This window comes from Phocoena sinus, chromosome 9, assembly GCF_008692025.1.
Source record: "Phocoena sinus isolate mPhoSin1 chromosome 9, mPhoSin1.pri, whole genome shotgun sequence".
Taxonomy (NCBI): Eukaryota; Metazoa; Chordata; class Mammalia; order Artiodactyla; family Phocoenidae; genus Phocoena; species Phocoena sinus.
In genome coordinates, this window is record NC_045771.1 from 41,959,233 (window position 1) to 42,247,590 (window position 288,358).

The following is a 288,358-nucleotide window of genomic DNA, read 5'->3' on the forward strand; positions in this document are numbered from 1 at the left end:
AAGGTCTTTAAGAGCATTCCTTTTTATTTTACTTTTTATTTTTAGGAAGTTTTCCAACCTTATTGAGGTAAAACTGAAGTACAGTAAACTGCACATATTTAAAGAGTCCCATTCTATCAGTTTTGACATATACGCACACATAAAACCATGACTCCTCAAGCATTTTCATCACCCCTTAAAGTTTCTTTGTGCCCTTCGTAATCCATTCCTCCCTCCATCCCATCCCCAAGAAACTGCTGATCTTCTTTCTCTCTACATAGATTAGCTTGTATGTCCTAGAGTTTTGTATAACTGGAATCATCCAATATGTTACTTTCTCCCCCCAGCTTTTTTCATTCGGTATAATGATTTTGAGATTCCTCAGTATTGTGTGCATTAAGAGTTTACATGTCTTTACGGCTGAGTAGTTTTCCATTGTACGGATATACCGCAATTTATCCATTCGTCTATTGATGGATTTAGGTTGTTTCTGGTTTTGGCTTTAACAAATAAAGCTCCTCTTAAAATTCATGTGTAAGACTTGGAGTTTCATGCTTTCATTTCTCTTTGGTAAATATCTAGGAATGGAGTGGTTGGGTTGTATGGTACATGTATGCTTAACCTTTTAAACTGCCAAACTGATTTCCAAAACGGTCGTACCTTCCCACACTCCCACCAGCAACGTGTGAGGGTGTCAACTACTCCACATCATCACCAGCATTTGGTATGGTCAGTCGTTTTAAATCCAGCCATCCTGTTGTGGGTTCGTTTGTTGTTTGCTTTAATACACAGAAGTTTAGCTACCTCTTGGCTTCATTTCTAAAAGGAGGAACGTATACTTAGGTTTATAGGGAATAAAACAGATTATACCTGTTGTGCCAGTGAAGTTAATAGTACCCCTCTTACCCTCCAAAGTGTCCTGGTTTGGATAATAAAATATGTGGTTTCTCTACTTCTAGCCCAACTAGCAATGTCCCCAGGCTGTCCATTCCCAGTCATAAAGGAATTGTGCTCAACAAAGACTTTTTCCTCTAAAAGGAATTTTCCTGCTTTTCTTAAAACATTTTTTCCTCATCACAGAAGGATTACAGGAGGGAAGGAGTGATGTAATGTAGTCACTCAAATATGTTGAAAACATATCCACAGGAAAACCTGAACACAGATGTTTACAGCAGCTTTACTCTTAATTGCCAAAACTTGGACGCAACCAAAATGTCCTTTGGTTGTGTCCTTAGGTGAATAAACAAACTGTGGTACATCCATACAATGCAATTTTATTCAGCAGTAAAAAGAAATGAGGTTTTGAGCCACTGAAAAACATGGAAAAATCTTAAATGCATAATGCTAAGTTAAAGAAATCAATCTGAAAAGTTTGCATGTTGTATGAGTCCAGTCATACGACATTCTGGAAAAGGCAAAACGATAGAGGCCATAAAATGATCAGTGATTGCCAGTGGTTGGGACTCGGGAGGGATGAACAGGAGGAGAGAGAGAATTTTTAGGGTAATGAGACTAGTATGCATGATTCTCTAATGGTAGATACATGATATTAGGCGTCTGTCAAGACCCGTGGAACTACAGAACACACAGAGCAAACCCTATGTAAACTATGGACTTTAATTTTAGTGCATCCACACTGGTGCATCAGTTTTAACAAGAGCACCACATTATTGCACCATGTTAATAATAGGGGAAACCGGATGAGGGAGGGTATATGAGGACTCTGTACTTCCTGTTCATTTTCTATGTAAACTTAAAACTGCTCTAAAAAAAATCAGTGTAGTATTAAAGAAAAGTTCCAGAAGACTTTGTAGAAATTGACATGCTGATTCTAAAATTTATGTAGAAATACAAAGAACCTAGATTTGTCAAGACATTCGTAAGTCAGAGTTGCAGACCTTAACACTCCCTGATTCCCAGCTTTCCTGTAAAGCTACAGTAACCAGGACAGTGTGGTGTTGATGTAAGGACAGCTGAGCACACGAATGGAAGAGGATAGAGAGTTCTGAAATAGACCCCCAGTGCAGTCAGTGTACCCGCATGGGGAAGGGAACATCTTTTCAACCGTCGGTGCTGGAGCAACTGGATATCGCATGGAAAAAAAGAAACTTGACCCCCTACTTCATACCACACACAAACAAGGAATTCAAGGTGCACGACAGATCTTAATGTAAAAGCTAAAACTAGAAAGCTTCTAGAAGACAACATAGCAGAAAAATATGTTCTACTTAGGGGGAGGCAAAGTTTTTAAGACTGGACAAAAAGCACTAAATATGAAAGAAACAAGCAGTAAATTGTATTCCATCAATATTAAAAACTTCTCATTAAGAAGCATGCTTAGGAAAATAAAAAACAAGCTTTAGACTGCAGGAAAATACTTTATATTTATATATGTTATATATAATATATATATACATGCATGCATGCCTGTATGCATATACAGATGCATGTGTGTATGTACACACACATGTACACATGTGTACAAACATACAATATGGCAAAGGACTCAGTCCATATATAGCAAGCTCCCACAAAATGGTGATAAAATGACAAAGAGCACAAGAAACCTATTGTTGGAAGGGACCGTCCTCATGGTTGGCTTTGACTTTTTTCTCAGCTGTGTCCAGGCCGCGCTTGCCCACTGTCACCCACCCTGCTCATCCATCACTGAGGTGGCTGTTGGCCCCTTCCTTAGTCACAGTAACTGTTGGTGGGGGAGTCACATGTGTTTACAGAAGTCCACTGACACCCCTAAACTTAGGGGACCCAGCTGAGCTTTCAAGGGACCCTGTGGCCTGGGGCAAGTCATTGCTGTCCACCTTCCTGTCTGAAAATGAGGCGGTCAGGTCACTAATATTTACTGGTCCTTTCTTCTCTGACCCCTCAGTAACCCCATGACTGGGGACCCCACTGTCTTGTACAGTGACAGGATGGAGGTGGGGTTGTCTTCCCATCAATTACTTCCACGCCAGGGCTCTGCATCCTGCTCGCTCCAATGGCTTGCTTAATTCAATTCCCAGAATAAACCTTTGCCTAGATTCTGAATAACAAAAATAGCTACCCTAATGAAACGTTCTTTGCTGACCTTATCTCAACTCTGAATAGCATGTGTGATTAGTCACACTTTATGGATTGGAAAAATGAGGCTCAGAGAAGTTAAGCCACTTGCCCATGGTCACACAGCAGAGCCAGCCTCCAAACCCAGCTTTTTCTGATCCCAGGAGCTTTCTACACTCCCCATGGAGAGGACAGTGCTTCTAAAGGGTTATATTCCTTTAACGAAGAGGCCGCCTTAGCAGGGAGCCTACAGAGGCAAATGAGCCTAAGAGTTCCTGAAGTCTCTAATCCCTTGATACGTGGGAAGGGAGCATGAAGCAAGTGGGGCGGAGAAGAGAGGAATTCCTACCTGCTCAGTAGACTTCGCTGAAGCTTGAAGCAACTCTAAGTACAGTTCTTCTGAAACTACTAATAATTAGAGTAGCTAACATTTACTGATCACGTACAATGTTCAAGTGGTACAGTAATCCTATGGAATACACATTATTTTGCAGAATTCTCACACCCTCAGGAGGTAGCTACTATTGTTACCCTCACTTTACAAATGAGGTAACCGAGGCATGGAGTGGTTAAATCCTTGCCCACAGCAGCCCCCTAGTAAGTGAAGAGTGGACGTGTCCCAGAATCCCATTCCAGAATCCCAGAACTCGGTTTGGTCCCTGTTTGGCACCATCACCATTTGATTTATGTTTTTATTTTCTGTGCTCTGCTTCCTATCCTGTTAGACTTTTGTTCATAAGGGTGGGGAGCTAAACCCTTGTTATTCACATCTGTACCCCTGGCTCCTGAACACACAGTACATGCTCCAGAACTCATTTTTGAAAAACTGAATGAGAAGCGTTGCATTGCTTGCTCTTAGAGTCTGGGCTTATCTCTTGTAATAGGAAAAGGAAGAGGCTAATTTATGGGAAGTCAGGGGCAGGATTTTCATGGGTGGCTGAGGTGTCTTCAGAACTTTGGTGGATGGATTTGAATGAGTTTTGTGGAGGTGAGAGGAAGCTTCAGTTCATTCTCCTTTTGTCTGTCCCAGCCCCACCCCAGTTCTTTTTCCAGGTTCCTTTTCTTTATTCTTTTTGGATGTAACAGTTCTGAGTTTTCACATATATATAGTTTCATGCCATCACCACAACAGGATACAGAACAGTCCATCACACACAAAACTCCCTGTGTTCCTCATTTGCAATCACACCCTAATCTCTGGCAACCACGGATTTATTCCCCATCACCATCATTTTTTTCCCCAGAACATCCTTGCCTTGTTCCCAGTCTCAGGGGGAAAGCATTCCCTCAGTAGTTATTTTAGAGCATATCTAATGGTAAAGGATTCTCTCAGTTTTCCTTCACTGAGAATATTTTTATTCCATCTTCATTCCTGAAAAAATGTTTTTACCAGATAAAGAATTCTGGTTGACAGTTTTTCTGCCAGCATTTTTAAAATGTTATTCCATTTCCTTCTCACCTCCATTGTTTTATATGAGAAATTCACAGTGATTCCAATCAGCATTTCTCTATAGAGCATAATAAAGCACCATTTTCTCTGGCTGCTTTTAAGATTTTTTTCTTTGTCTTAGTTTTTAGCCGTTTGATTATGATGTGTCTGGACATGGATTCCTTTGGGTTTATATTATTTGAGGTTCACTGAGCTTTTTTTTTTTTTTTTAATAAAGAATGGAGACTTTTTAAAAATTTATTTATTTATTTATTTTTGCTGTGTTGGGTCTTCGTTTCTGTGGGAGGGCTTTCTCTAATTGTGGCAAGCGGGGGGCCACTCTTCATTGCGATGCGCGGGCCTCTCACTATTGCGGCCTCTCTTGTTGCGGAGCACAGGCTCCAGACACGCAGGCTCAGTAGTTGTGGCTCATGGGCCCAGTTGCTCTGCGGCATGTGGGATCTTCCCAGACCAGGGCTCGAACCCATGTCCCCTGCATTAGCTGGAAGATTCTCAACCACTGCGCCACCAGGGAAGCCCCTACTGAGCTTTTTGAATCTGTAAGTTTATGTCTTTCACCAAATGTGAGAAGTTTTTACCCATTATTTCTTCAAATAAAATGTTTGCACCATGCTCTTTTCCCTCTCCTTCTGAGACTCTGATAATATGAATGTTAGACTTTTGGGTATTGTTCCTCATGTCCCCAAGGCTCTGTTCATTGTTTTTTTTTCAATTTTTTTTCTCTTTGTTCAGATTGGATAATCCCCATTGATCTGTCTTCAAGTTCACTGACTCCTCTCTATTTTGCTATTGATTCTATCGTGAATGTTTTATGTCAGTTATTGTATTTTTCAGTTCCCCCAAATTTCTATTTAGTTCTTCATTCAATCTCTTTGCTTAAATTTTTTATCTTTCCATTCATTTCAAGAGAATTCACTCTTACTTCTTGGAGCATAATTATAATCGCTGCTTTAGCATCTTTATCTAGTAATTTCAATGTTTGTGTCATCTCTTGATTGCCCTTTCCCTTATAAGTTGATATTTTTCTGGTTCTTCATATGCTGCGTAGTTTCGACTATATCCTAGACATTTGAATATTATATTCTGAGACTCTATGTTTTATTTAAGTCCTAAAGAGAATGTTGAATTCTGTTTTGTTTTATTTTAGCAGGTAATTGATACGGTTATGATCCAGCCTCATGTCCTGACCCACCTTCTGTGGACTGTGGTTTCAACTTCAGTTCAGTTTTCAACGACTTTGCAGTGCTACTTGGATCTGTTCTTTATGTGCTACCCAGTGGCCATTTGGGAGTCTGGGTGATTCTCTAATCCACAGTTCAGTTCTCATAACTCACAGAGCTTAGAAATAAGCCCAGGAGCTCACATGGGACTTCTCTCTTAAGCTCTCTCTTTTCTGAGATCATTCTGACATTTTCAGTTCCCATGTGGCCCTCTGGTCTATAAGCTGGGGATTTAGCTTCCCGGCTCAGCTGTGCACTTCCCCTGAGTGTGTCTGAGTATGGGCCAAGCAGTGGAAGGACAGGGAGAAAAAAAAGCAGTGGGATTTTGTCCTACCTTCTTGGGACCATAGCTTCTCTAGTCAGAGGGAAGGTTTTCTTCTCTCAAAGTTTTAGGTACCTGCTTGGCTGCCGCCCCCATTGCAATCACTGCTGCTGCCATGGGATTAGCTGGGGGTCAGTGTGGGAGGATGGGAAAAAAAAAACCAACCAGGGGCTTTCCTCACTTTCTCTGACACTTAGGAGCCCCTTTTCTCATTCCTGAGACCAGACAGCAAGGGTTCCTTTTGCAGCCTTTTCTGTTTGCATCTGGTGCTCATGTCCAGTTGTCAGACTGCCTGTGAATCTAGGCCAGATGATCCCAGGGGGGTAAAAATGGGAGACTCGCAGTGGGTTTGGTGGTACTTCAAATTCTGTTCTCCTTCCCTAATCCACCTCCTCCTGTTTACTTTTCATTGTCCTCCAATAGCTGCTCCACGCCTTCTGTCTGACATTTATTGTCACATCCAGTGGGAGAGGCATGCTGAAGTGTGCTTACTGCATCTTGCCCAGAACAAGAACCCAAATATACATTTTGTGTCCAATGCTATAAACAGTAGGGAAACCTTGTCTTCAACAACGGGCACAATGTCCAACACTGACTCCCAGGACTGCCTTCATACAGCCCCCAACAGCTGTGTTCTTCCCGCTGGACTGGGCTTCTGGCCACATCAGGTTTTGGCTGGGGCAGCTGCTGTCCTAATAGAGCACTCCTGAGGCTGGGCTACTTGAAGCAACCCCATCTCCTCAGGGCAGCCTCCTTTCTTCAGCTTCCTAGCTTCCCTCAAACAGTTCAGGTGCTAAGTAAGGTGGCCCGCCTCAGAGCTTCCTGAGCCATGACAGAAACATCAGGAAGGAAGTGACAACTGGAATGCCTGGCTGAGACATTTGGCCATGACTTAATACGTAACAAGAAGATGCTGAAAATTCTCAAGGAACAACATCATGTAATCAACATCATGAAAATAATAACAGCTAACATTATTAAGCCCTTACTATGTGCCATACCCTATGCTATATTTTATATACATTATTGCATATATATTACTACATTTAATCCTCCCAGCAGGTTATGGGATAGATACTATTTCTTCTCAACTGCAGGTGAGGAAATCACTTCCACCTGGAAGGGACACATGTTACCAACATCAGGGGGCAGGGAAGAATATCCCGCCCCTATTTGGGGAAGAACTGGATAACTGGATTGGGATTGCTTGTGACGAGCCCTAAATATGACCCCAGACACCTATAAGCTGGTGACCATGGCATTAATTTCCTCTTCTGTAAAATGGGGATAACAATGGTGCCTGCTCTGCCATTCAGCTAATCTACAAGATGATGGATGCAGCATGCTTTGCCTGGTGGCTAGCACATAAGAGGCAGTCAGTAAATAACCACTTTTATTTGTTTCTCCTAGATGTGTGGGCCTAGCTGTACCAGCACATGGAGCTCTCCTCGAATCTCCAAGGACAGGCAGGCCCCTGGGGCCAGACTCCACTTTTAGTGATAATTGGAGGCTTGTTATCACCCAAGAGCTGACTTGACAGCTATTTAACACTTCAACAAGAAAAAACTAAGCGACTGTGTCTTAGTGGCAGTCAGATAGCCAACAGGTTAAAATTAGTTGGCATGGGGACTTCCCAGGTGGCGCAGTGGTTAAGAACCCGCCTGCCAATGCCAGGGACATGGGTTCGAGCCCTGGTTCGGGAAGATCCCTCATGCCATGGAACGACTAAGCCCGTGCACCACAACTACTGAGCCTGTGCTCTAGAACCCGCAAGCCACAACTACTGAGCCCGCGTGCCGCAACTACTGAAGCCTGTGTGCCTAGAGCCCACTGTCCGCGACAAGGAGAAGCCACTGCAATGAGAAGCCCGTGCACTGCAATGAAGAGTAGCCCCCGCTGGCCACAACTAGAGAAAGCCCCCACACAGCAACGAAGACCCAATGCAGCCAAAAATAAATAAATAAATTTATAAAAATAAATAAATTTATAAAAACAAATTTATATAAATCAATCAATAAATAAAATTATCTGGCATGACCCAGTACTTTACCTGCAGTCAAGTTTTGAAAGACCTCATCTATTTAAACAACTCCTTTAAAATGTTTTTCTCTCAATTTCTATGAAGAGGCACACACACACAGAGGTAATATGTGTTTGCTGCTAGGATTTTCACTTAATGAGAGGTCACACTTCAAAGTAGCTTCCACACATTTGGTCAACAGTTCAGGAACAACCTGGGCAGTGGGGAGGAGTACTGTTCCCACTTAAGAGGTGGGAGCAGGTGACTGGGTCAGTAATATTCCACTGGCTTCCATGAGGATCCTAACAGAGAAAGGGGTGGGAGGGAAGGAAGAGGAGAAGCTGGGAGGAAACAGCGGGGCACTTGCCTTTCAGGGACCTGGCGACTGTCAGCTGATTGCCTTGGACTTGTCCACGTCCAGTGTTTTGTTAGACCTCATGATGAAACCTGGGACGAATGGGTCTAGAAATGGACCAAAGTGAAAGGAATACCACAGCCAGGCTGAGGGAGCCATGGAATCAGGAAGGGCTGTGACATCAGATGAGTCTGTTCTTAATAGTTTTTATTGCTCTCAGCAAGTTGTTTAATCTGTCTGAGCTTTGAGTTCTTAATCTACAAAGCGAGGATAGACATACCATCTTTTATGACTGGGGGAAGATTACATGAGATAGTGTGTGTGGCAGAGCCATGGGACTTGGTGCACAGAGGGCTCAATAGTGCTACTTTCCTTTTACAACACAGATGCCAGATAGGACCTGTCTGCCCTCCAGATCTAGAGATGATCTCACACCCCCACCCATCCAATGCCAATGGAGGATTTCCGGTAAAGCCCCAGGCATCAGATTTCTTGTTTCTACTCCATTATACTTGCCTCCATTAGGTTTTTAATCTAATCCAGGTGTGCAACTCAACTTCAGACACACACACACACACACACACACACACACACACACACACACTAACATAGTCACACACACACACTTTTACATACTCACACACTTCCTCACTCTCACATTCACACCATTCTCTCAAGGCCATGTGTGTGGTCCAGCTTTACTGAAACTTTGGGGATGTGGAGATTGTAAAAACACAATGGTACAGATAACCTGGTTGTTGGGTTTTTTGAGTCTTTCTGACATTTCCACCTCCTCTTTCTCTCCCTCCTCCTTTCTGGCCCCCGCCAGTGTCCTGGTTCCTAACCTAAAGTACTGCAGCTACCACTTCATAGTATTCTTCCAACTCGAGCCCACAGGCTCTCATCTTCCACTTCCAAAGGCTTATCGAGTTATTTTCCTAAACACGCGTGATTCCTCCCCTGAGGCCTTTGGGATCAGCCGGTAAAATACAATATATCTGTTTTGCCCTATGACCTTCTTTCCCACACCAGTGCTCAATGGCCAGAGGCGCTGGTGGTAGTGGGATTCATTCTCTATTCACCTCCTGGGGAGCAGGGCCTATGTTTGTCTCCATTACCGCTCTCTTCCCAGGGCCCTGCCCTGCACCGGCACAAAATATGCCCTGGATAAACACAACCGAATTGGCTGATGGCATAAATCAGTTTAGGAAGCAAATTAGATAACCAGTCTTTCTAGAACAGTGGCATCTCTATCACCACCACCATCAGAGGTTATTGGAAGTTACCACCCAGTTGGGTCACACGGAACTGATCTGGGTTGTAATCCTAGTTAACTCATTGCCTGACGTTTGACCTTGGGCAAGTCACTTCACCAATCTGGGCCTCAGTCTCATGACCTTTAAAATGGGAGTGATGGTACCTACACCCGGAGCCAAATGTACTGTGATGAGAACAAAGCGAAATAGCTAGGTAGCCCGCACTTCTAGGTAAGTATCTGCTTTTGTATTGGTATCTGCTTTTGGCATCAGTAAATTTGTGTTCATTTTCTGAAAAGGCTCCCCAAATTGTATACTCTCTGGGCTCCACAAAACCTGGCTCCCGGTCAGGAAGAGATAATGAGATGTCATAACTGCGTGGCCTGGAGCGCCCCAGGGGTGGAACCCTGTGAGGAGCGGGCTGACAGGAGGTCTGAACACGTCTTCCTGGCACCCCTTCCCCATTCCCTGGCCCTGCAAACCCAGGCAAACTTCCAAAGGGCCAGTCGCTCAGGCCTCTAGGCCCATGTCCAGGTTCTCATAGGTAGTGGCTGACACCCCCTTTTCTGGGGGTGTCAAAAACAGGACCTGTTGACTCACACAGGTGCAGGTTGCAGCCTCTCACTAGACACAGAAGCTCTGCTCAGCTTGACCCCCTGCCAGCTCCCCTCTGGATGCCATGATGGTGTCCAACATCCAACGGGAGGAAGTGTTGCAGCCCGACTCCCCTCCCCTCAACAGAGGCCTGCTGTAGCCGCTGGAGACACAACCAGTGTGATATACTCCTGCGTTCTATTTCCCGGACCTCAGGTACACAGAACTGGATTAGGGATTAATCACCCTCCTTTGTTCATGCCACTCTGTTGCTGTTGGTCCACGTCTGGCCTCCTGTTACTTCCTTAGGCTTTTTGTTTTATTCTTTAATGCAATAAGGACTGAAAAACCATCACTCAGAACAAAAGCTAGGACCAGGACAGAAACCTACAGCTAGCTCCACAGTCACTCCATAACCTGTATTTTCAAACTTTTGGCTTTTAATCCAGAAAGATTACAGCCCAGCCAGTCAGCCCCCAGCTGCTGTGTGCTGCCAGCTCCTGCTTCATTCCTTCTTGGCTGCACATCTCTGGGAAGCACAAATCAATCATTTGAGCAGCTTGATAGCACATTCGGAAAGAGTTTGGGTCACGGAGCCAGAGAAAATTCATGATTAAAATGAGGCTTTTGAATTTACGTTCATTTTTTTTCATTCAACTGACATCCTTTGCTCTCTTCCTATCTTCTAGGCCTTGCAGATTCATCAGGATGTCCTTGAGGTTCTGCGGGAAACTGCCCATAGTCTCCTGATGAGCAGGTGGGCACTCAGAGCAGGGCAGGAGCTGCAGCGCGGGAGCCTGGGAACCTGGGCTGGGCCAGGGGCTGAGGTGGGAGGTGGTCAGGCGTGAGCCCAGGTGTGCAAACGTGCTAAGTCACATCTCAAACCAGAGGAGGAAGAGAACAAGCAGGCAGACCCTTCAGCCAGCTCATCAATGTGAAGGGAGCAGACAGGAGGCACAGAGTGGGGACAAGCGTTGTCAGCCTGGAGGGGGACTCAAAGCAGAGCGTGAGGATGGGGCTGGGGGAGCTGAACCGTGTGAGGAGGGGGCCTGGCCTGAGTGCTTCTCAGTAGAGCCTCTGGTCCCTCAGCCACGATGGGACATCTTCGCCTCTCCCCACACTCTCTGGCTTCTCAGTACAGGCAGCTCTTTAAATCACCTGGGGAGCTTTTAAAAAGTACCAGTACCTGTGCCCCGCTCTCCCATTCAGAGTCATGTGGTGCGGGGGCCTGGCGTGGGCAGGCTTGTTCTGAGACTCAGCAGTGCAGAGACTGTCGCAAGAGGGGCGTTGGGCTCCCTCGGTTTGCCCGCGGCAGGTCACAATATAATCAGGCGAAATTTGGATGTGGGAATTTCCCAGGTTCCTCCAATCCTGGGGTCAAGGTTAAACTTGACGGAGGTACCATGGAAGGCCCAGCCCCTACCCCCCCATCTCCTGGTTCCTGCCCTCAGTTATCTGATGGGTCTGGGGGTTGCAGGGTGAAGCAGGGAACAGTGGGAAAGGAGTTAGGCACAGAGGGCAGAAGTTTGCGTTAGAAGGCCACAGGTTCCAAAGTCTCTCTCTTGAAGGGCCTCACTTCTTGGTCTCCCAGTTTGAGGGCTGGCCATTGGCTCATAGGTGGCCAGGTGAGGGCCAGAGAGCTGTTTCCCCCGGGGCCTGGCTCTGTCTGCTGGCCCGGGAAGACCGGTGGGTATCTCTGTTCTTTCTGCTAACCATAATTCCCCCAGATATGGCTGGGGCATCAGGGAGAGAGTGGAAGTAGCAGCAGAGAAACAGCAATTTCTGTAAAAAGGAGTATTTTGGGTTGAAAGGCAGTGAAAACCAGTATATGTGGCGAGTAAACCAATCATATCATAGCTGTGTCTGAAACCCTATCGAGGTTTTCCTGGGGCCTGCATGACAGTCTCACTGGGTTAGGGGCCTGTGAGTGGAATACAAGGCCTGGATAGAGCTGTAGGGCTTCGGACAATGCCCTCCAACACCAACAGACAAATCTGAGCTGAGACTGGCCATAAAGCAGCTAAGGAAGGATGTTACGATGAATAAGGAGGCCATGGTGGCTAGAATAGTGGGCTTTGGGGTCGGGGAGGGAGGGTAGAGGATGTCTTTGCTGAGGGATAGTTACCACCACCAGACGGGGTCATGATGTGGGAAGCGGCAAGCCGGTGAGAAAACCTTGGGTAATTGTGTCCGATGCTCGTTGACTGGCTCAGGTGGTCGGGGCAGGTGGTGGGGCTGTGTCAGAGGTTGCCTCACGGGGGCTGCAGGAGGCCCCGGGGTTCACATTCCGTGCTTTCAGCAGGCCCTGGCTGACCGCGGGATGTCCTGGTAGTGGGGCCGTGATGGCTCCAGGACCCCCGCCTAGACACTCAACTGCTTATCCAGAGCTGCAACTCCTCGGCATCCAGGTCCTTCCGTGCTGTCAGGCCACGGGGACTGGATGCCCACGTAGTCCCCGTGCAGCCTGGCTCTGCTGGGGTCCAGGGGAGAGGGTGGAATATTTCCCGGGGGCGCTTCCTCTCCCAGGTGCTCCGGTTTGCAAAGATACGTTTTGGAAGGTGGTCAGGTTAAGGCCCTTAGAGAATGTGGCCTGTCCAACTTGTGGGTGCTGAGCCTCCGGTCAAATCAGGTACCTTGGGGTCACCATCACGGGCTGCCAGCCAGGAGCAAGCTTATGGGAGAGCAACTCCTGCCCTTAAATGGCAGGCGCGGCCCACTTTCCAGCGAGCACAGAATTCCTGGGCCTTGTTCCGTCCAGCCTGGGCCCCCACTGGATGTCAGACACAGTTAACAGTCCTGAGGAGAAGACTCCTGGCTTCACCAAAGGCAGATAGCCCCCGCCACTCTCCTGCCTCCTGGCAGCACCCATCTTCCTCCACGGGACAGGAGCCTTGCCTGGCCTGCCTGAGCAGACCCAGCCCAGCCCTGCACCACACCCCTCATACAACCTCCCCCATGAGGAGGGACTCCGCAGACCTCGAACCAGGTGTGGTATGGGCTTAGACCTCAGGGGGTGGATTTTTCTAATCCTTCCCCCTTCCTCTCCACCCTAATTCCTTTAGAATAAATCCAAATGGGAAGAAAGGCTTCCCGTAAGTAGATCTTACCTACTTGAAAACCCCTCAGATTTCTTCTATTTTGGAAAACATTGCTTTCCCTTCCTTCGGTACTGCCTGAATTAAAAACCTTCTCTTGATAACAAAGGGCTCTCAGGGTAACCAGATACCTAAGGTAGATTTCCTGTCCAGGAAGTAGATCAGTCTGGTTCATTTCACTGAAACTTTATAAAGTCTCTCTGTGTGGTCCACTTGGGTCCAGGCATGGAACAGTGAAAACAGTGACACCCCACCTTGCTGCAACCAGGGCAGGCTTGATGTCCAAATACAGGCAGCAGCACAAAATGGATGATCTCTTCTCCAAAGGACCTTTTCCAGGTTGTACTCAGCCTGGAAGTTTTTACCGACACAAATCTAAAGCCGGGAAAATTCTTCCCAGAGACACAGCACAACTCAGACAGATGAGGAGGTCAGGGTGGGTGAGCCTCTCAGAGCATGAAGCCGTCTCAGGGTTCTGGGCAGCCAACCTCTCAGAACTCACATCTCAGCATTCACTGCTACACGGACGTGTACAGTAGCATGTAGCAACCAGGAGAGCTAGGGCTCCTGAACTCGGGGCCCGTAAGGCATGGACTTTGGGCAATTATAACCAGAGAGAAAGAGCCCCCTGTCCTATTAGACTTGAAGCCCTGTGGAAAAGGGTGAGCCATCCAGGGAAGACTAGAGGGTGACAAGGAAACGTGTGGGCACAGCTGATCAATAGAGAATGAAAGAAGAAGCTGTCAGCGGAAAGGGACTGAAACATTTCCCACAGCCACATTGGGCTAAGGTTTCACCAGCCATTAGTACAATGAGCTTAGAAGTAACTATGGGAGAAACTATATTTATTTGTCCTTGGTGCATTCATGCTGAAGGTAATGATTTGATAATTTATTCTGTAGCATGAGATTGGCCACAGGACTGTAATTTAATCAGGGCTATTCTGCATAGAGATTTGCTTACTTTTAAAGCCCATTCCTCTCCTGGGCAGGGAAGTCTCTGGGCCTGTGATGGGTAGATGGGAAGTTGGGTCATCTGTGGATGACATGAGAATGCAAGCAACATGACATCGAGTGCCTACCTGGTGGCTTTACCTGGGTATTGCTGCCAGGTGCTCTGGACATACCACTGTCACTACTGCAGCTTCCAGGTGGCCATGTGTGAAAGGGAGAAGTGGATTTTGAGCTATGAATCATTTTCCAGGTTAAATTTGGGCTGCCAGTAATTTCATTTCGGGGAACATTTGCCCACGGACGGTGGCTTACTGCAAGGGGGTGGGGGAAATCCACGCTCCACCTGTAGAGGAATATCTTGCAGACGGCTGACAGTCTGCATATGGGAAGGTTTATGGCACCTGCACACCTGAATGCCCATTTGTATATGCATTCAAGAAAAGGATAGTAATAGATGCTCAATTAAATTCCAGAGGTATTAAAAAGAGCATGAGGCTACTGTTGAGTAGGAAATGTCAAGCAAACAAGCCTTATTGGTGCAGAACAGCAGCAGTAAGAACCACAGAAAGGTGGGTGGTGGGGGCTCAGATTGTGGTGAAAGAAGTGGAAAGAATATTTTTGGTTACAGCTGCATTTTCATGGGAAGGGTTTATAAAATGTGACATGGAAAAGTGAAGAGATTATGACTGAAAAGCAAGCTGGTTGACATAACAGGAAAGTGGAGAATGTCATAAAAGAATTTTTGAATTAGCGTCTTATTAGTTTCCTATTGCTGCTACAATAAATCACATATAAATTTGCGTTGTTTTAGGCCAACAACACAAATTTATTCCCTCACAGTTTTGGAAGTCAGAAGTCTGAAATGGTTCTTAAAATCAAGGTGTCAGTGGGGCTGCACTCTTTCTGGAGGCTCTAGAAAGAATTTGCTTCCTTACTTTTCCGGTTTCTATAAATGAGCTTGTGGTCCCTTCCTCCATCTTCAAAGCCAGCAGGGTAGCATATTCGAGTCCCTCTCTCTCTCCCCCACCCTCCTCCTCACCTCTGCCTCCATTGTCACATCTCTGCCCCCTTATAAGGATTCTTGTGATTACAACAGGCAGGCCCACCCAGATGATTCTAGATAAACTTTCCACCTCAAGATGCTTATCTCACTCTAAGTATCTGCAAAGTCCCTTTTGCCATGTAAGGTAATATATTCACAGGTTCAGGGAACCAGGATGTGAACATCTGTGGGTAAGGGCATTATTGTTTACCACGATGTTATAAATTGTGAGTCTTTTCAAAAAACTCATTGTGGCATAATTTTAGATTTACAGAAAACTTGTCAAGGCAGTACAGAATTGTGAGTCTTTTTTACAACATTTTTTCATCTCTGTTCAGGTTGTACAAATGTTTTTACGTTAAAAATTATTTGAAAACAAGTGAGCCATCTGTGAAAGTGCTTGGCATTCTTGGGAATAAAAGTCCTGTTTAGTGCAAGGCATTTGTGATACCTGGTCTCCTTCAAAGGAATACCCTGTAGGGTTTCTTGATGGGAGCTGCCAGCCTTTTCCATCCCTGGGAACTTCCTGGGGCTGATTCCTCAGAGGGCAGGACCCAGACCTCATGACCATTATTGCCCCATGCAGACAGGTGAAGTTAATACGACTTCTCTCTACCTGTTGAGAAGCACATTCCTCCCAGAAAGTCCTTCTCTGTATCACCTCCTTCCTGCTTCTCTCAGTTGTTGCCTTGGGCACTTTCTAGGCATTTGCCATCTGTAACTGGCTGGGCAGGTGGCACCTGGGAACCTTTGCCATGTAGCTTGCCTGAGTCATCTGTGCCTCTGTGGTGAGCCAGCCATCCTCGGGGATGCTGCCTGGGAATCTTAGGGAACATTAAGCTTCCTTTACTAGCTCCTGCCTAAGAATATTCCTCTGCCTTCTGCTAAAGGTACTGACTCTAGAATCAGAACTAACTCTGTTGGTGATTTGAGGTTACTAACTGGCATGATGGCTTCCAAAACCCAGATCCATGATGGCTTCCAAAACCCAGATTACGTTTTTACAAACGTAAAAACATTTGTACAACCTGAACAGAGATGAAAAAATGTTGTAAAAAAGACTCACAATTCTGTACTGCCTTGACAAGTTTTCTGTAAATCTGCATCAGAGTCACCTGTTGTGCTTTGTAGGAAATACACCACAAAATGAATCTGGAAAGTCTTGTACACAAGAAAGCAAGGAATTACTCAAAAAGTGATGAGGACATGTTAAAAGGATACAGGGGCCAGATGAAAGGCTAAATCTGGGACATTTTGGCATCAAAATAAATAGTGACAATAATGGATTATAAGCCATTGAATAAAAAAACACATAACTATAACTAGTCCATACTCATATCACTAAACAAATAAGTAAATAAATGAGTGTTCATGCTTTTAAAAAAATCCCGTGCCCGAGATTCTCTCCCTGAAATGCTGCCTCAATTAGGTCTGGAGCGGGGCCCAGGCATTTCTGGTTCTTTAAAAGACTGTAGGGGATGGTGATGTGCAGTCAAGGTTGAGAAATACTGGTTTAGCCTCTCCCGGTAGAGCACAGAGCCATAGAAGTTATAGAAGGAAGAGCTGAAGAATTTGCTGTCTCGTCCATTTACTCATCATGTATTGAAACCTACTATGTGTCAGGTAATGTACAGACTGGGATATAAGAGGCTAAAAACATTTCCTGTCCCCCTGGAGCAGGTCAAGGTGCTACTTAGCCCTGCGAACAGTCTCCCTTTGGGGTGGGCTCAGGTCTGGAAGCCTGGAAGAATGAAGAGGACTTTGCTGGTGGACCAGGGAGAGAAGGGCATTCTAGACCGAGGGAAAAGCAAAGGTGTGGAGGAGGGAGGGCGGGGCACGAGGTACTTATTTGATCTGCACCGGTGGGTGCGCTGCAGGGTTGCAACAGAGGAGGGATGAGCAGCGATAAGGGCCACCGTCCGTGCCAGCACCGAGAACCAGACACTGGTTCTGGCGTGTTTCATCCACTGAGCCCTGTGACCTTCGCTGCAGCCACACCCTACAGAGAAGGAGACAGCAGAGCCAGGTAGAGGGACATTCCAAAGGTCACGCTGCCGGTACCCCCGAGCACACATGTTTAACTCTTCTGCTGGCCTTGAGGTACTTTTCAACTGACCAGCAGCCTTGGTCTCCTCTGGGAGCTTGGTAGACGTGCAGGCTCTCAGGGAATCTGCATTCTAACTTGCTTCCCAGGACTTTCGTAGGCACCTTGAAGTCTGAGAAGTGCCAGTCTAGGTAGGTCTCTGACGGCTTAGGACGAATGGATTGAGGTGGGGACTGGCGGGCAGTGGTGTGGGGCGTTAGCAAGACCAAGCAGAGGTCTGACATGGTGGTCTCATGAGAGGGAATGGTGTGCTCAAGTGGTCTTCTCCCCCATGTGGGCTTTCTCCCTAGTACGTCTTGACTGTAAGCTCCTCCGGAATGGTCCACAGGGTTCCCCGCTGGGGGCCCAGCAGACCTAGCACAGCAATGTCTACCCATCAGCGGTCAGTAGGTATGGGCTGACTCAGTGCTCTGTGGACAGATCTTTAACTCCAGACCCAGAGTCATGAGATTGCCCACAGCCTCACATGCTTCCTGCAGTCCCACCGTCCTCCATCTGGACACTAATCTTACATCCACAGGGATCTCTTCCCTCCCCCAGGCCAGTCCAGCTACTGCCTTGGCCCAGACTCTTCCTGTTGACTCAGTCACTCCAGTGGCAGGTGGGACCCATGTAGGCGGTGCTGTGACAGGTGGGAGGTGAGTGTGGGAGCCCAGACTGTGGCCAGGACACCCATTCCCTGCCGACGGCTGGAACATCACTCACGGTCAGAATAAAGAAAATCCCATGACCACTGTTGCTGTGTTCATTTTAACAACAACAAAAAAAAAACATATCCCAAGGAAGCAGTAACTACCACAGAACTGTGGATTTTCTGTTCTGGGGAGTTTAGTCCAACTGAGAAGGCTACAATATGACTTTATGTCAAGTGAACAGATGTCATTTCTCTGAACTTCCATGATCACTGGCAAATTACACACTGTTAAGAACTCAGTCTCAAACCCCAAGTGACCTTCGGGTCTGGGCTTCCATTCCTGGTCATGGTGTTGCTGGTGTTTTGCCCTCCGTTTGCCCAGATGGATGCCACTATGCATTTCTTTTCCCTAATTAGGATTTTGACTGCGGATCTGAGGGCAAACTAGAAATGCATTTCCGTTAAAGGCATTTCTATTGCCATGGGGAACTGCTACCAAGTCATTCTGATATTCCCACGGCTCAGTCATAATTAATATTAATAATAATTACTAACACGTATTGATATTCCCTCCTTAAGAATTTCCACTGTCATTAAGTTGCTCCAAAATTCCCTGAGGAAAGAGAGAGAACTGGCTCTTTTCCCCCAGCCCTCTTTTGAGTGTCTTTCTCTCTCTGAGAGCAGGGACTGTGTTTTTCATCTCAGAATCCCACTGGCCAGCACAGACCAGGTGAAGTTCGTGCAATGAATGAACATTCTGGCCAGTTTCAACCCCAGGAATCCTGCATCTAGGACAACTGAGAGTGTGCAGCTGGTGGAGTGCTCAGGGGTGGTGTGGCCACGAGCCCAGCCACGCACTCCTATGATCACGTGAATAAAGAGCCAGTAGAAGAGAGGGAAATAAAGTGATAAGACAACATTACAAAGCTCTCCGGGAATTAGAAGATGGATGCAGTAATCCTGTGGAATAATGCATGGCCAGGTCTCCCGGTAAGCCCCAGCCCCACCAAATCACTGAAAAGATGAGCATTTCCAATCAGGAGAGTCGGGGGGGGGGGGGCATTACGGTGACAAAGGAAGGACAGGAATAAGGGATTGGGCAGCCACTCTAGGTGGCATCTAGACTAATGGTGCCACCCTGCATTGGTTCCTTGTTGCTATGACCAGGGAGAAATTGGCGAGTCTGGGGAGGAAGTTGCATGCCTGGAGAGCTGTGATGGGGCGATGTGTCTAGCCATGCCCTGGCCTGACTCATTCGTACCACGTGGGGCCAGACAGACAAACCCTTGAAGCCCCGCCCAGCCTCAGCAGCTGGTGCTACCTCCCCCTCCACGGCCACGTGGGCCCTGCAGGGCCACACTTCTCTATCCCACCCTCTTCCATCTGCCTGTTGAGTCCACTCTCAATCATCCAAGTCTATAAGCAGAATCCATCTTCAGTCTCCAGCACCCCTTTCCTTCTAATTGGCTGCCATGGAATTCCACCACTTTGTAGCCCAGAGAAGCCACTCCTGACCTCTCTGGGGCCCCTTTCCCTCATCTGTAAAGTGGGGTAAGTGTTAAATGGGGTGAAACATTGAAGGCACGTTGCTTAGTGCCTCACAGAGGTTAAATAGCCAAGCCTGGAGCCCTGTTGTCGTCCTTCATACCCCAGCCACTCAGCATAGCTTCGCGGAAGGACAAGAAGGGCAGCGGGACCTTCCTGCCATCATGAAGAGCCTGGCTCAGGAACACAGGGCCGGCGAAGCCAGAAGGATGAGTGGAGGGAACCGACGTCTGGACTTTTCCTGGGTTAGGGTGCCCTTTGCCTTTGGAAAAAACTGGTTTGGGGAGGATCCTCCAAAAAGCAGCCTCGAAAACAAGAATGGGTTGGGGCGGCCAGGAGCAAAGGCTGGCTGGCTGAGGTCCCTTCCACGGAGGAGTGGAAACAGGCTTCCCTAGGTTTGGGGGGAGCAGTCAGCCAGCCCCTCCCTGTCCCACCACAGATGGTGAAAGTCAATGCCCCTCTGTGTTCTTTGAGATCTCGTGACAAAAGTTAAAACAAACTGTGACATACAAAAACTTACTGCTGGCAGTATTATTAGTGAAGAATTAAATTATTAGCTCAAGCATTAAAATGCTGGGTCTGGTACACAGACTACATATTCCAGCACCTCCTACAGATATTGAAATCCTTCCTTGTGTCATAAAACTCGATCATGAAAAGAAAGGCTCATGTGTTCCAAGGGAACAAACAGGCCTTAGGGGCAGCATCAGTGATCCACCAGCACCATCCTACACGGGACAGGGTTCGGCTTCCCGACCCACTGCAGGGTGGGGGGCTTTGCTCCCCTCGGAAGGACGAGAGAAGCTGTTCCGGCCTCAGCCTCGCCAGGCGGGGTGGCGAGGCCCCCAGGTTTCCTGTGAGCTGTGTTTGAGGCCCCACACAGGGTTCAGAGGAACCTAGGCTGCTGCCTTGAAACCCATCCCAGACACTGTTTTGTTTCACATTGTTTCACGATGATCTTGAGATGCTCTTCAGGGTTTGAGGTCCTCTCTGGGCGTTGGCAAGGCTGGAGGGGTGTGGGGTGAGGTGGGTTCCAAAGAAGCGGCTCCCAGCGATCAGGTCCCTGTCCCTGGAAACGCAGGCCTGTGCCCTGCAGACCGCTGGGTGCCGGAGAAGACCTTCGGCTGACGGAACTTCCGTCGTGGCTGGTGCCGCAGTGCTCTAACGACAGGGACGAAGGGGCCTTACTGCAGCCTCCGCGTCCAGATTTCAGAAAGGAGTCTAGGTCACAGCTACATTCATGTCACCAGACAAAAGAAGGTGGGGGCAAGGAAGGGAGTTGTGTTTATGGAGCAATTGATGGAGTAGACACTTCACGGAGCATTTTAAGGACTTCACTCTTCACGAGGACACCTAGAGGTAGGGCTTATCGTGTCCATTTCAGAGATAAGGAAACTGAGCCTCACTTTGGTGAAGTAGACCTGCCCAGTGTCTCAGGGCTTGATCTGCCAGACCCTGAAACCCCTACCCTTTACACAGTCCCAGTGGCTCCTGTAATGACGGTCCCCATCAGGGGACCCCTGCAGGGGTCGACTAACAATCCACCATCACCTGGTGGGTGCTGTGGTTTACTACTCTTTCAATCCTGCAAACTTAACGTCTAGTCCTGTAGTGGGTTGAATTGTATCCCCTCCAAAAGCTATGTCCAAATCTTAACCCCTGGTACCTGTGAAAATGATTTTATCTGGAACTAGAGTCTCTGCGGAGGTGCTTAAATGAAGGGTCTCAAGATGAGATCATTCTGGATTAAGGGTGGGCCCTAAATCCAGTGACTGGTGTCCTTATAAGAGAAAAGAAGGGGAGATTTGACACAGAGAGGCCACATGAAGATGGAGACCAATTAGAATGATGTGACTACAAGCCAAGGGATGGCGAGGGCTGCCAGCAGCCACTGGAAGGTGAAGGAGGGCATGGAATAGACTCTCCCTTAGAACCTCCAAAAGGAACCAACCCTGCCTGCACCTTGATTTCAGACTTCTAGCCTCCAGAACTATGAGAGAATCAATTTCCGTTGTTTTAAGCCACCCAGGTTGTGGTAATTTATTATGGCAGCCCCCAGTCACTGACACAGGCCTGATCTCCATAGCAAGAGTAGTACAAGCTGCTTCTTACTCAGTGTGTGTTACGTGTGCTCCAGGCACTGGGCTGAACGTGCACTAGCTTCATGGAGCTTCTTGCTCATTCTTCGAGGTGGGATCCACGGTGATTATGCCCATTATCCAGGTGAAGAAACTCGTAAGTCATCAGGTCCAAGCTGAGCTGGTGCCTGGTGGGGCGGACGCTGCGACAAGCAGTTAAACCTAACACCCCAAAACCCACAGCCCCGGACAGTGACTCTGGTGGGGGGAATGCCCACCCAGGAACATGGAAGGCGTGGAGGCTCAGCCCTGGTCTGGAGGTCTGCCCAGCTTCACAGCGGCCTCAGAGCTGCACAAGACCAACTACTCCGAGAGCAACCAGGGTTTACCCCTTTGCTCTCCCCCGACTTAGTAGACCAGAGAGGTGAGGACTTTCCCTAAGGACACACAGCTCTCCGTGGCAGTCAGTGAGAGAGCTCAGCAAGTCTGGCTCCCTGGTCTTTGTGTCCTGGAAATGCCCAGGGACTGGGGCTTTCCTCCTCAGACACAGCTGAAAGAATTCCAGACCCAGGAGCTTCCCTGGAGTGTACCTGCTCCCCACTCTTCCCCACCAGACTCATCTGGAGAAACTTTAGAGGAGCAGAAGCGCCCTTAAATACCACCTACAGGTCCACCATGCCTTACAGTGACTCCCAAATCCCCAGCGCTTGGCATACCTAATCTGGTAGCAAAAACCTGACCTAAATTCCTGTGCGGTGCTTTATAATCTTTATGCATCCCACCGCTGTGAATATTTCACTGCAGAAATATTAATGTGATTCAGGGTGTGGCCCCAGACCCTACCCGGTCTGATGTAAGACATGGTATATATACTATAATTCCTTGATAAAATCTGAAAAATCCTGCATATTCATTTCTGATTTTAAAACACATCACCTCCACCTGGGAAGGATTAGATGTGTGGGGGACAGGCGACAACCCCGTCTCACTTCCAGGTGTGTGGAAAGACGTTTAATTCTCAAAAAAAAAAAAGTTTAATTTGAATTTAAGGTAGCATTGAGGTAGAAAAATGGGATTTTTCAAGTCAGAAGGACCTGGGTGCAAATCCAAGTTTCAAAGGTTCATGGCTCTGTTGCACCTAAGCCGTGACATCTGTAAGATACCTGTAAAACGGGAGCAACCACAGCTACTGTGCGGGACTGTGTGGATGTGAATGTTCAATGACCATTTGTGAGAAGCACAGTAACTCCACGAACAGAACCCCTCACCCCTACCCACACTCCTAATGAAATTTCTTCCCCAACACCAGCCAGACTGCAAATTCTCAGAAAGAAAATAACATTCTTTCCAATTCTTAGCAACAGATATTTGGTACCTGGAATGGAGATTATTCTGGTGGTGTCACAATCATGTCTTGCCTTTGCCAAGTGCCTCCCAGTGAATCATCCCAGGACTTTGAAGACTCTGCCAAACTCACCCAGCACATCTGCGGACAAAGACGGGGACAGAGACCAAGGGCAGTGAAGGCCACACCAAGGCTCACACCTGACAGCTCCCATTAGCTACTAAAGGAGGGATCCACTTTTAAATGTCCTAGTGAGTCCCCAGGGGCCTCTGGAGGAAATGTCTTCCTCCACAGGACATCAGGCAGGAACTGTGAAATTAGAAGACCCTGGGGGGCTTCCCCGGTGGTGCAGTGGTTAAGAATCCACCTGCCAATGCAAGGGACACGGGTTCGAGCCCGGGGCCAGGAAGATCCCACATGCTGCAGAGCAACAAAGCCCATGCGCCACCACTACTGAGCCTGCACTCTAGAGCCCGTGAGCCATAACTACTGAGCCCAAGTGCCACAACTACTGAAGCCCATGCACCTAGAGCCTGTGCTCCACAACAAGAGAAGCCACCGCAATGAGAAGCCTGCGCACCACAACAAAGAGTAGCCCCTGCTCGCCACAACTAGAGAAAGCCCGCACGCAGCAACGAAGACCCAATGCAGCCAAAAATAAATAAAAATAATAAAATAAATAAATAAATAAATAAAAAGACCCTGGGGATTCGCAGGGTGAGATTTCACGGGAGACATGCTCCTGACTCAGAGAGGGGGCCTAGGAAATAATGCTGCAGAGAGAAAAAGCAATTTTTTCTCTTATCCAGCTGGTCTACTTCTATTCTATTTGAAATAAATAAATAGGGTTTTTCCTTGAGTCATATCATTGTCATTAAACTGATGGCCTCATCTAGCTAATCAATAAGAAGACTTTGGGGTCTTTAATTGTTCAGGGGCTGGTGGAGGCTCAGGGGATTAGAGACCCCCAGCCCAAGCCCCTGCTGCCAGCCCCTCTCCCAGTGACCCCCAGACTTCATACTTCTTGTGGGATTTGTGAACCTGACCTTGAGGACGTTTGGTCTGGGAGAGGGGAGGTTATATTTGTATTTTATCCTGAGGGAGATCTGCTGCCTACAAGTCTCCAAGTCATTTTCAGACCAGGACAAACTATTCTTCTCTCCCCGGTTTCAAAAGGGGGAGGCGAAGCTTCCTGAAACTTGTCTAACCTCAAGAGGCGACGCTGAAGCCAAGTTACAGGTAGGTCAGGTTCAGACAATGATGGAAGGAGAAAGAACATTCAGCAGTGCTGGTTCCCTACCTTTCGTTGTGCCCTTCACACCTGAGGGTACCAGGTGCTCTCATTCAAGGCTGCTGCCCTGCAAGTGTGGGTCAGAACCCCCTGGGGGGTCAGGAGGATGAGAGGGAGACGGCTGAGCACTTTGAGGGAAAACCTGCTTGTAAGGACTTTGAGCTGATCTGCTGTCCTCCTGAGAAGGGTCAAGCGCTGGACCCAAGCATTCATTCATTCTTTCACTCCCTCATTCATTCAGCACCTTCTAGGCCCACAGCACAGACCTGGGTTTTTGTACTTTCATGGTTTTGCACGTGCTGCAGCAACAGGATCAGGATCAGGTTGGGTGGGATGGGGATGGGGGTGGGGGATTTTTTCTGAATTGGAGCCCCTGCTGGCTTCCTTCCCCTTCCCTATCTTGCTTCCCTCCCCGCCTTCCCTTCCCCCCACTGGCACTCCCTTAGCAAATCAGGGTCTGCTTCGGGGCAGGGGGAGGCTTTCTGTGCCTCAGCTTCCTTCATTTGTAACGTAGAGACTAGAAGAGTATCTGTTTTTTTGTTTTGTTTGTTTTTATAAATTTATTTATGTATTTATCTTTGGCTGCGTTGGGTCTTCGTGGCTGCCCACAGGCTTTCTCTAGTTGCGGCGAGCGGTGGCTACTCTTTGTTGAGGCGCACGGGCTTCTCATTGCGGTGGCTTCTCTTGCTGTGGATCTCGGGCTCTAGGCATACAGGCTTCAGTAGTTGTGGCATGCGGGCTCAGTAGTTGTGGTGCATGGGCTTAGTCACTCTGCGGCATGTGGGATCTTCCCAAACCAGGGCTCAAACCCATGTCCCCCGCATTGGCAGGTGGATTCTTAACCACTGCGCCACCAGGGAGGTCCGAGTATCTGTTTTTATTGTAAGGATTCCACCAAGTAATCCTAGTAAAACCCAACACAGAGGCTGGCACTTAGCAAGCACTTTGGTGACAGAACTCTCACATTGTAGCTAGCACACTGGGCCTCCCAACACAATGGCTCCATTTTCCATTCTGCACCCTTGTAGCTTGATGTAGCCATATGACTAGGTTCTGGTCAACTGGATTTGAGCAGAAGGGATGAGTGCAACTTGCAGGGAATGTCCCTTAAAAGTAAAGGGAGTGCTCCACTCCAGCTGGCTGGAATGTGGGTTGTGATAATGGGAGATGGTGCAGCCGGCCTGGACCATGAGGTAGAAGCTGAATGCCGAGCTTGGTGGAGCAAAGGGGCCTTGGGTCTAGACACTACTGAATCACCCTATGGGCCTGAGACCACCTGAACAGATGGTTATGTAAGTGAGAAACTTCTAACTTATTTAAGACAATGGATTGGGGTGGGGATCTCTTTATAATGGTAGCCAAACCTGCACCTTAAATTCTACAGTCTCCAAGTGGCATGATTACCTTAGGAGAGAACTCTGAAATGTCCCAGAAACAGCCACCTCCAGCACCGACAAGAAGAGAATCCTGCTTAAGTGTGTGCGGGATTTCTTTCCCTTCCCTCATTTGTTGATCTGTCTCTCTTTGTGCATGAAAATGGGATAAGAATAAGAAGGTATATTATAGAAAGGAGAGGAAACCAAGAAATGACAACTCTAAAGAGAAGGTATTACTACTTGAGCCTGGTGGAAATAATGTGAAAGCAGACAGGGATGAATAAGTAGACATGCCCCAGATCCAAACTCTTTACAAGTCTTCATTTTAGAATGCTCCTATGCTGCCCTTTTGCTCACTTCCAAAACTCATCAACAGAAATAGATTGAATCAGCCACATTCCTCTCACAGTGCCTGTCTCTGATGCAATGGCCCCCGGAGACACTGTTACTGATGCTGCAACACTTTGTCATTTTGCACAAAAGTCATATAGTGATTGCTGCAATTTTTTCCAAAGGTGAAAATAGACTCAAGAGATTAGTTTATTTAATCAGTGAATCAACATAAGTACTTGGTGCCTCCTTTGTGGTGTTTACTTGGTCACTGCTACTGTCCAGGGGCAAGTTCATGTCTTTGGAGAGAGGCATAGCATGTGGACACTCTCCTTATTTATAAGGGCCTGGGACAAAAGCAAGAAGGCATTAAGAAAAGGAGGAAAGGTGGCTTTGTGGCCTGGTCGCATGCTCTAGGGCCAAGTTTCTCACTGCTGACATGTTGGTCTGGATAATTCTTATGTGGGAGGCTGTCCTGTGCATTGAAGGATGGTATGCAGCATCCTGGCCTCTACCCACTAGGTGCCAGTAGCACCACCACCTCCCCAGCTGTGAAACTAACAATGTCTCCAGTCATTACCTAATGTCCACTAGGGGTGGGTGGGAGGGGGTGTGCGTGCAAAATCACGCCTCGTTAAGAACTACTCCTCTAAGGTCTGCCTCTAGGGAGGGAAGCAGTGGAAGCAGCACCTGCAGACAGTAGCATCAGGGAACGCACATCTTGTCTGGGGCCCCACTGACAGAGCAAAGCTTAAAGGGTAAAAAACATGTTTGTTCTCTAATAGAAACCCAAAGAATGTAGCATCACCAAGAGACTTTGAGTGTTGCAAGCAAGGGCAGTGGACATGCTGAGAAAGGAGAAGAGCAGAGGAAGAAGAAAAGAGCAGAGGCCCAGCAGTACCTGATTTAAGTCATCAGTGGCTGTCTCATTCCTTTTCGCCAGTAAGTGGACTATAGATGGGCATATGATCCCGAGAAAGATTTTCTTCCCAGGTAACAGAGAGGAAGCTGGGGAGAAGGATCCATTTCTGCCCTCCTCTTCCCTTCCTATCCTATGCCAAGATGGAATGTTTGGAGCTGCCAGCAGCCATTTTGCAACCATGAGGCAACAACCAAAGGTCAAAATCTACGTGAACGCAGACATGTGGAAAAAGTCTGCGTTCTTGATAACATGGCTGAGGCAATGAACCAACTTCAGGACCATCTACCTTTAGTCTTTCTGTTAAGTAAATAGTGTATGTTCCTATGACTTAAGCCAGGGTTAGCTGGGTTTTCTGTCATTTACATTGCTAATCAATGGAAACGTTTTCAATGGCAACTAATAGAATACCTAACTAAAAGAAACTTATAAACGGAGGGGGAATTTTCTCAGCTAATAAAAAGTGCTGAAGTAGGTGAGTCCAAGGTTTGTTTCAAGGCTGTTTAGTGTCAGAGCTCTGAGTTGACTTATACGTGATACTCTTGGGCTTTCCCTCATGGTCACAATATTGCTGCCACAGCTCCAAATGTCATGTCCACACTCAAACTGTGTTTAAGACAAGAAAGAAAGAGGCAAGTTTTCCTTGCCTATCCTTCTCTTTTTACCAGGAGAAAAACAATTTCCCCTCAAGCTCCTAGGAAACTATCCCACAGTCTCATTGATCAAAACTGGACCACATACCGTAAAAGCAGAATTACCATATGATCCAGCAATCCCACTCCCAGGCATATATCCAGACAAAACTGTAATTCAAAAAGATACATGCACCCCTATGTTCATAGCAGCACTATTCACAATAGCCAAGACATGGAAACAACCTAAATGTCCACTGACAGATGAACGGGTAAAGAAGGTGTGGTACATACATACAATGGAATATTACTCAGCCATAAAAAGGAAGGAAATAATGCCATTTGCCACAACATGGATGCAACTAGAGATTACCACACCAAATGAAGTCAGAAAGACAAAGACAAATACCATATGATATCACTTATATGTAGAATCTAAAATATGACACAAATGAACTTATCTATGAAATAGAAACAGAATCAGGGACATAGAGAATAGACTGGTGGTTGCTAAGGGGGAGGGTGGTGGGAGAAGGTTGGATTGGGAGTTTGGGATTAGCAGATGCAAACTGGTACACATAGAATGGATAAACAACAGGTCCTATTATAGTACAGGGAACTCTATTCAATATCCTGTGATAAAACATAATGGAAAAGAATATGACAAAGAATGCATATACATGTATAACAGAGTCACTTTGCTGTACAACAGTTAACAGAACATTGTAATTCAACTACACTTCAATAAAAAATAAATTAAAAAAAAAAACTGGACCACATACCAAGACAGTTTGAGAGAGTGAGTATTTGGCATTTTAAGTCTCTGTCATGGGAGGTGAGTTCTTCCAGAAAGGGCTTTTCTAGAGGATTGTTGGGTTAGCGGACAACAGTTTTTTGCACAAAATAATTGTTCATGCCATATACCCTATTATCAGAAAATCAGTATTTCCCTATTGAGGCCTCTCTTACCCCTCCACCCCTAACTGTCCTTGTGTCACGCAGAGTGGGTTGGCCCAGCTTCCCGCACCCACAGGAGAACAAACCAGAGCCGATCTGTTCAGTTCTGGTGGCAGTTCTCCCTGACACACGATGTTGTGCTGAAGACGGTTTCCCTGACAACGACACTGCCCAGCCCCTGCCGAGAAGACACTCTGCTGGCCGGGAAGCCCAACCGGGATGCTATGGTTCTTCTAGGGAAGACAAGCCCGCCCCTGAGCACAGAGCCAACAAAGGATGCTCTAGTCCTGCTCCTAAAATGTTGCTCCAAGTGCTTCATCTCTTCCCAGGGCTCACACTGGTTCCAAGTGGTTGGAACCCACGGCCACTGGTCCCCTTCCTCTGGGTGAGCTCTACTTTCTCCCCAGATAGCCTGCCTGCTACAGGAGGCCATGGACCATGACTTCGGGGGCCCCCAAACACCCTTTCTGGAGGACACTCTCATGTCCCTAAGACCACTCCCAGCATTCACAGCCCTGGGACATGGCCCATACCTACCGTGCTGAAGTAAAGGAAACAATAAGACAAGTTCAGTCTCCAGCAGGGCCTCCCCTCTGATATAACCTCCTGTTACATATATACATATGGGCCCAGGATTTAATCCTGCTGGGAGGTGTGCCCCCTGCCGAGGCACCTGCTACATCAGGTCACAGCCCCTGATGGATTTCCTGTAGGTCTGTCCTGCCTCCTCCTGTGCAGTTCTCTTTTCTGCCCTGCCCTGGAGTCCAGTGCAGCCTTCCCCTCCATTCAAGACTGGCCCTTATGAAAAACGTGGCCTCCAGTGAGCTCTCACCCCCCTGCTGGGACAATTGGAAGCTTATGTTTGTTTTTGGAAACTGTTGCCTGATAGCTCTTTCACTGACGATAGGGAGCAATTTGACATCATGCATAATCCTGGATTACTGACTTGCTTACTATTTCAGGATGTCTATTAGTTATTTGCATTTATAGAAACATGAGTCATCAAAAATGAAAGCTTTAATTGCTTTGGGTTTCCTTTTTTAAAAAAAATTTTATGGTTGAGAACTTTTGTCTTAGCTGAGCTGCCTTCCAAATGTTGGGACCAGAATTACTCAAAAGAATCAGGAGATTTGGAGATATAGTTTGAAGACAGATGGATAGCAAGACAAAGAGGTGTTTGGGTCATGAATATGATTCCTCAGCTCAGCAGGGAGGCTCTGGAATAAAGAAAGGATCCAACGTATCACTTTCTCTCTCAGCAAGGACAACTGTTTACTGGGAAACAAAGGTTGACTCTATAATTGCAGAATTTCAGGCATGAGGACAGCCCAACACTAGAGATCATGAAAGATGACACTCGGATAGCCTAGTCTGTGCACTGGTGTCTGTGGCAGTGGCACTTTGGGTTCCTTGGCATTAATTAGGCATTTCAGATGTGTTTAAGCCACAGGCATCAAACATACAGGACACGAAGTAGCTGGAATAGTACCTGGCCAGCTTAGCCCCACCACTGAGGAGCACCTGGGGAGCTAACCTCTGTAGTTCGGCTTCTCCTGCCAACAGATCTGGGGCCCTCATGGCTGCTGCTGAGGAATAAACGTTCGGTCTTTGATGTTCTGCACCACTGTCACAGAAGCTCCTCTTTATGTTAGATTTTGCCTGTATTTGACTTGGTGATTTCAAACAAATGTTTGACTTCAGTCTCTTGGTTCAGTCTCCCTGGGGATGTATTGTTATGTGAAATTGGAGAGTGTGAGGATTTGCAAAGTGGAGCCTTCAGTTTTCCTTTTCTAAAGCACCCCCCACCACAGGGGTGGGAGGATGGGCTGCCGATGTTCAGAGAAAAAGAGGTCCATTCTGCCCTAGTGGAAAGTTCTGGAAATTGGCCTCAAAGGGTAAATGACATAGAAAGCAAAGGTGTGTGAGGCAGAAGGCATGCGTTTGTGTATGTGACAGACAGACGTGTGAAACATGACCTTCTATCCCAAATATCAGAATAACTTTCCGAGGGAAATCATTAAATCTCGAAGCTAATTGCTAACTAGACAAAGTACAGCATTTCCTAAAGCCTACTTGAATTATGGCTGTGATATAATACATTATTAGATGAAAATAACTGTTTTATGTCACTTCAGTTTAAACCCTTTCACCATGGAAATTACTTAATTGAAAAGTGTATGTTTCCACAAGCTTTAAATGACACATTAAACAATATGGACTTAATTGATATTTACAGGACATTTCATCCAAAAACAACAGAATACACTTTCTTCTCAAGTGCTCATAGAACATTCTCCAGGATAGATCATATCTTGGGTCACAAATCAAGCCTTGGTAAATTTAAGAAAATTGAAATCGTATCAAGTATCTTTTCCGACCATAGTGCTATGAGACTAGATATCAATTACAGGAAAGAAACTGTAAAAAATACAAACACATGGAGGTTAAACAATACACTACCAAATAACCAAGAGATCACTGAAGAAATCAAAGAGGAAATCAAAAAATACCTAGAAACAAATGACAATGAAAACACGACAACCCAAAACCTATGGGATGCAGCAAAAGCAGTTCTAAGAGGGAAGTTTATAGTGATACAATCTTATCTTAAGAAACAAGAAAACTCTCAAATAAACAACCTAACCTTACACCTAAAGCAATTAGAGAAAGAAGAACAAAAAAAGCCCCAAAGTTGGCAGAAGGAAAGAAATCATAAAGATCAGATCAGAAATAAATGAAAAAGAAATGAAGGACACAATAGGAAAGATTAATAAAACTAAAAGCTGGTTCTTTGAGAAGATAAACAAAATTGATAAACCATTAGCCAGACTCATCAAGAAAAAAAGGGAGAAGACTCAAATCAACAAGATTAGAAATAAAAAAGGAGAAGTAATAACTGACACTGCAGAAATACAAAGGATCATGAGAGATTACTACAAGCAACGATATGCCAATAAAATGACAACCTGGAAGAAATGGACAAATTCTTAGGAAAGCAAAACCTTCCGAGACTGAACCAGGAAGAAACAGAAAATATAAACAGACCAATCACAAGCACTGAAATTGAGGCTGTGATTAAACATCTTCCAACAAACAAAGGCCCAGGACCAGATGGCTTCACAGGAGAATCCTATCGAACATTTAAAGAAAAGCTAACACCTATCCTTCTCAAACTCTTCCAAAATATAGCAGAGGGAGGAACACCCCCAAATTCACTATATGAGGCCAACATCACCCTGATACCAAAACCAGACAAAGACGTCACAAAGAAAGAAAACTGTAGACCAATATCACTGATGAACACAGATGCAAAAATCCTCAACAAAATACTAGCAAACAGAATCCAACAGCACATTAAAAGGATCATATGCCATGATCAAGTGGGGTTTATCCCAGGAATGCAAGGATTCTTCAGTATATGCAGATCAATCAATGTGATACACCATATTAACAAACTGAAGGATAAAAACCATATGATCATCTCAATAGATGCAGAAAAGCCTTTTGACAAAATTCAACACCCATCTATGATAAAAACTCTCCAGAAGGCAGGCATAGAGGGAACTTCCTCAAAATAATATAGGCCATGTATGACAAACCCACAGCCAACATCGTTCTCAATGTTGAAAAATTGAAACCATTTTCACTAAGACCAGGAAAAAGACAAGGTTGCCCACTCTCACCACTATTATTCCACATAATTTTAGAAGTTTTAACCACAGCAAACAGAGAAGAAAAAGAAATAAAAGGAATACAAATTGGAAAAGAAGAAGTAAAACTGTCACAGTTTGCAGATGACATATACTATACATAGAAAATCCTAAGGATGCTACCAGAAAACTACTAGAGCTAATCAATGAATTTGGTAAATTTGCAGGATACAAAATTAATGAACAGAAATCTCTTGCATTCCTATACACTAATGATGAAAAATCTGAAAGAGAAATTAAGGAAACACTGACATTTACCATTGCAACATAAAGAATAAAATAGGAATAAACCTACCTAAGGAGACAAAAGACCTGTATGCAGAAAACTATAAGACATTGATGAAAGAAATGAAAGATGATACAAACAGATGGAGAGATATACCATGTTCTTGGATTGGAAGAATCAACATTGTGAAAATGACTCTACTACCCAAAGCAATCTACAGATTCAGTGCAATCCCTATCAAACTACCAATGGCATTTTTCACAGAACTAGAACAAAAAATTTCACAATTTGTATGGAAACACAAAAGACACCGAATAGCCAAAGCAATCTTGAGAAAGAAAAATGGAGCTGGAGGAATCAGGTTCCGACTTCAGACTATACTACAAAGCTACAGTAATCAAGAGAGTATGGTACTGGCACAAAAACAGAAATGTAGATCAATGGAACAGGATAGAAAGCCCAGACATAAACCCATGCACATATGGTCACCTTATCTTTGATAAAGGAGGCAAGAATATACAATGGAGAAAAGACAGCCTCTTCAATAAGTGGTGCTGTGAAAACTGGACAGCTACATGTAAAAGAATGAAATTAGAACACCCCCTAACACCATACACAAAAATAAACTCAAAATGGATTAAAGACCTAAATGTAAGGCCAGATACTATCAAACTCTTAGAGAAAAACATAGGTAGAACACTCTATGACATAAATCACAGCAAGATCCTTTTTGAACCACCTCCTAGAGAAATGGAAATAAAAACAAAAATAAACAAGTGGGACCTAATGAAACTTCAAAGCTTTTGCACAGCAAAGGATACCATAAACAAGACAAAACGACAACATGGGAGAAAATATTTGTAAGTGAAGCAACTGACAAAGGATTAATCTCCAAAATTTACAAGCAGGTCATGCAGCTCAATATCAAAAAAACAAACAACCCAATCCAAAAATGGGCAGAAGACCTACATAGACATTTCTCCAAAGAAGATATACAGATTGCCAACAAACACATGAAAGAATGCTCAACATCACTAATCATTAGAGAAATGCAAATCAAAACTACAATGAAGTATCACCTCACACCAGTCAGAATGGCCATCATCAAAAAATCTACAAACAGTAAATGCTGGAGAGGGTGTGGAGAAAAGGGAAGCCTCTTGCACTGCTGGTGGGAATGTAAATTGATAGAGCCACTATGGAGTACAGTATGGAGGTTCCTTAAAAAACTACAAATATAACTACCATATGACCCAGCAATCCCACTACTGAGCATATACCCTGAGAAAACCATAATTCAACAAGAGTCATGTACCACAATGTTCATTGCAGCTCTATTTACAATAGCCAGGACATGGAAGCAACCTAAGTATCTGTTGACAGATGAATGGATAAAGAAGATGTGGCACATATATACAATGGAGTATTACTCAGCCATAAACAGAAACGAAATTGAGTTTTTTGTAGTGAGGTGGATGGACCTAGAGTCTGTCATACAGAGTGAAGTAAGTCAGAAAGAGAAAAACCAACACCGTATGCTAACATATATATATGGAATATAAAAAAAAACAAAAATGGTTCTGATGAACCTAGGGGCAGGACAGGAATAAAGATGCAGACATAGAGAATGGACTTGAGGACATGGGGAGGGGGAAGGGTAAACTGGGATGAAGTGAGAGAGTAGCATTGACATATATACACTACCAAATGTAAAATAGATAGCTAGTGGGAAGTAGCTGCATAGCACAGGGAGATCAGCTCAGTGCTTTGTGACCACCTAGAGGGGCGGGATAGGGAGGGTGGGAGGGTGACACAAGAGGGAGGGGATACGGGGATATATGTATATGTATAGCTGGTTCACTTTGTTATAAAGCAGAAACTAACACACCATTGCAAAGCAATTATACTCCAATAAAGATGTTAAAAAAAAGTGAATGTTTCTTTTTAACCTCTAAATTATGCAAAGCTTTATCAAACCAAATTTACAGCAATACGATACTTTTAACTGTGTAATATATGACTTGCCCTGGGTTGTCACAGATTTATGACACCAACCATGCAGTGCTGTGAAAGTTTATGTGAAGATGGTACAGTATACTTAGAATAAGTGAGCCAGATATTTTGTCTCAAGGATTAATTTCTTTCTAAGTTCTACCAGATTTGCATGAATATGCTTAAATTAAACTCTTTTTCTGTGATGTTAGTTTTCAGTATTTCATAAAGTTCAAAAATATAGGCCAGAGCTTCGCTGGTGGCACAGTGGTTGAGAAACTGCCTGCCAACGCAGGGGACACGGGTTTGAGCCCTGGTCTGGGAAGATCCCACATGCCACGGAGCAACTGGGCCCGTGAGCCACAACTACTGAGCCTGCGCATCTGGAGCCTGTGCTCCGCAACAAGTGAGGCCGCGATAGTGAGAGGCCCGCGCACCGCAATGAAGAGTGGCCCCCGCTCGCCGCAACTAGAGAAAGCCCTCATGCAGAAACGAAGACCCAACGCAGCCAAATAAATAAATTAATTAAATTTATTTTAAAAAATATATAGGCCATACCTATTACAACCTATTTTAGCATGTGACCGTAAGATATACTGTTATTTAATAATTTCTTGAATATATTTTCATAATATAGTACAATATTTTAAAAAGAGGGAAAAGCACACCTTTAGAACATTAGTGTTTTACTTCTTGGTTAGTTCAAACTATTTCATCAGCTGAATTTCTTGAGATATGTATAGCAAGTTTACCCTTTAGATGGGCTATGGTCAGGATCTTGCTGGACCTGTGGTGAAATGAACATTCCAAAGTAATTCATTATGAAACGGAAGAAAGCAAGTATATAGAAAATACATTTTAGATTTTTAAAGAACGGAATTGTGTTATTTTTAGGCAGTATACCATTATACTGCATTTCACTATTATGCAGATGAGGCTCTGAAACATTATTATTACTGTTGTTGTTTTTTTTACCAAGCATTGCCAGAGATGGTCTTTCTGCCATAAAATGGCGATTTACAGCTGCTAGCTATTCCTTCCTCCTGAAATACCCCATGAGGATGAACTGCATGCTGCTATCACTCACTGCAATACTGTGTGCAGCAAATAAAGGCACGCGCTCTGCCTTACACACCTACTGGGCTCCCATTCTTATGACGGCACAGGAGAGTCATCAGGAAAAATGAAGGAACACAAAGACAGCGCTTGCAAAACAGAGCCAAGACAGCTGCCCTCTTATGTGCATTAAGGGCTGCTGTGAAAGCAGCTGTGAACGGCTAGGTGGGCGTGGCCCACCAGCAGTGAGGAGACCTGTCCCACCCATGACAACTCAGGCCATTAATGCAAACAGACAAACACACTACTTTAGCAGAAAATGTAAAGCTCTCAAATCCAGGATAATAAAGTAAAAAATAACAATAACAACAACAAAACTGGCCATAGCAGCAGGTTTCAACAGATCCGCAAAACCAAAGGCCATTGATATGTCCAACATCCTCTGTCCACTTTTTTCTTAATGCTCGCTGTTCATGAGCTTGGATTGACAAGAGGACAAATGGAACCTTATCTATCTCTTCTAGTGAGTTTTCAGCCCTCACAGGATTCCCAGGACAACACCTCCAGTGCTTGAAATGAGAGCAAGCAGTTTGGAAGAGTGACTCCATCTCTATTAGTATTTGGAAACACTATAACAAAGATTAACATTAAAAATGAAGTAATACACACTCACACCCAAATTCATACAGAGAAGACAAAACTGAACTAGAACAGGTAGTCAGTCTATAAGTACTTGTTAGCAGACTGCCAAAAATAAATCACAAAGAAGAAAAAATTTTTTTACTGCTTGAGTTGGGGAAGTTTCCTTATCGTTTTCAATGTACAGATTCATGAAAAAGGTCATATTTCTGTCATGTGACTGAACCTCACGTGAGACGTCTCAGGAGTTCTTTTCTTCCATATCCGCGTTTGTACTATCAGGTTGTTTACTTGGAAGATGATGAAATTTCACAGGAACATGCAGAGATTCACTCAGAGGAACATTTATAGTGTCTCTGCAGTACAAACAGGAAGATAACTTCAGTATCTGCCAAAAACCGAAAACAAAAACAAGGCAGCTTGCCTTCCACAAAAGTCTCTTGGACACTGTGTCTCCGTGGCTTCCAAAGAAGAAAGCCCAAAAGGCAAAAACAAATGGTTTCTCCAAAGGAGCTGAAGAATGTTTGGTTACATTGAGAGAGGACAGAGGAAGTCCATGCTGAGAAGCCCACCCATGTCATGCCAATGTGTGGGAGAACCACACTCCAAGGGCCCTTCGCAGCCAGACTTAGCTGACGTGAGGCTCCAGCAAGCTGAAACACCCCTTAAAACTGCTGGCTGGGCTTCCCTGATGGCGCAGTGGTTGAGAGTCCGCCTGCCGATGCAGGGGACACGGGTTTGTGCCCTGGTCCGGGATGATCCCACATGCGGCGGAGCGGCTGGGCCCGTGAGCCATGGCCGCTGAGCCTACGCGTCCGGAGCCTGCGCGTTCGGAGCCTGTGCTCCGCAACGGGAGGGGCCACAGCAGTGAGAGGCCCGCGTACTGCAAAAAAAAAAAAAAAAAAAAAAAAACTGCTGGCTTTCGTGTGGCAGAAGAATCAGGGCCCAGCTCAGTGGCTGCATTCAAGGCCACGGCCGTATAAACCTGTTCCCCAGGCCAAGTGCATCAGGGCCGTCCACGCCCACCTCTGCTCCCATCCATTTCCATCTGGATCCTGGGTGCATTAGTCTGCTGGGGCTGCTATAACCAAGGACTGCAGACTGGGTGGTTTACATAACACATTTATTGTGCCACAGTTCTGGAAGCTAGAAGTCTGAGATCAAGGTGCTGACAGGGTTGGTTTCTTCTGAGGCCTCTCCCCTTGGCTTGGAGAGGGCTGTTTTCTCCCTGTGTCTTCACGTGGTCTTGTGTGTGTCTGTGTCCTAATTCCTTATAAGGACACAGGTCACCTTGGATTAGAGCTATCCCAGTAGCCTCATTTTAACTTAATTATTCCTTTAAAGGCCGTGTCTCCAATTACAGTCATTTCTGAGGTACTGGGAGATAGGACTTCAACATATGAATTTTGGGAGGGGGACACAACTCAGCCCATAACTTTGGGGTAATAGACTTTAACATCTCTTCCACCTGTCCTTTTCTTTAACAATCTTTTTTTTAAGTGAAAATAATTTTTCACTTTTATGTAACCTCTATTGACTTTTTACTCTGCAAGATGAAAATGGAATTCTCTTATACTCTCTTCACACACTTTTACCCTCCCCCAATCTCCCGATAAATTATAGTACATTTTTAAAAATTAGTATTCGGCATTTCTACTATATGATTGCCAGTATCCTTCACAACTGAGACTAGTAGAACAATATGGTCATTTCTTCTCTTGTTCTTAAAACAAATTTCCTAGAGTTAATAAATGCTTCTTCTTCTTTTTGCAATTTTAGGGGTTTTCCCTGGAGCCCGCTACCTCCTGTTCCCATCCACACTTGTGGCTCTCACACCTGCTACACAGTACTCTCCCTGGGGACTCCTCTTACCCGCTGCCCTGTGTTAGCCTCTATTTCCTGGAGCCGATGTCTTAACTCTTTCTTGGTTTCCTCCCTCGGCCCTTTGTTAGCATTCCCTCAGCAACACTGGTGTTTGAATTTCTCTTCTCTGTTGAAGCAATTTCCTCTCACCCAAACGACTACCCCTCATCTTCCAAAACTTGGATGATCTTATTTTTCTGCTATTCCCCTACTCTTTCATTCTTTTTTTTTTTTTTTCGGTACGCAGGCCTCTCACTGTTGTGGCCTCTCCCGTTGCGGAGCACAGGCTCCAGACGCGCAGGCTCAGCGGCCATGGCTCACGGGCCCAGCCGCTCCACGGCATGTGGGATCTTCCCGGAACGGGGCACGAACCCATGTCCCCTGCATCAGCAGGCGGACTCTCAACCACTGCGCCACCAGGGAAGCCCATACCCTTCCATTCTTTTTGCTCTTTGGGTTTACCCTTTAAAAATTCTTTACTGTCATTTAAAAGGTTTCCAAGAAAGAAGAGATAAATATATACGTTTGATTTGCCTTGGTTAACTCACACCCTACCTCCTTAACTCTCAAATTTGAGACTTGGTTCATAATTCAGTTCCTTTAGGAGATTTTCCCATTCACCTAACCAGTCTGTTTCCTCTGCATCTCTTTGTGATCTGCGTGTTCAATCTGCTGGTGAGTTTCCCTGGCTCTGCACAATGCATATGTGCCTACAAAGCTACTTAGACTTCCATTTCTTTTTTTCTTTTAAGTAAACGTTTGATTTTAGAGAATTTTTAGATTTACAGAAAAATTGCAAAGGTAGTACAGGGAGTTCCTATATACCCCATACCCAGTTTCCTTTAACTAACATCTAACATCTTATAGAATGGTACATTTGTTACAATTAATGATCATTACACTGTTAGTAACCAAAGTCCATACTTTGATCCTATTTCCTTAGTTTTACCAAATATCCCATCCCAGATATAATGTTACATTTAGTTGTCACGTCTTCTTAGGCTCCTCTTAGCTGTGACAGTTGACCCCCACTTTTTAAAGAAAAATTGATTGATTGATTGATTGATTGATTGCTGTGTTGGGTCTCCGTTGCTGCACGTGGGCTTTCTTTAGTTGAGGTGAGTGGAGGCTACTCTTTCATTGCGGTGCACAGCCTTCCCATTGCAGTGGCCTCTCATTGCGGAGCACGGGCTCTAGGCACATGGGCTTCAGCAATTGTGGCATACAAGCTCAGTAGTTGTGGCTCACGGGCTCTAGAGCACAGGCTCAACAGTTGTGGCGCACGGGCCTAGTTGCTCCACGGCATGTGGAATCCTCCCAGGCCAGGGCTTGAACCCCTGTCCACTGCATTGGCAGGTGGATTCTTAACCACTGTGCCACCAGGGAAGCCCCAAACCCCACTTTTTACGAAGTAAATCCAGATACTTTTGGCAATAGAAACGTGCATTTTATAGGTATGTTGACATGTTTCATTGTTAGAAAGTTCAGAGCCAGAGGCAGAAATAGTGCTAAAGGGAAGGGGTATCTTCAAATATGTACTCAATAGTCCCAGGAGCAAAAGGAGGGGAGAATAGGATTTATATTCAGATTAGATAAGGAGAGAAGGGAGCCCCTCACTGGGTAGAAGGACCCTTGCTGGCCAACTTGAAGAGGTTCCCTCTGGCCAAAGATAAGCAATTTGAGCTTCAGCAAGAATAATAATTCCAATAGACTGAAACTCATCTAACATACTTTAATATGTGAGTTCATAATATTTTTCAAAGTATGTGGTCACCTGGAGAGTATGACAGAGAAGTAATTCATTATCTTTAAAAGTGCTAAATAAAGGAAAGAATGAAACATTTCTCTTGCCTTCCCTGTATGAAGGGTACCACCAGGTAACCAAATTGTAGATGAGGGAAAGCATCTCTTCCTACAGTAGTTCAAGAAAAAAATAAATAAGAAATTTTAAAATTAGACTGTCACCATTTTTTCAGTCCCTAATGAATTAATGGATCCAGATACTGAACATGAACATCAACAGTGGCCAATAGCATGAAGGGAGGGAGGGAGGGAGGGGGAGAGAGAAAGACAGAGAAGGAGAAGGAGGAGGAGGAGACAAGGGGGGAGGGAGAGGGGGAAAGGGAGGAGGGCAGAGGAAGGAAGAGAAAACCAGACATTATGTGCTTTCTGATGGAAGAACACAACACCACCTATAGTCTTGCCAAATGGATTGGAAATGAGACTGATGAAATAAACCTCTGATTTCAGCTGCCAACTTTCAGGAAATACCGAGCACAGAGGAACATGTGGAACTGAACCCTGAGTATGCAGTCAACAAAATCCAGACGGTGAGAAACTCTGCAGATTATGTGCCCCTCGACCTTAGAGGAATGAGACTATGAACCTGATGGGACTTAAAAGACGTAACCAATATTTTCAACAAATGGCAAGATGAAACTATAGAGACTAGGAATGCACGATCAGGCAAGAAAACTATAAAGAAATACCAGGAGGGCTTCCCTGGTGGCGCAGTGGTTGGGAGTCCGCCTGCCGATGCAGGAGACACGGGTTCGTGCCCCGGTCCGAGAGGATCCAGCATGCCGTGGAGCAGCTGGGCCTGTGGGCCATGGCCGCTGAGCCTGCGCATCCAGAAACTGTGCTCCACAACGGCAGAGGCTGCAGCAGTGAGAGGTCCGCATATGGCAAAAAAAAAAAAACAAAAGAAACACCAGGAAATGATAACTTTAAAAGTCAGGAGAGTGGTTACTTTTAAGGGACGGGAAGGAGTTGAGAGGATGTGGAGAGACTTCTGGGGGGACTGGCAAAGCTCTATTTCATGACGTGAGCAGTGATTAAGAAATGCTCACCTAGGCGGGCTCATGCCAAGGAGTACCTCCCAGAACTTCTGCTGCCAGTGTCTTTGTCCCCACAGTGAGCCACAGCCACCCCCCACCTCTGCAGGAGACCTTCCAACGCTAGCAGCTTTACTACTTTTCTTCTTCTGTGTCCGATACTGTATATTAAATCTATCAAATAACTTATTGAGCAGAAGCAAGAAGAACTACAATCCTGCAGCCTGTGGAACAAAAACCACATTCACAGAAAGATAGACAGGATGAAAAGGCAGAGGGCTATGTACCAGATGAAGTAACAAGATAAAACCATAGAAAAACAACTAAATGAAGTGGAGACAGGCAACCTTCCAGAAAAAGAATTCAGAATAATGATAGTGAAGATGATCCAGGACCTTGGAAAAATAATGGAGGCAGAGACCGAGAAGATGCAAGAAATGTTTAACAAAGACCTAGAAGAATTAAAGAACAAACAAACAGAGATGAACAATACAATAACTGAAATGAAAACTACACGAGAAGCAAAAAATAGCAGAATAACTGAGGCAGAAGAACAGATAAGTGACCTGGAAGACAGAATGGTGGAATTCACTGCTGCAGACAGAATAAAGAAAAAAGAATGAAAAGAAATGAAAACAGCCTAAGAGACCTCTGGGACAACATTAAACACAACAACATTCGCACTATAGGGGTCCCAGAAGGAGAAGAGAGAGAGAAAGGACTAGAGGAAATGTTTGAGGAGATTATAGTCTAAAACTTCCCTAACATGAGAAAGGAAATAGAAACCCAAGTCCAGGAAGCGCAGAGAGTCCCATACAGGATAAACCCAAGGAGAAACACGCTGAGACACATAATAATCAAACTGGCAAAAAATTAAAGACAAAAAAAATTATTAAAAGCAGCTAGGGGGCTTCCCTGGTGGCGCAGTGGTTGAGAGTCCTCCTGCCGATGCAGGGGACACGGGATCATGCCCCGGTCCGGGAAGACCCCACATGCCAAGGAGCAGCTGGGGCTATGAGCCATGGCCGCTAAGCCTGCACGTCCAGAACCTGTGCTCCGCAACGGGAAAGGCCACAGCAGTGAGAGGCCCGTGCAGCGCAAAAAAAAAAAAAGAAAGAAAGAAATAAAAGCAGCTAGGGAAAAACAACAAATAACATACAAGGGAACTCCCGTAAGGTTAACAGCTCATTTCTCAGCAGAAACTCTACAAGCCAGAAGGGAGTGGCATGATATACTTAAAGTGATGAAAGGGAAGAAACTACAACCAAGATTACTCTACCCAGCAAGGATCTCATTCAGATTCCATGGAGAAATCAAAAGCTTTACAGACAAGCAAAAGCTAAGAGAATTCAGCACCACCAAACCAGCTCTACAACAAATGCTAAAGGAAATTCTCTAAGTGGGAAACACAAGAGAAGAAAAGTACTTACAAAAAACACCCAAAACAATTAAGAAAATGGAAATAGGGACATACATATCGATAATTACCTTAAATGTGAATGGATTAAATGCTCCAACCAAAAGACACAGGCTCGTTGAATGGATACAACAACAAGACCCATATATATGCTGTCTACAAGAGACCCACTTCAGACCTAGGGACACATTCAGACTGAAAGTGAGGGGATGAAAAAAGATCTTCCATGTAAATGGAAATCAAAAGAAAGTTGGCATAGCAATACTCATATCAGATAAAATAGACTTTAAAATAAAGAATGTTACAAGAGACAAGGAAGGACACTACATAATGATCAAGGGATCAATCCAAGAAGAGGACCACCTGGAAGAAATGGACAAATTCTTAGAAATGCACAATCTTCTGAGACTGAACCAGGAAGAAATAGAAAATATGAACAGACCCATCACAAGCACTGAAATTGAAACTGTGATTAAAAATCTTCCAATAAACTCAGGACCAGATGGCTTCACAGGTGAATTCTACCAAACATTTAGAGAAGAGCTAACACCTAGCCTTCTCAAACTCTTCCAAAATATAACAGACGGAGGAACACTACCAAACTCATTCTACGAGGCCACCATCACCCTGATACCAAAACCAGACAAAAGTGTCACAAAGAAAGAAAACTACAGGCCAATATCACTGATGAACATAGATGCAAAAATCCTCAACAAAATACTAGCAAACAGAATCCAACAACACATTAAAAGGATCATAAACCATGATCAAGTGGCGTTTATCCCAGGAATGCAAGGATTCTTCAATATACGCAAACCAATCAATGGGATACACCATATTAACAAACCGAAGGAGAAAAACCATACGATCATCTCAATAGATGCAGAGAAATCTTTCGACAAAATTCAACACCAGTTTATGACAAAAACCCTCCAGAAAGTAGGCGTAGAGAGAACTTTCCTCAACATAATAAAGGCCATATATGACAAACCCACAGCCAACATCGTCCTCAATGGTGAAAAACTGAAACCATTTCCACTAAGACCAGGAAAAAGACAAGGTTGCCCACCCTCACCACTATTATTCAATATAGTTTTGGAATTTTTAGCCACAGCAATTAGAGAAGAAAAAGAAATAAAAGGAATCCAAGTCGGAAAAGAAGAAGTAAAGCTGTCACTGTTTGCAGATGACATAATACTGTGCACAGAGAATCCTAAAGATGCTACCAGAAAACTACTCAAGCTAATCAATGAATTTGGTAAAGTAGCAGGATACAAAATTAATGCACAGAAACCTTTTGCATTCCTATACACTAATGATGAAAAATCTGAAAGAGAAATTAAGGAAACACTGACATTTACCATTGCAACATAAAGAATAAAATATCTAGGAATAAACCTACCTAAGGAGACAAAAGACCTGTATGCAGAAAATTATAAGACACTGATGAAAGAAATTAAAGATGATACAAACAGATGGAGAGACGTACCATGTCTCTGGATTGGAAGAATCAACATTGTGAAAATGACTCTGCTATCCAAAGCATCCTACAGATTCAATGCAATCCCTATCAAACTATGAATGGCATTTTTCACAGAACTAGAACAAAAATTTCACAATTTGTATGGAAACACAAAAGACCCTGAATACCCAAAGCAATCTTGAGAAAGAAAAACGGAGCTGGAAGAATCAGGCTCCTGGACTTCTGACTATACTACAAAGTGACAGTAATCAAGAGAGTATGGTACTGGCACAAAAACAGAAATGTAGATCAATGGAACAGGATAGAAGGCCCAGACATAAACCCATGCACATATGGTCACCTTACCTTTGATAAAGGAGGCAAGAATATACAATGGAGCAAAGACAGCCTCTTCAATAAGTGGTGCTGGGAAAACTGGACAGCTACATGTAAAGAATGAAATTAGAACACTCTCGAACACCATACACAAAAATAAACTCCAAATGGATTAAAGACCTAAATGTAAGGCCAGACACTATCAAACTCTTAGAGGAAAACATAGGCAGAACACTCTATGACATAAATCACAGCAAGATCCTTTTTGACCCATCTCCTAGAGAAATGGAAATAAAAACAAAAATAAACAAATGGGACCTAAAGAAACTTAAAAGCTTTTGCACAGCAAAGGAAACCATAAACAAGACAAAAAGACAACCCTCAGAATGGGAGAAAATATTTGCAAATGAAGCAACTGACAAAGGATCAGTCCCCAATATTTACAAGCAGGTCATGCAACTCAATATTAAAAAAACAAACAACCCAATCCAAAAATGGGTAGAAGAGCTAAAACTTCTCCAAAGAAGATATACAGTGTGCCAACAAATATGAAAGGATGCTCAACATCACTAATCATTAGAGAAATGCAAATCACAACTACAATGAGGTATCACCTCACACCAGTCAGAATGGCCATCATCAAAAAATCTACAAACAATAAATTCTGGAGAGGGTGTGGAGACAAGGGAACCCTCTTGCACTGTTGGTGGGAATGTAAATTGATATAGCCACTATGCAGAGGAGTATGGAGGTTCCTTAAAAAACTAAAAATAGAACTACCATATGACCTAGCAATCCCACTACTAGGCATATACCCTGCGAAAACCATAATTCAAAAAGACACATGTACCCCAATGTTCATTGCAGCTGTATTTACTATCTAGGGCATGAAAGCAACCTAAGTGTCCATTGACAGATGAATGGATAAAGAAACTGTGGCACATATGTACATTGGAATATTACTCAGCCATAAAAAGAAACAAAATTGAGTTATTTGTAGTGAGGTGCATGGACCTAGAGTCTGTCATACAGAGTGAAGTAAGTCAGAAAGAGAAAAACAAATACCGTATGCTAACACATATATATGGATTCTAAGAAAAAAAAAGTGGTCATGAAGAACCTAGGGACAAGACTGGAACAAAGACACAGACGTCCTAGAGAATGGACTTGAGGATACGGGGAGGGGGAAGGGTAAGCTGGGACAAAGTGAGAGACTGGCATGGACATATATACACTACCAAACGTAAAACAGATACTGGTAAACAGCCACATAGCAAAGGGAGATCAGCTCGGTGCTTTGTGACCACCTAGATGGGTGGGATAGGGAGGGTGGGAGGGAGGGAGATGCAAGACAGAAGAGATATGGGGACATATGTATATGTAAAACTGATTTACTTTGTTATAAAGCAGAAACTAACACAAGATGCTGTAAAAAAAAAAAAAAAAAAAAAAGACAATATGGTACTGGCACAAAAACAGAAACATAGATCAATGGAACAAGATAGAAAGCCCAGAGATAAACCCATGCACCTATGGTAAACTAATCTATGACAAAGGAGGCAAGGATATACAATGGAGAAAAGACAGCCTCTTCAATAAGTGGTGCTGGTAAAGCTGGACAGCTACATGTAAAAGAATGAAATTAGAACACTCCCTAACACCATACACAAAAATAAACTCAAAATGGATTCAAGACCTAAATGTAAGACTGGACACTATAAAACTCTTAGAGGAAAACATAGGAAGAACACTCTTCGACATAAATCACAGCAAGATCGTTTTTGATCCACCTCCTAGAGTAATAGAAATAAAAACAAAAATAAACAAATGGGACCTAATGAAACTTCAAAGCTTTTGCACAGCAAAGGAAACCATAAACAAGACGAAAAGACAACCTTCAGAATGGAAGAAAATATTTGCAAACGAATCAACGAACAAAGGATTAATCTCCAAAATATATAAACAACTCATGCAGCTCAATATTAAAAAAACAAATAACACAATCCAAAAATGGGCAGAAGACCTAAACAGACATTTCTCCAAAGAAGACATACAGATGGCCGAGAAAAACATGAAAAGCTGCTCAACATCACTAATAATTAGAGAAATGCAAATCAAAACCACAATGAGGTATCACGTCACACCAGTTAGAATGGGCATCATTAGAAAATCTACAAACAACAAATGCTGGAGAGGGTGCAGAGAAAAGGGAATCCTCTTGCACTGTTGTTGGGAATGTAAATTGATACAGTCACTATGGAGAACAGTATGGAGGTTTCTTTAAAACTAAAAATAGAATTACCATATGATCCAGCCATCCCACTACTGGGCATATACCCAGAGAAAACCATAATTCAAAAAGACACATGCACCCCAATGTTCATTGCAGCACTAATTACAATAGCCAGGTCATGGAAGCAAACTAAATGCTTCCATGATGAATGGAATAACAAGATGTGATACATATATACAATGGAATATTACTCAGCCATAAAAAGGAATGAAATTGGGTCATTTGTAGAGATGTGGATGGATCTAGAGACTGTCATACAGAGTGAAGTAAGTCAGAAAGAGAAAAACAAATATCGTATATTAATGCATATATGTGGAACCTGGTAAAATGGTACAGATGAACCGGTTTGCAGGGCAGCAATTGAGACACAGATGTAGAGAACAAACATATGGACACCAAGCAGGGAATGCCGTGGCGGTGGGGTGGGGTGGGGTGGGGGTGGGGTGGGGTGGGGGTGGGGTGGGGGTGGGGGTAGTGGTGGGATGAATTGGGAGGTTGGGATTGACATGTATACACTGATGTGTATAAAATTGATGACTAATAAGAACCTGCTGTATAAAAAAAATGCTCACCTTATAACTTATGATGTTATACCTTTATTTTATGTGGTTTTCCATTTTTGTTTTATATATATATATATATTTATATATATTCTTTTTTTGGGGGCTGCATTGGGTCTTCCTCACTGCGTGTGGCCTTTCTCTAGTTGTGGCGAGCAGGGGTTACTCTTCGTTGTGGTGCACTGGCTTCTCATTGCAGTGGCGTCTCTTGTTGCAGAGCACCAGCTCTAGGAGAGCAGGCTTCAGTAGCTGCAGCACGTGGGCTTAGTAGTTGTGGCTCACTGGCCCTAGAGCACGCAGGCTTCAGTACTTGTGGTGCACGGGCTCAGTAGTTCTGGCTCGCAGGCTTAGTTGCTCTGAGGTATGTGGTATCCTCCCAGCTCAAGGATCAAACCCATGTCCTCTGCATTGGCAGGCGGATTCTTACCTGCTGCACCACCAGGGAAGTCCCATTGTTTTATAATTTTTTAAAAGAAGGGGAGAGGGGAAAGGGAGAGAGAGAGAGAATTGTATGGCCTTCCCCCCTCCCAGAATTTCCATTCATTGCAAGGATGGTCTCAGGCATTTGGAGGTCCTGAACACTATCTGGAGTCTTCTGAGAATAGTTCAGTATTTGCAGGATATTTTTAACATGGAGTACATTGTATTGCATTCCTTATATTAAAAAGTGGTGACTCCAAGTATGGTGAGTTACGAAGGAAATGGCAACCAAGGTCTCTACTCTGCCTCTTATGGACAGCATTGCCTGGTGGCCATGTGAAGAATGCAAGTTCTGAGAAGTCACACTTTTTTTCTTAGTCCCCTTTGTCTTCCTCACACCCAGATCACAAGAGCTGTTTGCTAACTGAATAAACGACAAAATGTCAGAGCTAGGAAGGACCTCAGAATTTACCCAACCCAGTTGTTATTAAAATGTGCCCCCCATCCCACCCCCGAGACCCCCCTGCATCAGCACCTCTGGGGGCTCATTTAGAATGCAGACCCAGGCCCACTCCAGACTTGCTGAAGGAGAGCTGGGCTCCACTTGACCCAAGCTCCCTAGCGACTCTGACACTTAGTGAGATGGGACACTGATGGGTCTAATCCAGCCCTTGTTTATCAGGGGAGAAAACAGAATCTCAGAGACGAGGAGTAGCTTGCCGGTAAATTGGCACCAAACCAGGGCTAGAACCCTCTTCTGCCCTCATCTCAGGTCGTTCACTCGTTCCCTCCCTCCCTCAAACGTATAAGGCCCAGGAGGTACAATTTTGAGTGAAACAGACCTAGTCCCCTGCCTTTATGGTGCTTACCACCTAACAGGTGAAACCAACATTAATTTTCAAACTTCACACGATATGTAATTACAGACCATGATGTGTTCAGAGAGAAAAGAGCAGAGGCACGTCTCCCTGTCCAGGTGGCCAGGGCTGACTCCAGGAGGTGATGACACTGAGATGTGAGGGGGAAGCAGAGGGGATGGGAAGCCATCCAAGCAGAGGGAAAAGTTCTGAGGTCAGAGGGAACTAGGCTCAGTGGAGGAACTCAGAGAAACCCAGGGTAGCCAGAGGATACTTCGGGCTCAAGACTGAAAGAACGAGGGGTGGCATTCCTGGAATTCCCCAAGCACTCCTGGAATCGCCCAGTCTGAATCTTGGATAGCAGGGCTGTGCGACCGAATCATCTTGGGAACTTAAGAAAATATTTGTCCCTGCCCCAAACTGTGATTTACCAGGACTGGGGTAAATCCCAGGAATCTGTAATTTTTTTTTAAAGTGCCTCCATTTATTCTGATATGCAACCAGGTTTGGGAACTTCTGGCCTAGGAGATTTGAAGAAAATGGAAACAATTGAGGTTAAGTGACACACTGGCTTTGAATTCCTTCTTAGACCCTCAGTGTGCTCATTTGTGTGGTGGGAAGTGCTTGCTTCATGGGTCTGGAGCAGGGTTACAGCAGATAATATTGCAAAGAACCAAGCTTGGGCCTTGGTACCTCGGTACATGGTCAATATAAAGTGACTATAATTAAATCCAGGCCTCTGGTTTCTTAGAAGAAGGATTATTTTTATCACTCTGCAAAATGCTGGATTGTTTTTGGGAAACTCTGCATTGCACACCCCCCTAAACCCAGAACAATTCCTGTCCCTTCCAGACTCCAGCCACCCCCACCCCCTGACTGAGAGCAGGAGATTTAGAGTCAAGGCTCTTCTAAGTCTGTACCTCACCCCCCAGCCCCAGTAATGCTCTATTCCTAGCTGGCCATATGGGTGAATAATCTTTTCCCTAAAAATAGACAGTGGGCACAGGCTCTGTCCAGATTGGATTTCACCTCTTGTTTTTAAGGCTGTCAGTCTGGCAACCAGCACCGAGCTGAATTATCTTCCTGAAAATCTGAAATGATGAGAGGAAGATCTCATTGAATTCTTGGCATTGGAACAGTCATATAGCAAAATCTCCAGATCCGAAAAATTGAGCAAGAGATTTATTTGAACCACAACTATTTATTCTTGCGAAATCAGCATAGACTCTTCTTGCTCTTGGACTGTTGAGCGGGGAGGCGACACCAAGACCATCTAGCACAATGAGGAGAAATGGGGGCCCAGAGTTTGCTTCCAGATTTTGTCGAAGTTACTTTCAGGTCTAATGTCTAGTACCTTCGTTCTTCAAGGAGAGAACAAAATGGAGTATAAATGAAAAGGGAGACAGGGAGGATAGGATGATGGGAAGAGGGAGCGAAAAGCCGAAAGGTAATGTCTAAGTTTGAGGTTTGCTCGTCACCTCTCTCTCTGGGCCACTGCTCCAGATTCTGACTGTCTAGGCATCTGTTGATGATGGAGGCTCTTCTCTGCTGGGCCCATCTTCCAGGTCAGCCCCATCCCTAAGGATATTCCTAAGTAAAGGAAGAGGTCCTTTTCTTTATTCCCTCAAACACAATTTTTACAAGATATTTGTGTTCAGCAAACTTTACTGAAGATTTAGAGTGACAAAAGAGGATTAGAAGGCAGGACAGGAAAACTTTAAAACTTGACTGTCAGAGTCCACCCAGTGTCCCTAGAGACCATCAGCCATATCTAACCAAAAGGGCGCCCCCTACTGGCTATCTCTCTTCTTGGTCTTATCCTGCCACCATATTGCATTGTTTCTACCATCCTCCCTCCACCCCCCCAGAAGCATGATCGCCTCAAATGCTAATGGTTTCCACGTTTAACCTCAGGAAGATGCTACCGATAATTAAAGTTTTTCCACCAATCCCATATGCTTGGGTTGAAGACTTGCTTCTCTTTCTGCCCTTTGGAAACCACCTGTGGATGCCCTTTATTTCTGGGCCCACAGAACTCAGGATAGTCATACCTGACCTGCAAAGATATGGGCCTCCTTCCCTAGTCACATTCACCTCTGCCCCAGGCCTGGGAATCAAGCAAGTCTGACTTTCTGTGGAACTGGAAACTCAACAGGAAGACTCCTTATCCTCGAACAGCTCCCTCCAAGTACCTCCATGTATTAGAAATGCCTCTAGGTATTAGAACCTAGTGTCAAACGTGAATCTCTCTTTTCAGCTGACTGTGTCCTACGTGCTGGAAGGATTTTGGGGAAATGGTAATGATCAAAGGAGAAGGCTAATTGTGTCCCTAATTGTGACTTTTTCCTTGCTTGCCACTCAAGTACCATCCCTAATTTGAAATGCATCGCCTCATTTGAAGCAGTGAAGCCAGCACAGGGATTCAGGTATGAAATACTGGGTTGGCCCAAAAGTTCATTCGGTGTTCGATAACGTTCTTGGTAAAAATGAAAAATGTGTCTTTACTTAAAACTGAACGAACTTTTTGGCCAACCCAACAGAATTAGAAAAAAGCAAGCACTAAAAATGCTCATCAATATTTCTGTCAAATAAATGTAATACTTTACAAACATATACACACACAACCGATCTAGGATTCTAAATTCTCATTGACTGACCTCAGTGACTAGGACCAGGTTGTGGTTACCTGGAAATGAAATTGGAGGGTGAGCCTTGAGTTGGTGTTGTGGGAGACACAGCCCATGAAAGGTTAATAGGGTCTTGGAAGCCCTCGGAAGGAGGTTGGTCTCTATACCTCATTGAATAATGACTCCAGCCCTAATTCAAACACAAACAGTATGTTCTACATGTCTCTGGGGTGAACTCAAAGTTTGCTTTAAATGTATCTGAAAATGGGAGTGTTGACTTGAAGCAGATGGGGCTCTGATTAGCCAAGGGCCATGGGGTAGTAGTGGATGATAATCTTATAGTCCCTACAACTGGCTCCAGGAAGCCAGGCCTGTCTAACCATCTCTCTGCAGCTCAGACTCTTGAGCGGGTCTTCACATGTAATCAGAGGTGCTAATGGGAGGGCAGATGTGGCCCATGGATAATTGCAATCCAGACTCTAGCAAGGCCTCCCTGTCCCTCCAGCTCAGGGTCTGTCCTGCTTCTGTTTTGCTTACATCGTCCAGTGCAAGCCTTAGCCCCTTCACCAATTTCTACCCTGTAAAATTGAAAACCCACTTGCACCAAGCGTGCCCTGAAGTTAGCCCCTTGAGTGAATATTAAAGTGTGTGGGGCAGGAATCGACTCCCATGCCCACTCCTTCCCTCACCGTCCTCCCCTCCCCTCTCAGGAGGGACTTAGACCCCTTCTGGTCCCTTTTACTTCAGCAACAATCTTCAGTGCTTGGCCATGTCCTTGGGGCCTTACTCTCCCTACTAAGAGGCAGAGCAAACAATTTCTTTCCAAATGTATAGTATTTTCTCCGAGAGGAATAGAATTTCTCCAACTCATTACATAACCATGACTGGGAGATTTGACAAGGGCAAAGGTTTTTGGAAGCCCAGAGATTTGACTGATTTTATACAAAAACTGGGGGAGTGAGAAAAAGTTCATCTACCAAGAGAGCACAAAACTCAAGTTTGGGCCACTGTTGATTTAAAACTGCTGATCGGAAGCTGAACTCTGCTCGATATTATGTAACAACCTAAATGGGAAAAGAATTTGAAAAAGAGTAGATACGTGGATGTGTATAACTGAATCATTTTGCTGTATACCTGAAACTAACGCAACACTGTTAATCAACTATACTCCAATATAAAGTAAAAAGCTGAAAAAAAGAAAAAAAAGGAAGCTTGTGCTGATATGTTTCTGTGTATCACACCCTTCCGCAGACTGCATTTTACTCAAGTTTCTTTGCAGTCTGGGGTAAAGGCCTGATTTCTTAACGTGAAATCCAGGGATGCCAGAATATTCTCATTTGAACGCAGAGGTCACCTAACTGCTTCCTGTTTTGCCTTCATCTTTGACAAGCTAGATTCTGCCGAGGAATCAGCTCTCGTGTTAAAAATGCTTCCAGACTGCCATTTTTTATCCTCTTTTAAATTCAGAGTTTTAAAGTGCTCCCTGTCAGTGATGGGACTGAGGCCACACAGGAAGTAGTCTGTCACTTCCGATTCCCAGTGCCGTCGGTGGCACCAACAGTCAGCAGTTGCTCAGGATTACCTCCTCCCTCTCCTTTGCCTGCTCCTAGCTCTCCGTGCCCTTCTCCGTCATCTTTGCCTTTCAAACCAATTAAAAGCAAGGGGAACATTTTTACCACAACAAAAACAAAGTTCACTTCTAACACTCACACTATTTCAAGGGTTTAGAGATTACTCATAAAGTGGAAAATGGGTTTGACACAGGAATTGAGAAGAATGCTGAAGCATTTTTAACAAAATATGGGACAACAGGTTTGTTGTTGTAGAAGCTTTCTTTCTCAAAGGGATCATTATAATAATAGCTAATGTTTAAGTGATTATAATGTTTACATGAATTATTTCATATAATCCTGAGGTAGGATTGTAATTATTCCCACTGTACAGATGAGGAAACTGAGGCTTAGAGAGAATAGGTGACTTGCTTTAAGGTTGCTCACCCAGGACACTTTCAGGGTCAGAAGTCCCACCCCGGTCATCCAACAAGCGCCCTTGGCCACAGAGCTTCACTGCCATTGGATGTCGGTGTCCAAGGCACTGGACTTCTTGTAAAGAAAGTGTAGAAGGAACTCCTTTTTCAGAGGTGATAGTCTCTAGATTTAAATTACTTTCTTGAAAGTAGTAGAGTTTTCCTTCTCCATCTTCTGCCAACACTGTTCTCTGCAGATTTAGCGGCTGCTTCCCCCGTTGAATGTTTAACATCACATTCTCCATCCAGTAGCCAGAATGCCCTATTCCCTACAAGTTCTTCTCCTGTAGCTGCTGTTCCCTCTGCCAGGAACGCTCTTCCCCCAGTGGTTGGCACAGTTGGCTCCTTCCCTTGTCGACTCAAATATCCCCTCTGCACAGAGACGTTTGCCTTCAATCTCCCAAACAACGATCATATTTCCCTGTTTCTTTCATGAGAAATGACCTTGCTCATGTGTTTCTCATTCACTGTTAGTCTCCCTCCACAGGAAGGCAGAGCAGGGACCAGGTCATCTTGCCTCCACTGTCTCCTCCCAGGGCTGCACACAGTGGATACTTAATAAATATTTGTTGAATGAACAAGTGAATGAATGAATGAGTGAATACATAAATTCTAATTGGTAGCCAAACCGAAAGCTCTAGGAACATGGTATAGTGACTTTTCAAAAGGGAACACCCCTCCTTCACCTGAGCATGTTAGGAACATGCTAGGAGCATGGAGCATGTTAGGAACACGCTCAGAGCTTCAGAGATAAATGTACGTATTGGTCCCATGAATGGGAAATGACTTTCATGATGAGAGTGTAACTTTACATTGAAAAACTAATCCTCGTGTTTTTCTTAGGAATTTCAGAACACAGACCTTGTCTTTTGCTAAATAGAGCTGCCAGCGTTTCTTAAGAGATCCTATAAGATGGGAGAAGGTACGAGAAAGGCGAATACATTGTTATACACAGGCGCACGGCATGATCGGATCTGGGTTTTAGGAAGCTCACCTTGGTGGGGGTGGGGGTGAGAAATTGAATAGGGGCAACGAGAGACCAGGAGAGGGGACAGGTGGCAGGTGATGGGGGTCTGAAGAAAGGCGCCACAGGGAGCTGAAGAGCAGCCGGAGACACCGAGGGAGGCAGCAGCAGAGCCTGGAGACAGACAGGACCTGGGGTTGGGGTGCGCTCCGGTTTCAGTCCTGGGCAACTGGGGCCATGGAGGGCTGGGAGGAAGGTATTTAATTCACATATCCTGTAGACTTTCCTTTGAAGTGTCTCACACTTCCTTCTTTCTCGTTCTGGAGGCAACCCGCCCCCCGGCCCATTCTGAGATGCTGCCTCAGCCCTTGACACAGGTCCACCTGCTCAGACATACTTGCACCAGGCCATTTCCAGCCCCAAAGTCAACGAAATTCTCACTTTTCTCCATATGGGTCAGCCTCTCTGGTGCTTTGGGGTCCTCCTGGAACTGACCCTCCTGCAGCCCCCATTGATTTCCTCGTACTGCTCCCCCAGGGCCTCTGCTCCACTCAAGCTGGTTTCCTCAGTCTTGGGGTGAGCTAAGTCCAGCCCAGTCTCTGTGCCTTTGCTCCTGCCCCCTGTCACCTAGCACAGCCTTTCCTTCCATCTCCCATCTCAGTTCTTCAAGGCCCCCGTCAAGTCCTGCTTCCACGAAGTTGCCTGCATCTCTCCCCTTATCTCAGCGGCTGACCTCAGCCCATGCCCCACAGAACAAGTAATCCGACAGGGACTCCCTCCCTCATTTCCTGTCTCCAGATAAACCCAGATGTACCCTAACTGCATCTAAATCCATCATCTCTGCCTTCCTTCCTCTGGCCACCTGTACTCCATCAACTCTGGAGCCCGTCACCTCTCACTATCTCAGGACCTCTCTCCCTTCCTCCTTGCTACTGGTCCATTCCCAGGCACATTCGACAAACCAGTATCTCTAGTGTTTGGATAAACTTTTCCTTGCCCCTCCCATTCCCCTCTAACTGTTCCCACAAATTCTCAGCTCCCCCTCACAGCATAACTTCTAAGAGGAGTTGACTAAGTCTCCACCTCTTCCCTTGCATTCTCTCCTCAACCCACTCCAGTTGGTCTTCCAGCCCCACATGTCCCTGAAGCATCTTTTTTTTTTTTGTGGTACGCGGACCTCTCACTGTTATGGCCTCTCCCGTTGCAGAGCACAGGCTCCAGACGCACAGGCTCAGCGGCCATGGCTCACGGGCCCAGTCACTCCGCGGCATGTGGGATCTTCCCGGACCGGGGCACTAACCTGTGTCCCCTGCATCGGCAGGTGGACTCCCAACAACTGCATCACCAGGGAAGCCCCCTGAAGCGGCTTTTGTCAAGATCATCAATGACCTCTAGCTTGACAAATCTATCAGTTATTTTTTGGTTCTCATCTTATGCAACCTCTTATCAATATTCCACACTACTCTTTCCTTCTTGAAACATTCCTATACCACTGTTCTGGTTTCCATCTTACTTCACTGAACTCTTTCTCTGTCCCATTTGCTGCATTATTTTTTATTTGAACTCCTAGAAGTTTATCTCCCCTTGAGAGATCAGTTCTAGGCCTAATCTACATACTTTCTTTGGATAATCTCATTCAGTTCACAACTTTAAATACTCTTGACTTGGCAGCAACTCTCACATTTGCATCTGCAGCTCATCTACTTTCTCCAATTCCAAATTCATGTCTGTCTGCCCACTTTTCCACTTTGATATCCAGTAGGCATGCCAAATTTGACAAGTCAAAACTGAACTACTGATTCTCCCATCCTCCCTAAAAATGCTTCTCCTCCAGCCTATCCCATCTTGGCAAGTACCACCATCATCCACCCACTAACTTTCCCTCTCCCCTCACACCCAATCATTTAAGGATTCCTGCTGACTCAGTCTCGAGATATTTTTTCCATCTCCACTGCTAGCACCCTAACCTGGGTCCTCACCATCACTAGCCTGGATTCCTGCAAAAGCCCTAACTGTCCTCCCAGCTTCTAGCCCCACACAGTCCATTTTCTACAGATCTTCCAGAATCATATGTACAAAAACCAAAACTGATGCCACTCCTTGGATTTAAACCACCCAAGATTTCCCATTGTACAAGGAAATTTTGTATCCTGGCCACACACCCTACATGATAGGGCCTCTGTTGATGTCCTATTATTGCGACCTTTCCTCTCTCTACTCCAGCCATGCTTGCCCTTCATCTTATTCTTCCAGTGCATCAAACTTGGTCCTGGCTCAGGGCCTTTGAATTTGCTTGTCCTTCTGCCTGGAACACTCTTCCTCTACATATGCCCACGGTCTGACCTTTCTTGTCTCTCAGGCCCCAGCTTACATGTATGTTTCCCAGAGAGATTTTCCCTGATCATCCATCTAAAGGACCACCTGGCCACTAAGCACCCGATTTTACTTTCATTAAAGGACTTGTCACTTGTGATACTTTATTGTTGGTTTGTTTTTGTCTAGCCTACTCCACTAGAATAAACATACTGAGAGGCAAGCCCTCAGTAGGTTTGAGGGGTTCACAGTCTGCTGTTCTAAACGAGGAGGCTGTCCTCACTCATCTCAAGAATGCGCCCATCAACATGACCAACAGTACGACCTCAGCCAAAATGCATGTGGCCTGAGTTAATAGCTATGAGTTCAAGATGGTGAATAATGGGTTTTGATAATAGATATACGAATGGCCTAACTTCCAGATTAAGCTTTTCTATAGAATGGGTAAGAGGCAGACAGATCTGGGTTTTTATTTCATCAGCTGTGTGACATTTATTAAATCACTTACCTTATAGAGCCTCAGTTTATTAACCTGTAAAATGGGGTTGCTGATATTAACTGTCTATTGGATTGTGAATATTGAGACAATGCTTGTATTTCTCTTAACACAGTAAATCCTGGGGAAACCGTTAGCAGTTAATAATATTAGTTTTTATTTTTTGTTTGCTTTAAATAGTTAATAATATTATTATTTTATTCCTCCAAATGGAGATGAGCCATCTCTCAAATCACTGGAGTCAAGATGGAGCTTTTTAAGAAATAATGTTAGGACAACTGGGTAGCCATGTACAAAAAATAATATTAGTACGATATCTTACACCACACACAAGAATAAACTCCAAATGGTTGAAAGATCTTAACATAAAAAATGAAACCATACAATTACTAGAAGAAAACAGGGTAAATTTCTCTATAATCTTGGCACAGAATAAAAGTTATCTATGATTTAAAATCCAGAGGCAAGAAAAGATTGATAGATTTGATGACATAAAAACAAAAAAAATTTGCATGGCAAAATACCTTGTAAACAAAGTGGAAAGACAGCTAACAAACTGGGAGAAAATATTAGTGACATATAGCACAGACAAGGGATTACTATCCTTAATACGTAAATAACTCAAAAAAATTGAGGGACCAAAAACCAGAAAACTGGGAAAGGACATAAACAGACAATTCACACAAAAAGATATAAATGTGGTCCTCAAATGAAAAAAAACAACTAACCTCATTCAAAATTAGAAAAATGTAAATTAAAACACAGATACCATTTCTCACTTACCAGACTAACAGAAATTGAAAGGCATGATAATACATTCTCTAGGCAAGACTGTGGGTAAGCATGTATGGTGGGAATGCTAATTGACATGACCCCATGGAGGAATATTGGGCAATAACTAACAGAACTACATGTGTAATTACCCTTTGACCCACTCCTGGAAATCTACCATGAAGATATACCTCCAACATCATGAAAATACATATGAACAAGGTTACTCAAAATAGTATTATTTGTAATTGTAAAACATTGGAAACAACCTAAATGCCTATGTATAGGAGAGTGGTTGAATAAACTGTGGTACATCCACACAATGGAGTGCTATGCAGCTATGAAAAATGAGGCAGAAAAATCTCTACAAAATGATTTGGAGTGATTCCTAAGACATACAGTTAAGGAAAAAAGCAAAGTGCCATAGAATATGTCTAGCATGAGACAGAAGTGGATAGAACAAAATACACATGTATCTGCTCATTGGTGCAAAAGAAATATAGGAAGGATAAACCAGAAAGTAAAGAGATTGGTTACCTACAGGGCATGGATGGAAACTGGGGTGAAAGGAGGAAGGAAACGGGATGGGTGAGAAGGGATGAGGAAGAAGCATCACTTCTCTCAATATACTTTTTGTAGAACTTTGACTCTTAGAATCACGGAATGCTTCAAGTACCCCTCTCCTCCTCCACTTAAATCCAACCAGAATATGGGATTAACCCAAAAAGGAATACAAATAGCAACAAACAAACCTAACAACATTTCAGGTGAATATTATAATCACACTGAAGGCCATGGGGAAGGAAGGACCTTAACACGACTTCAGAAAACAGTATCCTGATGAATATGGTAGTAAGACTGAAGACAAATAGAACCTTATATAAATGCCATAGCCTGGTTCGTAAAAGTGTGTCTCACAGTGCCATGGGTTGGCAATTCTGAAACTACTTTATGTGTATACTCGGATTGAACAAATATATAACTCTATTGTGAATAATGAGAGCCATATTTCTCACTATCAGAGAAAAATATTACAAATAATGAAAGGGGAAGAGCTATAATGAAGCTGGTCATGTTAAATTAGAATTGGATTAGATTAGAATTAGATTTCAGTATGAAATCATGCTTTAAAATAAATCGGCTTTACTGAAGTGTGATTAACATACAATAACCTGTACATATTTAAAGTGTGCAACTTGGTAAATTTTGACATGTATACATCCATGAAACCATCACCACAGCAAGACAGTGACTATATCTATTACTTCCTCCAAATTTCTTCATACCCTTTTGTAATCCCTCCTGACCACTCTTCCCTACCTGTACTGCACCCCCATTCATAGGCAACCACTGATCTGTTTTCTGTCACTATAGATTTGTTTTCCTAGAACTCCATATAAATAAAATCATATTCCATCTGGTTTCTTTCACTCAGCATAATTATAACAGGTATCAAATCGTTTCTTCCTTTTTATTGCTGAGTAGTGTTCCAGTCTCCCATGCAAAAGGCAATCATTTGTAGCATTTCCCCCCTTCTCCTTTTTTAAACCTACAAGCTCTCACTCTATGTCCCCACTCTGGCCAACGCTCTCTCATAACTCAGAAATGGAAACAGTTCACAAATCTTACCTTCAGAACTTGCAACTTTTAACTTTCCTTCAACATTTGATGAGCAGCCTGGCAAGAGGAGGTAAACGGATGTCAAAAGGTCTCTTGACCTCCTGAAGCATGGGTGTTCTGGTAAATGTTCAACAATCAGCTATCAAAAAAAAAAAAAAAAAAGCCCTGATTTGTAGCATTTGCCATTTTCCATGGTATAAATACTCCTACTATGCAGATGTGAAGCTAAGACAGTGCCACTGAATGGGGTTCTGGGAAGGGATGCGTGGCACTGGCTGTGCAGGGAAGCCAGCTCCAGCACACCGCTGCCCTGAGGTCTGCTAGGATCCCTTCCATCCTCTAGAGAAGGTCAGGATTCCTGCTGATGCCAGTACTGCATGTGGAGGGGCCTGAATCTCCCATTCTCAGGGCCACCTTAGGCTCTAGGGTTCTGATTCCACACAGGCTGAACCTGCTCCTCACCACACGGAAGCAGACAAGGAAACACCCATTTCTGCAGTTTCTGCAAAGAAACCCCACTCATAAAAACAATTCTCTATCAAGGTTTCAAGCAGGTATGGGGAGCACATGGGCATTTGCAGCTGGAGATTTTCCCTGGGCACTTGGAATCACTTAGCCCCAGGCTCTGTCGGCATCTTGCTGACCCTCTTTCTGTCCTTCTCTCCTCTCTGCCCCCTGCCTCCTACCCCACAGAAGGCAGCTGAGCCTCTGCTTTGTGTCCTAGCTGAGGCTCCTGCCCTTCTGGCCTTACTTCCCACCCAAAGTGTTTATAAAGGTATCTAAGCAAATAAAGACATTTCCTCTCTAAAAAAAAAATGTTGGTGTCTGCTATAAAAATAAGTTTAATTCTATGAGCCCACATTTTTTGCCCTCTCTGAACCTCTGTGCTCTGATCTGCAAAATGGGTACAATAATATCTACTTATAGGGTTACAGTAAATTAGAAATGAGATTATATGTATAAAGTATAGCTCCACCCCTGCAAATAGCTGGCCTCCAATAATTCTAGTCCCCTTTGACTTCCCTTCCCTTGACTTAGAGGGTTGAAGGTAACCTCCTTTTGTCCAAAGATAGATGATGGGGAAGCTGGCCTGGGCAGCCTTTCTGCTACCTGCAGGAAGCATTTCGGAGACTATAGGAAGGCCTGCTGGAGCTGGAAAGCTTTTCCTTCCCTGAAGCCTGAGAGCAAAGTCAGGAGAAGAGATCAGGGCAGCTTTGTCTCTCTAAGCTTATGTGCAGTAAGAGGGCCTCAGACCCACAATACATGACAAAACGTTATTACTCATTCACTCCACAGCATTTGTGATCCCTTGCATTATCAAAGGCATGGGGAGAGTTGCTATTATGCAGAGTCTCTCTTTTTTTTTTTTTAAGGCACATTCTGGGCTCTACTAGCTCTCACCGAGACAGCCCACCATACCACCTCCTAAAGGGGTCAGTGAGGCACAGACTCAGGTTCAAATCCCAGCCTCACCGCTTAGCAGCTGTGTTGTCAGTTCAACTTTCCGAACATCATTTCCTCACCTTCAACGCCCCTCCCACTTTCTGCAATGCTGCACGACCATTAAAAGCCACATTGCACCTTTCTCTACCATCTAATTTGTGAATCTTCTAGAAGTTCCTTTTAGATCCTCCCTGGATAATCCGGCCTGCTTTTTAAATTCATCTGAAGCACAGAGGCCAATGCATGGCATCCAGGGAGCTGAGCAAGAAGCAAGGGAGAGTGAACAGAACACTGTTCTATCAGGAACAGAAGCCCCAGTGCCTTCAGAAGGATGGGCCAGCATGTGGGGCCAGTGCTGGATGTGTCATATCAGACCCTCCTGCAGCGCTGAGCAACCCTCCGTGGGTAGGGACTGTGTATTCCAGAGGCTCAGCTGAGTCCAATGCTGGGGGTAAGGGGGGCTGACACTGGGAATCCCAGCACCACTGGCCTGGCCTTTGCTGCTTAACAGACAAAGTAGGCTGTCAGACCCAGCTCCATTTCTCAATACTAAGCAAACCACTCAGAGATAGATGGGTTAGCTGGCCAGATCCAGCTTTCAGGCCACCGGTTTTCAGCATAAACAAAACTGTTCCTCAGCACAAATCATTAAGGAACTGATAACAATCTGTTGCCAAGGTAGCTATTCTTCCAAGATGCTCAAACAGAGAAATTACTCTGATTACTCAGATAGTCAATAGTGATGTAATTTTGAACCCAGTCGTTATCTGGCATCAAGTCAAAAAAGCCCAGCCAAAAGCCCATGCACATTTTTTTTCTTTGCTTGCAATTTTCCTAAGAGCCCAGGCATGGGAACCTTGTCCACACACCCCAGCCCTTACAGCCAGAGGCAGCAGCAGTATTTGTCATCATGCCTGGGAAAGAGAAGAGGTCCTTTGTGGAACAACTCGAGAAGGCTCCCATGCCAGTCTCCTCTTCCAGCTCTTGTCAATGCTCCCTGCAGAGGGGAGCCCAGAGAACAGCCTGTCAGCTCTTTTCAGGGCTGAGAAAGTCAGGCTTTCTGTCGCCTTGGCTGGGCTGAGGGACTTGGATCACTGGTCGGCAGCCCAGGATTTACACAGAGAGGAGCAAAGAGGGATGGGAAACATCAGACCTTTCACTGATGGAGAATCAGGGACCCGGAGCTGGAAGAAACCTTCCAATCACCCCACTCCCTTGACTGATGAGAAATGGAGCCCAGGGAGAGTCACACAGCTCAGCGCTGGGGGCTCCCGCCCGCCCAGAGCCAGGAGGTCTCAGTGAATCAGGCATCTAGCCCGGCGTCTCCCTTCGCCGGACAATCCACCGCATCAGCCTGGCCTCGGTCGCCCGACGCCTCAGAGCCACACCGTGATGCTCCCGACTCCGCTGTCCCCCAGTAAGAGTGTATTCATACCCAAACTCCCTTCCCACCTCCATCCAGCCGTCCAAGCAGTCCGTCTCCAACACGGTCGCCAGCCAGTCCTTTCTAGCTCGTGTCAGTAGGGATGCAGATTCCCAAAAGAGCAACTCCAAACTCTTCAGAATATCATTTCAGACGCTGTGATCATGGAAAGAGTAAAGCCGGACAAGGGCTCGAAAGCCACTTCCACCACATTCTTACATTTCATATTGGTCAAGTTATCTATTCTTCTGAGCCTCAGTGAGCTCATCAGTAAAATGGAGATGGTAAGATATACCAAGGAAGGTTTTAAGAACTAAAGGAGAGCCTATGGAGTGCTCGCAGCCTTGTGACTCTGCCTGGTGACGGACAGCTGCTTCTCTTTGGAATCTTCCATCTTACCAGGCAGGCCCAGATCTCAGTGGGTCCCTGCAGGACCCTTCACTTTGGCCATTACTGTCTGCTCTCTTTGGTGATCTTGCTGTAACTGTTTTTCAGTCCAAGTAAATGCAGTTCCTGAAATGCTTCCTGCACACCTACTGTGTGCAGGCCCGCGTTGAGCGCTGGGGGTGCAGCAACCACTCGGCTGCAATTCCTATCCCATGGATGCTCACGGCCCAATGGGAGGGCAGAGCAGCAACTCCACAGGGCAGAGGGGGTCATAGGTGACGTACAAATATGACCTGGAGAAGTCAGAGGAGGGGTTGGGCGCTTCATGGTTTGAGTGTTATCTAAATGCCTCTCCTGTTTCAGAAGGAACCTGGTTCCCCTTCCCATGCCAGAGATCCAGGCACCTGGGCTGGGAGCAAGGATTGCTCTGTCTGGCCCCCCAGCATGGAGCCCAGGCTTGACAGTATCTGAGGGGAAGCCTGAATAGAGAACCAAAGGACCGTCAGCCATGGGCCATGCTCCCCAAACCTGCCAAGAGTCTGAGGCAGGGATTCACTTGCTTTATTGGGGGGATGCTTTCAAGACAAGGGGAGAGAGGGAGAGAGGGAGGGTAAGGCAGGTGATATAGTCTCAGCTGGCATCTGGCTTCAGCCTTCCCAGAGGGTGCTTTGGAGTAAGAATTGCAGCACAGAGCTGATTTCACCATGAGACAGAGGCCACACTTCTGTACCCTGTCACTGTCAGGCATTAGACGGGCTTGTGGGGGAGGCAGGTTGGTGGACACCCCTGGGTGAGGTGGCTTCTGCCGGGCTGTGGACAACTCTGGAGGGAAGGGGGGCAGATCTGAGCCCTCAGCAGCCCACAGCTGGAGGATGGGTGCCCTGGCCACTGCCCTGTCCAACTGGAGGTTTTAGAACAGCAAAAGAAAAGAGACCCTGAAATGCTAGTGTGTGTGTGTGTGTGTGTGTGTGTGTGTGTGTGAGAGAGAGAGTGAGAGAGAGAGAGAGAGAGAGAGAAAGAGAGCCAGAGAGAAGACAGTAATTCTAACAGCTAACGTTTACTGAGCTCTCAACTGTATAGTTGTGCCAAGCCTTTTATAAATATACATTTTATAACTACAACCTCATTTAATCCTCTCAAAAACCTTATTAAAGTATACATTTTGTATATAAGGAAACTGAGGCTCAGAGAGGTTAAGTCAGTTGTCTAAGGGCACACAGATAGAAAGGCCAGGGCTGGGAGTTGAACTCAGATCTGGATTACTCTACAAATCAAGCTCTCAACCCCTGCCACGCTGCCTACTAAGGCTGCCAGGCCTATTTGGACAGGCAGCTTTCAAGAGGGGTCTTGGGTGGTAACACAGATGAACAGAGGCCTCAAGCAACCTTTCCAGTTCCAAAGCTGGAGTCACACTGACTCTCCTTGCTCTCTCTTTCCTCCCAGCCATCCATGGCCAAGTCTTGTCTCATGGACCCCTTCAGCCTCCCCGTCATCCGTCCCTTCTCTCTGCCCCTGGTCCACAGCAGCTCAGGCCCCGTTCCCCTCCTAGCCAGAGCTGGACTGGCCTCTCCTACTGGGTCTCTCCTCCCGGCTCATCTCTCTCCCTTCCAGCCATGTGCACAGCCTCACCAAACTCATCTCGAAAACCCAGCTCCAATCATGTCAATTCCTTGATAAGGCCTTTCACTAACCCCCATCGCCTGTTGCAGTAAGCACACTCACCTCAGCCTGGCATTCAAGGCCTCCAAGACGTGGCCCCAAATGTAAGCCCAACCTCAACTCTGCTGCGGGCAAATAGATGATTTCCCCCATCCCTGCAGGCTCCTGTCACTGTGGGCTGCTCTCGCTCTACTCTCACTGTGATGTGGCCGCTCCCAGGACATTCGCCTGATGAAATCTGACCATTTTAGAATTAAATGAGACTTTAGAAATTAAGACAAAAGTCTAATTTTCCAGGTGAGAAAAAATGAGACTCAAAAATATATATCGATACATGACGACAGCTATTACCATGAAGGTGCACCACGTGTACTCAGGTAGCATGTACGTGTGCACACATACACACGCTCACACACACAGTGTTTGCATGTGTGTGTTCTTGCATCCAGTTCTTGCATGCATTTCACTCTGGACCCTTGCCGCTGGGGCTGGCTGTCCCCCAGCTGGTTTAATGAAGAGCACATGGTCTTCCTGGTGAGAGGAGAGACTAAGATATGGAAGAGAAATCTCAGGAATGGAGATTGGATCACAATCATGGTCCCAGCCCTGACTGTGTATTAGAATCATCTGAGAAGCTTTTAAGATTCTCAGTGCCCAAGCTGCAACCCAGACCAATTGTACCAGAAGCCTGGGAGTGGGATCCAGACATCAGTTTTTTGTTTGTTTGTGTTTTACAAGAAAAGAGTGTCCACTGCTGTGTAGTACAGAGAACTCCACTTCGCTGTACAGTAGAAACCAGCACAACATTGTGAAACAACTGTACCCCAATTAAAAAGAAAATGGTGGAAAAAAAGTATCCAGAAACAAAAACTTCAACTTGAACAAGAAACAAGAGAACCACCAAACTCTGCATCCTGTTCTAGAAACTCAACCAACATTTTGTTTGCAAATCATTTGTTGATCATCTACTATGTGCCTCGGATACCCAGGCCTTGCGACTGGAAGCTGGTGCCTGAGGACATGGAAATGAAAGGACACAGACTCTGACCTGAAGGAATGCCAGTCCATGGGGCAGGTGCTCACATCAAGCAGCCAGCAAGTCCCACACCAGAGGCACGCCTAGGGAATCTGGGAAAAGAGGAAGTAATGAATACTCTTTCAGGAAAAGACTGCACAGAAGGAGTTGACTCAACCTAAGTCTTAAAAGATGAAGCTGGAGAGAAGGTTCCCAGGCCAAGGACCAGCATAACAAAGGCCCATGGATGTGTGTTTTGCACCCTCACTGCAGGAGCAGTCAGTGCTCCAAGGTGGCTCTGCTGAAGGTTTTGACTTTTTTCCACCCAAGCACCCCCACTGTGCCTTTTTAAGGACTCCTGCTTCCATTGGCTTTCTAAGGCAAACCCTGCTTATCTCCTTTCCGATTTGTATAGACTCTATTGCACTCTTAGCCTGTAATCTCACCTACAGCTTAACAGCTACAGGCATACCTCAGGGATATTGTGGGTTCGTTCCAGACCACTGCAATAAGAATACCGCCATAAAGCAAGTCACGTGAATTTTTTCTTTCTTAGTGCATACAAAAGTTACGTTTACACTAGAGTCAATTAAGTGTGAAATAGCACTGTGTCTTCACAAAAATACATACCTTAATTTAAAATACTTTATTGCTAAAAAAAATACTTCATTGCTAAAAAGTGCCATCATCTGAGCTTTCAGTGAGTCATAATCTTTTTGCTATAGTAACAAAGATCACTGATCACAGAACACAATGAAGAAGTTTGAAATATTGTGAGAATTACCAAAATGTGACACAGACATGAAATGAACAAATGCTGTTGGAAAAATGGCGCTGATAATCTTGCTCAATGCAGGGTTGCCACAAACTTTTAATTTGTAAAATCACAGTATCTGCAAAGCATGATATAGTGAAACAAATCAAACAAGGTATGCCTCTACTATAAAACTCTGTGTTTTCAAACAACAATCATTTTATCACAGCTTAAGATTGTGTTTGCATCTGAACCCCGTTCAGCTGGTGGGTCTTCTGCTCCATGTGGTGTACACTTAAGTCACCCAGGGGTTCATAGCTGGCAGATAGGCCGGTGTGGAGGGTCCAAGACAACTTCATCCACAGATATGGCACTGTGGTAGAGCTGGCTGGAAGCTGGAGGGCCTAGATGTAGGCTTTCTAGCATGGCAATCCCAGAGTAGTCTGTCTTCCTACATGACTCAGGGCGCCCAGAAAGAGTCCCAAGACTGAGGAGATAGAAGCTGCCAGTGTCCAAGCCCAGGTGTTACTCGCACCAAATCAGTCACAGAGGCTGCTCAGTGTCAAGAAAGATCTTATCTCTCTGGGAAAGGAATGTCCAGGAATGCATGGATATCTTTAGTCTGCCCCAGCCTTACCCCCATTTCCAGATTAAGCTCCCCAATTTAACAGTCCTCGGTTACCCCAAAAACAGTTACAGTCGTTTCCCTCTGCCAACAGGATAAATTCCAAATTGCTTATGCTGGATCCATGGGCCTTCAACATTTGACACAAAACATCTTTCCAATGTTGGGAGACACTTCGCCAAGGGTCTCTGGCACTCCTGCACATCTTGCTAAGGCCTTGGTCTCTCTTTAACTGGTCCCAGGCTGTTTCTCCTGCTTGCGTTTGCAGCAAGCACCCTTGAGGGATGAGATACTGTCCCTCTCTCAAAGAGCAGGCTGCTGTAAGGTGGTGGGCTCTCAAGGCCCAGGATCCCTTTCCTGTGTGTCGCCCACCTGTATGGCCCCTGTGGGCCTTGGGGTTCAGAACCGATGTGACTGTGCCAACACTCTGGATCTTGCTATTGCTACAAGTAATAGAGTCCTTGGTCCCCAACTCAGGACTTGTGTGTCTTCTGTCAGCATCCACACACTGGGGCAGGCTAACTCATCTGTTTGCAAGCAGGGAAAATCTCAACCCCTTCCCAGCCCTTGGCATCCAGCACGCCACCACCACTTCCAGCTACCGCAGCCTACTTACTGCACCCACAAACACGTAGAAAATTCCTACCTTAGACTTCTACTGCCACCCAGAATATCCATAGGTCTCTCCTCTGTCTCCTTTCTTTCCACTGGCAAAGCCAAGTTGCACCTCATTACTTTTCACTCATGTCAGGTGTCTTCACAGCACTCCCTGCCTCCAGCCTCTGGTTGGTGGTTCCCACAGCAAAGTCTGCGAAGCCCTTTGTGATCAACCCTTTCAGCTGTTAGGGCCCCGTCTCTGAGCACTCTTCACTGCAGCAAAACCAAACTTCTCTCTTTCCAGAGCACTTTCATGCTGTTCCTCTTGCCTGGAATTATCCTTCACTGTCTGTCTGACTCATTCTTCAAGGTCCAGTTCCAGAGACACTTCCCCCAGAAAGCGTCCCCTGTTGCCTAGCTAGCTCAGTGGGGGGTCCCTCCCCCTCCCCCACCTGCTCCCCCTGCACAGCACACACGGCAGCATTAACTAGTACCATAAGCGTTGGCTGAGTCTGCTCTTCCAGTATCGTGAGCTCCTTGGAGGCAAGAAACCAATCTTGCTCATCCCCATATCAGTGCTTAGCTGGGGTGATGCTCAGAAATATTTCTTTAAAAAAGAATGAATGGGGCTTCCCTGGTGGCGCAGTGGTTGAGAGTCCGCCTGCCGATGCAGGGGACACAGGTTCGTGCCCCAGTCCGGGAAGATCCCACATATCGCGGAGCAGCTGGGCCCGTGAGCCATGGCCGCTGAGCCTGTGCGTCCGGAGCCTGTGCTCTGCAATGGGAGAGGCCACAACAGTGAGAGGCCCGCGTACTACAAAAAAAAAAAAAAAAAATTCCCAGAGGACTGGTTTTCTTTATGACAGCATATATGGGGATGTCCCAGCGTTTCTCACATGTACACCTTGAAGGTCAAGATCATATCTCCTTGTTCAGATCAATCTTAGATCACTTTGGAGTTTTTCTAGCTTTCAATTTTGTAGGTACATTATTTAAACCCCTTAAAAACCTAACCCAAGGATAGCAAGAAGAGCTATGGAGTATGTTAAATTTTATTCGGATCAATGGACAGATTTCCAACCGGCTCTGAGCACATGCTAATTTGCATTTCTATTTCTAATATAATAACCAAATCAATCTCCTAGGAGAAGGGTACTTTTTCTCACCTCTGTCTATTCACCACCTCTGAGCAGGGGTGAATTTAGTCAAGATTCAACAAATATTTATTGAGCATCTAATAACATTCCCATCCGCAGGCACCTGGCCAGTGTCCCAGGCAGTGCATTGGCAGGGAATGGAGCTCTGCTTTTATTTATAGGTTGGCGAGGGAGTGGAGTCCCCACTGCAGCACTGACATGCAAGTTTCCTAGCAGTTAATCAGAAAATTCTGAGAATCCAAAAAGATCGTGAGCAAACATATGGATTGATGGCCTTTGACAGCTATACTTCAAATGTGGTTTGTCCCACTCTTTCTCCACTCTTCACAGCACATTTCTCCCAGAAGCAGTCTGGAACGTTCAGCAGCTCAGTTCAGAGAAGGGCTATCCACAGGCAGCACTGGAGGGTGGGAAGAGTGTAAACGGTCACTGGGCAGAGCTGTGACCCAAGCAACAAGGCAGAGGAAGAGTCCTGTGAGGAGAGAGTGGGGCTTTCTTGTCAAGTCACTTTGAATCTCTTTCCAATTCTAGTTTAGTTTCTTGAGAAAGATAGACGTCTCTGCTATTTTCTCACACCCAGTGTATAAGATGGAAAATAGCAATATACCAAAGTTAGAGTCCAGTCAAGTTCACCCTGATCACTGGGAGGCTCTGCGGCCTGAGACCCAAGATCTGGATGTAGCTGGTAAAATCTGGAGAAAGTGATGTTTCAGTTAAGAGCGGTAGTGTGGTTCAGGGTTAAAAATGTGGTCTTTCAAGTCAGAGAAGGACTCTAGTTCTACTTCTGCCACCTACCAATAGGGTGATCATGGGTGTGCAAGTTATAGTTCCTCTTTGAGCTAATTTTTCTCATCTGTAATCAGAAACGATAAAACTACCTCTCAGAGTCATTATGCTTGCACCATGTGATAAATTCTACCCCTCCTGAAATTCCTGCTCTTCTTGACATAGCCCTCAAACATTAATGTGACCTTCCCTGATACACCCCCCAACCCCAAGAGGAGGTGTGCAGGCCTCTGACCTGCCTTCCTTTCAGGCTCCTTTATCAAACAAGACAAGTACCTGATTCCTTTCATCGCTGTATGATGGGCGGTATTGTGACCAAACCATGATCGTTTTGCCTGACGTGCAGCAAGCCGAGATACTGAGACGCTAAGGTTTGCAGCAAAGAGAGGGTTTACGCTGAAGCCATGGGGTATTTATGAGATAAAGAATAAAGCAGCAGGGCGGTCTGAGGCGTGGAGAGCGTGGGGAGAATAGTGAACGGTGATTGAAAAAAGGTGCGGTAATTGTCATTCTGTCCAGGTGTAACTAAGCTACAGGTTTCTGCACGTTCAAAATGGAGGCGCTTAGCACGATCTGAGGGTGGAGTTTTGGGCCCTCTGACGCCAAAAGGTCACTGAGCTGACGCTCACGCATGCCCAGTTGGAGGGTTGGTGGTCTTAACCGGTCTTAACCAGCTCAGCTCGAACTAGATACAGCTGACTCCACATTCCTGGAAAACAGCCCAGGCAAATATCTTATTAGCCTACGTGCTACTTGGAGGACATGCAAGTCTTTTGTAGCAACAATTAAAACAACCTTGATTAGTGAAGGCAGGTTACAGGTGAAATGGATTTAACTAATGATTACCCAGGGTTTCAGTATGTTTTCTCTCTCCTCCCACCCCTAACCAGCTAAAGATAATTTTGTCTTTTCCTACTCAGATTTTCCCTCTTCCCTACTCCATAAAGAGTTTAGACCCCACTCACCACAACTAGAGAAAGCCTGTTCGCAACAACGAAGACCCAAAGCAGCCAAAAATAAACTAAATAAAATTAAAAAAAAGAGGTTAGTCTTTACTAACCAAGTTATAAAATGTTTGTGTTAACCCTGGAAACAGGGGTAGAGAGAAACAGGCCCTGAACTGTAGGAGGAAACTAGGCATCAGAAAGAGCTCAAAGGGAATTTGACAAGTTAGATGCTCTGGAGCATCTATTATCTGATAGGAAATAGACAAAAGAGATTTTGGAAGGGTTTGAGGAGTTATGAATTTGTTCCCCATTAATGTTCCTTAATTCCAGAGGTGGTCAGGGAGAAGCCTGGACAGGGTTCTGTGTGAGAGTCAGCTTCCCCCCGCTCTCCTGTCCCAGAGCTCCTGCCTTCTCAGCGAGGGTCCTGCACTTACCACATTTATGTGGCAGAAGAGGGAGATTTATTTTGGATATCAAAACAAACGGTGATCCCAGAAGGTTGCTGAACTTGGGGATAACTGGGAGCCCTAACTGTCTCCAGCAGTTTGTGCTCTGATATTCTCTCTTCCCTTAATATCTTCCCCTTTCCTCGTTTCCATTTTTTACATCTTGTGTCTTTATTTTCAAGGAAATGATATATTTCTTCTCAGCACAAACTTGGTCTCTGCTTTTTATGTTTATCTTTCTTTTTCTGTTGTCTCTCAAGATGAACAAAGTAGCTGCCACCCAGTCCATCATTTCCCCAGAGGGAAGTGTCCTGGCCTGGACACTAATGCCAACCATGAAACAAACACTGAGGGAGCACCTACTTGGGGCATCCCCAGGCCAGGCAGTGGGCATGAAGTAGTTGAAGATACACTTCAAGAGTCTATCTAATAAATCATAGTTTTAACCTCCTCTTCGATCCAAAAGTTTTAGGTGAGGGGTGTGTGTGTGTGTGTGTGTGTGTGTGTGTGTGTGTGTGTATTTCATAGGACAAAATAAGGAAGTGAAAAGACACCTCTGTGGTCTTCTTCAAAGTCCATAACCCAAATCTAATCATGAGAAAAACATCAGACAAACCCAAATTGAGGGATATCCTACAAAATACCTGACCAATACTCTTCAGAAGTACCAAGGTCATGAAAAGCAAGGACAGACTGGTAAAATCCTAAAAAAAAAAAAAAATCTGTAGTTTAGTTATTAGGATCACACCAGTGTGAATTTCTTATTTTTGACAAATATACCATGGTTATACAAGATGTTAACATGACGGTAAGCTGGATGAAGGGTATATGGGAACTCTCTGTACTATCTCTGCCACTTTTCTGTAAATTTAAAATTATGACAAAATTTAAAAAAATTAATAAGAGAATGCATAAAAATGAATCAGTAGTTAAGCAAATATTCAAGCTGGTATAATCCTATTTGGAGTTTTTTCCCCCTAATAATCAGTAAAACAGATTAAAAAAAAGACTAGACACATCCATAGCAAAATGTTAATAGATGTTAGTGCAAGATAGTGATAATTTTACTTCTGTTTCCTGCATTACTCAATTTCCTTCCATGAATATATTTATTATTAACTTTGTAATAATTGTTTTAAAAATAAAACATTATTTTACAAGTCATGTGGAGGAAAAGTGACCTACACTCTGTCTGTGGACCCGAGAAGGCCCAGAAGCCAGAAGATGCACGCATTATAATTCTGTCTGGAGCTGAGGAGAAATGAGACGAAGCCCTGGAGAGAAGGGAGGGAGCTTTCCAGGAAAGTGGAGCATTGGAATGCAAAGCTTGTTCAGGCTCTGACACGTTCAGGGGGACACAAAGGCCTTCAGCACTTTTGGCAGTAAGTGCTCTCCCTGCATGAGCAAGAAAAGCATCTCGGCGGAGTCAGTCACCTCTCTCTGGGTCCTCCCCGCCGACAGTCAGGATGCAGGAAATGTTTTCCAGGTTTGAGTGGCCTGTTGCCAATCACTGAAAGGGAAATAGCAGGAACGCGGTCTGGCTGCCTGGTGTGAACAGGGCAAATGCACATGTGGGTGGCGGGCAGGGCAAGATGGCTCTATTCACTGGAGGCGATGACATGCCAGGTCCCAAAGTAAAGGTGAGCTTAGGGTGGTCCAGTGACAAGCGTAGGAAGCACGGCTGCTCACACACAGCAATGAAAGGCTCGCTGGTGAGTTTAGAAGCGACCACACTGAAAGGCATTTTCAGTCAGCAAAACAGATAGGTAATATTTCTCTTCTCCACCTTCCAAAGGTCTTGATGAGGCCATAGGACCAAGGAGAATCTTTTACACCACTAGTCAGTCTCTTTCGTCTGACTAACCAGGGAACGCAGAGATTCAAGTTCCTGACAGTCACCCAGAAACTTAAGGAAGGGGATTTGGCAAAATGCAGCAGTTTCTGCAGTATTCCATCTCATAATCTTGATGAAAGTGATGTTGAGTCATTCCTTCATTCCCTTACCTTAATGCATTCATTCCTAAAACCAATGTTTATTGAGCATCTGTTTTGTACCAGATTACAACAATCCCAATGTGCCCTCCTTAGGTAAACTAAGAAACGGGTAGAGGTGGACTAAAGTGGAGGTCTGGAAGGAACAGAGCATTGCAGCAAAAAGTGTGCTGAGCCCATGAATTAGAGAGGTCCCTAGGCTGGTGCAGCATTATATTTTATATGACATGGCCTCGGCTTTTCCAGATTCATTACACTCTTCTCTTAAAAGAAAAAAAAAAAAAAACTATAGCAAAAGAAGAGGTCTTTTCAGTGTCAAAAGGAAAACTCAGATGTCACTGTAGCTTCAGAAGCTTTCTCTAATTGCTACGGAATGATGGCCTAAGGGCAAAGGGCAAATGATAGATGCTTTTTTGACTATAATGACTAGCTAGGAAGTTTCAAAGAGCATTTCAAAAGAGTTTAGGTGGCAGAGCACCTGGACCTGGATGTCATGAGACCTGGAGTCCTTTCCCAAATCCCCAGATTCCTCTTTTATATGGGTGGTCCTGCTACCTACCTCATGGGGTCATTGCAAGGATGAAATTTTGTATGTGACTCATTCAGCACTTGTCTGGCACATACTAAGACTCAACAGATGTTAGATATGAATTTAATACTGAAGTACTATAACATGTTGATATGTTAAATTCCATCACATAAACTAACTTTACCTAATGAAAATATGACCGTGTTCCAGGTATGCAGGAATTCTTTACCTCATTAAAAATACATAAGTTATTAAACACTTTCTTGAATGTTTAAAAATTCATATTCACTTAACACTTGTGTATTTGTTTATCTGCCAGCTGACAAGCAGGGTCAGCTACCAAAGGTATATAAAAATTTGTTGGAAAAGAAACTTGAATCCATTCTATCCACTGACTTATAATTTCCTTGTGACATGGGACACAGCCATCCTTATTCAATGCACTCCTTTGGGAATCTTCAGAAGTGTCCTTTGGAAGCAGAGTCTGAGAGACGCTGGATTGGACAGAATATTTATAACCACTTGCTTTTAAAGAGAACCAGTTAGGATTCGTAATGAGGCCATGAAAATCGCCCTGCTTTGTGCCAACCTCTCTAAGAATCCAGTAAATCCGAGAAAGCCTAGAACTCAAGGAAAACAGTGCAAATGCTCAGGCTGATGAGCTCGGCAGCAAGGCAAGATTCTGCTGCGCAGAGGACCTTATCATCTATCTTATTAAGTGACGGGACACTTCTGAGAGTGAAAGGGGCCCTATTAAAAATCATTCCAAGATAGCAGTTATACACACACAGCTTGTCCCTGCAAACCAGGACACACGGCCACCTCCTCCGCAGGCAGTGAGCCCCTGCGATACTTCTGGGCAGCAGACAGTGCGAAGACTCAAGTGCTCACGCCTGCTGTCCAGCCTTCTCCACATGGTCGGTGAGGGAAGGGGGCAGGCTGGGCGTCTCCACACCCATGGGGACAGCTCAGAGGTGGGAAATGGGTGAGCAGATCAATGCCCTCACTGCAGCTGAAGAAACTGAATCTTCAGAACAAGCACTGAATTTTCCAAAAGAGAGTTTGGGAGTAAATTTGAGAGGAGGCCTCCAAAGCCTTCTTCCCATAATTATCAAAATGATTCAATCCGGTCCATGAGCAGGTCTTTAAATGGCTTCCTGTGCCAGGTGCGGAGGCCAGACGCTGGGGACCCAGAGGAGAACAGGAGCCATGAATGGGAGAGACGAAGCTTTCTGCCCATACATGCAGTTTAGAGCAACCGGTCCCAGACCAGAGGCAGCAGACAAGCCACGGGGCACAGAGGAGGGAAGGGAGGACTCCAGCTGGGGAGGCCAGGGATGCTTTGCTGAGGAGAGCATGCCTGCGCTGAGCCCGGAAGGTGGGGCAGGAGGCTAAGAGGCAGGCAAGGAGGGAACACTGCTGGTGCAAAGAACGGGGTACACAGGCTCAGGGACATGCAATGAGGGGCAATTTGGAGACCGCAGTAAATGCAATCAAGGGAGGAGCTGAGTAGGAGATCCAAAACTGGGGGCATATGTCAGGCCTGCCCTCAGTAACTGTGGGAGTTGCAGCAAGAAGAGAGTGAAGGTCCCTGGCCCCTGACCCATCCTAACCCCCACCTCCCATCTCCTACCATAAAGGGCCTCGTGAGCATGCATGTATGTGGCCAGCTCAGCCCGGTCCCTCCATGCCAGCTTGCAGATAGCCGCCCCTTGGCTATCCCTTGTGTGCACAACTAGGGAGAATAGCTAGCTGTTCAGTCTCCCCCGGAGAAGACAGAACCAGGGAGGAGGTCCCACAGACCCAGAAGCAGGCTTAGTGCGTTTGGGCAGGTATTCCAGAATCCCAGGTAACCGGGGCATGGTCTCAAAAGGAGTGCACAGGCTCTGGGTAGGTAGATCCCTAAGCCCCGTGGACTCCTGGGGGAGGGGTCCCTGGGGAGGGCCAGAGCAGGGTCTTCGAAAGTGTGGGGCCCAGGGCAGGGGCCGCCATTGCCCAGGACCAATGGCCATTCTTACTTGAACTTCACCCCTACTCCCAAATCCTGACCCCCCTTTCATTTGCAGGGGATCTGGCCTTGCAGGCCTCCTCGATACCAGGAGTACGTTTACAAATGATCCTGCCAGACTTGAGGTCAGAGCCTCCTTGCTGGCCCTTTAAGAACCCTCTAAGTTCCAGAAGCTTCCCTCAACATGTGAAAATCCTTAAAACCTCATCTGGAGGTCCCATCAGAGCTCTAGACTCTTACCTGGAAAAGAAACCCATGCCCACCCCCACCCCTAAGGCTCTGATTCAACTGGCCCAGAAGGAGCCCAAGAGTCATAATTTGTTCAAGCTTCCAGGTTCTGCTGTGCATTCTGAATTGACGACCTCCAGGACCCCCTCTGAGGTGAAGGATCGCCACTTCTGCCTACAGTTAGCACATTTTTTTTTTTTAAATACATGGACTCCCGTATTTTTTTTTTTTTTTTTTTTGGCTGTGTTGGGTCTTCGTTTCTGTGCGAGGGCTTTCTCTGGTTGCAGCAAGCAGTGGCCACTCTTCATCACGGTGCTCGGGCCTCTTACTATCGCAGCCTCTCTTGTTGCGGAGCACAGGCTCCAGACGCGCAGGTTCAGTAGTTGTGGCTCATGGACCTAGTTGCTCCGCGGCATGTGGGATCTTCCCAGACCAGGGCTCGAACCCGTGTCCCCTGCATTGGCAGGCAGATTCTCAACCACTGTGCCACCAGGGAAGCCCCAGTTAGCACATTTTAAAAAAACCTATTTTGCCTTTTTTCGTTAGGATCTCATACTTTCTGTTCAGAAGTAGGACAATTTCTTGGAGACCTCCAGGAAATGCTCTGTTCCCAAACCTTCCTCCATACACTCTTTCTTGAGAGGAAATTCATGCATCTCTCCATCTATTCATCACACACACAGGATCCCAGGCCTCATGCCACTGGGGATACAGGGGTGAACAAGACAGACACAGTCCCACCCTCAGGGAGCTTCCATCCTCATAGGGGGAGACATGTTAAACAAGCATGACAATACATTGCAATTATGATGGGTAATTTGAATCAAAGGAGGGTATATTTGGGCAACCTACCCTAATCATCAAGGGTCTTTCTTGGAGACCCGACATTGGAGCCAACCAGCAGGACAAGTGAGATTAACTGAGGGTGAGATTGGCCTGGGGAGGTGGGGGTGGCAGAGCGTCCCAGGAATGGAGTCTTGAGGGAAGAGACACCAAAACATCAATGTGGCTGGAGCGTGGAGAGAGGAGGGGGAGAGGGAGAGAGCGGGGCGGGATGGGACTAGGGAGGCCGGCAGAGCTCAGACCAGTGGAGGGGAGGATTAGAGAGTGTATCAGTTACCTACTGCTGTGCAATTAGTTACCCCAAAATTTAGCAGCTTAAAACTATAAAAACATATTACATCACAGGATTTCTGAGGGTCATAAACCCACAGCACCTTACTTAGCTGAGTGGTCCAGCTCAGGGTCTCTCATGAGGCTGCAGTCCCTGACGGCTCCAAGGGATCTGTTTCCAGGGAGTCTCACGCACTTGGCTGCTGCCTGGAGTCCAGGTCCTTGATTCCTGGGCCCCTGCACTAGGAGAGAACCCATGAAGTGGCAGCTGGCTTCTCCCAGAGTGAGTAATCTGAGAGGGAGGGCACCAAAAATGGAAGCCACAGTCTTTTATGACCTAATCTCAGAAATGACAAGCCATCCTTTCTGCCCTATTTCATTGGCCAGAAGGTAGTCTAAATCCAGTCCACACCCAAGAGAGGGTGTTACATGAGGGGGAGAATACCAAGATGTGGGGACCATTTGGGGTCATCTAGGAAGCTGGCCTCACAGGGAGCATAATCAGATTCGTATCAAAAAAATCATGCACCCATAAAGGAATTTTCTGGAGTGATGGAAATATTCTATATCATGATAGAGGCTATACAAATGTAAACCTTTGCCAAAATGCGTTGAAGTGTAAATCTTAGATGCATTGTCGTTTAAAAAGATTGCTGCTTCTAGGAAGATGGAGTAGATATACTTTTCTCTGTTCTTCCTGTTGAGTACAAATAAAAATCCTGAACGTTATATATATAAAATAAACATAAGAAGATTCTGAAAGGGGGAGAGAAGGTGCAGACCAGCTAGGCACCTGATGACAACATGGGTTTTCTTTTTGTCTCGTAGACCCCAGCTTTGGAACTAAAGAAGGCAACAATCTGAAACATCAACAAACGCGGACCCAAAAAGTCCTAAGAGAAGCCCGCTTTCTCTAGTCAGAGGACCAGGAAAGGGGCATCCGCAAGATAGAAAACTTTTGGACAATAACCGCCCTACTCCAGCCAAACACCATAGAAAACCTGCGGCCACACAACCTGGGTGAATCCCCAAAGAACTATGCTGGGTGGAAAAAAAAAAAAAGCCAATCGCTAAAGGTTACACACTGTATGATTCCACTTATATAACAATCTCGAAATGACAAATTTATAAAATTAAGGAAAGTTTAGTGTTAATCTAAGAACAGTTGGGGAGGGGGAAGGAGAGGGAAGACAGTGCAGCTATAAATGGCAGCGTGAGGGATCCTCGTGGAGATGGCAGTGCTCTGTGTCCTAACTTTCCTTGTCAGCACCCTGGTGGTGACACTGTACTGCAGTTTTGTGACTGTTAGGGTGCAGGGTTCCCTCTGTATTGTTTCTCTCTGAGTGTATTACTTCTAACACTTGCATGTGAATCTACAATTATTTCAACATAAAAAAATTATTTTAAAAAAGGGCCACATATGTTATGATTTCACCTATATGGCATTCTGGGGCAAAACAAAAAAGGGGCAGAAGAAGATCTCTTTCAGGAGCTGAGTGTGGGCTTGACTTGCAGGTGACTCTAAAGGGGCAGCGGGAAACTTCCTGGAGTGACAGAAATGTTCTAGGCCTTGGTTGTGGTGGTGGTTCCCTGAGTATACGTGGTTATCAAAATTCAGAACTGTGCACTAAAATGGATGAATTATACTGTATATAAATGATACCTCCATGTACCTGTTTTTTTAAAAGATCGTTATGTCCAAAGAAGTGATTTTCCTCATCTCTTTGGCCTCTGAAACTTTTCTTCAAAGGAAATCTCACGTGGATTTTTTAACCTGTAAAACAGATAAAATTGGGAGTCTGCACTTGAATTGCATAGGGGACGCCCTGTCCCCCATCATCACAGGTAGCCCCAATGCCTCAGGAAGAGTTGAAGAATGCTGTTCTAAGTCACAAGAAAAAGGCTCGTCAAATCCCTGGCTCTGTGAGTTGTGGGACCCAAGGGGTGACCTGAGGAAAAACGGCTCCAATTCGTGAGCTGGGTTTCCTAGTCAGCAACTTGGAAACTCTGAAGGCAGTTCCATACTCCTGGGTGTCAGGTTGAGGCAGTGAATCTCCACTGTGAGCTGAGAGCAGCACTGACTGGTGCCCGAGAAGGGCCGGCGGGGAGTAGTGTTAATAAAAAGTGGTCGTGTTAAAAAGAGGCCCAGAGGCACTCAAGTGAAAATCAGCGTACTGCCTTGGTAGTCCTGGAGGGATGCAAGAGTCCCAAGACAGCAAGCTGTGGTTGTTGCAAGTGGGACAGCCCCTGCCAGCTTCCCATACCCACTGGCTTTCTGTCTGTCCCTGTCCCAAATGGGAAACGGAGGGGAAATGGCTTACCTTACAATATCCTTAGAAGCAAGAGGCTCTCTTGAGGCACCTACATCTTTTTTAGCTTCATCCTTGAAGAGAATCTCCCAAAAAAGGGATTCCGGTGGATGCTTCTGGAATTGGTTCTGTCAGCACTGAGTCTGCACCTTCTGGATGATCCGGTGAATCCTGCATCCTCTGACTTACCCCAGATTCCCAGCTGTCACCTTTAGAGCCTCCTTCTCTTGGGTGCTTTTTTCCTGAACCAGTTTTAGGTGATGGAAATTCGTGAGTCTGGTGTTGACAAAGAGGGTCTCTCAAAATTGCCTCATACAGTCAAAGAGTAGAGCACAGACCACTCAGATCTAAGAACCAGAGACTAGGGGATGAGACCCTCCTTTGCCAGACTCACAGCTTCACTGGCTCCTGGTAGACAGTGTCTTCAGTACCTGGTAGACATATGCTGCAAAGGAACGTGTTTGGAGACAGAAGTTGCCCGGTCACCATGGTGATGAAGATGTGCTACTTGCATCATACAGGGCATCCTATATATTTAGCAACAGCAATTAGAAAGGCTGCAGTTGCATTCAGCTGGGGCACATGACTGGCTGGTCTGAGCATCTTGAACAAGATGCAGTCCCCACAGAAGGGCCTCGATGAGATTTTGGTGATGTCTGAAGACCTCCCCGTGACAGAGTCCAGTCTTTCTAATGAGCCTGATTTGGGGGCGGCAGCATGGTAGAGCAAGCCTGTGTGGCTAAGACACTAAACAAGGATGGAAGGAAGGTTGTGGATGCCAGAGATATTTAAACAGTGGAATAGTTTTCCAACTTCCAATTCCTGGAGCCACATTAATGAGATGAAAGACTCTCCAAGAACTACTAATTTTACTGCATGACCCAGGTTCCCATTTGTTCTCCTTGCAACGAGATGAAATGTTACTGTCTTAGCAGTCGTATAGTGGGAAGGCCTCAGGAAAATTCTCTCCCTGGGGCCTGAGACTCCCTCGTACTGCTTGCTATTTAATGATTTTTTTCTCTTATTTTGAAAACAGCTGAGATTAATAATCTTCTATGCTGGGTAGAGGGGGTGATGGGTAGTAATAATATTTTGATTATTTACTGTATACCAGGAAATACACAAAATGCTTTACATTTATTTATTTTAAAGGGTGAGATTCATGTAGCATACGATTAACCATTTTAAAATGTACAATTCAGGGGCATTTAGTGCATTCACAAATGTTGTACAACTATCACCTCTTTCTAGTTTCAAAACTTTTTCATCATCTCAGAAGAACATCCTGTACAATCAAGCAGTCACTCTCCATTGCCCCTCCCTTTGTCCCCTGGTAACCATTAATCTGTTTTCTGTTTCTGTGGATTTACCTATTCTGGATATATCTTAGGAAAGGAATCATATGATACGTAACATTTTTGTCTGACTTCTTTCACTTAGTGTAATGCTTTTGAGGGTCATTCAAGTTACAGCAGATATCAGTACTGCATTCCTTTTTCATAGCTGAATAGTATTCCACTGTATGGATATACTACCATTTGTTTATCCACTACTCCACCGATGGCACATATATTATTAACTCATTTAATCCTCTCTACAGTCTTATGAATATTTTTTGTTTGCTTTTTACAGGACAGGAAACTGAGGCGCAGAGAAGTGAAGTGACTTGCCCAGAGTCATACGTATAGGACAAGGTAGCATAGGGATTGGAACCCAAGCAGTTTGGCTCCCTTCAGTGCTCTGCTTCCCCACAGAAATGCTGCTTCTGGGGGCAGAAAGTGAAACTCTTAACAATACATGTAAAAAACAAACAAACCAAAAAAGTTAGTGAAGCTGTTGCAAATGTTAGTTATTTGTTCCTAAGAAGGAGGGGAAAAACAAAAAAGAGAGAACAGGAAAGGAAAGGGAAGAGCAAGAGGAGTCAGACAGAGAGAAGGAACAGGGCTACTGCGGGTGCTGCAGGAAGTGAGAATTTCTCAGGACGAACATGGATTTCAAATGGTTGCAGCAAAGTTCTGGTACCTGCAACCATTTGCTTTCATCGTCACATCAGAGGGACTGAGAAAACAGGAGGAAGTGCTGGGCCCCTGGTTTGGGTCGAAGGAACTGCAGAAATAGAGAACAGCCACAAGCTGCAGAGAGGAGAACAAAACTGGGCAAAGAAACGAATTTAGTGGGAAGTTGATCATGAAAAACTGTCAGGCATTCAGAGGAATATTGCCAAGTCTGTGGACTTCTACAATCAATGGGAAAAGGTTAGAATTAAGCTTATCTAGATCTCGAGAGGTCCTGAGACCACAGTCGATATCTGGGTTATACTATATGAATTAAACATCTTTCCAATGAGGAGCTGCCTGGTGCAGCGTTTCGTGAGGCACAGATGAGATGACATCTGCTTTCTCATAAATACATCATGTGTTGGGAAAAATGGAGGAGGTGGAAACACAGTTAAGTCTGTAAGGAAGCTGTGGAACTAAGGTTGACAGAGAAAATCTCACAACTCCCATTGTAGAGGTCACCAAAATCCACAGAGCCCGAAGAACCAAAGAGTAAATCCATTAGTCACAGAAGTCCAAACCAGTCAGCAAAACAAGGCCCCAACTCAGCTCTCTGAAGGCAGAGTGTGGATCTAGGGGTCTTTGATTCCCCCGGGAAGCACTGACAATGCAGAAGCCGGCCTGGGAACCCCCTGCAACAGACATTTGTGTGTGAGCCGAGGACTCAGTTGGAGAATTGGCCACATTCAAACAGTCAGGCAATGATGAATGAATTATTAATTCAAGCCCAAACCAAAACTAAGTCATAATCACTAATATTGCAATAGACTTAACTCCTGACTTGTTCACATGGACCATTAGCCATCCCGGGTGCATGCTGAGAGAAACGTCATCCTTCCAGATTGCCAAGATGGAGACTGAAGCTACCTCAGTGTTTTCTGTCTGAATGGGGGCTCTGAACAATACAAATAATTGACGTAGTATCCAACGATGTCAATCCACTAATCTTATATAACCCTCGCTGGAGGTAGTGCTTGTAACATGACATGATTTTTCATCTTTTCTCCCTTCCTCTACTTTGATGTATATGTTAACTGAGAGAACTGGCTGAGAAAAGATGGAAGGAGGGTCGAAAAATAATCATCTGTAAACGGGATGACCAGCTGCCAAGTAACCAAGAGCCATCCGTCCTGTGTCAAGGATCCTTTATACTTATTTCTAAACCATGGGCCATGATTTAAGCAGAGCATTATTGATATCAGACCCAGCAGTAATGGAACTCACATTCTTAAACTCCACTTCCAAAAGAGGCACACACTATTATTTTATTTATTTTTTGTACATATACTTCCATATATTACATTTATTTGTTTCCATTATAAAACCCTTAAAAGACATGGGAAACTATTAAATATCAATTTATCAACTGCAGCGTGGAACAGCCACTTCTGACATGACCTTTCGGAGCAGTCAGATTCCTTTACGGAATACCTGGAAGTTGGAGGGGAAAAGGGAATGTGCAGACAGATGCCGTTTCCTTCCATGTCTGCATCTCCTCCCACCACAGTTTGATATAAAGCATCACAAGCCCTGAGATGAAATCCCATGACACTGGTAGGATCAGAACTGCGACTTAATATTTTCAAGTTCATAACAGGAGCTTACTTCAGCAGCATCTTGAATCTGCCTGGAGTGTAGAACTGAAAGTTTACAAAATGGGGACATCTCAGAGCTTATTACTTATTTGATTTCAGTCTGGTTTGATCTCGGCTTCATCCCTTAAGCAGGGAGATCTGGTCCTGTTATCTCCCTTCTACAGAGGAGGCTGCTGAAGCTTATAATGGTTACAGTGATCAGTTCAAGTTCACAGATTAAATTCAGAACCATGATTTACATCCAAGACTTGTGACTATTAGGCCACCGTCATGCCCATGGCCCTTCTTCCTTATCATTTGCTACTGTCCCAAAAGAGGGCTACATGTGGCCACCCCCATCAGATATTGTCCATATTTTTTTTCCTGCTGCCCTGACCCTTGTTCTAACTATGAACTGAGTCCTTTTTTTTTAACCTATTTTTTTAAATTATTTTAAATTATGGTAAAATGTACATAACATAAAATTTACCATCTTAACCATTTTAAGTATACAGTTCAGGGGTATTAAGTACATTCCCATGTTGTGCCAGAGCACACACTATTCTTAATTGACCAATGGATTTTAAGTAAAAACAACACAGAAATGCTGGGCTTTAGAGCTTGTTATCTCTCCTGCTCACAAAACAAATATTGGAAATAATTGCTTTTAATATGCATCAGGCAAAAATCTCTGATGTGAACAGTCCCCGCTGGACAGTTCCAGTGACCTCTGGACTGGCCTCCAGGTGCCACTGCCCCAGTCCACCCCTCAGCCTGCTGGGTCCAGTCCCCACAGCCCTGGCTTAGGCATGCTGGTCCCTGTACCGAAAACTCTAATGGATCCAAGTCTATGCCCCTTAGGTTAGCATTCATAAATCTATCGAGTGCCTCTGATGTTGCTGTAGAGCCACTACTAACTATTGCTTCCCTATCTGCTAATGACTGCTGCCATGTGTGAGCCCTTCCTATGTGCTCAACACCGTAGGAAGAGACTTGGTCATCTCATTTAATCTTCTCATCAAAGTTAAGAGTTGTAGGTGTTGCTGAAATCAGTTTACAGGTCAAGAAACTGAGATGAAGCCGAGTCAGGCACTTTACTCACGGCTTCATTACTGGTTACGTGGGCTCTTGTTTAGCCTCTTGTTCACCTTCCAGCTCCTGTCATAAAATGGGGTGGTCGTGTTTTTATCTGCCATAGCACCCCTCAATCTCAGGGGAGAAACTAGCTTCAAACCCAGACTTATTGGGAGAGAAAAAAATATTTTAGCAGCCTAGAGCAAATATAAATTGGTAAAGGAATCTGTGTTGATAAACAGAAAAGCTACATATTCTGTGACTCAGCCATTCTACAACTAGGAATAAATACATCCTGAGGAAATCAGAACCATGAGTACACATTTGTCTGCAAGGATGAACACTGGAGCATTATTTATATTAGTGAAAACAACCCTCAAGTCCAATAATAAAGGGCTGATTAAATTATACATATAGTTTATACACATATCCATATTATAATAATTGTTAAGATATACTAAGTGCTTACCATGTGCCACTCATTGTTTCAAGGGCTTTATTGGTATTAACTCATTTAAACCATGTGGTGGATTACAGTATGATCCTTAAAATGAGATTGCACAGGAATACTTATGGCTTGAGAAAATGTTCATGATCTTTTTTTTGGCTGAGCCACGTGGCTTGAGGGATCTTAGTTCCCCGACTGACCAGAGGTTGAACCAGTGCCCCCTGCAATGGAAGCACGGAGTCTTAACCACCAGGGAAGTCCTGTTCATGATCTATTGTTGAATGAAAGAAGCATATTTAAAAATTATGTTTAAAAACTATAAGTTTATAGCAGCTTTATTCATAATTGCCAAAATCTGGAAGCAACCAAGATGCCCTACAGTAGGTGAATGGATAAATAAACTGTGGTACATCCAGATAATGGAATGTTATTCAGTGCTAAAAAGTAATGAGCTATTAAGCCATGAAATGACACAGAGGAAACTTAAATGCATATTTCTAAGTGAAAGAAGCCCATCTGAAAAGGCTACATACTGTATCATTCCAACTATATGACATTCTGGAAAAGGCAAAACTATAAAAACAGTAAAAAGATCAGTGATTGCCAGGGTATGGGGGGTTGGTGGGGAGTGATGCCAGGTGGAACACAGAGGTATTTAGGGCAGTGAAAATACTCTAAATGATACCATAAGGATGGATACAGGTCACTATACATTTGTCCAAACTCATAAAATATACGACGCCAAGAGTGAACCCCAAAGTAAACAAACTATGGACTTTGGATGATAACAATATGTCAGCGTAAGCTCATCCATTGTAACAGACGTCCCACTCTAGTGTAGGATGTTGACAACATGGGAAGCTGTGCATATGCTGGGGGCAAGGGGGTATATGGGGAATCTGCACCTTCCCCTCAATTTTTCTGTGAACCTTAAACTGCTCTAAAAAAAGTCTTAAAAAAAAACTACAGGGCTTCCCTGGTGGCGCAGTGGTTGAGAGTCCGCCTGCCGAGTAGGGGACACGGGTTCGTGCCCTGGTCCGGGAGGATCCCACATGCCGCGGAGCGGCTGGGCCCGTGAGCCATGGCCGCTGAGCCTGCGCGTCTGGAGCCTGTGCTCCGCGAGGGGAGAGGCCACAACGGTGAGAGGCCTGCGTACCGCAAAAAAAAAAAAAAAAAAAAAAAAAAAAAACTACATAGTAGAAGTAAAATGATAGTAATTAGGTCTGAGAAATGGAATTACTATTTTTTATTGTCTTCTTTGTAATTTGGAGAATATTCCACAATTATAATCACTTATTACTTTTTTTAAAAACTGATTTAAAAATAAACACATAGTCAAGGTATTAGATGGCACCTGAGGACCTGATGGCCAGAGCATCAGGCAAGGTCACTGATAAATAAGAGAGTGAGCCCGGCTGGCACATTGGCCAGGGAGCCAATGACCCTGGGGCTGACCACAGGGGCCCTCAGCAAAGTGACCCAACAAGGGCCACTCTGTGCTGTGGGCCCCGCCTACTGCCCTATTTGCTCAGAAGTTCTGCTGCTTTGAGGCCCTGGCACTGGGTCACCAGGGAGGAATCCAGTCACTCTGGCCAGCACTAAAAACAGAGCTCAGGGCCTGACACACTCAGGACCAAGATCAAAGGTCTTATTCTAGCTGTGAGAGGACTTCGCTGTCTGGCTCCTGCTGATTTTTTGGACTCAGTTTTCCACGGCTCTGTGTCACAGAACTTCACTCCAGAAAGACCATTTTCTCCTAACTTTCCTATGTACCCATCATGCACTTTCCTCCTCCTGCACGCTTTCCAAACTTTCCTTTCCCACCCTCTGCTCCAAATATACCCTTTCTTTACTTCAAGTCTGTGGATGATGCTGATGAAACATGATAATGTTGATGCAAACTGCTCTAAACTTAGGTGTAATCACAATAATAACAGCTACAATTTACGTAGCAGTTAGTGTGTGTTCTTTAAATGCACTGAATCCCACTTAATCTTTACAGCTGTTCTGTGGGCAAGTACCAGTGTTCTTCCTTACAGATAATGTATTGAAGACTCAATGAGGTGAGTTCATTGTTTACTTGGGCATGGCAACTTATAGGCAATGTCCCAGGGGAGGCATCACATGGCCCAGGAAAGCCCACGACTTTTGTCTGATTTCACCCCAGGACTGGGGTCTCAGCACACTGAGTGGCCCTGGGCTCAGCCAGGCCCCTATGGCCTGCTCAAGGCTTGGCAGAGAGGAAGAGTGATTCAAGAGTATGGACCCAACTTGAGCAGCTGCATTGAAAAGATCGCTAGAAATAGTTTCTTTACATACACACTAATTCCTGAAATCCTTTTCTTAGAGGATGTGGCATTTTTCTTGGGAGATGGTATTTATGAAAGAGTATATGACTACACATTGTTTGTTTACTTTGGTGTTCATACGTAGGAGTTGACCAAATTCAGGAATCATCACCTTCACAGGTACTCTGGACAGAGGAGGAGTGAATTTAGTTCACACATGTATGCCACACTCCTTATAACAATTCATGCATTAAGTATGTGTGAATTGAGCCATATTTTAAAATGTGCCTATTAAGTCTGATAGTTAAGGGAAGTCTGCTGTGAATTAGTTTTAAAGTAAGGACCTTTTTAAAGTAATTAGTCCCTAAGTTTTTTTGGTAACAACTTTATTGAGATATAATTCACTTACAATTCGTGCATTTAAAATGTAATTTCATGCAATATATGGTCTTTTGCAACTGACTTCTTTCATTTAGCATAATGTTTTCAAGTTCATCCATTGTTATAGCATGTAGCAGACGTCTTCCCTTTTTATAACAAATAATGTTCCATTGTATGGCTACATAACATTTTGTTGTCCATCACTTGATGGACATTTGGGTTCTTTCCAACTTTGGCTACTATGAATAATACTGCTATGAACATTTGTGGTCAAGTTTTTTGTGTGAACATATGTTTTCAATTCTCTTGGGTATATACCTAGGAGTGAAATTGCTGGGTCAAATGGTAGCTCTATGTTTAACTTTTGGAGGAATTGCCAGACTATTTTCCAAACTGGATGCACCATTTTACATTCCCACCAACAGTGTGTGAGGGTTTTGCTTTTTCCACATCCTCACCAGCACTCATTATTATCTGGCTTTTTATTAATAGCCATCCTACTGGGTATGAATTGGTATCTGGTTGTGATTTTGATTGGCATTTCCCTGACAACTAGTGATGTTGAGCATCTTTTCCTGTGCTTATGTTTTTATATATCTTATGTGGACATATGTCTATTAAGATCCTTTGCCCATTTTTTAATTGGCTTATTTGCCTTTTTATAATTAAGTTGTAAGACATGGGGAATATAGCCAATATTTTGTAATAACTGTAAATGGAAAGTAACCTTTAAAAATTGTATTAAAAAATAATTAAGTTGTAAGAGTTCTTTACATAATCTAGATACAAGTCCCTTATCGGATACATGATTTGCAAATAGTTTCTTCCATTCTGTGAGGTATCTTTTTACTTCTGGATGGTACCCTTTTAAGCACAAAAGTTTTAATCTTGATGAACTCTAACTTATTTTTTCTTTTGTTATTCATACTTTTGGTGTAAGAAACCATTGCCAAATCCAAGGTCATAAAGATCTGTCCCTATGTTTCCTTCTAAGACTTTGCTAGGGACTTCCCTGGTGGCACAATGGTTAAGAATCCACCTGTCATTGCAGGGGACACTGGTTTGAGCCCTGGTCCAGGAAGATCCCACATGCCATAGAGCAACTAAGCCAGTGCACCACAACTACTGAGCCTGCCCTCTAGAGCCTGTGAGACACAACTACTGAAGTACACACGCCTAGAGCCCATAGTCCCCAACAAGAGAAGCCACTGCAGGGAGAAGCCCATGCACCACAACGAAGAGTAGCCCCCCATTCGACGCAGCTAGAGAAAGCCCGCATGCAGCAATGAAGACCCAACGCAGCCAAAAATAAATAAATACAAAGAGTTTTAAAATTTTAGTTCTTACATTTAGGTCGTTGATCCATTTGAGTTAATTATAGGTCCAAGTTCATTCTTTTGCATGTGGATATCAATTTGTTGAAAAGTCTATTCTTTCCTCATTGAATTGTTTCCTCACTCTTGTAATTCAATTGACTGTACTGTGAGAGTTTATTTCTGGATTCTCAGTTCTATTTCATTGCTACCAAGTTCCTTTATTATTTCCAAAGGACACGTGGTGTTAGCTGGGAACAGAAATCGCCCTGGCTGAGCCGTTCAAGGAGCTTAGAAAGCATCTTTTTCCATTTGGTCAGTAATGTCACCAGCAAGGCTTCTTTCAGGTTACCTGTTGCAGTGCCTCCGACCTGGGATTCCTGTCGCAGAGATCAAGCCGGACTGAGCCCTTCAGTTGTGCGGGAGGAGAGCGGAGAAGCCCGGCGACCTAATAGAGCCGCTGGAGGGCGCCCCATCTCGCGCTCCGCGCTTCCTGGTGTCCTTCCTCCCGGGTGGAAATAAGGGTCGCGGGGGTCGCCTGGATTTCTTCGTCTTTTGCAAATGTCCAAGTACCCCAAACCCCTAGTTTTCCCGGTACTCTTTACCATAGGCGAGGGTCCCCGAGGCTGTGCTTGGGCAGGACCTTAGGACCTCGGCGACAGGAGGCAGGAAGGCGCAGCCCCCATGAGCAGCCGGCAGGGGAAAAGCCGCGGTCCCCAGTGCGGGACCGCCCCCACGCCTCCCCAGACCCCAGATCACCCGGTGGTTTGCGGGGCCGAAGCTCTCCCGCTGCGCCTGCGACACACTGGGCCACAGCAATTGCGAAGTTTGTGATCCTGGGGCGATCTCTTCTGGCTCACGAGGTCTGAAAAGCAGGCCAATTAGCTGTGGGATGGAAAACAGTTTTTTCTGCCAAAGAGAGTTATTTCCAGTAGATTCTTACGTGGCCTGTTTGTGCTTCTGCTCTTCTCTCTATTCAGCTGGCCTTCTGCCACAGAGGCATTGGCTAAGCAGTATTTGAACGGATGTGACATTAACATTTCCCCATGTCAATAAGAATGGTTCAAAAGTAGCATTTTTATCCGTGAAAAATATTACATTGTCTGATTGTATGGTAACTGACGTTTAACCATGTTCTCTAGAAAGAGACTGGGTCCTCTGTGGGGCACAGGCGCTCGGTTCCTAACAGACCTCCTTGGATGAAGCTGTGTGTCACCGGCATTGGTGTACTGTCACCAGCACTACAGTCACGCCCCATCTCCCCAACTGGGACAATCCACAGGCAACTCCCATCACTTCAGGGTCAGTGGCCAGGTGTGGCCTGGCCCTCAGTTCGGGTTCTTCTGTAAAATCTGCGAAGCCTGACAGGCTTTGGGCTACAGAAAAAGACAGTTTTCCCAATGGGGTGTGTTAAGATTCTACACTTTAAGTGGACCAGTTTACTTTTAATGTCAATCCTGAAAGAAATTAAATGGGAAGTTCCTGTTAGACACAGGCTGTTTACAGTGTTTATGGGAACCTAAGAAATTGCTGGGTGAGCCCACATGAATCGACCCAGGTGCCAGGGTCTGGGTGAGCCAACACTGGACACTCAACATGAACAGAAGGGCAGACACAGGCCTGGAAAGCTCCCTGTGTGCCCAGCAGATTCCCTGAAGCCTCATGGCATTGCCTGTAGGCTTGATGGAGTCTGTGGCAGGACCTCCACGGTTCATGCCCATCATTTTTGCCTGTCCCCCACCTCACTGGATGGCCCCTGTAGAGCTGCCCTAGTCACCCTCCCAGCCTCAGGACCCATGCATCACTTGCCAGAGCAGGTAGCCCCCTCTTGACATCTTTTCTTTACCTACAGATTCCCTCTGAGCGCACACTCACCTTCCTAACCAGTGTGAGAGAGATCTTTGAATGTATGACACATGTGGTGCCACTGTGTGTTCACACGTATTTTAGATAATAGGAATGGTAGTGGGCTTTAGACCCTGTTCTGTTTCTTACCTTTCTTCCTCAGCCCTGTGTTGTTGCTGTGTATGTATGGTTTGTCGTTCCTCGGGTCTCTATCAGTCTGATGTCAAGAAAACCAAAACCACTAGATGAAAAACACACTTCAGCAGTTTTGTATGGTGCTGACTTGCTGAGATTCCAAGACCCAAACAAATATTATCCATGCTATCTTTGCATTTCACTCACGAGGAATTATTCTCCTCGAGATGCACATAATGTCAGATTTTCTTCCCTCTGATTTATTATGAACCACCCACTAAAGACTGGGAGGCATTTAAAATCAGTTTCCTCCTTTGGGTCTCACAAAGACTCTGGGTGGGGGTAGGGGTCACACAGTCCCAGAGAGGTCCCCCAGGTGTGTCCAGACCAGGGTGGCTCCCCGCTCTGGGCAGTGCTGGGCCTCACCCCATAGCACACACACACTGGCCTCCTGCCTCCATCTGGAAGGACCCTGCCAAGGAGGGGGCCTCCAGGGCAACCCCATGCCCTCCCTACTGGGCCTGCCCAGGGCCCTCCACACGGGCCCACCACGCCCTGCAGCCATCTCTCCCTCACAGGTCTGCGCAAGGCTGCTTCTTCCCGGCCCCTCAGAGAGAGAGGGCAGGCTCAGGCCACTGTCTGCTTTTCACACCTCCAAAACACAACACATGCATTCTGCCCCTTTGTGCCATGACAGGGCATCAGCCTTAAAACCACAAAGGTTTTCTGGATGTAAGGAGGGATCTTAAGAATCTTGAGATCTTAAGGATACCAAATTCTGGTCCTCTTCCTGAAGAAGAAACATAGCTTTCGTTTTTTTCCTAATTAGTCATAAGTCGACTCTGCTCCCATCCCACAAGGATGAACAGAATTACTTAAACAAAACATCCACAAAACTAAACAACCAAAAATTTTCAACCTCTCACCCAGCATCCTGCTACGCTGATATTTACCGAGCACTTGCTGCGCTCTAGATGCTCTGCTAGGCACTTGATAGAAGCGAGCTCATTTTATCTTCACAATGATGCTGCAAGGAAGAGATAACAGTCTCCGTGCTCCAAATGAGGAATGTGTGACTTAAAAAAAAAGTTGGGGAACTTCCTCAGCATCGAGTAGTAGAGCCAGGACTGGCACCTACCTGATGCTTGTGGTTGAGATTTGTGTAAATATTCTGGGTTGAATGGATTTTATAACCCAATGTCTTTCATCAATAGAAAACTGCATACCATCTGCTAAGCCTTCCTTTGTCTAACGGTAAGGACAACTTGCTGGATTACGTAGTGGATTCTGCCTGCCCCTGCCAGGGCTCTGCCAAAGCTCCAGAAATTCATTCTGTTATGTCTTGTGCTGCCCTGGTCACTGCCTTCCTGGGATGAGCAGGGCCAGGCTCTTTCAGAAAAGGTTGACAAGAAGTTCAGCCACAAGGAAATTGGTCTCCTACTTCTTCTCCCTCCCCTCACTTTCAGGGGGATTGTTTATGTTCAGTGACAGAACCAGACAGCAAAGGGAAGGCCCTGGAATTGGATATCCAACAGCGGGTACCACAAATCACCCCTCCACAACATCCCCAAGAGAGACTCCAGTTGCTGTGAGGTCTCCACTGGCCAGGTTTGACTTTGACTTTGTGGGTTCTCACTTCTTTTGAGGCCAAACTAGTCTTTCACTCTGCCAGCCCACCCATAGCCCCTTGGCTGTGTCAACTTGAGGAAGCAGGAAGCATCACTCATCTGCTGCATGTTTCTAACTATGGAAAATTAATTCCAAAGGATGGATTCATGAATCCAATTGTAAAGGTGTTACACTGGCACATTTCTTCACTGTAGCAATACCCATGACTATGGGCCAACTGCCTTAAACATGGGGAAATCACTTCCCATCAATTGCTCCTTTTAGTATAAGAATTCCTTAAGCTGTAGGTGAGGAAGAGATCATCCCAGTCAGACAGATGGAGAAACTGAGGCAAAGAAAGGATGAAGGGCTTGTTTCTCATCAGAGAGCTGGAGAGCAGAACCTATCTCATGCTTTTTCCCTCAGACCAAGTTTTTCTACCTGATGCTATAAGGGCCCACACCAAGTTCATGGCCCTCAAAATGCCTTTTATTTCTTAAAATCCAAAAACATTAATATAGCCCCAGGAACTTAGTGCCACTACAGCTGCTGAGGCCAGGAAAGGTTACTCAGTGGAAGGAGCCTGATGCTGGGCCAGTGCTGCCCCCTGGTGCCCACTGGGAGTTGTGTTCCCGGCTCTCCCAAAGGGGGATCCTGGCACACACTTGCTCCCCGCTTCATCTTCTCCAGAGAGGATGGATGAGGACAGACCGGCTTCCACCCACACATCCATTCCTATAACTAGACCACCTGCCAGGCAAGGTCAGCAGGCTTTTCAAGTGGCCAAAATAACCCTGTGAGGGCCCACAGTGTGCTGTCACAACCCCAGGAGAAGCACATGAGTGTGTATCAAACCCCTTTTCCAGAGAGGTCCCCCATCCACTGAGAACATGGTAAGGTCACTGGGGACTCCTAGGCCAGGCTGATACTCAGGAGAGGTCAGTGTCTCCCCCTTCCCAGCCACCAGAGAGCTGATGCCCTATTGTCCTTGACCACTGCCCAAAATGGGCACCACTGGGGTGATTATCCTCCCCTGACCCTAACTTCTCCCTGACCCAGTCCCATTACTCCTAAGCATTTCCACTGGACACTCAGGCTGCCCTACACCATATTGCAAAGAGAGCAAACTCCCCTGGTATAGGCTGAAGGTTCCTTCCACCTCCTTTTGTTCTACCTCCTGCTCTCCCAGCTCTTCTCAGATCTGGCCTCCTTGTGATGTTCAGGCCCCCATGAGAGTAAGCAAGAAGCAAGGAGGAGAAGAGCCACCGCCAGGCAGGCTGGGCAGGGCCAGGTCAAAATGTGCAGAGGCTGTAAACCCTTAAAGACTAGCACCCCGCCCCCCATCCATCCAATTCAAAATGAAAACCAATTTAAAATTGTAAACAGTGCCAAAAAAATCCAGGATTCTGACAAAATCTTGGTTTCCCATGGAAAATAATTTGATGTCTCTTTAAAAAAATATCAACCAGCAAACTTTTCTCCTCCCCAGTTTTTGGAGACATAAGCGGAAGTTTGATGTGCCTGTTGGGCAATGCACACAGGTTTGGGGAGGGAGGGAGGTGAGGTAGAGTGTGGAGTCTCTAGTAAGAACAGGAGTGGGTGGAGACAGTGATGGGATGGGGAGAGGGAACTTGAGATTTCAGAGGGGCAGGGCATGAGGAGGGGGCTGCTGGAGAGGGGAAGGTCTCTGGAGATGAGGTGGCCATGGTAGCCCCAGCCATGGGGCCTCAGGAGTAGAGAGGAGCCTTGGGAGGCCACCAAGGCCTCCTGCCCATTATGCTAATCTGGGCTTTGAACTGGCTGCACTGGGTTCTAGAACAGTCATTGTCACTCTCTGTCTTGGGGAAACTTGGGGCCAGTATGCTAAAGCCCAGACCAGGTCCAGGCCAACATCAGTCCCCACTGGAAAGCAAAGGGAGAAGAATGAAGCAGTAATGACTCACCAACTGCTGCTCCCAGGGAAATGCGATGGTGTGGAAGGCACTTGACCATGGCTGCTGGATGCTCAGAGACAAGCTGTCCATAGTGATCTCGCATGGTTTGCAATCAGCTCAAATCCAATCCCTTCCATTTACATGACTTCAGATTCCAGTTAAGTTACGTGACTGCTCCTGCCTCAGAGAGGTAGAATGGTATGTAGAGAGGCAAACTCAATGTTTTCTTTTCTCTCTTTCTTAACTATTTTTTAAATTATGGAAAATATATATAACATTAAAATTTCATTTTAACCATTTTTAAGTGTACAATTCAGTGATATTAATTACACTGACAGTGTGCAGCCATCACCACCATTTTCAAAAATATTCAACACTCCAAAGCAAAACTCTGTACCCATTAAGCAACAACTCCCCATTTCCCCTCCCCGAAGGGCCCGGTAATATCTGGTCTACTTTCTGTCCCTATAATTTTCCTATTCTAGATATTTCATGTAAGTGGAATCATACATTTGTCCTTTTGTGTTTGGTGTCTTTTTTCACGTAGCATGTTCACCCATGTTGTAGCCTGTGTCAGAATTTCCTTTTTATGGCTGATGAATATAGTCCACTGTATGTATACACCACATTCTGTTTATCCTTTCATCTGTCCATGGACACTTGGGTTGCTTCCACCTTTTGGCTATTGTGAATAATGCTGCTATGAACACAGATGTGCAAATACCCGCTCTAGTCCTTGCTTTTACTTCTTTTGGGTATATGCCCAGAAGAGGTATTTCTGGGTCATATGGTTATTCTATGTTTAACATTTTGAGGAAACTTTAAACTGTTAATGTTTTCTTTATGTTTGGTTGTAATGTTCTAAGAGTCTAAGTTACTTTTTTTTTTTCTAAGTTACTTTTGTAACATTCTTAAAACTCTTCCCTCAATAAGTTAATAAAAGGTCTTGAAGTATTTCTGAAACCAACAGTTGAGTGGAATTCAGGGTTGGCAGGTGCTCTGGGAGCCCCCTGGAAAGCCACCTCCTGGCACAGGGTTGCAGGGTGCGTGAGGATACTGCCACCTTCTGTCCCAACAGCCACCGTCCGCCGCTGACACTTGAATGGTGGCCCGTGGGAGTAAGGCAGGGTCTGTATCCACAGATCCTAGCCCCACTTGACCCCAAGAGATGGGAGGCCCGAGAGGGAACTGGCTGGACAGGCGCAGGGCAGCCTCAAGAGCTACTTGCATGGGGAGCAAGGCCCTGCGCGGGCTTCTAGCACCAGTGGGGCCAGGCTGAGGCCACTACCTTCCACTGCCTTAATCTTCGAAGCCCCCTTGAGGTGGCAGTGCATTTCTGTCTCACCGAGGAAAGCGGAAGTCTTGGTGTGGGAGAGAGGACACCTGGCTGTCCCGTGCTCAAAGGTCAGATGGAGAGAATGAGAATGAATGAATGAATGGATGGTAGAGAAAGAAGTGACACCTAGGCTCAGTTGTCAACCCGGCCACTGATCCCATCCAATCAACTCACAGGGTTTATTGGTGATGAAAAGGTCCAGGCCAAGGGATGCTGAGTTGATTCCCTTTAAATTTATTTGAAGGAATATGCAAGCACAACAGCCAGAACTGGGAGCTTTGGGCCATAATGCAAAGTGCAGTGTACATAAATATGAACATACAAATATATAGTTGAAGATAAGAACACTCAAGCAGGTCCATGTAGCAAGGGACTGAGGCCTCCTGACATCAACTTGTCAGTTATCTGACAGGATCTATAAATGTTAAGTCTTATTAAAAGCTCATTAAATTTCATCAAGTTTTGATTATTATTCTATGAGAATTTCCTTTTTTCTAGGAAATACACACCTAAGTATTTAATATAAAGGGCATCGGGCTTCAAAAGACTCAAAAATGGTTCAGAAAAAAGTACTTTTTGCCAAAATTGAAAATCAGAAGGAAAAAAGTTCATTAAAAACCTATAAATGGGGGGACTTCCCTGGTGTTCCAGTGGTTTAAGAATCCACCGTCCAATGCAAGGGATGCGGGTTTGATCCCTGGTCAGGGAACTAAGGTTTGATCCCTGGTCAGGGAACTAAGATCCCACATCCTGTGGGGCAACTAAGCCCACACGCTGCAACTACCAAGCCCGCGCGCCCTAACTAAGACCTGACACAGCCAAAAATAAATATATTTTTAAAAAAATCTATAAATGGGGAGGAGGTATTTGACAATCTGTTGTAGGTACCAACAGGAAGCCAGCCCTGTGAGGGGGGAAATGCTGAGATGTGGGCTTTGGGTGCACCCATGACCCATGGAATAGGGGCCAGTATAAACTCTGGCCCAGGGTGGGCAGCAAGAAGGGAGGGAGAGAGGTGCAGTCTCATGGGGGCCAAGGTTCGGGGGCTGCCTGGGTGTGGGGAAGAAGGCTGTAGGCCAGGTGGAGCTCCACAACAGCCAACACAGGCAAAGCCCGAGCTGGAATGTGGGGTGTGCATGGGGTGAACTGGTTCAAATGCCCAGGTTGGCTGCAGAATTGGTACTTCATTTACCCATAATCCCTAGGGGGAGACAAGTTTGCAGGGGAGAAGTGGTACTGTTTGGCTCACAGTTTTTATTTCTGTGACCACGGCTTTGCCACCCACCCTACTGGGCCTGTTGTAGTTCTTCACTGTGATTTTTCAAACTTTCAGGCAGGGGAAGAACTCCTGCTCTCTTCTCTGGCTGAAACTGTAAAGATGGAAGCCTGGAGTTAATTAAGGCCATGGGTTGGGCCTGTAGGGACATCTGATCTGAGTGGGGAGGAGGCAGTGGATAAAATATTCTGCGTGATGCCTCCCAGAAACCTTGACAGAGGTTTATGAACCTAAAAGGCACAGACTTGCTGACTTTGTTGATGTTGACACATAAGCCTATAGAAACTCGCATATTTGGGCAAGAAGATGTGTACAGAAATGTTCACTGCAGCGTTATTTGTAAAAATGTTTATCAAACAAAATACTTAAATAATTTTGTTTATTAAACAAAAATTTGAAAAACTATTTATTAAACAAAACGATAAAATGTTGTAGCAGTGGCCTCCTGGCACTCCAGCTTTTGTACAGCTGCCTCCCACATTGAACAGGGCTGAGCTGCATCAGCAATAAATAGCATATTGAAGAAAGGACATTGTGTGACTTCCAAAGCTAGGTCATAAAAGACATTGTGGCTTAAACCTTGATCTCTCTTGGATCACTTGTTCTGGGAGAAAACCAGTCACCATGTCAGAAGGACATTCAAGAAGCCCTATGGAGAGGTCCATGTAGTAAGGGACTGAGGGCTCCTGACATCAACTCGCCAGTGATCTGACAGAGTCATCTTGTAAGCAGGCCCTCCAGCCAACATCTTTAATGCCATCCCCCAGCCAGAACCACCCGGCTAATTTCTGACCTGCAAAAACTAAGAAAACAAATGTTATTATTACAGTTTACATGTTATCATTACTAAGGTTAGAGGGCAGTTGTTGCTTTGCATACAGCAATGGATAACTAATACAAATATTATATAATTTTACAGTTAAATTTTAGTCTTTTTTTTTTTTGCTTCTTTTTTTATTGGAGTATAGTTGATTTACAATGTTGTTAGTTTCAGGAGTACAGCTAAGTGATTCAGCTTTATATATATATATATTTTTCAGATTCTTTTCCATTATAGGTTATTACAAGATATTGAATATGGTTCCCTGTGCTATACAGTAGGTCCATGTCGTTTATCTATTTTATATACAGTAGTGTATCTGTTAATCACAAAGTCCTAATTTATCCATCCCCCTCCTTTCCCCTATGGTAACCATAAGTTTGTTTTCTATGTCTGTGAGTCTGTTTGTTTCATAAATAAATTCATTTGTATCATTTTTTTAGATTCCAAATGTGATATCGTATATTTGTCTTTCTGACTTACTTCACTTAGTATGATAAACTCCAGGTCCATCCATGTTGCTGCAAATGGCATTATTTCATTCTTTTTTATGGCTGAGTACTATTCCATTCAATATATATACCACATCTTTATCCATTCTAGTCTGCTTGTTATTAATGAGGGATTAAAATGGCCATGTCATAAAATTCTACAGATCTTTCACTGAGAATCTATGTGAACTCTGTACTTGGCACATAGCAGGTACTCAACAAACACTTGTTGCTTTGCTTTTCGATGATTTTGTTCCCTTGCCTCAATTTCCAAGTGAGCTTTCTCTCCTTTGATAAATAGGAATTCTTCCCAGTTTGAATACTGTCAGAATGTTCACATTTGGTAGGATGAGTTCCTCAGTCCTCATAGTACAAGTTGGAGAGAAAGCCCATCTCCTCTTTGGGACATGGGTTATACTTGGGTCAATCCCAACTGAATAAAGAGTTCACAGAAGTGAGCTTGCCTCAGTGGCCTCTTCTCCATCTTCCAAGCATGACTACGAGGGATGAGGCCTAATTAAGCACTAATGAAGTAGAGGTTTGGGAGAGAAAATGCCAACTTGAGTTCCTTATACCTTTACCCAGCAACCCGAAGGTCTAAGGAAGATTTAATTTTGGTGTCTGAGTGAAAGAACTGTGTTCCTAAAATGTTAATTACAACACTGCTTTTTTTTTGGTTTGAAACGTAAACCACACTAATCCATAGATTTGTATAATCAAGAGATTTATCCCTAGGGAAAAATTTGACAGCTATCCCAACTCCCAACCAGACAAAACATATATTCCTTTACTTCTGAAAAGCAAGGGGAAAAAGCTCACATTAATTCTGGGGTCTGTGCCACGGCACCTATCACTTCACCCACCATTTGCCAAGTTGCTTAAATTAGTAGCTTACCCCAAACACAGGGAACTTTTCTGGGCTTGGAGCATACATTTAAATATGAAAGAGCCCAGTGAAATTCAAAGACAACAGAATTAAATGAGGGGGGAAAAAGTTGTAAGCCCCTGCTAGACCTAGTTCAGTACCGCACACTTGGATGAGAAGCAGACTCCTACTCGTGGGGCTTCTGTGGTCTGCTGTTTCCTTGTAAGTAGCCAGGGTGAAACACTGTTCCTTGCAACACACCTGTAAGCTAGGAAGCTAAGGACTCACTTTGAAGAAGATAACCAAAAATAGACACTTGTTGGCAGCGTCTTACCATCTCCGCCAATTAGCCTCCCACCTTATGCCAAGTCCTCACAGATCTCTATTCTCAGAAGTGTCAACTACTACTACTTCTCCCTATCCCAAAGGATTTCAGAAAGCCTGAATGGCATTATGTTTCAGCAGGTCCACAAACACTGCATCTGGGTGGCCAGTGGGGTTTCAGGCTACCCTTTGAGAGCCTGGCACAGAACAAGGTCTCCTTTCACTTGACCCTCCTTTGCTAATACAATGCTGTTTGGCTGGGCCCAGCACTCCATGGAGCAAATGTTCAGGCCAAGAATAGTCTTCATTCTTCCTGTGAAGCTTTGAAAGTCTTCTAAAGAACACAGGAAATTGTCAGTCCCTATTTTCTGCTGAAAACGGCTGACACTAAACTCTGAACATTCTATAGATTAATCCCAAATCATGGGAACCAAGTTTTCTGGAAAAGCAGCAATGTTTTCATAGATGAGATACTGATAAACCATCTCAGCATTACTTCCAAAGAAGTTCAAGTTTTATAATTCCCATTACTAGCACTGCAGAAAACCTGCTCTTAACCAGAATTACCTTATTTCCATAATGTACCCTACTGTTGAAACATACCTCATTTAGTAACTCCAAAAGGCTGTGTACAAAGAAGCAGGTCTGGACACTTATCATGGCACCATGCAAACTTACCTAAAAGTGGGAAAAGACAATACTTTTGTCATGGCCCAGGCATCACCACATCCATCAACATTCTGGGAGAGGAGGGAGGTGTTGAACTGTTTTTGTTTTTGTGTTAATTGAATTTTCTTAAAATTCAAGGATAATCTCTCAAGGTCCAGATACCTTCACATGTGCAGTCACAATGTAATCTTCACTCTGAACCAGCAAGGGAGATATGGGCCCTACTTTATGGCTTAAGAAACAAATATTCAGAAAGGAAAGGTAACATAGTTTATACAGAGATGGGATTTGAACCTAGATGATTAGCGTGTCCAGTGTTTTCTAGCACACACAAGGGGGTCATATGGCATAAGACTGAAGCACACAGGTCCTGGTGTTGCCAAGACCAGTTCAAACTCCAGCTCTGCCAGTTACCACCCGTCTATTGGGTAAGTCACTAACCATCTCCAAAGCTGTTTCCACATCTGTAAAAGGATGACACTGGTATCTATTAAGAATTAAATGAAGATAATGCACATAAACCATTTAGCTCACTGTCTGGGGTAGGGTAAATATCCTAAATGAAGGACATGAACTTTTGTTTTCACTTGCAAGCTATTTATTAGAAAGGATTTCCATTTACTGGAGTGGCAGACAATAATCTTTCCTTTTACATCAAGTAGGATACCACAGCAGTATTCACTAGGACTTCCTTGGGGATTCAACAATAACTGAATATTAATCATCTACATACTACCTACAACCATACTAAATCAAGGGCTTCCAAAGTAGAGTGTACTAAATAATTCACTGGGACTTGGGAAGAGTGCTAAACTTTTTTTCAATTTTTAAAATTTTGTTTCATAATATTCACATTAACATAGTGCTACATGTATATGATTTACTATACAATTATAATCAGATACATGCTCAAAAATATTTTCTTAAGGAAACAGGATCAGGTTTGGAAACAGTGATCTAGATGACGTGCTAAGTCAACACTTTGCTGTTGTTGCGTTATCAGACAACCTTCTTTCCTTCTTATTTTTCCTCACCTACTATACCCTGACTTCCACATTCCTAGGTCTTTCTCCTAGAGAATAAAAGGCACAAAAGGTGCAGAGTCAGAATCTGTAGGTTGTACTGTGACACTAAGCTAATGAGTCTGAAAAGCAGGAGTTTCTATCTCCTCAGCTTTCAAAATTACAACCTGAGCTACACAGAAATAAGCCGTATGTCCAATTTATTATCAACTTCCCCAGTTACTGGTGAACTTGATAAAATCAATTAGATCTTATTTCCAGTAGGTGGCAGTAAAACTCTGCCGTGTGGTGCCCAAGATGTTCACTGGCATTAGTGCATACTTGGTCAGTCTCACTTAATTAAAAAGATGGCATAGTGGTTAATGAGTGACTTCAATTATATAATGCCTCTGACAATGGAGACTAGGTATTGCCCGTTTTGCTGTTTACAAGCTAGCCTTTCCTTATGCCTTCCTGAATGTTATATGTATTGTGAATAATCACCTAACAGTTCTCAAAAATCCACAGGCCATATAACAAAAAAGCCCTAAATATGCTTGAAAAGCTTGGAGCCAACCATCAAAAGACCCAGTCAAGTTGTATGGGTCCTATATCAGATTCAGATAAAACCTTAGGCATGACATGGATAAAGACTATTGAAAGTTTTCACTAGGGAAGTAGAATAAAGGTGACTTTTATAAAGTTATCACAATGTACAGAATTTTTAAATGGCATCTGTGAGAACCTTTTTCAGCAGTACTTACCAGTTAGGCAGGTGGTCAATATAAACTTCCTCATTTTGCAGTCTCCAAACTCAGTAGGTTATTCTTAACTTCCTAAAACCAAACTTTTCTGGTTAGGGGTGTTAACCCAATCTCTCTTAACCTAAGAACGAAACCAAACAAAAAAACCCCTGCACGTTTACTTACAGCTATTCCTGAATATCTGATTCTGGTCTTGAAATAAAAGCCAATTTTTTTTTTTTTTAAGCCATTTGTAGGGCTTCCCTGGTGGCACAGTGGTTAAGAATCCGCCTGCAAATGCAGGGGATACGGGTTCAAGCCCTGGTCCAGGAAGATCCCACAACTACTGAGCCTGCGCTCTAGAGCCTGGGAGCCACACCTACTGAAGCCCGCACGCCTACAGCTAGTGCTCCACAACAAGAGAAGTCACCGCAATGAGAAGCCCGCACACGGCAACGAAGAGGAGCCGAAACTTGCCACAACTAGAGAAAGCCCGCACACAGCAGCAAAGACCCAACGCAGCCGAAAAAAAAGGCATTTGCACTATAGTATATTCTCCAATAGAAGAAAGCATTTTAGGATTAACAAAAGTTTTCCAAGACAATCTTTAACTAGTAATGGTCATCAAATAAGGGTAAGTATTTATTGCAGTATTCTTTTTTTTTTTTTTTTTTTGCGGTACTCTCACTGTTGTGGCCTCTCCCGTTGCAGAGCACAGGCTCCAGACACGCAGGCTCAGCGGCCATGGCTCGCGGGCCCAGCTGCTCCGCGGCATGTGGGATCTTCCCGGACCGGCACACAAACCTGCGTCCCCTGCATCGGCAGGCGGACTCTCAACCACTGTGCCACCAGGGAAGCCCTACTGCAGTATTCTTAAAATCACGTTTTTAATGCCCTATACCCTATAAGATCTGCTTTAAAAATAGCACTCCAGGGCTTCCCTGGTGGTGCAGTGGTTGAGAATCTGCCTGCTAATGCAGGGGACACGGGTTCGAGCCCTGGCCTGGGCGGATCCCACATGCCGCGGAGCAACTAGGCCCGTGAGCCACAACTACTGAGCCTGCGCTCCGCAAGAAGAGAGGCCGCGATAGTCAGAGGCCCGCGCACCGGGATGAAGAGTGGCCCCCGCTTGCCACAACTAGAGAAAGCCCTCGCACAGAAACGAAGACACAACACAGCAAAAATTAATTAATTAATTTAAAAAAAAATACTCCAGGGTGAACTTATACGTAAAGTCAAGATTCTGTAAGGTGAATAATCTTCCTAATATGCTTTACACTTTATATCTATATATCTTTGAAAAGCAACAAGATCTTTCAAGCATACTGATTTGTTTAAACCCACCAGCCTCTGATATAAACAAAAATATTGGCTAATCAGAAATATCAGCTACTTCCTTCTGCTTGGATCACTAATTTTAAAAAGTAACAGATATGATGAAACTTTTTAAGGTAACAAACTGTGTTGCATTAATTATACTTAAAATATCATAAAGCATTTTGTTAAAATCTATATCATTTGACCTTATAGTGAAAAGAAATTATACCACCCTCCTTCCAGTTAAAAAATTTCAGTCCAAGGACTTGTGAGTTCATCTGGGGAGTTGAAATTCATTCTCAGAGAAATAACGTGTTAATAGGAGACAGAAATGAGTAGAGAGATACTATACTCTGTTATTTAGTTAGTTAGAAAATCAGGACGTATGCATTCTAAATGAAACAAACATACAAGAGAAAAGATAAGAGTTACAATCATGGAGGAGGCAAACTGAAGCTGAAAAGCTTCTTTCCAAACACACTGAACACTCTTGTATATCAACTGTAGAATATTTAAGACCCCACGCTCAGTTACATCACAACATTGTTTATTATGTGAATTTTTTACAATACAAACAAAAAAAATACAGAAATGCAATATATGAATACAGCTAAATGCAGAATGGTGACTTTTTTTTCTTTTCAATAGGCCATGATTCCCATTTCTAGTAAAATAAAGAGACTGCACATAGGTAGAAATAGGTTGGTTGTTAGCTTCACAATTTTGCCTAGAAATGATCTATAAATGCATTTTTTCCCCCGCTACTTACCATAAAGTGTAAAAGGGAATTAAAGTTTCCTTGTTGGTTCCTACCATATGAAAGATGCTATATCCTATTTTAGCAGGGCCAATATATGGAAAATACCTAAATTAAATGTTATTACAAAAATGAAGCAGTAATGAGATTCTGGCTAAAGAGGGCACTAAATGAGAATAATATATATTTAAAGAATCCAAAACAAACAAACAAAAAGAGAGGTTGTTATAAAAAAGCTCTAGGTGCGTTGTAAGCATATAGGTTTTTTTTCCATGTGTATTTTTAAACAATGGAAGTGTCAAAAAATAGGGTCAACTGTGTTAGACTAAATTACATTATTGTATATGTTGCACTGAATGGAACCTTTGTATTATAATTATCATAAAGAAGCATAGTTTGCATCATATTATGGCAATTTATCCTCAATGAAAACCTTCCAGAGTCCTTTTATTTTGGAATATCCTGTAAACAATCAAACTACCAGAACATGATTGTACAACAGTAAAATGTTTTCTTGCATTAAATTGAAGACATCTGTTTAATAAAAAAAGAAAACATAGGAAAGGTACTTAGAGCTGTTAGTTTCTAAGTACACAACACCCTAGACAAAGGCATCTTAATCTCCGTCAAGAACAAAAAATAATAATAATAATTTTTGTCATGCTGTTAAATCCATCATTAAGGATAAAACCGGTGCAAATTTGTCAAACGGATCCAACAAACACTGATGTCCAAGCTGGCATGTTGGCAACTAATATGTAACTGGTGGTCAAAAGAGGGTTTAAAAGATCTTCCCTTTCTTCTTGTTCTTTTCCAAGGTTCTAAATGATTAAAGGAAAATAATCAAAATGAGTGACCACTTTATAAACATAGATAACATATGGTAGCAATAGCTAAACCAACTACAACTGTGTTGGATTTTCAAACACTACGATTTCATTTAAAAATTAGAAGATTTAAAGTTAACACTAAGGACAATACTAGTCTACAATATTATTTTCTTGGACAAATATTTGACAAAATTCCAAGACAAACAGTAAAAAAACATGACAAAAACCCATTTTTAATATACAAGCACAATTTTTCCCAAATGAAACAGTGCAAATCAAAAAAGATCAACTGACATCAACCAGAGTATCTTTTTCTCCTACTGCCATTTGCATTCTGAAATGCTTCGCTTTTACAAATATATTTTCTTCTTCCTTGGGGAAAAAGTTAATAAAAGGATAGTGTTGAAAATCTTGAAAATGTTTAGCAGTGAACGTAAAGTGTAGAATCCTTATAGGGATACAACTTTTCAGTTTTAAATGGGACTAATGAGGAAAAGAAGAAAACCAAAGTACAAATACTACTGATTTTTGTGTAAATTAAGAGTAACTAATTAGCTGCATTAGGAATTAGATATCCAAAATTTTATCTTAATGAAATAATTCAACACAATTAAGACATACCTCTAAATGTATAAAAGATCTTTGTAGCAGTGTTCTCTATGTTTGCCAAAAATTAAATACAACCATTATGTCCAACATTTGATGGGAAAAGGTGAGCAACTGATTATGGTGAATCAACTGAAGAGAATGTTATGAAGCTACTAAATTATGAAGATTGTTAAGTCATGGAAAATGTTTACAGTGAAAAAAATACTGTTATGACAGATTGCATCCATCTATATAAAAGATTCATCCATGAAAATTATCTGTGCTTGGGATTTATGATAATGGATGATGTCTTTTTAAATGTTATTTTAATGTTTTTCAAATAAATAGGAAAATAATTCTTTAAAATATTAATACACACATTTCTTGGGAATCTGATATTAGATACCTTGAAGAGTTCTGTTGCTCTAAAATACGTTGTTGGGCTTCCCAATTTGCTTTCTCATCTTCAAACTGACGACGTTTTTCCTCTAATTCTTTGTGCTGTGCTTCCAAATTCTTTTTCATTTGCTCATGGCGCCGTTGGAGCTAATTCAGAGCACAATATATAAAATAAAACTGTTTGAGAAATCAGGAGCAGAAATACATTTCATCCAGGCATCCTAATGAGCATTCAGTTCTTATGCTATAATTCAAAGTATCACCTGGTTTTAGCACTGTCTAAAATTTTAGCACTAAAATTCCTCTGCCTATAGGACTTACCACCCAAAAGGCCAGTGATCAAAGAGAATAATCTTGGTAAACAGGGAAAAAAAGAGTACAATAAGCTACAGTGTGTAGCACTTTATAATGGGCATACCCTATCTTATCATCTCATTTTTCCTTACTCACAAAACATGTAGGAAGCTGGGCAGGGAAGACACCACTGCTCCCACTTCATAGATGACCAAACAGTTGCAGAGTTTATGTCACTTGCCCAAAGTCATTAGCCAAAAAGTGGCAGAACCAGGATTTGAACGTCTTGTAATTCCAAGTTCAGAAAGCTGAGACAAGTGAAATGAAAGCAAACAGATGAGGATCTAAGAGTTACAAAATCACGGGATAAGGTCCCCAATTCTTAAAAAGCAGTGTTTCTCATCTATCAGTCTTCGTACAAATCACCTGAATGCTTGTTAAAAATATATAATCCTGGGGGCTTCCCTGGTGGCGCAGTGGTTGAGAGTCCGCCTGCTGATGCAGGGGACATGGGTTCGTGCCCTGGTCCGGGAAGATCCTACATGCCGCAGAGCGGCTGGGCCCGTGAGCCACGGCCACTGAGCCTGCGCATCCGGAGCCTGCGCTCCACGATGGGAGAGGCCACAACAGTGAGAGGCCCGCGTACCGCAAAAAAAAAAAAAAGTCCAGAAGCTGAGTCTTTATAACTTAGATTATTTAAAAAAAAAAAAGAATTAATGCTATAAAGAATGCTGGCTGAAAGATGGAGAACACTCATGCAAAGTAACTGCAGAAACAAAGAGCTTATCTAATAGTTCATTAAATAATTCATTTAGGTGCTAGTTAATCCATTTCTGAGGAAAACAGTTATAGAAAAAAAAACTACAATGAATAACTAAGAACTATTAATATTAAAAACTTTCAGATGTCCAGGAACGATGTTTTATTAAAGACAGTATTACACCAATGAATTATCATCTTGAATTTGGATTGTGATTTCGCATTCAACTTGTTTTCTTAATTACTTTGTAAACCCACAAAAAGTGACTTCGTATTCATTCCCATTCCAAATTATTTCATGCAGTTCTTACAAAACAAAACCATCTAAAATATATTTAAGCAAACATGAATCAAATTTGAGGTAACATCTTCCTGATGACAGCAAACAAGTTACTAAGAAAATGCCAGAAAATAGGAACACAGGAAAATGCCTTTGGTTATTTAAAAAAAAAAATGCAAGGGAATTATATACACACAATTCAGAATAGTCACCTCTGAGAAGGAGAGAGAGGGATACAATAGGGGAGAGACACAAAGGGGCCTCAAATGAACTGATGATGCCTTATTTTTTTAAGCTGGACCACAGGTTCACCAGTGTTCATCATTCTTTACCTGTACATTTCTGTCACATATACATATCTTTGTGTTAACTGCATGCAGGTTAAAAGTACAGGTCACAATCCCTCACTTCCTAGAAACCCTTGGGGTTAGATGTGTTTCACAGTTCAGAATTTTTCAGATTTCAGAAAGCCAATAATACTTAGAAAGGTCTATATACTCTATTTACAAAACAACTCCTGGGCTGTCTAAGGTAGCACCTATAACCAAACACATTACTATTTTTTGCAGTGAAGTATATAAATATTCACATCAAGTGGGATAAAACTATTAGTTCTATGTCTGATTTTGCAGTTTTCTGAAATTGTGGATACATGATTGTGGACTTGTCTAGTGATTAAGAACAAAGTATATTCAAATAATGGCTTACAGCTATGCAGCACAGACCAAGTTAATTTATCTTTCCTCTCATGTAAAAAAGGGAAATGGACAATAATATCCATCTTGAAGGGCTGTGGTATGAATTAAATGACATAATCCATGAAAGATGCTTAATACTGTGCCTGATACACTGTGCTGCTGGGTATTAGCAACTATGCCCCAAACAAATATTTCTAGCACTTGAGAAAAAACAGTATTAAACAAGGTTAAATAGGTTTCTTCACCTATATATTTACATACTTATATGGCTTACTGAATTAGGAGAAACTTGGTCGAGATCTCTTTACAGGTCCTTTTAATGTTAATAAAGATTCTATCCTTCAAAGAGCAGTTAAGTTTCGCACTCTGTTTTCACCATTCACAGTAATCGTAAAAACTCTCAAAGGGTTCTATAACTACAGTTTTATAATTGTTTGTTTATAACATTTACTCTTAGGAGCAGGCCCTAAAATATGTCTATACCAAATGTAAATTCAACTCCTTTTAGATTTTCATCATAATCTAAGTGTGAGGATAATGCAGACTCTTGATTACTCCTGTTTTTATTCACCTTCTGATACGGATTTTCCAGATTATTTATTAATTAGTGAAGGGGTAGAGACTTGGATGGATAGATTTAATAAAAAGCTAATTAATAAAAAAGACTAAACTTAATCTCCTAAATGTCGTCTTAATAACAGATGCCAGGGATGCTAGTTCTGCAGTGCTTGGTAGTCTTAGACCAGGAGGAGCTATTCTGTATCCCCACTGAATTAAGCATATGATAAATACAACAACAGCGAAAGTTTTTTTTAATAAGAGATTACATGAAAAGCCCAGTGATTTAAGAGAAATCTAATGTGGAATAAAAACATTTCCTCAAAATTACTGAATACTTTACTCCATGCATTCCTTCTACTCAATGGATCAGAGTATTTTTGGTTATGTATTTAGTCAAAGAAGGTTTATGTATTTTATGCAGTAATTCATTACAAAAGCAAAGAGACCAACTGTAAGGATCTAACAGACTAGATCGGAGTCTCCTTTTAATATATTTAAACACAAATATTATATTAGTGGAGTCACATATAAACACAGGGGTCTCACTGAATTTTATTGTTAAAAGTAATTTTAGAAGTATTTCATATTAATGTCATCCCATATATTTAAAAGTAATTTTCAGCACAATGATAATAAATCTGTGCTGAGAAATTATACTGAAATTGTTGATTTATTTTGTGTTTACCTAGAGTTTCTTCTACTGCTCTTGGACATCAAGCCAACTACTTACTGTATAGATGCTTGTGTTAGTGTGGGTTTTTTTTCTCCATCTTTTACTTCTTATCACTTATTGAAGGATATGTCTTCATGATCTTTTTGATTAATAGAAACTAAATATATGCCTCAACATCTAGAGAGATTCCAAGGTAGTATATCAGCTTGCTGGAATGCTTTGTCACTACCCTACCTGATTTTTGTTAACAGTGGGAATTACGTTGACACTATATTACAAATAAGGCCCAACTCATTTATAAAAATCACATTTCTTCATTTTTTCCTCTGTCTGTAATTTACCCTGGCATGTCTATAGTTTAACTAAGGTTCTTTCTTTTTCATTCGTATGCAAATAAGTCTGGTCTATTATTATTACCCTTACACTAGTTTTTATCCTTACATCCACCTAAAACTCTGATCTTTACTTTTCTTATATTGACTAGATGGAATGGCTTATAATTTCATTTCTTATAACTTGTTAATTATAGCTAATAAAATTTATTTTAAGTATTCTACTATGTCTTCCTACCAAGTATACTTGTATTCAAATACATATTAAAATATATATTATTGTAAACATAGTGCTTGCTTTTATTTTTCCATTTTATTGTTAGCATATTATATTTGAAAAAATCTAGAGAAAAGTTATCTATGAATTTTATTAAAGGTATTTGTTAAAGGAATATTGTGCCTATAAAAGGTGAAAATATTAGGTTGATTACCTCAGCTTCAGAGTCCTTCAGTTTTTGAACTTTTTCTTTGACCTTCATCTCAAACACCTGCTCCATCTCCATCTCCATCTTCTTCATCTTAGCTACATGCTCCCTTCTTTCTTCTTCCATTTGTGCAAGAGGGCTCCTGTGAACATTAAAGATAATCATTAAATGTCTAAAACTGAAAAGTGTAATACAAAACTCTGAAACAGTGATGAAAACAAATGAGCTGCTGTGTGCCATTACTAAATTCTCTGCTGTTTTTTGAAAACAAGTTTCAAAATAATTTTTCAATTATTCTGACACCACCTTAAATGACATGGAACACAGATTTGAAGTTTTATATATGAACATGTAAAAAATTCTTTAGAAACTTTTAAAATTTATAAATATTTACAATTTAGAACTTCCTTCCATGAAGTTTCATAGCTAACTTGAAAATCTCTAGTGAATAATTATTATGAAAACAGATCTACCAAAGACAACTATTGGCAGAATGTTTCTCTAAACCTAATGCACATCAAATCTAAAGATAACACATAAAATAAACTGTAGAAGGAAAATGGAAAGGACACATTCCCTAAATACATTCTTAGAAAGGAAAACTAGAAGAAAATTACTTAATTTTGTATTTTAAACAAAATTTTAATGTGAAAAAAGGTACTGAGTTAATGAAGTCAATACATGTAGAATATTTTTAGTTCTATAATTTTCCAAGTGTTATAATCTCTCCTTTTAGACGACTACTGACATCACAATAATTCAAACTTATTTTGGTTACTGAATTGATATGCTAGAAAAAACTACCAGGCAATACCTAGAACACTCTTCGTTTAGGCAAGCAGAGTATTTCTAGGCCACTTAATGTAATTTTAATGTTCTTGAAAAATTCATTCCACCTATGTCAAATATTTTAGTGTCTTAAGTTTTAAAGATGGTCAGTGATCACACACACGAGAGAGAGAGAGAGAGAGAGAGAGAGAGAGAGAGAGAGAGAGAGAGAGAGAGAGAGAGAGAGAGAAGCAAATGAATATCTTGACATTTCTGAAATGCCAAACAATAGACACAAGCACAGTTAAATAAAAGTAGTTCACTCTATTGACATTAAACTCCACAGGCTCAAATCTCTGCACAATTTTGTTCAAAATTTTCATGTTGAAAAATACTACAAATGAGCTTTATGTGAAGGCTAGTATATTTACAGACACAAGAGAATAACCAAGTATCAGTAACCTTATTACAGCCCCAGGGAGGAAACAAAAGTGGGTTCTGTGGCTTTCACGATCTCTAAAAACAATTCAATACACTGGGACAACTTAAAAGAGGCAGGCCCTTTTCTGACTTTATTGATAAAACATGTTTATTTTGCCTCCACAAAAACTGGCTTTGACCATTTAACTGTACATATTAAATTGGTGAACTTTATCTCAATAAAGTGGTTAAAAAGTTAAATCATGGCTTAAAAACAAAGTCAGGCTTTGTATTTCATCTATAACTTCAAGGCTAGTCACTTTAATCCTGATTTGACACACTTGATTATGGTGACTTCTCTCCTTACAAGGCTGAGTATTTTGACCATTACAACACTATTCTACCCTCTCAAGGAGGAGGACAAGAGAGCAAGATGGAAAATATTAAATGAGCAACAGGACAGAAAGAACACTGGCTACTGATTTTTCTTAGCAAAAAGGAAGGACAAAGATGTGATGTACTGTTGTGACCAAAAGGATTTGGTTTTGCAGTTAGTGTAAGTTAGAACAAAATGTTACTTAACTAAAGGATATTCCTTCACCAAAAGAAAACTTACAAACCTTCAGTATGTCTTAACAATTAATCAAAAGTTCTGAAAATGAAAATAAACCAAACATTAACTTAAAAGAAGAATCAACATTCAAAAAGTGAGGTAAACTGAAATAAATTTTAAAGCATAAATATCATTATTTCATTAAAAGCCGATAAGGCCCTTCATATTAATATATTTCTCATCTTTATGGCAGGTGTTTTTAATATAGGGGCCTCAGATCTCTTGGGCAGAGTGTCAATGAATGCCCTGAAATGACATACCAAATAAATGTGTGTTTGTGTTGTGTATTCATGCAAGCATTTTTCCAGTGAGACGGTTCAAAGCTTTTGCTTGATTTCTGAAAAACTCACTTCTGCCACTCCCCAAAACATTTTTAGGCTCTAGAAAAAAAAATACTCATAACGATTTTTTAATTGGCAGTCTTAAATAACTGAAACTGTATGTTTAAGCAACTTAGATTATCCAGCAATACTGCTGCAATTTGAAAACAAATAAATATATTGTAAAAAATTATAAAAAACTAGAATTTAAAAAAATAAATTAGAATTCACACAGAATTGTGATTTTAAATATATACTCTTACTTATAATAACCTATCTATAAAATGCTCATTTAATTTCATGCTTGGGAGGAATAAGGCAATCCATATAAATGTAAAGAATCTGCAGTATAATTTGCACATGAAAAGGCTACCACCTTACCAAGAGTAAACCCTGTCATCTAGATTATTATTTAAATAACTCTTGGGGGAAAATAGAAGACTGCAGAGAAACATGCTATGATGTTTTGAAATTTGCTTTTAAATTCAAAATTTAAATATTAAAAATCTTCACATACTAAAACTGCTTATGTCTTCAGAAAAACAACCACTTACATGCCTTCAACTGTGTCATATCTAAAAGAACAAAAAATAGAGACTTAGCACACTTAAAGTAAATGACACTAAAAGCAGCAACTAAAGGCAAATCCACAGATTTCACAATAAAAGTATGTGCCCTAAAACAAAAGTTTATGGCCAAATTTGTTGAAGCTAGTTAATTTCTTTTCCAAATTCTGTTAGTAATCCCTATACCAAATCATTATGAAAATAAATAGGCTGTGCAATTATCTTCTGACAGCCTGCTCAAATTTCTAAACTTATTTAAATATGTATACTTTCAAAGAAATTAGCAATATTTCACATTTGAGATACTTTTAAGCTTTGCAGCCTTGTAAAACTACTTGACCCCTTAACCAAATGAAGTGATATTACAGTATTATAAGAAAATGGTTACATGTATCTAAAATGAATTTTTGGAAGCCTCTCACCAGTCAAAATGATGTTTCAAATCTAATTTTTAAATTAATTAGCACCCCGATTCTAGTCATTTTTATTAAAGTGATATTTAGAAAACTGTAACACAAAATTGTGCTTATAATGTAGAAAATGCAGGAAAAAGGATCACTTTTTAAAAGATTAATTTTATTTATTTTTTATACAGCAGTTTCTTATTAGTTATCTATTTTATACATATTAGTGTATATATGTCAATCCCAACCTCCCAATTTATCCCACCACCACCACCAGCCTGCCACTTTCCCCCTCTGGTGTCCATACGTTTGTTCTCTACATCTGTGTCTCTATTTCTGCCCTGCAAACCGGTTGATCTGTACCATTTTTCTAGGTTCCACACATATGCATTAATATACGGTATTTTTCTCTTTCTGACTTACTTCACCCTGTATGACAGTCTCTAGATCCATCCATGTCTCAACAAATGACCCAATTTCATTCCTTTTTATGGCTGAGTAATATTCCATTGTATATTTATTTGTACCACATCTTCTTTATCCATTGGTCTGTCAATGGGAATTTAGGTTGTTTCCATGACCTGGCTACTGTAAATTGTGCTGCAATGAACTGGGGTGCATGTGTCTTTTTGAATTATGGTTTTCTCTGGGTATATGCCCAGTAGTGGGATTGCTGGGTCATATGGTAATTTTACTTTTAGTTTTTTAAGGAACCTCCATAGTGACTGTATCAATTTACATTCCCAACAACAGTGCAAGAGGGTTGCCCTTTCTCCACACCCTCTCCAGCATTTGTTGTTTGTAGATTTTCTGATGATGCCCATTCTAACTGGTGTGAGGTGATACCTCACTGTAGTTTTGATTTGCATTTCTCTAATAATTAGTGATTTTGAGCAGCTTTTCCTATGCTTCTTGGCCATCTGTATGTCTTCTTTGGAGAAATGTCTATTTAGGTCTTCTGCCCATTTTTGGATTGGGTTGTTTTTTTTATATTGAGCTGCATGAGCTGTTTATATTTTTTGGCGATTAATCCTTTGTCCGTTGATTCGTTTGCAAATATTTTCTCCCATTCTGAGGGCTGTCTTTTTGTCTTGTTTGTAGTTTCCTTTGCTTTGCAAAAATTTTATTAGGTCTCATTTGTTTATTTTTGTTTTTATTTCCATTAATCTAGGAGGTGGATCAAAAAAGATCTTTATGTCAAAGAGTGTTCTTCCTATGTTTTCCTCTAAGAGATTTATAGTGTCCCGTCTTACCTTTAGGTCTTGAATCCATTTTATTATTGTGTATGGTGTTAGGGAGCGTTCTCATTTCATTCTTTTACATGTAGCTGTCCAGTTTTCCCAGCACCACTTACTGAAGAGACTGTCTTTTCTCCATTGTATATCCTTGCCTCCTTTGTCATAGATTAGTTGACCATAGGTGCGTGGGTTTATCTCTGGGCTTTCTATCTTGTTCCATTGATCTATACTTCTGTTTTTGTGCCAGCACCATATTGTCTTGATTACTGTAGCTTTGTAGTATAGTCTGAAGTCAGGGAGTCTGACTCCTCCAGCTCTGTTTTTTTCCCTCAAGATTGCTTTGGCTATTAGGGATCTTTTGTGTCTCCATACAAATTTTAAGATTTTTTGTTCTAGGTCTGTAAAAAATGCCACTGGTAATTTGATAGGGATTGCACTGAATCTGTAGATTGCTTTAGGTAGTATAGTCATCTGCACAATATTGATTCTTCCAATCTAAGAACATGGTATATCTCTCCATCTGTTTGTGTCATCTTTGATCTCTTTCATCAGTGTTTTATAGTTTTCTGAGTACAGGTCTTTCACCACCTTTTGTAGGTTTATTCCTAGGTATTTTATTCTTTTTGTTGCAATGGTGAATGGGATTGTTTCCTTAATTTCTCTTTCTGATCTTTCGTTGTTAGTGTATAGGAATGCAAGAGATTTCTGTGTGTTAATTTTGTATCCTGCAACTTTACCAAATTCATTGATTAGCTCTAGTAGTTTTCTGGTGGCATCTTTACGATTCTCTATGTATAGTATCATGTCATCTGCAAACAGTGACAGTTTTACTTCTTCTTTTCCAATTTGTATTCCTTTTATTTCTTTTTCTTCTCTGACTTCCGTGGCTAGGACTTCCAAAACTATGTTGAATAACAGTGGCGAGAGTGGACATCCTTGTCTTATTCCTGATCTTAGAGAAAATGCTTTCAGTTTTTTACTATTGAGAATGATGTTTGCTGTGGGTTTGTCGTATATGGCCTTTATTATGTTGAGGTAGGTTCCCTCTCTGCCCACTTTCTGGAGAGTTTTTATCATAAATGGGTGTTGAATTTTGTCAAAGGCTTTTTCTGCCTCTATTGAGATGATCATATGGCTTTTCTTCTTCAATCTGTTAATATGGTGTATCACACTGATTGATTTGTGTATATTGAAGAATCCTTGCATCCCTGGGATAAATCCCACTTGATCATGGTGTATGATCCTAGAAAAAGGATCACTTTTTGTCATCACATTTCAAATGAAAGTTTTTTTATTAGGTGACTAGAAACACCATTTAAATTATATCATTACCTGCCTGCTTTTTAATGAAAACTCTTCTTCACACACGTAGATAAGCTAAAGCTTATAAACTTAAACTTGTCAGAGAAATTTAAAGCAACTCAGTCAAAAAAAGTGAAAAGACCTGGTAAAAAAAAATTTTTTTAAAGGCTACAATATAACCTGAACAGCACATTAAACCCCCAAAGATACAACTTAGCTCCTTTTAGGGATCTATTCAAGAGGTGACAGTTCCTGAAAGCCACCAGATGACTTACCCTTTTCATGTGACCAACAACAGAATCACAGCAAGGACCACACTTAAGGCTGACCCAGTAAGGCCCTACTGTGGCTGTCTTACATGACCCACATTTTGAGTGTAATGAAAAGACAACCACATTTCATTTAAATTATGTGTGGTCTTTTCTGAAGAACTCATTAAGCAAATACATTTACATATTTTTGCTTCAGTGGTGTGGTAGCTCACTATGCATACAGACATGTAGCAATTTTCATACAAAATTTTCCAAAGGAATTTCACTTAAAATAAGAATTTCAAAGAGCAACAAAAATTTCCAAACATTCTGGGAAACAACAGTTACCAGCATTTTATTTTGCCAAGTGAGAGTGTTAAAAATAAATGTAAATAAAACAACACTATCATATTTTCATGAAAGGACACATGAACAAGAGTAAAAGATATAACTGAATAAATTACTTTTTTTTTTGGAAAAACTTGGGACAAATTTCAGAAAATTGTCTTTATGTCTCTTTAGATCAATGAAAACTTTGTCATGAGTTCTGAGGATTAGCCTTTAGAAACCTGTATTTTCAGTCATTTATAGGAATTCAGTTATCCAGAGTTTTCCCAAGACTACAGATGGAGAAGACTGTAGAAAACTAAAATAAAATTAACATATGGGAAAGAGGTAACTCCAACCTGACCACCTCAATAAAGCAGAACAGATATAGAAATAAAGTGAGTCACAAGTTTTCTGGCTTCTCAGGGCACATAAAAGTTATGTTTACACTACACTGTAGTCTATTAGATGTGCAGCAGCATTATGTCTTAGAAAACAATGTATATACCTTAATTGAAAAATATGTTATTGCTGAAGAATGCTAACCGTCATCTGAGCCTTTAGTGAGTCGTATGAGGAACATCAAAGATCACTGATTACAGATGAACATAACAAATATAATAATAATAAAGTTTAAAACAGCGGTCCCCAACCTTTTCGGCACCAAGGACCGGTTTTGTGGAAGACAATTTTTCCACAGACTTGGTGGGGGGCGGGGGGGGGGGTGTTCAGGTGGTAATGCAAGCAATGGGGAGCGATGGAGAGCAGCAGATGAAGCTTCGCTTGCCCGCCACTCACTTCCTGCTGTGCGGCCCGGTTCCTAACAGGCCGTGGACCGATATCAGTCCGCGGCCCAGGGGTTGGGGAACCCTGGTTTAAAACATTGTGAGAATTACCAATGTTAACACAGAGACATGAAGAAAGCAAATGCCGGTGGGAAAATGGCGAAGACAGATTTGCTTGATGCAGTATGCCACAAACCTTCAATTTGTAAAAAACACATTATCTGCGAAGTGTAATAAAGCAAAGTGCAATAAAACAAGGTATGCCTGTAAAAGATGTAAGGAAGACCATGAAGGAAGAAGCAAGTAAAACTTTAAAAAAGCATGTTGAACAAAAAAGTATACCTCTCCCCTTATTGGGGATTACTTTAAGAGATCTGCAATCCTGACATGGTTAATTCTCCACTTTCCTTTACAACCTTGTTGAATCTCTTTTAATTTGGAACCTGACCTCCCTTTCTGTTACTTCTAACCATCCTCCAGCCTCCGGACAGGGGTGGGCAAGATATACTCGCCCTGAGGAAAACAGATGACTTGATATTTTCTTTGCCAGACACAAGTGATACCTGAACATCTGCTAAGAATAGAGCTCACTTTTCCAGACTCCAGCCTTGAGACAAACCAGTATTTGATGAGACAAGCTCAGCTATGTTTCAGGTTTTAACCATATAATCAAAATCTTGGGTTTTGTCCCCAGCTTTACTGAGATATAATTGACATATAATATTGTCTCAGTTTAAGGTATACAGTGTGATGTCGAGGACCGCTAACATAAACAGAAAGGCACATTTTGAAACATATAAACCAAATACCAAATATTTTTATTTTTAACCCATGGTTCAGTACACTCTACAGTACATCCAAAACTGGCTCCAAAAATTAAATATAAGAAAATTAATCTACTTTATGCTTAACATTAAAAAAATTAACTTATATTCTAAAACCAAGTGTAATTAGCACTCTGTGGAGCGTCCACTGCCAGACAAAGGTTAATGTAACTATAAATTTTAAATAGATGTATATCTGTATGTGTATGTATATGTCTATATATTGTATAAGAACAATTAAAAAATACAGGTCCATCAGCAATCAGATGAATAAATGACCTTATTCGCAAGTTTCTTTCTGAAATTCCCTGCAGATGCTGTTTAGAGACCATACGAAGTAATAAAGTGATAAAATGACCACTTTTTTTTTTAAAGGACCAAAGTTCAGTGGTCTTCAAACTGAGGTCTCTATTTATATGAAGAGACTTACTTGAGTCTGTGCAGTTTTAAGAGAATCAATTTCCAGATCCTCAACTTCCATACAAAATTTTGCCTAATGTGATCTGCCTGAAAATTTCCAAGTTAACAGACAGTCCATTTCTCACATTACAGAATAAAGACCTACTCCTTCTTACCTATCCCTTACTAAGGTACACTGTAACTGAAGGTATGAAAACCTCCAGGTGACAAGAGAGAAGTCTCTTTCAATGATTAATCAAACACTATAACATAAACCTGTAAGAGGGCATGGTGTGGTGCCAGGTGTTAGAAACATGGTATTTGGGTCCCTGTCAGGATGCTCTGAATTAAGACATATAGCAAAGGGAGGTGGCTGGAGAACTGGCAATTTCTCTTTAATGACTCTACCTTTTCCACTCTGAGCTCCCTGAAACCTCAATCTCTCCGTACCACCATTATCAAAGGATGCATTGCTAGGGAGAAAAAAGTCCCATGGGAGCAATACAAATAGAACATCAATAAGAAGCCCAGACTCACATTTGCTTACTTTACATATTTAAGTATTAGCCATTCTTTTCAGTTATCTGTGGATGGGTTCATAGCTATAAAGAAAGGCACCTTACATTGGCTAAAGCACCATAAATTGCTGGTACTGATTTTTTTTTTCCCAAAAATTCAACTGGAATGAACAGCTAACATTTTCAAGACAATACTAGATAGAATCAAAGGATAAAAATTCCAAGTGACTTCTTTCAGATTCAGTATGTATCATTCAATAAAGTAGTAAAAACCTAATTTAACAAATCATATCTCAATACTTGTTCTAATTACAACCATTCCCCAGTTGGTTCAATCTTCAAAAATATTTATTTTTCTATTACTTAAAGTAAAATTAAATAATATACTAACTCCTGGGGTAATCTGCTTTTTAGCAGTACAAACTTTTTTATTATTTTCATAGGCAAAGTTTAGACATGATTCATCTCATTAAGAAATACATTTCCAATAGAATCCTACTTTTCATGTTTTCACCTGGGTTATAGTTTAACTCAAGTAATCCACACTAGAATTCTGTATATGCAGAAGAATTTTAACACTATTTTTCTCTGAATTACCTTACCTGCATCCAACAGTAAAAAATATCCCAATAGCACTATTTTAAAAGCCTTAAATTCAAACTATGGAAAAAAAAATCCTTATTTCTAGCACATTAACAAATGTTTAAAAGAAAAAAGTCGAACATTAAGTGCATACACTTAATGTATGCATTTAATGAAAGATATGTACTGACAATACATTTCGCTTTAACATATTACAAAATTACCAGTGGCTTTAATTGTGTATGTTTTTCTTTTAAACAGTTAAAAAGTCCATAAACTAGTGAAATGCATTTAAAATGGATTCAATTTTATGAACAATATTCACTATGATGGATCTTTATATTTCTGTGCTAAATAAGAGTTGCTTGATACAAATTCTGCTAAAAAGAAATAGATTAAAAACGTTGCCTTTTTTCATGCACTGAACCTTACCTCAAGTAGAATCTTGTATTTTAAATATTAAAAAACATCAATTTTTAAAATAGCAGTAGTAAATTGCTAGAAGTCAGTGTTTTGTAAAGCATGCGTTCGTTACTAATCACCTATATCGAAACCATCAAGGGTTAAAAAAAAAAAGGACAGGGGTGGTGGATTCCCTGGCGGTCCAGTGGTTAGGACTCCACACTTCCACTGCAGGGGGCATGGGTTCGATCCCTGGCTGGGGAACTAAGATCCCACGTGCTGTGCAGCACAGCCAAAAAAAACCCTTCAAAAACAAAAAATCATCTAGGGTGTTCATTAAAAATACAAACTCTCAGGCCCATCCCACATGTTTTGAATCAGAATCTCTTGATAATGATTGAGTCTAGAAATTTACCTTTTTACCAATTACTCTGGGACTTCCCTGGTGGCACAGTGGTTAAGAATCTGCCTGCCGATGCAGGGGACTCAGGTTCAAGCCCTAGTTCGGGAAGATCTCACATGCCGCGGAGCAACTAAGCCCGTGCACCACAACTACTCAGCCTGAGCTCTACAGCCCGTGCGCCACAACTACTGAGCCTGCGCTCTAGAGCCCATGCACCACAACTACTGAGCCTGCGCTCTAGAGCCCATGCACCACAGCTACTGAGCCTGCACTAGAGAGCCCATGCTCCACAATGAGAAGCCCACCCACTGCAACGAAGAGCAGCCCCCACTCTCTGCAACTAGAGAAAGTCAGAGTGCAGCAACGAAGACCCAACGCAGCCAAAAATAAATTAATTAATTAAAATTTTAAAGTAAAAGCAATTGCTCTCCGGAGATCTCTAAAGCCAAAAATCTAGAAACTGATCAATAAATTTCCTCAAATAAGCACGCTAATAATAGTGTAAGAAGAAATTCAAAATTAAGAAAGAGATTAGGGGCTACAACCCAAACATCATGAAGAAAATAAACACAGAGTTAGGTCCAAGATCAGTTTTAAAAGAGAACTGCTTGTGACTCTGCCAATGATTATTAATGCTTTGTGCACTTTCTTATGGAATTTAGGGCCACTGTGGAGACATAACTAAAAAAGCAAAAAGGAACATTTTTCTCTTCCATTATAAGGAATGCTGACCACTATAACACAGTATTGCTACTTTGAGAACTTGCTTCCCTTATTATTTATTATGCAGATGATCCTTCAGGATCATCCTCTAATATTAAATATCAATACCTAACACCTGGCTAAAAATGTACATACGTTGTTAAAATGGTTTTCATAATACTTACGGTCTTCAACAACCCCAAATAAAGGAAAAACAGGGAACAGACATGGTTACCAAGTCTATACCAGCTAACTCACCAGCCTCTTCACACATCTCTTTTCCCTACACCATCATAAAACCACATCTTGAAGATACTAGCTCGGGTGGGTGAAGCTATACACTCAGGAGTCACTCACACCACTCTACCAACCAACAGAAGAAATCCAAACTCCAGCTATTTACTCCCTGGAAATACACAATAGCCATAGAAAAGGTAACCAAGACTACAATAATTAAATGTTCCTTTTGTTTGGTCCTGTCCCTTATTTCTATATAATCTTCTAGTAAACACTCTGCTTCCAAAATGGTTTATTTTAAAAAGACATAATAAAAGGTAGAAGCTCTATGTTTAGTCTCTTTAAAGAGACTATGGGATATTTATCTTAAAGAGTAAAATGGGTTTAAGGGTTACTTGGTAGAAACTGTTCTCTTCCCTTAAAAAAAAAAAAATGCTGAAGGAGCTATTTGATTTCTAGTTGGGGATCTATTAAATGTGTTACGTAGGTTATTAAGATGATGGCAAAGACCAGAAGAGAATGCATGGCTCTTTCACTTAAGGAACAAGGTTATAAAACTACACTTCCTCCAACAAACAAAGCCTGACAATATAAATTTGACTGTTGTACCTAAAGAACTTTATCCCAATTTTCTATTGAGTAGCCAAGAGGAATTTGATGAAACAATATGATTATTTACTACATAAATAATACCTTTTCTGGAGGAAACAATGTATACTTACTTAGTAAGCTGCCCTTTATTCTTGTTATTATCAACTCCATTGTAAGTCACAGCTGCCAGTTTTCTGCTCCGGTAGTTCTCATAGTGTACATTATTAGTGACATCTTTCAAGTCCTGCATGTGTGTTCTGTCATAAATAAATGACACATCAAGAGTTTGCTTCTATTAAGAAAGCTTTGGTGTAAATTCAAAATTTTAGTAAAACAAAAATTTCAGACTTAAAATGAGCAAAAGACTATTCTTAAGGGAGATGGCATCCATCTGTCTTCATTCACACGTAAGGCAGAGTAAGACACAATGAGCTAACTTGACACCAATGGAAAATTAGGTTCCAGATGAAAGTTTAGGAGCATAAATCCTCTCAAAGCAGTTACTAAAGAATGACATTTCTAGAGAAGAGTATTTACCTTTTTAGTATATATTTTATTTTACTAGAGAAGGAAAAGTAGATTAGCTCCTACTAAAGTTCACAAAGCAAAAGAAATTGCTTTCCTTTTAGCAATATTATTAATATTTGAGTTTTTATTCAGGTAATACATAGGGACACTTTAGATCACATATCAAGTTGGATGCAAACTGGGGAATTTTAATCTTGAGTAAATTTCTGTTTAATCAAATTGTCCATTAAATGTGGTATTTTGGTTAAATGAATGTCTGCTCATAGCATATCTATCATACATAAAATCAATCCATAGGAGACAACTATACAATACATGAGACAATTTCATCATTCCTTAATGTTTCAAGATGCTAAAAGACTCCCTGAGCTGCTCTACGGTATCCTTTACCAATGCAGCAGTGTTTTTGGATATACGTGGTGTGGGAGTATTCTATATCATTTGATCTTCCCTTTTCTCATCATTCATTCCTGCAGCTGCAATCCCCCATCTTTCATCTCCACCACTTTACCAAAATTTCCTTATGGGAGACAAACATAAAGGTGTTACTCTGTATTTATTCTTCCTGATATCCAGGAAACAGTTACTACTACTTTCCCTTTTGTAAACAGAATGTGATGTTCAATTACTCTGATTCACCTAGTACTGGACATTTCCATGCAGTTTTCTGATAGCTTAACTCCTCCAATTTCTAAGACTGTGTTTTTCACAAGCCTCATCTCCCTTTATACTCTGTCCCTTGATGAATATATCCTCTCTATGGCCACTAGAGTTACACCTAAAGCTCTATCCTTCTGTACTTTAGTCAAGTCAGACAGTTCCTTACTCCTAGCATATCCAATGACTGGGACTGAATAGTTCATGTTAATTTGTCACTGACTCTCAAACTTCAGAATTCTACTGCTTTGGGAGCTCTCTTTGCAGTCTCGAAGTCAAACCACACTAACCCAGGACAACTTTCTCCTTGGCGGTCAGTCATTTTTTTGGTACCAATATATGTTATAGGTGACACCACATAACGTTTTCAACTACACTGTAAACACTCCCTTTTACAAAAAACATGCCATCACCTTTTGTACTCTTGCCACAGATAGCACATAATGGGCCCTTTAAAAAGAACTGATTTGAAGCTGAGTTATAATAAACACTGTTGACTTTCTAAAATTACTGTTATCAGTTTCTCTAAGCAGAGAATAATAACTGTGCCAATATGAAACAATCTTCTTGTAATTTTTAAATATTATCTCATCAATGAATCACGGAAAAATAACTAAAAGACCTGAGGTAAAGTACTTTAGTAGCTGAAATACAAGATGTATAAAACAAAAATAAGGTGGACTTATTAACTAGTTGTTAAACTATTTTTGTTAATGTCATCAACATTTTAGATAGTGAAATATTTTTCCCTTTTACTAAAATAGCTTTTTTTATGATTACCTGGTTCTGGTATTTTTCAGGATATAGAAATCTCTATTTCCACTTACTTAAATATTTTACTTTATCCTTCTAAAAATCAACCTGTTCCTCCACTCTGAAAATAATTAGTAATATAGTTTTCTCCACAGTTTCCGGAATTTATTCATCTTTTCCATTTCTTATTGCTGATAACAAAGCACTCTCTTCTCTCCTTTTGTTTTCCTTCTCTATTTGATTTCTGCACTGTCCACTGCCACACCCTGAAACTTATTTTTATCAAGTTTTCCTCTTTCCATTGTCTTCCTTGGTTTGCCTGCAACAGCTAGTTCTCTTAATTAGTAAAGTGACACAGCTTTGAACTTGAATGTTTCTTAGAAGCAACCAGTACTCCTAAATTTAACCTGCAGGATTTCAATTACTTGGAACTTACAGACATATGGAACACTGGCATTGATATTTCCTTCATGTATTTATTAAATATCCACTAGGTGCCTTTATCATAAAGACATGAGCTACATAATATATACATCTTTCTCATCTCTCCTCCGAAATTAAAAGGAAAAGCAATAAAGTAAAATATTCCTAAGCTTACCATTTTCAAAGCATACTTATCAAGGATGTTTTACACGTCTCAAAGACTATAAATGAAAAATTGTGTTAAGAAGCCAAATGAACATCTAGCATAAGTGAACATTTATGCCTTAGGAAAGAAAAACAAGTGTGCTAAAACAAATTTAACAAATAAATGAATTTTTTATTAAGCAAATTTGCCTAATAATCTACCTCAAGGAGCTGAAGCCAATATCTTCATCCTACTTGTTAAAAATGTTAAGTAGGACCACTCCCAATCCCACAAATAAAGATTTAATGACTGTATTTATCCTAATCCATCTTAAGGCATCTATTTCCATGAATCTCTTCCTATCTGACCCACTCCATGATAACATACCACTTACCACTTACTCTGAGTTTCTTTAATACATCTAAGCAACCTCATCACAGCACACATCTACTTATATATTACATAATTTTAGAATTTTTTATATTTTCATACATATGTGTGATTGTCCTGTTGCTTTCCTGTACTAAATCTTCCTGCAGGAATGGTCCTTCCTGCTTATAATGCTTCCATACTAGTGAGTCCCACTCACCAGATGTCACTGTGTACCTTCAAATGTTCAAAGTCTAGCTTCTGACTCAGTAACTAGCCTTCTTGTCTATAGTATTTTAGGTATATAGGCAATTATTGATTGCATATTTAAAAAACACATAAGATGGGCTTCCCTGGTGGTGCAGTGGTTGAGGGTCCGCCTGCCGATGCAGGGAACACGGGTTTGTGCCCCGGTCCGGGAGGATCCCACATGCCACAGAGTGGCTGGGCCGGTGAGCCATGGCAGCTGAGCCTGCACATCCGGAGCCTGTGCTCCGCAGCAGGAAAGGCCACAACAGTGAGAGGCCCGCAAAAAAAAAACCAAAAAACAAAACAAAACAAAAAACACATAAGACAAACTTAATAGAATATCATTGTCTCAGGCACTAGGCAAGTAGCACAGATTTAAAATTGAGGAAAATAAAATCAGAGGGAATGTACTGGCAATTAATACTTATGAAACATTCCTTACATATATAATATCATAAGAGATTATTAGTTCTTCTAAAGTCACATCTTAAAAATGGAAGTGAAAGGAAAGAGTTCGTAACAGAACCTGAAGTGTTGTATTCTCAAAATCAAGAGATGACCACCCTTTCATATGCATTTGCTCTTCTCCCACTGTGTGAGGCATGGCAACCCCAATGGCTAAATTAACTCCGTCATCCACTTTCTACCAAAACACCCCGTCATGAGGTCTTTTGAGAAAAACCAATTACATGGCAATCTCTTTGACTTCAAAATTCACTTTCATCTCTTGTATATTTCTTGAGGCAGCAGTTTGACTCATATTTTCCCCCACTTTTAAGAATGATCTTATTCTTGTTCCATGATTTCCAATTATCAATATGCATGTTACTACTTCAACATAGCTCAAGAGATTCCTGTGTTTTGGGAAAGTGAATAGTATGAAAATGAAGAGACACCAACTTAAGATGACCATCTAAAACTGGAGGTTGAAGAGAATAGTACATAGTGAGGGTCTGGAGAAGCAAGCAAGATGAGAGAGGAGAGAAGTAGCAAAAGGGTATGAAATGGCATGAGAAAGGAATTTATCTCAGCATGAAAACACTGAGGTTCATTTTGATCCCCTTTCTGTTCCTTGCCCACTAATGTCTCTGGTTCTTTTCAACTTTTTCTTCAGGATTTCCCTCTCTGCTACTGATTTTCCAATTCAGGTCCTGGTCCTCTAATCAGAAAAACCTCAACGTCCTGTTCTCACATGCTTTCCTTCTCTTTCATCAGGTGCACAAGGTACAATTTAGGAGTAATGTTTTCCCTCCTGGGAGGAAGATCAGTTTTGTTCACAGTGTTCCAGTAACAAAAACACTCCACTCACCAGCTACCAAGCTATGTATTTTTAAATACTCAAAGTCAAGTTTTTGACCCAAAACTTAGCCCTCCCTTCCACAGTTTCCACATTAAAGAAGAGCAAAAGCCTTTTCCTTTCCACTTTCCATACCTCTTTCAGTATTAAACCTTAACACAAAGTATAATGATCAAGAGACCCATTTTCCTATATATCCTTAGCCACACAGCCTATTTTGTAATTTCACTCTTGACTTCAAAACCTTGGCAAAATAACCCAAGTTGTCTCTATGCAGTGCTTACTGCAGTGCTTACTTCAGGGCTAGAACGAAGATACCACTTTAAATTAGCTAAATTTATACAAGACGAAAAGTTAAATCTGTCTAACTCTAATTTTATTTAGGGGAAGAAAAAATTTATGTTATTTTCATCATTACTCACACTTACCTTATCAACATATTTCTTAGAATTGTAAAATCACAATGTTCACCATTTTCAACTATAAAAAAAATAGATCACATACATTATTTCCACTAAACCCAGTCTTTTCAGAGGAAACTGGGTGTTAACAACAATGAGAGAATATGCAAAATAGCTTAGATCAATTTTTCATTAAGATTTAACACTGTAACATAGTACTTAATTTAAGGGCACATCAGACGACTGTGCTATATTACTTTATTGTAGTTTAATCCTCAATAATAAAATATAAACCTAACAAATGAGCTCTCCAAAAGCAAACAATTTTGACATTTTGAAAGAGGACATCATATATTTCTCTTTATTGGTTGAAAATGTATTTATTCAATAATAAAATGCATTTTAAAAGTTCAGTGTTGGGGATGAGCAGGGGATCACTTTAGAAAAACTTCCCTGAGGTAACTAAAATGAAAACTTGAGCCAAGAACATTAAGGTTCTTTATTTTTAAAAAACGTATCACTAAAAGAACACTCTTTGGTGGGGGAGGTACCTAAAACTAAAGATACAAAGCAATTTCTTCTGTGCATTATTTCTAAGGGCTGTACTAGTTCTAAAGCCTCAGCTCAGCAACTGAAGGTTACATGGCGATGACAGAGCTGGGAATGAGCACAGTATCACTGGTCGGGAAAGTCACTGGTAACGACTAACTTGGAAAATATTCTAAATATTACAGAATTTTTCAAAGTAATACCAACAAAGAGAACAATCATGACTCAAATCTTGATTCCAAGTTACTATAATACAGAAGATTAAATATTAGTAAAACCAGTATAATAAACACAAATTTGGGGAAACATGTCTATTGCCAAGAAGGCCTTGTTGAGAATTGATGCTATAACTAAGATTTTATTGTTGTTTAACACTCCTTAAAAAATTAGTAGAGGATCTCTTAATAATGAAATCTTTTTGCTCTAAAGATGTGATGCCAAAAAAGGTGACTTCTGTCCTGAGGAAAAGAAACTGAATGTTTTAATTGAGCTTCTGACAGTTCTCATTCTTGAGGGTCCCAGACCCATCTGAGACTCAGATAAAAGTGACAGGCCTTTTCCAAAATTGTTCTCAATTTCAGAAGGTTTATTAGATCCCTTGGAAGCAATCTTTGGTCCCCACGTAAAGAACTCCTGCATTGTAAGAGTTTTCAAACAAAAAAACAGGAATAGACTTAATGGTGAGGCAGAGGTGGGAGGGTGGGTACTGACAAGTGGCTTCTAAAGTACTACACCGTTAAGATTTAACACGTACTTGCCTGACTTAGTAGGACACAAGGTCTGAGAAACTTGAGGAAATGAGACTCAATGAAACTGAATTCAGAACTATCTTTGAAAATCTAGACGGTATCAATGCAGTATGCATATCATACTACTTACTATAAATACAAATATTTTTAATCACATTTGTGAGATCTTATAGAAAGCCATTCACTGAAGAAAACCTTACCTTCAGCAACACCCCAAGGATACTGCCTTCCTCTGACCCTTTTGCCATTAACTTCAATGATAGTATTACTACCTACCACAGCAAGAGGTAAACGGTCCTATAAAACAAAGTACTCTTGTTCAAATATATCTCTGTAGTCCTCACAAATTCAAGAATAAAGAAGTTACATTACTCAACAGATAAGCAAAAACAATTATTACCCCGACAGTTTCTGCATTCATTTTTATAGGCCATTCAATTACTATTTAGTAAAATGCCATTATATGGTATTGTCACCAATGTAAACAATAAATAAAATATTTTCACTGAAAATTTAAGAATACTAAGGCATATGCTGATCAAATTATTTGTTAAAACATCATTCCAAAAAGAAGCTGCCCCATATTGGAAAAATTAAAAAGGATAAAAAATATATTAGCAGTTAGAGGAGAAAAATGAGGCTTGTGGCTAGCTTGCCTACCTGATCACAAACCAACCCTAACAGCCCTGGAGGCAGAGAATGCCATTAGTCAGTACATCATTTTTAGGTCCAGGGTACTTAGGAAACCACTATAATTTAAAAATACAGAAAATTATGTCGGTATAGATTTTTGGTTGATTCTTATGAAAGGACAAAAGAAAACTTATTTTTGGTCTTAAAACAAAGATTAAGCATAACAGTGCTTAAGAACAAATCCTTTCCCTTCTTATTACGCCCCCCTTTTCTTTCCCATTACCTGTTTTTAGGGGGAAAATTATAAAATATCAAATCAGTTAACTGAAAACCACATGAAGACAAGAATTACATTATTCATCTCTCTATTCCATACAATGCTTTATGATACATAATAGCCAAACAACAAAGTTAATCATAAAGTTGAATTCAATACTGAATAACCTCTCTATTTAGTTTGTAAGTCAACTGTTTAAAAACACTAATATTTTTGGTCTTTCCAGCAGCTATTATAGTATTTTTAAGTCCCTAAAACATTTTAGTATATGTATGGGAATGAACCTACCTTTATCTTTTTAACAAGCTTATTTTCTTCTTCATCATCTGTCTCTGGGAATTCATATATTTTAATTTTATGTTCTTGGATTTCTTTCATTATCTAAAATGAAAGAGGAAGTCAGCAAAAGAGCATCACACATAATTTTAGTAAAGTAGCCTTATTTTTATTATACTCTTCTTAAACTCCTGAGTCCTCAGTTCCAGTTCCTTTACTGTTTTTCAATGATGCAAAATGTCATCTAAAACCAAAGTACTATGCTAGTCTTTTTTTTAACCATAAAGTTGATATATAAAAGTACCATTCTCAAAATCCAATTACTGCAGAAGTGTTAAAAGTCATATGGTTATAACCAAAAGAGTTCTAAAAATGATGTAAGAACCCAGAAAGGGATTTCTCTAGCTGATTTCTACTCTAATGGCTTTAGGTCATTTACTTATAATGACTGAGATACTTCCTCTAGATAAACTCTTACCAACTGTTTTATTCATCTGAATCAACAAAGCTTAAACTCACCTAAAATTTTTAGTAGAATTTAGCAAAGGTAAGGAAAATTAAGTATAGCATTGGCTCCAGGAAAAACAAAGTGCACACTTATCAGAAAATATCCTTGCATGTACATGTGCATGCACACAAATCAAGGAGCAACACATATAAGATCAAGCAAAGCACACAGGGAGAAAACATGCCCTGGAAATTAAGAAGCTAATGAGTTTATAATAATAATCAATGAGAGTGCAGGAAAAAGAAAGACAAACTTATTAATAACATCAGAATGACCTAGTTCAAATTAAATTATCTTGTCCAAAATCACTCCAAATTCTAATAAGAATACAGACATCTAAATAATGTTGAATACCTACCCTATTCAAACTCATAACAAACTGATGGCTAATATACCTATAGCTAGCTCCCTGCCTGTACTGGTAGTTCAGCGCTTCTCTCACTGCCGGGGTCCCCAGCAGCAGTAAAGGGAACCTAAACAAAATGTGCAACACAGTTACTAAACCAGACAGAAGTAAAACTGCCACTGAGAACAATAGGACCACATATTTTTTACAATTGAGTTACATATGTCTATATACAAAAAAACCCAAGAAGATAAACGATGAGATGTCAAATACATGACTAGAAGAAGAAAGGAACACTAGCAGCTAGCTCTAGGAGCAGTGGTTCTTAGTCAGAGGTTGTATATTAAAATGGCCTGAGTGAGCATCTTCAAAATAATGAATACAAAAGCCCTATCTTAACCTACAGAACCAACTGGTAGAAATATGCTCCAGTAACTCATTCTGAAAAAGTTCTCTAGACGACTCTGATAAACACCCTTGCTTAAAAACGTTTTTTAGGGCTTCCCTGGTGGCGCAGTGGTTAAGAATCTACCTGCCAATGCAGGGGACACGGGTTCGAGCCCTGGTCTGGGAAGATCCCACATGCCGCGGAGCAACTAAGTCCATGCGCCACAACTACTGAGCCTGCGCTCTAGAGCCCACGAGCCACAACTACTGAGCCTGCATGCCCTAGACCCCATGCTCTGCAACAAGATAAGCCACCACAATGAGAAGCCCGTGCACTGCAACGAAGAGTAGCCCCCCGGGCTTCCCTGGTGGCGCAGTGGTTGAGAGTCCGCCTGTCGATGCAGGGGACACGGGTTTGTGCCCCGGTCCGGGAAGATCCCACATGCCGCGGAGCGGCTAGGCCCGTGAGCTGTGGCCGCTGGGCCTGCGCGTCTAGAGCCTGTGCTCCACGGCGGGAGAGGCCACGGCAGTGAGGGGCCCGCGTACCACAAAAAAAAAAAAAAAAGGGTAGCCCCCACTTGCCGCAACTAGAGAAAGCCCGTGTGCAGCAACGAAGACCCAACACAGCCAAAAGTAAATCAATAAAATAAATAAATTTATTTTTTAAGAAGTTTTTTAAAAGCATAAACGAAGAAAAAGAAAATTGTACAACCCTACAATGTGACCAATCCGGAAGTAGAGATCATTGCTTATTCGTCTTTATCTCTTAGTTCTTAGAACAAATACAAATCAAGATACATACAAATCAAGACAGAAGAAGAGAAATGTTATTATATGATTAGTATTTGAACTTAGAAACAGCACATTACAAAATAAAAATGGAGTGAATAAGTATAAAATAAAAACATATACTCCTGGTAGAAATACCAGATATATGTAGTAAAAATGATACACTAAAACATCAAAATCTATACAGATTTAACACAATTTCAAAGCAAATTTCCACAGGCTTTTGTTTTTGTAATAGGTTTCAAGTTATTCTAAAATTCATACTGAAAAAGGTGAAGAACCAAAGTATCTTGTTACAAAGGGGACTATAAGGACAATAAGAGATAATTAACTCTAACATCTATTTAAAAATATTATACAACATAGCCGCAGTTTAAAAGACAGAAAACTGGCCTAAAACTTAAAAATAGGAAATTGGAATAGGAAATTGGAATAGGAAAGTACAATAGTTCCAGAAACTGACCCTACATTTCATAAAATATAATATATAATAAACCAAACACAACAATGAGGGAAAAATAAACCCCTGCTTTAAAGTGTTCAGCTTTTCTGGAAAATTAAATTAAATCAAATTAGGTACCACTTTATGCCAAAAAAGTTTTAAAAATAAAAATGACAAACAATGCTGGCAAGACATTGGAACAAATATACCCGTTATAAAACGAATTTGATTGTTGATTGACAAAATGGGTAGGTGGGGGAGGGAGATAAAATAATCATACCCTTTCAAAAAGTAATCCTGTTCCTGGGAATTCAGTCTAGGAAAGTAATTCTAAAGGGTGTGGGAGGGTGCTGGTGGAAGCTATACGGAAACATCTAAAATAGCCTATTTAAATTGAAAGGATAAGGGCATATGATAATACTTATGGGCTCCTAGGAGAAAACTAAAGCAGAAGACTATTTTCAAGAGTTATTTTTAATACACTGTAAACAACCATATAGTAAAGTAGCAAGAGGAATACACTGTAACACATTATACTGAAAATATGAAAAACCGCAAATTACATGAATGATATTAGAAACCCAAGAGTTCAAACTCATTCTACTTACCTGTTTCTTAAACTGTTGGCACTCCTCTGGTGTGAGTGTGTCTGCTTTGGCAATAAGTGGAATGATATTCACTTTTTCATGCAAACGCTTCATAAATTCAATATCCAATGGTTTAAGTCTGAAATACACAATATGACTGGATTGATCAGTTTAGGAGAAGAGATTCTTCACATCCCAACGTTAAATTACATACATTGGAACTACTTTACTTACTCATCAGAAACACTCCCTGAAGGTGTATTGGGCCAGCAACAGTTAGGAAGAACAGGATTTCAAGAAGCATTGGAGTGGCTAAGAAGGCTTTGACTCCTGTCCTTTAACACCCTGGTCATAGGGTTTGGGCCCTAAAGAAGAATTAGAAAAACCAGGAGGCTCCTAATAGGCTTTCCTACAGCAGTCTCTACATTTACTACTCAAAACTTGGGAAATCTTTGTTTTGTTTTTAAATGAAAAATTTAGTCCTCCTTCACTTCTTGCTACCAACTATATTTCTCAGAGAAGAGGCTCAAAAGAGAATCTTCTTCATCCCTTTTACCTATTACACTCTAACTGCTGCCTCCACTTTGCCATTATACTTTCAAGAAGGTCACCAAATACTACCATGCTGCAAATTAATTAGCAGCAGCCAACTCATAAATACTGTGGTGTGTACCAGTATTTTTTAATTTGCCCATTATGCAACATTGACATTACTCCCTCACAAGCTCTTCACTTAGGGTAATTTTCAGGATCCTCTTTGTAAGCTAGTCTCCTTAATACGTACATTCCTCAGAATTCTCTAGAAGGTCTTCTCTTCTCACTCTGCATTCTGTAAGCTTATCATTAACTACAATGACTTCTATTATCCTCTATGGGTCAATGACTCCCGAGTCTTTATACCCAGCTCAGATCTCACTCCTGTGTTCCAGGCTTGTGTCCACCCAGTGGAAATACTACTCGGATATCCCATTTTGGCACCTCAAAATCAAAAGCTCATCTGAGCCCCCACGTTTTCCTTCCCCTTCTGTGCTTTCTACCTCAGTGAACAGCACTACAATCCACCCAATTACTCAAGTCTGAAACCCAGAATTCCTCCTTCCTCTAATCCTCAATTCCAAAGATTCCCCAGGACCTGCTGAACAAATAAAGATATTTATATATTTATCTCCATTTCCATTACTTTGATTCAGGCCACCAAAGTATACTTTTGGTATGGATAATGACGAGAATCTATCTCTCCAAACCATGTACACTGCAGTCAGAATGGTTTTTCTAAAATCCAAATCTGATCATCAGGTCATTCCTTGACTAAAAACCTTACTAAAGCCAGATTCCTTAGCTAGTGTGGCCTACAAGCCCTGTGAAAATACAGCCTCTCCAGCTGTCCTCATCTCTTAGCATCCCTTAGCATTTTTGCTACCTCCTACTTCCAACGTGCCAGCCTTTTTGAACTTCTCACAATTCCTTAAAAGCACCATACTTTGATCTCTGGCCATAGGCTACTACTGCCTTTGCCTGGAACACACTCCATTCCCATCCCCCTTCTACTTGGCTTGCCTAATTCCTAGTCATCCTTTAGGACCTCGCTTACTATCCTCATTTCCTCTGGGAATTCTTCTCTAACCTAAGACTAGGCATCTTTCTAAGGGATCACAACACTCAATTTGCCACATAGTAACTGCTTACTTATGTATTTGGTTTTCCCATCTTCTCACTAGAAGATCCTCAAAAGCAAGGCCTTTGTCTCATTCATCTGTATCTCTTATATCTAATACAGTGTCAATACTTGAGAAGGTATCCAATATCTGTTGACTAAAAAAGTAAGTTGCTGTGATTTTCCTTACATCTTTGAATAACTTTAAATAAAAACCTGCTATTCCTCACATCTAGAATATACTGTAGACTAAAAATTAACATTCTACAAAAATAAATGAAGGTAACAGCAATATTTTACACAGAAATGTGGTGTTCCTTAACTTTTATAAAACATGAGGAAAATGGAATAAAGATCTAATTTCATTATAAATTTTATTGACTAATATTTTAAAATAAAGAGAAAGCCCTTCTTAGGGTTCTCTTAGAGTACTATAGTTTAATATATATACAATGTTGGGCGTATTGGGGGTCCAGAGACTAATGAGGTATTCCTTTTCACTAACAAATAATACTATATACTTCTTTGTGGTAGTGACGCTGACTGGCAGAAAGATGGGGTAAGGAGGCAGGAAGGCAGATACAGAGAAATAAGATAGCTACCTCCAACTCTAATTCTCGTCTTAAATCCTCTGAATTTTTATCTTGGCATTCAGAGAACACTACAGAAAAAACTTCAGAAAAGAGTGTGTGGCTGGAATAACACTATATTTATCTGTAAATAGCACCCTTACCTCACTAGTGCTAACTGAAAAACCTTTAGATTTCTGAGAAAAAATTTAAGTTTTGATTGTTTCATCAATCATTACATCATGATACTAAAGATAAAAGCCATGGCCCAGTCAATCAATCTCAGATTTGTAAATTTTTAGAGTTCACCTTCCAGATTATACTCATGACAAATTTAAATTACCACCACTACCACCTCATTAAGCCGATGACAGAATCAGTTAATCTAAAATTTTAATAAATCATAAGAGCATTTAATATAAAATATTAAAATCAAAATCCAAGTTAACAAGATTTTACACTTAAAACAACATTTGCAGAACATTATATTATTTCAACTTTTAAAGAGAAAGATGCTTGAAAATAGCCGTGACAAGGAAATTGGGGAAGTCAGCTTCTCAAATATAAAACAACAGGGCTGAAGTACATTTAAATCAGTTAAAAAAAAATCAAACTTTAAATGTAACCTTTATTAAAGCCCCGATAAAATCTTTCCGCCCTTTTAAATTAGAATACAAATTTCAGAAGCATACAAAATGTCAACAGCAGAAAACACTTATTTCACAGTAGATTACATTCCGGTTGAAATCTTTCCTCTGTCCATTTAGTTTTATTTCAGGTCATCTTTTCCAACAAATTTAGTTTTTAAATGTTTTTTTTACACAATGGAAAGTCCTTTTTAGAATTTCTAGAAGATAAACCCAAATTAGAGGGAAAAGACTATTTAACCTCAAAGCCTACAGCAAAATAAGTAAAATGACTAGAGGGCAAATGACAAGCATTTATTAAATATACATACATATATATATTTCTAAGGGAAAAAAACTATATAACTCACTAAGTGACACTGTTTTTTCAAAGTGGCAATCAACATTCAAAAAGTTTGTAAAAACACCATTTAAAAATTCAAGTTCGGGGTCTTCCCTGGTGGCACAGTGGTTGAGAGTCCACCTGCTGATGCAGGGGACACGGGTTCGTGCCCCAGTCCGGGAAGATCCCACATGCCGCGGAGCGGCTGGGCCCGTGAGCCATGGCCGCTGAGCCTGCACGTCCGGAGCCTGTGCTCCACAACGAGAGGCCACAACAGTGAGAGGCCCGCGTACCGCAAATAAATAAATAAATAAATAAATTTCAAGTTCAGGGGCTCCCCTGGTGGCACAGGGGATAAAACTCTGTGCTCCCAATGCAGGGGGCCCAGGTTCGATCCCTGGTCAGGGAACTAGATCCCACATGCATGCCACAACTAAGAGTTCACATGCTGCAACTAAGGAGCTGGCAAGCCACAACTGAGAAGCCAGCAAGCTGCAACTAAGGAGCTGGCGAGCCGCAGCTAAGTAGCCCACCTGCCACAACTAAGACCTGGCACAACCAAATAAATTAAAAACAAAACAAAACAAAACAAAATTCAAGTTCCAAGTCAGTTACCAATCACTGAACAAAGAAAATGAAGCAACAACAGCTGACGTCATAAATTAACCCTTTGTTCAGTGACTACAATTGGTGGGGTGAGATGGGGGACACTGAAAATACACTGTTGCACCAATTTATATTTACTCCAAAAACAGTACGTTTAAAAAGGGAATCCAGGGATTACCCAGATAAGCCAGAAAGGTCCTAATTCATCTATTATGTTGCCTGGAATTTCACTATGTAGTGAGCAGGGAATTTGGAATTCTCTACGGAAAATTCAGTGTCATATTCTTTCACTTAATGCATAGCAGCACATACCAATGGGCAAAACTTTGCTCCATTTCTAAAAATAGTTAAGCTGAGAAACTACTCAAAATCATATTTTTATACATAAGAAATTAAAATTTGGAACTCTCATCCCTTGTGACAAACAAGAAATGGCCCAAAGCCACTACACATAATTTCAAAATTTTTTCTTTAAATAAAAAAATCGTATTTCCCATGCAATTTTAAGAAATATATTTTCCCGCAGGGAATAAGAGAAATGTGATTTCATGAGAATTACCAAATCTTGGTGAGAGTCCTAAAGATCTAAAATAATAAAACTGGATATAAACTGACAAATTTCTATTGACTTAACTGCAGGTTAAGATTTTACCCTGTTGGCTTCCAGGAAAAAGCCCTAACAAGTTAAACTAGAATGATAAAATATGTATATATATAAATTCAGAAAGACGCTAACAAGGACACAGAAAAAGCTATACAGTGTGGTATTTCTGAGAATTTTTTTTTTGAGTCTTTTAAGTAGATGAGTCAATTTTGTGCTTTAAATATGTAAATTGAATACTGTAGAATAATATTAGAAATAAAAGAAGAAACATTTGCACCACTACAGTCAGACAGTGCAAAACTGGTAATCTAAATAATTAAGGCTTTCTGCTCAACCAAGATGGTGATAACGGCCACTAGCCTAGGCAAAAGGTGAAGAAAAAACAGAAGAGAAAGGTACTCTTTTGAAGGAACTGGTTTACACTACTGTAATTTGGGTGTTAGATGACTTAATACTATTTAGTCTGATGCTATAAAACAGTCCAGTTCCTTCTGGTGGAGAGATGGTGGAGTTACAATCATCAGGTGGCTGAGTTATGCTGAGTCATTTATCCAAAGATGAAAGAAGAGTAATTACGAACATCTGCAGTTGACAATGACCCACATATCTACTCAAAATGACAAAGAAATACAAACAACAAAACAAGGATTATAGGCTGGCCGTACTAACAAGCAGATCAGATAAATGTCTAGATACTCAGATCTTAATTTTAACTCCTAATAAGTAGAAGGTTAGTACTGATGATATGATACTTAAACAATTTGACTGTGACAGCTAAGATGAAACAAGAAGACAAGTAGATTTAGTGAAGAAAAAAATGGCACATGAGAACCTTGGTATTTAAGGTTTTTTTGCAGCCTTCTCTACCAGATCTATAGTAAATAACATCTTTGGAGTTTCTTAGAATATGTCTAGCTAATTTTGATGGCTGTTTCTCCTTATTTGATCTTCAATTAGTGGCAGATTGGTCAAAAAGAAAGCTAAATTAGCCACACTGAGACACCAAACATGATGGAAACAATATTCCTCTCCATGAAGCAGGTAAAGTCTTATGCATGACAAACTAAGAAGTAAAATCATTGTTAGTTTGTCTAGGACTTAAAAAAAGGCTTCCTATAAGCCATTTTTATATGGAATTTGGAACTTTACAACTGGTAAAGTTAAATGTACTCCACAGAGATGAGGGTTACTAAAATATGCACCCAAAGAAGAGTAATAATAAAACAACAACAAAAAAGGTTATCAGAAGCATCAAGGTACTGACCCATGTCCTGAAGGAGCAATGAAGTATAAACAACACTGCACTCTGTTATCAGGCATCTGACGTCTGTTCACTCTAGATTCTGCATTTAGGTAGTCCTCAAACTTACTATCAATGTAGTCGATAACAGGCTGCCAGCTGTAGAATGCAGATAAATAAAATAATTAAGTTGTAATTCTACATATGAACATACAATTAATGACTCTATTAAAGGGCAATAATCAATATTTTTAAATACACAAAACCTATGTAACCAATGGAAAAAAACGCCTCAAATTATTCTACATATACTGATTTAAAAACATATAAATTATGTTGAATAAATCTTGATTCATTATTTCTAAACTTTCCAAACAGAAGAAAACTGTTTAGAGTCAGACACAACTAAATTATCGTATTACTTGCATTAATAAATATATCAATGCTAAGACACTTTACAATATGAAAAATTATATTCAAAGAGTTTTATATTTCAAATGAAAAGATTAAACAATACAGAAACCTCATAATGAACTGTTACTTAGGTGTTTCAAAAGTTGACAGAAATTTATTTCAAAAAACAATGTGGAACTTGGGACTTCCCTGGTGGTCCAGTGGTTAAGAATCCGCCTTCCAATGCAGGGGAAGTAGGTTCAATTCCTGGTTGGGGAACTAAGATCCCACATGCCGTGGGGCAACTAAGCCTGCGCACTCTAGAGCCTACTTGCCGCAACTAGAGAGAAGCCTACGTGCCTCAACGAAGATCCCGCATGCCACAACAAAGACCCAACGCAGCCAAATAAATAAAAACAAAACAAAAAAACAGTGTGGAACTCAAAGAAAAATTAAAATATTTTTTATAAGCTACTAAGATATTGCTTCCAATTAGAAAGCCATGGGTGTTTTATTCACTTACAACTTATGGAAAAACTGAAGGTCTAAAATCAGGTTTAAATTAGAATGTGATAGAAAATGGATAAAATTATAGTAATTATATAATTGATATAAAAATACATAAAATTATAGTAAAGAATGAAAAGTTGCAAGTTTCTTATAATAATGAGAATTCTTTTATCTATGTTTAGAATCTGTCTTCAAAATACTTCTATGAAAGGTGTTATCTTCATTTTATAGAAGAGGAAATCAGTTCAAAGAAGTTAAGCAACATGACAAGTGGCAAAGTTGATATATGAACCCAAGTCATATTACATAAAGTTCAGTGACCTTCGCTAAGATGAGAAGCTTTAAAATGTTAAGGTAAAAAAGTCTAACCACCCCCATCCCCAAATGCAGTGGAAAGCAGCAGTGACAAACCCTTCTTACCAATTACTATTATCCACTGCATCTCCAAATCCTGGGGTATCAACTATTGTGAGCAGCAACTGAACACCACCTTCTTTGATTAAAACTTTGGATTGTTCCACCTGTAAAAGTCATTGGTACAGATATTAATACCATACATTATATCCTTGGTTTCCTACAACGTAAGAGGTAGGGAGATGAGTGTTAATCAAAACCAAATGGGAAGCTTTTTGCAAGCTAAATCTACTCACTCACACACTTTCTTTAGAATCAATTACTGTTAGAAGTCTTGGTTATTTAAAAGAAAAGCACATATGTAAATAGTGCGTTTACGGCTCACTGTTGGTACAGAGAAGGAAAACAGGAACTGATAAAATAATATTAATTACTAAAGCCATACAATACTTATGTAACCTAAATGCAATACTTATGTAACCTAAATGCACATCTAATAATACAAATAAACAATGTGCTTGAATGATTAAGTAATTCATAGAGATCAAATGTAATTAATCAGACAAGTACATTTAATTTATCATTTGCAGTAAACGTTTTCCTGGACTATCTCCATCTAGTTTAGTCCAAACCAATTACTCAAGTGAACTTATTACCATTTGCAAATCTTTCTCAGCATGGCTGTAATTATTTACACTGTGTTTACGTTATGGCTAAGATACAATTCTCTTCTCAAACGTGTTACTGTACATTCAGGCCAAAGCAATCAGCAAAGGTCAAGGCATTGAAAAACAATGTATTCTGGTAGGGTAAAACCTATTAACTCTGATTAAAACCTTCAGTTCTCTTTAGAATTTGTAAAAATCTTCTATTTGAGAAAAGGTATTGGACTTAAAAACAGTAACAACATTTCCTCCTACAGTCTAAGATATTTTTGTAACCCCAAACTGTTTTAGAATGTAAAAATCATTCATCTTGGGCATACCCTGCTGCTACATAAAGCAAACACTGATTCAAACAGAAAACGGGAATCATTCTCCTAGAAAAAGATAGGCTTTCATTCAATTTATATCAAGTGTTTATTAAAACTAGAGGTTTCAATTATGCTGATAGGCTAACTTAAGAGGCAAGAATTATACTCAAACTTTGAGTGCTACAAGCCATAAGATGGTACAAATTATTGTACCAATAAGTACTATTAGACCTAAGAGGGAAAGGTAATCACATGAAAAGCAACTTCAACTATATATGTTGGTTAACAGTGTTTGGAAAGGAAGAGCGGCTAATTTCTGGGTAGAAAAAGTTTGGTTCACCTTTAGAGATTACAGAAATGATGATGTCTTTCCATTTCCCTTTGACATTTTCTTACAGATGTTAGCTGATGGATGAGGAGTTGAGACTAAGACTGCTGAGCAAGAAAGTGTATAGCAGCATTGTCCAATAGAACTTTCTGAAATGATGGAAACGTTCTTTGTCTACACTATCCAATATGGTAGCTGCTTGTCCATGTGGCTACTTACCCCTTGAAATGTGACTAGAGCAACTGGGGAGCTGAATGTTTAATTTTATTTAACTTGAATTAACTTAAATTCAAATAACTTCATGTGGTTTAGTGACTACTGAATTGGACAGTGAAGGCTGATAGAAATCAAAAATTATTTTGTTAAGAGTATTATCAAAAAAGAAACTTGCTGAAACTGAAAATACTGCCTGAGATTTGGACATGCATGTTCATGGCGAGGCTTCCAATCTTTTAGACAAATAAGGAACAAAGCTCTTATCTTTTAGACCAATGGTCTTCAGACTGCTTTGATCCTAGTGTAAACTATCAGTGAAAATTTTAAACATCCCAAATATGTTTACCTACCAAACATACACAATTGGCAATCTGAACATTAAATATTAGTGTCAATTTCTCATAAATTAAAAAAGTAAACATCAATAAATAAGAGTTCTGGGCTTCCCTGGTGGTGTAGTGGTTGAGAGTCCACCTGCCGATGCAGGGGACACGGGTTCGTGCCCCGGTCTGGGAAGATCCCAAATGCCGCAGAGCAGCTGGGCCCGTGAGCCATGGCCACTGAGCCTGTGCGTCCAGAGCCTGTGCTCCGCAACGGGAGAAGCCACAACAGTGAGAGGCCCACGTACAGCAAAAAAAATAATAATAATAAAATAAATAAATAAGGGTTCTAATATTTTCTGGTCATCTTCAATATCAACAATGGTTGCAACACTGCTTGAGAGACCACTGTTCCACACCACATAGCTGAGATAATACAGTTTGTCTGATATCAGCTTACTGTAATAACATGAGGGAAACCAAATAACTGCAGAAATAATCAGACTCATTAGGGCAGATTATCAAAACTAAAAAAAATTAAGTCATATTACTTCATGTGGCTTAGGAAGTTCACATTCTATATATCTGGTGGTCCTCTATAGATAAAAATGACAATCTGGTTATATGTCAATTATATCTCCATTTTAAAAAAAAAAAAAGGGGGCTTCCCTGGTTGCGCAGTGGTTGAGAGTCCGCCTGCCAATGCAGGGGACACGGGTTCGTGCCCCGGTCCGGGAAGATCCCACATGCCGCAGAGCGGCTAGGTCCGTGAGCCATGGCCACTAAGCCTGCGCGTCCAGAGCCTGTGCTCCGCAACGGGAGAGGCCACAACAGTGAGAGGCCCGCGTACCGCAAAAAAAACCCCAAATAAACAAAAAAAACCAGGTTATTCATTTATGGTAACTGTCATTGAAGCAGAAATATCCAAAGTAATCATACCAGCTCTTCACCTAACAATTCTTTTACATGACACAGTACTGTATATTAGAACTGATGCAAAAATGTAATTGTTCTACATGAATCATCTCCTGATTTTACTCCAAACCATTTCTGGTTCCCTTATTACCAAACAAAGCCCATTTCTACCTTCAGTACTAGATTGTATACTAATCACACATCATAACAACTTAAATTTTAAGATTTTTGTTTCCTTGTTTAAAAAAATTAGTTGAACTTAATTGTTTATTGAAATGACAAGAAAAATGAATATCTGTATTTTATATGCTTTAATGAGTCTGTTAATAAAGTTTCTTTTCTTCTTTGGCCTATGAAATTCTGTGTATCCATACATGGTCAAATACAAAGACGACGGCAACATATGGAAGAAATCCAGAAAACATAACTGTAAACTAGTGCCATTCATAGGATCCAACTGTATCCTATCATCTGGTTTTGCAAGTATCCTCATGGGATCCATGGAAAACAAATTAGTTCAAGTCCAGGAATTTCAAACATTTCTTAAGAAATCTATTCCAAATGGCCACTTTCCCATGCACTTTACTTAAGCAGGTCACATCAGCATATTTTATGGCATCAGAGTTCCAAAAGAATGAATCAAGGGCACTTTCAACTGAGTTTCTCTCTGAAACATAAAACTAAAGCCTATTTTATTGTCTATGTATAATTAATTAATTAAGGGCTCTTTTGGATTCCTAGATTCCAGAAACCCACACTTTCTTCTAATATTTTCAGTTTTTCAATCTGAGAGAAAGAAAAAGTCAAACTTTCAGTGTTTATACAGCTTCAGTTCTTCCATTGTTGAAAGACTATTAAATACACTACACTTTTCTAACTTAATGTTTGAGTCATTTTTTAAAGATAAATAAAAAGTGTTACTTAATTAACTATATTAAAATTTGAGGAGAGGGTTAAAATTTTCTGTCAGTTTACCTCCAACTATACTTGCTCAGGACGTGGCATTATAGCCAAAACTCTGCAGAGACTTGAATAGTAGATACTTGAACAGCCTGTGATATTCCACTTAGCTCAAACACAAAATCTATTTTGATTATTTAATAACTCAAAAGACAAACATCATCTTAAACACTTATGTTCAACAAGAAACTTAAAGAGGCAATGACCAACAGAATAGTTATGCTTAAAGACTACTTCCCTCTCATCAAGACCCAGAACTAGCTGAAAAGAAACTTGATCTGAAGATTCTGCCTTCTACTCTCTGAACCACTACACCTCATTCCCTTGTCTCCTTACACTGAGATCTTAATTCCCTTGTCCCTTTCATTTTCTATTAGCAATCTCCCCTCCCAAATCCTTTCTTTTCCTTTCCAGCTCAGATACCTTTCCATAAAATTCATAAACTTCGACAGGAATTTCCATGCCATATGATGATCCTTTTACTTGTTCCTTCATCTCATGCCTCTCACAGTATGACTTTTATTTGCTCCTTCAACTCATGTCCCTCCCAGTATGGCTCTTCCCAAGCTCTACCTTACAATCTCTGCCACCATGCTCAGCAAAGCACTTGATCTCCGCTGGAAGAGGAGAGCACCCCCAATTTGTTGTTGCTATTTATTATTTAATCTTTAAAAATTGAAGTATAGTTGATTTACATTGTTTCAGGTGTATAGCAAAGTATGTATGTATGTATATGTGTGTGTGTGTGTGTATATATATATATATATATATTCAGATTCTTTTCCATTATAGGTTAGTACAAGATATTGAATATAGTTCCCTGTGCTATACAGTAGGTCTCTGTTGTTTATCTATGTATAGTGGTGTGTATATGTTAATCCCAAATTCCTAATTAATCCCCCCCCTTCTTCCTTGGTAACTATAAGTTTGTTTTCTAAGTCTGTGAGTCTGCTTCTGTTTTGTAAACAAATTCATCTGTATCATTTTTTTAGATTCCACATAAGTGATAGCATATGGTATTTGTCTTTCTCTTTCTGACTTACTTCACTTCGTATAATAATCTCTAGGTCCGTCCATGTTGCTGCAATGGCATTATTTCATTCTTTTTTATGGCTGAGTAATATTCCATTGTGTGTGTGGGGGGGGGGTGTATACACCACATCTTCTTTATCCATTCATCTGTCAGTAGACATTTAGGTTACTTCCATGTCTTAGTGCTGCTGTGAACACTGGGGTGCATGCATCTTTTTGAATTAGAGTTCTCTCCAGATATATGCCCAGGAGTGGGATTGCTGGGTCATATGGTACCTCTATTTTTAGCTTTTTAAGGAACCTCTATACTGTTCTCCATAGTGGCTTCACCAATTCACATTCCCACCAACAGTGTAGGAGGGTTCCCAACAGCATCCCCAACTTGTTTGAAGCAACACTGAATCTTCCCTCCTGTTCAGTGGAATAGATCCCTTTTTTTCCTAAGGCTAATTTCTCAGTCTATGCTGGGGATTTGACCAATTTCCATTTTAGAGTCATTTTGACAACTATTTAGACTATTTCCCCTGTAACTTCAATCTCTTATCTCTTACGGAATGATTCCCCATAGGATACAAACATTCTCAGGTCTTTTTTGGAAATAAAAACCAAACCACTGTCTCTGTCCCCTACACTCAACCTCTAGGTATTCCCTCTCATCCCTTCCTTCATAGCTCTACCCCCATCTTCACTGCCTCACAAATCACTTCTCAATCCACTGTCATCTTCCCTTCTATTCCTACTATTTCACTAAAATATACTTTGCCAAGGTCACCTATACCACCCTATAGCAGCACCTTTCTCACTAAATCATAATTGTTTGCTATATCCTTCATATGACTGTGACATCTTTGAGAACTCTGTGTCCATCATCCTTATAGCCCTCAAACCTGGTAAAAGACAAGCATTCAATCATCTGTTCTGTGTATGACTGGTTCAAAAAACTATCAAAACAGGACCAACATCAACAGGAGAGTTTCCTAATTGGACTCTGTAAAAATGTTTCAAGGAGTCATAAGATGTTATCTTAGGGATAGGATTCACTGTTTTCACTTCTTCTCACCTCCAAAATTTTTGTACCCATTTAATCTAAAATAGTGATTTATTGGACTTCACAGACCAAGAAAAAAAGTTTTAAAGGGGACCAACATAAGGCTACCAACAAAGAACTTGAAAAAAAAAAAAAACTAGCACTGTCATTTCACAAAAGAAACTGAAATGGATTTAGTCTCAGAATAAAGGACAGTCTTTCCCTAAGAGACAGTTGGCAACCTTTTGCTGACATGAAATAAGATATATTTTCAAATATAACAAAATTATAAAATTTGCTACCATATATACAACATTGTATGTAATATTTTTCTCAAAATTTTTGTTAATCTGAGCACCTATATTTGAGATTGGAATATGAAGTAGAGCTCAAGTGTTCAATTTTTTCTATCACTTTATTTTAATCAGTCTATTGGGAAAAAATATATATATATGAATGAAAGTGAAAGTAACATAGTGCCATTTCATTCAATTTGAAATATTCTGAAAGAACTAAGGAAAAACAATTCTCTCTCTTACTTTCTTCCCACAGAGATAGGATGAAACCAGTCTGCAGCAGTCCAGAAACACTACAGAGGAGTGGTCCACAAAGTACAGTACCCAGACTGGCAGCTGCATAGTTGGGCCCTGTCTCAAACCGACTAAACAGAAAACTCTGGGGAAGGGGACTCAACAATCTGTTTGAGCAAGGCTTCCAAGTGATTGTGATACACACTGAACTTTGAGAACCACTGGTATAAAGAACAACAGGACTAGAATGTCAGCTCACATTTGGAACCGCACAGCTCAGGTACCTAAGGCCAAAGATAGGAGGTTGGGAATTAATCTCAGAAGACTTCTATTACTGAAAGTTCACTCAAATCAGAACCACTAATATACTGGAAACTCAGAATCATTTCTCTGCTCAGAGTAGATGGTTTCTCCTTCCTTCCAAGACTGTGAATGTGAAGGAATTTCTTCTTTAAGATATAAGCCTCTTGTAAATAAATAATGCTTAGGGAAGAGATTATGAAATTGTGGTCTTTATTAAAATTTCACTCCCTATTTGCCACATCACAGGATGTTTCTTCTCTTCTTCTTTTTGACAGTTGGAAGTGTTCCAAAAAGGCTTCAGGTCAGGGAAAGTGCAGATATTTGCCTTCTGAAACTCAGGATTGTATGTTTTTCCTGGTCTAATATGTCTGGGCTGAGATGTAATACTTCTGGATCACTCTTCACTAAAAGAATTTAAGAGCTTCTAAGAGCAGATCATCTACTAGATTATCAAGCTTGGTGAAAAGTCAGTCAACTGTAAAAAAAAAAAAAACTACATTCTATTCTCTAACTACACTGAATGACTAGGAACATGTCATGTTCTCTCCTGGGTAAGTGAAGAAAAGAGTTCAGATGATCTTCATCTTGTTTCCAGTATATCAAGGAATACCTCCATGGTACAGTCAGGAAAAAGGACTTCTCTGGGATTCTAATCAGGATCAACCCAGTTCTCAACAGTTAATGTCTCACTTTTGGTAAAGGGGGGAGATTTAACAGCAGTACACAAGTCTTTGTCTTAAAAATCTTACTAGAGATATCCTTAGTCCTAATTACTCCTTTGTTTTCAAAACAGGGAGAGCTAGGAAGATAGTCACAATAGAAGAGGACACTTAATGTTATCTTAAAAAGGAAGGCAGGGCTTCCCTGGTGGCGCAGTGGTTGGGAGTCTGCCTGCCGATGCAGGGGACGCGGGTTTGTGTCCCGGTCTGGTAAGATCCCACATGCCGCAGAGCGGCTGGGCCCGTGAGCCATGGCCGCTGAGCCTGCGCGTCCGGAGCCTGTGCTCCACAATGGGAGAGGCCACAACGGTGAGAGGCCCGCGTATCGCAAAAAAAAAAAAAAAAAAAGAAGGGGCAAAGTGAGTTTAGATAGGATTATTTTGGAGACAGACCAATGTAAATAGAATTCTGACAAACTGAGAGCCTCTCCCACCACCTTTAACAGATGGCAGCCTGGGAGAAATTATCTGCAATGACTGAAATGTAAGGGACTATTACCTAGATAAGACACTTCTCCAAATTAAGAAGGAAAAGATAGGAAATATTAAGATTGTCAAAGCACTCAATGAAATCTGAACAATTAATGAGTATAAAAGACATGTTCAATCTCATAAGAAATCAAAGAAAATAAAATGAAATGACGAAATGTCTTTATGCACACACACATGCACAACAGAAATGAATACTTATGTCCACCAAAATATATATACAAGAATATTTATGTTAGTCAAAAAGTGAAAGCCCAAATGCTTATCTACAACAGAGGATACACTGTGATATATTCATGCAGTGGAATATTATGCAACAATGAAAAGAACTACAGGTACACAACATGAATAAATACCACAGACATAAGCTTCAGTGAAAGAAATCAGACAGGAATATACCTAAACAAAGTTCAAGAACAGACAAGATTAATCTATGGAGATAGAAGTCAGAAAGGTGTTTAATTTGGGGGTGGGTATAATACTGATTGAGAGGAGGCATAAGGAAGCCTTCCAGGGTCCTAGAAACATACTATATCTTAATCTGGCTGTGGTTAAATGGATATATGAATACATATATAAAAACTCATCAAGTTCTATGCTTAAATTTGTGCCCTTTTAGTACACAAATTAAACATCAACTTAAAAATTAAGGGCTTCCCTGGTGGCGCAGTGGTTGAGAGTCCACCTGCCGATGCAGGGGACATGGGTTCATGCCCTGGTCCGGGAGGATCCCACATGCCACGGAATGGCTGGGCCCGTGAGCCATGGCTGCTGAGCCTGCACGTCCGGAGCCTGTGCTCCGCAACGGGAGAGACCACAACAGTGAGAGGCCCGCGTACAGCCAAAAAAAAAAAAAAAAAAAATTAAATTAAAAAAATTCTGCTCGGGCTTCCCTGGTGGCGCAGTGGTTGAGAGTCCGCCTGCCGATGCAGGGGACACGGGTTCGTGCCCCGGTCTGGGAAGATCCCAGATGCCGCGAAGCGGCTGGGCCCGTGAGCCATGGCTGCTGAGCCTGCGCGTCTGGAGCCTGTACTCCCCAACGGGAGAGGCCACAACAGTGAGAGGCCCGTGTACGGCAAAAAAAAAAAAAAAAAAATTCTGCTCAAAACAAAGATAATCAAAACTTCAAAAAAGATAATCAAATTTAAAATTTCAAAAGACTCTCAAATTTAAAATTATTCCACTTAATCTATGATAGTGTTTTATAAAACTTCACAGACCCAAAGAAAGATAAACAAAACTTCAAAGACCCTCAAAGTTTGAAATATCCCAACTAAACACTAAGTCTTATAAATTTTTAAAACTTGTTTGTTCAGTCATTCAACAAACATGGGATGCTAACGTGTAACAGATGCAGTTCTAGGAACTTAGCTTGCAGCAGTGAATAAAGTGAAATTCCTACCCTTATAGAGCTTACACATTTGGAGCCTGGGGTGGGAATTAGAAGGAGTTTATAGGGTGGTCAGGAAAGGGCTCCTTAAGAAAGCAACTTTTAAGCAGAGAACTGATGAAAATTATGAAGCAAGCGAGAAACAGAAGTGGAAGGCCCCTGCGGTGGAAGTAGGAATAGCCTGTTCAAAGAACAGCAAGGAGGTTGGTTTGGTCAGAGCAGAATAAGCCAAAGGTGGACAAGTGTAAGAACTAGGTTGCGGGGAGGGGGAGTAAAACAATCTCTCATTATTTGAGCAAATACTTTGTTGCAGAGCATGTTAAACTAGATTTCTATGTGATGAATTCCTTAGACTGCATGTGCCAATACTTTCACCTGTTCAGACACTAGCAAAGATCACTGCATTGGGTGAATCAAAAGAACTAGAAATATTGTCCATTTGCCTTTATTAAACAAAGCAAAATAAAACATGGTAAGGTATAAAACTTTTATGAGTTAATTGGCTTCCATCATCCACCAAGCAGCTTACTGGAATTTCAAGCCTAGTCCTACAGTCAGTCAATACCCTCCAGAGTCCAGTTTAAAAATTCAAATCTAATAAGCAACAGCAAACATTACGTATGCACCATTTGATATTTTAAAAATAAAACAAACAAACAAAAAACCACTTCTCTTAAGTATTCCTTACTAGCCAGCATCAGACAGATCAGCCTTATGACCTAATTTTCTGGGTTTTTTTTTTTTAAACTAAACTTTCATATATTACATAACTATGAAGTGATGACTTCACTGATCAAATCATTTTGTCTTCATTTTGTCTAAACTGCCTAACTGGGAAAACTATCTCCATATGTAAGGTTTTTAAAGGAAAAGGCAATATAAATCAAAGAAAACTGACAACTTGTTGGACCAAACATTATTAAAAAGAAAAGCTAATCCACTTGTTAAGAAATGGTTAATCTGTTAAACTAACACTTATTAAATGTCTACAGTATAGAGATAGTACAGTTGATACACTACAGACTAAACCAGAGTGCTTAGATTTGTATCCTAGTTCTGGTACTCTAACTATATGATCTTGGCATATCACCATCTCTGTGCCTCAATTTCCACATCTGTAAAATGGGGAAAAGAATACCACTTACCTCATAAAGTTACTGAAAGAATTAAATAAGTAAATGCATCTAAAGTGTTTGGAATAGTACCTGGAAGATGTTAATGACTGTTGTTTTATTATTAATCTAGACCTGGCATTATGCTATGTGCTAAAACTACAAAGAGGACTCAGAAAATTTCCTCACCAGCACTAATCACCAAGAACACCACTGGCAGATACGTGACCATCAATATTTAACAGATATTTTACAGTAAATATACCTGAATTTAGGAATCTACACTGTGGGGTTCCCTTAACATTTCTACATACCTAGTTACTAATCCTGGATTTAAATACTTAAATTAAGAAAGCTAAAAGTATATTTTCTTGCTTAGGGTTAAAATGTTCAATACATTACAAAATAAGCAATGCAGTACAGTGTCAAGTTTTTATCAACAGAACACATATTTGCAGGTAATTTGAAATCTCAAGCTCCAGACAGGATATTTTAAAAATTCCTGGGCATCCCTGGTGGCACAGTGGTTAAGAATCCACCTGCCAATGCAGGGGACACGGGTTCGAGTCCTGGTCCGGGAAGATCCCACATGCCACGGAGCAACTAAGCCTGCGCACCACAACTACTGAGCGTGTGCTCCAGGGCCCGCGAGCCGCAACTAGAGAAAGACCATGCGCAGCAACGAAGACCCAACGCAGCCAAAAATAAATAAATTAAATAAATTTAAAAAAATTTTTTTTAATTCCTAAAACAGAGAAAACTTTAAAAAGGAGAAATAAAATATCTAGCTCCAGAGTCACTGCCTCAATAAAACATGCTCCTGCCAGAACTGTTTACTCCACTTCTCTTCTGCTTCTGTGCTGCATCAATCCATCAACATTTTTTCAATCAATAGTTTAGAGCGGTGCTGCCCAACAAAAATGTAATGTGAGCCACATAATTTTAAAATTTTCAGTAGCCACTTCAGAAAGTAGTAACAGGTGAAATTAATGTATTTTTATTTAGCCCAATATAACCAATTATCATTACTGCAAAATGTAATCAATAGAAAAATTTTTAATGAAATAACATTCTTTTTTACAAACTAAGTCTTCAAAATCTGGAGTGTATTTTATACTTGCATAACATCTCAATTTGGACTACCCACATTTTAAGAGCTCAACAGCCACATGTGGCTACCAGCTACTGTACTGGACAATGCAGAGCTAGAGAGTCTAGCACTTCACTATATGGGCCAGCAACATGAGCATCACCTTGGATTTTGTTAGAAATACTGAATCTCAGCCCACCTCAGACCTACTAGAACAGGAACTGAATTTAACAAGCTCCCCAGGTGATCTGAATATACATTAAAGATCGAGAAGTACTAAATTAGACCACACATAGCTTGTAAGCCTTAACAAATTGCTATTGCCATTCAACTATCATGTGGTATCATGCCACTCACTAATACAGAACACTGTATTTAAATAATAATGGCTTCCACACGAATCATGTTTTCTCTATGCTGTCCAAAAGAATTTTCTGCAATGGTGGAAACATATCTGTGCTGCCCCAAATGGTAGCCACTTGCCACATATGACTACTGAGCATTTGAAATGTGACTGGTACAACTGAGAAAGTGAATTTTTAGTTTTATTGACTTTTAACTCATGCAAACTTAAATAGCTACTACATATAGCAAGTAGCTACCATAATGCAGCATAACTCCAGCTGTTACTACATCCCACTATACTCTCTAGGAGGGTCCTCAAGACAAACTTATAAGGTTCTAATCAAGAAAATTCCTCTAATTACCTGCACTTCTCTCAATAAATCAATCTCTCTTTTTTATCAGCAACCATGTTTACCACTTTACATTGGCTAAGGTCAAACTTGAAATCTACCTCTATGGAAATATAAGTTATAGAATGTGTTTTGTATCTGTTAACATTACCCCACCTTATCATCAGTTAACAATATACATACCTGTACAGTCTTTTTTATTCTATGGGAAGGACCTGGATACTCTGGGGAATACAAATCTGTGAGGAATAATGAGTTGATTAATGTTGACTTTCCCAGTCCAGATTCACCTAAAAGAAATAGAGGTGGAAATCTGTTAAACTCAGCTACCTTATCAAGCTTAAATATTCAACCAATGCTATAATCAAACTTGCTTTTATGCAAGTACTTCTTAGTGGGACAAGGAAGTGACATTAGAAATTATACTATAAAGGCTCTCTATTAGAATAAATTCTTTGCCCTCATTTTCTTATCTATCAAATTAGACTGTTTCCAAGGATTTTTACCTTTATAATTCTACCATCTGTGTTCGCTAAAAGTAATGTATCTGTAGTCACCATTTTTAACAGTAATGTATTCCTAGAGATGAAAGTTAGTCATGAAGGAAAACATCCCAGTTGGATGATATATTGCTGCTTCAGTGAAATAAAAAATAAAAGTATAAACATTTATTACAGACAATGAATGACCAAGGAAACAAATCATGTAGCTATAAAAAGTAGAAATCTGCTGATAAAAAGAAGAAAAATTAATCACAATGCATCTTAGTACAAAAGTGAACCACAAAAAAATACTTCCAATTTACCCATATACCAATCAGCTTAAGTATAAAGGGTACTTCTCTATAAACCAGACTCCAAAAAATCATGGGTAATTACTTTTTATAAAAATGCTCCTGCCTGAAGTAGGAGAGAGGTAAGACACGATTTCCACTAAGATTCACATACTCTTCTCTGACCCTTCATGTCAAGTCTAGTACACCATACCAAATGTACAGATATTTTTTACTAAAATAGAAACAGCTTCAGGATATATAAAATACAAAGTTAAAATAGATTAAAAGTCATATAATAATTATCAATTAATATGGCACCAGGTTAAAGAATCTAGTTATTGTTAATAGTTCAGTGAGTTTAATAGGCATCTTTAGCCTAAATAACTGATAGCACAATATTAACCTTACTATTTCTATTTATAGGTTGAGTTCTTTTGATATTGGCTCTCAAGAAAGGTAAGAACCGGGTGACTTCCTTGGTGGCACAGTGGTTAAGAATCCGCCTGCCAATGCAGGGGGCACAGGTTCGATTCCCTAGCCCGGGAAGATGCCACATGCTGCGGAGCAACTAAGCCCGTGCGCCACAACTACTGAGTCTGTGCTCTAGAGCCTGTGAGCCACAACTACTGAGCCTATGCACCACAACTACTGAAGCCCGTGCACCTAGAGCCCGTGCTCTGCAATGAAGAGTGGCCCTTGCCCGCTGCAACTAGAGAAAGCCCGTGTGCAGCAACGAAGACCCAAAGCAGCCAAAAATAAATAAATAAAATTTTAAAGAAAGAAGAAAAAAAGAAAGGTAAGAACCATTGTAGGTGGTCTGGGCTTACTCCCTTTGAATGAGGGAGAATATCCTTTTTTCTAGACGTAGAAGTTTCTAAGTCACGGGAAAATAAGTTATAGGTTCCCCATACCTGCTTCTTTCTAAACTCTTAAACCTTGAATAAAGGAGGAAAGACTAGAATAAAACCCAAGTACTTGGGGATAATCAGAAGTATCTACAATATTTTCATTTAGAAGCAACCCTGCCCTTGAACCATTGCTATAAAACTCCTCACCAAATCCTCCTGGGTTGGGACACACAGTTTTCAAGGCACAAGCCCGCTGTGTCCCCCTTTGCTTGGCAAAGCAATAAAGCTATTACTTTCTACTTCACCCAAAACTCTGTCTCCAAGATTCGACTTGGCACCAGTGCACAGAGGCTGAGTTTTCAGCATCATTCCCTCAAACAAGAAGGAACAGAGCAGACTTTACTCAGATAAAACATTCTAACCTCTTTGGGGCTATCAGAAGGACAAGTGTTGCCTAACTGGGATTTCAGGTTGGAGAAGCACTGGGCAACACTGGTTAAAGTGCAGGAGGACTACAGATGCCTGGAGCAAAAAATTATGGGTGGAGAGACACAACAGACCACCTAAGGCCTTGAGGAGATGCTGAGGTAAAACTCCTTGGAGAATTAAGACATTCAAAAGAAACCATGTATGCAGGGGAAACTGAGAAAGCCACATACAGGCTCAAGCAATAAACATGCTCAGAAAAGTTGTGAAAAGGCATTAAACTTTCACTTTAGGCTGGATCTCTAGGTTCAGAGCATGCCCAGCTAATCATCAGACATCTGCCCTGACATATGACCAAGTCTGCAAAGACAGGGCAGGGTGAGTTTTTTCAAATGCATATTTTTCAACAACAAAGCACAAAGCATTCAAAGAAACAGAAAACACAGCCCATAAAAAGGAACAAAACAAAATCCCAGAAACCATCCCTGAAGCAGCACAGATAGTGGACTTGCTAGATGAGGACGTTAAAATAGCTGTCTTAGCGAAAGATAACCATCATATCTCTTATATGTGGAATCTAAAAAACAGGGGGGTACAAATGAATTTATTTACAAAACAGAGATAAGAGTTTTGTAGAAACAAAGTAGAAAACAAACTTATGGTTATGGGGGTCAGGGGGATAAATCAGAAGACTGGGATTTACATATATACACTACTATATATAAAATACATAACTAATAAGGACCTACTGTACAGCTCAGGGAATTTTACTCAATACTCTGTAATGGCCTATATGGGAAAAGAATCTAAAAAAGAGTGGATATATGTATAACTGATTCACTTTGCTGTACATCTGAAACTAACACAACATTGTAAATCAACTATACTCCAATAAAAATTTTTTTAAATAAATAAATTTAGGGACTTCCCTGGTGGTCCAGTGGTTAAGACTCTGCGTTCCCAATGCAGGCGGCCTGGGTTCAATCCCTGGTCAGGGAACTAGATCCCGCATGCCGCAACTAAGAGCCCACATACCACAACTAAAGACCTGGTGCAGCCAAATAAATAAGTAAATAAATTTAAATAGCAAAAAAATAATAATAATAAATTAAACAAAATAGCTGTCTTAAATATGTCCAAAGAGCTAAAGAAAACAATGAACAATTAATGGAAATCAGGAAAACGATGTAAGAACAAAACCAGAATTTAACAAAGGAATAGAAATTGTGTAAAAAAACCAAACCAAACCAAACCAAAACAAAAATTCTGGAGCTGAAACACACAATTGAAAAAATTCACTAGAGAGGTTCAAAAGCAATTGAGCATGTCTAAAAAAGAATCAGCAAACTTGGAAGATAGGACAATTAAAATTATTGAGTCTAAGGAGAAAAAAGAATGAAGAAAAACACAGCCTAAGGGATCTATGTGGGACACCATTTATTGAACTATTATATACAGTATGAGAGCTTTAGAAGGAAAAAGGGAAAGGGTCAAATAGATTATTTGAAGGAAAAAAAAAATGACCAAATTTTTCCCCAATTTGATGACAGACATCAATCTACAAATCCAAGAATCTCACTGAACTAGTAGGATAAACCCAGGAACCCGCACTGAGACACATCGTGATCAAACTGATAAAAAACAAAGACAAAAAGAGAAACTTGAAAGCGGCAAGAGAGAAGCAACATAGAAGGTATCATCAATAAGATTAGCAGCTGATTTCTCAGCAGCAACTCTGGAGACCAGAAGACAATGTGATGATAAAACTGTCAAATGACAATTCTACATCTGGCAAAATTGTGCTGAAAAGCTGAGGTAGAAATTAAGATATTTCCAGATAAACAAAAACTGAGGGAATTCATTATCACTACACATCCTCCACAGGAATGCTGAAGGGAGTCCTTCAGTTGAAATGAAAGAACCCTGGACAATAACTCAAAGCCACATAAAGATCCCCAGTAAAGGTAAATACATGGACAAATATAAAAACTGGTATTATTATAATTTTGGTTTCTAACTCCACTTTACATTTTCTGTAAGACTTGAAAGACGAATGAATAAGAAATAATTAGAAGTCTGTGTTATTGAGTACACAATGTTCAAAGATACAATTTGAGACATCAATAATAAAAAAAAGTATGTGGGGGCTGTATATGAGTAGTTTGTATATGTAATTAAAATTAAATTGGTATAAATTCAAGTTAGGTTATTATAATTTAAGATTTTATATATAATGTCTATGATAACTACAAAGAAAGCATCTACAGAATATACAAATAAGGAAATGAGAAAGGGAATCAAAACGTGATGCTACAAAACATCAACTAAACACAAAAGAAGGCAGTAAAGGAGAAAATGATATATTCAAAAGCTGTAAGACATACAGAAAACAACAAAATGACAAAACTAAGTTCTCTGTTACCAGTAATTACTTTACATGTACATGGATTAAATGTCTTAATCAAAGGCACAGATGGCCAGAATGGCTAAAAAAAACCCGATCCAACTGTATACTATCTGTAAGATCTAAAGACTTTAGATCTAAGGACACATACAAGTTGAAAGTAAAAGGATAAAAAAGATATTCCATGTAAGCAGTAATCAGAAGAGGTGAGATGGCTATACTTGTATCAGACAAAAGAGACTTAAGTAAAAAATTGATACAAGATGCAAATTAGGACTTATTATTAAAAAAGGGTCAATTCATGAAGTGGATATTATTACAGAATTATAAACATATATACACCAAACATCAGAGCCCCAAAATATATAAAGGAAACACTGACAAAATTTTGAAGGGGAAAATAGACAGTTTTACAATAATAATTGGAGAATTCCATACTCCACTTTAAATAATGGATAGAAGAAACAGACAGAAGATAAATTAGAAAACAGAGGACTTGAACTACACTATAAACCAACTGGACCTAATAAACATAGACAAAATACTCCATTCAACAACACCAAAATACACATTTTTCTCATGTGCACAGGGAGTATTATTCAAGACTGACCATAAAACCAAGTATGACTTGATAAACTTTTTCTTTTTTTTTTTTTTTTTTTTTTTTGCAGTACGCGGGCCTCTCACTGTTGTGGCCTCTCCCGTTGCAGAGCACAGGCTCTGGATGCGCAGGCTCAGCAGCCATGGCTCATGGGCCTAGCCACTCTGCAGCATGTGGGATCTTCCCAGACTGGGGCACGAACCCATGTCCCCTGCATCAGCAGGCGGACTCTCAACCACTGCGCCACCAGGGAAACCCATAAACTTTAAAAGATTTCAATCATCTTTTCCTATCACAACGAAATGAGACTCGAGATCAATAACAGAAAGAAAATGAAAAAATTAACACATATAAGGAAATTAAACAATACACTCAAACAGCTAACAGGTCAAATAAGAAATCCCAAGGTAAATTAGAAAATACCATGGAAAAAAAAAAGAAAATGAAAACACAACATACCAAAGCTTATGAGATACGAAAAAGTCATTTCTAATAGAAAAATTTGTAACTGTAAACACATACATAAAAATGAGGATCTGAAATCAACAATCTAACTTTACAACATAAGGAACTAAAAAATAAAGAACTAAACCCAAAACCAGCAAAAGAAAGGAAATATTAAAGTTAGAGAGGAGATAAATAAAATGGAAAACAGAAAACAACAGAGAAAAATCAACCAAACCAAAAGTTAGCTTTTGGAATAGATCAACAAAATTAACAACTCTTTTAGCTAGACTGATTGAGAATAAAAGAAAGAGAAGATTCAAATTACTAAAATCAGAGAGTGTGGATATTACTCCCAATTTTACAGAAATAAAAAAATTATGAGAGTACTATTAATAACTGTATGTCAATAAACTGGATAACATAAATGAAAAGGACAAATTCCATAAGACAAAAACTTAGAAACAATGAGGAATTAAGAGAACACATACAGTGAAAGGCAAACAGGCCTCTCAGATACTGATAAAGTGATTAAAAAATGGAAATGATCTAAATAATTAATATGGCTGATTTTCAAAAAATACAAAAATTCCTACCCAGAGAAAAAACATATTTTTCAAATACTTATGGAGCACTTACATAATCAGATCATGTTTTGGCTATAAAGAAAATCAATCAGTACTGAAAAACACAGAAATCTACAGATCATATTCTCTGACTACAAGCAGTGAAATTATAATTAACAACAAAATAACACAACCCATTTGCCCACTTAGACATAAAACAGTATCTCCCCTCAACTCTTATCTGAAAAACTACTCAAATACAAACAAAATGAGTAATATATACAAAAGTCTAAGATATATGACTAAAGTGGTGTTCAGAGAAAAACCTGTGCCTAATTAAGCCTAAAGAAAATAGATCAACCTTCAGAGTGGCTCTTGGAACTGTAAACCAGTATCGCTTTTCTTTTTTTTTTTTGAGGCAAGGAGTAATGACTTTATTCGAAAAGCCCGCAGACCAAGAAGATGGTGGACAAGGGTCCCCAAAAATCCGCATTAGTTTGGTCTGAATGCCAGCTCCTTTTATAGAACAGAGAGGGTAAGGAGGTGAGGAAGTAAAGTAAAAAGGCCATAAGCCTTTCAAATATCTCCTAGAATGGCCAGCCTCTGGGAGCAGATGTGTTAATTTCTTCTTTTCTGCAGCAATTCATAGGTAGACAGGGTCAGGATGTTTCCCTGAACAAAGGCACTTTGGTTTAACATTCAGACAGCAGGTCAGGGTCCCAAGGCAGGTCATTATGTATGATTATAATAACAAAAGCAACAAAAAGCAAAGGTTAAACTCAAAGAAACAGATCCAACAAGGAATCCGATTTAGCTCTTCCCTGGTATGGAAACTCAAGGAAAGGGTCATTGGAAGCTCTGATTTTTACAGCTGGTGGGTCAGAAAGACCTGGACTTGTGACTGGTGTCTGAAGTGGCAACTGGGGGAAGGGGGTAGTCTTATAGTATTGAGCCTTTAACTTGTAGAATCTGATGCTATCTCCAGGTAGATAGTTTCAGAATTGAATTGACTGTAGGAAACTCAGATGGTGTCCGAGAATTGCTTGGTGGTGTGTGGACTCCTGCCCCCATGTTACTGAACTCAGGTTTGGCTGCTCGCTGCTCAAAAGCTAATACTTTTGAGAGACAAGTGCTGGTAGGAATGGAAAGGTTGCTTTATGCAAGAGACTGGCAACTTGTGTCCAAAAACCAACTCCAAAGATTCTGCTCAACCATGAAAGTTTTTAAAGGGAGACTCATTAGCGGAGGGGGTCAGGGTCATTATTATCTTCCACAGTGTGCAGACTTTCTTCTGATTGGTTGGTGGTGAGGTAACAGGGTGGCATTCCAGGAATCTTGTGCTCAGCCTGAAGTTACCATCTTCCACCTAGGTGGGAGCCTTAGTTCCACAGAAGAACTCAAAGGTATTGCTGTGTATATTCCTTGAGGAGGCACCAGGACCTCGCCCCACTGTTGCACTATTGTTTCTTTCTTTTTTTTATTCAAACAGAAAGTCACAAAAATTATGATCATCCTCATCAGTTCACTCAGTCCCATGTAATTAATTTTTTTTCATCTTGATCTTTTGTTAGCACTTTTCCATCAGAGTTCTGAAAATGCTTATTCATTCAGTTCAGCAGTACAGTCAGTTACCAGAAACATGTACTTGTCAGAGTCTGTTCCATGAATTCCTTGAAGATGAAACCCTTTTACAGGAACATTTTTGCAAAAGCATCAGAGTACACCCAGAACAGTCTGTAAATGACAGAAGACTTAAAAATGACCATGGGTAAAGATTTGATGAAAGTTCATAATAAGGCAATTGACAAGGAAATTTAGTTATTTCTGAGATATACATTTTAGAGCAATAACTAGAATTATGACTTATAACATTATACCAGAACATATAAGATCTTTAGAAATTTCATGTAATGTCTGAAACACTTATGTTAACATATTTCCATACAAATAACCCAAAAAAAGTTTAGTAATTAGTTGTGTTTTTTTTTGTTTTTTTTCTATACTGCAGGTTCTTATTAGTCATCAATTTTATACACATCAGTGTATACATATCAATCCCAATCGCCCAATTCAGCACACCACTATCCCCACCCCACTGTAGTTTTCGCCCCCTGGTGTCCATATGTTTGTTCTCTATATCTGTGTCTCTGTTTCTGCCCTGCAAACCGATTCATCTGTACCATTTTTCTAGGTTCCACATATATGCGTTAATACACAGTATTTGTTTTTCTCTTTCTGACTTACTTCACTCTGTATGACAATCTCTAGATCCATCCACGTCTCAACAAATGACTCAATTTTTATGGCTTTTTATGGCTGAGTTAATATTCCATTGTATATATGTACCACATCTTCTTTATCCATTCATTTGTCGATGGGCATTTAGGTTGCTTCCATGACCTGGCTATTGTAAACAGTGCTGCAATGAACATTGGGGTGCATGTGTCTTTTTGAATTATGGTTTTCTCTAGGTATATGCCCAATAGTGGGATTGCTGGATCATACAGTAATTCTATTTTTAGTTTTTTAAGGAACCTCCATACTGTTCTCCATAGTGGCTGTATCAATTTACATTCCCACCAACAGTGCAAGAGGGTTCCCTTTTCTCCACACCCTCTCCAGCATTTGTTTGTAGATTTTCTGATGATGCCCGTTCTAACTGGTGTGAGGTGGTACCTCATTGTAGTTTTGATTTGCATTTCTCTAATAATTAGTGATGTTGAGCAGCTTTTCATGTGCTTCTTGGCCATCTGTATGTCTTCTTTGGAGAAATGTCTATTTAGGTCTTCTGCCCATTTTTGGATTGGGTTGTTTGTTTCTTTAATATTGAGCTGCATGAGTTGTTTATATATTTTGGAGATTAATCCTTTGTCCGTTGATTTGTTTGCAAATATTTTCTCCCATTCTGAGGGTTGTCTTTTCATCTTGTTTATGGTTTCCTTTGCTGTGCAAAAGCTTTGAAGTTTCATTAGGTCCCATTTATTTATTTTTGTTTTTATTTCCATTACTCTAGGAGGTGAATCAAAAAAGATCTTGCTGTGATTTATGTCAAAGAGTGTTCTTCTTATGTTTTCCTGTAAGAGTTTTATAGTGCCCAGTCTTACATTTAGGTCTCCAATCCATTTTGAGTTTATTTTTGTGTATGGTGTTAGGGAGTGTTCTAATTTCATTCTTTTACATGTAGCTGTCCAGTTTTTCCAGCTCCACTTATTGAAGAGACTGTCTTTTCCCCATTGTATATCTTTGCCTCCTCTGTCATAGATCAGTTGACCATACGTATGTGGGTTTATCTCTGGGGTTTCTATCTTGTTCCATTGATCTATGTTTCTGTTTTTGTGCTATGCTATCGCTTTTCTGAGGAACAATTTGGCAGTCTATCTCAACTTAAATGCACATGCCTTTTGACCCAGCAATTTTACTTTTAGAAATGTACATTATACAAGCTTTTATATGGGTGCCTAAAAATTCAAGGAAATTAAGCATTGTTTAATTGTCCATCAACAGTAGACTGTATAAATCATGATAATCACACAGTATTGAATACCCCATACTCTGAAGAATGAGTTACTTTATGTACAGACATGAATAAAAGTATAATATATTAAATGATAGGGAAAAAAACATTCACAGAATAGTATTTACAGCACAGTACCATTTATATACAAAAGAAATCTACATGGGCATGACTAGTGTATATAAAATTATAGAAAAATGCCAGAAAACTTTTAACAACTTAGTAATGCTTGTTACTAGAGAAGGGACTGGAAATGAAGGAGGGAGAAAAAGGGACTTCACCTTACTAAATGTCTTTAGAATTTACATCTTTTAGAAAATAAAAATGTTTATATTTATAAAATTTTCTTTTTTGGGGGGAATAAACATGTGAGACATTTGAAAACAGAGTAGAAGGGTAAGGTTGACAACATAATGATTCTAACAGGTACTAGCCTCAAAATAAATAAAAAGAAATGTTGGGGCTTCCCTGGTGGCACAGTAGTTGAGAATCTGCCTGCCAATGCAGGGGACACGGGTTCGAGCCCTGGTCTGGGAAGATCCCACATGCCACGGAGCAACTAGGCCCGTGAGCCACAACTACTGAGCCTGCGCATCTGGAGCCTGTGCTTCACAACAAGAGAGGCCGCGATAGTGAGAGGCCCGCGTACCGCGATGAAGAGTGGCCCCCGCTTGCCGCAACTAGAGAAAGCCCTCACACAGAAATGAAGACCCAGCACAGCCAAAAATAAATGAATAAATTAATTAATTAAAAAAAAAAAGAAATGTTGACTGCAGGGAAGTTATGCGGACATTAAATTATTAATTCCTACCTATCTTTAGTAGAGTGATATTTACTTCCAAACCAAAATGTCAGATATCCTATAATCATAATACAAAATATAGTAGCTTTGTCCTAATACTCTCAAAGTGACATAACTACAATAGATTCTTGCTCATTGGCTTTAGTAAACGGAAAGCAATAGCGTTGCTAATGCAAAATAACTGAGAGTTAAATTAATCCCATCAACTCCAACTCTACTTAAAGAATCTGTGGAAACAACCTCAATCAAGTTATTTATCATTATTATTTACGAATAACAAAATTCAGAATCACACATCCTAGCTTAAGAAAACAAAATTATTCAATAAATATAAACAGAATACCTATCTGTAACATTTTCTATTTCTTTATAATTAACATAATATTTTAAGATCTGTTAAATGATCCAAATTAATGACACATTTATTTTACTTTGAAATGCACTATAAACGTTCTGCAACAAAGTCATTATCATTCCCTTATTTTACTGACTTTAAAAAGGAAATAACTGGAATTAAATTTTTTTCTGTCCTCATTAAAACAAAATATTGTTAACACAATTTAAGATGTTAAATACTTTATGAAAATTATAAAATAAGAGTAATTAACTAGAGTCTAATATTATACCTGTAGTTTAACATTATCAGCAGGTTAAAATAACCCATTTCCTCTTTATCTTTGAAGTCTAGCCCATGAAACCCATGCCATCATCATTCAAGAGTATTACACTTCAAGCCTAAGAATGAAACAGTCATGAAATGTTTGTTCATAAGGTTTTGAAAAAAGTTAGATCACTATTTATAATAAAGTCACGTTCCTTTAGGTCTTTGGGATTATAAGGGCTCTGAGAAGTCCTACAATTAAAGAAACTGCTTATCTTTTTTTTTTTTTGCTTATCTTTGTTTTACCCAGCACCTCAATTCTACAGCCTTAGATCATTTCCACCAACCCCTTGAAATATTTATTAATATCTGACACATGAAACACACTGAGACATTATACCATATAATTCTTTGGTAAATTATTTTTCCTTAACCATATATAGTTATAGCGACTGATATAAATAATACTGTATTACTGTATTAGTTAAGTAGAAAATTCATAGGCAGCTTAAACCTTGAGGATTTTTCCTTTGTATATTGCACATAAACACTTAACCACAGACGCTCCTCTGCAGTTCTATCATTAGCAGCTTGGGAAAACCCATTTCATTACACAAACTGTGTAATGAACACATACAATGTGTTCTACATCATCCTGCTAAATTATGTAGAGTTTCAGAACATTAGAACTGGAATAGTCCTTAGAGATACCAGAACAGCAGTGTTCTAACTCCTAGTCCTCAATTCTGCTCTTCATGTAAATCTGCTTCTAAACGAATTCTCTTGATATTCTCTACTGGACTCTCCCACTGGGCAGTGGCTTTCCAACTTACTTTACCACAGTTTACAGTTAAAAGCAAACAAACAAAAAAACCCCAAACACATATTTTTCATCAAAACTCCGTATACACAAATATATAGGAATACTTATCTGTACTGTATAAATGTATGTGTACAAATTTACAACTTTCATGAAACAACAGTCTTGCTAAGCAAAATGCAGTCTATTTTCTAATCATTTCTATTTTTCATTCTTTTAAATGATTCACTAAATTGATTTAATGATCCAGCTTGGAAAAAAAAAAACCTGCCAAGGAGCAAAAAGGTTTAATTCAGATGAATAATCTCATCCCAACATCCTATAGCTTTTCCATTCCAACAGCTATCCTCTGATGGACTATTACAATTGATAAAAAGCAAAGACATAAATTCACTTTATTATTTATTGAACAGCTACTAAATGCTAGAACTGGGGACATTTTGCCATCAAAAAGTGTAATTTTGTTGAGAAACAAGCTATAGTTACAATTAAACAAAAAATACAGTAGGAATACATAAAGAACACCTAAGTACAGTTTGAAGGAAATCAAGGATGGCTTCACAGAGCAAGCAAGCAGCATTTTACTGAGACATCCGTAGGAACTAATCAAGCAAACCAATGAGCACTTAAGTAATGCTAAAATGTGGAACAGTTCTTTTAAAAAGATAAAATCTTCAACCTCTCGTTTAGAATTTGAATGAACAGGAAAGAAAATACAGAAGGATAAATAAGCTTAGAAGTAAGAAATAAAATAATTAGTATTAGAGAAGTGAAAGGCATCTAGTAAGAGCTAATAGGTAACTGAATATAGATTTAACTGGATAAAAAACTATTAAAATAAATAAAGGTGTCTACACAGACTGTTTCACAGGAATCAAGGTTTTTCACTTCTCTTAGAAAAATGAAACTAGGGCCTCCCTGGTGGCTCAGTGGTTAAGAATCCGCCTGCCAATGCAGGGGACATGGGTTCGAGCCCTGGTCCGGGAAGATCCCACATGCCACCGAGCAACTGAGCCTGGGCGCCACAACTACTGAGCCTGCGCTCTATAGCCTGCAAGCCACAACTACTGAGCCCGCGTGCTGCAACTACTGAAGCCCGGGCACCTAGAGCCCGTGCTCCACAGCAAAAGAAGCCACCGCAATGAGAAGCCCACACGCTGCAACGAAGAGTAGCCCCTGCTCGCCACAACTAGAGAAAGCCCACGCGCAGCAAGAAAGAACCAACACAGCCAAAAATAAATAAATAAAATAATTTAAAAAATTTTTTAATTAAAAATTAAAAAAATAATAGAGATGTCACATAAATAACTTCAGCAAAATACTTAAATCATGTCTTTATTGAAATGTACATAATAGCAAGTACAAAAATCAATTCTGTTAACAAGAATGCAAGCTACCCAGCTAAACCTTATTTATAATGAGAAAAGAACAAGTTTTTTCCCCCTAAATTCTCTCTGCTTTGGCTAAATTACTTCTTTGAAATAAAATTCATATAACATAAATTTCACCATTTTAAATTGTACAATTCAGTGGTTTTTCTATATTTACAATGTTGTGCAATCATCAGTGGTTAAATTACTTTTATTACTAAAAGTAAAATAAAAATACAGAGCTCAGTGAAGAAAATTTTAAAATATTACTCAAAGTATTTCAAGTATCCAACATATCTTAACTGCAGGCTTAAACATAATTCCATTAAATGCCCAACAGCTTAGATACAAAATGGCCAATATTACTTTCAATTTCTTCAACTAACTCTGGATGTTGTTATCAATATACATCACTTCAAACACCAACAAAAAGGTGGGAGAAAATTATCTATGACTGTCATTGTATGTCCTATCACTGACTAAATACCTCCTAAACTTTTACTAATAAGTCATACACAAAAACACGTTATGATAGGGCTTCCCTGGTGGCGCAGTGGTTGAGAGTCCACCTGCCGATGCAGGGGACACGGGTTCGTGTCCCGGTCTGGGAAGATCCCACATGCCACGGAGCAGCTGGGCCCATGAGCCATGGCCGCTGAGCCTGCGTGTCCGGAGCCTGTGCTCCGCAATGGGAGAGGCCACAAGAGTGAGAGGCCAGCATACCGTAAAAAAAAAAAAAAAAAAAAATTATGATAAACTTTGAATCCCAAAAATGCCTAAACCACCATATTCTAAGATCCCTTCCACCTAAAAAAAAAACAGAAATGCCAGTGCCACTAAAAACATTTGATATATGTCGAATACATTATGACAATAAAGAAAACCTCTGCTACAAAAATTTAGCAGAGCTTAATATTATAAAAATGATTGAACTGTGAATTTTATCTTCAAAGAACCCAAAATAATAGACTTAATGCCACTTGTTTTTCAAAATATTTTCTGGTCAGATAAAGCAATCTACAATCTTTCTGAGTTCTACCTCTTTGAAAGATTCTAGTAAAATCAAGATTTTAGAATTAACATTTTATTCTCAGAGCAAAAATTAAGAAGCACACAAACGATTTTCAAATTCCAAGCCCGAATAGGTTTGACACTTGCTGAATTAGAGACCTAACTGTCTTCATTATTTGATATGTCTGACACTGGGTTTTAAAGTAAATTTTCAAATAAAGAGTCAAAATCAAGAATTCCAATCTTTTTATCCTGGAGGCAATGAAGGTCTTCAAAATTTAGGCTAGCCTACCCTTCCAGCCTTATTTCCAACTATTATAAAGTTACCATTTCGGGGTCAGATCCTAAAATCAACATGCAGTGCAAATTAATATTGAACTGCCCCCAAATATATCATCCATAATGCACAATTACATATAAACTGACAACTTGTTTTTCTTCCTGCACTAAAGCAGATACCTGTTTCTTTGATCACATAAGAAGTAACTAGTTTATATTAAGGCACCTAGACTAACTCAGCAAGGTGAGATGCTCATGATATAAAAGTATGTGGAAGCTGAAAATGACTGGGGGAACAGAGAATTCACCTCTTCCACCATGCCTACCCTAGCACAGGCACTCATTCCAGTAGAATGGCAGAAAAAATTGCTTGCACTATTTTACTCTAAAATTCTCATTCATTTCCTCTTTCTGTCTGTCCCTCTGTCTCTTTTAATTTTATTAGGGAAAACAATATCTAGTTGGAATCATACAAGTTCAAGGCATACTGGACGCACTCTACTGAACTCTGCACTAATCCAGTATTCCCAAATGAGCCTCTGCATAGTGCCTAAGAACACAACAGACTGAGAAACAGACCAGGTTTGGTTCTGGCATCTGCTAGCAGTGTGACCATGGGCAAGTAACCTAACATCTCCATGCTTCAGTTTCTTCATCTCTAAAAAGGAGATAACAATAATATAATACTTACATCATAGGGTTATTGTTAAGGACTGTATGAGTTACATAGTAAAGTATCAGTATTTTATGTACTTGAAATATTCCCTGGCACATAATAAGTTATGCAGGGTTTGGTTATTGTTTTCCCAACTGGACTGCCTGCTCAATGTCTATCCCAATTCTATTCTTCAAAAATCTGCCCTAATACCTCCTTCTCAAGTAAGGCAATAATAATTCCAACCAGGGAACCAGGGAAAAGCTCTCCTATACCTTTACACATCTATGGCTCTTAATTTTTGTATGACTCTACTAACTTATATTTACTTACTAAAAATGTTACTTATCTTTTTATGTATACTTTACATTGTCATAAAAATTATTAGCTCCTTTAGGGAAGAAAATATGGGAAAACAAATTATGCCTCTTTTATACAAAAAAGTCACTCAAGTAAATACTAAATATTGCTTATGGAGCAAGGTTACTGGATAAAGGTTTCCCAACAAAGGACAAAGAGATAAAATCAACTGTTAAATACAGATTCTCAGTTTGTATCAATGTATAAGTCTCAAACCAAGAATTGTTATTAGAACCAAAGCTGCTCTGAGCATAAATCTCAAAAATGAGGACTTAGCTCATAAGGAATAGCTTGCAGTCTCTAAGTCAAGAATATTAAAGTATGGAAAGTCTTAGCTTTCTGTGATTTACAAACAACATTGTTAGATTTGGCCTAAAGTCTGAAAAACAATGTATTAAATATTTACTTAAAAGATGACTTTTTAAAGAATATTTACTTATATTTATTTTGGCTGCGCCGGGTCCTAGTTGCGACATGCAGGATCTTTTTAGTTGCAGCATGCGGACTTCTTAGTTGCGGCATGCGAAGTCTTAGTTGCGACATGCGTGGGGGATATAGTTCCCCGACGAGGGATTGAACCTGGACCCCCTGCATTGGGAGCGTGGAGTCTTACCCACTGGACCACCAGGGAAGTTCCAAAAGGTGACTTTTATGTGTTATACACTGCAACTATGTAGATGAAAAGATTTAGATCCTGCACTCAACAAGTCTATACAAAGATAGCTAATTAAACAGTAATGTTCAAGGTATATTGGGGATAACAATAACAATATTAACACCCATTCTCCTTTATCCACAGTTGAAGTCTTACCAAAGAAGAGAAAAACAAAAGCTGTAGCTGACAAAAGGACTGACCAGAAAAGTTACATTCAGAGATTGTGTATTTACTCTAAAAATCAAGATCAGCTGGTTATTAACTATTTCATCTGGACAAATGTCACAGAAATTTCAAACCAAATATCTGGGCTGGACCGCCAGATATTACTACTAAGTATACATTCAAGAAGTTACTCTTTTGTTGTTGTTTTCTTTTTCTTTTTTTTTTTTTTGCGGTACGCGGGCCTCTCACTGTTGTGGCCTCTCCTGTTGCGAAGCAACAGGCTTCGGATGCGCAGGCTCAGCGGCCATGGCTCATGGGCACAGCCGCTCCGCGGCATGTGGGATCTTCCCGGACCGGGGCACGAACCCGTGTCCCCTGCATCGGCAGGCGGACTCTCAACCACTGTGCCACCAGAGAAGCCCCAAGAAGTTATTCTTTAAATTTTAATATTAAAATTTTTTTGGAAATTGCTATGGTTCTCCTAATGCACCTAGGAAGTTTTCTACAAATTAAAAAAAAAGATCTTATATTTGTCTACGGTGTGCCATTTAAGATCACTAACATTACATAGTAAAGGTAAGATGTAGTATTTCTTCACATATAATGATTATGTTACCAATCTATGGAAGAAAAGGTATGTCCTGCATATTTTATCCACCTATTTAGACCCACACCTCAGGTCTACACCAGCAGTTTGCAAGCTAGGTATACTATGCTTCTTACTCAACCAGAGACAGACAAGTTAACCAACTCTACCAAGTATCAAGTTTGCAGACTTTGTACCACCATGTTTTAACTATGGACTATTACAATGCAGATATTTCCAAACAGCCACAAACCTACCCCCAAGTAAAATACTCTGGTCAGTTGATAAAATACTCTTCCCTTCAATGAAGGGGTATTTCATACCTAATTCAATTAATCTAATTCAACACCAAAATAAAAATACCGGGAGTTGAATGTAATTAGCAAATTTAATGCACAGTACATAAAGGTCCAGCATCAACTCAATTTTCTCTGTCATGGATATAGTCAATCCACTATTCTGCCTTTTACCTTCATAAAACAGAGAGAGAAATACAACAAAATCGCATCAAACTGAGGAGCTAGGTTATAAAGTCAGCCTATATGAGGTGAAAATATTATAGTCATTTAAGATAACTAATCTTATACATGGTAAAGTGTTTTTGCATATATAATGATTATGTTACCAACCTACAGTCAAAATAACCCTTGACAATCTCTTAAAATGGACTACAGGCAGGGAAAGGTGCTCACAGGACAAAACACACTCATAAGAAAAATGAGAGTGAACTAAAGAACAAGGAGAGTCATCATATTTCACTAATTCCAGGGCTTATACTTAATGAATGAATTCCCAGGGTAATCATTTGCATGATTATGATCCTCTACCCCATCCTTCTTTTTCAAATTCAGAGAACATATGTTTAAGTTAACTCATGTGATATGGCTTCACTACAGTATATGAGCCAGAGAATAAAATTATCCTGGGGCTTTCCTGGTGGCGCAGTGGTTGAGAGTCTGCCTGCCGATGCAGGGTACACGGGTTCTTGCCCCGGTCCGGGAAGATCCCACATGCCACGGAGCGGCTAGGCCCATGAGCCACGGCTGCTGAGCCTGCGCGTCCGGAGCCTGTGCTCCGCAACGGGAGAGGCCACAACAGTGAGAGGCCCGCGTACCGTCAAAAAAAAAAAAAAAAAAAAAGAAAATATCCTGGAGTAGTAAGTAACCACCAGATGCTATTTCCTTTTGTAGCATCATCGATTGAAGAGAACTTCTCCAGCGTTCTATTCAACCAGTACACCCCCCCCACCCCTCTTCTCAACTTTTACTGAGTTTCCAAAACTGTGCCATCTACAAGAAAATACTGAAATCCCATTACGCCATCAAGTTAAATTTTTAAATGTATTTGCATAACAAAAGAAAATATAACACATGATCCCTGCAGTTATTTGGGCTATTGTTTTCTCAAATCATTCAGAGTTCATTAATAGTTGGAAACATATCAAAACTCAATTTTAGTGAGAAATCATATCTTACCCACAACCATAAGTGTGAATTCAAACCCTCTCTTCACTGATTTTCTGTATACTTGATTTGGGAGATTTGCAAATCCCACATAGCCTTCAAGGTTCTTCTGTTGCTGAGAAAAGCAAAAGGAGTCCGGTTATTCATATATCAATAAATCACTTCTGTCACACATTTCAAATTCCCTTCATTAACCTATTTTTAGAAAACTATATAAACTAATATTATTCATGGTGAATCAAACTGATTTTACAGTGTTACCAATAAAAGTATTAGTTAATTGCAGAAATGGACAAAATGAACTGAGCACAAGTTGACTGACAATAGACAGTTATAAAAACCCAAAGGAATAACATAAAAATTAAAGAAACCTGCCTCAGAGCAAAGATTTCAATTTATAGTAACTTACTAATAATAAGATTCTAACCAATCAACTAAAAAAAAAGGAAGGATTTTTCACAAAAAATTCAAATCCCCTTAAAATTATACTAAGGACTCTTTTAATCATCCCCTTTGCTCATACTAATTACCAGAGGCAGGAGTTTCTTGAAATTTATCTTCTTATTCATGAAATAAAATCAAAACGTGGAGTTTAAAATTTTTCATGAACTCTTAAAAGCTCTCATGATCAATGTCAGTCAGTAACATTATCTTTCAAGCTGTTATACTAGGTCCAATTATGTCACTTCAAGATTTTTACATGAGCCTGCTGCCTCTATCATCAGGGACATCAGATTTATCCAGGTTTTAAAGTAAATTTCAATTCAGTTTTCTGTGTGGTTTTTGATTCTTTGATGATCTCAATAAGTTTCATGAGTAATTCAAAGAAATCTACTTCTAAATTGTCACAGTAAATCAGTCTGATTTTCAACTTACCCATTGGTGAGAAATACTGTCCACAGTTCAGACCATCTGAGTGAGTAGAGTCTTACTGATTAATTTACTTAGGGGTAGGTCTTATTCATTCATTAAAATATAATGGCAAGGGGCTTCCCTGGTGGCACAGTGGTTGAGAGTCCGCCTGCCGATGCAGGGGACACGGGTTCGTGCCCTGGTCCAGGAAGATCCCACATGCCACGGAGCGGCTGGGCCCATGAGCCACAGCCGCTAAGCCTGCGCGTCCGGAGCCTGTGCTCCGCAACGGGAGAGGCCACAACAGTGAGAGGCCCGTGTACGGCAAAAAATATATATATATGTATATATATATAAAATGGCAAAATATTCCTAAGAGGTACACATTTTTCTTAAAGATTTTTGCCACATTTAAATTCTCATCCGAAAAAACTCATATGGGATCAAAGTACTAATTCAATACATTTGGATTTAACAAAGAACAGCAATCTGCATTTCTTACTAGCATCACATATGTAACTAAATATTCCATCCATAATATTTTTACCTTTTTTAAAATTCATATAAACTGATTTTTAAGACAAATATTGAGAAGATAAGTAAGCCAATTAAACTGAAAGGCTAATTTTAAATATACTAGTTAGGATACTGATCAGAATATTTTAAAGTCAAATATTTGAAAGCCTACTACATGCAGAGCTAAGAATATGCATTAAATTTAAGGCTTCCTTGGTTCATATTTCATCCAACTATAACTGAAATTTAACTTAGACCAGAAAAAAGCCTCTCTATAAATTATGTAGCATACTCACAGCTACTTTGTAAAGAACACATTTCCATCATTCCAGTGTTCCAGATTCCAACAGACAGATCCACAGAGGAACAGTAAACGAGGAATTCCAAGAATCATACACGGCACATTCAGTCGAACAGGAGAGAGAAATCCATTGGAACATAGTAAAAGATAGAGGAAAAAAAATGAAAGTTACTTACATGTAACGCAACAAATTAGAGGTAAATTACAAATAAATTGAAGGCAGACTTTTTTCTACTCACGTCAAGGTAATATTTTTTGTCAGATATAAGGCCCAATGAATTTTAATCCATTTCAGCAGCTCTCCTGATCAAACACAGAATCAGAGGCCTCCTATCTATCTTTTTATAAAGAACAATTACTATGCCCTGTACCTGAAGTCTTACAAGAAACGGTGAAAAAAGTGTAAAGTATGATGTTTCAAGAAGATACACAGGGACCAAATTTAAATCCCAAGAAGAAAAAAATGTAAATTTCATACAGTTTTGCTCTGTCAGTCACTGGATTAAGACAGCCCACTTCAGATAAATGCCAATGTTTTAGTTAAAATCTTTATACAGTGCTATATTTCAAGTAATTAAAGTTAAGAACTGGAAGAAATGCAAACTTGTAGATACAGGAAAGGGAAGGAAGCTAAAGATGGCAAGCAGTAACAAATGAATGACGAAGTAAATGTGACTTGTAATAACTTAAGGGCAAATAATATAGCAAAGAGAAGAAAACAGACTATCCTTGGACAAAATGTCTTTAAAAAGGGTATGTCTTTATTCTATATTGAAGAAATCTATGAGTTATATCACAACCTAGAACAGATGATGATTATTCAAATGTCACCTTCAAAGAGAGGACTGCCCTGATCACCCTTATCTAAAATTACAACTCATCTCAGCACTTTGCTGCTTTATGTTTTTCTCTTTAGCACTTACCACCATTTAACATACATTTTACAAATCTTGTTTATTGTGATCTCCACCCACCCTACCTCCAACTAAAATGTAAACTCCATCAAGGTACAGATTAAATGAACTACATAAGTTGTGGCATCAAAAAGAGGAAGCCATCTGGGAGAGCTGAAGAAGTTTCAGAGAAAATATTTTAGGTTACATATTCAAGGAACCCACCATACAAAAAGGTGTAAGAAAAACACCTCCATCTACCCCTGTGTCTTATTTATTGCTTTATCCTCAACTCCTAGAACAGTCTTAGGCACAACTAGGAGACTGAATTAAGAAAAGGGAGAAGAGCATTCTAGGGCTAAGGAATGGGCCCTAAAGTGGGGATGAACTTGGTACTTTCAGGAACAAAAAGAAGGTACATGAACTACAATGAGGTGAAGTAGTGGACCAGGGGATAAGTGATAAAAAATGAGGTCAGGGAGGCAGGCAGGGGCCAGATCATGTTGTACCCAGCCAAAGTAAGAAATCTGGATGTTATTTTAGGCATGATGGGAAGCCACTGGAGGGTTTTACAAAGGCAAGTGACCTGACCTGATTTGTGTTTTAAAGATAGCTCTTACTGCTAAGAGAAGAAATGGAAATAAGAAAACTAGTAAGGAGCCTACTGCAATAGTCCAAGAAAGAAAGGGTATACTGAATTTAGATGGTATGCATGCAAAGAGAGATGAAGATTCAGAATATGTTTTGAAAGAAGAATTGTCAGGACATTGCTGGTGGGTTAGATGTGACTGGCAAAAGAAAAACAAAAAAAAACTGGCAGGGGCTTCCCTGGTGGCGCAGTGGTTGAGAGTCCACCTGCCGATGCAGGGTACATGGGTTCGTGCCCCAGTCCGGGAAGATCCCACATGCTGCGGAGCAGCTGGGCCTGTGAGCCATGGCCGCTGAGCCTGCGCATCCGGAGCCTGTGCTCCGCAATGGGAGAGGCCACAACAGTGAGAGGCCCGTGTACCGCAAAAAAAAAAAAAAAAAAAAAAAAAACTGGCAAAAGAAAAATGAAGAGACAAAAGATAACTCCTAAGTACTTGGCTTGAACAACTCAATGGCTAGTGATATCCATTGAGTTATGTATCCAGGGAAACAGGATACAAAGGGGAGGAAAAGAGTGGGCTGTGAGGGCCAAAATCACCAAAATCAAAAATAGCTTTTAACATGTTAAGTGGAGGTGTCTGTTACATATTCAAGAAGAGATGGCCGGTAGGCAGTTAAACATATAAATTCAGAAATTCCTGGGTTGGTTGGTGCTGAAAATATAGATTTAGGAAACATAAGCATATAGATAGTATTGGGAGAGGATCAGATTCCCAAAGAGAGATTATAGATAAAAGGGGGTCTAGACAGTGTCCTGGAGCACTCCAACATTGAGATGTTAGGCAGAGAAAGAATGAGAAAGATTGATCAGTCAGTGAGGAGAAAGGAAAACTAGGACTGGCTCAAGGTCACTCACTTGTGTTAAATGCTACTGAAAAGTCAAATGAAATACCAGAGATGTGAACATAAAATTTGGAAATAAGAAGATTACTGGTAGTTTTGCACAAAAGCAGTCTCAGTAACAGTGAGGAAGAAGAGTGACTAGGTTGAGAGTAGATAATTCTCTGTACATAACTACTATAACATTTTAAATAATTTCATGTTTTAAATTAAATTATTTTAAAATTAAACATGTTACTTGCCAGTTTCCCAACACAACTTATTTCCCAGGAGAGAATCATGTCATATTCATCTCTACATTCCTAACAGAGTGCTGATACACAGGAGTTATTAAAAAAGATAAAGGACAAAAATATACTTTCAGGAAAGTTTCTTCTGAGGAAGAAACTGTGTCTCAACACAAAAGACAGACTTAGGAAATACACCAATAATATAACACTGGTTGACTAAAACACACAGACTTTTCACATATCATAAGAATCTTTCCTTACCCCAAATTCTAAAATCAACCACAGTCTATAATTCAGAAGACCTAAACTGATTCTTTTTCTGCACAAATATGATGTTCACAGTGCCAGTGTGAAATACAACCTCTGGATAAAGAAATATTACTTATAGACCTGAGTGATATAACTGTGACGTTTATAAGCATGCGAATGTAGATAAAAGTATATTCACCCAAAATATCTTGAGGTCTTAAGAGTATTACTTGATTTCAAACATCAGTTACATAAGAAGAAACAGTTATCAAATCATCTTTTCTAAAAGCATATGTTTACAAAATCTTTTGGTTACTATCTAAAAGATATGCCAAATCTCTATGTGCCAAAATTCATGTCCCGGTCTGGGAGGATCCCACATGCCGCGGAGCGGCTGGGCTTGTGAGCTGTGGCCGCTCAGCCTGCGCGTCCGGAGCCTGTGCTCCGCAACGGGAGAGGCCACAACAGTGAGAGGCCCGCGTACAACAACAACAAAAAAAAGAAAATCAAGCTACAATTCCACTGCTTGCTATTTCACTACCTGTAGAAAAATCAACTTAAATACAATATCCAGTAATTTCAGTGTTTAACTTATTTGAACTTTCTTCTAGAAATCAATTATACTCAAAGAACAAGATGCCTCAAAAAGGTTTCAATTGACAGATTACTGGAACCCTTGAGATTTGTTTATATTCTCTTGCCATTTGTTCTTATTCCAAAGAATAAAGTTATCAAAATCTTGGCATGTGAAAATCCATTGTCATTTTAAAGGTTTGAATATTAGTATGTATAAATACTAATATTTATAAATTAATATATATTTTCCAAAGGAGAAAAGTAACAACTTGTTTTGAAAACTGCTAAATATGCTTTTCAGTAACAATAACGAAATTGAGTTGTGACAGGTTGGAAGTGACAAAAGTCGGAATTTGAGGAAAATTAAAACTTATTTTTGGTAGGATCTACTATAAACCTTCAGCTCTCCCCATCTTTACAAAAAGAGATATTCAGCCCCAAATTACATAAATATGACCAGGATTCTATTTCTCCCCTTAGTAACTACAATTAAAACAAACAAACAAACAAAAGAACAGACTGCAAAGATCCAAGGAAGGTTTACATCAGTAACTTAAAATTTCAAAGGTAAAATTTGATCTTTCCTAAATAATTTCAAGTTCAAGCTGTACCACTTTGGATTTTAAAACACAAACAAACTGTATGCTGTTTCACATACTGACAAATACAATTAACTTTCTTTCTCCTAAAGTTTACGTAATTCTAAATACAAAAAACTACTCACTACAAAAGAAAAAAGATACATAAATTTACTTGTCTACTCATTATTACTAACAAAAGCCTTACATCATACACATAGATGAAACTGTCTAGCACTCAGTCAAATTCCTCCCATTTCTTACATAATTCTAGGGGAAAATTAAAGAACTTCACAATTTAAATGCCTTAAGTATTTTAAATATAACTGGTGTAAAAATACCTAGATTCTAGATTTAATATAACAAGAACACTAAGATGTTACAAGATAACATAAGCTTGTCCTAAATGTTAACTTTGATGTTCCCTCCCCAATTTTCTCTAAAGATCATATCTTAGTTTTGCATGCCCCCAGCTCCTCCCTTTTTACTGAGATGAACAATTGTGTACAAATGAAACCAACTTTTACTTTCTTAATCTTATTCTGGATTCTTGGTTAATCTACTTAAAAGGTTTTAATATTTAATTGTATGAACACATGTAAGAATGAGATAATTTAAAAGTTTAAATACATTTTTTTCTTTGCTCTGAACTTGGAATTTAAATCTCTACTCACAGAATTACTGGCCACACTCATTCAATCAACACAGTTACTGGACCCTTACAATGTGTGTATTAGTAATTAGGGATGTAAAAGCTAATAAAAACAAGGTCCCTGCTTATAAAACTAAGAATCTGAGGTCAGGTAAGTTAGAAAGACAATTATATTAACACAGTGATAAATACTATAATGGAGGCAAGCACAGAAAGATGGCGATGAGAACGAAAATAAGGGTGTTTTCTCCTATCCTGGGGCCAAATCCTTCAGATCCTGAAGGACTAGCAAGCCTTAGTCTGATGAGAAATGTGGGTAGGTACTACAGAATATGAGCAGGCTAACTGGTAACTGTAAAGGTCCAAAAGCAAGAGGAGAGAGCACAGTTCTTTATGGTAACTACAAATAGCTCAATACAACTCATTATCAGGGTCCAGAAGATACAGGGTAGGAAAGTTAAGCAAAAGCCAGATTATAAAGGACTTTGTTGGCCACACTAAATAACTCAGAATAGGCTTCATCTTGAAAACTTATGAACAGCATTAAAGGATTTGAAGCAGAAAATTGCACAATCACATTAATTCACATGCCAAGTCACATTCATATTTTAGAAAATTACCACTAACAATAATATTGAGGATGAACTGCAGGAGATAATGGTAGCAATCCCAAGATCTGTTGCAGTAGCCCAGGGAAGACAGAAGCAGTGGGGATGAAGAGAAATTAAGTTAGAATGCTACTGTCCGTAACAGTAGCCACTAGCTACATGTGGCTATTGAGCACTTGAAATTTAGCTAGTCTGAATTGATATATACTCTAAGTATAAAATAGAAACCAGGTTTTGAAGACTGATTATGAAAAAAAGAATAAAGCATGTCAATTTTTATACTGACTACAGGTTGAAATAAAATTTTAGCTATACTGGGCTACATAAAATCTGATACTAAAGTTAAACTCACGTGTTCCTTTTTACTTTTTAAATGTAGCTACTAGAAAAGTTTAAATTACATATGTGGCTTGCATTAACTTCTAATGGACAGTGCTGGGTAAGATATTACATGAACTGACAAGTCTCTGTAACTTGTAGGGGGAGTGGTAAGACTCAAATTTATGAATTTAGGTTGAGCAACTGGATTAATGGTTGTTCCAATCATTAAAAGCAAAATTCATTTGAGTTTAAGGTGCTAAATTGGCTTTAGGGAGACAAATATCTAGTAGGCAGCTACATATATAAAAGTTAGAAGTTCTAGAAATGTCTAGGTTAGGCAGATATTAACATTTTAAGTCAACAACATTTAAACGGTATGAAGGCCATGGGTATGGATCCAATTACAGTATATAAAGTAGGAAGCAGGTCAGAACCAACAGCAACATCCCACTACCACCACCACTATCACCTACACAAACCTAGGAAAAGGGGAGAGAGAAGAATGAGGAAAGTAGCTCTTAGAAGCAGTTCAAGGAGGTCAACTGTAGTGGCCTCCTTCAAGAAGTGGTCAACTGTACCAAATGCTCTGGAGTGGTCAATACAGAGACATAGAAGAATCTATATATCATTATCAGGGACCACTGTCAGAGCAGTGGAAAGATAGATGAAGGCAGATTGGAATTAAATAAGCAGTGAATAACTAACTGCAGACAGTGAGGGTAAACAATTCTTTCTGAATGCTTATCTGTGAATAGAAGAGCAATAAGGCAGAAGCTAGAGGACAATAAAGGGTTATGCAAGTTTTAGGAATTAAAAAAAAAATGATAGCTGCATGTTTAAATGTTAATAAATGCTGCGAGTTTGGTATTAGTAGGTGCAAATTATTACATATAGAATGGATAAACAACAAGGTCCTACTGTATAGCATAGGGAACTATATTCAATATCCTGGGATAAACCACAATGGAAAAGAATATAAAAAAGAATATATGTATGTGTATAACTGAGTCACTCTGCTGTACAGCAGAAATTAACACAACACTGTAAATCAACTATACTCCAATAAATAAGTTTTTAAAAAATGCTTTAAAAAGTAAAAAACAAGTTTAAAAAAAAAAAGAAAAGATTACCTAGACAGGGACTTCCCTGGTGGCACAGTGGTTAAGAATCTGCCTGCCAACGCAGGGGACACAGGTTCAATCTCTGGTCTGAGAGGATCCCACATGCCATGGAGCAACTAAGCCCACACACTGCAACTACTGAGCCCGTGTGATGCAACTACTGAAGCCCACGCACCTAGAGCCCGTGCTCCACAAGAAGAGAAGCCACTGCAATGAGAAGCCTGTGTACCTCAATGAAGAGTAGCCCCCGCTCACTGCAACTATAGATAGCTCACACACAGCAACAAAGACCCAATGCAGCCAAATTAATTAATTTAAAAAAAAAAAAAAAAAAAGATTACCTACCCAAGCAGCTGAAGAAAGGAAGGTAAACCAGGATACAGATAACATTCTGGAATGATGGACAGGATTTTCTCTGAACTCCAGAAAAAAAAATCACCTGCTAATCCTAAAAGAGGAGGGATGGACCAGGGAATTTTAAGAGAGAAAGATTTGAATCAGCAACCACCAAAACAAAAAGAAGGGCTAGGAATACACAACAGGCAGCCAAGGAATTCTGTCCACTAGTTTAGGCTGAAGATCTGTGTGAATGTATCCCTGAAGCCACGAGATCTTTTACTCCAACAGCAATCTGAAACTTGAATGTAAGCCAATAAGCTGTTATTTGAAGCTGTTATTTTGCAGAAAGGGTACACAAAACTACAAGGGATCAAGGGAGCTGACAAGTATGGTTGAAGTGATTTAGTGAACAAAATGGAGAGAGTCAAGGATCCAAGGTATGAAGTAAGGAAATGAGATAGCTAAGAATATGAAATTGTGAATAGAATGAGCCATACAATTAAGATTTCAGAGGTGGAACAGAAGTTCCAGATGATGACCACATGGAGCCATTAAAATGATGGCTCAACCATAATCCAGATACTGTGCAGCTAAATTATTGAACAAGTTTTACACATGGGCACTAAAAACGCCCCAGAATGGTAAGATAGCTTGGGGTAGAAAGAAAAACTGAGTGTTTGGTGACATCTTTGACAAATAAGGAGAAAACAGGGATGTGGTAACCAACAAATTTAAGAAGGGTGAGAAAATACTTTTGTTAAATAGCATAAGCTTTAAAGAAGCAGGGCTTTTTTTAAAGGAAGAATGGTCTAGAGTCTAGACAAGGACTATCTGATAGAAATGTAAGGTGAATGACATATGTAATTATAAATATTCTAGTAGACACATTATGGAAGTAAGAGTAAAAAGGTGAAATTAACTTTAATATCATTTTATTTCACCCAATGTATATACAATATTATCATTTCAATATGCAATCAATATAAAAAGTTATTATGACTCATTTTACATTATTCATTACTCTATTTTCTTTTCCTTTGTAATAATCTTTGAAATATAGCATGACTTATTTAGGACTAGCCACATTTCAAGTGCTCAACAGCCACATGTGGTTAGCGGCTACCCTACTAGATATAGAAATAGAAATTTCATAGATAGAGGACATAATACATTACCAAAAGATCTACTAGAGAGCACAAAACTAAATGAATAGTAGTATGCAGTAGTAAGTGAGGATGTGGGAAAATAGGCACTTTTGTACATGACTGGTAGAATATAAACTGAAACCACTTCCCTGAAGATCAATTTGGCCATGTGCATCAAAAACTTAAGTTTTCATGCTCTCACACTCAACAAATCCCACTTTCATGAATTTATAATCTTACAAATATATAAGATTTAGATAAAAGAACATTCAACAAAACACTATTAACGATAATGAAAAATCATAAAAACCAAAGTTTCAAAAACAAGTGAAACAAATAATACATTATGGTACTCGCATGTGTTAAAACCATGCAGCCATTAAAATTAAAGTTTTAGAACAACAGAAATGACAGATAACAACATACTGAATGGAAAAACTATTATTAGACAGTTGGCACAGTAATATTTACCTTTAAACATTTTCTTATGTATACACTGGAAAACAAAAGGATATAGACTAGTGATGTTAACGAAATTAGCAGAAGACTTTAGAAAATTCTCTCCTTCCTTAAAATCAAGAGAAAACTTCTTCCAACTCTGGAAATTAACAAAAGGCTTGCAGCAATCCAAAGAGCGCTTATTCAAGAAAAAGGGCTGAATCTCAGTAAAAACTGCAGCATTTGCTGCATTTTAACTCGCCTATTCTTATTTCCCTTATCAGCTCTACAGTAGCCTTGAAAACCCACAGCAGGCAATCATGGCAAAAATTAGCAACCTGTCAGCAACTGGAATAGGCAGAATAGGCTCCTTCAGAGCCCCATTCCCAAAGAACATTATGTGACCTGTTTGATGATTCCTTGCAAGACCCCACAAATAACCACTAGGATAACCAGAGACTTCAGTGACAACACATGACAAAGAAAATAGACTTTACAGAATTAGTTCCCCAAAAGTCACTAAACAAACAAACAACAAACAGCAATAATAAATAAACCCTGAGGGGTGGAGGAGAAAGGGGAGAGGGAGAATCTGACCACTGGTGTCACACTGTATCGTTTAAAATGTCCAGTTTTCAACAAAAAATTATCAGACACGCAAAAAAACCCCAAGAAAGCATAACCCATATTCAGGCGGGAAAGAAGCAATCAATAGAAACTAACCCTGAGAAAACTCAGATATTAGACAGAGAGTTTAAATCTTCTATTTAAAATATGTTCAAATAACTAAAGGAAATCATGTCTAAAAAACTAAAAGTATAAGAACTACATTCACCAAATAGAGAAAATTAATAAAGAGATGGAAATTATTAAAAAGAACCAAATAAAAATTCTCAAGTTGAAAAGTAGAATAATTGAAATGAAACTTCACTAGAGAGAGAGGATCAAAAACAGATGTGAGCTAGCAGAAGAATTAGCAAACTTGAAGATAGGTCAAATAACATTTACCAGTCTAAGGAACAGAAACAAAAAAAGAGTGAAAAAAACCTGAACAGCGCCAGAGACTGTGGAACAAAATCAAGCATACCAACCTACACATAACGGGAGTCCCTGAAGTAGTGGAAAGGAGAAGGGAGGGAGAGAGGGAAAGAGACGGGGAGAAAGGGAGTAAGAGGCAAAAAGTATGTTTGAAGAAACAACGGCAGACAATATCCCAAACCTGAAGAAAAATATGTTTACACATTAAAAGCTCAGCAACTCCAAACAGGAAAAAAGCAAAGAGATCCACACCTAGACACATCAAAATCAAACTGCCAAAAAACAGAGACAAAAAATCAGGAAAGCAGCAAGAGACACTTTAAATGACCATATACAGGGGACTCTTAAAATGAATAATGACTAACATGTCATCAGAAACCACAGAGGCCAGAAAGTAGATGGATGACACATTCAAGATGTTAAAACAAAAAGACTGTCAACCAAGAATTCAGTATCTACCAAAGGTATCTTTCAAAAATGAAGGTGAACTTAAGACATTCTCTGATAAGCAAAAACAGAGAATTCCTCACAACCAGATATGTCCTACAAGAAACACTACTATAAAAGACAGTACAAATATAATTTTTATTTGCAACTCTCTTCTACCTGATTTAAAGGAACACTTCATGAAGCAATAATTATTAAATTGTGTTCTTGGGTTTATAAAGTAGAAAGAAGAGCACAAAGGAGGGAAGAGAAAATGAAAGTACACAGGAGCAAAATTACTGTATTCTATTAAACTAAGTTGGTAATAACCCAAATTACAATGTTATCAGTTGTTAATTGTAATCACCAGGGCAATAAATAGATAAATAACCTAATTAAATATTGGGCACAGCACTTTAACTGACATTCCCTCAAAGAAGATATACAAATTGACAATAGGCACATGAAAAGATGTTTAACATCATTAGCCATTAGGGAAATGCAAATTAGAACCACAATACCACCTCACTCCTACTACTACTATAGTTTAAAGGGACAGACAATAACAAATGTGGACATGGATGTGGAGAAATTGAAACCTTCACACATTGCTGGTGGGAATGTAAAATGCTACAGCTGCTTTGGCAAACAGTTTGGTAGTTCCCCAGAAAGTTAAACATAGTTACCCTATGATCCAGCAATTCCATCCCAAGGTATAGATCCAAGAGAATTGAAAACATAAGTCCACATAAAAACTGGTACTTAAATGTTCTTGGCAGCATTACTCACAACAGCCAAAAAATAGAAATAACCCACATGTCCATCAACTGATGAATGGATAAACAAAATTATGTGGTATTATCTATGCAACAGAATATCATTCAGTAATAAAAAGGTACAAAGTACTGATGCATGCTATCAATACAATATAGATGAACCTTGAAAACATCATGCTAAGTGAAAGAAGCTAGTTGCAAAAAAATACTGAATGATTTCATTTATATGAAATGCCCAGAATAGGAAACTCTATAGAGATGGAAAGTAGATTAGTGGCTGCCTAGACCTGGGAATAGGAGAGAATTGGAGTAATTGTTAATAAGTACAGGGTTTCTTTTTGGCCTGATGAAAATGGCCTCAAATTAGATAGTGATGATGATGGTTGCACAACTCTGTGAATATACTAAAAATGACAGAACTGAATTTTATGGCATGTGAATTGTATCTCAATAAATCTGTTATAGAATCAAGTATGTAGTGTCTATAATACACTACCTTTCATATATAATTTTTATAGCTCCTTTCCTACATGTATCTTCTCATTTGTGTAAAAAGATAGGAATAAACTAAAAACTAAGCAAGAAATTATTAAGATTGGTTACCCATATGGATGGGTGGTTAAATGGCAGAAAACGAAAATGAGAATAGGGTAAAAGAGATGAGAGGTGGAAGGGATACTTCCGGATATACTGTTTTACAGAATTGACTATGAACACCACAATAATGCTTCACATATTCCAATGAAAAAAATAACCAAAATCAGCCAGGATGTGACAAGAGCTCAAAATGGACTAAAAACAGTAACAAAACTAACTGTATTTCAAATGAGTAACGTAACACCAATGAACAAGGTGGGTAAGAAAAGAACATAACTCTGGAAAACAGTATGCTGACTGAATAGTATAAGACTAAAGACAAAAAGAAGTGTATCCAATACTACACTCCAGTAAGTAAATATATTTATAACAGCAATTCTGAAACTACACTTATGTGTATACCAGAACTGAACAAATAAGTAAATAAATTGTAGATGAGAGTCAGGTTTTCCACTGTTGCAGAAAGGAGTTACAAATAAAAGAGAAAGGCTAGACTGAATCTTGTGTTAGTAGATTAGAACTGGTGTATTAGTATGAATCCATGGTTTTTAATATACATAAACATATATATTTATGTTAACATATATACTATATTATCTATACATATGCATAGATATGTATAGAAATACAGATGTGTGAATGTACACAAAAATATAACTTCCTAGATCTATGTTCAAAACACCTAGAAACAAAAACACCCCAGGAGTAATGAGCACTTTTAGTGCAGAGACCCCGGCTTCTAAATACTATTCTGAAATAAAAGGAACCTGAACTCCTTGGAAAATGGTCAATTCCAGGGCTTAAGGAAGAAAAATAAAAGACGAATCAGAAAATAAGTGCTCCAAAAAAAATTATGAGGCATGTTGAAAGATGAATAGGAGCTAATGGGAAAGAGCTCCCAATGGTCAAATTCAGGACAATTGGAGCAAAAAGCAATGATAAAATTAATATTCATGTGTCCTAATATTAATAAATAATTGAATGAATGCATGAGATAGAACAATTCTTCCTTACAAAAGAATTCCCATTAAAAAATGTAGCATTGGGAATCCCTGGCAGTCCAGTGGTTAGGACTTGGCACTTTCACTACCATGTCCTGGGTTCAATCCCTCATCTGGGAACTAAGATCCTGCAAGCCACAAGGAGTGGCCAAAAACAAAATAAAAATTGGAAACAGAAAATCACTACTAAGGCAAACAGCACAGTGATAATTGTGACAGACAAGAATTATTAACAGATAGTAGAAAAAGGTATGATGAGAAATAAGTTATTTGCATAGTTCAACAAAGGACTAGTATCTAAAATAAACAACTCAACTAGACAACAAGCACAACTTAAAAATGGACCAAAGATTTCAAAAGACCACCAAAGACATACAGATGGCAATAAGCACATGATAAGATCAACATCAGTCGTTAGGAAAATGCAAATTATGATCACAATGAGGTATCTCTACAATTCCACTAGAATGGCTAAAATTAGTAAGAGTGGCCATCCCAGGTGTTGGTGAATACGTGAACCAACCAGAATTTTTATACACTGTTGATGGGAACATAAATGTTAACATCTATGTGGGAAAATGTTTTGGCAATTTCTTAAAAAGTTAAATGTACACTTACCTATAACTTAGCCTAAGTATTTACCCAAGAGAAATGTAATCATACGCCACCAACATTAAAGTTTTTAAAAGTTTACAAAGAAAAAAGTCAGAGAAAATACATCCAAATGTTAACTCTGGTTGTATTTTGCTTACTGGATTTGGAGGTAAGTCACTTTTATACTATTTCCCATTTTCCAAGTTATTATTAAGGAACCTGAAGCATTTCCATCCAAAAAAAAAAAGTCACATAAAAAGAAAATGAAGTCATATTCACAAGTCACTACAGGTTTTCTTTTTGATAAATCAGATGTTTATTTTCCATTTCTGACATGTTCATTAGACTGCATAGGAAGAAACTGTACAGATAATTCTGACAAGATTTCAATCATGATGTGAATATGGACAAGGCAGATTAACAAAGGCTGGAGTACAAATAAAGTAAGATGGATTAATAGCTGCTTAGCTGTATATCAACTTCAACAGAATTACACACCACAAGGATCCAACCCTAATTAAGCCCAGATAACATTATATAATATTTTGAGGGCTTCCCTGGTGGTGCAGTGGTTAAGAATCCACCTGCCAATGCAGGGCACATGGGTTTGAGCCCTGGTCCGGGAAGATCCCACCTGACGCGGAGCAACTAAGCCCGTGCGCCACCACTACTGAGCCTGCACCTTAGAGCCCGCGAACCACAACTACTGAAGCCGGTGCCCCTATAGCCCGTGCTCCACAACAAGAGAAGCCACCGCCATGAGAAGCCCTTGCACCGCAACAAAGAGTAGCCCCCACTCGCTGAAACTAGAGAAAGCAAAAGACCCAACACAGCCAAAAAGAAATTTAAAAAATAAATAAAACAAAATTTATTTAAAAAAAAAAATAAAAATATTTTGATAAAAGCATAAAAGATATACTTTAAGTGTACACATGATAAAAGCTGAAAAAGTAACAAATACTTTATATGACACAGTCAGAACACAAATGAAATTCCGTATGGAAATATGTGGATCCAAACCTTGTCCTTTTATCCACGCTCAAACCAGAATCTAATAAAGTTTCAGTTAAGGGCAGAACTACAAAATGTGACGCAAATAGTAAGGAGGAGGTGGTGGAATACATTTCACCCACTCAATCAAGAAGTTCCTCTAATTTAAAAAAAAAAAAAAGTGTTCAAGAAGCAAGATGAAACAATAGCAGCACAAGTGGGAAAGATAGAGACACCTTAGATGACACTATGCTCCACATGTCAGTAAGGAAATAAAGTTACCCTAAAAGATAACTTAACTTTAGGCCTCGTTAACAGATTTATATAGCACATAGATGGACACAAAAGATAGATTTATTCAAAACTGCAATTTAAAATCACAAGATATTCATTTCAGTTCAAGGTGTCAGCAGGGATATGTACCAAATGAAGAAAGTTCAGAGGGGAGTAACAATGGTTGGACGGATATAACCACCTGCCACATAACATTTTCCTTGTTAAAAGAAATGGAAAGACTAAAAGTTGGCACAAAAGATTCAAAGAGAGAATTGTCTTCAAACTATTAAATAATAATATTAAAGACAGAAATCAGGTATCTTTTTAGTCTTAAGGAGTAAATGAGTATATCTGAATACAAATATCAAAAACAGATACATATAAAAATAGGAAGAGGGTTCAATATGACAGTAGAAGGACGTGCGCTCGCTCCCTCTTGCAAGAGCACCGGAATCACAACTAAGTGCTGAACAGTCATTGAGAGGAAGACACTGGAACTCACCAAAAAAGATACCCCACATCCAAAGAAAAAGGAGAAGCCACAACGAGACAGTAGCAGGGGTGCAATCACAATAAAATCAAATCCTATAACTGCTGGTAGGGTGACTCACAAATTGGAGAACACTTATACCATAGAAGTTCACCCACTGGAGTGAAGGTTCTGAGCCCCACAACAGGCTTCCCAAGCTGGGGGTCTGGCAAAAGGAGGAGGAATTCCTAGAGAATCAAAACTTTGAAGGCTAGTGGGATTTGATTGCAGGACTTCGACAGGACTAGGGGAAACAGAGACTCCACTCTTGGAAGGCACACACAAAGCAGTGCGCACATCGGGACCCAGGGGAAGGGGCAGTGATCCCATAGGAGACTGAACCAAACCTACCTGCTGTGTTGGAAGGCCTCCGACTGTGGCTTACCATGAGGACAAGGACACGGGCAGCAGAAGTTCTGGGAAGTACTCCTTGGCAAGAGCCCTCCCAGAGTCCTCCAACAGCCCCACCAAAGAGCCAGGTGGCCTCCAGTGTTGGGTCGCCTCAGGCCAAACAACCAACAGAGAGGGAACCCAGCCCCACCCAGCAGCAGACAAGCGAACTAAAGTTTTACTGAGCTCTGCCCACAAGAGCAACACTCAGCTCTACCCACCATCTGTCCCTCCCATCAGGAAACTTGCACAAGCCTATTAGATAGTCTCATCCACCAGAGGGCAGACAGCAAAAGCAAGAAGAACTACAATCCTGCAGCCTGTGGAACAAAAACCACAGTCACAGAAAAACAGACAAGATGAAAAGGCAGAGAGCTAGGTACCAGATGAAGGAACAAGATAAAACCCCCAAAAAACAACTAAATGAAGTGGCAACCTTCCAGAAAAAGAATTCAGAATAATGACAGTGAAGATGATCCAGGACCTCGGTAAAAGAATGGAGGCAAAGATCGAAAAGATGTAAGAAATGTTTAACAAAGACTTAGAAGAATTAAAGAAAATACACCTAGAAGAATCAAAGAACAAACAAACAGAGATGAACAATAGAATAAATGAAATGAAAAATACACTAGAAGGATTCAGTAGCAGAATAACTGAGGCAGAAGAATGGATAAGTGACCTATAAGACAGAATGGTGGAATTCACTGCTGTGGAAAAGAATAAAGAAAAAAGAATGAAAAGAAATGAAGGCAGCCTAAGAGACCTCTGGGACAACATTAAACACAACAACATTCACACTATAGGGGTCCCAGAAGGAGAAGAGAGAGAGAAAGGACCCGAGAAAATATTTGAAAAGATTATAGTTGAAAATTTCCCTAACGTGGGAAAGGAAAAAGCCACCCAGTCCAGGAAGTGCAGAGAGTTCCAGGCAGGATAAACCCAAGGAGAAACATGCCAAGACGCATAGTAATCAAACCGACAAAAATTAAAGACAAGGAAAAATTATTGAAAGCAGCAAGGGAAAAATAACAAATAACATACAAGGGAACTCCCATAAGGTTAACAGCTTATTTCTCAGCAGAAACTCTACAAGACAGAAACGAATGGCATGATATATTTAAAGTGATGAAAGGGAATAACCTACAACCAAGATTACTCTACCTGGCAAGGATCTCATTCAGATTCGATGGAGAGATCAAAAGCTTTACAGACAAGCAAAAGCTATGAGAATTCAGCACCACCAAACCAGCTCTACAACAAATGCTAAAGGAACTTCTCTAAATGGGAAACACAAGAGAAGAAAAGGACCTACAAAAACAAACCCATAACAACTGAGAAAATGGAAACAGGAACATACATATCGATAATTACCTTAAACGTGACCAGATTAAACGCTCCAACCAAAAGACACAGGTTCACTGAATGGATTCAAAAACAAGACCCATATATATGCTATCTACCAGAGACCCACTTCAGACCTAGGGACACATACAGACTGAAAGTGAGGGTATGGAAAAAGATATTCCCTGCAAATGGAAATCAAAAGAAAGCTGGAGTAGCAATACTCATATCAGATAAAAAAAACTTTAAAATAAAAAATGTTACAAGAGACAAGGAAGGACACTATTTAATGATCAAAGGATCAATCCAAGAAGAAGACAAAACAATTATAAATTGATCTATCTGGACAGATCAACAGACAGAAAATTACTAAGGAAACAGAAGCTTTAAATGACACAATAGATCAGATAGAATTAATTGATATTTATAGGACATTCCATCCAAAAACAGCAGATTACACTTTTTTCTCAAGTGTGCATGGAACATTCTCCAGGATAGATCACACCTTGAGTCACAAATCAATCCTCAGTAAATTTAAGAAAACTGATATCTTATCAAGCATCTTTTCCGACCACAACACTAGGAGATTAGAAATCAATTACAGGGGAAATAACATAAAAAACACAAACACATGGAGGCTAGACAATACACTACTAAATAACCAAGAGATCACTGAAGAAATCAAAGAGGAAAATAAAAAATGCCTAGAAACAAATGACAATGAAAACACGACGATCCAAAACCTATGGGATGCAGCAAAAGCAGTTCTAAGAGGGAATTTTATACCAATACAAGCCTACCTCAAGAAACAAGAAAAACCTCAAATTAATAATCTAACCTTACACCTAAAGGAACTAGAGAAAGAACAAACAAAACCCACAGTTAGTAGAAGGAAAGAAATCATAAAGATCAGAGCAGAAATACATGAAATATAAACCAAAAAAATACAATAGCAGAGATCAATAAAACTCAAAGCTCATTCTTTGAGTAGATAAACAAAACGGATAAACCTTTAGACAGTCACATCAAGATACAGAGGGAGAGAACTCAAATCAATAAAATTAGAAATGAAAAAGGAAGAGTTACAACAGACACTGCAGAAATACAAAGCATGACAAGAGACTACTACAAGCAACTCTTTGCCAGTAAAATGGACAACCTGAAAGAAGTGGACAAATTCTTAGAAAGGTATAACCTTCCAAGAGTGAACCAGGAAGAAATAGAAAACACGAACAGACCAATCACAAGTAACGAAATTAAAACTGTGATTAGGGCTTCCCTCGTGGTGCAGTGGTTGAGAGTCCGCCTGCTGATGCAGGGGACGCGGGTTCGTGCTCCAGTCCGGGAAGGTCCCACATGCCACGGAGCGGCTGGGCCCATGAGCCATGGCTGCTGAGCCTGCTCGTCCAGAGTCTGTGCTCCGCAACGGGAGAGGCCACAGCAGTGGGAGGCCCGCGTACCCCAAAACAAAACTGTGATTAAAAATCTTCCAACAAACAAAAGTCCAGGAACAGATGGCTTCACCGGTGAATTCTATCAAACATCTAGAGAAGAGCTAACACCTATCCTTCTCAAACTCTTCCAAAAATTGCAGAGGAAGGAACACTCCTAAACTCATTCTATGAGGCCACAATCACCCTGATACCAAACCAGACAAAAATACTACAAAGAAATGAAATTACAGACCAACATCACTGATGAATAAAGATGCAAAAATCCTCAACACAATGCTAGCAAACAGAATCCAACAACACATTAAAAGAATCATACACCAGATCAAGTGGGATTTATCCGAGGGATGCAAGCATTCTTCAAAATATGCAAATCAATGTGATACACCATTAACAAATTGAAGAAAAACCATACGATCACCTCAATAGATGCAGAAAAAGCTTTTGACAAAATTCAACACCCATTTTTGGTAAACACTCTGCAGAAAGTGGGCATAGAGGAACCTACCTCAACATAATAAAGGCCATATACGACAAACCCACAACCAACATCATTCTCAATGGTGAAAAACTGAAAGCATTTCCTCTAAGATCAGGAACGAGACAAGGATGTCCACCCTTGCCACTATTACTCAACATAGTTTTGGAAGTCCTAGCCACGGCAACCAAAGAAAAGGAAATAAAAGGAATACAAATTGAAAAAGAAGAAGTTAAACTATCCCTGTTTGCAGATGACATGGTGCTATACATAGAGATACCTAAAGATGCCACCAGAAAACTACTAGAGCTGATCAATGAATTTAGTAAAGTTGCAGGACACAAAATTAATGCACAGAAATCTCTTGCATTCCTATACACTAATGATGGAAAATCTGAAAGAGAAATTAAGAAACACTCCCATTTACCACTGCAACAAAAAGAATAAAATACCTAGGAATAAACCTACGTAGGGAGACAAAAGACCTGTATGCAGAAAACTATAAGACACTAATGAAAGAAATTAAAGATGATACAAACAGATGGAGAGATATAACATCTTCTTGGATTCGAAGAATCAATATTGTGAAAATGACTACACTATCCAAAGCAATCTACAGATTCAGTGCAATCCCTATCAAATTACCAATGGCACTTTTTACAGAACTAGAACAAAAAAATCTTAAAATTTGTATGGAGACACAAAAGACTCTGAATAGCCAAAGCAGTCTCAAGGGGAAAAAACTGAGCTGGAGGAATCAGACTCCCTGACTTCAGACTATACTACAAAGCTACAGTAATCAACACAATATGGTACTGGCACAAAAACAGAAATATAGATCAATGGAACAGGATAGAAAGATCAGAGATAAACCCACACACCTAGGGTCAACTAATCTATGGCAAAGAGGGAAGGATATACAATGGAGAAAAGACAGCCTCTTCAATAAGTGGTGCTGGGAAAACTGGACAGCTACATGTAAAAGAATGAAATTAGAACACTCCCTAACACCATACACAAATATAAACTCAAAATGGGCTAGAGACCTAAATGTAAGACCGGATACTGTGAAACTCTTAAAGGAATATATAGGAAGAACACTCTGACATAAATCACAGCAAGATCTTTTCTGATCCACCTCCTAGAGTAATGGAAATAAAAACAAAAATAAATAAATGGGACCTAATGAAACTTCAAAGCTTTTACAAAGCCAAGGAAACTACAAAGAAGATGAAAAGACAACCCTCAAAATGGGAGAAAATATTTGCAAATGAATCAACGGACAAAGGATTAATCTCCAAAATATATAAACAGCTCCTGCAGCTCAATATTAAAAAACAAACAACCCAGTCAAAAATTGGGCACAAGACCTAAATAGACATTTGTCCAAAGAAGACATACAGATGGCCAAGAAGCACATGAAAAGCTGCTTAACATCACTAATTATTAAAGAAATGCAAACCAAAACTACCATGAGGTGTCACCTCATACCAGTTAGAATGGGCATCAACAAAAAATCTACAAACAACGTATGCTGGAGAAGGTGTGGAGAAAAGGGAACTCTCTTGCACTGTTGGTGGGGATGTAAATTGAATGTAAATTGATACAGCCACTATGGAGAACAGTATGGAGGTTCCTTAAAAAACTAAAACTAGAATTACCATATGACCTAGCAATCCCACTACTGGGCATATACCCAGAGAAAACCATAATTCAAAAAGACACATGCACCCCAATGTTCACTGCAGCACTATTTACAATAGCCAGGTCATGGAAGCAACCTAAATGTCCATCGACAGATGAATGGATAAAGAAGATGTGGTACATATATACAATGGAATATTAGTCAGTCATAAAAAGAACGAAATTGGATCATTTGTAGAGACATGGATGGATCAAGAGACTGTCATACCGAGTGAAGTAAGTCTGAAAGAGAAAAACAAATATTGTATATTAATGCATATATGTGGAACCTAGAAAAATGGTAGAGATGAACTGGTTTGCAGGGCAGAAACAGAGGCACAGATGTAAAGAACAAACGTATGGACAGCAAGGGGGGAAAGTGGCGGGTGGGGGTGGGGGGTGATGAATTGGGAGATTGGGATTGACATATATACACTAATATGTATAAAATGGATAACTAATAAGAACCTGCTGTATAAAAAAATAAAATAAAATTCAAAAATTTTTAAATAGGAAGAAAAAAATTAAGTGACAGCTATTGAAAGATGAATGTACTATCTCAGAAGGCAGTAAGTTTCTAACAGACTAAATCAGCACTGTTTGTTAGAAATATAACACAAGTCATACACGTAATTTAAAATTTTCTAGAGGCCACATTTAAAAAAGCAGAAATAAAAAAGTAGGGCTTCCCTGGTGGCACAGTGGTTAGGAATCCACCTGCTAATGCAGGGGACACGGGTTTGAGCTCTGGGCCAGGAAGATCCCACATGCTGCAGAGCAACTAAGCACGCATGCCACAACTACTGAGCCTGTGCTCTAGAGGCTGCGAGCCACAACTACTGAAGCCCGCGGGCCTAGAGTCCGTGCTCCACAACAAGAGAAGCCACCGCAATGAGAAGCCTGCACACCTCAATGAAGAGTAGCCATCCCGCTCACCGCAACTAGAGAAAGCCTGCACGCAGCAGCAAAGACCCAACACAGCCAAATAAACACATAAATTAATTTTTTTTAAAAAGAAAAGAAATATCAAGAACATACTCAAAATTTTTAAAGGATTAACTTTAGTCAGTTTTAATCAGTCACTACTGTATCTTGTGCACTGATGACATATATGCATTCTGTATACAACACAGTTTTGTCAATGAATTCAAATTATTTCCTGTATATACCTCTCAAAGTAGCTTCTTAAAGACATAAAAGCCATTTCTTGTCAGAATATTGAATCCCATGACTCACAAAATGTTTGACTGATATTCATCTTAGCATTACGCCTAATAAAAAGAAATGTAAGTAGGCAGAAAAAGTATTCATTATTACCTGTTTTTTAAAAATTTTTCTATAGCTTACCTACATTACAACACCATACAGAGAAACAGAAATTCAATTCCTGTTATGGACTGAACTGTGTACCCCCAAAATTCTTACGATGAAGCCCTAACCCCAATGTAACTATATTTGGGAGATAAGGCCTTTAAGAAGTAAGTTAGGTTAAAGGAGGTCATAAGAGTGGGGTCCATCATATGGCACTGGTATCTTACAAGAGGAAGAGACACTAGAGATATCTCTTTCTCCCTCCATGAGTGCACAAAGGCCATGTAAGGACACAGTAAGAAGGTGGCCATATGCAATCCAGGAAGACGCTTCACCAGAAACCAAACCTGCTGGCACCTTGATCTTGGACTTTCCTGTGAGAAAACAAATGTCTGTTGTTTAAGCCAGGGGTCCCCAACCCCCAGGCCGTGGACCGATAGCGGTCAGCAGCCTGTTAGGAACCAGGCTGCACAGCAGGAGGTGAGCAGCGAGTGAGCAAAGCTTCATCTGCCCTCCCCATTGCTCGCATTACCACCTGAACCATCCCCAACCCCTCCTCCACCGCCACTGGTCCATAGAAAAATTGTACTCCACGAAACCGGTCCCTGGTGCCAAAAAGGTTGGGAACCACTGGTTTAAGCCACCTCATCTGTGGTATTCTATTATGGCAGCCCTAGCAGACTAATAAAGTTCCTAAGAAAATACTTGTAAAAAATTGCATCGCAAAGTAAATTATTACTGTTGAAATTATTAATAGACTGTGATAAATGTTTCTGTATGTTTATAAATTTACTCTACAACAAAAGATTTGAAAAGCCTGCCTTGTTGAGCTACTGAAGCAACCAAAGTAATCTGATACCTCAAAACAGCAAATTCTACTTTTTTCCATAGCCAAGGTCTTTAACATATTTCATTATAAAAACAACATTCTACTCAAGATCAGTACTACATATAGTAAAGATCAGTGGAAGGCTCAAAAAAGCATGAAACATCACAATACTGCAACACTACCCCAACAATATTTGTAATATTAAGCATAAATAACTGATAATACATTTTTAAACACTGACAATGCTGTTACCTACTAAGAGAATAGTCTTAAAGGAGTTTAAGGCAAGGAAAGGATCAAAGACTCAGTTGGGTAAAGTTTCCCGAATGAGTAGTTTTGAGCTGGGCCTTCATTAATGGATGAATGCAACTTCAAGGTAGGTAAGAACACCATAAGCAAAGCAAGAATACAAAACATAATTTGATCTGAATGGAAGAAAAAGCCAAGCAGAGACCCTAAAATGACTTCCTAAGTTTTTAATGAAAAAACATATTAGAGAATCATAGGGCAGTACAGTAGTCCCCCTTTATCTCAAGTTTTGCTTTCTGAGGTTTCAGTTACCAGTTGTCAACTGCGGTCCAAAAATATTAAATGGAAAATTCCAGAAATAAGTAATTCATCAGTTTTAAATTGTGTGCAGTTCTGAGCACTATGATGAAATCTCACACCTTCCAGTGCTTTCCTGCTCCGTCCAGCCCATGACATGATTCATTCTTTTGTCCAGTGTATCCTGCCTGTTAGTCACTTAGTAGCCTTCTCTGTTAATCAGATCGCCTGTTGTGGTATTGCCGTGCTTGTGTTCAAGGAACCCTTACTTCATAATTTTACTTTATAATGGCCCCAAAGCACGAGAGTTGTGATGCTGGCAATTCAGATATGCCAAAGAGAAGATTTTGTAAAGTACTTCCTTTAAGTGAAAAGGTGAACGTCTTGATTTAATAAGGAAAAAAAAATTGTATGCTGAGGTTGCTAAGATCTATAGTAAGACGGAATCTTCTATCCGTGAAATACAGAAGGAAAAAGAAATTTCTGCTAGTTTTGCCGATGCACCTCAAACTGCAAAGTTACAGCCACAGTAATAAACGTAATAGTAATAAATGCTTAGTTAGGATGGAAAAGGCATTAAATTTGTGGGGGGAAGGCATCAACATAAAGTGTGTTCCAACTGAGGGCAACATGTCGCACCAGAAAGCATAGAGTCTATATGAAAACTTAGCAAGCAAGGGATCCCCTAAAACGAGTGACACCAAGCCATTTACTACATATACAAGATGGTTACACAGATTCAAGAATAGATTTGGACTGAAAAATATAAAATTTACTGGAGAGGCTGAGTCTGCCAATGAAGAAACCACTGTCACATTTCTGGCAGAGGTGAAGAAGTTGATTAAGAGAAACACCACATTTTTATAACTTTTATTACAGTATATTGTTACAAGTGTTCTCCTTTATTATTAGCTATTGTTGACCATCTCTTACTATGCCTAACTTATGAATTAAACTTTATCATAGGTATGTATGTATAGGAAAAAACAGTATATATATATATAGGTTTTGGTACTATCTGTGGTTTCAAGCATCCACTGGGGATCTTGGAACGTATCCTCCACAGATAAGGGGAGACCACTGTATAAATATAGTTAGAAATCTGAATTCTAGCACCTGCTGTAACTTAAAGCTATGCTCTGTGTGGATAAGCTACATAACCTTTCTGAACTTTAGACTGGGATAACATATTTATGAGGTTATTACAAAATATATAAGAAATACTTGAAATATTTGGCACTTCAGATACAATAAGCACAATAAACGACAGTTGTGGGACTTCCCTGGTGGCACAGTGGTTAGGAATCCACCGGCCAATGCAGGGGGCATGGGTTCAATCCCTGGTCCAGGAAGATCCCACATGCCGCAGAACAACTAAGCTCATGCACCACAACTACTGAGCCTGCCCTCTAAAGCCCATGAGCCACAACTACTGAGCCCACATGCCACAACTACTGAAGCCCGCGCGCCTAGAGCCTGTGCTCCACAACAAGAGAAGCCACTGCAATGAAAAGCCCGTGCATTGCAACAAAGAGTAGCCCCCACTTGCTGCAACTAGAGAAAGCCCACGCACAGCAACGAAGACCCAACACAGCCAAAAATAAATAAATATTTAAAATGTTATTTCCCCCCTTAAAAAAAAAAAGACAGTTGTTACAGTGGTTGTGCAATACACAACAGCTATTATTAAGGCCTCTGGGCTTTTACCTTGCAGTGAAATGATTTCCAAACTTGGCTATAATCAGAAGCATCTGGGAAGCTTGATAAAAACAAATACCTGGGCCCTAGCCCAGAAGCAGGGAATTAGAATGTTGCTGGTAGGGCCCAGGAAATAAGGTTTTGGTTTTGTTTGTTTTGTTTTGTTTTTTTAACAAAAACCTTAGAAGCTTGTACTATAACTGAAAGATATTTAAAGTTCTACAATAGGCCAATTATTTTATGAAAGTAGTATTTTAGTACAATAATCTTACAAAGATTCATTAAATGAAGTGAGAAGAGTCTGAAAGCAGTTAAGACCAATGAGGAAACTATACTCACTAGGAAAAAAAGTATTGTTCACCTTCGTTAGATTCTAATTTGTTAAATGGAATCCACTAGTGAATAAGAACACTATCCTGGGACTTCCCTGGTGGCACAGTGGTTAAGAATCCACCTGTCAATGCAGGGGACACGGGTTCAAGCCCTGGTTTAGGAAGATCCCACATGCCGCAGAGCAACTAAGCCTGTGTGCCATAACTACTGAGCCTGCGTTCCAGAGCCTACGAGCCCAAGTGCCTTAGGGCCTGTGTGCCGCAACTACTGAGCCCCCGGGCTGCAACTACTTAAGTCCACGCACCTACAGCCCGTGCTCCGCAACAAGCCACCGCGATGAGAAGCCCGTGCACCACAACGAAGAGTAGCTCCCGCTTGCCACAATTAGAGAAAGCCGGTGTGCAGCAACCAAGACCCAACACAGCCATAAATAAATAAATAAATAAACAAAAAACAAACAACACCCATCCTTCAATTAAAAAGCAACAGCATCTCCCAGCCCTATCCAGAAACCTTCAACACAGTTTTAAATAAAAGATGTCGCCATCAAGCATAAAACTTCTCCCTTTTGCCTTGCTCCTGGCTAGTACTAATGTTGATGGTACATTTATCTCATAATAACACACTGTATATGCATGTTTTTGGTATTACTTCTGCACTTCCTCCATGTTCACCAAATATTTAACGTTCAAAAAGACAGGGGCTACAACTTTTCAGCAAGTCTACAATTATTCGAAAATTTCAAAAAAGAAAAAAAAAAAAAAGTAACTACATCTATATAATTACTTTTTAACAGCACAGCACCATGGTCAAACACAAACAAGTATTGTTGGTTTGCCAGATAAGTTATTCTAGTTATCTTTTAGGCTCACAGTTGAATTAATCACCTGGTTAAGTAACTCCTACTTTTCTGTATTAGATCAATTTTGATATTCTAATACAAAACACAAGACAGGACTGACTATAGTTCTATCTAAGATCACTAATTTAATCCTTTCATGCCAAGTTCTCATGTCTACTCAATTTGCCCTTCTCAGTAATCAGAAAACAGACTACAAGTTGTACTCAGAGCAACTGTGGTTTTGCAAATTATACAATGAATACATATTTTGGTTTTCATGGTTGTTTTCTATTTGCACATTATTTTATATATCCATAAAACAGGAATCATTTCTACTTAATTTCCTTTTCACTCAGCATGTCAGAATATACTGTACAGAATATAGCTGGGAATTAGAAATGGAAATCTAACCCAATACTTAACAGATAGCAGAACTTCAGTAAAGAAATGAACCAGGGACTTCCCTGGTGGCGCAGTGGTTAGGAATCCTCCTGCCAATGCAGGGGACATGGGTTTGAGCCCTGGTCCAGGAAGATCCCACCTGCTGTGGAGCAACTAAGCCCGTGTGCCACAACTACTAAGCCTGTGCTCTAGAGCCTGTGAGCCACAACTACTGAGCCCGTGTGCTGAAACTACTGAAGCCTGCGTGCCTACAGCCCATGCTCCGCAACAAAGAGAAGCCACCGCAGTGAGAAGCCCGCGCACCACAACGAAGAGTAGCCCCCACTTACCACAACTAGAGAAAGCCCATGCACAGCAAAGAAGACCCAACACAGCCAAAAATTAATTAATTAATTAGTTTTTAAAAAAGAAATGAACCAGGAAATAAGGACTGAGCAGCTAAAACACAAAGATTTGTAACAGCAAACTGGATAGCTACAAACTTCAAGGACAGAAAACATCCATGAGAGCAGAAAAATGTGAAAAACTATGTATAATTTAAAAACAAAAACGACTCTCATGCTGCATTATTTAATAGACCCATATTATAAGTCACAGCACAAAACCAAATATTCCTGATAGTGCCTTTAACAAGTTCAGTATATTCTAATGAAAGTAGGGAAGCTAACTGGATTATACATAACAAAAATCTCTCTCCAGTAATATAAGAAATATAAATTAAAAACAAATTTAAGATACTAAACTAACAAATGACCTAGAAAATAACTAGGGAAAGCAGAAGAGGTTTAAAGATACTTTTTTTTTTTAAATAAATTTATTTATTTTATTTATTTATTTTTGGCTGCGTTAGGTCTGTTGCTGCACACAGGCTTTCTCTAGTTGCAGCGAGTGGGGGCTACTCTTCATTGCGATGTGCGGGCTTCTCATGGTGGTGGCTTCTCTTGTTGCAGAGCACAGGCTCTAGGTACGTGGGCTTCAGCAGTTGTGGCACGCAGGCTCAGTAGTTGTGGCTCACGGGCTCTAGGGTACAGGCTCAGTAGTGGGGCGCGTGGGCCTACTTGCTCCGCGGCATGTGGGATCTTCCCGGACCAGGGCTTGAACCCATGTCTCCTGCACTGGCAGGCGGATTCTTAACCACTGCACCACCAAGTAAGCCCCAAAGATACTTCTTAAAATACTATTTATAGGGGCTTCCCTGGTGGCACAGTGGTTAAGAATCTGCCTGCCAATGCAGGGGACACGGGTTCAGTCACTGGTCCGGGAAGATCCCACATGCCGCAGAGCCACTAAGCCTGTGTGCCACAACTACTGCGCCTGCATGCTAGAGCCCCTGGGACACAACTACTGAATGAAGCCCACACACCTAGAGACCATGTGCCACAACAAGAGAAGCCACTGCAATGAGAAGCCTGTGAACCACAACAAAGAGTAGCCCCCACTCACCGCAACTAAAGCCCGTGCACACAACAGAGACCCAACACAGCCAAAAATAAATTAAATAAAATAAATTTAAAAATAAATAAAATACTCTTTATAATAAATTCTAAAATACTGAAACTACTAAATGTCTCAAAATAATAAATGGCTAGATAATTAGGATATCAACATTGGAACACCATATACATACTTAAAATAACCTATAGGTGAATACACCAAAAACTACTATTAAATATTAAGTGAATAATACCTTGTTTTGTATAAAATTTAAGAGTTTACAGAGTACTTTTACATATATTACCTCATAATATATAATTTACATCAGAGGTTATCAACCCTGGCTATTCATCAGAATTACCTAAAATACTTAAAATGCATATTTCTGAGCCCCACCGCACACCTAGTGAATTAATTAGCCTCCAAGTGTATTAAGCATTGGAAGTGTTTCCAATGCCTAACCAGTGTTAAGAACCACTAACCACAAATATACGACTAATTACAATCATAAAAAAAATGTAATTAAGAAAACACAAATCAAACTTCAGTGATTGAAATAATTTAATGGCTTTTTTTCCCACCTGGTTTATCTGTTTAAATTAATCGTAAAAGGAAATAAGTATATCTATTAAACTTTTTAAAATTAAAAATGGTTTAAAATGTTGATGCTTGAAGGTATACTAGTTACTGAAAAAATTTTCCTTGTACAGACCCCAGAATGCTACATGTAACAAATGAGGGAGTACCCTAGTTATTTTAATAGTATAAACAGAAAGCACCAAGATAAAATTGCTATGAAGATTTGCCTCCTCTTATACAAATAATTATCTCACTCAAAATATTTCTAGTGTTCTCTAAAACTGATTGACAATATATACCAAAATCTTCCTCAAGAAAGAACTCTGATTAGTCTGAATGGACAGTTTGTCTAAGGATACAAAACGTCACTCATATAAAGAAACATTAGCAAGAAAGTCTGAAACAGCTACTGCTTTGTAATGTACCAGTAAAAAAATTTTAATAACTAAACATTTTAGTACTACTCAAGAAATTGGCGGGACTTCCCTGCTGGCACAGTGGTTAAGAATCCACCTGCCAATGCAGGGGACACAGGTTCAATGCCTGGTCCGGGAAGATCCCACATGATGCATAACAACTAAGCCCGTATGCCACAACTACTGAGCCTGCATTCTGGAGCCTGAGAGCCACAACTACTGAAGCCCACGCGCCTGGAGCCCGTGCTCCACAACGAGAGAAGCCACCGCAACGAGAAGCCCACGCAACGCAACGAAGAGTAGCCCCTGCTCGCCGCAACTAGAGACAGCCCGCGTGCAGCAACGAAGACCCTACACAGCCAAAATAAATAAATAAATTTATTTTTTAAAAAAGGAAAGAATTTGGCACCTCAGTCTAACTGTGAAGGACACATAAATTTCACACAAATCACTTTATTTCAATTTCCTTCAACTCTACTCACCAAACCAAAAATACCAAGTCTTAAAAAAACAGTACCAAAAAATTTACTGACCAAACTAGAGTACAGCTTTTGTTCAATATAGCAGATTCAATTACTAAACATAAAAATTCAAAGCACAAATGAATAAATTTACAAAAACCTTAAAATGCTCATTTTCCATCCTAGATGTCTCTCCTAGTATTGAGACTCTACCAGACATGTTCACTTACCTGTCCTGCAGTCCTCTTGATTTCATGTTTTAAATTACCTCTTTCAAGAAATGGTATCTACTCACCACCCATTCACTCAAGCCAGAAAGCTCAGATACTATGGATTCACTACTCACTACCTACATCTCCTCACGTACTACTTAACCTCACAACCATCCCCTACACTTCATACCTTTTGCCACTGCCCTAATTCTGTCCTTTAGCTTTCAGTCCTAGGGCTGCTAAGTTAACCACCCTCCATTGGATAGCCCCACCTTGGTACTTTATCTATCCCTGGAATTATCACAGTGGTAATATATCATAGTTACCACTCTTCTTTTAAAATCCTTCTTTTAAAATCCTTCAATAAAGATTTTTTTAAATCCTCAGCACAGCACACCAGATCTATACTTATCTCTCTAGCCTCATACCCTACACTACCATGATTTCTCAGCCTAGAATAAGTATCCTTCCTCCTCTTCTGCCTAATCATTCTTACCCATCTTTGAAGATTCACTTTTTTCTAGTTTGGAAAAGGTATCCCACTCTGTACTTCCACTGTACATTCTACATACCTTTAAATCATACCACAAATGATTTACTATGTAAATGTCAGGTTGGGAATACAAAAGTGAACAAAATACAGTCCTTGACTTTAAGAAACTTACAATGGAGGCTGAAAAGTAATTGCCATTTGGTTTGATAACTTTTTTTAAGCTAACATCTGAGTGTTTGTTATATGCTGGGCTAAGAACTTGACATGTATTTTCTCATTTAATTCTCCAATAACTTTATGATCCCCAATTTACAGAGAAAGAAAGAGAAAAAGCTGTTACTTGTCCAAGGTTCAGTTAAGCTTTAAAGATGTGAATCCAGGTCTGAGTCCAGAACCTAAGCTCTCAATTACAATGACTTCTGTTTCTAAAGTCACAGCATTTTACTCAGTTTCCCCAGTGTCCAGCATACAGCAGGCACAAGATATATATTTGTTAAATAAATGAACTTGAGTCTTGAAATCCCAGCTGGTAATGACTTAACATCAATACTACCACTTTAACTGATAATGTCTTGTGTCAAAGAGTTCAAAAGCTCTGAGATGCTAACACATGTGAAATGATCAATGTCCCAGGTTACTCATCACGTCAAGGTTTACAATAGCAAAGTATTGGAAATAAATGTCTATCAGAAGGGGACATGTTAAATAAATTATAGCCTATCCATATTATGGACCTATGCAGCTATATAATAAGAATGTTCTTCATGTACCGATATAAAATAATCTAAGATACACTAAGTAGAAAAAATTAAAAGATGAGAAAGAAATGTGTATCTGATGCTATCATGGGTGGGGGCAGGAGGGATATATGGTTGTTGTTTGTATGTACAAAAATCACTCTTCACATTTCAAATCTTTCACAATGAAGAAGTTAGGGGGAGAAAACCTTAAAAAGCTACCCAGAAAAACCGATCTAATTGAGTCAACTGTAGATGGATTATATCTCAATCAAGCTGTTTAAAAAAAAAACTAATCTATAGATACTAGAAATCAGATCAGTAGATACCTGGAGCACTAGGAGGATAACTGTACAGGGACACAAGGAACTCTGGAGTGATGTAAATGTTCCGTGCCTTGTTTGAAATAAAAGCTACAAGGTGTATATATTTGTCAAAATTCATTGAACACTTAAAATCTGTGCATTTTACCATGTTTGCTGACCTTATGTAATTATCTGTCATCATTCTGCCACAACATAATCACAGTATGTGAAGATTAAAGAAAACATGATTTAAAAAAAAAACCTGTGCATTTTACTGTGTGAAAGCTATACCTCAATAAAGTTACTTAATAATTTGGAAAGCATTTAGAAATGCAGACTCCTGGGCCCCTCTCAATGGCTATGAATCACTGGGTCTGTGGTGAGAACCAGTTAATCTGCATTTCTAACAAGAGGTTCTGGATGACCCCCATGCATGAGGTTCATCAGTTATATTTTGGAAAATACTGACCTACCATAATGTTGTATATCCAGTAATTACGGATCATGTTTTGCAAAAATTCATGAATTAAATGATAAATTTACACAAACACACAAGCTACCTAGGTGATTCTGATTCCCAAGTTTGAGAAATACTAAGTTTTAAGTGGTAGGAGTTCTAGGAGGAAGAATTATAGACTAGATGGTTAAGAAAGACTTCTTTTCTTCTCCATCTGCTACAATCCTTCAATGGTTCTCCATCACCTAGTGTGATGGTTCTAAATCTGGCCACCCCAGGTGACATTTGGCAATGTCTGCAGATATTTTTTTTCAGTGTCACCACTGAGGAGGGGGAGTGCTACTGGCATCCAGTGCTACTGGCATCCAGGGATGCCAATAAACATTGTACAATGCACAAGACAGCCCCTCAAAGAATTCTAAAACTCCAAACTGCACTAGTGCCCAGTTTGAGAAACCGTGACCTGAGCCTCACCTCAAATGAAGCTACCAAAAGTACTTGGTTGTGGCACCAGAGGTAAACAAAACAACAGAATTAACATATTACATCTTCAGGCAAGTCAATGTTTACTTCCAGTTTGGTGGGGAAGAAGGAGTGGGGATCATCTTTATATTGTATATAAGTCAAACAAATATAGATAAAATGCAAATGTCACATGATTACCTAAAATAAATGTCACATGAATAACTAAGATAAACTTCAAAATAATGTAAGCAGGATCAGGCTTTACTCCCCAACCTTAGGGGATCTTTATGTACCCTTCTCAGTCTTCAAGTACTTTTGAAGTTAAAAAACATTTGCTTAAAATAAAGTACATAAACTTCAGCATGACAGGCAAGACCTCATCTTTAAGCTACTCCCACTAAGACTTTTAGGGCTATTTGTTACTGCAGCATGGTCTAACCCAGTGCTATTCAAAGTGTGGTCTGTGCACCAGGGAGCCAGTCTGATTGTTTACTGGTTTACACCAGAGAAGTACAAACATAGAGAGCATAGAAATGGAAATTTTTATACCAGAATAATTTTATGTCTATTGGATCTTTAAAAATTGCGGCTTTTAGTTTTGCCTTTTTAATTCCATCTTCATTACTAAAAAATATGCAGTAATTTCTATTTTACAATTTTGTCAGTCAACAGTGAACTGGAAATTTAAAAAAAGAAGAAAAAAGGTCCTTCATCAGTTTGAGAAGCATTAACCTAACCTATCCTGACTGATACATCTAGTAAGTGGCAAAACCAGGATTTGACCTCATGTCTGTATGACACCGAAGTACTTTTTCTTAGTCATTACACTATATTTCTGTTATTATTAATACTTTGAATTCAAACCCCTATGTGTAATCCCTACCTCTGCAGAGCTAGACTGCACAAGGTTATGAATCACAATGACCTTTTGTGCGTCTCACCTAAGGCCTTCAACACTGAATGCAAACCAAGCTGCCTTCTTGGCCCCTCTTCCCCAGGCTCTTGCTCAAAATCTGGCTCTCTTGATCTTCAATGATGCAAAAGGACAAGCCAAAAAAAATTTTTTTCCCCCTCGAGGTCAAGAGCAGAGACATAATATTTAATGACATATTTAATGTCATAATACTATCAACCCTGCTTTCTATATGACTTTGGGAGATGACCTCTACTCAAGGAGAAGTAGGCCCCAGATTCTCTAACCACACTAGCTATATAAAGTATAGAATTAATCAAATATAAGAAAAAGCCACATAGACTTAACAGCACTTAGTCTTCCCTCCTCACACTAAGACCTCCAACCTCTACCATAAAGTTTAAAGACATTCGACCTGACCCATCCATACTGCACATCCCCCAAGTGTTTTTATAAACTTTTTTGATCACAATTCTTAATTTCAAAAAAATGTTATATCCCAGCTCAATACACAATACTTATAAAACAAAATTTACCCCCCCCCAAATTTTTACCAAGTGCAATGTACTGCTATTTTTTAATTTCTTTCCTACTTTTTAAAAACTATTGGAAGAAATCCACAAAATTGATTTCAAGACCCACTAATTGGTCTCATCCTGCAGTTTGCAAGACACTGCTGTAGAGACCAACAGTCTACATTTAACAGTATGCTCTCATCTGGCAATCCTAACCCATAATCACGCTACCTTAAAATTCTACTCCTCAAAAACACATTTTTTTCTACATCAGTTTCATTGTACAATAAACCTTATGTCATTTACAGTCCAAACTTTGTACAGAAAAATACAAAAGTTAGTTTTGTCTCAAAATTTACTAAAATGCATAAATGTTAAAGTTAAAATAAAAATGTTCAACCTCTAATCAAAAACTGAAGACAGCTTATTAGCTCAAAATGTGAAAAATGTTCTCAGCTGGTAATTTAATTAGATAACAATGCTCTATCGGCAAATCCCAGAATAGTCTATAGTGAATATGCGTACCATCAATTTACAAGTCTGAAACCAACTTGCTCTATCTTCACTTCTTGCACTATCTTCTTGCACTATCTTCACTCCAACTGGTCTACTCATCTGACCACGCCCCATTATTGAGAACTGGAAATCTAACTCCTTCTCCTCCGTCTCTCTGTGTATGTGTGTGTGTGTGTGTGTGTGTGTGTGTGTGTGTGTGTGTTGTCATTTTTAATTCTTGACAATTGCTCTGAAGTCTGCCAGGGGTCCCACCTTGTCTCACACCAGCTCAGAAGTCCTGTCATGTACTTATTTAAGATTATTTCTATGGGAAAATACACAAATCCAAAGAATCAATTTCATAACAAACTTCTGAAACATAATCTATAGGTAACTGTATTTGATACATAATTTACCTTTCATGTAGTTACGTACTGAATACCTTATCTCCAAATCAAAACCAGAAACCAAACATTTCTTGATTTCCACAATTATTCTTTCTGTAAATTAAAATCTACTTGACATAAACACAAAATAAATTTCTCAGTTATGAACTTCAATTCTGTGAGCCTCAGAGTGCATGTGATATTTTTAATAACTGTATTGAGAAGACCTGGCTCCATCATGTTGTCCCAACACAGAAGTACACAATGCTACCATACAAACCATCTATGTAGCTTCCACATTTATTTCATAGCTCCAGTCAACCCAATCTCCTCTAGCCCCACCCACTGAACAGCTGGGTGGGATGAAAGATTGTTTCCTGACCGCCCTCCAATGCCATGCTCCTTCCCCTGCTATTTGGAGGAATAAGGGATCCAAGCAGCATTTAACTAGCTTCTTAATTGTTTGTATCCTGCTAAGGCATTATCCTTTAGTCTATCAGGATTTCATAAAGTTCATCCATACCTGTACACTTAATGCCTAAAAAGTTTCCTCAACTTGCTTATAAACTTGGGGGGTGGGGGGCTGACCATACTCATCACCTGCATGTACATAAATACGTAAAACGAGTAAAATGCTTTTGAATCTAGATTATCTGCTCATTTAGATTATCAAGGGCACCAAGGAAAATATCGTTCCATTTCATCAAAATAACAACGCGAAAAGAAATCGTTAAGTTGAACTATAACAATATAAGTCGCAAGAATAAATTATCTCGGTATCTAAGGAAACACCTGATCTTACAAGTTCTTTCCCTGCACTATAAAAACCCAGATTTGAAAAGTGTACTCTCAAAATGTAACTTAGCAAATGGAAATGTGTTAGAAAAATCTCAATTGCTTACTTCCTACTATACACAGTATGAAATAGAACTTGGCAGTGGAAAATGTGAATGAAATGGCCTTGTTCTTTTTCCAATACGTGGAGGAGGAAAGGAAATGAAAAGCCTTCTTAAGAGAATAAATGAGAATACTAAACTATTTTCAAAAATTAATTTCCTTAAACATCACCAATCCGAATGTCCAACTCCCTCCCTTTTCCAGAGACCCTTCCCACCCCTTCCACTCCTCGGGAGGGCGCCCTTCCTAAATATTCTCTTTTCCCTTTTTCTTAAAAATTAAGCCCAAACCAGGCTCCTTATCCTCCTTGCTCAAGCCTTGCCCGCCATCCACCGGCCTTCGGGGCCGCGCCTGGGGAAAGGAAGCCCCAGAGGCGGGAAGGGGGAGCCAGGAGGCGACACAGTCACTGGAGCCGCTGCAGCCGCCGCCTCCACCGCAGCTTCAGCCTGGTGCATCCTTCTCCCTCCCTCCCCGCCGCCGCCCTCCCGGGGCCGGCCCACACAGCACCCGCACCCGGGCGCCCACACACATCCCCACCCTCCTCGCCAGGCCCACTCCCCACTAGAGAAGCTCCGCCGCGGGTCCTGCGACCGCCGACGAAAGGAAGCAGGGCCGTGAAGCCGGCTGGCCCGGCGAAGGCGACCCCTCTCGGGTTGCTCGGGCCGCGGCGGCAGAGGCCGCGGCTCAGGTCTCGCGGCTCACGTCTCCCGGCTCCCCAGGCCCGCCCGCCGCGGCACAGGAAATGCCGCCGCCTCGGCTCTCCTCACATTCAATTCAAACTGTCACTGCCGCCGCCTCCCCTCCCCCCGGGCCCGCCGCCGCCGCCGCCGCCGCCGCACCCCGGGCCCGCCGTCGCCCCCACCCCACCTCCCTTCGCCGCAGCCCCCCGCCTCGCCTCAGGGCGTTCCCCCCGCCAGGTCAGGGGGCCGCAGAGCCCCTCCGCGTCCCGAGCCGCCGACCCGAGTCGGGACGGCCCAGAGCTGAGACTCACCCATGGTGCTGCTGTTGACGCTCCTCTCCTCAGCAGCAGCGGATCTCGCACTGACCGACATCCCCTCCCCCCTCCGCGACCAGCCCGGGCGCAGCGTAGCCCGCGGATTCTCCAAAGCCGCCTACGCCGATTCCGCGGCGTAGCCGCCCGGCGTCGCTGCTTCGCTTACGCAGGCGACAGCAGGCGGACTCCTCCACTGGCTCTCGCCCGACTCCTGCTCCCTCCTCCGCCCCTCCGCCCCTCAGCCCCTCTGCCCCCTCAGTCGAGGCTTCCGGGCCGAGCGGAGGCTGGCTTCGATCTCGCGAGATTACTTCATCGCTGCCCCACCGACTTGCTCGTTTTTCGAGCATGACTTCATTGGCGTCAGCCCTCCTTTGCTGGTCGGATTTGGCTGCCATGTTAAAATTGGCGGCATTTGGCACCTCCGGGGTCATGGATAGTCAGGCCTCTATGCGTGTTTCTTCAGCACTCCCTCTAAGGTTAACGCCTTACGTTTGTGGGTGAAAACCCTGGGGACGCTGAGAGGGAGTGGCCGGTGGGGTGCGAGGGTGTGGTTTTGCCCGAATCAAAGATGGCCGCCGTCGGTGCAGCCCCGCGCAAATTCACGTCAGGTTTTGGAGCTGCGGGAGTCTCGGGGTTGCCCTCTGCGCCTCCTTACGAAATTGGCGTAAGGCGAAGAGGCCAGACTGGGGGGCTACGCTCTGGGCAGGGGCCGCGTCCACGCTTCCGCTCCTAGCTACTGACCTGGCGGCATTGTGAGTTAAGTGGAGAGACACTTTGAGGCAGGTGTCTGTGCCCCCACCGTCCCTGTTTCCTCAGCTTCTTTGACTTTAGGAGTGAAAAGTGAGATTAGGCCCTGGTTGCCCCGACATTGCCCTCGCGCTGTCACTTTCCGGTGGCCTGGCACAGCCAGCAGGTCGGCTGCTGCAGCTTCCACTGCGGATTCTCCACGGTCACACTCGTATTGGCTCAGCCTGTTGGTGCCCGGTTCGGTCCTCCTGGCGCTCACACTCTAGTTGAGAAACTGAGTGGACACACGTGAAACTATTGGGTATCAGTTAAAGAGTAATTAAGGGTTAAAATGTGTGGTCTTGTACTATTAATTAGCAGTGAATGTCGCTTGGTCGTTGGAGCCGTCCCTAAATATCTTCTAGTGAAAGTAGCCTCGTATTGCTCAGAACAACCCGTGATCTTTTGTACCTCTCATAAAAACTAATCGCTGTCTTCGTTTGTATAGTTCACGCACACGTATTATCTTTCCTGTTAAACTGCATGTTATGGAATATATACATATGTAGTTATGAGCCCGCACAAGAATGTTCATAGCAGCATTGCTTATATTAGTGAAACAATTTAAATGTCCACTTACGGGAGAATGGATGAACAAGTTACATTATTGGACAAATTGACGTACACAGAATGCTAAAAGATGGAAATTAATGAACTAAAGCTATTAGTAATATTAATTTAGAGTTCATTAACATAAATTGAGAAAAAAAGCAACTTACAGAAAGATGTATATGGTATACCATAAATAAATAAAAGTTTAAAAACAAGAAACTGTGAGATCAAACTGTGAAAATCATGTAAGGAAATGATAGATACCAAATTCAGAGTAGCGGTTAGTGCCAGAGAGGAGGAGAAGGGAATGTAACCGGGTTCACCTCATAGAGTGTTTCATTTTCTACCAAAAATAATTTGCAGAAAATGTGACAAAACATTAAAGGTAGGTGGAGGATACATGAGTGTTAAATTGTAACTATTGTCTGCACTCCTCTGTATACTTGAAAAGTTTCCAAGTAAATTTTTAATGGAAATTTTATCTAAGGAAACAGCTTATTCTTGATACTGTTTCTGAAGTCTCCATTGTTACTAAATTGCTCAGAAAGTGTGTTACAATTTGTCTGCTCAACCAATCGTGTTAAATTTCTGAAACCTCACAGGAGCCCTTTACTTGGAAAATTTTGTTAAATTTCTTGTTTGAAGAAGGCAGTGCAGCAGAGAATTTAAATGTGTGGCCTCTGGAGTCAAACTGCGTGGATTCACATCCCACCTCTACCATTTTCTAGCCAAATGCCCAAGGACAACTTTCTTAACCTTTCTGTGATCCAGTTTCCTCATCTATAAATGGAAGTAATACTTATCTAATGAAGTTTTTGTGAGAGTTAGATGTGCCCAGTCCATAGTATATGCTTAATAAATGTTACCTATGCACAGATTATTTTAAAATATAAAATTATTCTGAATACCATTATTGTTTAATAAAATCTAATAGTTTATAAAAAAGAAAATCTCTGCCTCCCATCTCTGTGGATATGTTTCTTTGAGGGGGATCTCTTAATGGATGTGAGAGAGGTGAATTTTGTTATTTTGCTCTCTGAAAAATGGATAAGTTCTTAATATAAATAATAAGTTCTTTGCCTGAGGTTTGTTCATATTGTCCTACAAATTCCATCCCACACAATAATAGCTTCACCACTTTCCACTGAAAATTAAATGGAGGGTTACAAGCAGTGAGATGATGACATCTTATGGAACTTCCCCCCTGAGGAGTTCTAATAGTCAATGATATTATACGGAATGTGTGTGAGTTTGTGTGCATGCACCTGTGTATTATAAATTATATTGGGAGGGGATGGACAGAGAGAGAGATAATTATTGCATTAGTTTCATGCACTGTCTACAGTATTATATTTGTAAATAAAATATAGTCTAGACCTTAACCTTCTGATTCAGAAATAGCTTTTTAAAAACCAAAAACTGACCTGAAATTCTGGATAGACTATGTGGATTGTTTTCACTACATATTTATAATGTCCAATCTTAAATGGGCCTTCAACTTTGCCAAGCAATGCTTGTTTCCCTAGTTAGCTCTCTTCCATAACAGCCGCTTCAGATTTTCTCCACTGTTTTCAAACCAACTCCCTCATTTATTCTCAGCAAAAATTAGAATGCATCAGCAAAGAACTCCAACAACTTCCTGCCTCCACATTCATAAGCCTACCTACATCTACACCCACCTTTCAGACATCACAATGGATCAGGTGTGTTCCCCCCCCCCCCCGTCTGAGGCACATATTTCTACATGTTCTCTGTATTCCATCTCTTTGGCCTACTCTTTGGATTCTGTCTCTTCCTACCTTCCCAGGAACTTCACTCAATGGATTATTTATTTACTCAATAAATTTCTGGGTTCTGTCTCTATCACTCCACTGAAATTCTCAACAAGGATCACTAACAACCTTTTCGTTCAACCTAGTGGACACTTTAAAAAAAATTTTTACTTAAACATTTGATACTAGTGACCTGCTGTATTTACATCCCTTGATTTGTGAAACCACACTTTCCTAGCTTTCCTCCTAGATCTCAGGCTTCATTTTACCTTCTAGAACCTTTATCTTCTGCCTGTCACTTAAGTGTCCATGTACCTCAGAGATGTATCCTAGTCAGTTTATTCCTATCTCACTTTTTATACTCTCCTTTAGTGATCTCATTCAGTTCCATGGCTCAGTGACCATATATAGGCTGATAACTCCTAAGTATAAATTTCTAGTCCAGTTCTCTCTCCTTTCTATAAATCTACATACCTGACTGCCCTCAAAATATATGTCTTGATGTTCTCAAAACAGTATATCCCAAATTAAACTCATTTTCATTATATGTGCTTTTATGTTGCCAGTCTCTAAGTGGTATCATCATCAACCCAACTGCCTAAGCCAGAAACGTGGGTGTTAATACTCAGCCCCTCCCTCTCTCTCACCTCCTACAGCCATCAGAAAGTCCTGGCAGTTTTTCTTTCTCATATATCTCTAATTTCTGCATTTCTCTCCATCTCCATTACTACTATTCCAGCTAGGCCAATATTATCTCCTGCCTCAACTCTCTGCAATAGTCTTTCTGCCTGTCACCCTGTTCTACTCCAATTCATTCTTCACATTGTACCTAGAGTGAACTTTCTAAACTTATATCAGTCCCCTATATAAAGTCTTCAAATTATCCCTCAGGAAACTTACATGATACATTTTCTTATTAATGGTCAATCTGCCATGCCTTGCTCTCTCTCTAAACTCTAGCAAGTCTTGCTTCTCCCTATGTCTGGGACACTTCACTCTCCTTTTATACTTGCATTCCTTACCTGGCTTTCTCCTTTAAGTCTCATCATGTTCTCTAAAATCCTTCTTTGATGTCCCAAGATTGGGCAGGGTGCCCTCTTACACCCCACAGGATCTTGTATTTACTCCAGTGGTGGTACTGATAGCACAGTTTTGTAAATATTTGTCTCTTCCATTGGAATCTAAGCTCCTTAAGGCCAGGGACTTCTGTCTTGTTCATTTGTGTGTCCCCAACACCTAGCACAAGGTATGGTATTCATTACTTCATTCAGCAACTATTTCTTGAGTCACAACTGGATCCTAGACACTAGCTCAGTGGTTAATGTGTGAAATGGTGAACCCTTGAGGGAGGTAGGTCTCTGAGATGTGAGGGAATCCATGAGGTCAAAATTATTTTAATTATAATACTAAGACTTTGTCTTTTTTTTTTTTTTTTGCGGTACACGGGCCTCTCACTGTTGTGGCCTCTCCCGTTGCGGAGCACAGGCTCCGGACGAGCAGGCTCAGCGGCCATGGCTCACAGGCCCAGCCACTCCGCGGCATGTGGGATCTTCCCGGACTGGGGCACGAACCCGTGTCCCTTGCATCGGCAGGCGGACTCTCAACCACTGTGCCACCAGGGAAGCCCTTTTTTTTTTTTTTTAAACTTTTTCATTTTCAGTCTCTCATGAGCGTACTAGTGGAGTTTTCCAGACACTACATGAAGTGTGTTAACTGCAGCAGAATGAATGTGAGAACACAAATAATCCAGTTGTCTAATATTAAGCCAGATATTAAAGGGATTTGCAAAAATGTAAAACAATGGCATTCAAACTATTTTGTTGTTGTTGTTTTGGAAGATATGGCTATTTTTCATACAAGTGTGTTATTTATGTTAACATTTAGTGGATTTATTGTTTTTTAATGAATAAATCATATTTTTAAACTTATCAGTTTTAATTTCAAATACAGTAATATCAATAAATACATTCCACATAAACAAAAAGTCTTTGGGATCCTCAATAATTTGTAAGAATGTAAAGAGATCCTGAGCCCAAAAGTTTGAGAATTGCTGCACTAGCACATATCATGTGTGTTCAACGTAGATGTGTGAAATAATTAATGAATGTCAGTTTGCCAAAACTCTGGCACACAGCTGCTGAATGTTTCTTAAAGCTTCTCCCCAAATGCCCAGAATTAATATCTGAATAGGGAAAAAAACACCCAGGCTTATTATCTGAATATGCATAAGTGAAAGTATTTTTTAGGTGGATGTACTTTGTAAACTATGAAGTGTTATACGAATGCAATTGTTTTGGTAATTGTCTATGACAAATATGCTACGTTCTAGCTTTGGTAATAGAGCAGGACTACCTATCATAATCTGATAGTTGACTTGACGATAAGAATTTTTATAGCCAGCCATTTCTCATCAATCAAATTTAATTGATATAACAATGTTGTGGAATAGATATTACCCTTATTTTTCAAACGAGGAAACCAATGTTCAGAGAAGTGAAGTGATTTACTCAAGGTCTCAGAATTTGTAAGAGCCTGCGACAAAGTTCAAATATCTCACACTTCAAATACACAAGACATCACATGGAGAGATTTGTTCCTCTGTTTTCCTGAATCCTATTCTCATTTGCTAGACATTTGGTCTGGTGAAAGGGTAAGATGGGTTTTCGTTTGTTTGTTTGTTTTTTACAATTTTCAGGTACTTCTTCCTTTAATGCAAGAAGAAAGACATGTGAATGCTATTAGGTCTATCTGAAGGTTTTCCTTAAGCACCAATTCAGAAAATGACATTATAAGTGAGATGGCGCTTCTTATAGAACAAGTTGGTCCTGTTTACTACATTGCCAAAACTTAGCAGACATAGTCCGGCTGGGTGGTAGGAGTGGAGCTTGAAATTTCAGATGTGTATTTTATGAAGTGGGTTAGGCAATCTGTAATATTTCTTTGTTTACAGTAATGTCCAAATATCCAAAAAGCCCTTGAGTACTTTTCTCCTTTGAAGAACAGTAGAAGAGCATTAAGAAATGATATGTAAAATAAAGTCATTAACTAACTAAAACTTTTTTTCTTGTGAAAAAGACATAACTTATTCACAAAAGCTGAAGCTAATTTAGTTTCATATTATTAATGAATATGGGAGTATATTTTGTTCAAGTCACATTTTGAATATGAAACCTCATAATTCAAGATATTCCCCAACAGAAATATTCTACCACCCACAAAATCTGTTTTAAGTGTAATGAAATACAAACACAGGGAATCAAGGTAAGTATGGTTTAAATACTTTTGTATTTAAAATTTAAATATTTGAAAACTAATAGTGCATTCTAGTGTTAAATTCACGATCAAATAGCATAGTTATCAGAGAAAAGTTCTATTGAGATCAAAGAATTTAACTAAAATAATTGGCAGTGTTATGTTTTACAAATGAAAGGGAATAGATATTGACATGCCCTTTCTTAGATTAAGAATCTATACGGTACAGGAAGTCAAGTGACACTTGCAAGGTTATACAACGAGTGAACAGAAATTAGAAAAATTAAAGCCTCATACTTCCTCTTCCTTTGTAAAGATCAAACTTTACTCTACAGAGGAAGAGAGGCCAAAAGACACAGCAGTAATAACAAAACAAAAAAATAAAATAAAATGAGAGAACCATGCAATTTGAAGACCAGAGATTTAAACAAACAGCAAATAGCTCTCATTCTTAAATTCTTTACCTTAGAAGGAGGAGTTTTTCTTTTTCCCACCAGCCAAGGAGGGAGTGGGGGAGAAAGCAGTACAGAAATAGGATGTCTGAATCCAGACTGCCCCGGGAGGCCTCATTTATCTCAATTAAACACTGGAGCCTCAAGGAATTTTCAAATTCCAGGGCTCTCCTGGAAACTTACTTCTAATGCAGATGAGAGTCCCACTTTCCTCTGAGGACTCCATGTCCCTGGTAATAAGATTGGCAGGACAGTTGCCTCTGGGATTGAGGGAATAGAGGAAGTCATTTACCTTGAGGTTTCCTTGCCAGTCATCACCATGTTGTGAGCCATCCAATCCGATTACATGGTAGAAATACCACTGAGCACAATATTGGAGAAAAATCCAAAGTACATTAAAAAAAATCTATTATAAGTGGAAAATGCCATTGTTGCCAACTCCCTTTGGCATTTCCTACCACTGAATAATAAACTGACTGAACTAGGAAATAGGGACACATGGTTTAATGGGAAACCAGCTGCCTTCAACAACCAGACTTAATATATTGACTTTGGCAATGACTGAATGCCTCCTGCTATATAAGAGGTTTGTGAAAGTGAATTGAATTGTACTTAAGTTTGTGTAGATGGAACGTGTTACATTAGAACAAGGCTGTCACTTTAAGCAATAGGAACTTACCCTCTCAAAACCACTTTTCCTAGCAGACCTCTGAGTGAGTGACTAGTTCCTGAAGGTGGACCTCAGAGATCTCATATCCAGGAAAACAGGAAATTCAGAGAGGAAGCAAATGCCTGTGCCAGACTAATGTGCTTGCTTTATGGAAGCAATTGCATTGGATTACCATGAAGGTTTACTGGCGGAGGACAAATGCCTAGTAATAGTTAAAATACTGTGTCATTACTCCCTTTATGAGGCTCCCAACAACTTAAAGACTCTTTCTTGTACTATACCTTTAAGCATTTGACATTGATTGGTACCTATTTTAGAGAGATGCTTATGCGTCTGATAAAAAAATAAAAGATCAAATGATAATGTTTGTGATTGTTACACATGAGGTGATCCATTTCATGGAAGGAATTGTGATTGAGATTCATTTATTTATTTACTTTTTAGCTGATACTCTTTTTCCTTGATTTGCTTCTAGAAATTTGGCAGTAAATGATAACATCTTGCCAGTCAACCACTATAAACAGATAAACACATTTTATGAAACAAAAATAATGGCCATCTTTAGTATCCAAAATGGTAGCAGCACAGCATTAAACAATAATGTTGAACTATAGGTATTTCCTCCTGGAATTCTTATTTCAAAAGGCTACATTTGTGTCTTAATAGAATCTAATATCTTAAGAATTGGAAGAGGGCTTCCCTGGTGGCTCAGTGGTTGAGAATCTGCCTGCTAATGCAGGGAACACGGGTTCGAGCCCTGGTCTGGGAAGATCCCACATGCCGCGGAGCGGCTAGGCCCGTAAGCCACAACTACTGAGCCTGCGCGTCTGGAGCCTGTGCTCCACAACAAGAGAGGCCGCAATAGTGAGAGGCCCGCACACCACGATGAAGAGTGGCCCCCACTTGCCACAGCTAGAGAGAGCCTTCGCACGGAAACGAAGACCCAACACAGCAAAAATAAATAAATTAATAAACTCCTACCCCCAACATCTTCTTAAAAAAAAAAAAAAAGAATTCTAAGAAATCTTATAACTACATCAGCCACCTACAAATTCAAAAACTTCCTCAAATATTATTTTTTTCATGTTATGTATAAGGCCATGAGACCAACTACTGAAACTATAAATGTTAGAATTTGCATTTATATGAAGCAGATGTATCGCAGATGATATTATATCACTTTATAGTCCTATAGTTCACATATGGTGTGGGTGTAACCCTTTTCCTTTTACAATTTACAACATACAAGTGAGCAAACTATTCTGAAATCCTTGTTTCTGATAAAAGTGTTCATTTAATTGCTTATTATTTCAAAATATGTTTTTGGTTTGAGCTAAATGTCAGTGACATTTAGATGCTGTCAATGAGCATTAGACAATTAAAGTGTTTTCTCTTCTAAAATTTAGCTGCTTTTACAAATCTATGAGCTAATATGACCATGAATTACTTTTGCTATTGAAACAGGAAGGAAGTGGGCAGGGTACAACCTTGAAAAAAATGACATAGGCATAGGACATGACAAAAACTGGTTAAAACCAACCTGGTCCAAGATGGCAGAATATTCGACTTCTAATAGACCTTGAGCCTTATCATACTCTCATTGTAATACATTAGCATGCTAAATGACAGTCCCACCAATGCCATGACAGTTCAAAGGCTAACCATAAAAGGCCAAAAAGTGGGTGGTGGCCCAATTCCTGGAAATCTCCACCCCTTCCCTGAAATAATTGGAATAATCCTCCCACTAATTAGCCTATGAAATTACCCAGCCCATAAAAACTAACCACGCCATATTTCGGGGCCTCTCACCTTCTGAGATGGCCCATACTCTGTCTGTGGAGTGTGTTTCTCTCTAAATAAATCCACTTCTTACCTATCACTTTGTCTCTCACTGAATTCTGACTGCGACGAGACATCAAGAACCTCAGATTCACCGGGAACACTGAGACTGCAGACCCTAAGGATAGACAAAAGCTTAGCTATCTTTTTATTTTGTGCAAACCCAGCATAATGCCTTGCACCTAGAAGACACCCAAATTTTTTGGAAAATACCAAAATGTTTTGGAAATAATTGCATATGTTTATAGGGTTCATATGTGTCATAGGAAACTGAATAGAGTAGAAAAAGCAACACCAAAAAAACGGCCAAAAAATGGAACTTGAGTATTGCAAATAGGAAGGATTATTATCTTCATATTTGCTCTTTAATTTATCCTCAGCTTCCATTACACACATACAAACACATTAAGAAAAAAGTCATGCAAAAAACAAAACCAAAAAACACTTTCCTACACAATCTCCCCTTCACCCCCAGATAGATTTATCTGTTTTTTTTTTTTTAACATCCCCATGAGATTTCTGTGTTTGTTTGCTTTTGGCATCGTACTGACACTCAAATGAAAGGCTTAGCTGACACTTCTGTTAGCAAGGTTGCGCAGAGAGAAGAAGGTCCACCTTTACTCCTCTTGTTTCATCCTTGCTGCCTCTCACTCTTCTCTCTCCCTCCTGATCAGTTCGAAGTAGAGGCAGGCCTGACTCTTAGCCTCCTAAGATATATTACTACCCTGTTGGGGAAAGGTAAGCACAAGCTCCCCAAACCTACGGTGTGGTGTGGTACATAAGCAACCAACGTGTACTCTGAAAAGAAAATGCAGAGAATGAAGAGATCATACAAGTATAACCCTTTTTTCAGTCAATGGCAGGTACTTTCCCTCTTCCTTTCCTTTTGTCTCTAGCACACAGCAGTCTCCAGTAAAGCAATCTCTCACTTTACAAGTAAAAGGAATTGCTGAAGGAAGAAAGAAATATTAGGAGACCTTGAGACCAATTATTCCATCTACTGGGCTGTGTAATTTTGGGTGAGTCACTCTTCTTCAGGAAATTGAAAGAATGTCAAATATGCGAAAGTTACTGAGGATGGCTGCAGAGCAGAATGTGGATCCTCGGGTAATTTCAAGTTTCCTCCCTACTTTCGCCCAGAAACACACACATCAGATATAATGAAGGCTGAGGGGGAAGGGATGGTCAGGGAGAGGGAATGTGTTAAAATGAGGTCTCAAGGGGTGTGTGAACTCGACCTAGCCAATCAGTGGAAGAAAAGTAAGCGAAATTATGTGGAAAAGATTTTGTTTCATAGTTCACATAATGAAAATGGAGGATAAAGTCAATGGGAAAATACCTTAATATCTTCTTCCTGTTATTTTAATGCCATACCAAACAGAATGAGGCACATCAAAAAACAAATTGTTCACAAACATCCAAACATCTTTCAAATCCCCCAAGGGTCATAATAAACACCCCTTATTAAATAAACTGCAATGAGCAAGGAGAGTGAGGACAATAAAGGAAAGGACAGAGAGAACATGGGATGAAGAAAGTAGGGAACAAGTGGCTTGAACAGCTTGCTTATACCACAGGACCTCAGCTCAAAGCAGAAGGGCCACAAGGACCTTGAGAAAAACCCCTCTGTATTAGTTTGCTCAGGCTGCTGTAATAAATACCACAGTCTGGGTAGTTTAAACAACAGAAATTTATTTTCTTATAGTTCTGAGGCTTGAAGCCTAAGATCAAGGTGACTGCCTTCTCCAAAGGCCTCTCCCCTTGGCTTGTAGATGAGTGCCTTCTCTCTGTGTCCTCACATGGTCTTTCCTCTGTGCATGCCCATCCCTGGTGTCTCTTTGTCCAAATTTCCTCTTCTGATAAGGATACCAGTCAGACTGGATTAGGGCCCACCCTAATGGCCTCATTTTAACTTAATCACCCCCTTTAAGGGCCCAAATACAGTCACACTCGGAGGTACTGGGAATTAGGGCTTCAACGTGAATTTTGAGGGGACATGATTCAGCCCATAACACTCTTCGTGCAAGCTGGCAGAGTCTAGTTAATATGTGTGTCCTGGGGCTTCCCTGGTGGCGCAGTGGTTAAGAATCTGTCTGCCAATGCAGGGGACACGGGTTCGAGCCCTGGTCCGGGAAGATCCCACATGCCGCAGAGCAACTAAGCCCGTGCACCACAACTACTGAGCCTGAGCTCTAGAGCCTGCGAACCACAACTTCTGAAGTCCGTATGCCTAGAGCCCGTGCTCCACAACAAGAGAAGCCACAGCAATGAGAAGCCCGCGCACCGCAAGAAAGAGTAGCCCCTGCTCTCTGCAACTAGAGAAAGCCCACGCACAGCAACGAAGCCCCAACACAGCCAAAAATAACTAAAAATAAAATAAATTAAAAGAGCCTGTACCTATAGCTTAACCCTTAAAAAATATATGTGTGTGTGTGTGTGTGTGTGTGTGTGTGTGTGTGTCCTTTGACTAGGCTATTCCTCTTCTAGAAATTTATCCTAGAAAAATAACTAGCATATATGCCAAAAAATTTTTTCATAAAGATGTTTATTGCAACACTGGTTGAAACAGCAAAAAATAGTAAATAACATAATTGTCCATTTATAGGAGATTTGTATAATAAATTACAGTCTAACCCATACAAATAGAATACTGTGTCTGGAAAGATGTCCAAGATCTTATATAAAAAACTCAAGTAACAGAACACTGTGTACAGTATAAACTCATGTTTAGAAATTATATCATATATTTGTATAGGCCTAGAAAAAGGTCTGAAAGAATATATATCAAACTCTTAACAGTAGTTACCTCTAAGGTATGGAAGTAGGGCCTTTCACTTTTTATTTGTACACTTATATAATCTGAATTTTTGCAACAGATGTGTTTGCTTTTGTAATTAAATATGAAAGCATTAATGAGAAACATGGTATAGACAGGTTTAAAGCCTATGAAGTTTGACAAATACTGTAAAATAATAATAAAAATGGCCTGTATTGAGCATCTACTATTTATTCATTCAACAAAAAGGTTTGAGTCCCTATGTCCCAGGCATTGTTAGGGACTTAACATATCATATATTACACGCAGTCCTCACAAAAAACTTCTTCAGGCAAGTTTTACCATTTTGATTTTATCATGGCAGAAATCAAGGTTCAGAGAAGTCAAGTAATTTACAAAAGTTGCACAGTTAATAAGCAACGTAGGGACTTCCCCGGCCGTTGGTCCAGTGGTTAAGAGTCCGTACTTCCAATGCAGGAGGAACGGGTTTGATCCCTGGTCGGGGAACTAAGATCCCACATGCCATGGGGTGCGGTCAAAAAATTAAAAAAAAAAAAAAAAAAAGCAACAAAGCCAAGCCTTTGGTCTACTTTACTATGTTGCCTTATAAAATTACTGTTCTGTTTTATATACAGGATACAGAAAATTGTCATCCAGCTTAATGTTATCACATTTACAGGTCATTACTATATTCTTTCAGCAAACTACCACCTTTATAAAGTTTATTTATTTATTTTTGGCTGCATTGGGTCTTCGTTGCCGTGCCCGAGCTTTCTCTAGTTGCGGTGAGCGGGGGCTTCTCTTGTTGCGGAGCACGGGCTCTCAGCACGCGGGCTTCAGTAGTTGTGGCGCATGGGCTTAGTTGCTCCACAGCATGTGCAATCTTCCCGGACCAGGGCTTGAACCCGTATCCCCTGTATTGGCAGGAGTTCTTAACCACTGCGCCACCAGGGAAGCCCCAAGCTACCACCTTTAAATCTAAATCAATCTATGTATCTATCCATCCATCCATCCACCCATCCATCCATCTATCCATATTTCATAGCCACTAATCAAAAATATTTGCCAAAACATTTTTGAACTTACAAGTGATTTTGATAAGTAAAGGAAAATTCCAGAATTTCGGGTTCTCATTAACAATGATTGAAGGGTGGTGGGTGAGTACCAGGAGAGCCACTCTTGTTTACTGTGTTTATTGTAGGGTAGGGCAGTACTGGTATTTGGAATATTGATAAAGCAGTGTCTGGGTCTATAACTTCAGTTATCAAAAGAAAGAGGCTTTGATGGATTATGCCCACTGATTACCATCTCTGTGAGAAGCACACACATATGTATTGTTTCCTGTGAAAATGAGGACTTTGTACAGATAGGCTGGTACTGTGGGATGAAAAGTACTTCAAGAGAATCTCTGGAGCAGCAGGACTCTTGATCATCCCATCCCCTGAAATGTTATCATTTCTCTTCAGGCAGCAAATAGGATCCATTTGAATGTGCTACCACCTATCTACAAGTGTGATTTCAGGGAATTCAGCATATCTCCCCAATCCTTCCTAGCTCCTGCCTCTGATATCAACGTCATTCCTCTAACTGCCTGCTCTTTGTTCGAAAGCAGTAGGTCCCAAAAGCAAAATGCTTTCACCTGTCATCAGACATGTACTACTTGATGTGAATGGAGGTGAAGATCATGAGGACAGTAGGCCCCTTCTCAGGGATTGGGGAAGAAACAGGTAAAATTGGGGATGCTGGGGACACAAAGACAAATTTGCCAATTTTACTACGTTGCCTAGGACATAATTTGGGAATAATGAGAACCCTGTCAGTCACGAGTCACTGGGAATTTATTTTAACCACTAGTGAGTGGAGTGAGGATGGAAATAGTCAGCTGCCTGATGCCTCATGTGAGCAGAGTCCTTTACTGTCAAATGATCTTCCTAGCTATCACCCCTGTGTAAGCCTGGCAAGCCTTTGCCCCAGTCCCTGTAGATACCACAGAGAGACAGAAAGAGTATAGGCTTTGCATTCAGAATAGACTTAGGTTCAAATACAACTCATCCACTTACTGGCCATCTGACCTCGGGCAAGTCAACCTGTCTCACAGGGCTGTCATGAGGATGAAATGAGATTTTGTAAGTAACGAGCTTTGCACAGTGCCTGTTACACAAAAGGGACCGAATGAATATACAATCAATCCTTTCTGGGTCCCTGCTGAGAATTCCACCAGGACCAAAGCCCAGCCTTGAACCTAAGCCCAGTCAGCTCCGAGTCCTGACCACTTGTCCAAATCCTGCTGAGTTTTTCTCTAGGCTTGCACCCTGTTTTCTTAGCCTTTTCAGCATCAGGATGAAGCTGCAAACACGTTTCCTGCCTGCTTTACACCCACCAACTACACTCCATAGATGGCAGTGCCAGCTTCAGTAAGACTAGAGTCTGCTCTGGTTCCCGTCAGACTTGGTGAGTTAGACCAGGGGTTCCCAACCCTTTTGGAACCACCCAGACCTAAACTTCTCTGTGTGCAGAGCCTGGGGATATGCATTCTTTAAAAAGCTCCTCTTCCCTCATTGCAAGGACCATCTCACTAACCATCACCCATTCTTGCTTCAATGCAGAAGTTCCTAGCATGATGTGTAGCCAAGACTGGAGTATCTACCTTTCAGATAGTGGGTGCTTAATAAATGTTTATGGAGCAAATAAAAGTTTTCTGTTGGGTGTTATTTTTTTCCTTACAAAGATATTTAGCCATGGAATTTTAAAATAATGTTAAAATAATGGCACATACTAGATGTTCGATGAAGATTGGTTACTGAATGATTAAAGCCTGTTTTCTTTTGGGATAGCAACTATTTGGAAGGATGCCTGTGAGTACAGAAGTTCCATGGAAGTAAATGAAATGACAGCATATGGAAGAGTTTTATGAAGCGTGAAGGAATATTTGAAATAATAATGATGTTATACCATTCAAATCTTAATGTTAGTACATTCTAATTTGTTCTGGAAAAAATGGAACTGGGATAAGCAATTTCTGATAGGTTACAGTGTATGTCAGCAGGAAGGGGAAAAGCAAGAAAGGGGTCTCATTGCTATACAAGCACAATAAAAGGACTTATCTCCTTTTTTGCCTTTAAAACAAAACTTGTTAGTGTGGAAAGTTTCAAACATATTTAAAGTAGGGAGAAGAGTACAGTAAATCTTCATATCCATCACACAGCTTCAACAATTATCAACACTGTCTATATTGGACTAACCTATGTGATGCAAAATGGGGCTTCTGAGTTTAAAGATGGTTTGAAAAGAATGTGTAAATAAATGCTTTAGGACTAGGTCAACATTCTTTGAGAAGATTTAGAGATAACGTGTACTCCGAGAGCCCATTTGCATATATTTTTCAACATCTGGCTAACAATTCCTCTTTGAGTTGGATGATTACAACATCCCAAACTCTGCACAATCTCCTGATGAGTGTATATAATAGAGTACTTGTCTCTAAAAAAACAACCTATTTTTAGAACTTTAGAAAATTGTGGCTGTGTCCCCATCTGGGCTACAAAGGACCAGTGAGCCCAGTTTACTGTGGTTCCTGCATTCGTGGCTACAGATATCCCACCACCAAGCTAGTATTATGACAACCCAGAGTGAGAGAGGCTGCAGGTCTGGGTTCATCGACTGTAGAAAGAGTCTCTGAGTGTGAGTTTATACTCTAAGCCAAAACATTAGGGAGTGGTTAGTAGTTTCATGCTGAATATGAGTAATTTCCTGGGAATCACTATTATTTACTTGGTTCAACCATTCATTTAAGTATATGGTGATGTGACAAGGTTTAGCTTTTCTACCGTTTTCTTTCTTCCAAGTTTGTATTTTCCTTTTTTTTTTTTTTTTTTTTGCGGCACACGGGCCTCTCACTGTTGTGGCCTCTCCCGTTGCGGAGCACAGTCTCCGGACGCGCAGCGGCCATGGCTCACGGGCCCAGCCACTCTGCGGCATGTGGGATCTTCCCGGACCGCGGCACGAACCCATGTCCCCTGCATCGGCAGGCGGACTCTCAACCACTGCGCCACCAGGGAAGCCCTGTATTTTCCATTTTTAGTTTGAGGTCATCAGGTGCTAAGTTATACTCTTTGACAGTGGGAAGCAAAATCTTAATCTTAATGAAACCATTACTTGGGAGGAATCCACCACATCATGTTTACTGCATATAGTTTCACATTAAACCCACAGCTCAATATGTATTTATTGAATGAACAAGGTTGAGTGTCTTCCTTCCAAGTATTTTTCTAGCTGCTCATGTGTTTTAATATCACATTAATGTGTTTTTAGTCGTATAAAAAAATCTCACCTCTAGCCAGTGTATTTTCCCTTGGGATTCAAAGTCCATGTTGATAATCTTTCTAACTCTCTGACCTATCAGTTCCTTTACCTTGAGCTCTGTGGCTCCATCTCATTCTGCCTCAGATCTCCCTTAGTGTCGCCACACCTTAGTTTTCACCATCATCCATAACGTCTCCACATTTGAGACTCTCAAACTTGAAAAGTTTCCTCTGACCACTATCTGTCTATCTCTCCTATTACCTCACTTTTTTCTGACCCATCCTTCACATTTTCAGGCCCATACCCTTTGCTCTTTCTCCATTTGCCAGCCTTCCTGGACTCTCAGGATGTCCCAAGCCACCTACCTGAGGAATCTCAGGGACAGTTCTTCCCACTGTGCTCGCCAGACCTGCAACCTAATGACTTATTTCACTCATCTTGGTTCACAACTGTCGTGTCAATCTCCAGACCTGGTTAAGCCAACCATCTGTTTCTTCTTGTTCCTTTTCTAGGCAGCTGAAGAATTCTGGAGAAAATAGACATAACCAGGTTGATTGGATGCTCTAAAATATATTTTTCCAATATGTCTGGGGATTCAATAACCCTGGGAATTCCTTTTCTTACCTATCATCAATTCACCCTTATAATACACATAGCTGTTGTTCCAATCTTCTGTACTCCCTTTCAATTTCTATGCCTACATCCACCCTCTTTTGCTACCTACATTATGGGAAGCTGGAGAACACCTGATATGAATACTACATAAATTTCATTCTGTTCAAATTACCACCCATTCCTTTTGTCTTCCCTCCAGTCTCTGAAGACTTTTCCTGATTTCCTTCTAAGGCCAGTGTTTCCATCTCTCCTTTTCTCTCCTCCTTCCCTGGGTCTTTCTTGACTTTGATGCCCTTCCATTTTCTCCCCTTAATCTACTTCCTTTCCATTTTCTGTGCATCCCCCAACCCCCCTTGATATCTACAAACCTTTCTTTCCTGGCCTCATACTCTCCCTTGATTCTAATTTCTGTTCATGCTATTTCTGTCAATCATCTTCCTCTTCATCTACCTTGGTTTCTCCTCCCTCTTGATCCTCAGCACCATCAGCCTATGGAAAGCCTTAAAGCCAAAATGACCTTCTGCTCAAATTCTGATTTCAGCAGAATTTGACAACATTGACCACCCTCTTCTTACTAGAACTCTCATCTCCACTGGAGCCCACATTACATTCTTTTGGTCCTCCTGCCTCATGGACTGCTTCTGTTTAGTTTTCTCCCAAGATTCCTAACCTGCCTCACACCTTCCCTGCCTTAAAACAAGCCCTTTAATCTGAAGATTCAGTGTTCAGTCCTCTCTACTTTAAGTCTTGACAGTCCCTTGGTAATCTCATCCTATTTTACAGCTTGATCTATCTAGCTATCCTCTTTATAAGACTGACTCCCAGCTCTGTACCTTTAGCCCTTATCTGTCTTCCCTTATTTACACCCTGTTCCTAACTATATGCTGAGCATCCCACACTGATGTATTAAGTCTGATCTAAATTAAACTCATCACTTTTCACTCCTGGGTTTTTTGTTGTTGTTTTTTTTTGCGGTATGCGGGCCTCTCACTGTTGTGGCCTCTCCCGTTGCGGAGCACAGGCTCTGGACGCGCAGGCTCAGTGGCCATGGCTCACGGGCCCAGCTGCTCCGCGGCATGTGGGATCTTCCCGGACCGGGGCACGAACCTGTGTCCCCTGCATCGGCAGGCGGGCTCTCAACCACTGCGCCACCAGGGAAGCCCCACTCCTGGGTTTTTGATCTTGGCTAATCAACCCAATGGGATCTCTTTCCACCATTATCTTTCAAATCCCATGGGATCTCTTTCCACCATTATCTTTCAAATCAATCTCCTCTGTTTACTACCTTTCTTCAGAAAGTCATTAATTCTTGCCTGGACCATTGCATAGCCTCCTAAATGGTCTCCTTGCTTTCAGTTTGTTTTTCCTCCATTTAGTGGAATAATAGCAAATCAACTTTGCTATTCACATGTTAAGTGCTTTTGCATTAAACAACAACAACAATAACCCTTTCCCTTTCTTTGGTTCGTTTAATTGTCTTTCCCCAGTAATACCTTAAATGTTGGCTTTTCTGAACACTACTGCTAGTCATCTTCCAAAGGTGTGTCACTTTGAGCTCAGACTTCCTTCTCCTACCCATTGCCTTCTACTGTCAAAGCCCTCCATGATTTGGTCTAAATCCATCACTCTAGCCTTATCTCCCACTAAATTCTTGCACCCTGGCGTGTGACAAGTCCAAACAGGTCCTATGCTCAGTTGCTTTTTTTAAACTATTTCCTCTGTCACTCACCCTTCCTTCCAGATCAGCTTTTGTAAGTTTACCTGGTCTTCAAAGCCTAATTCACATCATTCTCCTCCAAAATGCTCTTTCCCCACCACCAAAGTCAAAACAACAGCCTCCCCGCATTATTAAGTACTTGGTTGATATCTGGAACACAGAATTTAGCACAATTAGTTTGGCATCCAATTATTTCTCTTCTCCATTAGACCATACACTTAGAAGAGAGGGACAGGGCTTCCCTAGTGGCACAGTGGTTGAGAGTCCGCCTGCCGACGCAGGGGACACGGGTTCGTTCCCCGAAGAATCCCACATGCCGCGGCGCAGCTAGGCCCGTGAGCCATGGTCGCTGAGCCTGTGCTCCGCAACGGGAGAGGCCACAACAGTGAGAGGCCCGCGTACCGCAAAAAAAAAAAAAAAAAAAAAAAAAAGAAGAGAGGGACAGACTAAATTCATTTTTGTATCCAACCTAATGAATATAAAGTGCTCCCATAGTGAGTGCTTTATTGTTTATTGAATTCTTGAATTCTATAGAAAGAGTTGCCTTAAGTAAATTTATAGAATTAAGAATAAAATTTAGCTTATTTGGGGGAGCAAGAGTTTTATGTTTTGTTCCTCAGTGATTTGGTCTTTATTGTAATATAAATTTTCCATTCATAATAGAACTTCCATAGGTGGAAATATTCAATGGATAAAAATTCATGATTTTTATAATATCAAAACAAGTCATTGACTAGTGTAACAAATAATAACATGTTAAAAGGACAGCACAGTGTAGGTGAAAGAATATATATGCAAATATCAGGGGAGTTTCTGATTATAATGAAGAGAGATAATGCATGTAAAATGCTTACTCACTCTCTGGTATAGACTAAGCCCTCAAAAAATGTTACCTAATACTATTAAACAGCAAGTAAAGTGGCTGGAAAAAAATAATTTCCTTTTCCCCATGTAGTCTACATAGTTTTGTGTGATAGCTGATAGTAACTTTGAATTGCATTTGGTTTTAAGTCAGTCAGATATGTCTTTTTATGATAATTTCAAGAGCAAGTAACAAAGAATAAGGCATGTGAGGAGATAGCATGATGTAATTAACCACGTGCACTATTGAGGAGGACTTGGCTTCCCTCTGTACCACTTGATATTCAGTGAAATAAATAATGGTGATAATTGTCACATTCCTAACAAAGACATCTGCTAAGCCAGGCTACTCAAGCAAAGCTGTTTGCTACTGACAGCTTGCTTCAAATATGAATGTTGCCATTAAGAAAAAATAGAGTTTTTGTATTTATCACTTTGCCTAATATGTTGTGTTGGTGATGCTTCATCTGGGAACCAAAAGAAATATAGATGATAATTAAATTCAACATTCAAAATTCTGTATTTGCTTATGGGACTATTAGAAGCTCTTTAATTTTTGTTGTTGTTTTAACATATATGCAATATATCTACATGATAAAAATAAAAAATCCAACGGTTAAGAGTGGTACCAACTGAAGGGTAAAAGTCTCCATTCTCGCTACCCTCCCTCCCTCCTCTCTAGAGATTACGTTTTAAATCACACACTATGTAAAAACTGCACTAAATAATAATAAAGATCAACCAATTCTGCTTTATTTTAATATGACCTTGAATTTCAGAAAATCTCAATGTTGCATGATACCCAAAGACAAATCTTTCCATCTTTTGATTTTTCTCCATTTGTCAATTAATATTATCATAATAAAAATCTCCACTGCAAAATGATATTTCAAGGGACCCAAAAGAATGAAAGCTTTACTCTTTATTCCCTCATCTGATGACTGATCACTAAGAAGTATCTGAAGCAGTATCACCCTTAGACCAGGATGAGAAATGTCCCTGACCCTGGTCCCCAAACTTCTGAGGACCCTACCCTTGCCTTCCTTTGAAACCTTATCCCTGGCCATTGAGTGAGATGTCTGTGTTGCTAAGGGGAGTTGCCTACTCAGAGCCTGTGTGTCCTCTATCAGACCACATGTGGGGTAACCTGGACAGAGGAATTCCAAGGTCACCTGGTCCAAGCAACTTCCATGGCTTCTTTTCCACTTTTATCCTCCCAAGGATGGATAAGTCACAGGCCAGAGGCTAGGGTTCAGCTCTCCTCCTCCTTCCTGTTATTATCTGCTATGGAACTCTGAAGAGTCTGAGAAATCTAAATTCAAACCTAATCTTTTAGGTTGTTATGAAGATGTCAAGATAGGAGTGTTTAAATATCTATTTAACAATTTGCTAGCTTGATTTATCACTTTAAAGTATTTAGATAGAGTGGCTGTTGACCCCAATGTGTACTTTTGACCTTGACCACCTCAAATGTTAGGAGGCGGGCCTCATTTGAAGATAATGTCATTGTGAAGCTCATATAATTAAATGCCTTTCCATTTGAATTGTTTCTAAAAGTTCTTTGAAATAAAGGTAAAATGAATCTTACTCTTCCAATCACTAGCGTTTTTTTTTCTAAATGAGAAACTTCCAATTTCAAATTATTCTGTCCCTCTATCTACCGTTAAAATACTCAGTGAAGGAATATCTTCCTAGAGGTAGAACAGAACTTGATTCTGTTAATATTTTTAAAAAATAACAAACTTTCATTATCTTGCTCTTCATTTCAAAGTTTTTCATGAATCTGCCATTCTTCCCTCTCTCCTCCTTTTTTTTCCTACCCGTGAATTGTCTTTCTTTCAATCAATGATAAGAGTTTTTCAAAACAGAAAATTTTATTTGAGCCTACCCTCACTTTACAGAAAAAGAAATTGAGGATTTTATGGAGGGGTAACATGATTTTTTAGTTAAAGTGGTTTACGTGTTTTGGTTTGTATAAGTTTGGCAGGCTCAAATCAGTTTGATTTTTATTTTATACTTATTTTTAAAATGATTTTATAGAGATGCAGAGGGTAGAAAGATTCATCACTTGGGGAAGGGAATTCTCAGCAATAATCACGTTTTACCCAGGAGTCCATCTCACCGCTCATTCACAGAGGGTCCTACAGTCAGGAGTTAACTTAATTAGTTAACTAGGTATTCCATTCACATAGTTAGCGTGTGTGTGTGTGTGTGTGTGTGTGTGTGTGTGTGTGTGTATTCTTCTTCCCACCCTGTTCTCCATCCACCCTGTTTTTCCTACTCTAGCCCTGACAGGCGACCACTGTTATTAGGTATTGTGTGTGCACACATGGTTTCTTTAGACAAATACAGGTGCTTATACAACTGCTCTTTTCACTTTACAACCTTGCAGATCTTTCCTTATCAGTTCAGAAAGAGCTTCCTTTTTCTTTCTTGAATGTTTCATAGAATTATCCCATCACATGGCTATCTCATAATTTATTTTTGTTAATAACTTTCATTTCTTAAGAACAGTTTTATATTTACAAAAATATTGTGAATATAATACAGAGAATTCCCATCTATTTGTTTTCCCCTATTATTAACATTTTATTTTAGCATGGTACACTTGTTACAATTATTGAGTTAGTATTGATACATTAATATTAACTAAAGTCTATACTTTGCTCAGATTTCCTTAGTTTTACCATTTTCTGTTCCAGGAAATCATATTACATTTACTCATCATGTCTCATTAGGTTCCTCTTGGTCGTGAGAGTTTCTTAGACTTTCCTTGGTTTTGTTGACCTTGACAGCTTTGAGGAATACCAGTCAGGTATTTTGTAAAATGTCCCTCAATTGAGATCTATATAATTTGTTTTTGTACAAGCATCTTCTGATGAATGCTTGATTTTTCCCCCAGTTGTCTGCTATTACTAACAATGCTGAAATGAGTAACAGTGCACATCAGCTACTTTACACATTGCTGGTATAAAGCAGAATAGGCATTGGGAAGCTAAAAATAAATGCATTTGTAATTTTGCACTATTGCCAAATTACCTTCCATAGGGGCTATGTCACTTTATACTATATGTATAAGAGTACCTGTTTTCTGACAGCTATGCCAACAGAGCGTGTCGTAAAATGTTTGGGTTTTTGCCTGTCTGATAGGAGAAAATTGGTATCTGAGTGTGGTTTTAAAGTTCTAGTAATGTTTATAATGAATGAAGAATTATATATACATTATGGCTTATTATAATAGATTCTTTTCTTCCATTATATATATATTTTAAATATTTTATTTATTTATTTGGTTGCTCTGGGTCTTAGTTGCAGCAGGCAGGCTCTTTAGTTGTGGCACACAAACTCTTAGCTGCAGCATGCATGTGGGATCTAGTTCTCTGACCAGGGATCGAATCCTGGGTCCCCTGCACTGGGAGTGTGGAGTCTTATACACTGCACCACCAGGGAAGTCCCTCCATTATATTTCTTACGTGTTTTTTGTGTGTATGAAAGCTATTGATTTCTGTATAATAATTTCATAAGGTAGAGGTAATTTTAGCTCAGTATCTCAGGGATGCTTGCCATGTGCCCCCATGTTAGGTCTTGTACTCATATGTTGAATCTTGTTCTCAAATGCAATAGTTGTTAACAAGTTGATTTCTATCTAGACATAATTATATACTCAAAAGAAACTGCTATTAACCATCTCAAGAGATGTCCAAGGAAGGTTACATTTCTGGCTTCTAGTAAGAATATTGTTCTGAGACTTCCCTGGTGGTCCAGTGGGTAGGACTCTGCGCTCCCAATGCAGGGGGCCCAGGTTCGAGCCCTGGTCGGGGAACTAGATCCCACATGCATGCCGCAACTAAGAAGTCCACATACTGCAACTAAAGGTCCCACATGCCACACTAAAATGATCCCGCATGCTGCAATGAAGACACGGTACAGCCAAAAATAAATTAATAAATATATTTTTTTAAGTTAGTTTTCCTTAAAAAAAAAAAGAATATTGCTCTGTAGTGTGTTTCCTTTGCCATCCTGTACCATGTTAACCTAATGTCAGCTAGGACAGGCCCTCATCCTTTCTGTGGAGAGCAGAGATCATCACCCAGGTACAGAGAAGTGACCTTAGCACTGACCTCACTTTATAAGCAAGCCACAAAAATATGGCAATAATGTCTACAATGGAGGCATCCATCCATGTTTTAGCAAATATTCTGCAAAGGAAGAGTGATATATTATAATTGCTCGAGGAAGCAAATTAATTCTGAGAGCTTCTGAAGGAAAGGATTGCTATTTACTTTTCATCTTTATGGAGAACCCTCATGTGTGTTTGGGAAGATTTTATAAAGGATCTGAATAATAATAAGCTTTTCAGACACAGGTGAGGACAAAATCATGGCTTCAAGGATGGCAGAAAAATCACACTGTTCTTTTCTCCCCCTCTAATTTCTGTAATTTTCTTAATTTAATAATTCAACAGTTTGTTGTGGGCCTACCATCTTGTTAGATACTGGTAAGCGCCCTGGAGATATAAATATGCTATTACACACTCCCTGATGCCCTACATAATTATAATTTAAGTGAAGGACACAGAATTGGAGAAAAATAATGATGAATTTATATTTTAAGTGCTATTAAAGAGGTATGCACTAAGGAGTGTTACAAGAAGTAAAAATAATTCTATAGGGGATAGAGATAGAAATGAGAGGTAATCAAGAGGAGGTAGGAGATTACAGAAAAGAAGAGATGACATTTAAGGCATGAGGATGATCAAGACAGACTGAGCTGTCTAATCTCACATAAGCCCTCACTCGATTGGTCCCTTTAGAATAGAGCCACCTTCCACAAAGAATGGTCCCTTACCTTGGGCATTTGTGTGCTGATTTTAGGTGGCAAACTGATACAACTTTAAATAAAATCTATTTACTCAGAAAATTATTCTCTTTGTCATTCTAATTGAAAACTTCTGATTAAATCAAGGAGAAAGGAGAAAGTCTGTTTGTAACTGGTATCCTTTTTTTATATCTTCTAACACTTGCATTACTTTTTCTTTTCCTTGCATTACTTTTATTTTTAAAATTATTTTTTATTTATTTATTTATTTTTGGCTGCGTTGGGTCTTCGTTGCTGTGCGCGGGCTTTCTCTAGTTGTGGCGACCGGGGACTACTCTTCGTTGAGGTGCATAGGCTTCTCAACGTGGTGGCTTCTTTTTGTTGCAGAGCTCAGGCTCTAGGCGCGCGGGCTCAGTAGTTGTGCCTCGCGGGTGCTAGAGCGCAGGCTCAGTAGTTGTGGCACACAGGCTTAGCTGCTCTGCAGCATGTGGGATCTTCCTGGACCAGGGCTCGAACCTGTGTCCCCTGCATTGTCAGGCGGATTCTTAACCACTGCGCCACCAGGGAAGTCTCTCATCATATTTATTTTGTTTTTTTGTGGGTTTTTTTTGCGGTACGCGGGCCTCTCACTGCTGCAGCCTCTCCCGCCGCGGAGCACAGGCTCTGGACGCGCAGGCTCAGCGGCCATGGCTCACGGGCCCAGCCACTCCACGGCATGTGGGATCCTCCTGGGCCGGGGCACGAACCCGCATCCCCTGCATCGGCAGGCGGACTCTCAACCACTGCGCCACCAGGGAAGCCTCCATCATATTTATTTTGAAGATTACTTTCTATTTCTGGAAAATGATTCTGGCTTTCCATTTACAGTTATGATATAAAGTTTTTAATTCATTCATTCAATTAATGTTTATTGAGTACTACCTTCAATGTGCCAGGCACTATTCAATGAACTTGTAGTACATCAGTAGAGAGAACAAAAATTCCTATCCGGAGGACCTTATAATATAGTTTACTTGCTGTTTTTTAAGTTTAAAATAAACTGGCTCAACTTTAAAGAAGCTAGTAAGTAAAGAATGATACAGGTGATCGCAGTATTGGGTACAGGAGGGAGGTAGTATAGAGGAGAAGTTAACACACACTGAGTCAAACTGCCTAAAGGTGAATCCTGGTTCGGTTACCTGTTAGTTCTGTGATGTTGAGTCACTTACTTCATTGTGCCTCAATTTCCTCCCCTGTAAAACAGTGCGAGAAATCAGTAAATGTTTGGTAGATTGGTAAAAATCCTGAAATTTGTATTCAGATGACTGAGTTTGGAGAAACATTGGAATAGATCATTTAAACAATTACTTAAACAATGCAAGATCAGGGTTTATGTGTTTTTTTCTCTTTTTTTTGCGGTATGCGGGCCTCTCACTGTCGTGGCCTCTCCCGTTGCGGAGCAACAGGCTCCGGACGCGCAGGCTCAGCGGCCATGGCTCACAGGCCTAGCCGCTCTGCGGCATGTGGGATCTTCCCGGACCGGGGCAGGAACCCGTGTCCCCTGCATCGGCAGGCGGACTCTCAACCACTGCACCACCAGGGAAACCCAGGGTTTATGTTTTGCTTGTAACTTTTTTTTATTTTGAAATAATTTGACTTATAGAAAAGTTACATAGAACAGGAGAGTTCCTGTGTACACTTGATGTTCCTTCCCCTAACATTTAACAGTTTACATGACCCACAGTATAATGATCAAAACTAAGAAATTAACATTGCTATAATACCTAATAATAGAGAATAACAATAATTAATCTACAGACTTTCTTTGGGTTACCCTGTTTTCCCTATCATCCTTTTCCATGATCCTGTCCAGGATCTCACATGTAGTTGTCAGCTCTGCTTAGTCTCCAACAATGTGAACCATTCCTCAGTCTCTCCTTGTCTTTCATGACTTTGACACTTTTGAAGAATATTAGTTAGGTTTTCTATAGAATTTGCTATTTTCTCATGATTAAATTGAGTTTTATGCATTTTTGATCAGAATTCACAGAAGTGATGTGTCCTTCTTAGGACATCATAATCCAGGAGTTCATGATATTGGTATCTTATACCAGTGATGTTAATTCCCATCACTTGGTTAAGGTGCTATTTGCCAGGTTTCTCCACTATTTTTACCTTTATAATTAATAACTATTTGGGGGAGACACTTTAATATTATGAAAATACCCTATTCCACTGATTTTATTATCCACTGATGGATCTTGCCTGCAACAAATATTACTGTGGTGTTCTGTGTTCAGTATTTTCCTCATTTCTTCCACATTTACTAACTGGAATTTTTATGTAAGATAGACTGTCTCTTCACTCCCATTTATTTTAAAATTTATTAATATCAGTAAGATTCATGGATATTTATTTTATTCTATGGATTATAATCCAATCCTATTGTTATTTATTTCTTGCTCAAATTGTTTCCTCTTTGGTCACTGAAAGTCCTTTCTAGTTGGCCCCTCTGTCTTTTTGATATGCTGCCATTGCTTTTTTGTTTTTTTGCGGTACGCGGGCCTCTCACTGTTGTGGCCTCTCCAATTGCGGAGCACGGGCTCTGGACGCGCAGGCTCAGCGGCCATGGCTCACGGGCCTAGCCGCTCCGCGGCATGTGGGATCTCCCTGAACCCGTGTCCCCTGCATCAGCAGGTGGACTCTCAACCACTGTGCTACCAAGGAAGCCCCTGCCATTGGTTTTTGAGTATTTCCTTACTTTTCTTGGCATCACAAGATGCTCCAGAATCACTTTATTTTCCCTGCCCCACCCCCGGAGTTAACAACTTCTCCAAAAAAAGAACTTAAATCAAATCAAATCAAATCAATTCTTACAGTATAAATACTAAACATAGAAAAAAATTAACAACATAAAAAATTAGGGCTTTCCTGGTGGTGCAGTGGTTGGGAATCCGCCTGCCAATGCGGGGGGTGCGGGTTCGTGCCCTGGTCTGGGAGGGTCTCGCGTGACGCGGAGCGGCTGGGCCCGTGGGCCGTGGCCGCTGAGCCTGCGCGTCCGGAGCCTGTGCTCCGCAGCGGGAGAGGCCGTGGCAGTGAGAGGCCTGCGTACCACAAAAAGAAAAAATTAATTAATTAATTTTCATTAAAAACTTTAATTTTTTTAAATTAAAAAATAAGACAAGGTGGCATCATTTTTTTAAAAATATTTATTTATTTATTTATGGCTGCACTGTTGCTGCGCTAGGGCTTTCTCTAGTTGTGATGAGCGGGGGCTACACTTTGTTGCAGTGCATGGGCTTCTCAGTGTGGTGGCTTCTCTTGTGTGGAGCACGGGCTCTAGGTGCATGGGCTTCAGTAGTTGTGGCACACAGGCTCAGTAGTTGTGGCTCACAGGCTTAGTTACTCCGTGGCATGTGGGATCTTCCCAGACCAGGGATCTAACCTGTGTCCCCTGCATTGGTAGGCAGATTCTTAACCACTGCGCCACCAGGGAAGTCTCATGGCATCATTTTTTGTCCCTTAGAATTTGGCTGCTACTTGAATTACAGTTTTCCTCTCAGGCCTAGGTTGAGAGTATTCATCAGATGCGCACAATATTATATCATGGAGCAGTGGAGGGGTATTATATTCAGGGTGAGTAATACTAAAATTCACAGCATAAAGATTAAGAGCATACACTCTAGAGTCAGATTGGCTGGGCTCAAATTCTAATTCAACCCCTTACTAGCCATATGACATTAGGCACGTTATTTAACTTCTGTGTGTCTTAGTTTCTTCATGTGTAAAAATGAGGTTAATAATGGTACTTAAAGTGTTTAGAAGAGTTCTTGGCACATAATAAGCATAAAATTTTACCACCAATTTATAGTGCTCTTTAAATCTTACCAAGGACTTTCAATTATATTAGCTCATTTTTATCACCAATAGCACTAGGTGTATTCCTATTTCAAACTTACAGATAAAGAAGCTGAGGCTTAGAAAGGTTAAGTAATTTTGCAGGATCATCATCTTTAAAGCGATAAAAACAAGACTCAAACTTCAGTCATCCAGCTGCAAACTCTAGGTAGGAATGTAAGCACCAACTGTGGAAAGTAGAACATTAAAAAAACTAATAGGACAAAATTCTGTATTAACAAATTACCTGAGAACTCGTAGTGCTGAAGTCAGACTTCAGTGAGGTCTTTTCCTGAGTCTATCTGGATTTCTTTTCTTTCTTTCTTTAAAAAAAAAAAAAAAAAAAATATATATATATATATATATATATATATATATATATATTTATTTATTTATTTATTTATTTATTTATTTATTTAGACTGCGCCGGGTCTTAGTTGCATGGGATCTTCGTTGTGGCATGCAGGATCTTTAGTTGCAGCATGCGGGATCTTTTTTTTTCGTTGCAGCATGTGGACTTTAGTTGTGGCATGCATGTGAGATCTAGTTCCCTGACCAGGGATTGAACCTGGGCCCCTTACATTGGGAGCACAGAGTCTTACCCCCTGGACCACCAAGAAAGTCCTTATCTGGATTTCTTAACCTGGTCTATGACATCAGCTTTAAAAAAATTTTAAAAATGCTGATTTATTTATGCAAAATTGTGTATATGTGTATTTTTTTTTCTGGGAAAAGTTTTCACATGTTTCATCAAATTCTCTAAGGAATTTGTAAACCCCAAAAGGTTAAGAACTTTGCCTGGACCGCCTGAATTTTCTGACAACCTACTTACGTGGAGTGGTTATGTTTACTTGACGCCACATTGGGGCAACTCACATCCTGATGGGAAGATAGCTAAAATTTTTTCATATCTCTTTTTACACTTTTTATCATGGTAATTTTCATACATTCACAAAAGTGCAATTTCTATATACCCATCACTCAGCTTCAAAAATGTTTAACACAGGGCTTCCCTGGTGGCGCAGTGGTTGAGAGTCCGTCTGCCGATACAGGAGACGCAGGTTTGTGCCCCAGTCCGGGAAGATTCCACATGCCGCGGAGCGGCTAGGCCTGTGAGCCATGGCCGCTGAGCCTGCGCGTCGGGTGCCTGTGCTCCGCTACAGGAGAGCCCGCGTACAGCAAAAAAAAAAAAAAAATGTTTAACACAGAGTCAATCTTGTTTTACTAATAATCCTCAAACACACACATTCCCCTCTTGATTATTTTAACAAAACCCCACTTCATTTCATTTCATCTGAAAATATTCTAGGTTGTCATATAACTAAATCTCAGTATAATCCCAGTATATCACAGAGAACCAATTGTAAAGTCTATTATTATTATTTTTTAACAAATTTATTTTAATTAATTAATTAATTTTTGCTGTGTTGGGTCTTCGTTTCTGTGCTAGGGCTTTCTCTAGTTGTGGCAAGCGGGGGCCACTCTTCATCGTGATGTGCGGGCCTCTCACTATCGCGACCTCTCTTGTTGCGGAGCACAAGCTCCAGACGCGCAGGCTCAGTAGTTGTGGCTCACGGGCCTAGTTGCTCCGCGGCATGTGGGATCCTCCCAGACCAGGGCTCGAACCCGTGTGCCCTGCATTAGCAGGCAGATTCTCAACCACTGCGCCACCAGGGAAGCCCTAAAGTCTATGATTTATTCAATTATTTATTCATTCAACAGAATTTTATGAAGTACCTAATATTGTACATTGCAAGGTACTAGAGAAGAAAGGTATCACATCACATGTTACTTTTTGAAGTCCTAAGATTTGGGCCTTTAGATGCCCTCGAAAAATAGCTCAAGGCCAAAATAGCTCAAGGCCAATTATTCATCCTTGATTTCTAACCGTCTCTCTGCAACCCCTCCTCCCTATCAATCCATTTATAAGTCCAATCAGCTGCATTTCCAAAATGTATACCAAATTTCTCCTTGTCTATTCATCTCAGTTGCTTTATCTTAGCCCTAGCCATCGCTGGCTTTCTGCTGCACTCTGAAGAGTCTTCTAACTGGTTTTCACGTTTCCGCTCTTGTCTCTCTATATTCCATTACCTGCTCAGGGAGATATGAACAGAAGCATTGAAGACAACATAAATGTCCATCAGCCAAAGAATGGATAAATTACGGTATTTTAATATAAAAGAATACTAAACAGTTGTTTAAAATAAATGAATAAGAACTCCATATGAATGAATAAATCTCAAAAAAATACAACAGAGGGGAAAAAGAGCAAGTTGCAGAATAGGTACAGTATGGTACCATTCATATAAAGTTTAAAAACATGCAATATCAATTATACCTTAATTTAAAAAAGCAAAGCAATGTTACACATATTGTTTATGGACATGTATGCATGTGTGTGAGTGTGAGTGTGTGTGTGTGTGTGTGTGTGTGTGTGTGGTAAAAGCACAAAAACATGAATGAATATTATAAACATAAAATTCAGAATAGGAGTTACCTTTAAAGAGGGAGGGGAGGGACTTCCCTGGTGGTCCAGTGGTAAAAAATCCACCTTACAATGCAGGGGATGCGGGTTTGATCCCTGGTCAGGGAACTAAGATCCCACATGCTGCAGGGCAACTAGCCCGTGTGCCGCAACTACTGAGCTGGTGTGCCTCAACTAGAGCCTGCGTGCCGCAAACTACAGAGCCGACGCACTCAGGAGCCTGCACGCCGCAACTAGAGAAGAGAAAAAACCCACACGCCACAACTAGGGAGAAGCCCACGCGTGGCAAAGAGAGATCCCACATGCCTCAACGAAGATCCTGCGTGCCGCAACTAGGACCCCATGCAGCCAAAAATAAATAAAATGAATAAATAAATAATAAATAAATCTTAAAAAAAAAGAAAAAAGAGGGAGGGGAATAGGATTGAGAAGGGTACCATGGGGATTTCACTGAATCTAATTTCTTGCAGTATCCATATGCTTGTTATCCATACATTTTTGGATACCTGAAATATTTTATAATTAAAAAAACACAAAAATCAAATCAAGGTCACATAAAATTCTCCAATGACTTTTCATTATTCCTTAAAAGAAATCCAAACCTCTTACCAAGGTACAGCAATAGGTCCTATATGATCTGGCTCCTTACTGACTCCCCAACCTCCTCTCTTCCCCGCTCCCCATCAATCACCATGTTTTGGCCTCACTGAATTTGTTTCTATTCCTTGAAGAAGTCAAGTTTGTTCTGACCTCAGGACCTTTGGTACTAGCTCTTACCTCTACCCTTAGAACACTCTCCTGTGTGTTCACCCATTTGGATTCTCATCATTTAGGTCTCAGCTCAAGCAAGCCTTTGTTTGACCATCCTGTTTAAAACGGTCCCCACCTATTCTGTTTTTCTCTACACATCATCCTTTCATTCCCTTAACAGCACTCATTACCCTTCAAGGTCTCTTGTTTATGTATTTACTGAATGATTTCTACTGGAATGTAAGCTCCTTGTCTGTCTTTCCTACTGCTATAGCCCTGGCCATTACAACAGTGCCTCATGCATAGGAAGCACTTGATAAATTTTTGTTGAATGAGCAAATTATTCTTACACTGAATAACCAGAAAAATCTCCTAACCTTCTGTTTGTAAAGGAATAGAGCCTAGAAACTAAAGTACTTTTTTGGGGGGGTTTCTTTTCCAGCTGTTAAAGGTTTTCTTTACTATGATTTGCATCAAAGGGTAATAAATCAAAATTTGTATTTTGATGATAGGCACTGGTATCAGCTCCTTTTCATTGTCTCTAATGTGGACAATAAAATTGGGTGATGTAATAAGTCAATCTGTACTTTGATGTACTGTCATGTATCTATTGCTAAGCCTTGTTGCTTTATCTTATACATTCTCTACAATGCTAATCTGGAAACATATGCTTAAACCATCAGTTCCTTCCTAGAATGTAGGAGTAAACTCAAGGGCATTTTGTCACGTTTCTATTTGTCATAAGTAGAATTAGGAATAATTATTGACATTGTAAAATGTTCTTAAAACATGCGAGCCTTAGTGAATTCAACTTTTGTCTGGAGTGTCCCCTGATTAGCACTGACTTCTCTAAGGAGAGGCTCTGCCCTTCGGAGCTTGCACTGAGATAACACAGTCTTAGTATGCGTAGCTCACTTAATTAATTTTCCTCTGGAAGTTACTTCAAACTTTCATTTTTAATAAAGGTATTTTTATAAAGGTATTTTTTTTCACTTTTGAATGTATGCTGCATTGACTTCATCACTTAATTCAATAGCAATTCAAAAAATCTTCCAAGGTTGATAGGTTTAATCTTTGGATTAAAGATAAACATATATGCTTTTCTTCTTTCTGGCTAGGTCTAGCTCTCCAGCTAAGATACAGAGCATATGTCTTACATTAGAGAATCTTATCAGGCTCAGAAGATGTACTCCCATTTCCTGTTCATACCACGCTTACATGCTGTGGAGCTAAATTATAATCATAGCTGCTATGCTATTTTTAAAACGCACTTACAATTTGAGCTCCTGGCTCCCTTTTGGAACCATGACCATACTGCCGCTTTCTCCTCACAGGCGCTATTTTATAGTAGTTGTGTGGCTGAAATAAGAAATATCTTTATGCTAGCATCCTTCTGGAAACCAATAAACCTTGCTAACTTGATGGGAAGTTTAGTCGATGAATGAGATGTACAAAAAGTTTCTTTGAAAATTGAATAAAGGGATTTGATGTCTAAGTTGCATTTATTTGTTTAACAGAGAGAGGTGGGGGAAAAGTTGATCTGACAAGGTAATGAAAAAACAACAACTTTGTTTTAGAATTATACAGCAACCTCGACATATCCTTTAAACCAAGTAAAAGCAGAGATTTGGCATTTATCTGTTACCTATTTAATCTGGAAAAAAAAGTACCTTGTAAAGTGGAGTTTGCTTATTTATTGTTGGTGGGAGTTGGTATTGGCCAGTTTTTTTTGGCTTTCTTGAAATATCTGACTTGCTGCTTACAACTAATTAGCTAGATAATTCTGTGCTGGGTAGGTTCAACCATAACCCATTATTGGTTTTCATATGTAAAAGTTTGGGGATAAATAATGTTTAGAAAAGTCCTCCTCCTGGTTTCATAATTCAATTTAGAGATAGAGTGCTCAAAGGGGAGAGAGAGGAGATTGAAGTTACACCTAGGAAAGAGACTTGCATTTATTTATTAATATTTTCATTTGACAGAAATTTTTATCACTTGGAGTATAAATGGGCACAGATAAAAGGATGGGTCAGCAAGCCATAGAATAAGTCTCTTTCAACTGTTTCCCTGGAGAAGAGTTCCTGAAGTAGTTCTTCATATGTTACAACTCTAACGTTCCTCTTCAGAGCCCTAATTTTGGCATCAAGACGTTGGATCATTTGGGTTCAAACATCTGTTGTTTCTGGATGGCTTTAAAATTCCATTGCAAGTTCAAAAATGCTCAAATTGCAAAGCATGTCCTTATGAGAAGTATCTACTTGGTGTATGTTTGCCTTCTCTCTCACGAATCTTCCAGGAACACTGCATTTGGGCCTACAATTTCTGCTCTGTTTCTCTACGTGTAGCAGTAACATGAAGTGTTTCTTTTATTCAGATCCCAGCTTCAAAGATTCAATTTTGGGCATGAAGTGCCTTTCCTTGCTAAGTTTATTCTTTATGTGTTTGGAATGCACTGGAATGTATGTAAATACTTTTCAAAGTCAGGACTTATGTTTTTTTCACTCTTGTACTTGCCATTGCCTGACTGCTCCATACCAATTTCTGTTAGAACTTTGCAAGTTCTAGCAAGATTTTTTTGGAGAAAGATAATTGCAATCAGATAACCCTTAAAGGGCAAATGTAGTATAAACAAACTTCTTTTTCTGAGAAATAGTTGCATTATAGCTTTTTTTTTTTTACCATTCCATGAAGCATCCCAACTAAGAGATATGATTGTAAGTGGAAAATGAATTAGAAGAATAAATGTTCTCATATTGAAAAAATAGTTTTTGATGAACATATATTGAAGAAGGTCTAGTTCTTACGATTCTCGCACCAAGCTACTGAATTCCCTAGCTCTGTATTCTTCCAAAACTTTTGAGTATGTTTTAAAGTCACAATGGATAGACATTTATGAAAAGTATAATTTTGATGGGGGAGACCATTCCATTGCAATTTGACTGGGATTTAGAATCACTTAAACACTGTTGGAGTTTAGGCAACCCTTTAAAAATGAGTCTTGGCATTGATTTCCTACACCCAATCATGTATCTAAATAAAACAATTTGGGAGATATTTTCTTTTGTATACAAACTTTGTGTTTTCTCCCTCAACCTGATAATGGTCATAAATTAATACAGCATGTACCATCTTAAGAACTACAGTGTATTAAGTAAATGATTTATAGCAAAACAAAATAAACCAAGGAAAGGTCTCAGCCTTCAAGGGCTCTCCAGTGTTAGTAGTTAATTCTCGAATTCTCAGCCTCTGTGCTCTTTCGATGGTAGCAGCCACCCCTCCAGTATTAAGGGTTGACTGCCATGTGGGTCATTAACTCTAATCTTTCCTTGGCCCTTTGACTTCTTTATCTCCAGATGCACATAACAAGTTTTAAACCCACCCTGGCCATTGACTTTCTGGACTTTCACCCCCTCAGTCTTAGCTCTGCTTTCCACAGAAGTAATTGTGATGTTTGGAAGGCTGCCCATCTTAGAGAATGCTCTGTGGTTTCCTCTTTACTCCAAGTTCTTTTTTTTTTTTTTAAGAGCGTCACACACAAATTAAAGATTTTCTCTTTTAAAGAAATCATTACTACTCCTTATCCATTTGACAGAGAGGGTAATATTAGGTTGCATTCTGTCCTTTGTTGTTATACTTGTAAACATTTAAAAAATCTTTGCTACTGGATTCCAAGTTCCTTGCTGGGCTGTTTTCATCTCTGTCAAGGATGGCCTAGCACTTGTCACTGAGAACAGAAGGGTTGAGACATGAAGCTCTGACATGAGGTGCACCTGTATTAGAGAGCTGGCTCTGCCAAGTACCAGTAAGAGACAGTTGGGCTATTGTTTAGCCCCTGTAACACTTGGTTAAATAAGATAATGTATGTAAACCACTTAGCATGTGTTTTGTACACAGTCATTACCGAAATGTTAGCTATTAGAAGCATGTATATATGTGTTAAAGCAAAGGAAGACGTGCCACTGCTGCTTGGATAATCTTTTGATCTTCACAATTTCTGGAGCATGCAGAGTGTCTCTACAGGAGAACCCAAGCAAATCTCTGATGCAAATTATTTATATTGATAGCATATGTTCATACAAACTAGTTGATAAACTCTAAGTGGCAGCCATTTCTAAACACTGCTTCTGAAGTTAAAAATTGCTGTTTTCAAGTCCCAGTGACAAAATGCATGGACAGCCCCAGCCCACGCAGAGTCTGTGAGTCTGGGATGTGCTCAGCAGCTGGGCAGTGACCTGAGGCAATGACCTAGTGGCTGGAGTCGCAGATTCCACGCTCAGCCTTTGAATCTGGGCTTGGCAAGGTTCTCTGGCAATGAAACTTCTCTAAATAGCGGACCCCTTGGAGAATGTGAAGAAAGCTATCCATAGATAAACATATGTGGTGAGAGAGAGAGAGAGAGAATAGAAACAGACAGATACAGAAATTGAGAAAAAAAAAAAAGAGAGAAAGAAGAGAAGGAAGAGAGGATTCAAAAAGCCAGAGTACAAGTAAGAACCAGAGAGAGGCAATAAGATGCCAGACTCTGGATTCAAACAGACTTGGTTTTATTTTTTTTGTTTTTTAATTAATTTATTTTATTTATTTATTTTTGACTGCATTGGGTCTTCGTTGTTGCGAGCGGGCTTTCTCTAGTTGTGGAGATGGGGGGGAACTCTTCGTTGCAGTGCGCAGGCTTCTCATTGCAGTGGCTTGTCCTATTGCGGAGCACGGGTTCTAGGTGCACGGGCTTCAGTAGTTGTGGCGCATGGGCTTAGTTGCTCCGCGGTATGTGGGATCTTCCTGGACCAGGGCTCAAACCCATGTCCCCTGCATTGGCAGGTGGATTTTTAACCACTGCGCCACTGGGGAAGCCCCCAGACTTGGTTTTAAATCCTCATTTTCAAGCTGTGTGATTCTGGACAAGTTACGTAACTTCTCTTAGTTTCTGTATTTATAAAAAGGAGCAAAAAGGAACACCCACCTCAGAAGGTTTTTGTGAAGATTAAATGAGATAATACATTTAAAAGCATGTAGCCCAGTGAATGGACTATTTTATAACTTTCTCACTTCATAACATATTGAAGACTTTTCCTCATATATGGTATTTGTGTTTATTTGTTTACTTAGATATTTGTTTTATTAGAAAAGGGAATCGGGCTTCCCTGGTGGCGCAGTGGTTGAGAATCCGCCTGCCAATGCAGGGGACACGGGTTCGAGCCCTGGTGTGGGAAGATTCCACATGCCGCAGAGCAAGTAAGCCCGTACGTCACAACTACTGAAGCCCGCGTGCCTAGATCCGGTGCTCCGCAAAAAGAGAAGCCACAGCAATGAGAAGCCCGCGCACTGCAATGAAGAGTAGCCCCTGCTCGCCACAACTAGAGAAAAGCTGACGCGCAGCAACAAAGACCCAATGCAGCCGAAAATAAATAAATAAATAAATTTATTTTAAAAAAAAGAAAAGAAAAGGGCATCGCTAGAACCAAATGCATATGGTTCCATGTCATTCTGGAGAGATTCTTATTGCTGTTTTTTCAGGGACAATTACAGATAAATGATGCTGGGGGCTTTTATTTTCTCTCTTCTAAAGGGGCATGACTGTACCATTTTAAGAAATATTGATTTAGTGGTTCAAATGCCCAAGTGGGAGTCACAAGGCATCCACTCACTTATTCTTTCACTTGACCAGAGTTCACTAGGGTGAAGCCAAGTTCCGAGTTATGTGGGCCTTGGGGTGTATGGGGTGGAGGTGGGCACACAGTGGGAAACTAAGTAGAGGCTCTGCCCTGACTGAGTCCAAGGATTTTCCTCCTTGCTCTACCCCTCTGATAGGCAGGAAGAAGTTTCTCTTGTTGTGCCAGGGTGCAATGCCAGGGCTTCCCAAGTTGTTATACAGTCAGAGGGGAAAGAGATAAAAAAGGAGCCCTAAAGTAGATTGTAGGCTGCACTTCTGCTCCATCTGTCCCATTTACATATCATTCTATTCTGACTTTGACTCACTGACTCATGCTGGTCTGAGCACCTTACACTTCAGTTCTCACATCTGTAAAATGGAATGATGGTGATTGTTAATTCCCTTCTTCAGGGACTGTTACAAATTGTAAAATTAACAAGTTATACTTGGAAAGCATTTTAACCTCTCAATTGAAAAGCAGAGAAGTAGTTCAAGGTATAGTTTATATATTCATTGCATTTAATAATTTCCTTGCAGATTATGTTCTTCAAAATGGGCATGGATGTTTTCAATTTAATAATTCAACCCAACTATATTTATTGAACACCTATTACAAAAAAGATAGAAAAATCATTAAGACTCCATCTTTGCCCCTCAGTTGGTAAATTGAACTACTTTCCGATTTTACTTGTGTAGTCTCAAAGGGACCTATTTATCTAATTGCATATAAATTTAACATTCATATCGCTAATTGGATCCTTACCTATTCTCCCATGTACACCCCACAAAGAGGTTAGAAAGAAATTTGATACTTAGCACCTGATGATTTTCGTCTATTAAAGTCTTCTGAAAAACAACGTATATCAACAGGAAGGGGGAATCTTCATTTATCCTATTTGCTAGCTAATAAATAGAGTGAAACAGGAGAGGGAGAAAGGAATGCGCGTAGAGGTCTGTTGACACTTGGAGAGCTACTGTCATCCGCAACAACTCAGTAATTTCTCACATTCTTCCTTCTCCTCTTCTATAGGCTTAATTACTCAAGGCTTTGCTGGGATTTGAAGCTTATCCTATTATTTAAAGATTGAAATCAGGATATGAGAAATAAACACAGGGCATCATGTTTACTTTCAGCCTCAGTCTCTAGTAGGGTTTTAACTGTTTAACTAAAGATAGTCTCCAATTTGATTTCACTAGTATACTCCAACATTTCACTAGTATACTCCAAATCTCCATGTAAGGTTACAGACCTATTTTAGCTGGATCCATTTTCTTCTGGGCAGATAAGCTAAGATTGCAACATCAGAAGCAGTTCAACCAATCATTATGTATAAACCTCAGCCCATTTATATAATGCAATCCTTCTGGTAGTAATGACACAAAAGATGCAAATAAGCAAGATCACAAGCCTGTCAAAGTCCCAAATCATTTGTGGCAACAGGGCCACAAAACCTCTCTCTCCTTGGAAGTAAAATAGTTGCTCTAATGGTAACCAAATGCCCTCCTTCAGGACAGTATTTCAAGAAGGTAGAGTGTACATGTATTATACAAATGTATACAGTCTCTTTAGGAGATAATAATATATATCATGCCGGGAAGCTGGAACACAAAAAGACTGAGTACTGTCTAGAAGATCATTCTACAAATCTCAGGAAAAGCAGTAAGTGTCCAGGCCTGTGATCCTTTGTCCAGGCCATGAGATAGCACAGCCCATGTGAAAAAAGGACCAGCTAGTTTTACAGCATAACATGGTATTTTATTTCACCATAGTAGACTGCTGGGAAATCTCTGGAGGCCTGGCAGCTGCGTCTTGTCTTTAATATGAAGCCTCGGGATGGGGGGAGAGAAAGAGAAAGAGACTCATAATTTACAAGAGGCACAGCCATAAGAAAGCCATTCTGAGCAACTGAACCAGACACAGAGGGGGAGCTGCTATTCCATCCCTAAGTCAAGAATGCTTTTTGTCTTTCCTTCTCTCCTTATCGGCTGTGTCCTCATGAAAAGATCATTTATGGATGGTGGAATGAGTGCATTAGAGCCAGCTTCTGTTCTTTGCTTTTTTTCCCCCATTGCTGCTGTCCTGTAAAACAGCCCCTTTGTTAAAGACTGAAAGAGCAGATGCAGCTCAGATACTATCGTAAATAAATTGGGGAGGGAGTATTTTATCTTGAATTGGTCTAACACCATTTTTGTGTTGAAAGTAGTTCTACTGCTGATCCAAATATTCTAGAAAGTTGAGAGACCCACAGCAAAGTAGTATTTTACATGTATCTCTTTAAAATGATGTAAGGTATGGGAAGAATTAATATGTCAATTAAATAATACATAGAAGAAATGGACACAAAATGGCATCATGGGGTGGAGTGAATAAGGGAGGCCTTGTGGAAGAGGTAGGATTAATAGAAAGCGCTGGATAAAGTATGAGTGAAGGCATAGGGCTAGGCATGGACTTAGTGGGCATAAAAGTAAGAAGACTGTTTATTAGTTTCATAGAATTAGAAGTAGGTAGAAGGAAAAGGTGCACAGGTTCGGTAGAAACTAAAAACTAGGCTTAATGTTTTAGACTGTTTAAGTAATCAATTAGTTGCTATCCATGTTCATATTTGGGAAAAATGTTTTAGGTATAGATGACAAAAGGAAAATCATCTACAATCCCACCAGTCGTAAAGATGGTGAACATTCTGGTGCATTTTCTTTCACAAACTTTCTTTGCAAATGTATTATCTTGGTTTAGATTCCCCAGAGGCAGATCCTGATACAAGGATTCAAGTACAACTAGTTTATTTAGGAGATGATTCCAGAAAACACCATTAGGGGAGGGGAAGTAGTAAGACAGGGAAGGAAAAGAAGGGTCTTGTTCTCAGATGAATCAGTTGGAGCACAGTCATGCTGGGGAACTCAGAGTTGTCTCACTGAGGGATAAGGAAGCTAGAGTATTTATCAACTAACTCCTGTCAGTTGAGAGTTGATACAGGGAGCGTTCGTTCTCCAAATGAATCTCTCTGGGCCAGAAAAAGAATCCTAAGCAGAGAGTTGCTGGTATCTGCAACCAAGAGCACTCAGTATGTAGTGGGGACATGGGTGCTACATAAATATACACAAATTATATTTTTATTTATAAAAGCTTTCTGTGCATCAGGTATTATACTACATATTTTACTTGTATTAATTCATATAATTCTCATAGAAGTCCTGCAAGTTAGGTGCTACTCTTATCCCCTGAGGCTTAGATACTGGGATTAGAGGCTGGTAGAAGAAAATATGAGATTCATACTCCCAGAGGTTAAATACCTGAAGTCACAAAGAGATGATATACTTTCCAAAAGAGGTTTAATGACAACTTTATTCATCTAGCTCCTCCCTCCTACACATTTTCTCCTCTTCCTGTCAATAAACCGTTTTTCCCTTGCAATTGTAAAAGTCTCTGTTTTCAGAGACATTTATTGGAAAACAAAACAAAACCCTGAGACACACAGGATCTGTAACGGATACCTGTCAATTGTGTCTGTTTAGCATCTCCTCCCCCATTTTCTTCCGGTACAGCATATTATTTCATTTGGGAGAAACGATCCACTCCTTCTTATTGTTTTAATGGGCTGCCAAACCAGTCTTCAGCCTGGTGAGCCTGAGATCCAGACTTGGCCAACCATAGTTTCCATAAATTTACTTGGCCACAGGGATCGGCTAGAAATGTGTTTGTGCATCAAGCTGAGCCAATTAGGGTCTTTCCCTGGGGCTTTACTTCAAGCTTTGGGAGAAGGAAGCTGATATCACTAGACTGAGATGATATAATCAGTAATTGTCTGAACCATGCTCTTCTTCCCACAGCAAGGTGGAGCAAGCTCATCTGTAGTTGGAGAGAATGTAAACAGAGCAGAGATGTGAAGTGAGAGGACAGAGAGAGAGAGAGAGACAGACAGACAGACAGACAGAAAGAGAGAGATACAGAAACAGGCAGAAAATCTGACTGCATTGCTAAGTCCCTGTAGTCCCCTGAGGTCTACTCCTCCTGGACTTCCTATTGCATGAACCAAAAAAAAAATAAACTGATAAACAATAATCTTACTCCTTCCTTCCATCCTTCTTTCTTTCATCCTTGTTTACTTGTTTACTTGTTTACTTTGTTTGCCTACAGCTGATTTGACTTGGGTTTCTGTTTCTTGCAACCAGATTCTTGACTAATTCAGGACCAAGTGCATTCTGACCAGGAAGTATGTTTGTGGCCCTTAAGTTATACATTGGTGTAGGAGAGCAGGGGGGTGGAGAGAATCAAATTATGATAGGACAGGCATGACCTTTTCCCATCCTTCACAACTTTATTTGCTTCCATGATTCTCAGGTCAATTCCAACTCTCTGAGGCGTGAAGGAGGCCCCTACCTTCAGGAAGTATTCAATTGCAATAGCAACATGGAGCACGGTTTCCTATGGACTGCTGCCTTTGCCTGCAGCTATTGATGGCATTCGTCAATAGAAAGCTAACGATTGGGACTGCCTAGTTTTTCCTTCCTACTCTTGAAACTCAAGGACATGGAGAACTCTGCTTCTATGGGACACAGACTGACGGTTCTGTGAGTTCTAACCCTGGCTTAAGCAGTCTTTGATTTGTGTGAGTGATCCTCCAAAGATTCAGCAGATCTAAGATCTCAACCTGCTTTTATTAATCTGGAAGCTATGACATGCTTGAAATAATAGCTGCCATTTATTAAGCATTTACCGTATGCAGGCACTGTGCACGTGGGCTTTGTGTATGCCATCGTAATGTAATCCTTGCAGAATTCTGCCAAGTAGGGATTATCAGCCCCTTTTACAGATGAAGAAACTGAAATTCAGAGAGGTTAACAGCCAACGGCCCCACAAACCCAGGTCTGTAAGACTGAAAGCTTCCCTTACCCCTCCACATACTCTAGTGCCTAAGCCCTGGAGTAAAGGCCTAATAGCCTTCCTCGCTTACAGAGTTTTAGATTTAACACCTTCACTTTTAGAATACACAACAAGGCTAGAAATTTAATCCTAAACTTCCAAGCACAACCTTTAGAAAGGCTCTCTGGCCCTTTGCCATTGGTTAATTGTGTGGTCCTTAAACTGGGTTTGGAGACGCCTACTGGGTGGATTTGTGTATCAACTCAGCTAAACTGAAACTAGGGCCTCCTCTTGCTTACATAGCCCCAGGTTACTGTGGGCTTCAAGAGACATTTTGCTTGAGCTGGGAAGGCAAAAGTGAAGCAGTGGAGCAGCATAACTCGTTTTGCACGTGGAAGGCTGGTGTAGGCACAGGTGCTGTTGCAGCTCATTCATGCTGTCGCTGACCCGCTGGCTCGCGTTGGGATGGAAGAGCAGCCGGGCCTGCAGCTTCTCCAACCTCTGTGACTCCTGGACCAGATATGTGTTTAGTTTCCTGATGAAGGACCCCAGCTTCTCCTACAGATTATCGCATCGTTAGAATTGGCAGCTCAGAGGCCCTTGCTTCCCTCACTGCACGGCCATCTTTCTTTCCCAAATGTTTTCTCTGGGGATTTCAGGCTTCAACACTAGACATAGAAGAAAGAGGCTCACATAAGCTGTGTAACCAGCTCCCCCACTTGTGTAATATCAAATCCCTATAAAAAATCCCGCATTAAATATATATATTTCCTAATGTTCTGCTTCTCTAATTGAACCCTGACTGGTTCCTTATACCTGGGATAGGTGAAGAATTCGAGACTACAGTTTTAAGGGAGACAACTTCCAAATCTTCAACCTTACTCTTTCATAAATCCGATCTGTTAAGAACAAGCCAGCTTGCTTCTCCAGGAAGAAGATGCTGAGAGTTAGGAGTGCAAATGTTCTATTGGGGAGTAACATCCATGAAAGAAAAAAGGAGAAAGCAGGGTTGGGCATATGGAGTCGCCAGACTGTAATAATGATCCCACACCATCTCTGCCAGATCAGTGGGGGAGCTCCAGGGCCGAGACTGCCCCTTAGTAGTTTTCCTGTAGGGTGGAAATAGCCAGGCCCCTGTGCAACAGCCTTGCTCATTGGTGGGGGCCATTCTGAGAGAGTGTGACCTTGGTTGAGAAGCTAAGGAATCTCAGCTAGGCACATTCCTCCTAGCTGGGCAGCAAGTCCTTTCTTGGGGGGATATCTGAGCAGCACATTTCCATGTCTGCCACCTTACTCATACTAAATCTTACAATACGGCATTGTCCTGGTCTATGAAAACATCACTTATGAACCAAATAAGGCAATACACTGAAATATTGATTTAGGAATCTATTGGTATCATGAAGGAGGGATTGTTCTAGATCAGTATTTCTCAACCTTTTTTTTTTCATTACTGCTCATCCCCCTGCCCCCTGGGGACCTTTATAGACATTTTTTTCCTAATTGTCCCCGCAACATGAAAATCCAATATTACAGGCATACTCTGTATATGTTTATGTACTATATGTATATCTGTGCTTTGTACATAAAAAGTAAGATTTTTTTCATCTCCCAAGAACCAGTTTTCACTCCCTTGGTGACATCATCTCTGTGTGGAATGCATGTTCTAGATTAAAAGAGACTTAAGGGATATAACAACCAGATGCAATATATGGCCCAGGGTTAAATCCTGGATTGAATAAACCATCCCATAAAGGGCATTTGGGGGACATGTGAGAAATTTTAATATGGACTTGCTATTTTTGTTAGGTGCGACAGTGCTATTTTGGCTGTGTAGGAAAATGTTCTTATGTTTTGTAGACGCATGTAGAAGTAAAACCCAAGAAAGAAATATTGGTTTGGTGATGACACCTTTGTTTATTATTAATCAAGTTTCCTTACATGCATGGGGCTTCCCTTCTTTGCCTATCTTACTCATATTTCTATTATGAGTGAAGTTTGGCATTAGAAGTAGGATAACTGGCCTTTGTGGGGAAGCTCTGGATTTGGAACAGCTAAACAGTATACGTTAGTGATGCTGATTCTTTTAAAGTTAACTGGAATGTCTTGCAAGACAAGCAAATTTTTTGGATTCGGATAAAACTGATTTATAAAATTTTTACATGATCTCTTTAAGACTTGGAGTATTTTATTCGTTGGGAAGTTAAAGCCTATTTTATCAAATAGTGTCATGAAATATTTATCCCAATTGCAATCTATCATCATCTTATCCTCTGATGAAAAATTTTAGATGACAACTTAAAATATGTGAGGAGTTACATAGTTTAAAAAAATTCTTTTGGGGGTTATGTAAGCAACATATTTAAAGATTTAAGAAAATACATTTCAAGGAAAGGAAGACCTCTCTTTTTGCATCCCTTTAGTCTCTTTCCTTTCCAGGAGCCAGTGACTAATTATAGGCATATAAGACACCTGATTAGGATTCCAGACAAGCCCTTTGCTTTTGTGCATGAGAACAAAGTTTATTTCAATAATGTTTCATTTTCCTTTTTCTCACTGGTAGATTCCACTGTCACATAGCCACAAGCATATCGGTGGGACTCAAGAACCTTATATAGGGACTTCCCTGGTGGCGCAGTGGTTGGGAATCTGCCTGCCAATGCAGGGGACTCGGGTTCGAGCCCTGGTCTGGGAAGATCCCACGTACCACAGAGCAGCTAAGCCCATGCGCCACAACTACTGAGCCTGCACTCTAGAGCCTGTGAGCCACAACTACTGAAGCCCGTGCACCTAGAGCCCGCGTTCTGCAACAAGAGAAGCCACTGCAATGAGAAGCCTGCGCACAGCAACGAAAACCCAACGCCTCCAATAAACAGATTAAAAAAAAAAAGAACCTTATATAAAGCTGCAACTGCCTCCTGCAACTTTTCTCCCCAAACTTTGCAAACCCCACTGTTTGGTTTTCAGAGACCTCCTTCCTGCTTGTTGGTGGGTGAATGAGAAATTACTCCAAATGGCAAAGAGATCACTTTTGTTATTTCCAATCAGTGTGAGATTAAAAAGTCAAATGTGAGGGGTTGTATGTTTTTTTCAGACAGGATGAATCAGTGGCATGTTGCTTTTTGAAGGGTATCTAAATCATTTCACAGAGCACACTTTTAAACAAAAGCCCTCCCATAAGGCTGAACCATCTGGCATGATATATGTTCTTCCAGATTTCTCAAGAGTCTGAGCTTCCCAAGGCACGTTGTGCCCCACCTTTCAGGGTTTTTTCCTACTTAATTTTCTGGCATGTCTCCCTGTCAGGTCCTGCGTATCATTCTCATTTCTGCTGACTTCGATTCTCTAGTCTTGGCCTAAGTTTGGAAAATTCCAAAGAGGAATGTTCTACCAGTTTTCAGGCTAGAAGTAAAATTCTAACAAGATCTGTTTGTTGCTCGCAAACAGAGTCTTTGACTCTTGAAAGATGATTACAATCAGCTGTCAGGTTTTGGATGGGCTACACCCCTCAAATCTCAAGCCTTCACCTCTCAACTCCAGGCCTGTATTTTTGACCTTTCCCTGAGCGTGTTCTTTTTGAAAACCCACCGTGATGTCAAACTCAAGATGTCTATGATGGAACGGCTATCCTTTCCCTTTAATATTTCCTGCATGGGTTGCTCTACCAGATTAAGCTTCCTGTAGTGATGTTTGGATCTTGTCACACCCTCTAGGATAAAAGGCTCCAGTAGTTCACCATTGTCTATAAGATAAAATACAAATTCTTTTCTTGGTATTCAAGGTCCTGATACTCCAGTTGGACTGGTTCATTTTATATTGCCCAAACAGGCCTTCTACTTAAGTCTATCAGGTTTTTGGTCAAATGTTCTCACATTCTGGAATGTTCTGTCTACTTTTTTCTATTTATTTTTCCTACAAATATTTATGTTGCTCTTCAAATTTAACCCAGATATCTGCATGGCATTTCCCTTATTTCCTTGAAGTCTCTCTCAAATGTCACCAACTGAGTAAGGCTTTTCTTTCTTTCTTTTTTGAAAATAGAGCATTTAATAGGAATCAGAAAATATAAATGCTTATCAGTTTTAGAACACTGCAACCTTAAATAAAGATGACAATAACACATTCTGTTAAATATTCACAGTAGAATATTATAGATGCACTTAATCATTTTGAATGCTTCTTTACCTCAGGAGGAATCTAGGAGAAGTAGCACTAACCATGGACCTGCAGACTATAAAATAACTGTAGCTCCAGCTGAGTTGATGGCCACACATTTATATATGCCAGCATCTGTGATCTGGATGCTTTCAATATTGATGATCTGTCCTCTGTTCAAGAAAGTCACGCTACTGGAACATAATAGTGGACGATTATCTTTGTATCATGTAATAGCAGGCAAGGGATTTCCAGTTGCCTTACACTCCAGCTGTATGGGGGGTTGTTCACTACCACTGTCTCATTCAGCATCTTCCCTGCATCCTCCAGACTGGGTGATTCTGCTAGTGTCGGAGGGTCTCCTGCGGGGTGGGGGGGGTAGCTGTGACTCACCGTGGGGACAAGGACAATGGTCAGTAAGGTTTTTCTTTAACACTCATATTAATATTAATATTACAACAAGTCAACCCTGGCCACCCCCTATCCTATCTGCTTTATTTATTTTTCTCCATAGTACTTATCACCATACATTATTTGTTCATGTACTGTCCATCTGCCTCCAAGGGGGTAGGAATTTTCATTAGTTCCATTCATTGGTGGAGCTTCAGCAATTAGAAAAGAGCCTGGCACATAACAGGCACACAATAAATATTTATGGATTAAATAAATGAATGCATAAACTCTGAAAATACTTAAGGGCATTTAGAATGAGCCTGGCACTCTCTTGGGTTCTGCAGAGGTGGATATCAACCAGGTGGGGTTCTTTTAGAAACCCATAATCATGTGAAGAAAAATGTGAAGTACAAAAATGGAAGTGTTTACCAAGATCAAGTGTAGCATGGTGTAGGAAAGAGAAAGGAATTAATATTATTGAGCTCCTACTATGTGTCAGATACATTCACATATCTGGTCTTGTTTAAGTTTCACAATGATGCAATCCAGTAGGTTTTATTATTCCCAATTGTGTAGGTGAGAAAACTGAAGCTAAGTAATTTATCCCAAAGTTTTTTGCTAATAGGTGGTTAAAATCAGAAGGGATTTAAAACCAGGTCTTCTCATGCAAAAATCAGTAGGCTTTGCACTATACTAGGTTGCCTCTCAAGTCATTAGGGAGTGAATATATTTAGCTTAAGGCATCATGGAGTAAGTGCTATTTGAGTGATTAATGAGAGGCTCATCAAAGCAGAGAAAAAATGGCAGGATAGCCACCCTCTGTATAAACTTCCCAGCCCACCTCAGTCCATGGGTTCTTTCCCTTCTGTCCTCTCATTCCCTTCTGTAATATTAATTAATTCAATAAATCTTTGAATATCTGCTATGTGCCAAGTAATGTTCTATGCTCTGGTGCTATAGTAGTGAATAAAACAAAATTCCTGTTTCCATGGAGATTTCATTCTCTAAATATTTTGTGTAATATTGGGAGAAAGCAAGACTTTTCGAATTTAGAGAGTTCGGATTAGTGTTATGGCTTCATCACAGTCTAGCTGAGGACCTTGGAGAGGTCATTTAAACTCTCTGAATCTCAATGTCTATATTTGGAATAGGAATAACTACCCATCTCACCAAAATATGATGTTGCGAGGCTCAAAAAGGATGAAAATACTTTGAACCATGAAGCACTGAATAACTGTGTTTTATTAAATGTAACATGCCATTGATTTTAAGAAACACTATTATTTATGTACCATTAAGAAAGAAAAAAATCCACCAATTATGACATGCCACTGATTGTAAGAGCCAGGACAATTTCAGAGATGTCAAAATGTGGGAAAAAATTATGCATCTTAGAATTGTTGAAGTATGGAATAAGAAAGCTAGTATTGTCATTCTAGTATGTAGCTATATACGCTCTAGTATGTAGCATATGGTTCAGAGAGGAATGGATTCAGCAAGATACACTGGAGTAGATTAATAAGATAAGTGATAGAATATTAGATATTAGAATATTAGATATTAGATAGAATATTAGAATAGAGATTTTCAAGAATCTATCTTTGTACTCAATTTTTTTCTTAGATAAGATAATTGCAGCATTTTTCTATGTTGTAGAATTTTGGAGCTCCAATCACCTATCTTCCCTTGAACAATGCAGCCATACTGGCCCAGAGCACTACCTGTAGACTATTATATGAGAGATGAATGAAGTTTTTGCTTGTTTAAGAAGTCAAGTCTCAGGACTTCCCTGGTAGTGCAGTGGTTAAGAATCCACCTGCCAATGCAGGGGACAAGGGTTTGAGCTCTGGTCTGGGAAGACCCCACATGCCACGGAGCAACCGAGCCCATGCGCCACAACTACTGAGCCTGCGCTCTAGAGCCCTCGAGCCACAACTACTGAAGCCCACGTGCCACAACTGCTAAAGCCCGCACGGCTAGAGCCTGTGCTCTGCAACAAGAGAAGCCACTGCAATGAGAAGCCTGCGCACCGCAACGAAGAGTAGCCCCCACTCGCCGCAACTAGAGAAAGCCCGCGCGCAGCAATGAAGACCCAACGCAGCCAAAAATAAATAAATAAATAAAGTTCAAAACTCAATTAAAAAAAAAAAAGTAAAGTCTCTGTTCCAAGTCCTTATCCTAATTAATAGAACCACGTGCACACATTGCACAGTGCCTTGTTCATGAAAACTTGTCTGTATCAGGAAAATGGTGCTTTATTAGAACAATTTTTTCCAATCATATGGGTATTGCTAATTATGTAACTGAGATCTCTCTTTCTTTTCCTCCTTCCCTTATGACTCTTCCTCTTCCTCTCCTGCACATCACCCTCTCTCCCCTTCTGCTTTGGCTCTTAGGAAACTCTAACACAGGTATGTACTTCTTTATAAGGTTCTAACTTCAGTTTCATCTTTTTTGCTGACCTTTATTTTTCTTTTCTCCTAATTCTAACTTATTTTTTCCAACATTTCATTTTTTTTGAGTATCTAGAAAAGATGAAAGAATTTTATGGTTAACACCCGTATACCCACCATCTGGATTCCATGATTAACCTTTTACTGTACTTGCTTTATCACATGTCTTTCCATATATCCATCCCCCTTTTCAATTACTCTCTGATGTGTTTCAAAGTAAATTTCAAACATATATACACTTTACCTCTATACATTTTAGTATGCATAGCATTAACCAAAGTTCGATATTTGGTTATGTTTTTTAGTTTTTTTTCAGTGAGGTAAAATTTACATACAACAAAGTGCACATACCTCAAGTATACCATTCAGTGATTTTTGACAAGTGGATACATTTGTGTAACACAAATCCTGATCAAGATACAGAATATTCCCATCAGTCCAGCAAATTCCCTCATGTTTCTACCTTCATCCTCACAACTTCAGAGGCAAATACTGTTCTGATTTTTTTTTCCACCACAGATTAGTTTTACCTGTTTTAGAAATTCATATAAATGGAAGCACACAGTAAGTACTCTTATATAAATCATTTTTTCACTCAGCATAATGTTTAAAGGTTCATCCACATTATTACGTGTTCCAGAATTTGTTTCTTTATACTGCTGATTAGTATTCCATTGTATGAATACACCTCAGTTTGCTTAACAATTATAGCTGCTGTGATGTTTTTAAGTCTCTTTGGGGAAATGCTTTCATAACTGTTGGCTACATACCTAGGGGTGGAAATGCTGGGTCATAGGGTAGATGTATGTTTAATTTCATAGGAAACTGTCAGTCCTTTTCCCAAAGTGATTATACCAACACCACTGTATGAGAGTTCAGGTTGTTCTATGTTCTCCCAACATTTAGTATTGTCAGTCTGCTTTTTTCAAATTATTATTTATTTTAGCTATTCATGCAAGTAGTAATATCTCACTGTGGCTTTAACTTGTATTTCCCTGATAATTAATGATATTGAGTATCTTTTAAATGGCTTATAGGCCATTAATGTATCTTCCATTGTGATGTGTCTATTTAAGTCAATCCAAACTGAGTTGTTTGGTTTTTTAAATTTTTGAGGTGTAGGAGTTCTTTACATATTTTAGATACTAATTCTTTGTCAGATATATGTCTTGCAAATATTTTATATTAGTCTATGGTATATTTCTTTTGTACTTCATTAACACTGTCTTTTTATGAGCAAAAGTTCAAAATTTTGGTATAATCTATCAATTTTTAAATGGTTATTGCTTATCCTGTCTAAGAAAACCTTGCTATTCCAAGTTGTGAAGATATTCTCCTCTATCTTTTTCCAGAAGCTTTAGAGTTTTCACTTTTACATTTAGGTCTGTGATTCCCTCTTGAATTAACTGTGTATAACGTGAGGTAGGGGGTCAAGGTCCATTGTTTTTCCATTTGGGTACCTAGTTCCGGTACCCAATCTATTTTAAAAAAAATCTTGTACTTTATATGTTTTTGTAAGATCCCTCAAATATTTTTGAAACAAGCAATAATTGGATTCTGCCTAAAGGCCAGAGGATGCCCTCATGAGTCTCCTTGAAGTGCTGTGATGGGTAATATTCTCCCAACATAGACATATTAAAATATAATTCCCCTCCTCCACAATAAAAGGTGCTCTGTGTTTCCTTTAGCCTTGGCCTTAAGTTATTCACTTTCCTGCCTCTCCAGGAGTGGTGAAATGCTGCTGTGCACTCACTTGACCAGGATGGTTAGCCTGTTCCTACCGGGTCTTGTGGAGATGAAGCAGCAAGATGCTTAGGAGGACTGTTTTCTGGGTCTGACTAGCCTAATGGGTTTTTACAGGCCTCCAGGGCTTATCATCAGCACTTTGGGAGAGCGTTTGTTCTACAGAACTTTTTAAAGGTAGAGAAGTTAGACTCTGATAAGATCTAGAGACAGAGCAAATCTGTGCTCTGGTTCTTTTGGTAAATTTGATTCTGGGTTCTCAGCTCTGAGTGCCAGTTGTTAAGTGGAGACTTTCATTTACCCTCTTTTAAACTGTTTTTCCTACCTTTCCCCTTTTTGCTCAGCAAAGAGAATCAGACCCTGTATGTATTTATATAGTATGTGTGTGTGTGTATATATATATATATATACACACACACACACACACACACATACACTTATGAAAGTATATGTACTGGTTACGAAAATAAATAATATAAGCTCATAGTTGAAAACTTTGATAATACAAACAATGTGTAAAGAAGAAAGTTCAAATCAGCTATAATCTAACACCTAGAGATAAGCCATGGTGTCATTTTTTGGTCAACTTTGATTTTGAATCTTGGCCCTGCCTCTTACTAGCTTGGCACCTCTTTTTTTTTTTTCCCCAGCTTGGCACCAACTTTGACTCTAACCTCCCATCTGGGAAATGGGGATAACTTCCTTCATGGACAAGCTATAAAAATGAAAGATGATGTATGTAAAATCTTTGGCAAATAATAGATACTAAATAAATATAAGTTCACCTATTGAAGGGTAAAGAAAGTGAGTGGGTATAGGGAAAAAAAAAATCTCAGTTCCCTTCCCCCCCCATTTTAAGTTCTGTTATTAAACTCCTTTAAAGCAGGCACAACTAGAGGGACAGAACACAGGATAGTGGTTGCGAGGAGCTAAGGGTGAGGCAGCAGTCGATTAAAAAGGGGAAACAGTTCTATATCTTGATTGTGATGGTAACTACACAACTGTATGTGATGTTTAAAACTCACAGAACTATACACTGAGGGTGAATTTTATTGTATACAAATTATACTTCAATAAACCTGACTTTAAAAAATACTCCTTTAAAACAAAGTCCTAAATTTCTTCATTGATTTAAATTGGTCCTTCCAGGTCCTCTCAGCATTTCCCCTCCAGTTTGTCTTTTTTCTAGACACTTGAGGCTTTTTACCTTCCTGACGGTGTTCTGAATGTTGGTTTGGCTCTCCTGTTAATTGTTATACTGGATTCTTTGTTCCCTGCCTCCCTGCTTTGCTGCATATTTTATTTCCCTCTTTTGAATTGACATTCTGTTGAGCTAGCTTCAGCTGTGCTTAGCAAACCAAATGTATCGCTGTTTCACTTGCTTTTTTGTGTGTGTGTGACAGAAATGTTCTGATCAGGGCAACTAATTAATTATAGTGAACAAGGTAAGAGAAAAGCAGATCCTGAGTCCTTGTGTTAATGGTTAAACAGGCATCCTTTAAAATCTTCTAGATTGTTCCTTCTACTATGAACAAAGGACTTGGAACAATTTTTATGCTGAAAAATAAGTAAAACACAGGCTCACAATGGAACTTGTTATAGCTACTTGTTGTAGCTCAGTTAAAACAGATACAGCTATTTGAGGTGTATCTAATCACATAATACATCCTGAAATTTCCAGGACAGTCTGGATATCAAATATTCCATGCCAAGTTCTCTCTAAGACACTCATATTGTGTAGACCAGACAAATGTATCTTGATTTTGATTCATAAGATATTGTTGCCAGACTCATAAGTTAAATTTATTAATTCTTTATTTTTCCATTCTGCAAGTATTTACTGAGCACCTACTACCGAGTGCTAGGCTCTCTAGTAGGCTCTGGAGAAACAGATAAATAAAATCTTTCTTGAGAAGCTAATGTTGTTCAGTCTGGGGTATGGACAAGCTAACAAATGAGTTCAGTTTCTCTAGAAAACAACTGCATACAGGAAAAGACCAGAGATAAGTCAATTCATGTACAATATAATTTACTGAGAAGCTTTTAAACCTTACTGTATAGACATATATTTTAACTGCATAGGTAATATAGACTTGTTTTAACACACCAGTATTAGGAAGATTTTATTAGACAGCCCTCTATTAAAAATGTAGTATTTAAGTAAATGTATAATATTGCATATATTTATATATTTTCAACAGGAGAGATTGTAATCTATTCCCAGGGCTTTCACTCGTATAACTTTTGGTTAGAATTCTTCCTCTGACTAGCTTGACCATCTTGCAGTTACTTCTAATAACAACTGGTATGTCCTGAGTTCTGCCAAATGCCAGGTAATTTGTAGACACTTTTTCTATTACTCATGCAACTTGGTGGAGTAGGCATTGTTCTTCCACTTTATAGACTAGGTGGAGAGTGGGTTTCAGAGAGGGTGAGTGACTTGTCCAGTACCACCAGCCGACTGGAGGTGGAGGGGAGATCTAATGTGCCAGACTGAAGGCAGTGTACTCTTCTCCTAGCTACACAGCCCTTCATTGTTGGGGAGCTTTTAGCTGCGTATCAGGCATGCATTTATTTAAATCTCCACTGCTACCGGAAAGGAAAGTGAGAAAGGGGGACGTAATTAAGATGCAGCTACTGCCAAAGCATCCCTCGTAATCCAATATTCTCGCTGCAGCCAGAGAGATCCTTGTAAGTGCCAATTGGGCCATGTCTCTCCATTCCTCAGAATCTTCTGATTAATTTTTTTTTAATTAATTAATTTTTGTTTTTAATTTTTTTTGGCTGCATTGGGTCTTCATTGCTGTGTGCAGGCTTTCTCTAGTTGCAGCGAGCAGGGGCTACTCTTCGTTGCGGTGCGTGGGCTTCTCACTGCGGTGGCTTTTCTTGTTGCTGAGCACGGGCTCTAGGCGCTCAGGCTTCAGTAGTTGTGGCTCATGGGCTCCAGAATGCCGGCTCAGTAGTTGTGGCGCATGGGCTTAGCTGCTCCGTGGCATGTGGGATCTTCCCGGACCAGGGCTCGACCCCACGTCCCCTGCATTGGCAGGCGGATTGTTAACCACTGCGCCACCAGGGAAGCCCCCTCTTCTGATTAATTTATTAATTCATTATTTATTTCTAAGGTTTAAAATTTTTTTTATTGAGGTAACATTGCTTTATATCATTATATAAGTTTCACATGTACAACATTATTTTTCTACTTCTGTATACACCACAGTGTGCTCACCACTGAAGATTTAGTTTCCATCTGTCACCATACATTGATCCCCTTTACCTATTTCATCTTCCCTCACCCTTTCCCCTCTTCCCTTCTGCTCTGTTCTCTGTATCTACATGTTTGTTTTTGTTTGGTTTTATTTGTTTGTTTATTTATTTTGTTGTTGGCTCCCAGCTGTGTTAGGCTCATGGGTCTGTTCCTGTCTTTCCAGCCACATGTAGGCATACTCTCTCCTGCCCTCCCCTAGAGGTGCCCTAGCCATGCTGGCCTCTTTTTGTCCTTTTCTTTCCCTATGTCCTCCTGTCCCTGGGCCTTTTCTCCTGTACTTCCTTTTGCCTAGAAGACTGTCCTTAAGCCCTTCCACCTTCTCACCCATCAGTTAACTCTGCCTCTGGTTCTCAGTGCACTGTGGCCCCTTCAAAAAGCCTGTCCTACTGCATCAACCCTCAGCGCACATGCCCACGTATTCACCTGCATCACCCGTTCATGGAGGCCATCATCAGGTGGTCATTTACAGACAGATGCAATCTGATTCTGTAAAAATGCCTCCTCCAGGAGAGAGCTCTAGGGGGGCAGGGATGCTGCAGTTTTTGCTCACCATTATCCTGGACCCTAGCACTGTGTGTGCAAAGAGTAGACACTGGAAAATAACTGTTGAAAGAAGGAATCCTTCAGTCATTCCTGTCACCTCCACTAGACTAGGCTTCCTCAACCTACACTCTCAGTAGGACCCTGAACGTTTCCTCTTTAGTCCTGTAATTAGAGACTTGGATGATTATTTGATTATTTGTCTCTTCCCCTGAGGGCCTCATAAAGGCAGGGGCCTCATGTTTACTTTCCTCATGGTGAGCTTAGCACAGTGCCTGCACAGAGGATGCCCTCTATAAATTTTTGTTGAATGGGCAAGCTAGGGGCTTGTAGACAAAAAGGGAGTGATTCAGAGGTCTGAGTATAAAGGCTACATAAAGTGGCTCATTATCTACTAATTCAAATTTGTATTAATTTAATAAATATCTAGTAGTGTTATTAGCAACTCTCAAGCTGAATAAAACATTACTGCTACAAACAACACCCAAGGAAATCCTTCACACTGGTCTGAAGCCCCTTCCTATGGTCAGCTCTCTGGCCAGTGAAGGTAAATTCCTTCTGTTCTAGGCAGAGGCAGATTTTCCACGAGAAGCTGAAGCTTTGGGAGTGTCACTTATGGCACACCTTCCAGGGCCCTGGGAGGATCCTTAGCAACATGTGCACAGGGTCATATGTTTTTATAAAATTAGCAAAAATAAGATATTTTAAATCACAATTAAAGGCCCTGTCTCTATCCACTCTGACTTTCCTTCTGTCACCTTATTGGGGGGGTTAGAGTAGCAATGGGCATTCTGAGGCTCTGACTAAGAGGAAGTTGAGTTGCGGACACATTGAGCTTGGCTTTAGTGGGATATGTAATTTTCAGACAATTCTATGTATAGTTAAGTCATGGCTATTAGTCCCACCACCAAAATTGCTTCTGGAAAAACCCCTCTGGCCCACGGTGACGACCTACCTAGTATTGTGACACCAAGTTGGTGGCTAGTATCAATGATGTTCCTTCTGAGAATCACTTGCTTTGGTGCTGAAGGCTATGAGGTTATTGGTGCTGGTTTCTCTATAATCCCCATACTTCCTGATTTCCTGAAAATGGCCTTTTGATCTTTGCTCTCTTGGTCTATCCAATGGTGGTGTCAGCCTCTAACTCCCTGAATTATCGGTATTTTAGGAATTACCCAAAACACTCAGAAGCTTCTTTTTTCCTGGCTGAACTCTGACCAGGCAACAAAAGCTCTGCCTGTGGCATTGGTATAACCTTCATGGCAGAGCTGTCTCTTTGGGCACCTTAAGTGCCTATCACCCCATCTTTGTTCCCTTATCCTTCTCATGTGCCCCATGGAACCCACAGGCCAAGAGGCACACTGCTCTCTCCCCAAGACCCAGAACAATGCCCCCCAAATTGCGCCCTGGGAAAACAGACCATTCATAAGTGTGAAAAAAAGGCAGACAGCAGAGTGAGGAGGGAGAGAGAGAAGACAAGGGGAAGAAGACTGACAGCAGAATGATTAAGGAAGATGATGATGTGGGCACTAGATGGACTGGCTGAGAAAGATGCAGAAAAGAGAACAAAGCTGAGCTCTCCCCTTGCCAGATGTGCGTGTGTGGAATCACATCCTTACCCAGAGCTGGCTGGGGTCAGGCGCCAAGGTGAGGATGGAGCATGCTCATCTCCCTCCTGGATCACTGCAAGTTTCCTAGCTGGTTTCCCAGCTTCCACCCCTGCCCTCCTAAGTCCTTCTCACCCCTGCAGCCCAGTGATCCTCTTCAAATATGAGTCAGCACATGCCACTCCTCTGCTCTCGTACTCTCTGACCTCACTTCCGTCCTCTGTCCCCACCCTCAGTTGGTTCCAGCCGGACTCACTGCTCCTCAAATATGCTAAGCCTCCAATAAAAATATTAAAAAAAAAAAAAAAAAAAAAAGCTAGGCCTGCTCTGGCCTCAGGGCCTCTGCTCAGCTGTTCCCTTTGGCTGGAAGGCTGCCCCTCGAATGTCCACCTGCTGCTCTCCTGCATCCACCGAGTCCCCTCCTCACTCAGCCTCTTCTGGTCACTCCATCAAAGACGACAACCCTCCCAATGCCCTTTCCTTTCTAACATAATATATAATCTATTTATTTATTTGTGTTGTCTGTCTTCTTCCACTAGAGTGTAAGCTCTAGGGCAGGGATTTTTGTTTGTTCACTGCTGAATCTCCCTCTTCAAGCATAGTGCCTGGCACAGAGTAGGAGCATATTAAATATTTGTTGAAAGAATGACCTCATGAGGCAGGTGCTATTATTAAGCACATTTTATAGAAGATAAAACTTGGGCTTGCCAGTGTAAAGTAACCTGCCCAAGATCACATGGTGAAGTCAAAGAGCAAGTGTTGAACCCAGTCATGTCTGTTTCAAAAGCCTGTGCTTATAAATGCTTCAACGTAACACAGTCTTCCTACAGCTTTGAACTGCTAAGAGCTGTTAATCGCTTCTCACATCAGCCTTTCTTTCTGGTTAACCAGACCACTGGGCCTTCAGATGGCCTTCCTGTGTTGCAAGTGAATATTTAATGACAGAAAGGGATGAAGAACTAAATTATAACGCATGTGCTATGTGAGGAATTGAACGAACAGCTTTATGTCCACTTGGTTGAGAACAGAGATGTGGACTTGCTGAGGCCAGCCTCACCTGGGCTGTCTCAGAGTGGAAGAGGGCTGCCTCTGCAGACAGGATCTCCCACAGGCAGGCCAGACACATGTTTGGGCACCAGCAAGGCAGAGGTACCAAAATAATGAAAAAAATCTTTTATGGTAGTAAGTGGCTATTAGATATTTTCAGGAACGTATAAAAGGTGTTATTGTAGGAAAAGTCAGAACTTTGCTGGACTTCCTTACAGGCATTTGACCGAAGGCATTGTTGGATATTCAGTTACATGTGGGCAGCAGCATCAACTTTTTGGTGCACAGAGTCTCTGGAGGTCAGTCTAACCCTGCTGGTCCTGGCTGATGGTGCCAGTGGAGTCATTTTATCTATCATTTACTTTCATAAATGGTATATGAATGTGTATGGCTTCCATTACGGAATGAGAGGTCAGTGGGGGCAAGAACTGTTGCTCTGTGAATCCTTGAGGAATAACAGTGGTGTTTCAGGGAAGGTTGACTTACTGCTGTTATTTTAAAGTTGGAGTTGGAGGTCTGAAGCGCTCCTATTTTTGCTTCTACACCTTCTCTGATGTCACCTTTGTGAAGCTTTCTCTGTCTACCTCCCTGGGCTTCCCTCCCTCAGCAATTATTCACTTCCTCTTCTGTGCTACAGATATTATTACATTTATCAGATCATATCATAATCATTTTTATCCACTTCTGATTCCCTATGAGACTTAGAACTCCTAGAAGTATATGGCTTATTCATTATTGCATCTAGAGTCATCTATCTAGCCCAGGGCCTGGAACAGACTGAAGGTTCTAAAATTTTGCCAAAAGCAATTAAAACCAAACTTTGGAGGCTAGAGGAGTTTCTAAGGAAAAGATCTTTTTTTTGGTGAATTCCTTCATAAGACATGCCCGGCGCCTAGCATTGTTTACAAAGCAGGTCATACTGGAGCAATTGCTTCTGCGGCCCCTTGTTTTTCGTCAGACCTTCTCTGCTGGGCTGTTCAGTGACTCACAGCAGGAAGAGGAGGCATGGGTGCTAAACTGTCCCTCAACACCTCCCCCATCATGCCCCCAAAACCCCAAAATGACAAAAAATAGTTTTGTGGTCCTTTGAGCTGCTTGGGCCTATCACTTCACTTCTCTTCTTTTCGGTTCCTTATTTTGTAGCAGTTATGAGTTGAGATGGGAGACCTAAGTTCCCTTCAGGCTGTGAAATCTGAGTCTTTGAGCCTACTCGTGGGCAATAAGCAGCCCATAATCCTGCCCTCTTCCCACTCTCTGAAGAGCACGTCAGACCTGGTTACCTCGGAACAAGACCCACACCCACACCTGTCCTTGGAGCTGCTGTTTTGTGACAGGTCTTTCCTTTAGCTGGGAGTGCATTTCTCCTGTAACACGTCTGCTTTCTGCTGCTTACCTCTGCTCTACTGCTGTATCCTTGATTTTGTGGATCAAGCTTGCTCTCAATATTTATTTTATCCAGGTTTTATCCCTATAAAAATGATGTGATAAATTTAGAACACTGCATATACCATCATGCTACTCATGTATTTTATTTTAAGCTATGTATGCTGGTCTTTTTTCTGTTTGTTCTCAGATCTATTTTCTACCATCCTCAACCTTGGGTTTTGCATCCCTGGGAGCTACTTGTCCCAGGCTCCCTTACAGACCTCGCCAAATAGAGCCAGCAATGGAACACTGGAAAATGAGAGGAGGGAAGAAGCCGGGTTATTTCCTCCCCTTCCCTCTGTTTTAGATGGTGTATGGCAGCATCTTGCCCATGTCTCCAGAGCCTGCTGTACAACCCTCTCTCCATGGTTCCTGATTTATCCTGGAAGTGCTGCCACAGTTCCAGATTCTCCCAAGAGGCCTCCGAATCAGGGCTCCAGTGACACTGCCTTCTCCCTTCATCCCTCTAGCTCCAGGGTTGATAGTGGCTTCCTGCTGTTCTCTGGCCTCTCAACTCTTCCATCACCTGATTAAATTCCCTCTGCAATAGCTAGCATGGCTCCTGCAGAGTATTTTCAACTCTGACTAAAATACTCTAGATGTATGTATACATCATACATATATACATGAAAATATGAATATCTATATGAATATATGTGTATGAAACTACAGATATGTATGAAGACACATGTATGTATGAAAACACATAGAAAAAGATCTGGAAGCTTACACATGAAACTGTGAACAGTGATTTTATGACTGGGAAAAGGAATAGGGCTGGGTTGGTATGGAATTGTGGAGAATGATAGCTTTTTAAAAATAGCTTTACTGTGGCATAATTTACATATATAAGACCATAACATTCATATGTATGTATATGTGTTATTTAGCTTTTTTGTTTTACAATGAGCATGTATTCACATATTGCTTATCTAATATTAAAAATAAATAATTAGGACTGCCCTGGTGGTCCCCCTGCAGGGGACACGGGTTCAATCCCTGGTCCGGGAAGATCCCACATGCTGCAGAGCAACTAAGCCCATGCGCCACAACTACTGAAGCCCGCATACTGCAGCTACTGAAGCCCGCATGCCTTAGAGCCCTTGCACTGCAAATACTTAGCCCCCATGCCACAACTACTGAAGCCCATGTGCTCTAGGGCCCAAGTGCCACAACTACTGAGCCCATGTGCTGCAACTACTGAAGCCCGTGCACCTAGAGCCCGTGTTCCGCAACAAGAGAAGCCACTGCAATGAGAAGCCCGCGCACCGCATCGCAGAGTAGTCCCCACTCACTGCAACTAAAGAGAAGCCTGCGTGCAGCAACGAAGACCCAATGCAGCCAAAAATAAAATAAATAAATAACATAACATAACAAAACATAAATAGCAGGAGTGGGGCAGCCTTAAGCCATGTAGGGAAAGCCTTGCAGGTGACACTAACATTCATTCATGCAACAAATATTTTTTATTTACTATGTGCCAGGCACTGAGGGTCCATCAGTGAACAATATGGCCATGATCCCTGCTCATATTATCTGCAGTAATTAAATACACAATTATGTCAGTACTAATTAATTATGAAGAAGAGGGCAACAAAAGTCCTAACCTAGTCAGGGAGGGCTTCTCTAAGGAAGTGACTTACTAGCTAAGAGCTGAAGGATAAGCAGTTAAAGCTTAGTTGCTGGAGGGAAATATGAGACAATATGAGATGGTAAAGCGGGGCTGCCACTGAGTGCTTCCCTGGTTCCTGTTCTCAGGGGAGCTGTTCTAACAATAGAGTTTGCTAGAAGGTGTTCCTCGTTGGAACCCATAATGGGATGCCAGTCAACGGGAAGTGTGGGGAGGTTCTGTGGGACCAGACTTCTACTGCTATAGCCATGCCTCCCACAGCACTGGATCCATCGTCTGCATGCCAGGTGGCTCCCACCTGGAGTAGAGGAAGCCAATGCCTTGTGTCCTGTAGTAGTTGACAAGACTGGTTTGGAAGTGGCTCAAAAGCTAAGGATGCCCTGGGGTCAGCAGCAGTAACAAAGGTACCCATGTCCATCAACCCCTCATCCTTTAATGGGAACAACTGACACTTTCTCAGTCTTAAGTAGAGTGGCATGCAAATGCCCAAGACAAGTGCTCAGTCCAGCTTCCATCCATATTTCTACTTCTGAGGTCTTCTTGAAATGAAATGCTGGAACTTGTGGTAAAAAGCTATTCATGAAGCAAGTCTCATTCTTTCTAAGCTCCGTATTTTTCTCTTTCTGCTTAACCTAATTCAGATTTTTTGCCTGTGTCTCAGTCTTTCCAATTCATAAACATTTTGGAAATGACTATAATCTCCTTGTTTTATTGTAAGTCACCAATCTCATTTTAGTGTAAGCCACCAATTATTCTGTGAAATTAAGTCACTTATAAAGTAGTCCATTGATTATAATTACAGTTTAGTTACAGCTTGCCCAGGTCTCCCAAACTATGTAAAATCAGGTTATGTTTCCTTTGACGTCCAAATTACAAAGGTAACAAGAGGATCTTAGCTTGACTTCAGTGTCCTGCAGCTATTTCTGGGCATCCCCAACGGGATGTGTGATTCGTGCTCACAAATCGGCCGCTGTAACCACATAGGCCCACCTAGTCCTTTCTCTTCTGCACTGGTTTCACCAGGTCTGCTTCCTGCAGGACCACTTGGAAAGCATCAGTGCTGTCACTGCCCATCATGAAAGCAGGACTGATGGTGCCAAGTCCACAATCTCTCCCAGTGCTGCCAAGCCAGCCAGCCTTTGGGCTGTCAGAGCAGAGTGAGATTTCATGAGCAAGCAGGGAAAATGGCCTCTTCCCTCCAGCTCTGTGCTCCACTTTGGCACCCGGGATCTGATTCTATGGTGCTTTGGACTGAGAATCATAAATGTTTCTTGGGAATAGTTTTCCCAATTTCTGGCCTTCATCTATCTAACCCCTGGGGCTCAAAACCAAGTTCAAGGTTTTAAGGAGGAGACAATCTGTACCATCCCTCAAACCTTCATGGTTCTTAGCCGTCCTGGCAGCTACACTTGGGTCTGTTCTCCAAGTCACAAAACAAAAGTTCCCAACCATATTAATAGAAGCAAACAGATGCTATAGTATCTGTGGGGGTGATAATTGTGCTGATGGGTATCAATACTGACAATCTAAAATTAGGCTCAGCTGGCCAAAATATATTAATAGTTTTAATTCACTCTGATAACTGAAATAACTAGTTTCAAGTAGATTCTGAAAATAAATACCCCATATCACAATGTCTTTTCCAAAAAAGACTGAACACATATGCACATTTATGTCAAAAAATTCCCAAGAACTACACAGGTGAGAACCTGTTTACCATGGAAACCAAGCAAGAGCTCCTCCTCAATTCTCACCTGAGGCTGAGGTGCGCGGCTGCTGTTTAAGAGCAAGGCCTGTGGTCTAGCAATGCTCTTGTCTATGTAAGGCCCTGCTTTACCTCAGTGGGAGGCTTCCATCATTTCCTGGTGAAACTAGTAATACTGAGTACGGTCTTCGTGGGACATGGAGCTCTCAAGACATTTATCATTCTTTCATTTAACATTCACTGTGTCCCCTCCTGCTAGGGGCTTTGGGGAATTAAAAAAAGGTATAAGACATTCTTTTTAGAAGTTTACAATGTAAAACAAGTTCATTTTTTGAGGTCATTGTGCTAAGTGAAATAAGTCAGACAAAGACAAATACTGTATGATCTCACTTATATGTAGAATAAAAAAAAAAACAAACTCATAGAAACAGAGTAGATTGGTGGTGGAGGAGAAATGGAAGAAGGTGGTCAAAGGGTACAAACTTCCATTTATAAGATGAATACATTCTGGGGATGTAATGTACAGCATGGTGATTATAGTTAACAATACTTTATTGTATACTTGAAAGTTGCTAAGAGAGTAGATTTTTAAAGTTCTTGCCACACACACACACACACACACACACACAATTGTAACCATGTGATGTGGTGGATGTGTCAACTAACTTTGTGGTAATCATTTTGCAATATATACATATATCCAATCATGTTGTACACAGTAAACTTATACAATGTTATATGCCCATTATATCTCAATTACGTGGGGAAAATTGACTTTTTAGTGAGTCGGACACTATTTAATTTACATTTATGGATTCTCTCACTTAATCCTCATGTAAAGTAAAAGCTACTATTAGCTTCGTTTTACAAATGAAGAAAGTGAAACTGAGTGACTTGCTCAAGGACATAGCAGAGTCGGGATTCTATTAGAATCTTTGCTTTTATCCAATGCATTGTGTTTCTCCTTCCCAACTTCCATTAAAAATCCTAGGACTGTTGCCAATCAGATAACCAGATTCCCCTCAATATATATTTGATTTGAACATAGCAAATTCTGTAAGTTGGTACAAAACAGTTTCTTCACTGACTGGTAAGAATTGCCAGAGTAGTCTCACCACATTACAACGCTCCAGTTTCCTGTGCAGAAATCTGGATTAAAGCTTTAATCTGGATTAAAGAGTTCTTAAAAAGTAGTAGTGCCTTTTGGGACTTCACTGGTGGCACAGTGGTTAAGAATCCGCCTGCCAATGCAGGGGACATGGGTTTGAGCCCTGGTCAGGGAAGATCCCACATGCCACGGAGCAACTAAGCCCGTGTGCCACAACTACTGAGCCTGCACTCTGGAGCCCGCAAGCCACAACTACTGAGCCCAAGAGCCTAGCACCCATGCTCTGCAACAAGAAGAGCCACTGCAATGAGATGCTCGCACACCGCAATGAAGAGTAGCCCCCGCTCACTGCAACTAGAGAAAGCCTGCGCAGAGCAATGAAGACCCAATGCAGCCACAAATAAATTAAAAAAAAAAAAAAAAGTAATAGTGCCTTTTAAATATTACTACTGGTTATTTTTATAACCATTAGGGTATAAGTATAGACAAAGGAAGTTTTCTCAAGATGTTTCACTAAGATGTATAAGCATTTTAAAGAACCAGATTGTAGTAACTACATGTTATTTCTCTAAATTTGATAATATAGAAATATATTTCTAATAAAATAATGACAATAGTGAGTGATTGTTTCCCTTCAGGGAAACTTTTAAAAAAGGCATGGCAGGGGCTTCCCTGGTGGCGCAGCGGTTGAGAGTCCGCCTGCCGATGCAGGGGACTCGGGTTCGCGCCCCGGTCCGGGAAGATCCCACATGCCGCGGAGCGGCTGGGCCTGCGCGTCCGGAGCCTGTGCTCCGCAACGGGAGAGGCCACAGCAGAGAGAGGCCCGCGTACCAAAAAAAAAAAAAAAGGCATGGCAAAGCTCTGGTCACTACAGGACAGGTTTAAAGTTCTACTAGGAGTTGGGGTTGTTAGATGTTGATGATGTTGACGGGTTGTTAGGTGTTATACTAAGACTCATGCTAGGTGATAAGAGACAGCACAGCACAGTGGTTAAGAGCATGATGCTGAAGTTCAGATCCCAGTGTTACCTTTTACTACCTTTGTGACCTTAGGCAAATTACTCAACCTGTCTGAACCTCAATTTACTAATCTGAAAAATGGGGAGAACATTACCTACTATTATGGATTGCATGTTTGTGTTACCCTCAAATTCACATATTGAAGTCCTAACCCCCAGAGTGGTTGTATTTAGACATGGGGCCTCTAAGGACATAATTAAGGTTAAATGAAGTCCTAAGGATGGGGCCCTGATTGGACAGGATTAGTGTCTTTTAAGAAAAGACACCAGAAAGCTTGCTCACTTTCCCTCTCTGCACAGGCACAGAGGAAAGGCCATGTGAGCACAGTGAGAAGTTGGCCATCTGCCACCTAAGGGGAGAGCTCCCATCAGACACCAACCTTGCTGCTGGCACCTTGATCTTTGGACTTCCAGTCTCTAGAACTGTGAAAAAGTAAATGTCTGCTGTTTAAGCCAGTCTATAGTATTTTGTTATGGCAGCCATAGCAGACTAAGACACTTACCTTGTAAGGTTGTTGAAGGATTAAATGAGTTGATACACCTAAAGAGCTTCCCACAGTGCCTAGAATGTGGGAAGTCCTGTGTGACGGTTAACTAGAGTTGCTGGCCTCAGATCTGTGGGTTTGGGTTTTGAGAATGGTGATGTTGTGCACAAATGTGGCATACATAATTGTACATGGGCACACTCAGTTCTGAAAAACAAATCTGAGAAATTAATTTTAAATTAATTAAGTGGGAAGACATTTACATTCTAAAGTGAACTTAGGCAAAATTAAATGTGCCAGCCTAGGTTAGGGCCGATATCTCATGCCTTCCTCCACCTCTCCTCAAAAGTTTAGATTCATGTCAGTTTAAAACTTCTTGCCCCTCTCCCTCCCCAATAAAACCTCAAACCAACTATAAGTAAATTGTTATGGGTCTCTGAGGAAAAAGAAAACGGAACAGGAAATATCTGGATAGATAAGGGAAGCCTGTAAAACATAGATGATGGTTGTAATTTTAGGAATTCCAATATGAATGGCATCAAGTCAAATTCTCATTTTAAAATAATAGAGGCCAGAATGCTTAAATGTTAGTCTTTAAATATATTTTTCCTTTTAATGTACTAAATTCACATATATATGATCCTTTAGTCTTCAGGTAATTATTATGAAAGTCAACTTAGGATAGAAGAATCATTTTCTATGAAGGATCAGAAAACACTATGAAAAAGAAACAACTGCTTTCAATAAACATTAAAATATACTTTCAGTTCCAAAGTCTCATTCTTTACAAGGGAGGAGGAAGAAGAGTTGGGAAAGCAGGAGAAAAAGAGGGAGGGACAAAAAGAAATAGAGAGGAAGGGAAAGGGAGAGAAGAAATGGAAAAACAAGAGAAAGGAGGAAAAGGAGCAAAGAGAAGGAGAGGAGTGAAGAGGACTGTAAAAAAATTGGTTATGAAAATAAATTGGTTCTGTAGTTTTGAGGGGGCTGTTTGTTAAGGTCCTTTGTAAAGTTCGGGGGTGGGCTGGGGTGGGCTGAGGAGGTGGAGAGGAACAACATTCTCTTCCAAACTTTTGAAATTTAGATGAGCTCATTAATCAGTTCTCTCAGCTTCCACTGCCCAGACCCTGGGAAGAACAACCTTTGGCCTGTGGACACCAGGCTCTCCAGGCTTGGAGATGTAGCACTCAGGTCTAATTTTAGCAGTAAGATTTAGACCAGTGAATAATAGTTGTACCCTCCAACCCCAGCCCCTCCACACTCATCCAAGCTTAAGGATGAAGAAGGCCTTTCCTGAGCTTGCCCACCATTTGCGGCCCTGGGACTGGAGTTCTGTGAGCTACTGTCTCCATAGGGCTTAGGTCCTGATAGAGGACAACACAGGTGGCGAGTATGACAGACAGAAAGAATGAGAGCAATATCTTCAGCTTCCTTCCTTTCTTCTTGAGGCTATGGTTCAGCAAGAATATACCCTTCTAGGTTTTTATAATTTGAGAGTAGAGACAGAAAATTTTAATTTACATGTACAAAGTGTTAAGCATTAGGGATACAGATAGGCACGGGAGAAGATGTCAGAGTTCCTGCCTCCTTAGGTTGATATTACAGTGGGGGAGGCAGTATAAGCCCCTCCTCTGCACCGTATTTTGTACCCCTCCACCCTCACCAGATATGTTCACACCTTCCAATACACACTCTGACTCTTGCTCCCTCCTGGACTCTCCCTCTCCTGGCACCAGGGCAAGAGGCTTTCCTTGTCCCTGGTCTGGTCTTCAAATCCCTAAATTGTAATTGTAGATTCATATGCAGTTGGAAGGTGGATCCTTTCATGCTCATCACATGTCATGCAACAGGATTTGTGATGAATTCCATGAAATCTCATAGGCTTTAATGGAAAATTTTACAAAGCAAGAATGAACAAGAAAAGAGAAAAGATGGGCCAAGGTTCTCTGCTGGACACACCATGGGTGGACATTTCAGGGAAGAGAACTTGTCCCCTTGCTGTTCTCCTTATAGAGCAAGAGTGAGAACGTCCTTAGTCAGCTGGGAGATAATCTGACTTCTTGTGTATCATCCAATCTGGGGTTAGATACCAGCTCTTAACTGGAGTCACCTAGCAAAGCCGACTGTCCAGCACCTGAGGACCTTGAGTTCTATGGAGGGGAGAAACTGGTCCCTCGAGAGGTTTGGGGGCAACCCCTCCTGCAGGGAAGAGGTGAAGAGCCCAGGTCCCAGCTGGCTTGTTGTTCAGACAACCCAGAATAACCAACCTAGGTCAATTTTGGCCAATCCTGACTGTGGCACCACGAATCTTTTTCATCTTTATACCTCTAGCACTTAGCATAGAGCCCGGCATATGAAAGGTACATGAGCAATGCCTGATGATTTAATAAGTAAATGTGCTTTTGTGCCAGCTGAAAACAAGTGATTTTGTTCTTGCTGATGAAATGATAGCAAGACTAATAATACACGTCGGTGCTTACATTTCTTGAATCTGTGGAAGTCTATGTGCATGCTCTGACTCTGTTTTGGTGAAATGTCTTTGAAGGATCCACAACTGTATGAGAAGTCACCCTGGCTTAAGTAAGAACTACTTTTACTGAATTTCTACCATTTCCTTGCAGCTCTGGCAAATAAGGCAGTGTCTGGGCTCTGAGACACTCAGTAAAGGAAGTCTCTGCAGGTGGCAGCTGCTCTGGAATTTCCCACAGCCAGTCCCCTAACAATCCTCTAAAATCTTTAGTACTTTGATTGAATTAGATGCAGGGTATAATGGGAAGTTAGTACTGTTTGCAATTTTTTAATGAAAACAGTTTGAAAAATTACATCCCTTAAACAATTTTCACGGGGACAGTGATTCCTAATCTTTTCCTCTCAGAAAACCCCTTTGAATATGATTTCCCCCACAAAAATCTCTGTTTTGAAAGAATTTGTTTATAAGCAAACACGTTTGTTAAATAATAATGAATTTATCTTCCCAAGAGGAAACCAAGGAGTCAAGGTTTGTTTTTTTTTCCTAACTAAAAGTCATCCTTGAGGCTTGATTTTGAGTAAACAATTACTTTAAGCTTCCTGACAAACTGAAAATAGATAAAGAAATTCTCCCCTGCCCCCTTAGACGGTGGTTATTATTTTCCTAAACTGGTAGGATTCTAGGTTTGAAACTAGGTTCCAGAGGGCACCAAGAAAATATCACCCATTTAACAAAGGCCTGTGACTTCTCCTAGGTCTTTTGCTATCGATTTACCCTCCTTACTGGTAATAAATGCTCTACTGCGCCAGTTATTCCTGCCTAAGTCTAGGTGTCCTGCTGAGTGATGAGATTTTTGTCTGCCAAGCAGGTAGAGGCCAGACTTTAGTCCCAGCCTTCTGTTAAAAAGACATCGCTGGATGGTCAACAAGCAAGCTGGTCTATCCAGAGCCCTCACCTAGCCCTCACTGTCCCTTTGAGTTGTAGAAAAAGTCACATGTCTTCCTTGAACCTTTCCACCAGGGTTTTGCTTGATTTGTGGTATGAAGCTGTTACTTCAGGATGGGGAAAAAATTCTCAAGCAAGAGCATAATACAACAGTAAGTAACACTATTTTCTAAAAGGAAAAAAGAGCATTTTCATTACTTTCATAAATTGCAATAGCACTTTTTTGGGGAAAGATTAGAATAAATAGGAGCTTGGAAATCTGACCTTGGCTGCTGTAAGAATAGAGAGAATCTGGTACTTCTTAATTTCCCATTCAGGTTCTCAGTGTTCCAGGAAGCAGTGTGTTCAAGTTTCTTTTCTCCATTTAGTTCTCCTGAATGCCCAGCTTCAGTGCCCAGGCATTGCTGCCAAAGATCCTGCTGGCACATTCAGCTGCCATTCAAGGAAACAGCCCTCCACACCGCCTCGCACTTGGAAGTCTGTCTTACAGCATAAAACAGGTGGAAGGACATTGTGCCTTTAGAGTTCTACAGGCATGTCTTGCTACTGCTATTGCCCAATGCCAAGAATGACAAAAATCTTTTGTGTATGTTTGGGGGTGGGAAAGACCAGATATTACTGTGAATAGCAGTTAACTTGCTATTTGGACAAGATTCCCCAGGGCAGCTGTTGTAACTCAGGCAGCAATAACTCTAACACTTGGCTCTGTTGCTAGGATGGATTGACAGAAACTTTGGACAAACCATTTAAAAAATTATGCTCCCACAGATCGACTTAAAGACTGAATATTTGCTAGTATCATAATAAGGAAGTACAATGAGCAACTAGGGTTATATTTACACTTCCATTTTCATTCTAATTATCTTGTGCTTTCAGTTAAGTCATTAGTATCTGTTGACAAAAATGTGAACTGACACAAGATTTGCACTCTATAGCTACAACTGAGACAGGGTTACCTTTCTTATATGCTGACAATCTTATTTACACTAACAAGTTAGTCAACTTCACAATGGAATTATAAATTCTAACTTGTGAATTTGCCAATTATTTGTTCTTAGCCAAAGACTTGAACCCATGTTTAATTTTCAGTCTTGACACATACATGTACACATACATACATAATTTTTTTATGTTTTGTATAAAGAAAAAGATTATATTAGTATTGATATTTAAATGGTAGTTTTCATTAAATTAAATTTATACTTTAGTGGAAGATTAAAATGACCGGTTGAAATAAATTATTCCTAGAAAATGAATTCGCAACATAAAGTTACATAAATCTCAACATTGTCAGTTAGATTTCCTCAAGATTCCCTAGACTGTATTAATGTGTATCAGTTTTTAAAAATAGTTGCATGGTTTTGCCTTCATCCTTTCCTTTTCTGTTGAACATATCCAGACCAATAATAGAGGATATGATTGCCCCCATTTCAAAATGGGTTTAGCATGGGCTAAACCCATTAACTGTATCAACCCATTATTGATACAGTTAATGATCCTGTATTACCAGCAAAGCATAGAATTAAAATTGACCTTGGCTTAAATGGACTTATTTTAATTTGGTTATTTGATCGCAGCTGGAAAGTTGGACACACAGTAAGAGTCATCTGGCCTGCCCTGTCTCTGTTCATCCTGACCACTCACTACTTTGGCTTATCTACTGCGTCTCTTCTACTTTCTCGTAAGTGCCCCATCCTCCCTGAGTCAAAGCCCACATGGCCTCAGCTATGGTACTGGCCAATCTGGTCTGTCATGCCCAGCAGCTGCCATTCACCTGTGCCAGCCTCTCTGTCAGTCCTGGTGCCTGATCAGGCCCAGCCGCCTCTGCCAGTTTTGTTGTCTACTTCCTAACCCATGCCTCAACAACTCCGGTGGTGTCTTCTGCCATCATATTTTCCCCAGCACTCTTGCTTTCTGCCTCTCTTGGCAGCTATCGGCTTAGCTGATGGCACTTGCATACACCCACATACCGATAAAGCCGAAGCACAAGATAAACTCTTGACCCTACCGCACTGACTTTGGTCCTTCCTCTTTGGACATACCGCTGGAACTCGATCTTCCTGGGATTTCAATCTTGGCTTTCTACCTTTTCTTTGAGAATTCTTTCCCCCTTGATGCCCAAGGAGGGGCACCCTCCTCATTCCTGCTCTAGGCACTTACAGTAAAGGTGACGTCTCCTGCTTCATGTTGCCTCCTCGTTACTGCCTCTGAGCTGTGCCAGCTCAGTAGGGTCCCAGGCTTGGCCCAGATTCACTTGGATGCTCTTGTTACCACCTGCTTATCTACCCTCCACAACTGCTGTGCTCTTGGACAGGTTGACAGTGTTGCCTCTGTTCATCTGCCTAGGGTTTAAGGCAAAATACATCTACAGATCAGAGCAGATGTGACTAAATGTAAGTGGGAAAAATGAAACTTACTGTGAAGAAAGAGTTATGGGAAAGGAGGTGGGATGAGAGGATCTAAGTGTACTAGGAGGAGCAAGTACGAACAAATAGTGAAATGAAAGACTTTGGTGGTGGGGAATGTGAGAACAAGATCGTGAGTATTAAGAAAGTTATACTTGATCATGAAATCCTACCTACTTAGAGCCCTGACATTTGACTAGTAACAAGCCTTACACACTTAATGGACATAGTTTAACAACCCATCCTATTTAATGAATAAATTTCCTAGAAGAATTAATGAGAATAAAATTAAGAAAGGAAGTTCCCTAATTCATTAAATATAATTTGCAAAGTCTGTGGGGATAAAGCTGTTATACAGAGCACTAATGGAAGTCTATAGCTTTAAAGTGAGTTTTTAACATAATTTTATCATATCCCCAAGAGATGATATAATTGGTGCTTACTAGTTCAAAAATCTTGAGATAAAAAGGACTAAAAGGTTACAGGATGAGGATGGTTTTCCACAAAAGCAGATGGTTTTTTTTCTGAAATAAGGCAAAATAGTGCAATTCCCCATAGCAATAAATTAGGGGAAAACAGGCTGTTCAAAGGCAAATCATCATAATAATTAATTATTCGTGTAAATATATATATATTTTTTTTTTGGGGGGGGGTACGCGGGCCTCTCACTGTTGTGGCCTCTCCCGTTGCGGAGCAACAGGCTCCGGACGCGCAGGCTCAGCGGCCACGGCTCACGGGCCCAGCTACTCCGTGGCATGTGGGATCTTCCCGGACCGGGGCACGAACCTGTGTCTCCTTCATCGCCAAGTGGACTCTCAACCACTGCACCACCAGAGAAGCCCTAAATTTATATTTTTTAAGCAGAGTATTGACACAAAAGCTACTAGATACTTGGGCAATCATCAAAATTTACTTTCACAGCTTTTAAGCACTTACATTGTTTCTATTCCTGATCACACTTTTAAGTTTACTTCTAGCTAAATGACGGTTTAAAAGGATTTTCTATCGCCTCCTTTGAATTGTGAACAGGAGTTAGAAGGAGGAGGAGGAGGAGGGAGGTAGCGGGGCAGCATCTCTGGTTACTACAAAACTTCCAATGTTATAAGGAAGATGATATTTTTGATTACACTCAGCCATTTTCCAAACCAATAGTTATTTATATCTGCAATTAGGAATTTAGAAATCCTCTAAAATAAATGTTTTAATTTTTCTGATAAAAAATCGAGGGAGGGGGCTTCCCTGGTGGCGCAGTGGTTGAGAGTCCACCTGCCGATGCAGGGGACACGGGTTTGTGCCCCAGTCTGGGAAGATCCCACATGCCGCGGAGCGACTAGGCCCGTGAGCCATGGCCGCTGAGGCCACAACAGTGAGAGGCCCGCGTACCGAAAAAAAAAAAAAAAAAATCGAGGGAGGATTCTGCAGATTGCAGCTTTAATAAAAGAGCCCTATCCTTGTATTTGAAGGGCCCAGGAATACTAAACGAAACTGCCAAATAATCTGAGGGTGATTCTAACACCATATGCTCACATCCATAGTCCTTATAATTTGCCTATGTAGAGAGTCCCTACAATGTGCTCCTGAACCCACATGATGAAATGGATCATGGCAGTGGATCCTATTTCCCCATAAGAGCAATGTCATAATTGGGGTAGGGGCTATCACCAAGGACTCAGAAGTAAATAGATTATAGATGTGAACAAAATGTGTTATGAAGATAAAATTATAACTATATACATATATATGAATTTAAATAGTTAAATATACTCCATGTCCTTAAAGAATGGGTATTCATACATTATGTACTTTCCTTATCAAAGTATTGTAATAAAAATTTATTTCATACAGAAAATGAAATTCTAGTGAAGCATATGACTTAAAATTTAAGCCTTTATAATTTTTATTTAAATATTCCATAGATCATTGAAAATTAGCACCAAGATGCACTGGTCCAACTGATTCATTTTATATATGAGGAAAACTAGAGTCCAGAGAAGTTAAATAAATTGCCAAAAATACCAGAGTCAGGACTAGACTGTAGGACCACTCACTAACTCCTAGGATGAGATCTCTCCACCTTATCCAAGTCAAACAGCTCAGTGATATGTTTACCGGTCTTCATAGCAAATAGAAGAACGGTTGGGAAATTACTTGAATAGCTCAGGTCATCTTTAAAAACTACATGAGAAAGTGTGAAAATATACATTTTTTTCTTAGTTTCTCCACGGTAAACAGATGGGATTAAAATCATAGCTATGTTTCAAAAAATTTGTCTGTTTCAAAATATTCTTCACTCTTTCCACTAGATGGTAAATTTCTATATGGACAAATTGTCCAACAATTTAAGCAAAAGCAGAGAAAACTGAGCTATGGGTCTAAATTAAAACAAGTAAAGATTGATGGTGAATGTCCCAAAATGGATAAATCTTAAAAATATGAGATTAAGTAAAAAAAGCAAATTGTAGAAGGCACACACAGTGTGGCGCTATTTTTATAAAAGGTTAAAACATTCATTTATCTATATATTTTTTGTTTGTTTTTGTTTAGGAATACATACTTACATTGCAAAATATAAGAACATACATGGGATGATAAACACCAAATTCATGGTAGTGGTTACTTTTAGGGCAGGATGATAGGGAGTGGGGTCGGGAGAGATGTTACAAGGGATTTCATTTGTACCTGAAATGTTTTAAATGTTTTTTAAAAAAATTCTAGGTAAAGAGATCAGGCAAATAAGGAAAATGTTAAAATTTGACATGGCTGGGCTTCGCTGGTAGCACAGTGGTTGAGAATCCGCCTGCCAATGCAGGGGACACAGGTTCGAGCCCTGGTCCAGGAAGATCCCACATGCCACAGAGGAACTAAGTCCATGCACCACAACTACTGAGCCCACGTGCCACAACTACTGAAGCCTGCACGCCTGCAGCCCGTGCTCCACAACAAGAGAAGCCACAACAATGAGAAGCCCATGCACCGCAACAAAGAGTGGCCCCTGCTCAAGGGAACTAGAGAAAGTCTGTGCGCAGCAATGAAGACCCAATGCAGCCATAAATAAATAAATATATAAAATGTCTTTTAAAAAAATGTTAAAGAAAAAAAAATTAACTTGGCTGGATACTGGGTACCTGGAAGTTCATTATATGATTCTTTATAGTTTTCTGTATTTTGGAAACACCTCATTCTTAAAATAAAAAGGAAAAAATGATGGACTCAAATTTCAGAAAGAGGGGATAACATATCTATACCAATACATTAGACATTTAGGAATATTTAAATAAGTTTTTAATCTAAATCTTTACACAAGTCTAGTTATAGATGAAGAATATTAAGATTTAGCCCCATTCAAGAGTTATGTAACTCAAATATAAACTGGTGTTCCATGGAGCTTAGCCACTGCAGAGCCTGATTCAACAAAACCTAAGTCTAATCCCAGAAGGCTTGGGAGATAATGAAGCCTCTGGGGTGGAAGTGGCTGCTGCCATTTGGCTCCCACACTCTGTAAATACTCTTTTTTCGACAGGCGAGATAGTGCAATTGATGTATGTGATAGCCACAAAAGGGCTTTGACCCGTGACTGGGCTTGTAGGGTTTTGTGTGGATTTGTCTTCCAGTAGGAGGATAGCTGAGATTCATCCTCTCTCCCCGATCAGCAGTCAGATTCTTTACTCCTCTCCCCTTCTGCAGAGAACTCTGAATTCCATGATTTTAATTCTGTAACTTAGGATCCAAGACCCTACCTTACTTCTCACTCATCTATTTGAACATATTTTATTTTATTATTAAAAAATATTTATTTATTTATTTGGCTGTGCCAAGTCTTAGTTGCAGCATGTGGGATCTTCGCTGCAGCTTGTGGAATTTTTAGTTGCAGCACATGGGATCTTTAGTTGCTTGTGGCATGTGGGATCTAGTTCCCTGACCAGGGATCAAACCCGGGCCTCCTGCATTGGGAGTGTAGAGTCTCAGCCACTGTACCACCAGGGAAGTTCCCTATTTGAATACATTCTAAATGATGTATTCTCTAACTCATGACTGTATTTTTTCCTGATAAGGTGAATTTGATACTTAAATTCTACTTTCCCACTTGGAGTTCTGTAATCTACACCAAGTTCTGTTTTTAGTTACTCTATTTATAGTTTAGAATCAAAAACATGTTCTCTAATTCACTGTTGTTTGAATTCAAATGTTTTTCATCTGATTCCACCATTCATTAGTTTCCCCCAAGGACATAAGGAAATTAGTTATACAGCTAATTTATTAAAAAACAGTGATTATTAGCTCAAGTATTTAATTGTATTCACATTTAGGGGCACCTCAATCTCTCAACCATTTGTTGGATTTCTGGAATTTCTTTCCTCTGATGGAATGATTCAGGGCTAAAGTAGAATTTTTAAAACAATGACTGTCATTCAGAAATTATATGTTCAACCTAGCAAATGAAAAGGGACAGGAAAAAAAAAAAGATAAAAATAGGGATAGGAGATTGCAAAAGGAACCCAAAACACAGAAGTAATAGGTTTAGGGTAGAAAAATTAGAATAAAAGAAGTCAGGATGGAGAAAAAGTTTATCATAAATGCACAAAATGCAAATGTAATGGCATCTAGAAATATAAATTGAGGTCAAGTTTCTAAATTGTGATCAGTCACAAGGTGTAGATCTGTGACCCCAGGGAGAGTTAGCTTTAGAGATCCCTTATCCAGAATCCAATTCTATATCTTTGTGGGTTATTTTTATCTCTTTCTTCTATTCACCAGCCCTTAGCAGAATACAATGACATCTCTTAGAGATAGAAGCTGCCAGCAATGTAGCTTTCTACATTTCCAAAAGGCGGACATACGATATTCCTGACTAGTGGTAATTTCTTGTTTTTCCTCGAGTCATTTTATTATAGGACTCTGAAAATAATAGCTATCAAAATAGACAAGATGTCATAAATGAAGAATTTTTGGTTCTGATTAAAAAGTTAGAATAGGAAATGATGTGATATAAAGGAAAAAAATACAGCTTTGTCTTCCCCTCCCTGGCAAGTCAAATGCCCAGTTATCAAAGAACACAAGAAAATATTCCATACATGAGCAGAACTGTTTCTAAATAAAATGTCTAGAATGTAAATGCTGCATCAGTTCCCAATTAAGCATTCTGTAAATAAAGCCTCCTTCATCTCCTGTTTTCATTGGAAACTTCCATCACCAGATAGTGGAGTGAAAAGGTGGAGCCACCCAGTGGCTAATGTAGTTAACCTCAGCAATAGTGCATTTCACGGAGCATTTTGTCCGTTTCCTGTTTTACAAATGAGTGTATTTCCTCTTGAAAATATGACACTAAGTATCTCTAAGAAAATTTAATAACGTAATAGTAAAGATGAAGTTCATAACTTGAATATCACTCCTAAATTAAGTCTTTGTCTAAAAGATTGAAGAATCTGTGAACAAGCAATTTAAAAAAATAGAGTAAAAGAAAAATATCATCCAATCCTGCCAAAATTAGTTTTTTTTTAAACTATAGTTTTTAAAAACATCAAGTAGGTTTCTTTTTTTCAGTACCAATTTTCATTTCAGAAAACAGTCTTTAAAGAGATTAAAACTTAAAATATGGAGTTAACTTAACACTTGAAAATGTCTACTTCCACCCCAATTGTCAATAAACAAAATACATTAATATTTCAAAATATAAGGGCTTGTGAAGAGAACTGATCATCCTTGTAAAATGTATATTTTATTAAAAAAATAAAAAGATCAAAACTGAGATAATGACAACAGGGATTTCTGCTGACTCAAGGATGAGATTTTAAAAATTAAAAATAATTTTTTTCATATCAAAATAGTAAAGTTCATTTAGAAAAATTAGAAAATATAAGTAAGCAAAAAGAAATAAAACGCTCACCAAAATTCCACTATTTTTTTTGATTTTGATTTTATTTTTTTATACAGCAGGTTCTTATTATCCATTTTATACATATTAGTGTATACATGTCAATCCCAATCTCCCAATCCATCACAGCACCACCCTCCCCACCCCCCACCTGCCACTTTCCCCCCTTGGTGTCCGTACGTTTGTTCTCTACATCTGTGTCTCTATTTCTGTCCTGCATACCGGTTCATCTGTACCATTTTTCTAGGTTCCACACATATGTGTTAATATATGATATTTTTCTCTTTCTGATTTACATCACTCTGTATCACAGTCTCCAGATCCATCCAGGTCACTACAAATGACCCAATTTCGTTCCTTTTTATGGCTGAGTAATATTCCATTGTATATATGTACCACATCTTCTTTATCCATTTGTCTGTCGATGGCCATTTAGGTTGCTTCCATGACCTGGCTATTGTAAACAGTGCTACAATGAACACTGGGGTGCATGTGTCTTTTTGCTTTTTTTTTTTTTTTTTTGTCTTTTTGAATTATGGTTTTCTCTGGGTATATGCCCAGTAGTGAGATTGCTGGGTCATATGGTAATTCTAGTTTTAGTTTTTTAAGGAACCTCCATACTATTCTCCATAGTGGCTGTATCAATTTACATTCCCACCAGCAGTGCAAGAGGGTTCCCTTTTCTCCACACCCTCTCCAGCATTTGTTGTTTGTAGATTTTCTGATGATGCCCATTCTAACTGGTGTGAGGTGATACCTCACTGTAGCTTTGATTTGCATTTCTCTAATAATTAGTGATGTTGAGCAGCTTTTCATGTGTTTCTTGGCCATCTGTATGTCTTCTTTGGAGAAATGCCTATTTAGGTCTTCTGCCCATTTTTGGATTGGGTTGTTTTTTTAATATTGAGCTGCATGAGCTGTTTATATATATTGGAGATTAATCCTTTGTCCGCTGATTAGTTTGCAAATATTTTCTCCTATTCTAAGGGTTGTCCTTTCGTCTTGTTTGTAGTTTCCTTTGCTTTGCAAAAGCTTTGAAGTTTCACTAGGTCCCATTTGTTTATTTTTGTTTTTATTTCCACTACTCTAGGAGGTGGATCAAAAAAGATCTTGCTGTGATTTATGTCAAAGAGTGTTCTTCCTATGTTTTCCCCTAAGAGTTTTATAGTGTCCAGTCTTACATTTAGTTCTCGAATCCATTTTGAGTATATTTTTGTGTATGGTGTTAGGAAGTGTTCTAATTTCATTCTTTTACATGTAGCTGTCCAGTTTTCCCAGCACCACTTATTGAAGAGACTGTCTTTTCTCCATTGTATATCCTTGCCTCCTTTGTCATAGATTAGTTGACCATAGGTGCATGGGTTTATCTCTGGGCTTTCTATCCTGTTCCATTGATCTAAATTTCTGTTTTTGCGCCAGTACCACACTGCCTTGATTATGGTAGCTTTGTAGTATACTCTGAAGTCAGGGAGCCTGATTCCTCCAGCTGTTTTTTCCCCTCAAGACTGCTTTGGCTATTCGGGGTCTTTTGTTTCTCCATACAAATTTTAAGATATTTTATTCTAGTTCTTTAAAAAAATGCCATTGGTAATTTGATAGGGATTGCATTGAATCTGTAGATTGCTTTGGGTAGTAGAGTCATTTTCACAATATTCATTCTTCCAATCCAAGAACATGGTATATCTCTCCATCTGTTTGCATCATCTTCAATTTCTTTCATCAGTGTCTTATAGCTTCCTGAATACAGGTCTTTTGTCTTCCTAGGTAGGTTTATTCCGAGATATTTTCTTGTTTTTGTTGCAATAGTAAATGGGAGTGTTTCCTTAATTTCTCTTTCAGATTTTTTATCATTAGTGTATAGGAATGCAAGAGATTTCTGTGCATTAATTTTGTATCCTGCAACTTTACCAAATTCATAGATCAGCTCAGTAGTTTTCTGGTGTCATCCTTAGGATTCTCTATGTATAGTATCATGTCATCTGCAAAGACTGACAGTTTAACTTCTTCTTTTCCAATTTGGATTCCTTTGATTTCTTTTTCTTAACTTATTGCCATGGCTAGGACTTCCAAAACTATGTTGAGTAATAGTGGTGAGAGTGGACATCCTTGTCTTGTTCCTGATCTTAGAGAAAAGGCTTTCCGTTTTTCACCATTGAGAATGATGTTGGCTGTGGGTTGGTCATATATGGCCTTTATTATGTTGAGGTAGGTTCCCTCTATGCCCACTTTATGGAGAGTTTTTATCATAAATGGGTGTTGAATTTTGTCAAAAGCTTTTTCTGCATCTATTGAGATGATCATATGGTTTTTCTTCTTCACTTTGTTAATATGGTGTATCACATTGATTGATTTGCATATATTGAAGAATCCTTGCATCCCTGGGATAAATCTCACTTGATCATGGTATATGATCTTTTTAATGTGTTGTTGGATTCTGTTTGCTAGTATTTTCTTGAGGATTTTTGTATCTATATGCATCAGTGATATTGGTGTGTAATTTTCTTTTTTTGTAGTATCTTTGTCTGGTTTTGGTATCAGGGTGATGATGGCCTCATAGAATGAGTTTGGGAGTGTTCCTTCCTCTGCAAATTTTTGGAAGAGTTTGAGAAGGATGGGTGTTAGCTCTTCTCTAAATGTTTGATAGAATTCACCTGTGAAGCCATCTGGTCCTGGACTTTTGTTTGTTGCAAGATTTTTAATCACAGTTTCAGTTTCATTACTTGTGATTGGTTTGTTCATATTTTCTATTTCTTCCTGGTTCAGTCTTGGAAGGTTATACCTTTCTAAGAATTTGTCCATTTCTTCCAGGTTGTCCATTTTATTGGCATAGAGTTGCTTGTAGTAGTCTCAGGATGCTTTGTATTTCTGCGGTGTCTGCTGTAACTTCTCCTTTTTCATTTCTAATTTTATTGATTTGAGTCCTCTCTTTCTTGATGGTTTGTCTAATGGTTGTCTAGTGGTTTACCAATTTTGTTTATCTTGTCTAATGTTTTACCAATTTTGTTTATCTTCTCAAAGAAGCAGCTTCTAGTTTTATTGATCTTTGCTATTGTTTTCTTTGTTTCTATTTCACTTATTTCTGCTCTGATCTTTACGATTTCTTTCCTTCTACTAACTTTGGGTTTTGTTTGTTCTTCTTTCTCTAGTTCCTTTAGGTGTAAGGTTAGTTTGTTTATTTGAGATTTTTCTTTTCTTGACGTAGGCTTGTACTGCTATAAACTTCCCTTTTAGAACTGCTTTTGCTGCATCCCATAGGTTTTGAATCGTCGTGTTTTCATTGTCATTTGTCTGTAGGTATTTTTTGATTTCCTCTTTGATTTCTTCAGTGATCTCTTGGTTATTTAGTAACGTATTGTTTAGCCTCCATGTGTTTGTGTTTTTTTTACGGTTTTTCCCTGTAATTCATTTCTAATCTCATAGTGTTGTGGTCAGAAAAGATGCTTGACGTGATTTCAATTTTCTTAAATTTACTGAGGCTTGATTTGTGACCCAATATGTGATCTCTCCTGGAGAATTTTCCGTGCGCACTTGAGAAGAAAGTGTAATCTGCTGTTTTTGGATGGAATGTGCTATAAATATCAATTAAATCTAACTGGTCTATTGTGTTATTTAAAGCTTGTGTTTCCTTAGTAATTTTCTGTTTGAATGATCTCTCCATTGTTGTAAGTGAGGTGTTAAAGTCCCCCACTATTATTGTGTTACTGTCAATTTCCTCTTTTATAGCTGTTAGTATTTGCCTTATGTATTGAGGTGCTCCTATGTTGGGTGCATATATATTTATAATTGTTATATCTTCTTCTTGGATGATCCGTTGATCACTATGTAGTGTCCTTCCTTGTTTCTTGTGACATTTTTTATTTTAAGGTCTATTTTATCTGATATGTGTATTGCTACTCCAGTTTTCTTTTGATTTCCATTTGCATGGAATATCTTTTTCCATCCCCTCACTTTCAGTTTGTATGTGTCCCTAGGTCTGAGGTGGGTCTCTTGTAGACAGCATAAATATGGGTCCTGTTTTTGTATCCATTCATCGAGCCTGTGTCTTTTGGTTGGAGCATTTAATCCACTCATATTTAAGGTAATTATTGATATGTATGTTCCTGTTACCATTTTCTTAATTGTTATGGGTTTGTTTTTGTAGGTCGTTTTCTTCTCTTGTGTTTCCCACTTGGAGAAGTTCCTTTAGCTTTTGTTGTAGAGCTGGTTTGGTGGTGCTGAATTTTCTTAGCTTTTGTCTGTAAGGCTTTTGACTTCTCCATCAAATCTGAATGAGATCCTTGCCGGGTAGAGTAATCTTGGTTGTAGGTTCTTACCTTTCATCAGTTTAAATATGTCATGCCACTCCCTTCTGGCTTGTAGAGTTTCTGCTGAGAAATCAGCTGTTAATCTTATGGGAGTTCCCTTGTATGTTATTTTTCAGTTTTCCCTTGCTGTTTTCATAATTTTTTTGTCTTTAATTTTTGCCAATTTGATTACTATGTGTCTCGGTGTGTTTCTCCTTGGGTTTATCCTGTATGGGACTCTCTGTGCTTCCTGGACTTGGGTGGCTACTTCCTTTCCCATATTAGGGTAGTTTTCAACTATAATCTCTTCAAATATTTTCTTGGGTCCTTTCTCTCTCTCTTCTCCTCCTGGAACCCCTATAATGTGAATGTTGTTACGTTTAATGTTGTTTCAGAGGTCTCTTAGGCTGTCTTCATTTCTTTTCATTCTTTTTTCTTTATTCTGTTCCACGGCAGTGAATTCAACCATTCTGTGTTCCAGGTCACTTATCCATTCTTCTGCCTCAGTTATTCTGCTATTGATTCCTTCGAGTGTATTTTTCATTTCAGTTATTACATTGTTCATCTGTTTGTTTGTTCTTTAATTCTTCCAGGTCTTTGTTAAACATTTCTTGCACCTTCTCAGTCTTTGCCTCCATTCTTTTTTTGAGGTCCTGGATCATCTTCACTATCATTATTCTGATTTCTTTTTCTGGAAGGTTGCCTATCTCCCCTTCATTTAGTTGTTTTTCTGGGGTTTTATCTTGTTCCTTCATCTGGTACATAGCCCTCTGCCTTTTCATCTTGTCTATCTTTCTGTGAATGTGGTTTTTGTTCCACAGGCTGCAGGATTGTGGTTCTTCTTGCTTCTGCTGTCTGCCCTCTGGTGGATGAGGCTATCTAAGAGGCTTGAGCAAGTTTCCTCCAATTCCACTATTAATACTTTGGTTGGGACTTCCCTGATGGGAAGCCCTGAACATAGTTTTTGCAATTCGCTTTTCACCTTATGTATGAACAACTTCTATTTCAGTACTTATTTATCTATACATACTTTTCAAAATGCTGCATAGTGTTCCAATGTATGTCTATACTATGCTTTATTTAACCAAACCTTCACTATCAGATTTTTAGTTTTCATTTTTTACTGTTATATACAATGAGCTAAAATCATTCCTATATCTTGTTTAAATTTGGGGGAAACTATTTAAAGTGCATAACTGAGTAGGTATATTTTGCAACAGTTCTGAAATTGTGCAATATACTTACACGAATACCTTAACAGTTATAAACTACAGTGTATCCACCACCCTCCAAGTCAAGAAATAAAACATTACTGGCCCCCCAGAATACATCCTCATCCCTTCCCAATTACAGTCCTCTTTTAAGATTTTGACATGCATTTTCAAATCGTCCCTTTCCCACAGGTGTCCTTCATGAAATAACTGAAATCTGTTGGTTCATGGACTTAATAACAAAATATCAAATTGAATTACATCAAATGACACGTTGGCAGTAGTAAAATTGTACCTTTTATTCCTAGACAGTAGTTGAAAATATAATTTAGTTTTGAATTTCAGTTCTCTGTGACTGATATTTCACACAGTTGTAGGCATTTTGGCCTATACTGCCATGTAAGGGAAGCCTCACCTGCCCAAGTAGGTGTTCAACACAAGTGAGACACTGTTTGTGTCTCATTAGTACAGGAATGGGTTGTTTTCTCAGTTTCTTGTCCTTTTCTTTGAGTTGATCATCTCAGTGTCAGATCGATACTGTGCTGGACTTTGATGCAGGTTTAAGAGGAAAGGGGGGAAAAAAGAGGAAAGGGGCCTGGGAGCCAAACGCAGTACAGCCTACTTTTATTGGTATGGGACTTGGTTCTCCAAACTATGAATGTATTGTCCAACTGACCCTTGAACAAGGTGGGAGGGTGGTTTAGGGTGTAGCCCCCCCACCCACCCCTGGAGTGGAAAATCCATGTATAACTTTACAATTGGTCCTCAGTAACTGCACTTCTGCACCCTTGGATTCAACCAACCAGGGATCGGGGATCATGTATTATTGTAGTGTGCAATTACTGAAAAAAATCCACGTGTGAGTGGACCTGCAGTCCAAACCCACGTTGTTCAAGGGTCAACTGTCTATAGATATGTGACGTATGTGTATGTGTGTATGTATATGTCATATACTCAGAATTGATTTCCCGTCATTAGCCTGTATACATCAATTAAAAAGGATATTAGTTTTTTTTTTTTTTTTGGGTACGTGGGCCTCTCACTGTTGTGGCCTCTCCCGTTG

At 40.4% G+C, this 288,358-nt stretch overlaps 1 protein-coding gene and 1 non-coding gene across 5 annotated transcripts; one reads left to right on the forward strand and one right to left on the reverse strand.

The window, feature by feature from the left end:
• Window positions 1–102,483: 102,483 nt before the first annotated feature.
• SEPTIN7 (septin 7) lies at window positions 102,484–205,982 on the reverse strand. 4 transcript variants are annotated; one of them, XM_032642790.1, is made up of 14 exons: window positions 205,502–205,982; window positions 198,163–198,167; window positions 167,921–168,023; window positions 149,747–149,853; window positions 137,532–137,632; window positions 136,233–136,367; window positions 130,588–130,705; window positions 127,520–127,612; window positions 126,522–126,618; window positions 125,051–125,102; window positions 120,333–120,458; window positions 108,556–108,691; window positions 104,535–104,674; window positions 102,484–103,531 (listed from the first exon to the last, which is right to left on the reverse strand). In XM_032642790.1, exons 1-14 carry the CDS (start codon window positions 205,560–205,562, stop codon window positions 103,492–103,494), a joined length of 1,314 nt encoding a protein of 437 aa, XP_032498681.1. In that variant the 5' UTR covers window positions 205,563–205,982; the 3' UTR covers window positions 102,484–103,491. The 4 variants fall into 4 exon arrangements, with proteins under 4 accessions (XP_032498681.1, XP_032498682.1, XP_032498683.1 ...); XM_032642791.1 differs by lacking the exon at window positions 198,163–198,167 and adding an exon at window positions 203,965–203,966; XM_032642792.1 differs by lacking the exons at window positions 198,163–198,167; window positions 205,502–205,982 and adding an exon at window positions 169,573–169,946.
• Window positions 205,983–228,848: 22,866 nt separating this feature from the next.
• Window positions 228,849–228,921, forward strand: TRNAG-CCC. The gene has a single exon. It is a non-coding gene; the product is annotated as a tRNA-Gly (tRNA).
• Window positions 228,922–288,358: the final 59,437 nt, after the last annotated feature.

Coding starts and splice junctions, on each gene's coding strand:
- SEPTIN7 (XM_032642790.1), bottom strand. CDS start 205,562: ATGTCGGTCAGTGCGAGATCCGCTGCTGCTGAGGAGAGGAGCGTCAAC. Junction 137,633..149,746: donor GAATAAAAAAGACTGTACAG/GTATGTATATTG, acceptor TGACTTTTACAG/GTGGAACAATCCAAAGTTTT. Junction 125,103..126,521: donor TCCTTGGGGTGTTGCTGAAG/GTAAGGTTTTCT, acceptor TTTTTTTTATAG/TTGAAAATGGTGAACATTGT.